General features: G+C 43.4%; 4 protein-coding genes across 10 annotated transcripts; 1 reads left to right on the top strand and 3 right to left on the bottom strand.

Annotated features, from left to right (window-relative positions):
- Window positions 1-35,979: 35,979 nt before the first annotated feature.
- Window positions 35,980-72,733, bottom strand: LOC110504028 (melanin-concentrating hormone receptor 2). Its single transcript, XM_021582823.2, has 5 exons — window positions 72,537-72,733; window positions 54,004-54,213; window positions 43,176-43,370; window positions 38,076-38,195; window positions 35,980-37,526 (listed from the first exon to the last, which is right to left on the bottom strand). Exons 1-5 carry the CDS (start codon window positions 72,731-72,733, stop codon window positions 37,202-37,204), a joined length of 1,047 nt encoding a protein of 348 aa, XP_021438498.2. The 3' UTR covers window positions 35,980-37,201.
- Window positions 72,734-85,223: 12,490 nt separating this feature from the next.
- On the bottom strand, window positions 85,224-205,405 carry me1 (malic enzyme 1, NADP(+)-dependent, cytosolic). Its single transcript, XM_036973913.1, has 14 exons — window positions 205,139-205,405; window positions 168,629-168,762; window positions 164,234-164,383; window positions 133,002-133,077; window positions 124,826-124,987; window positions 113,330-113,433; window positions 94,703-94,812; window positions 93,351-93,448; window positions 92,521-92,634; window positions 91,307-91,412; window positions 89,178-89,320; window positions 87,785-87,958; window positions 86,030-86,128; window positions 85,224-85,621 (listed from the first exon to the last, which is right to left on the bottom strand). Exons 1-14 carry the CDS (start codon window positions 205,400-205,402, stop codon window positions 85,454-85,456), a joined length of 1,902 nt encoding a protein of 633 aa, XP_036829808.1. The 5' UTR covers window positions 205,403-205,405; the 3' UTR covers window positions 85,224-85,453.
- Window positions 205,406-224,906: 19,501 nt separating this feature from the next.
- prss35 (serine protease 35) lies at window positions 224,907-230,696 on the top strand. Its single transcript, XM_021596338.2, has 2 exons — window positions 224,907-225,144; window positions 228,131-230,696. Exon 2 carries the CDS (start codon window positions 228,150-228,152, stop codon window positions 229,437-229,439), a length of 1,290 nt encoding a protein of 429 aa, XP_021452013.2. The 5' UTR covers window positions 224,907-225,144; window positions 228,131-228,149; the 3' UTR covers window positions 229,440-230,696.
- A 288-nt stretch (window positions 230,697-230,984) lies between these two features.
- Window positions 230,985-287,849, bottom strand: snap91a (synaptosome associated protein 91a). 7 transcript variants are annotated; one of them, XM_036973908.1, is made up of 30 exons: window positions 287,536-287,849; window positions 286,874-287,103; window positions 264,584-264,726; window positions 262,150-262,225; window positions 261,832-261,934; window positions 259,327-259,420; window positions 257,354-257,465; window positions 257,066-257,172; window positions 256,912-256,953; window positions 250,511-250,572; window positions 249,635-249,658; window positions 248,665-248,677; window positions 248,339-248,487; window positions 247,926-248,002; window positions 247,365-247,379; window positions 246,603-246,788; window positions 245,634-245,705; window positions 244,243-244,479; window positions 242,938-243,015; window positions 242,408-242,488; window positions 239,362-239,511; window positions 236,547-236,621; window positions 235,950-236,174; window positions 234,750-234,947; window positions 234,631-234,649; window positions 234,354-234,447; window positions 233,718-233,795; window positions 233,476-233,589; window positions 232,946-233,039; window positions 230,985-232,731 (listed from the first exon to the last, which is right to left on the bottom strand). In XM_036973908.1, exons 2-29 carry the CDS (start codon window positions 287,001-287,003, stop codon window positions 232,959-232,961), a joined length of 2,835 nt encoding a protein of 944 aa, XP_036829803.1. In that variant the 5' UTR covers window positions 287,004-287,103; window positions 287,536-287,849; the 3' UTR covers window positions 230,985-232,731; window positions 232,946-232,958. The 7 variants fall into 7 exon arrangements, with proteins under 7 accessions (XP_036829803.1, XP_036829802.1, XP_021451999.2 ...); XM_036973907.1 differs by having other exon boundaries at window positions 287,566-287,849; XM_021596324.2 differs by lacking the exons at window positions 286,874-287,103; window positions 287,536-287,849 and adding an exon at window positions 268,354-268,620.
- Window positions 287,850-288,358: the final 509 nt, after the last annotated feature.

Below are 288,358 nucleotides of genomic sequence, written 5' to 3'. Positions count from 1 at the left end.
CTATTGGCAGTAGCCTGACCAATTACGTGACTGAGATACTGATACAGAAATCATTTTTAACATTCAGCAGATATTTAAACTTACCGTAAGAGTCTGTCATCTCCAAAACAAGAATGTTGATCATCTTTCGTCTGGTGTTAGTTTTGGAGTTTTCCTTGATGACAACCTCTCCACCAGACTTTTTCTTCAGTTTGCTCTCTATTAGCTGTAAAAAGAAAACAACAGTGAAAAATCCATTTGATGGCAAGTGAATTGAAGAATGAATTACAAACGTACATTTTTTGCTTCGTCATCAGATCTTTGATGCTTTCGCGAGGGGCTTCCATCCTCGCTCAAAATTATTGTATCATCCGACTCATGGTCCGACACCCATCACAGAACTGGCAGAGGCATGACTCATCAGGGAAGATTCTTAAATACACGATGACAATACAATACATGTCAAATGCATGGTTATATTGAAATTGATGCCACAAGTAACCAATACTTGAAAACCAGCACATGCCTTTAGCATCATTGTTTAGTGTGAGATTGAAAACACCAAGATCTGGCCATTTCACCACCTCCTCAAACACATACCCATCATCTTCAGTTCCAGACCCATCATACAGCTTTGCCTCTGATAAACTAGTAAGTGGGGTCACAAATTTCAGGAAAGCTGTGACAAACATTAAAACAACAACCTACAATTACAATTGTAATCGCAATGGTAAGAGTAATCAGACTGACTTGTAAATCTATGAACACAATACATTTATTTCCAATCACAAACTTAAAGTTGACCTCAAATCAAAAGATTTTCAAGTGTCAGGTCAATGATCTTGACATATTTTTGTTCACCATTGAATTTTTATTTATTTATTTTTATTTATTTTACCTTTATTTAACCAGGTAGGCAAGTTGAGAACAAGTTCTCATTTACAATTGCGACCTGGCCAAGATAAAGCAAAGCAGTTCGACAGATACAACAACACAGAGTTACACATGGAGTAAAACAAACATACAGTCAATAATAAAGTATAAACAAGTCTATATACAATGTGAGCAAATGAGGTGAGAAGGGAGGTAAAGGCAAAAAAAGGCCTTGGTGGCAAGGTAAATACAATATAGCAAGTAAAACACTGGAATGGTAGTTTTGCAATGGAAGAATGTGCAAAGTAGAAATAAAAATAATGGGGTGCAAAGGAGCAAAATAAATAAATAAATTAAATACAGTTGGGAAAGAGGTAGTTGATAGGGCTAAATTATATGTGGGCTATGTACAGGTGCAGTAATCTGTGAGCTGCTCTGACAGTTGGTGCTTAAAGCTAGTGAGGGAGATAAGTGTTTCCAGTTTCAGAGATTTTTGTAGTTCGTTCCAGTCATTGGCAGCAGAGAACTGGAAAGAGAGGCGGCCAAAGAAAGAATTGGTTTTGGGGGTGACTAGAGAGATATACCTGCTGGAGCGTGTGCTACAGGTGGGAGATGCTATGGTGACCAGCGAGCTGAGATAAGGGGGGACTTTACCTAGCAGGGTCTTGTAGATGACATGGAGCCAGTGGGTTTGGCGACGAGTATGAAGCGAGGGCCAGCCAACGAGAGCGTACAGGTCGCAATGGTGGGTAGTGTATGGGGCTTTGGTGACAAAACGGATTGCACTGTGATAGACTGCATCCAGTTTGTTGAGTAGGGTATTGGAGGCTATTTTGTAAATTACATCGCCAAAGTCGAGGATTGGTAGGATGGTCAGTTTTACAAGGGTATGTTTGGCAGCATGAGTGAAGGATGCTTTGTTGCGAAATAGGAAGCCAATTCTAGATTTAACTTTGGATTGGAGATGTTTGATATGGGTCTGGAAGGAGAGTTTACAGTCTAACCAGACACCTAAGTATTTGTAGTTGTCCACGTATTCTAAGTCAGAGCCGTCCAGAGTAGTGATGTTGGACAGGTGGGTAGGTGCAGGTAGTGATCGGTTGAAGAGCATGCATTTAGTTTTACTTGTATTTAAGAGCAGTTGGAGGCCACGGAAGGAGAGTTGTATGGCATTGAAGCTTGCCTGGAGGGTTGTTAACACAGTGTCCAAAGAAGGGCCGGAAGTATACAGAATGGTGTCGTCTGCGTAGAGGTGGATCAGAGACTCACCAGCAGCAAGAGCGACCTCATTGATGTATACAGAGAAGAGAGTCGGTCCAAGAATTGAACCCTGTGGCACCCCCATAGAGACTGCCAGAGGTCCGGACAACAGACCCTCAGATTTGACACACTGAACTCTATCAGAGAAGTAGTTGGTGAACCAGGCGAGGCAATCATTTGAGAAACCAAGGCTGTTGAGTCTGCCGATGAGGATGTGGTGATTGACAGAGTCGAAAGCCTTGGCCAGATCAATGAATACGGCTGCACAGTAATGTTTCTTATCGATGGCGGTTAAGATATCGTTTAGGACCTTGAGCGTGGCTGAGGTGCACCCATGACCAGCTCTGAAACCAGATTGCATAGCAGAGAAGGTATGGTGAGATTCAAAATGGTCGGTAATCTGTTTGTTGACTTGGCTTTCGAAGACCTTAGAAAGGCATGGTAGGATAGATATAGGTCTGTAGCAGTTTGGGTCAAGAGTGTCCCCCCCTTTGAAGAGGGGGATGACCGCAGCTGCTTTCCAATCTTTGGGAATCTCAGACGACACGAAAGAGAGGTTTAACAGGCTAGTAATAGGGGTGGCAACAATTTCGGCAGATAATTTTAGAAAGAAAGGGTCCAGATTGTCTAGCCCGGCTGATTTGTAGGGGTCCAGATTTTGCAGCTCTTTCAGAACATCAGCTGAATGGATTTGGGAGAAGGAGAAATGGGGAAGGCTTGGGCGAGTTGCTGCTGGGGGTGCAGTGCTGTTGACAGGGGTAGGAGTAGCCAGGTGGAAAGCATGGCCAGCAGTAGAAAAATGCTTATTGAAATTTTCAATTATGGTGGATTTATCAGTGGTGACAGTGTTTCCTATCTTCAGTGCAGTGGGCAGCTGGGAGGAGGTGTTCTTATTCTCCATGGACTTTACAGTGTCCCAGAACTTTTTTGAGTTAGTGTTGCAAGAAGCAAATTTCTGCTTGAAAAAGCTAGCCTTGGCTTTTCTAACTGCCTGTGTATAATGGTTTCTAGCTTCCCTGAACAGCTGCATATCACGGGGGCTGTTCGATGCTAATTCAGAACGCCATAGGACGTTTTTGTGTTGATTAAGGGCAGTCAGGTCTGGGGAGAACCAAGGGCTATATCTGTTCCTGGTTCTAAATTTCTTGAATTTCACCCTGATCAGCTTGAAAACTAGGTCTGAAAGCAGTTAATGGTACGAGACAAGGCCAAAATGGATGAAAAGGCATTGTATTTGTATTTAAATCATGACACATTATATCAGGATGACTACAAACGTTTTCACCAATACTCCTTTACTTAGCAATGCTAATTTCAAAGTGTATTATGAAAATATTGGATCATGACCACAACTTGTCTGATATTACTTAAAGCAGGTCCAAAACTACAGCAAACAGACTACTCAACTCACATTCACTGTCCCGAAATATGGATGGCCTAATTAGTCCAGTAAAATGCACTCATAATTCCAGCTGGTCACTATATTATGTTGTCATGTCCTAGGAGCAGTCTTACAAGACGGCCAAAATGAACTGGTCATAAAGCAAGTGGGAAACGCAGTTAGTTAAGACTAGCTAGCTGTCGATGCAATGGTCACAATATTTATCTATAAGCATCACCCACAAGTCGAAAATGCAGTAACAATTTGGCTAAATAAACAACTCACCTTGAATCAGATTAGTCCTAAATATATAATAAGCAGCTAAAATAAAGAGAACAAACTAGCATGAGGCTAAAAAAGCTTGGTGCTGAAATGAGACACGCGCCCATGGAACCACCACGTGGAGCAGACTAACTGCACAGGACAGGGGCGAGCTAGTTAGCTAGCATGCTAGCTATCTAGCAAAGACGTGCAAAAAGTGAAACGCAAGTAACTCTAACATTAGCTGCACACACAATCAAAACTGTTACTTTTTATGTAACACTGCACTCTGACAACCAAGTATCAAGTATTTAAATTAAAATAGCTTAATAATATTAGTGAAATAATTGTTTAAAATTCACCTTTGCGTGGAACAAATTAGGATTTTGTTGATGCAACAATGGTGTCGAGAAAAGAGGAAATTTGAACGCAGAAACTGGGTGGGGTTATGATGATGTTTACACTTACTGAGTAAAAGTCTACACTAATAGAGTAAAATTGTATACCTTAGCAATTAACACCAGTTATCAGCATTGAAGCTAGGGGTCATTTGGCACTGCCAGTTGCTAAAACAACTCTATGGGAGTTGATCACTTTTGACACAGTGAATTTAACACAGGTGATTTACTGTGTAGTGTATGGCTACAATATGTGAAACAGCTATTAGTCCCAAAGCAGAGGATCAGGAAATACGGCAACAGATTTAGACAACATTCAAGACCTTAAATTATGATAAAAGAATATATAATCCTTACTTACATTCAAACCTCAATGTCTGTGCGGAGAACTCTGACGGCAGCCTCTTTGATGATCCACAAGAGTCTTTCTACAGCCATGAACCAGGAGTTTCACCTTGTAGCATTCGGGCGCAGCAGCTGGAGGTCCCAAGCATCTTCAAACGTTTCGGCTGCAAGTGTGGATCTTCCTCATTTGTTCCAAAGTGCTTGGCACTTGCCAAATGTTGAACGGGACACTTTTTTGTATGCTTTCAGGGCATCGACTGTAGATACTAAGTTGAGTAGGTGTCTAACACAACGCTGGTGCTTCGGGAGCTGGTACTTAAAACTATCATCTTCATTCAGGATCGTTGCCACATAAACCAACTCCACTTCTTCACTCTCCTCTTGTTCCTCCGCTTCATCATCTTCCTGTCCTGGCTGAGCTGCTTCACCACCACCACCCACTGCATCGACTGCCTCGTTATTTTCATCTTCTCCAAAAACTTGGAAAGCTTTCAAGAAGTTAAAGCCGTTGTCTGTTGTTCTCACAATCTTACCCCGGATTAATAAATGAGAATTTATGTAATTTATGGCGCCTGCCAACAAAGGTGTGCGGGCCTCTCAACCGTTTACAGGCCAGGGCTGCAGAGCATCTGTTGAGACTTTCAGGGTCTATCCAATGGGCTGTAACACCAATGCATTTCCGTCTTCTTGCAGATCAGCAGTCGGTGGTGGTGGCGATGTGATCAACTTGTCATGGCCTCAGTCACTTTATTTTCTTGGAGGTTTCATCAATACTGGAGCGCATTGGGTCTTGATAGGATCTTTGAGTTAGGCTGCAGATCCTGGACAAACTCTCTGAACGTTTCTTGTTCTACAACAGTGAATGTTTGGAGCCCTTGGACCACATATTTCACCACAGCTTCCCCACAATACTTAAGGTATAGGATCTGTTAAGGGTTGCGTCAATCAAATCTGGTATCAGGATAAATATGACATTGAGTCACCGATTGTATACTATGTACTTTTTATTAGCTAAGCAATAAGTGGTAAATGCAATATTCGTATATACGGGTCTGCTGTAACACCACGCAGGGTAGAACAGAGAACGGACTTGTTCCTGACAAAGTTATTATAATATACTCTGACAGAAGTAGTTCCTGCTTCCGAGCCGGCCTGTCAGAGTAGAGACTGGGCGTGGTTTAAACTCACTCAGCCTATCATTGATTGTTGGCGCAAGAGCTGGTCCCAGGCCCCTAGGTTCTTCAGCGGTCAGTCGTTGTAGTTGTGTAGAATATCTATGCGCTCATGCACTCAGTACAGTTATCACACACCTGGCTCCTGTTATCTAACAGAAGACCGTTTGTTCCCTACACTACGTTCTGTATGTGTCCGTTTTTATGTTATTCTGTATTTTTCCATCACGAGAAAGGCCCATGGCCCTGAAACTGTTAACAATGTCTCAAGTCAGCTATGTTGCATAACACATACACCCACACAAGCCAACAGCAGATAATATTCAATCACATATGATATGGTAACGGGCTATAGTGCATAACATAGAACCTCACAGATCCTAATTTTAAATGTATAAACAACATTAGTTAAGTGAGAGTTTGACCACCATTTAATTTGACAATGTTAATTGTAAACATGCAAAAATGTTAATTGATCTAGTTGGTAGGCTATGTCAATACCTTAAGTCTACATTAATTAGCTAGGTAAGAAGAACAAATTGATCAATTAACACAATTAATAAAATGTTAATGTTAGCTAGCTAGCTTGACCAGGGGTGTTTAGAGAAAAGGTATTTGGCTAGACTAACGTTAGCTGACTAAAATGTGCCCAGATACGGAAACTACTGCGCTGGCTAGTTAGCGAACATTAGTTTATTTAGATTGCATTAGCTAACAAAGCTTCCAAATCTGGGCACATTTTAGCCAGTTAAAGTAGGTAGCTACTAGCTAGTGAACTATTTAGGAATAGGATTAACTAGCATCAACTAACACTGCTTGTTGCATTAGTAAAAGTGGGCTAGCTAGCTAGGTTAGCTAATGTTAGCTAGCATGCTAACGTTATTCTAGCTAGCTGGCAAGCTAACAGTAGGCTTACCTCAATGTGTTTTTTTTAGATTCGATTTTAGATTCAACGGCGAGTTCTCGAACGCTAGTATTTCCTGGACTTTAAGTAAACATAACAGACATTTCATCCTGTAGAATGAATCCTTCATTCTGAGAAAATAAAACATTTATTTTAGATACGGCCAAGGGTGTTCGTCCTCATCAGGAGGTGGTGGTGGTAGAACATGTCAGACCTGCTTGTGCTATTTCGGACTTGCTTGGGCAAAGTACTGCTGAGTGGATGACTGTTTTGGAAGTGACAGGCTCCCCGGTGGGTGCATGTCGTCGAGTGCTGCCTTGAAAAACAAGTTCACCCATGGGTGCGCCATTGCTTGCTTCATTTTTTCAACATGATTCGTTTTTTTTTCTTCCAGCTTCAGATTGATTTGATTTTGAAGCGTGTCAGGGGAAATATATCGGAGTAAAATTATACTTAAAAAAAAAAAATACTTAAAAAAAAAAAATGTAGTTAAAAAAGTTGACAGAAATAGAAAATAGAAAAGTAAAGACACCCTAAAAAATGACTTAAGTACAGTAACAAAGTATTTCTATTTCCTTACTTTACACAACTGTGGGTATGTGATGTGTGTGTGTGTGTATGTGCTCTCATGCATGCATGCATTCATGCACATGCATGTATGTGTGTGTGTACATGCGTTGGAGTGTGCATACATGTGCATGCTTGCATGACTGTGTGTGTGTGTGTGTGTGTGTGTGTGCATGTGTATGTGTTTGGCCAGCCTGGCTCTATGTGCTATGGTCTACTGGCCCCGTGAGTAGACCTGTCTGGTCCAGATTCTTTCTGGCCATTTAGCTTGGCTAATGGCCACTCTGCCACGGCAAATGGCCCACCTCTCCGCTCCGCCAGCCAGCCGTCACCCTGATAGGCCCTAATGTAAATATTTGGACCAGTCCTACCTCCCCCCTAGGGGACAAAACAAGCTCTTTAATTGATATACTGTGCGTCCCCAACATCCTCCCTGTAACCCCCACAACACCCCCCCCTTTGAGTTTTGGGAAGGAACTGGTGTAAGAAATGGAACAAAAGAACTACAGCAGTGTAGGGGGGGATAATGGATTAGTCTTATTCTGTGAAGAAGATGGTGTCACGCTGAGTGTCCCTGGACCTTCAGATCTCAGCGGTGTGCATCTCTGGATCTGTCCTGACAAGAAGAGGAGTTTCGCTTGAGTTAATTCCTTTCAAGTCTTATCACAAGGGTCGGATGTACAGACGTGAAAAAAGTGAAGCATTACAAAAATTAACTTTAAACGAAAGATAAAATACACAGCACCTTCTAGGTCTACACAGTTGTTCCGTTTAGTTCAGACAAAGTTGCAGAACAAATCTGTTCATGTGGGGACTGAAAATGAAATCACCAGCAGTGAAATCATTTGCCGCCAATTCTGACAACGAATATCATGTGAATGATCAGCTTGTCTGTTGAGTATCTCACAGTGCTTATTACTCTGAGGAACTGAAGCATACAATATTCATTCATCTCTTCGATAACAAGCCGTTATGTCAGAAACAGAGCACGGCACTATGTGGCCACTATCCACTCTCTCTGCAGGTCTTTAATATCAAGTCCCTCTGAAAACTTCATTAGCTACATAGAGTAAAAAAAAAAACAGAACTTTCTCTTCAAACAAAAAAACAGGGAGCATTGCATAGCCCAAGGGGCATACGTACAAAATCACAGAGCCCCCTTGAAAGCTTAAGTAGGTCACAGTGTCAGGAGACTCATTTAGGACACGTGGCTTGGGCTGGGATCACTTCACACTTCCCCACGCGCTGGCTAATTGACCGTAATTGCCAAATTTACTGGTCAGTAATCTACTTTTAATTTGTTTTCTACTCCCCCTCCTCCTTCCCTCTCTTCAATCCAAAGAGTTGAGAAGAGGGCCAGCCCTGTCCCGAGTGTCATGTTCAATAACGCAGCTCAGGATGGGACCCAATTAGCATTGTGAGCTGAACCCTCAAAAAAGGCAACCTAACGGCGACATATCCTGGGGACATAATTGAACGCGACACCAGCTTTAATTTGAATCTATGCTGCCTACGGGCTGGGCTCTGAAATAAGTTTGTCTTAAAGGTCATGTAAACTATGGGAGCTCAGATTTCACTGTTTGTCCAATGAGAAGAAAGATTAATGAGAGTAATAATTATCATCTAATTACTTCGCTGTTGTTCCTGTAAAGAGGATTAACGATAAGGTTTATAAGCTTTTTTATGTGCTCGCCACAACATTCTGATGTTTTAAGTATGTCATCTATACACATTTTGCAATTGTATTCTATTGCATTTCTTCTGGTAAGAAAATCAATACAATGTCAGAATGTATATATAATGTAATGGTTTATTTAATTCTTACCATTGTGTGATTACAAATGTATGTGTTTTTTGTCTGATACATACTGTTCAAAAGTTTAGGGTCACTTAGAAATGTCCTTGTTTTTGAAAGAAAAGCACATTTTTTGTCCATTAAAATTACATCAAATTGATCAGAAATACAGTGTAGACATGGTTAATGTTGTAAATTACTATTGTAGCTGGAAACGGTTGATTTTTTATGGAATATCTGCGTATGGAATATATGCGTACAGAGGCCCATTATCAGGTGTTCCAATGTGTTCCAATGTGTGTTAGCTAATCCAAGTTTATCATTTTAAAAGGCTAATTGAGCATTAGAAAACCCTTTTGCATTTATGTTTGCCCAGCTGAAAACAGTTGTGCTGATTAAAGAAGCAATAAAACTGTCCTTCTTTAGACTAGTATCTGGAGTATCCCGGAGTCGCCTCTTCACTGTTGAAGTTGAGACAGGTAATATTTAATGAAGCTGTCAGTTGAGAACTTGTGAGGTGTCTTGTACTTGTCCTCTTGCTCAGTTGCACACGCCTCCCACTCCCACTCCCACTCCTCTTTCTATTCTGGTTAGAGCAGTTAAAAATTTTTTTTTACCTTTATTTAACCAGGAAAGTCAGTTAAGAACTAATTCTGATTTTCAATGACAGCCTAGGAACAGTGATGTCATCATCATCAGACTTTCCGGCCACTCAGGCCCTTTCTGGGTCTGCCTCCCTAACTGATGATGGTGACCCGGGGCGATGAGGCTGGCCAGTGATGTCACGGACACATGACATCTGCCTGTTCAGGGGCAGAACAAAAGATTTGTACCTTGCCAGCTCGGGGAATTGAACTTGCAATCTTCCGGTTACTAGTCCAACGCTCTAACCACTAGGCTACCCTGCCACCCTCCGTTTGTGCTGTTCTGTGAAGGGAGTAGTACACAGCATTGTACGAGATCTTCAGTTTCTTGGCAATTTCTTTTATGGAATAGCCTTAATTTCTCAGAACAAGAATAGACTGATGAGTTTCAGAAAAAAGGTCTTTGTTTCTGGCCATTTGAACGGTAGTGTATGTCTGTGGTACAGTTGTGTATCAGTCTTAGTCACAGATCAAAGTGAAATTGACATACGGGCAAAGAGAAGCCTTGCTTCTACAGCCATAGAGTGTCTAAAGAACGTCAAGGTTTATTCCATAAGTAATTCTCTCAGACAATGAGGGAAAACACTGCTTCTCAAAGACTGTAATTGAAAAATGTCAAACTTGTGGGCATCGAGATGTGACAAGAGGAACTGTATCACCCCATCTCTTCAAGTACACAGAGAGTATCACTGAGTGACAGGAGAGAATGAGGAGAGGCCTTGGCGGGTGGGTACTGTGGGGTGGGGAAGATAGACTCAAGTCAAGATCGAAGATCATGAAGTGATTCCAGAGATGAGATGAAGGATTGGTGTCAACTCTCGATTAGGTGGTTAGGGCCTGTGGTTAGCGTCTCTCATGACCTACCACACCAAAGACCTGTCACAGGACACGCCAATGACCTGTGCTGTATTCTCTCTTGGGAGATGCAGACTGAAGAGTGTCTACTCTTCGTGTATCTCTCTCTATTTCTCCCTCCGCCTCTTTGTACCCTCCTCTCTCTCTACTAATCGCCTCTTGTCTTTAATAGCATCTCTGGTGGTAGTGATAGCAAGACTCGGTACGGACCTTCAGATCACATTACCTCAGCCCAGTCCAGATTTGAGTGGCTGAACTTGTAACCTTATGATCCTCTAGCCCAAACTTAATGGGGCACCAGAGTCCCAACCCGCCTCAACCAGCCCATCGCATTAGTACCACTCAGGGCCCTCCAGACGGACTGGACGCAAATGTGAGGCGGCACCGCTGAGCCAGAGACCTGCCTGAGTTTACTATGGCCCCAGGTCATGTGTCCGTGACATCACTGGCCAGCCTCATCGCCCCGGGTCACCATCATCAGTTAGGGAGGCCGACCCAGAAAGGGCCTGAGTGGCCGGAAAGTCTGATGATGATGACATCATCACGCCCGATGGAGCTCGCCCATACAGAACAGCTGCCGGGCATCACCCTGGACAGAGAGGGGTGGACTCTCTGATAGTGGAGCTGCTCAGCTCAGCGGAGAGAGAGAGGCCACTATGAGAGAGATTTGCCGGTGTGAAAGCCATTTGTTTAGAAAATGCATGTTTGGGGCCCAACAAGCCAACCACCATATTCACTGCCAACTGATTCAACAAGCACTAGGGTCACTGGGAGGCACAGAGATAACAAGAAAACACTTGGTGAAAAACATGGGCCTTAACACAGAACCTACAAGGTTTAATAGACTTTCGCCACATGGACTGGATGATGGACACATCCGAAAGATCACTAAGTACAGTTGAAGTCGGAAGTTTACATACAGTTTGGCCAACTGAAAAGTATTGCAGGATCACAAAAGCTCCTGATGGAGGATCATACTGTCATGTATTGTCATGTTGTGTCTTTCTGTCCTTTCCTTTCACCCTGTCTCCCTCTGCTGGTCGTATTAGGTTACCTTTTCTCCCCCGCTTTCCCCCAGCTGTTCCTTGTCTCCTCTTGACTACCTCGTCACCCCTTCTCCCACCTGTTCCCCTTTTCCCTCTGATTAGTCCCCTATATCTCTCTCTGTTTTTGTTCCTGTCCTTGTCGGATTCTTGTTTGTTGTGTTTCATGCCTGAGCCAGACTATCGTCATGTTTGCTGTAACCTTGTCCTGTCCTGTCGGAATCTGCCGGTCTATCTGAGCCTACCTATGTTTGGTTATTAAAGAAGCTCTGTTTAAGTTAGTTCGCTTTTGGGTCCTCATTCACTCACCGTAACAGAAGAATCCGACCAAGAATGGACCCAGCGACTTCGGATCCTCTCCACTCAGCCGTCGAGATCCAGGGAGCGATGCTAGGCAGACACGAGCAGGAATTGTCTGCTGCTCGACATGCCGTTGAGACCCTGGCCACCCAAGTCTCCAACCTCACAGAACAGGTTCACCATCTCCGCCTCGATCCACCGGCCACTTCCAGGGCTTTCGAATCTCCGGAGCCCAGAATCAATAACCCGCCGTGTTACTCTGGGGAGCCCACTGAATGCCGCTCGTTCCTCACCCAGTGTGATATTGTGTTTTCTCTCCAGCCCAACACTTACTCCAGGAGCACTGCTCGTGTCACCTACGTCATATCTCTCCTTATTGGACGGGCTCGTGAGTGGGGCACGGCAATCTGGGAGGCAAGGGCTGAGTGTACTAACCAGTATCAGGACTTTAAGGAGGAGATGATACGGGTTTTTGATCGATCTGTTTTTGGGGAGGAGGCTTCCAGGGCCCTGTCTTCCCTATGTCAAGGTAATCGATCCATAACAGACTACTCTATTGAGTTTCGCACTCTTGCTGCCTCCAGTGGCTGGAACGAGCCGGCTTTGCTCGCTCGTTTTCTGGAGGGTCTCCGCGCAGAGGTAAAGGATGAGATTCTCTCCCGGGAGGTCCCTTCCAGCGTGGATTCCCTGATTGAACTCGCTATTCGCATTGAGCGACGGGTTGATCTTCGTCACCGAGCTCGTGGAAAGGAGCTCGCGTTCTCCGTTGCCCCCCTCTCCGCATCACTACCATCTTCCTCTGCCGGCTCGGGAGCTGAGCCTATGCAGCTGGGAGGTATCCGCATCTCGACTAAGGAGAGAGAACGGAGAATCACCAACCGCCTCTGTCTCTATTGCGGTTCTGCTGGTCATTTTGTCACTTCATGTCCAGTAAAAGCCAGAGCTCATCAGTAAGCGGAGGGCTACTGGTGAGCGCTACTACTCCTGTCTCTCCTTCAAGATCCTGCACTACCTTGTCGGTCCATCTACGCTGGACCGGTTCGTCAGCTTCCTGCAGTGCCTTAATAGACTCTGGGGCGGAGGGCTGTTTTATGGACGAGACCTGGGCTCGGGAACATGACATTCCTCTCAGACAGTTAAGGGAGTCCACGGCCTTGTTCGCCCTGGATGGTAGTCCTCTCCCCAGTATTCAGCGTGAGACGCTACCTTTAACCCTCACTGTTTCTGGTAATCATAGCGAAACCATTTCTTTTTTGATTTTTCGTTCACCTTTTACACCTGTTGTTTTGGGCCATCCCTGGCTAGTTTGTCATAATCCTTCCATTAATTGGTCTAGTAATTCTATCCTCTCCTGGAACGTCTCTTGTCATGTGAAATGTTTAATGTCTGCTATCCCTCCTGTTTCCTCTGTCTCTTCTTCACAGGAGGAGCCTGGTGATTTGACAGGGGTGCCGGAGGAATATCACGATCTGCGCACGGTGTTCAGTCGGTCCAGGGCCACCTCTCTTCCTCCACACCGGTCGTATGATTGTAGTATTGATCTCCTTGCGGGAACCACTCCCCCCCGGGGTAGACTATACTCTCTGTCGGCTCCCGAACGTAAGGCTCTCGAGGATTATTTGTCTGTAGCTCTTGACGCCGGTACCATAGTCCCCTCCTCCTCTCCCGCCGGAGCGGGGTTTTTTTTTGTCAAGAAGAAGGACGGGTCTCTGCGCCCCTGCATAGATTATCGAGGGCTGAATGACATAACAGTTAAGAATCGTTATCCGCTTCCTCTTATGTCTTCAGCCTTCGAGATCCTGCAGGGAGCCAGGTTTTTCACTAAGTTGGACCTTCGTAACGCTTACCATCTCGTGCGCATCAGGGAGGGGGACGAGTGGAAGACGGCGTTTAACACTCCGTTAGGGCACTTTGAATACCGGGTTCTTCCTTTCGGCCTCGCTAACGCTCCAGCTGTCTTTCAGGCATTAGTCAATGATGTCCTGAGAGACATGCTGAACATCTTTGTTTTCGTTTACCTTGACGATATCCTGATTTTTTTCACCGTCACTCCAGATTCATCTTCAGCACGTTCGACGTGTCCTCCAGCGCCTTTTAGAGAATTGTCTTTTTGTGAAGGCTGAGAAGTGCACTTTTCATGCCTCCTCCGTCACATTTCTCGGTTCTGTTATTTCCGCTGAAGGCATTAAGATGGATCCCGCTAAGGTCCAAGCTGTCATTGATTGGCCCGCCCCTAAGTCACGCGTCGAGCTGCAGCGCTTTCTCGGCTTCGCGAACTTCTATCGTCGTTTCATCTGTAATTTCGGTCAGGTGGCAGCTCCTCTCACAGCCCTTACTTCTGTCAAGACGTGCTTTAAGTGGTCCGTTTCCGCCCAGGGAGCTTTTGATCTCCTCAAGAATCGTTTTACATCCGCTCCTATCCTTGTTACACCTGACGTCTCTAGACAGTTCGTTGTCGAGGTTGACGCGTCAGAGGTGGGCTTGGGAGCCATTCTTTCTCAGCGCTCCCTCTCTGACGACAAGGTCCACCCATGCGCGTATTTTTCTCATCGCCTGTCGCCGTCGGAACGTAACTATGATGTGGGAAACCGCGAACTGCTCGCCATCCGGTTAGCCCTAGGCGAATGGCGACAGTGGTTGGAGGGGGCGACCGTTCCTTTTGTCGTTTGGACTGACCATAGGAACCTTGAGTACATCCGTTCTGCCAAACGACTTAATGCGCGTCAGGCGCGTTGGGCGCTGTTTTTCGCTCGTTTCGAGTTCGTGATTTCTTATCGTCCGGGCTCTAAGAACACCAAGCCTGATGCTTTATCTCGTCTCTTCAGTTCTTCAGTAGCCTCCACTGACCCCGAGGGGATTCTCCCTGAGGGGCGTGTTGTCGGGTTGACTGTCTGGGGAATTGAGAGGCAGGTAAAGCAAGCGCTCACTCACACTCCGTCGCCGCGCGCTTGTCCTAGGAACCTTCTTTTCGTTCCCGTTCCTACTCGTCTGGCCGTTCTTCAGTGGGCTCACTCTGCCAAGTTAGCCGGCCACCCTGGCGTTCGGGGTACGCTTGCTTCCATTTGCCAGCGTTTTTGGTGGCCCACCCGGGAGCATGACACGCGTCGTTTCGTGGCTGCTTGTTCGGTCTGCGCGCAGACTAAGTCCGGTAACTCCCCTCCTGCCGGCCGTCTCAGGCCGCTTCCCATTCCCTCTCGACCGTGGTCTCACATCGCCTTAGATTTTGTCACCGGACTGCCTTCGTCAGCGGGGAAGACTGTTATTCTTACGGTTGTCGATAGGTTCTCTAAGGCGGCTCATTTCATTCCCCTTGCTAAGCTTCCTTCTGCTAAAGAGACGGCACAAATCATCATCGAGAATGTTTTCAGAATTCATGGCCTTCCGTCAGACGTCGTTTCGGACAGAGGTCCGCAATTCACGTCTCAATTTTGGAGGGAGTTTTGCCGTTTGATTGGGGCTTCCGTCAGTCTCTCTTCTGGCTTTCACCCCCAGTCTAACGGTCAAGCAGAACGGGCCAATCAGACTATTGGTCGCATCTTACGCAGTCTTTCTTTTCGCAACCCTGCGTCTTGGTCAGAACAGCTCCCCTGGGCAGAATACGCCCACAACTCGCTTCCTTCGTCTGCGACCGGGCTATCTCCTTTTCAGAGTAGCCTCGGGTACCAGCCTCCGCTGTTCTCATCTCAGTTCGCCGAGTCCAGCGTCCCCTCCGCTCAGGCTTTTGTCCAACGTTGCGAGCGCACCTGGAAGAGGGTCAGGTCTGCACTTTGCCGTTATAGGACGCAGACTGTGAGGGCTGCTAATAAGTGTAGAACTAAGAGTCCTAGATATTGTCGCGGTCAGAGAGTTTGGCTCTCCACTCAGAACCTTCCCCTTAAGACGGCTTCTCGCAAGTTGACCCCGCGGTTCATTGGTCCGTTCCGTATTTCTCGGGTCATTAATCCTGTCGCAGTTCGACTTCTTCTTCCGCGATACCTTCGTCGCGTCCACCCGGTCTTCCATGTCTCCTGTATTAAGCCCGTTCTTCGCGCCCCCGCTCGTCTTCCCCCCCCCCCATCCTTGTCGAGGGCGCACCCATCTACAGGGTCCGCAGGATTTTGGACATGCGTCCTCGGGGCCGTGGTCACCAGTACCTCGTTGATTGGGAGGGGTACGGTCCTGAGGAGAGGAGTTGGGTTCCCTCTCGGGACGTGCTGGACCGTGCGCTGATCGAGGATTTCCTCCGTTGCCGCCAGGTTTCCTCCTCGAGTGCGCCAGGAGGCGCTCGGTGAGTGGGGGGGTACTGTCATGTATTGTCATGTTGTGTCTTTCTGTCCTTTCCTTTCACCCTGTCTCCCTCTGCTGGTCGTATTAGGTTACCTTTTCTCCCCCGCTTTCCCCCAGCTGTTCCTTGTCTCCTCTTGACTACCTCGTCACCCCTTCTCCCACCTGTTCCCCTTTTCCCTCTGATTAGTCCCCTATATCTCTCTCTGTTTTTGTTCCTGTCCTTGTCGGATTCTTGTTTGTTGTGTTTCATGCCTGAGCCAGACTATCGTCATGTTTGCTGTAACCTTGTCCTGTCCTGTCGGAATCTGCCGGTCTATCTGAGCCTACCTATGTTTGGTTATTAAAGAAGCTCTGTTTAAGTTAGTTCGCTTTTGGGTCCTCATTCACTCACCGTAACACATACACTCTCTCCCATCCCAAACAGAGAGCCGGGGCTTGTAGCCTGTGTCTTAATCCTCCGTGAGGGGAACCAGAGGTGTGTCTGTTAGCCTAATCGCTAAGCCCACTTATGGAACAGCAGTCAAGTGAATTAGGCACACAACATTACAGGTCAGTGTAATGGAAGCCAACAAGTTGACAGGATACTAGTGAATTTGTGGTGCACGCTTGCACGCTCAGCGGCTGAAAAATCTGGCTAAACTAGTATTTTATCTGATTAGATTACTGTTACTTAGACCATACACAGTCAAGCATTAATAACTCCAATCTCTCTCTCTCTCTCTCTCTCTCTCTCTCTCTCTCTCTCTCTCTCTCTCTCTCTCTCTCTCTCTCTCTCTCTCTCTCTCTCTCTCTCCCTCTCTCCCTCTCTCCCTCTCAGAGAGCTTGGTGGGTGGGAGAGGAGATTGTAGATTCACTGACCTAATTGGAGAACATATCCAAACTGATGTACAGTGTATCACAAAAGTGTAAATATTTGAGTATATATTTTCATGTGACAACACTGAAGAAATGACCCTTTGCTACAATGTAAAGTAGTGAGTGTACAGCTTGTATAACAGTGTAAATTTGCTGTCCCCTCAAAATAACTAAACACACAGCCATTACAGTTTTTCTCAATTGCTAAAACACAATTTCTGAAACCTTGCTCCATTTCCTGAAAACATTAAACACAAAACCTCATCTTCAAGCACTATTTACATAACCTCTGACTCCTCTTGCAAAATGAAACATTCGCCTCAAAACAGTTTTACCTGTGTTCAAAATCAAACACTGCTCTCAAATCATAAACAAAGTAATCAAAATGCTGTTTCTGCCTGGCCGGTTCCCCTCTTTCCACTGGGATTCTCTGCCTCTAACCCTATTACAGGGGCTGAGTCACTGGCTTTACTGGGGCTCTCTCATGCCGTCCCTGGAGGGGGTGCGTCACCTGAGTGGGTTGAGTCACTGATGTGGTCATCCTGTCTGGGTTGGCGCCCCCCCCCCCCCCCCCCCCTCCCCCCTCCCCCCCTTGGGTTGTGCCGTGGCGGAGGTCTTTGTGGGCTATACTCAGCCTTGTCTCAGGATGGTAAGTTGGTGGTTGAAGATATCCCTCTAGTGGTGTGGGGGCTGTGCTTTGGCAAAGTGGGTGGGGTTATATCCTTCCTGTTTGGCCCTGTCCGGGGGTGTCCTCGGAGTGGGCCACAGTGTCTCCTGACCCCTCCTGTCTCAGCCTCCAGTATTTATGCTGCAGTAGTTTATGTGTCGGGGGGCTGGGGTCAGTTTGCTATATCTGGAGTACTTCCAGGACTACCTGACATGATGACTCCTTGCTGTCCCCAGTCCACCTGACTGTGCTGCTGCTCCAGTTTCAACTATTCTGCCTTATTATTATTCGACCATGCTGGTCATTTATGAACATTTGAACATCTTGACCATGTTTTGTTATAATCTCCACCCGGCACAGCCAGAAGAGGACTGGCCACCCCACATAGCCTGGTTCCTCTCTAGGTTTCTTCCTAGGTTTTGGCCTTTCTAGGGAGTTTTTCCTAGCCACCGTGCTTCTTCACCTGCATTGCTTGCTGTTTGGGGTTTTAGGCTGGGTTTCTGTACAGCACTTTGAGATATCAGCTGATGTACGAAGGGCTATATAAATAAATAAATAAATTTGATATACACTCTCAAGCAGTCAGTAAACAATGCACACTGGAAAATAGAAAAGACATTGTTCAAAACATACAATCCTCAGGGAGAAGTACATTTTTAATCTAAAGAAATATTCATATTTTTCCGTCATTGTCTTTTGATGAACGAAAACATGCTCTATCATAGTAGCTCAAAATTGATTAGAAATTACTACTCTGCTTTGCTCTTTGCAATTTTGTTTTTTGTTCTTCCTCGTACCCCTATTTTTACAGTACTGTACCCTGCATCTCACAAACTTGTCCTTTGTCTCTGTGATACTGTAATTCTTGTTCTTTGTTGATATGAACCTGCAACCAGTCAAAATCTATTGAGCAGTCAGTACTGTTACAGTTTTTCTCAATTGCTAAAACACTAAAACCCATTGGCTGAACAAAGTTGTCAGTTGCCTGGACACATTTAGCTAATTATGCAGTCTGTTGTCAATACCTTAAACCATTTCACATGGTAAAACACAATTTGCAGATCTCACTTAGACATTTCAGCAAAACTCTAAACACATTCTCAAAACACATTCTGCACTCTAATGCACATGTCATCCATACTGGTAAACACAAGTGGCAACAATCAAATACAAATAGAGAACATATGTCATTGATTGAACACAACCACTCAAAATGTATTTAACCTGTTTCAAATGATGACACAACCAATATAAGCCAGTTCAGAGAGCAAACAGGTTGTTGAAGGTGGGAAGGAGAAAGTCTGAGAATGGATACTGTAGTACAGTGCATTGTAGGCAGTATACTGTACAATGGACAAATTGTATGGCCCTGAACATTGTGCTTTCCATTTATTAACAGTACTGACTGCTCAATAGATTTTGACTGGCTGCAGGTTCATATCAACAAAGAACAAGAATTACAGTATCACAGAGACAAAGGACAAGTTTGTGAGATGCAGGGTGCAGTACTGTACAAGGAGGAGGAAAAACAAAAAACAAAAAACTAAATTGCAAAGAGCAGAGTAGTAATTTCTGATCAATTTTGAGCTACTATGATAGAGCATGTTTTCGTTCATCAAAAAGACAATGATGGAAAAATATGTATATTTTTTTAGATTAAAAATTTAAAAAACATTTCCTGAAAACATTAAACACACACAAAACCTCATCTTCAAGCACTATCATAGTTGCAAAATGAAACATTCGCCTCAAAACAGTTTTGTGTTTTTTACCCCTTTTTCTCCCCAATTTCGTGGTAGTAGCTACTATCTTGTCTCATTGCTACAACTCCCGTACGGGCTCGGGAGAGACGCTGAATGTCATGCGTACTGCTTCTTAACACAGCACGCATCCAACCCGGAAGCCAATGTGTCGGAGGCTACACCGTGCAACCTTGGCTAGAGCGCACTGCGCCTGGCCCGCCACAGGAGTCGCTGGTGCACGATGAGACAAGGAGATCCCTACCGACCAATCTCTCCCTAACCCGGACGACGCTCCCGGTCACGGCCGGTTACGACAGAGCCTGGGCGCAAACCCAGGGACTCTGATGGCACAGCTGGCACCCTTAACCACTGCACCACCCGGGAGGCCAACAATGTGTTTTCTATGTGCATTGTTTACTGACTGCTTGAGAGTGTATATCATTTTGATCACTTTGTTTATGATGACTCGTTAGTGTTACAAGGTCTCAGGTGTGAATGGGTAGAATGTGTGTTAAATTTGGTGTCATCGCTGTCACACCCTCATACTGACTGGTCACTGGAAGTTCAACATGGCCCCTCATGGCAAAGAACTCTCTGAGGATCTGAAAAAAAGAATTGTTGCTCTACATAAAGATGGCCTGGGATTTAAGAAGATTGCCAAGACCCTGAAACTGAGCTGCAGCACGGTGGCCAAGACCATACAGCGGTAACTGGACAAGTTCCACTCAGAACAGGCCTCGCCATGGTCGACCAAAGAAGTTGAGAGCACGTGCTCATATCCAGAGGTTGTCTTTGGGAAATAGACGTATGAGTGCTGCCAGCATTGCTGCAGAGGTTGAAGGGGTGGGGGGTCAGCCTGTCAGTGCTCAGACCATACGCCGTACACTGCATCAAATTGGTCTGCATGGCTGTCGTCCCAGAAGGAAGCTTCTTCTAAAGATGATGCACAAGAAAGCCCGCAAACAGTTTGCTGAAGACGAGCAGACTAAGGACATGGATTACTGGAACCATGTCCTGTGGTCTGATGAGACCAAGATAAACTTATTTGGTTCAGATGGTGTCAAGCATGTGTGGCAGCAACCAGGTGAAGAGTACAAAGACAAGTGTGTCTTGACTACAGTCAAGCATGGTGGTGGGAGTGTCATGGTCTGGGGCTGCATGAGTGCTGCCGGCACTGGGAGCTACAGTTCATTGAGGGAACCATGAATGCCAACATGTACTGTGACATACTGAAGCAGAGCATGATCCCCTCCCTTCGGAGACTGGGCCGCAGGGCATTATTCCAACATGATAACGACCCCAAACACACCTCCAAGACAACCACTGCCTTGCTAAAGAAGCTGAGGGTAAAGGTGATGGATTGGCCATGCATGTCTCCAGACCTAAACCCTATTGAGCATCTGTGGGGCATCCTCAAATGGAAGGTGGAAGGAGTGCAAGGTCTCTAACATCCACCAGCTCCGTGAGGTCGTCATGGAGGAGTGGAAGAGGACTCCAGTGACAACCTGTGAAGCTCTGGTGAACTCCATGCCCAAGAGGGTTAAGGCAGTGCTGGAAAATGATGGTGGCCACACAAAATATTGACACTTTGGGCCCAATTTGGACATTTTCACCTAGGGGTGTACTCACTTTTGTTGCTAGCGGTTTAGACATTAATGGCTGTGTGTTGAGGTATTTTGAGGGGACAGCATATTTACACTGCTTTACATTGTAGCAAAGTGTCATTTCTTCAGTGTTGTCACATGAAAAGATATACTCAAATATTTACAAAAATGTGAGGGGTGTACTCACTTTTGTGACATACTGCATATGATAAACCTTCTATCTTAAATACTGTATATAGCACGTTTGTGAATGTAGAAGAATAAGCAACTTGTTTCTGTGCCTAAGAGTAGGCTTGGCTGAGACTGGAGCATCATGGACTGGATGATGGACACATCCAAAAGATCACTAAGTACAGTTGAAGTCGGAAGTTTACATTCACCTTAGCCAAATACATTTAAACTCAGTTTTTCACAATTCCTGACATTTAATCCTAGTAAGAATTCCCTGTTTTAGGCCAGTTAGGATCACCACTTTATTTTAAGAATGTGAAACGTCAGAATAATAGGAGAGAGAATGATTAATTTCAGCTTTTATTTCTTTCATCACATTCCCAGTGGGTCAGAAGTTTACATACACTCAATTAATATTTGGTAGCATTTCCTTTAAATTGTTTAACTCGTTCAAACGTTTCGGGTAGCCTTCCATAAGCTTCCCACAATAAGTTGGGTGAATTTTGGCCCATTCCTCCTGACATAGCTAGTGTAACTGAGTCAGGTTTGTAGGCCTCCTTGCTCGCACACACTTTTTCAGTTCTGTTCACACATTTTCTATGGGATTAAGGTCAGGGCTTTGTGATGGCCACTCCAATACCTTGACTTTGTTGTCCTTAAGAGATTTTGTCACAACTTTGGAAGTATGCTTGGGGTCATTGTCCATTTGGAAGACCCATTTGCAACCAAGCTTTAACTTCCTGACTGATGTCTTGAGATGTTGCTTCAATATATCCACTTAATTTTCCTCTCATGATGCCATCTATTTTGTGAAGTGCACCAGACCTTCTTGCAGCAAAGCACCCACAAAACATGATGCTGCCACCCCTGTGCTTCATGGTTGGGATGGTGTTCTTCGGCTTGCAAGCCTCCCCCTTTTTCCTCCAAACATAACAATGGTCATTTTTGTTTCATCAGACCAGAGGACATTTCTACAAAAAGTATGAACTTTGTCCCCATGTGCAGTTGCAAATTGTAGTCTGTTTTTCTATGCCGGTTTTGGAGCAGTGACTTCTTCCTTGCTGAGTGGCCTTTCAGGTTATGTCGATATAGGACTCGTTTTACTGTGGATATAGATACTTTTGTACCTGTTTCCTCCAGCATCTTCACAAGGTCCAATGCTGTTGTTCTGGGATTGATTTGCACTTTTCGCACCAAAGTACGTTCATCTCTAGGAGACAGAGCACGTCTCCTTCCTGAGCGGAATGACGGCTGCGTGGTCCCATGGTGTTTATACTTGAGTACTATTGTTTGTACAGATGAACGTGGTACCTTCAGGCGTTTGGAAATTGCTCTCAAGGATGAACCAGAATTGTGGCGGTCTATAATATTTTTGGCTGATTTTCTTTTGATTTTCTCATGATGTCAGGCAAAGAGGCACTGGGTTTGAAGGTAGGCCTTGAAATACATCCACAGGTACACCTCCAATTGTCTCAAGAGAATGTCAATTAGCCTATCAGAAGCTTTTAAAGACATGACATAATTTTCTGGAATTTTCCAAGCTGTTTAAAAGGCACAGTCATCTTAGTGTATGTATGTAAACTTCTGACCCACTGGAAGTGTGATACAGTGAATTATAAGTGAAATAATCTGTCTGTAAACAATTGTGGGAAAAAATTACTTGTGTCATGCACAAAGTAGATGTCCTAACCAACTTGCCAAAACTATAGTTTGTTAACAAGACATCTGTGGAGTGGTTGAAAGACGAGTGTTAACCTGTTACCTGTTAACCTGTGACTCCAACCTAAGTGCATGTAAACTTCCGACTTCGACTGTATATGTATACTACGCATTAAATAACTTGATTCTCATAAGCACAATACACCAGCAGCGCAAACCCATATCATTTGCCAAATGACCATTGGCGTTTTTGAGTGAAAATATATGGGTTGAACTTTCATTAATTAGTACTAATGTGGGGACATAGGTTGTCTTGCATTTGAGTTAATAAATGGTTTATTACCACAGAATAGAATCCACCTTGAATAGCAAACTTTATCACTAAAAGAAAACAACAACCTGCAAAATTCACCTGTTGAACAATACCCAGAAGAACCAACCCAGAAGACAGACAACACAGCTAACAAATGAATGGATAAGCATGCTTCAGTTCATGTCGAACTGAATGAGTGTGCTCGCATGATCCTTAAAAGATCTTCGTTTGAGAAACAAGAAAAAAGTGGCAATAGTACTGTTTGTCCATTTTGAGATGCCATAGCCAGTATACACTTCCTCAAAATATTCAGAATCAATCTAAGAACTCAATAAATCTGTCATTACTTTTGACGTTTTTGCCGAGAAGATCTTAGTTGCACAATTTAACATCTAACTAAGATTTTTTTGTATGAAATGTGAATGAAAACAAGTCGTCTCTCGTTGAATGACATCGAAGACTACTGAAGAATCCCAACTGTTTACCAATCACAGACGAAGGGGCGTAGACCTCGGCTCTGAACTTCGGCTTGCCTCCAGAAAAAATGTAGTGTGCCCGAACAGCCAAAGTCCAAAAGAACAAAAACGTTGTCATAATATATGCACAAACTCTACCAAACTGTTTCGGCTGGGAAGCATGCGGATAGACTACACTCCCCCCTTTCATAAAAAAAAAGATTTTCTTCAAAACCCATTTTCTTATTCATCCCTTTCATAATTGTGAAACAGCCCGGTGATCCTGCTCTGTTTTCAATTAGGTCGCTGGTTATTTACAAGTATTGTGCTGAGCCTGTTGGACCCATATAGGCTGCCCTTGAGGCCTTTGTGCCTGCCGACAATGGATAATGAGCTTTCTGCCCATGTGTGGCTTGCAGGGCAGAGCGGCAGACAGACAACGTGCCCGTTACCCCCCACCCAAACACACACACACGCACACACACACACACACACACACACACACACACACACGCACACGTAAAAACAGGACAGACAATATAAATACATTTATTTTATTTGTTTGTCCCAATAGGAGAAGCTTTTTGGTTCCAGGTAGAAACTTTTGGTGGTGAAAAAGGCTCTACTTAGAACCTTTAAGTGGTGAAAGGGTTCCACGTAGAACCTTGTATTATTGAAAGGGTTCCAATTGGAACCAAAAATAGTTATTTCAGAGGGTTCTACTGTGGGGACAATTGAAGAACTCTTTATGGTTCCAGGTAGCACCTTCTTTTCTAAGAGTGTACTGACCCCCGACTCATACTTACGTCTCAGATGCTTCTCAACCAACCAACTGTCCACTTTGATGTCTAACAAACAGCAACCTCTCTAATTTCCGCTATTTGAGATTCAGTTGGTCAGATATGGACATTGTTGCTGCCTGGACAATTAAATCTGAAGCACCAAAGAATAAATGTTCCCATGTTCAGACAGTGACTCAAAAACCCACAACCGTAGACGACAATCAGCTTTGGAGAACTTCTAAGTGGTCTGTTGGGTGGGCAAGTCTGTTGAGTCACTGTATTGTTCAGCAGTGGGGAGTGGGAAGTGGGGTGGGGGGGTGGGGTGGGGGGTCTACGATATCACGTAGACCCTTGAGCAGGTAAGGAGATAAAATGCCAGCCGGATTTACATGCCACAAGTGATGCAGAGAAAGAGACACCTCATCCATTGCAGCCACATCAAAGGAGACCAGGTTATTAACGGGGGATGGAGAGCACTGGAGGCTGTGTTACCATCACATGCTCTCCCAACGCTCATTTAGAATCAACAGCGCACGCGAACACATCCGCCATTACGCACAGCCACACAACCACATAAACACACACGAGTAAACATACCAACTATGTTCTATATCTTTCTGTATTATCGACATGATAACGAAACTACTCTATTGTCGGTGCCTCTCACAATTAGGCAACTTATTGAGCTCAAGATTCAATATGCATGTTAATTCTCGGGTTTGGGGGAAAATTTGAAATGCTTTGATGTTCACCAAACTTGGCAGTCAATCATCAGTGGCAAACAATTGCAGACTTAATGAAGACAGCAAAAACAATGGCTGGGGCTATTGTTTCAAATACATGCATGTTAATATGCCTCAAATACATGCATGTAAATGTGATTTGAATCAATACCTTTTAATTGGCCAGTGTCTGTATTCTTGTCCTTGATATATAGCACATATTTAATCCTCCTGAACGGAATAACCTTTATGATTTAATAGGTAATGAAATAAGAGCAGTTTTAAATCATGTTACCTTCATCAGCACCTCTCAGTTACAGGAACCAGACAGACTTGGATGGAATCCTGAACAAGTCTGCAAAGGACAGTGTCAGCAGTAAGATTTAAAACTCAAGAAATATCTCACTAATGGTTGACAGACTAGACTAGCGATGGGCAACTCGTAGGCCCGCAGATCAAAATATTATTATGATTTAAAAAAAATGTGGGATCTCAGTCCGGGTCTCAACTTACTGTTGCGATTTAGAATAGAAGACTAAACAAAGTGTAATTTAGAAATGTGGTTGTGCATCAGCAGTTTTTTTCTTGTTCTTATCTGTCACTGATTTTGATTGGTAAATTAGTCTAGCCAGCTCTCTAAACTTGCAGTAATCATGATTGAATTACTAACCGGGGGCCCCCATTGATTTTGTTAGTCCCTCTCACTCAGATATCACATTAAGAACTGCAAACATTTTCTCCACCTTATGGCAAAATGTGTAGAATTGCAGGAAATTGATGAGTTCAGATTTTTATATGGCCCCCAGCCCCATAAGAGTTTGCCATCCCTGGACTAGGCCTACTCACATGCCTCATTTTACACTGAACAAAAATATAAACGCAACATGTAAAGTGTTGGTCCATGTTTCACAAGCAGAAATAAAATAAAATCCCAGAAATTGTACATACGCACATACTCTTAAATTTTGTGCACACATTTGTTTACATCCCTGCTATTGGGCATTTCCCCTTTGCCAAGATAATCCATTCACCTGACAGGTGTGGCACTTCAAGAAGCTGATTAAACAGTATGATCATTACACAGGTGCACCTTGTGAAGGGGACAATAAAAGGCCACTCTAAAATGTGCAGTTTTGTTACAACACAATGCCACAGATATTTCAAATTTTGAGGGAGCATGAAATTGGCATGCTGACTGCAGGAATGTCCACCAGAGCTGTTAACAGAGAATTGAATGCTAATTTCTCTACCATAAGCCCCCTCCAATGTCATATGAGAGAATTTGGCAGAAAGTCCAACTGGCCTCACAACCGCAGACCATCTGCATGCTCGTCGTCCACACCAGGGTCTTGACGTGACTGCAGTTCGACATCGTAACTGACTTCAGTGGGCAAATTATCACCTTCGATGGCCACTGGCACACTGGAGAAGTTTGCTCTTCCCGGATTAATCCCAGTTTCAATTGTACTGGGCAGACGGCAGGGAGCGTGTATGGTGTTGTGTGGCGAGTGTTTTGCTGATGTCAACATTGCGAACAGAGTGCCCCATGGTGGCGGTCAGGTTATGGTATGAGCAGGCATAAGATACGGACAACGAACACAGATACAGTGCCTTGCGAAAGTATTCGGCCCCCTTGAACTTTGCGACCTTTTGCCACATTTCAGGCTTCAAACATAAAGATATAAAACTGTATTTTTTTGTGAAGAATCAACAACAAGTGGGACACAATCATTAAGTGGAACGACATTTATTGGATATTTCAAACTTTTTTAACAAATCAAAAACTTAAAAAATGGGCGTGCAAAATTATTCAGCCCCCTTAAGTTAATACTTTGTAGCGCCACCTTTTGCTGCGATTACAGCTGTAAGTCGCTTGGGGTATGTCTCTATCAGTTTTGCACATCGAGAGACTGACATTTTTTCCCATTCCTCCTTGCAAAACAGCTCGAGCTCAGTGAGGTTGGATGGAGAGCATTTGTGAACAGCAGTTTTCAGTTCTTTCCACAGATTCTCGATTGGATTCAGGTCTGGACTTTGACTTGGCCATTCTAACACCTGAATATGTTTATTTTTGAACCATTCCATTGTAGATTTTGCTTTCTGTTTTGGATCATTGTCTTGTTGGAAGACAAATCTCCGTCCCAGTCTCAGGTCTTTTGCAGACTCCATCAGGTTTTCTTCCAGAATGGTCCTGTATTTGGCTCCATCCATCTTCCCATCAATTTTAACCATCTTCCCTGTCCCTGCTGAAGAAAAGCAGGCCCAAACCATGATGCTGCCACCACCATGTTTGACATTTGGGGATGGTGTGTTCATGGTGATGAGCTGTGTTGCTTTTACGCCAAACATAACGTTTTGCATTGTTGCCAAAAAGTTCAATTTTGGTTTCATCTGACCAGAGCACCTTCTTCCACATGTTTGGTGTGTCTCCCAGGTGGCTTGTGGCAAACGTTAAACAACACTTTTTATGGATATCTTTAAGAAATGGCTTTCTTCTTGCCACTCTTCCATAAAGGCCAGATTTGTGCAATATATTGTTGTCCTATGGACAGTCTCCCACTTCAGCTGTAGATCTCTGCAGTTCATCCAGAGTGATCATGGGCCTCTTGGCTGCATCTCTGATCAGTCTTCTCCTTGTATGAGCTGAAAGTTTAGAGGGACCGCCAGGTCTTGGTAGATTTGCAGTGGTCTGATACTCCTTCCATTTCAATATTATCGCTTGCACAGTGCTCCTTGGGATGTTTAAGCTTGGGAAATCTTTTTGTATCCAAATCCGGCTTTAAACTTCTTCACAACAGTATCTCGGACCTGCCTGGTGTGTTCCTTGTTCTTCATGATGCTCTCTGCGCTTTTAACAGACCTCTGAGACTATCACAGTGCAGGTGCATTTATACGGAGACTTAATTACACACAGGTGGATTGTATTTATCATCATTAGTCATTTAGGTCAACATTGGATCATTCAGAGATCCTCACTGAACTTCTGGAGAGAGTTTGCTGCACTGAAAGTAAAGGGGCTGAATAATTTTGCACGCCCAATTTTTCAGTTTTTGAATTGTTAAAAAAGTTTGAAATATCCAATAAATGTCATTCCACTTCATGATTGTGTCCCACTCGTTGTTGATTCTTCACAAACAAATACAGTTTTATATCTTTATGTTTGAAGCCTGAAATGTGGCAAAAGGTCGCAAAGTTCAAGGGGGCCGAATACTTTCGCAAGGCACTGTACTAACTGGTTTTCTGATCCACACCCCAACAGATGCATATCTGTATTGCTTGTCATGTTAAATCTATATAGGGCCTAATGCATTTATTTCCATTGACTGATTTCCTTATATGAACTGAACTCAGTAAAATCTTTGAAATTGTTGAATTTTGTGTCTACATTTTTTTCCAGTATACTTGTCTAGCCCTGGATAGCTGAAGCACTTCATCTAGCTACTCTTTATTATTTAAAAATGAACAGAGTCAATGTAACACATTTGTCCTATATTAACATGTCGGCTCACATGAGGAAATGTCAGGTTGGCATAGCATTGTTGAAGGTAGGCCTATGCTTCTGTATGCTGTAGCAAAGAAGTTAATTCAAGGACCAAGGTTGCTAAATATGTCAAATTCCTTGTCTGTACAGTGGGGCAGAAGTGAAGGATTGAGGTCAAATGTAAATCTGTATCTTACATGTCATATTTCCAGCATGTGTTGGTCCATCTGGAACTGTAGCAAGAAGTGAATAATCAGCACAAGCCGTGAGAGCATGTTCCTAAATGGTAAGGGTGGGAAAAATAGCAAGCCTCACCATGCATTCATAGTTTACGGACACAAGATTATTCAAAATAGGCCATTTTTTCCTTAGTGTTCGTTGCCAGAAAAATTATTGAAATATTGGTATACAATAAACACTAATCGGCCAATGTCAAAAATTGAAGCTATTAGTCTATCATGTTAACATGGGCCTGGCCTAGGCTACTCAAGGGCTATCAGGCTTATCATAGGTTTCCCCTATAGTAGGGTGTCCAATCAAAAACACATATTTTGACCAATGGGTAAAATAATATGATTATTGGGTTTAACTTTTTGGTTGCATGGAGTTGCTGAGAACATTTTACTATGGTTCCCTGAACATTTTCCTTGGAGGTTTTATTAACATTCTGAGAACATATTTCAATAAGACTTTGAATAACTCTGCTAGCTTAGGTTAACTGTTTTGAACTGCAAGCACACATGGGAATTCATTTACTTAGGCATTAATCATGCAAACACATCTATATTTTATTATGGCACAGCATCAGTGAGATTTGAACCTATGATCTTCTGTTCTCTACCCATGGAATTAGTCCACTGCCTCACCAGGATGGAGCTAGCATGCTGTGTTTTTTTACTGATACAAAGCTGTTCATTTTAGTCTATTCATACAGACCCCATTTCCAAGGAAACAAGCAGTCATTAAGATCAGGTGTGGGGAATTAGTGGGCGCAGCCAACACACTTAACAAGGTAGAGGATAGAGAGAGTTTTGTTGAAGCTGAGAATGGAATGTATATGTGTTTCAATAACATTCTTATAACTTTTTCTTGTGGTTTTTATGTAAAGTTTTATTAATGTTTTGAGAACATGACTTCGGAACCCCGAAGAAAACATTATAGTAAACTCACGTAAACTCGTACATCGCCTTGGTCCGTACAATTGCCCTTATTTTAGCGCCCCAAAAACGTAATACTTCCAGATCAACTGTAATGTCAATGCCATTGTAAGGCACAATTTTCACCCTTTCCAACAAAATAAATGACATGACCTAAATGCTGCCCGTTTCTGCATAATTCAAGCAGTCAATAAGCCCCGTCGGGTGTTTTTAAAAATGGCGGGTGGGGAAGCGAAACTAATGCGTGATAGTGGGAAGGAGAGATGTCGTGTGGGAAAATTGCTTTTTTTCACTCGATCTGCCCAACTTATCACCTTATTCCGTCTAAAATGTAAATAAAACACTATAAAGAGTTTATATAATGTGTAATTTACATACCTATTTCAAGGTTTGTGTCGAATTTGAATCGGGTTTTTAGGGCGGTGTTAAAGTGATCTTAGAAGTAAACAGCGGCTTTGAGAATGATGATCGCATGCAATGATGACTCAAAAAATGACTAGGTATCCCCCCCTTACCCCCGTCACTGTCCATTTCTTGTTTTTAAATGATGAGTGAAGTGCTACACCTGATGGAGAGAGATTGTAAGACAGAAATAGTTGCTTTATGCATGCTGTACGTTACGACATGACACGCCTAGATGTAACGGAGGGTCCGTTTTTTCAACTTTTCTCCAATACTATAGAGCTATTACCATGTCAATCAACGCTTGAATAGAAACCTAGTTCACACCCCCGATTTTGACGTCAACACAGTCGCTACAGTCCCATTAGTTTTCTTTGTAGCCTCCTTTGAATGTTGCGGTTGCGCACATTTGTACGGAATGGGGCAGTTTACTTTATGCTGAAGTACTGAAATTCCCACAGAAGAACGTTGATTCTTAACGTTCTCTGATCAATTTTTTTTTTATTCACTAAATAGAACCACAAGGAAACCTGTAGGAAATGTTATGCTGAAGTACTGAAATTCCTATCAAAGAAACATATGGTTCTCAGAACGTTATGGCTAGCTGGGTATCCTGCACCATTCCCAGAACATTGTGGGAAGGTTGTATGCTAAATATCTATAGGACAACCAAGCTCTAAGAAACCAATGGTTCTCAAAACGTTAGCTGCTAGCTGGGAATCCTCTAAGAAAACCAATGGTCCAAACTTCATGTCTATCACAATCAGTTAAAGATGTATTGGACTTTTTACCCTTGTAGGATGGCCACAATTAGGGCGATTAAATCAATGGAGGCCAGATAAAAAAAAAATAAGGAAAATTGCACAGCATCGCCTCAGCTAGGCAGAATGCTGTAGGAGAATGAAGGATACCCGAGAGGTTCACTTTCCTGTTGAATTCGGCATCTATCTGCCGAGGATGCAGCGTTCAAAGAAGTCGTCTCAATTTTCATATATTGCTTATTTGTTCGTTTTTTTTGTTATGAAGGGCTTTGAGATTTTTATCATGAAAATTGTTATTCAAGTTTTACTTAGGCCTATTATTAATAAAACAATATAAGTAAGACATCTCGATTGAGACATGATATGTAGTATTTATCTTTTAGTAGCCTATATGCTTTTCAAATGAATGCGATATTCCTGTTATTTTTTTGAAAATTTCTCACAAAATCAAGTGAAATTAAATTTCAACGAAGCACTGAGCTTAACCAAGCGTCTTCTTTTAAAAGCCTTTTACATTTAATTCAGCTCCTGTCATGCTAATTTAGAGTTTTGAGACCCTCAGCAGGTCGGGTGGACACCCTACCAATAGTGTGATGTAGCAGGCTACATTTCTCTACAGTAGCCTAGGTCGAGTGCTTGCTGAGTTAAACAAAACAGGCTTGTCCTACCATGTCGGATAAGGTCAAAACCATCAACAACCATTTATTTTGGCCACAGAAAGGACTGAGAGGTTTTCAGTGGGGGATTCGGGTAAGACTGTCTCATCTAAATTGAAACAAATAATTAATTAAACGCGACTTTGGGTCGTGATCACACTTGTCATGTTCAATTCGGAGTTGAGTCACACCGCGGTGAGAAGTCTCGTCTAATTATGTAAAAGTCGTCCAGTCTTTCGGGTTTGCTTGCTATCTGAGCGCGGTACCCGTCCGAGAAACCAACAGGCTGTCGGAAACCTGTGCCCACCATTGCCTCACAGGCGGGAAGCACGAGCTGTCTGGAGAAACCGAGATGTCTTGATACATTATTCACAGAATCAGTCAAGTGAATTGTAAAACAGTCAGGGGTTTTATGCGTGCTATTTTCTCTCATAAGGACTTGTAGTTTTTCATGTTTGTGTCTGGGAAATGAGGTGGTCCACCAGTTAGCCTAATGTGATGAAAAATACAAGTCGACTGCGCTTCTCGATTTGGCCAAAGATGATCTGTTATATTGACAAGATAGCCTAGTTTACTGCTTTAGCAATGGAAATACATGTCTTCAGTGATTGTGGGCAGGCGAGATCAGGTGGGGCCATTCTAGCCAATGAGAGGGCAGATACATGTTTGAACAAAAGGAACAACTAAACAGTTTTTCTCAAAGATCAACCACTCATATGCCTATCAGTACACGTGTAACAGCTTAAACATTACGACACTTCTATTCGATTAAATAAACATCACGTAATTCGACACTCTCATAGATCTCCATACAAAAAAGGGTTTAGCTCACAGGACAGATTTTAGGGTGGAGTAAATTCTCTTTCTTCGCCTCTTCCTCTCTGATTTGGTTCATTACGAAATTATAATGGCCATGACTGAATACAAACCTGATGTGGTTTTATGTGTGTGTTTGCAGGTGGGAAGAGTTAGCCAATCTTTTAAAAAATTATTTTTAGCTTCAGCTAACCATGGAACCCATGTGACCATGTAAAAATTGGTTTAACTTTGGATAGCCTATCTCTGGGGATAGTTAGGGACCGTCAATAAATTACACAATGCTAATGACCCAATATTTTCATGTTGCACACATTTTTGTTGTCTCATTAAATGCGCTCAATATATGTATATGAATTTCTACAATGTATGGTTGCTTTGAGGTTTTTAAGGTCATTGAAATGTGGAGCTTTTGACCTTTTAAAATATTGTCCAGTGACCATTGTGTAAATTACTGATGGTCCCTAATTAGCCCCATAGTGATATCGAATGTCAAACCAAATTGACCATGGGCATTATAATTGATGTTGCAGCCAGCTGTGGGCATGTGGGCAGAATTAAAATGAACCCAACCCATAGAAAATTGTTATGGTACCCTTCATTCTGTGACACACAATATTTTCTAGCATCTCCAGATCTCAGTTTTGGATGAGATTGACTTTATGACCAAAAGTATCCTGTTTTTACACTTTGTAGTCAATAAATGTTTCTGACTAATAAATGTTACTTACTCATATTGATGCCATATATGCCATTTTCAAAACAAGAGGTTGATTTTTTAGGGGCAGACGCTCTTTAAAAATGATTTAAAGCTCATTTCCTGCAATTCTACACATTTTGCCATGACTTATGCCATGTTAATATGATGTCTGAGTGAGAATAACTAACACAACCAATGGGGGCCCCCTTGAGGTCAGGGCCCTGGGCAAGTGCCCTGCACGCTCGGTGAGTATTCGGCCATAATTACAACAAGTTTAGATAACTGGCTAAACTAACTACCAATCTAAAAATGCTTAGCTGACATGGCTAATTGAGTGACTGTCAGTGACTGACATAAGAAAAAAAACTGCCAAATGAAACATAAGCAAATATCAAAATTGTATCTAGTGTATTCTACTATTCTTACTCTCAATAGTAAGTTGAGACCCCAGCACTGAAGATCAGTGGTAAGGTCAGCAGGAGGTGGGTCAAATCAGCCCTGTAAAGCAAATGGTCTACTCTGGTGGCCATGACTTCACCTACATAATTGAATGGAACATGCATTATACTGTATCTCCATGGCTTCATCGGGAGCACTTTCAGATTACATTAGCAATGTAAGGCAACTGACACCACCGTGTTGTATCTATAATTCACTTCAACTCAATTTGCTCTATTTCATTTTGTCATTGTATCATTCTCATTTGACTGATTCAAGTCAGTGTCTTCATTTAATTGCATCACATCCGGCCGTGATTGGGATAGGGCGGCGCACAATTGGCCCAGCGTCGTCTGGGTTTGGTCTGGGTAGGCCGTCATTGTAAATAAGAATGTGTTCTTAACTGACTTGCCTAGCTAAATAAAGGTTACATAAATAGGCCTAATCCCGTTGTCTTTGTTTAAGATGTGTGGGGAATAATTAAATAAATAAAATAAAATTATGATTAAATGTATGGTTTACTGTACAAAAAATGTGCACAGAAAAAATCTGATGTAATTTACTGACATTTGGATGCCGTGTGAGGCAAGTAGACAGAACAAGTCAAACCAGTTGTGACGTCCCAACAGTTGGGAAACACTGCAGTTTTGAGGAACATTGGAAAAGGGTGCCCTCTGCTGGCTATAATAATGCTAAAATAAAATAGTTTTAATTGGGATTCTGCCTTTCTCTTTTTCTGTTTCTCTCTCACTAAAATACAAACATCAAGGTCACATGTTATTGAATAAGACAAAAAATAAGACAGCGTATTTTCTATTTACAAACTGTAATAACACTAACGCTCAAAAGCCTTACTAAGAAAACAACAATAACAACTTGAAACAATGGTGTCAGACTCCTACAACGTTATGGACTGTCTTGATTATTTTTTATTTGTACACATTCTGGACACATTTGACTATCTAGACAAATGCAACACAATTTTTTCCTAAACCGAGTGAAAGAGCTCCAACTCTATATTCAGTTGTGCTGCTCTGTGGCTGACCCTGTGCCTCTCAATGTGTGCTCTATTCTATAATTCATTACATGAATGCATGATTATCTGTTCCACCTTTTGGATGATGGGGGTAGACAGACACTAGACAGGGACTGGGTGAGCAGGGTGGGATGGGTTAGAGGAGAGGGTGTCTGGGTTCACTACGGCAGACGGTCTTGGGACAGACAGACGCTAGGCTGCGGGGCCTCAGGGGTGCCAGTGTTACTGACAAGGTCCTGGTGTGACATGATGCCAGGTAGGGGTAAACAAGGTCAAACAAAGTCAGGTTACAGGTGTCTGTCCGTCCGTCCGTCTGTCCATCCGCCTGTCTGTCTCCCCCAGACTGGCAGACTGACTGGAACCAGGAAGGTGACTTGTGTCATTTCCAAAAGAAAGTAGAAAATAAAATAAAACATACGAAGTACCTGAAATAATTATCCAGAGTACATCATCTCTTTTATATGCCGTCGTCCACTTTGTGGGCTAGCACCCTTTACAAACACAGAGACCCTCAATTTGACCCGCGAGGTACCTACGTGCAGTGGTGGAAAAAGTACCCAATTGTCATACTTGAGTAAAAGTAAAGATACCTTAATAGAAAATGACTCAAGTAAAAGTGAAAGTTACCCAGTGACTACTCTTACTTGAGTAAAAGTCTAAAAGTATTTGGTTTTAAATATAGTTAAGTATCAAAAGTAAGCATAATTGCTAAAATATACTTAAGATTCAAAAGTAAAAGTATAAATCCTTTCAAATTCCTTATATTAAGTAAATCTGACGGAACCGTTTGCTTGTTATTTTATTATAATTACGGATAGCCAGGGGAATGCTTAAACACTCAGACATAATTTACTAATGAAGCATGTGTTTAGTGAGTCTGCCAGATCAGAGGCAGTAGGGATGACCAGGGATATTCTCATGATAATTGTGTGAATCAGACCATTTTCCTGTCCTGCTAAGCACTCAAAAACTAACGAGTACTTTTGGGTGTCAGGGAAAATGTATGGAGTAAAAAGTACATAATTTTCTTTAGGAATGTAGTGAAGTAAAAGTAAAAGTTGTCAAAAATATAAAGTACAGATACCTGTGAGGACAGACGCTGGGAGACAAGAAGCAAGTACAGGAAGTGAACATTTAAAGAATAATGGACATGAACGAAACAAGGACAGCGCCTGGACAAGGGAAACATTACGACAATATGCTGACACAGGGAACAGAGTGAGGAGCAGACAGAGTGAGTCCAATATTGCACAGCTGCGCGTAATGATGGTGACAGGTGTGCGTAACGAAGGGCAGCCTGGCGCCCTCGAGCGCCAGAGAGGGGGATTGGGAGCAGGCGTGACAATACAAAAAAAAAACAACTTAAGTAGTACTTTCAAGTATTTTTACACCACTGCTTAAGTGCAGAGAGCAATGTGTATAGGGAGAGATGGAGAAAGGGGAAGAGGTAATGGGGTTGAGGCACAGAGGGGAAATAAGAGGATTTAGGTGTACAAAGAGATGGAAGATTTATACAGGCAGTAGTATGGGAAGGGAATATTTTGAAGTAACAGTTGAAGAGAGTATAGAGAGCGAGTAGGAAGCAAATCTAATTATATTACATTGGTATATTAGTCGATTTAATAATCTGATGTTATTGGAGGAGGTGTGAGCAGAGAGTTAACGTTAATAAATTAGGTACACTGGTACTGATAACATACAAATAAATCCATCGTCGACCAATAACACAATGGAATTTAGTATGTTGAGCACAACCAATCCAATAAGAGACTAATTGGAAATCCTGGAGACAGCAGGAGTGTGTTGACATTGAGACATATTGATCAATATGTCAAATTACTCTATGCCTGAGGCAATTTTAGAGTAAAAACAGAGTGGGATTACCATAGAGAGAGAACAATAGAGAAAGCGAGAGTGGGGAGGGGTTGCACTGTATTCTCCCCTTAGCCTTGCCGGGGGTGTGACGCTGCTCCTAACTGTCTGATCTGGTTTGCTATAGGCTTTTTATTGATCACAAGCTGGGTGAGGGTAAGGAGGAGTTGTTTGATTAGATGCCCCTGGTGGTGCGGTCTATCTGTGTGTCTGTGGCCCGTGTTCAGTCAGTCTGTTGACTAGTAATACCGTTACATCCTGGGGCCAGTTCCCAGTCCAGCCCAGTTAACACCAGACAGTACCAAATCACCCTGGACCGATCCCAGTGATTCCAGTCTAATGCTTAGCATTCAGACTAACGGTAAAAAAAAAAAGTATTCACTCAGCAGTCTCAGCACTGTTAGCCGTACATACAGTAGGACAGATGTTTCTGTGAGTTCAAAGTCCCACACAATCCAATCAATGCACCAATTGATGATATAGCAACACTAACTATAGGTTGAAAACAAATGCCAAACTATGTGTTAATGGCAAACACTTAGTATGTGTAATTTGTGTTTTAGCTATACAATAAAATACACAGTGAAAGTAATGTCAGCCGAATTCAGGGAAATCCAAAATGATAGTGGATCAATCCTTGCAATATCCCAATGCTATCGTACAGTCCGTTTGAAAACCATAATAGAAAATAAATAACAACACTCTGATCCTGTTGAGGTGTAAGTCAATCCACAATGTCAAATAAAGCAATCCTTGATCAAAAGGTAATGCTCCTGCCATAGGTAATGCCCCACGCAGTGTGTTGGGGACAGGCTGTAGTGGTGGTGGTGTGTGTGTGTGTGTTTGTGCCTGCTTTGAGGACAAGACTGTCAGAAGCTGGAGTGTGGTGTACGGACCTGGGGCCCGTTAGGCTCCCTCTCAACAACAGGCCTGCTGGGCGGCTTGCGGTAAGTGAGCCGGCGACGGAAGTGTCCGCTAAGCAGGATGTAGATGAAAGGGTTAATGCTGCTGGCGGCGTAACTGAGGCACACTGACAGGTAGTAGCAGGTGTAGTAGGCCAGCGTGGGCCTCCGCAGCGTTAAGTTGACCAGCTGGAGCATGTGGTAGGGCCCTACGCTCACCAGGAAAACCGCCACAAGGACCAGAACCATCTTGGTGAGGCGGATGGCTCGCTCCCGGGACTGGTTGTTAGCACTGAAGCTGAGGAGGGGAGAGGAACCAGGGCTTAGTGACAATAATGACCAGCATAGAAGCATACATCAAGAAGTCCTTCCTGCATCAGATAAGTCATCCCCATATTTGTTGTCTGTCATTTTGGTTTACTGAGTGGATAACCTTGTCCTCAGGCTCAATTTCTACCCACAGAGAGAGAGAGAGAGACGGCTAATGACTCGATTACTGAGTGGAGGTCATGGCACCGTTAGTTTTCTCCAGCATAGAACTGTTTTAATGTAATTTATTTTTAGAACACCCGCCAAAACCTGTAATTTCATACTTGTGGGCATCTCTATTTCTAGTGCCTCACATTTACTGTATCTAGTACCTCTGTGTGTCTCTGTGTCTTTATGTAACTATCAGCCTCTGCCATGGTTGATGACCACGACTACGTTTTTGCCACTAGAGATAATGGCCACGCTCTCTGCCACTAGAGATACCACAGGCTCTCGCCCTGCCCAGGGTATGACGTTATTCAGCCTTGCTCTATGCACGCCCACTGGGCAGCTGCCAGCGGGCATCACTCACCGCCGTTCCCTTTTGTTCTTCAGGTACATCCTCCAGGTATAGCACAGGATCAGCATGTAACAGGTGATGATAAGGGGCAGGGGCAGAAAGAAAGACGTGATGGTCTGATATAGGGTGTACCTAGGGAGGGAGGGAGGGAGGGAGGGAGAGAGAGAGAGAGAGAGAGAGAGAACATGTGTGTCAGCTTGCAGGAGCTAGTGCCTTCCCACTGGGAAAAAACTAGTTGAATCAATGTTGTTTGCATTCCATATCATTTCAACCCAATAATGTGATGAATGTTGAATCAACGGTGAAAACGAATTGTATTTTCACAAAGTAAGGGCATTTCATATTTTTTTCACACAATTTTTAAACAAAATGGTTACAGCTTTTGTTGAATTCACGTTAACCAAACAGCTCAACCAAATGTCAATCAAAACGAGACATAGAACTGATGTCTGTGCCCAGTGGGATGTCCCACTGCAATGAATACATTTGTTCATTAGATAGTAACTACATTCTATCTATGCCTAGTAACTTTAATAACTCTACCTACATGTACTGTTGAAGTCGGAAGTTTACATGCACTTAGGTTGGAGTCACTAAAACTCGTTTTTCAACCACTCCACAAATGTCTTGTTAACAAACTATAGTTTTGGCAAGTTGGTTAGGACATCTACGATGTGCATGACACAAGTAATTTGTCCAACAATTGTTTACAGACAGATTATTTCACTTACTGTATCACAATTCCAGTGGGTCAGAAGTTTACATACACTAAGTTGACTGTGCCTTTAAACGGCTTGGAAAATTCCAGAAAATTATGTCATGGCTTTAGAAGCTTCTGATAGGCTAATTGACATCATTTGAGTCATTTGGAGGTGTCCCTTGTGGATGTATTTCAAGGCCGACCATCAAACTCAATGCTTCTGTGCTTGACATCATGGGAAAATCAAAAGAAATCAGCCAAGACCTCAGAAAAATGTTTGTAGACCAAGTCAGGTTCATTCTTGGGAGCAATTTCCAAACGCCTGAAGGTACCACACTCATCTGTACAAACAATAGTACGCAAGTATAAACACCATGGGACCACGCAACCATCATACCGCTCAGGAAAGAGACACGTTCTGTCTCCTAGAGATGAACGTACTTTGGTGCGAAAAGTGCAAATCAATCCCAGAACAACAAGCAAAGGACCTTGTGAACATGCTGGAGGACTCCACTGTCTCCCTGTCATTGCTTTTGCGCCATCAGTACAGATACCAACACATCTTGACCACCAAAGTCCATCTGATGTCACAAAGCTGTCCAGTACTTTAAAAATATCCTCTCATGTTGTCCTTGTTACCAGTGGTTAGCAGAAGAGGATGCCTTCCTCAATTGACCCCCCATAAACGTAACCCACATGTACCAGGAGCTGTGCCAGGCCCATATAATTCACTGCCTTTTTTCGAAGCAGTAATTGGTACAAAAGGTACAAAAGTATCTATATCCACAGTAAAACGAGTCCTATATCGACATAACCTGAAAGGCCACTCAGCAAGGAAGAAGCCACTGCTCCAAAACTGCCATAAAAAAGCCAGACTACGGTTTGCAACTGCACATGGGGACAAAGATTGTACTTTTTGGAGAAACGTCCTCTGGTCTGATGAAACAAAAATATAACTGTTTGGCCATAATGACCATTGTTGTGTTTGGAGGAAAAGGGGGAAGCTTGCAAACTGAAGAACACCATCCCAACCGTGAAGCATGGGAGTGCAGCATCATGTTGTGGGGGTGCGTTGCTGCAGGAGGGACTGGTGCACTACACAAAATAGATGGCACCATGAGAATGAAAATTATGTGGATATATTGAAGCAACATCTCAAGACATCAGTCAGGAAGTTGAAGCTCGGTCGCAAATGGGTCTCCAAATGGCCAATGACCACAAGCATACTTCCAAAGTTGTGGCAAAATGGCTTCAGGACAACAAAGTCAAGGTATTGGAGTGGCCATCACAAAGCCCTGACCTCAATCCTATAGAAAATTTGTGGGCAGAACTGAAAAAGTCTGTGTGAGCAAGGAGGCCGACAAATCTGACTCAGTTACACCAGCTCTGTCAGGAGGAATGTGCCAAAATTCACCCAACTTATTGTGGGAAGGTTGTGGAAGACTACCTGAAACGTTTGACCCAAGTTATACAATTTAAAGGCAATGCTACCAAATACTAATTGGTGTATGTAAACCTCTGACCCACTGGGAATGTGATTAAATAAATAAAATATTAAATAAACCATTCTCTCTACTATTATTCTGACATTTCACATTCTTAAAATAAAGTGGTGATCCTAACTGACCTAAAACAGGGCATTCTTACTAGGATTAAATGTCAGGAATTGTGAAAAACTGAGTTGAAATGTATTTGGCTAAGGTGAATGTAAACTTCCGACTTCAACTGTACATATTACCTTGACATTGGCTCTGTACAGGTACCCCCTGTATATAGCCCCGCTATTGTTATTTACTCACACTCTTTAATTATTTGTTATTCTTATCTCTTACTTTTTTTGTTGGTATTTTCATTAAAACTGCATGGTTTTTAACTGCATTGTTGGCATTGTTGTATTCAGCGCATGTGACAAATAAAATCTGATTTGATACCAGTTAAATTGACATTTGAATTTCTATGAACAGTTTCTGCAGGAGTCAAATAAATTCCCCAGCCAATAACATGTGTATGGTTTGTCTTCTCATTAGTATGGAAAGTGTTGGACTTTATGGGCTACATCAGGTCATCCATTAGTCTGGGATTGCATTCCTATTTATGAAGCTATTTGGGGGGAGGGTGGGTTGAATAAGGCATTGGAGTAGAGCAGGTATTCCCAAACTTGGGTACGTGCAAAGCAGTCGGGGTACGGCCAAATAAAAATGTGATTCGCATTTAAAAAATAAAAAAAACAATTCTTCACATTTTTAAACAGTACATTTATATTTTTCAACGGGGCTGTACATTTGGGTGAGGTTTTTTTCTCTCCTGAGTAGCCTCGTTTCACTGCCAAAAATAAAAATGAAACCATCAGTGTTCAGCGAAATAACAACACAAAGTCAAATACAGGAAGCCTCGTCAAATAATTAACATCCAATCACATTAACCGTTACTCTCTCGCGGGAAACCTTGACTCTTACGCAGTCATTTAGAAATGAAATATGACAATTTGAAAAATAAGCCACGGGAGTTTTTGGAGCGAGAATAAAGATGACTTTAGAGTAGTAAGACAAGTATTAAAGCAACAGATGCTATTAATAAGAAGGGGCTAGAAGCATCTGATATGGTGAGCTACTGAGTGGCTAGGACAGGCAAGCCCCATACTATTGTGGAGGACTTAATTCTTCTTGCTGCCGTGGATATGGCTAGGACAATTCTGGGAGAAAAGGCCAAAAAACTATACAGACATTGCCTTCATCAAACAACACTATTTCACAACGCGTCAGTGACATGGCAGGAGATGTTTTGAAACAATTACTGCTTCGAAAAAAGGCAGTGAATTATATGGGCCTGGCACAGCTCCTGGTACATGTGGGTTACGTTTATGGGGGGTCAATTAAGGAAGGCATCCTCTTCTGCAAACCACTGGTAACAAGGACAACATCAGAGGATATTTTTAAAGTACTGGACAGCTTTGTGACATCAGATGGACTTTGGTGGTCAAGATGTGTTGGTATCTGTACTGATGGCGCAAAAGCATTGACAGGGAGACAGTGGAGTGGTAAGGCGTGTGCAAGCAGTTGCTCCCGACACCACTTGGGTACACTGCAGCATCCACCGAGAGACTCTTGATGCCAAGGATATGCCTGACAGCTTGAAAGACGTTTTGGACACTACGGTGGAAATGGTTAACTTTGTTAAAGCAAGGCCCCTGAACTCTCGTGTATTTTCTGCATTATGTAATGATATGCGCAGCGACCATGTAATGCTTTCACAACATACAGAAGTGCGCTGATTATGAAGGGGCAAAGTATTGACACATTGTTTTGTATTGCGAGACAAGCTTAAAGTTTTCTTTACTAACAATCATTTTCACTTGTCTGACCACTTGCATGGTGATGTTTTTTCTCGTCTGAATGATCTGAATCTAGGATTACAAGGACCCTCCGCAACTACTATATTCAATGTGAGGGACGAAATTGAGGCTATGATTAAGAAGTTGGAGCTCTTTTCTGTCTGCATTAACAAGGACAACACACAGGGTCTTTCCATCATTGTATGATTCTTTGTGTGCAAATGACCTCAAGCTTACGGAAAATGTCAAATGTGATTTAGCGAAGCAGCTGAGTGAGTTGGGTGCACAATTACACAGGTACTTTCCTGAAACGGACGACACAAAGAACTGGATTCGTGATCCCTTTCATGCCCTGCCTTCAGTCCACTTACCGATATCTGAACAAGAGAGCCTCATCAAAATTGCAACAAGCGGTTCTGTGAAAATTGAATTTTATGAGAAGCCACTGTCAGATTTCTGGACAGGGCTGCGCTCAGTTTCAAGCACACCCTTCTCAGTAACCTGTGGTGAGTTATTCACCATTTTTGATGGACAAATAAGGTTTTATATGTAAGATGGTTAAATAAAGAGCTAAATTATTGATTATTATTGTTATTTGTGCCCTGGTCCCATAAGAGCTCTTTGTCACTTCCCACGAGCCGGGTTGTGACAAAAATTCACACTCAGTCTTATGTTTAATAAATGTATCGTATAGTGTGTGTGTGGCAGGCTTACAAGGACGGCAAAAAACAACATTTGAGAGTGCGCTGACCCTGGTGCTAGAGGGGGTATACAGCTGGAGGTTGGATGTTTGAAGGGGTACGGGACTATAAAATGTTTGGGAACCACTAGAGTAGAGGATCATGATATAGAGACCAGCATGAGTCATCTGACCCCACCAGACAAATATACATTGGACACCAAGTTCTATAAACATCATATTTCGTATTTCTTTTAACATTAAACATTTATTTCAAGCGCAAACCAACAACATGATTTCATGGACTGGTTTACGCCATGTTGAAATCATGTTAGTCAACTCAATTAAATATCCACCCAAATTCAATGTTGATTTGATGATATGTCAGGGTTGTGACCTTACCAGAGCACCTCTTTGGGAGTGACCAGGTTCATGGAGCAGCTCTCCAGTCCGTCAGGGAAGCGAATCACCTTGGAGTGGACCCAGGCGGGAAGGACCATGACAAATGACACCACCCACACAAACAGGTTGATCCAGATTGTCTTAGAGCGGGTTCGGAGGGTCATCAGACGGAACGGGTGCACCACCGCCAGGTACCTATGAGACAGTTGATAGATCAATGTGAGGAACTGACCAATTAAACCGTTTTAAGGGGAAATCTGACAAAACTATGGTTGTCTGTTAATGTGAAACATAACAATGAAAACAAATTAAAAAGCTAAAACGCTAAGAGCACCAATAGGATGTGACATGGGTTGTTAGGGAAGTGACATGACAACAGGGATGTATTATCTGTGAGTGGGAGTAGATTATTATGTATTATACCACATTCTCCTGTTTCTTTTAAATATTATTCTCACTCACACACAGACAAATGGCTCTCTGTGTTAACCATATAATTAGAGATAATTAGGATACAGGATCGAATGACTGGACCCATGATTCAGACCTTCAAGGGTAACAGAATGGGATTTAATTGCCTGCAAGTTTAGTTTAAATTAGTCCTCATTCATTTACATGTATATTAAGTGAGTAACAATACAGTGAATTTAGATCTGGTCCCTTGATAAATCTGGATCAGTACTTGAAACCAGGAAAACCAGTAAGTTTAGCAATGCTCTTGTCAATCAAACCAACCTCCAACCTCCAAATCAATCTCTTAATTGCCTTAATAAGCAAGCTGTATTACACAATATTCAGATAACAAGAACAGCAGCAGTAGCAGTACAATACCATGGTCTTCATGTATGTCAGTGGTACATCACTCATAGAAACATGCTGATTTAATTATCTATAGGATGCAACAGCTGTCCTCTGAATGTATGATTTCCTCTTCCAATTGTGTAAGAGAGCGCAATAATAATAAGAGCGCAAAACTGACCCTAAATGCCACAAACATACATCCCCATTAAATAACCTAATTTCTATCCTTGCAGACATAGACTGACAACACAACAATCTATAGAAGGGTTGGTTGTTGAGCAACAAAACCGACGCGTGCACAACTGTGGGGCAAAACAGACAAGGTTGGCTTTAGAATTTTGACAACGTGTAAATTATATTTTGTCTCCATTGTTTATTGAAAACATAATACAGTTGCACAATGAGCACGTCTTGTCTCTCAAAGGCATTGTTAAAGTTGTTGGTTAGCTAGCTAGCGAACTTTAGCAATATTAGCATTGACATGAAATCAATCAAACACCTCAAAACAAGACGGTGTTAAGAACAAGATGAAACCACCGCAGCCGAAACGAGACACTTTTATGATTCCCCACATGGCAGTTTCTTGTCATTGTTGCTAGCCGTTTGGCCATCCAGAATCACAAAAATTTACGGACTTCTGCTCCGTTGAAGCGTGCACTTCGTTTTTGTGACGTCGTCAGCTAACCAATCTATACAAAGTCAGGTAGGGTCACTATGTTACTCTCTGTAATACAGTGCATTTGAGACTGTAGAGTGAGAGTGTGTAGAGATTGCGGGTGAGATGATTGAGTTTTCATCTTGTGCTGGCTTGGAACGAATGGAAAGGAAACTTTGATCATGAGCAGAACAGTTAGCTAGAAATTATTGTCAGTGGGTTCGGCCTCCAACTGGCATATCTTTAATACCCAGGCGACACTGACATCGAGGCCGCTACGCTATCAATTATACAACTGAAGCCGTTGTCCATCTGCATATCACTAGAAACAGGGCATTCAGGGTTAAAGAAAACCCATAAATGATTAAACTTCCACAAATCTGTTTGTTGTTCCTGATCTGAGCCAGATATCACTTTTAAGAAGTTGAGGGAAATGGATTTCCCCTCCAAGTTATGCTACTGTACCTCGTCTGGCATTTTGTATGCCATTTGTATAAGAATGAATTTAACATAACCAGAGTAAAACGTCTAGAAATGTCCCTGGATTGGATGGTAAATAAAGTTTAGAAAGTGTAACAGCAATTTTGAACACTAAAGGACATTATTGATTACGTACTTTAGGTTTCTATGGAAGTATAAATAGGAATGCAATCACAGACATCATGGAATGTAGTGTGTATGGTGAATGCACAATGTTAACCTGCACGACGTTCGTACCACAACCCCTGTGAAAGGAAATGTTAGGAACAATGCTGTACTTAATGCAATACAGTGGAGTGTTAGCCTGGCTAAAGGGTAAATCCATTTGAGTTCAAACACTTTTTGACAGCACCCCTTTTGATTTGAACGAAACCTCCATACATATTTTCCCATTGTTGAAGTGCTCAGAAAGTGACTTTTTGGACCTGAATGCAAAAACTTTCAAGAGATAAAGGTGTTCAAAGATACCCTGTTTTGCATACCCCACCACACCATGAGATATCCATGTCTTCATCTCTGGAAAAGATAAACGGTTGAGATTGATATCATTTAAAAGCTTAGAAATAGGGTTGTCAAACAATTTTCTAATTCATTTTTTAATCACTGGGGAAGCCAAGCCCCCCCCCCCCCCAAAAGCTATATTACATGTGTTGTGATAATTGTGTTGTTTTCACTATAACCTGTTAGTTCATATGCCTTTGCGACCGTGATATATAGGCCTAAGGCCGAGATAATAAGAAGATACATTGGCCTGTATGGAGAAATAAGTAAAACCACACCCAAATATCTATCTCCATCTATGGCTAATTTAGGAAAGGGCCAAGTTTAGCTGGCTAGCCACCAGAGGAAAACAACACAACGAGATGCACGTTTTTTCTGTCATTGACATTTTGCTCTCGATGTGATGTGATTGGTGTGAAGCCAAATCCAAACTGGCTTCCCTTGACATTTTTTTTGGTGCCCCAGGACCATTCACAGGTGAGCTCACTCAGTTTAGCTCAATGCTGATTGGTTATTATTTTATACTTTTTTTTATCAAGGGAGGCCAAATGCTCGCTGGCTTCCCTTGCATTCAATGCTACAGGGGGCAACAACGTCATACTCTTTTTAACCAGACAGCCTCAGATATATGGGAAACACATGCAGAGACAGAGGGGCGCTGCTTCGCTGGCTCGGATGCTTTCTCCGGTGAGATACAATCAGTCTCTTGTGAACTGAAGGAAAATTATGAAACACAGAGTGATTAAAGATAAATTATTTTATGTTTTTTTTTTCTTGGTCAATATTTTGGGCAACATGTTTTGGCTTCCCTTGACTCCATGAAATGTATACTTTCAAATGGTACCACAAAGATGGTGAAATTCCACTCAGAGAATGTTGACTTGAATGGGAATATCTCTTGTTTTAAATAATACTTTCAATCTTCCATAGGAAACCAACAGAAATATAGATAATTGAATAGACATGACAATTTTTTTTAAATGTATCACTTTTGTACTATGTTCACAAGTATGTGGTAAAATTTCACAATTCTTAATATAAAAATCTAAACAGATCATCAAAAGGTTGTTTTTTTACTTTAAAAACCTTTTCAAATGACTAAGTACAACACACAAAATCACACGGTAACTTTTTCACCAAACCTAATCAATGTTTAATCTAGAAATACCTTTCACAATGCCCTTTCATTTGATTCTCAAAAAGTAATACAACTGCATCAGAGAGCGTCCAGACCGGTTGCATCAACGCCTGGTATGGCAACTGCTCGGAATTAGAACGGAAGGCACTACAGAGGGTAATTGTCAAAGACTCCAGTCAACCAAGTCATAGACTGTTCTCTCTGCTACCACACGGCAAGCGGTACCGAAGCGCCAAGCCGAGGTCCAAAAGGCTCCTCAACAGCTTCTACCCCCAAGCCGTAAGACTGCTGAACAATTAATCAAATGGCCACACGGACTGTTTTTATTGACACCCTCCCCCTTAGATTTTACACTGCTGCTACTCGCTGTTTATTATCTATACATAGTCACTTTACCCCTACCTACACTACCGTTCAAAAGTTAGACATTTCTCAATGTCAACTGTGAAGAGGCGACTCCAGTTCCTCTATCCAGTGTCTGGGTTCTTTTGCACATCTTAATCGTTTATTTTTATTGGCCAGTCTGCAATATGGCTTTTTCTTTGCAATTCTGCCTAGAAGGCCAGCATCCCTGAGTCAGCTCTTCACTGTTGACTTGAGACTGGTGTTTTTTTGGGTAATATTTAATGAAGCTGCCAGGTGAAGACTTGTGAGGCGTCTGTTTCTCAAATTAGACACTCTAATGTACTTGTCCTCTTGCTCAGTTGTGCACTGGGGCCTCCCACTCCTCTTTCTATTCGGGTTAGAGCCAGTTTGCCCTGTTCTGTGAAGGGAGTAGTACACAGCATGGTACGAGATATTCAGTTTCTTGGCAATTTCTCGCATGGAATAGCCTTAATTTCTCAGAACAAGAATAGACCGATGAGTTTCAGAAGAAAGGTCTTTGTTTCTGGCCATTTTGAGCCTGTCATCAAACCCACAAATGCTGTTGCTCCAGATACTCAACTAGTCCAAAGAAGGCCAGTTTTATTGCTTCTTTAAATCAGCACAATAGTTTTCAGCTGTGCTAACATAATTGCAAAAGTGTTTTCTAATAAGTTTAAAATGCTAAACTTGGATTAGCTAACACAACGTGCCTTTGGAAGATGGGAGTGATGGTTGCTGATAATGGGCCTCTGTACGCCTATGTAGATATTCCATTTTTTTTTTAAATTGGCCGTTTAAAGCTACAATAGTTTAGATCCAGCAACCTTTCGGTTACTGGCCCAACGCTCTCACCTGCCACCCCAGATTATCATGGTGTTTGTTTAATCAGCTTCTCGATATGCCACACCTGTCAGGCGGATGGATTATCTTGGCAAAGGAGAAATGCTCACTAACGGGGATGTGAACAAATGTCTGCACAAAATTTTAGAGAAATGTTATTTTTGTGCGTATGAAAAATGACTGGGATTTTTTATTTCATCTCATGAAACATGGGACCAACACTCTACATGCTTTTATATTTTTGTGGCTTCAATCAATGTAATTGTCTGCATAATTTCCAATCCCCCATATGTATTTTTTATAGTTCTGAACCTATATACATTTTACAGGCACAGTATATTTTACATTAGTTATCTTGTTTTTATTTTTATTTGTAATCCCACACTTCAGCTCCCCTCAACCCCTCCCATTTATCTCTGAACACTATCCAGTTTTGATTTCTATTTGCCATATATGTTTTAACTGTGCTGTGATGTTCCACAAAAGTTTCTAACCTTTCTATTCTGTTTCTACAATGTACAGTTTGACTACCTACACGTTTCCCTTTTATTCGATTAACTTTAAATAGTGAATAGTTTCCTTCGGGAACTGAACATTCAAGCCTATTTTTGTGCCAGCGAGTCTTTTGCCCAGGCTTTTAAAGAGAGTCCTTACCATGGCAGAGGCTGCCAGATTAGTTCAACCCAATCTGAAAAGATAAATTCGATCATGAAAACATTTTGCCAAGAAAACCGGTAAATCTGCAAAATATGCACTATGCTTTACCATTACCTTTACAGTAAATGACATATTGTAATGCAAGTAAAAACACAAAACATGGTACAGATCTATTGACAGTATACTCTGTTCTTCCCCCAGAATTGACAGAAGGCCCCACGGTGATGGCCGTGGCCGTGTGCTCACCGACCAGCAGGAGTGGGCAGTGGTGGAAATGGGTAATGGGCCTCATTCACTGTAGGCTGAATGAATGTCTTAGGTCAGTTAGGATCACCACTTCATTTTAAGAATTTGAATTTGAAATAGTTGAGAGAATTATTTATTTCAGCTTTTATTTCTTTCATCACATTCCCAGTGGGTGAGAAGTTTACATACACTCAATTCATATTTGGTAGCATTGCCTTTAAATTGTTTAACTCGTTCAAACGTTTCGGGTAGCCTTCCATAAGCTTCCCACAATAAGTTGGGTGAATTTTGGCCCATTCCTCCTGACAGAGCTGGTGTAACTGAGTCAGGTTTGTAGGCCTCCTTGCTCACACACGCTTTTTCAGTTCTGCCCACACATTTTCTATAGGATTGAGGTCAGGGCTTTGTGATGGCCACTCCAATACCTTGACTTTGTTGTCCTTAAGCCATTTTGCCACAACTTTGAAGTATGCTTGGGGTCATTGTCCATTTGGAAGACCCATTTGCGACCAAGCTTTAACTTCCTGACTGATGTCTTGAGATGTTGCTTCAATATATCCACATAATTTTCCTCCTCATGATGCCATCTATTTTGTGAAGTGCACCAGTCCCTCCTTCAGCAAAGCAGGCATCTTTCTTGATGAGCGGCCTTTCAGGTTGATATGTCGATATAGGACTCATTTTACTGTGGATGTAGATACTTTTTTACCTGTTTCCTCCAGCATGATTTGATTTGCATTTTTTGCACCAAAGTACGTTCATCTCTAGGAGACAGAACGCGTCTCCTTCCTGAGCGGTATGACGGCTGCGTGGTCCCATGGTGTTTATACTTGCGTACTATTGTTTGTACAGATGAACGTGGTACCTTCAGGCGTTTGGAAATTGCTCCCAAGGATGAACCAGACTCATGGAGGTCTACAATTTTTTGGGGTTGTTTTCTTTTGATTTTCCTATGATGTCAAGCAAAGAGGGACTGGATTTTGAAGGTAGGTCTTGAAATACATCCACAGGTACACCTCCAATTGACTCAAATTATGTCAATTAGCCTATCAGAAGTTTCTAAAGCCATGACATAATTTTCTAGAATTTTCCAAGCTGTTTAAAGGCACAGTCAATTTAGTGTATGTAAACTTCTGACCCACTGGAATTGTGATAGATTATTGAACTTAAAATTCACTCTGTCTCTAAACAATTGTTGGAAAAATGTATTGTGTCACGCACAAAGTATATGTCCTAACCAACTTGCCAATACTAGTTTGTTGACAATAAATTTGTGGAGTGGTTGAAAAACAAGTTTTAGTGACTCCAACCTAAGTGCATGTAAACTTCCGACTTCAACCATATAGATATTATTTTTACAGGAAAATTGACTGAGAACACATTCTCATTTACGGCAACAACCTGGGGGAAACTTATAGGGGGGAGAGGGAATGAGCCAATTTGGAGTTGGAGATGATTAGGTGGCAATGATGGTATGAGGGTCAGATTGCAAATTTAGCCAGGGAATCGGGGTTAACACCTGTACTCTTCCGATAATGCAATGGGATCTTTGGTGACCACAAAGAGTGTCAGGACACAGAAAGACGGCACCCTTCATATCACCTCCACCTTACCCGACGCCTGAACCCACCACAATTTGCATAACGCCCAAACAGATTCACAAATGACGCGATCACCATTGCACTGCCCACTGCCCTATCCCACCTGGACAAGATGAATAAATCAAATCAAAGTTTTATTGTCACGTGCGCCGAATACAACAGGTGTAGTAGACCTTACAGTGAAATGCTTATCTATAGGCTATAACAGTGCAAAAAAAGGTATTAGGCAAACAATAGGAAAATAAAGAAATAAAATAAACTGTAATAAAAGAGTGAAAAATAACAGTAGCGAGGCTAAATACAGGCACTGGTTAGTCGGGCTGATTGAGGTAGTATGTACATGTAGATATGGTTCAAGTGACTATGCATATATGATAAACAGAGAGTAACAGTAGTGTAACAGAGGGTTGGGGGGGGGGAGATACCTATGGAAGAATGCTGTTCATTGACTAGAGCTCAGCCTTCAACACCATAGTGTCTTGCAAGATCATCACTAAGCACAGGACCCTGAGTCTGAACCCCTCCCTGTGCAACTGGGCCGTAAACTTCCTGACGGGCCGACCCCAGGAGGTGATGATTGAATTGGAGACACGCATAGCCACGCAGTCATGAGTCAACAGGGAGTACAGGAGGGGACTGAGCATGCACTCCTATGGGGCCCACGTGTTGAGGGTCAACAGCACCTCCACCACGCTGCCTGATTACCAACAACGAGACAGCCAAGCGGTAGGAGGTGAGAGCCCAGACAGTGTAGTGCCAGGAAAATAACCTCTCAATCAATGTCAACAAAGGAGCTGATCGTGGACTACAGGAGACAGCAGAGAACACGCGCCATCCACATTTGAAGTAGCTATCAACAAAGTCAGAGCTGGTAGGGTGTTAGTTTACAAAAGACCAGTGGTGGCAGAACGGAGTACTCGGGTTGGTGTGTAGGGTTTGAGCAGAGCCTGAAGGTAGGGAGGGGCAATTCCTCTTACTGCTCCGTAGGCAAGTACCATGGTCTTGTAGTGGATGTGAGCTTTGACTGGAAGCCAGTGGAGTGTGCGGAGGAGTGGGGTGACATGGGAGAACTTGGGAAGATTGAACACTAGACGTGCTGCGGCATTCTGGATAAGTTGCAGGGGTTTGATGGCACGAGTTCCTAGCCAACAGCGAAATGCAGTAGTCCAGATGGAAGATAAAAAAGTTCCTGTATTAGGACCTGCGCCACTTATCATGTGAGGAAGGATCGGATTCTACAGATATTGCAGAGCATGAACCTGAAGGAGTGAGTGACTGCTTTGATGTACGCAGTGGAGTCAACCATGATGGAGAGGTCTTGGAGTGAGCATGACCTCCCCGGGAGGAAGAGCACGTCAGTCTTGTCGAGGTTGAGGTGGTGGCCGACAACCTAGCTGCGATATCTGCCTGGCAAGCAGAGATGTGTGTCGCCACCTGAGTGTCATCCGCAGAGCAATGATAGGAGAGACCCTGTGAGGATTTTTATTTAACCGTTATTTAACTAGGCAAGCCAGAACAGAACAAATTCTTACTTACAATGACAGCCTATTAAAATGACAGAGGATATGACAGAGCCAAGTGACTTGGTGTATAGAGAGAAGAGGACAGGGCCTAGAACCATGCCCTGAAGGACCCCAGTAGTGAGAGTACGTGATGTAGGCACAGATCTTCTCCACGTCACCTGGTGGGAGCGGCCTGCCAGGATACAATCCAAGAATGTGCAGCGCCTGAGATGGTGGAGAAGAGGATAATGTTTATATTTTAATCATTAAGCAAACGCTCGAATCCAGAGCAACTTACAGTAGTGAGTGCATACATTTTCATTCGTACTGGTCCCCCGTGAGAATCAAACCCACAACCCTGGCGTTGCAAGTGCCATGCTCTAACAACTGAGCCACACGGGACCATGGTTCACGGTGTTGAAGGCAGCGGATAGATCTAGGAGGATGAGAACAGAGGAGAGAGAGTCAGGATTGGCAGTTTGGGTTCGATTGGCAGTCTCCGTGACACAGAAGAGCCGTCTCAGTTGAATGACCCGTCTTGAAGCCTGACTGGTTAGGGTAAAGAAGGTTGTTCTGAGAGAGACAGTGAGTGGGTTGGTCAGAGAAAACACGCTCAACTGTTTTGGGGAAAAAAAGAAGGGATACCAGCCTGTAATTTCTTCGTCAGAGGGCTCAAGTGTTTGTTTCTTGAGGAGGGGAGCGACTCTGGCTATTTTGGACCTCACGAGTCGCAAGATTTCATCTGGAGAGAGTAGAAAGACCCCAGACCATGACGGACCCTCCACCTCCAAATCGATCCCGCTCCAGAGTACAGGCCTCGGTGTAATGCTCATTCCTTCGACGATAAACCACGACTCTTCAGTGAAGAGCACTTTTTGCCAGTCCTGTTTGTGGTGGGTTTGTGCCCATAGGCAACGTTGTTGCCGGTAATGTCTAGGCTTACAACAGGCCTACAAGCCCTCAGTCCAGCCTCTCTCAGCCTATTGCGGACAGTCTGAGCACTGATGGAGGGATTGTGCCTTCCTGGTGTAACTTGGGCAGTTGTTGTTTCCATCCTGTACCTGTCCCGCAGGTGTGATGTTCGGATGTACCGATCCTGTGAAGGTGTTGTTACACGTGGTCTGCCGCTGCGAGGACGATTAGCTGTCCGTCCTGTCTCCCTGTAGCGCTGTCTTAGGTGTCTCACAGTACAGACATTGAAATGTATTGCCCTGGCCACATCTGCAGTCCTCATGCCTCCTTGCAGCATGCCTAAGGCACGTTCACGCAGATGAGCAGGGACCCGGGGCATCTTTTTTTTGGTGTTTTTCAGAGTCCGTAGAAAAGCTTCTTTAGTGTCCTAAGTTTTCATAACTGTGACCTTAATTGCCTACTGTCTGAAAGTTGTTAGTGTCTTAACGACCGTTCCACAGGTGCATGTTCATTATTGTTTATGGCTCATTGAACAAGCATGGGGAAACAGTGTTTAAACCCTTTACAATGAAGATCTGTGAAGTTATTTGGATTTTTAGAAATGATCTTTGAAAGACAGGGTCCTGAAAAAAAGGGACATTTCTTTTTTTGCTGAGTTTATTTATATTTCGGACTCTGACATTGCTCGTTCTGATTTCTTAATTTCTTTTTAGAATTTATTTTCTTTTTGAATATTTTATACTAGATATTACTGCACCGTCGAAACATAAGCATTTCACTGCACCTGCAATAACATCTGCAAATCTGTGTACGCAACCAATAAACTTTGATTTGAACTGACTATACACCTTTTTCCACTACTGAGACATTTAACCTTCAACAGCTTGGCAAAGTCAACTCCCCAATTATGATCAGAATCTAATGAAGTGTCGAATTACATACTCAGTGCATGGCATGCAAGGACATGTTCCAAATATGAAAATGTGAAGATCTGGACAGAAATGGATTACTTAATTGTAATTTTGGTGTTTTTATGTGCCGGTCTCCTAGCTGTGCTCTATTGCCAACTGGGTATTGCCAACCGGCAACAGAGCACAAGGCAAACTGACTCCCATATCATATTGCTCACCTGTCCAGGCTGACAGCGGTCATGACGGCTGCACAGGCCACCTGATTGCAGTTGTCCAGGGAGGTGATGATGGTGCAGAGGGTGCTGCCAAACACCCAGTGCCCCCCCCGGGCCCACTGGTGGATCAGGAAGGGCATGACCGTCACGTGGACCACATCAGCCACGGCCAGGTTACAGATGTATACGTCTGGAACGGTCTTCTTTGTGGTCCTGTAAAATAACACACATCTTAACACTGTCTGTACTCTGTGTTTAATACATTCAGAACGAACAATAGTGGACTGCATAACTACTGCACACTTATCACATCTAACAACAAAGCAACAATCTGTGCTTGTTCAATTTTGTTTTGAGGGCTGTTCTGCCTCAAGGGGCAGAAAGAATGGTAGATCGGTTGGTGGTGGTGCGTGTTGGTGGAGGATGTCATTAACATTCACATTTTCATACACAAGCATGCTTGTTCGCAACCCAACCCTTCACGACAGTACACTTAACCAATCAAATGTCTTATGTAATCATAGCCTAACCCAAACCTCAACCAATTGGAATTACTTGCCTAAACTCAACCAATCACATTTATTTCCTAAACATAGCTAATTGCATTAGTTTATGTTCTCAAGGCAGAGCTGCCCTTAAGAAGTTAAAGTAAGGAACTCCAATCTGCTTAATGCGTAAGGTCACATTGTAGGGCTGTGTTTTGAGATGATTCCTCCACAACCTTTATTTTATAGTTAACAAACCCCAGTGGAGCAAGATTTAAAATAAAGTTATCAAAAGAGTCATAATTGTGCCATCTGTCCTCTAGTGGCTCCTGACCATCACCTTTCAACTTATTTTATCATGTGGCCTGAGGTCCTCACTCTACCCTTTGGTTCCCCTCATGGGAACATCCCAAGATGCACTGCATAGGATTTTAATGACTGGTAAAATCAAAGGCCTTGCTTCAAAGACTCTCTGTATGGAAATGGAAAGGACATCTACAATCAGTGTACACACAGCCGGGTAATGGGATCTTTAGGATTGCTTTTCAAGTAAATTGTTCCACCTTAAGCAGTGTTTCCCAACTCTAGTCCTTGAGTACCCCAACAGCACACATTTTTGTTGTAAGACCTGGACAAACTCACCTGATTCAACTCATTGAAGGCTTGGTGATTAGTTGAATCAGGTGTGCTGGTCCGGGGCCACCACAGACAAGTGTACTGTGATGGGTACTCGAGGACTGAAGTTGGGAAACACTGACCTAAAGGACCTGCTGACACCAACTTTTATTTTATTTCATTTAACATTGAGCAAATACAGTGATAACACATCCAATTTGTGCTGCAGTGGTACACGTACAGTCCGGTGAAGTGAGATCCCCCGGAGAATGCCTTTAATGTTTGATTGCTCAATGTTATTACGGTCACTCTCCACTGAGTTCCATATCTCTGACTTTCTGTAGCTGTAAGCCGGGAAGTGCAAATCCTGATTGGTGACACACAATAATCAACTAATCATGGTCTTCAGTTTAGAATGCAGTTATACTGAACAAAACTACAAACACAACAGGTAAAGTGTTGGTACAATGCTTCATGAGCTTAAATAAAATATCCCAGAAATTTTCCATACACACAAAAAGCTTATTTCTCTCAAATTCCGGGCACAAATTTCTTTAATTTCCTTTTAGTGAGCGCTTCTCCTTTGCAAAGATAATCCATCCACCTGACAGGTGTGGCATATCAATAAGTGTGATCATTATACAGGTGAGGAAAATAAAAGGCCATTCCAAAATGTGCAGTTTTGTCAAACAACACAATGCCTGTCACGCCCTGACCGTAGATTGCTTTGTATGTTTCTATTTTTTTGTTTGGTCAGGGTGTGATGTGGGTGGGTATTCTATGTTGTATGTCTAGGTGTTGTGTTTCTATGTTTAGGCCTGGTATGGTTCCCAATCAGAGGCAGCTGTTTTCCCACTATGGGTGTGGGTAGTTATTTTCTGTTTAGTGTGTTTTGCACCTGACGGAGCTGTTTCGGTTGTTTCTTTTGTTCCTGGTTGTATTTAGTGTTCAGTTTATTAATATAATGATGAACACTTACCATGCTGCATCTTGGTCCTCACCTTCTCCTTCTAACAGTCGTTATAGAACTACCCACCAAAAAAGGACCAGCAGCGTGGTAACCAGAAGCAGCGTGGAATGGACTCATGGACGTGGAAGGACATTCTGGACGGGAAGTGTTTCTACACATGGGAGGAGATCCTGGCTGGAAGGGATCGCCTCCCATGGGAACAGGTGGAGGCAGCCAGGAGAGTGGAGGCAGCAGGTAAAGGGAGCCAGCACTTTGAGGGAACATGGCTGGCAAGGAAGCCCGAGAGGCAGCCCCAAAGATTTCTTGGGGGGGCCACACGGGGAGTGTGGCTAAGTCAGGTAGGAGACCTGAGCCAACGCCCTGTGCTTACCGTGGCGAGAGGTGGGCCGGGCAGGCACCGTGTTATGCCGTGAGGCGCACGGTGTCCATCGCAGCTCATCGTATCGGCCGGGCTAGAGTGGGCATCGAGCCAGGAGCAATGAAGCCGGCTCAGCGCATCTGGTCTCCAGTGCGTCTCCTCAGCCCGGGTTATATGGCACCAGCCCTACGCACGGTGTCCCCGGTTCGCCAGCACAGCCCAGTGCTGTCTGTTCCACCCCACCGCACTGGCCGGAGTATCCAGCCAGGACAGGTTGTGCAGGCTCGGTGCTCAAGATCTCCAGTGCGCCTCCACGGTCCGGTCCATCCGGTGCCTCCTCCATGCACCAGGCCTCCTGTGGCAGCCCCACGCACCAGGCTGTCTCTCCGTCTCCTCCCTCCAGGTACTCCCTCCTGTCCGCCGCTTCCAGAGTCTCCCTCCTGTCCGGCGCTTCCAGAGTCTCCCTCCTGTCCGGCGCTTCCAGAGTCTCCCTCCTGTCTGGCTGTCAGTGAGGAGCTGCCGGGGCCGCCCGTCAGTCAGGCGCTGCCGGGGCCGCCCTTCACTCCGGCGCTGCCGGAATCTCACGTTTATTCGGGGCCCGCTGCAGACACGCCCCTATGGGTTTAGGTTTTGCGGCCAGAGTCCGCACCTTTGGGGGGGGCGGGGGTGTACTGTCACACCCTGACCATAGATTGCTTTGTATGTTTCTATTTTTAGTTTGGTCAGGGTGTGATGTGGGTGGGTATTCTATGTTGTCTCGATGTTGTGTTTCTATGTTTAGGCCTGGTATGGTTCCCAATCAGGGGCAGCTGGTTATCGTTTTCTCTGATTGAGAACCATACTTAGGCAGCCTGTTTTCCCACTATGGGTTGTGGGTAGTTATTTTCTGTTTAGTGTGTTTTGCACCTGACGGAGCTGTTTCTTTTGTTCCTGTCATGTACTGTCATGTTGTGTCTTGTCTCTGTCCTTTCCCTTCACCCTGTCTCCCTCTGCTGGTCGTTGTTAGGTTACCTTTTCTCCCCCAATTTCCACCAGCTGTGCCTTGTCTCCTCCTAACCACCTCGTCACCCCGTTTCCCACCTGTTCCCTTTTTCCCTCTGATTAGGTCCCTATATCTCTCTCTGTTTTTGTTCCTGTCCTTGTCGGATTCTTGTTTGTTGTGTTTCATGCCTGAACCAGACTGTCGTCATGTTTGCTGTAACCTTGTCTTGTCCTGTCGGAATCTGCCGGTCCGTCTAAGCCTACCTATGTTTGGTAATTAAAGAAGCTCTGTTTAAGTTAATTCGCTTTTGGGTCCTCATTCACGCACCGTAACAGAAGAATCCGACCAAGAATGGACCCAGCGACTTCGGATCCTCTCCACTCAGCCGTCGGGATCCAGGGAGCGATGCTAGGCAGACACGAGCAGGAAGTGTCTGCTGCTCGACATGCCGTTGAGACCCTGGCCACCCAAGTCTCCAACCTCACAGAACAGGTTCACCATCTCCGCCTCGATCCACCGGCCACTTCCAGGGCTTTCGAATCTCCGGAGCCCAGAATCAATAACCCGCCGTGTTACTCTGGGGAGCCCACTGAATGCCGCTCGTTCCTCACCCAGTGTGATATTGTGTTTTCTCTCCAGCCCAACACTTACTCCAGGAGCACTGCTCGTGTCGCCTACGTCATATCTCTCCTTATTGGACGGGCTCGTGAGTGGGGCACGGCAATCTGGGAGGCAAGGGCTGAGTGTACTAACCAGTATCAGGACTTTAAGGAGGAGATGATACGGGTTTTTGATCGATCTGTTTTTGGGGAGGAGGCTTCCAGGGCCCTGTCTTCCCTATGTCAAGGCAATCGATCCATAACAGACTACTCTATTGAGTTTCGCACTCTTGCTGTCTCCAGTGGCTGGAACGAGCCGGCCTTGCTCGCTCGTCTTCTGGAGGGTCTCCGCGCAGAGGTAAAGGATGAGATTCTCTCCCGGGAGGTTCCTTCCAGCGTGGATTCCTTGATTGAACTCGCTATTCGCATTGAGCGACGGGTTGATCTTCGTCACCGAGCTCGTGGAAAGGAGCTCGCGCTCTCCGTCGCCCCCCTCTCCGCATCACTACCATCTTCCTCTGCCGGCTCGGGTGCTGAGCCCATGCAGCTGGGAGGTATCCGCATCTCGACTAAGGAGAGGGAACGGAGAATCACCAACCGCCTCTGTCTCTATTGCGGTTCCGCTGGTCATTTTGTCACTTCATGTCCAGTAAAAGGCCAGAGCTCGTCAGTAAGCGGAGGGCTACTGGTGAGCGCTACTACTCCTGTCTCTCCTTCAAGATCCTGCACTACCTTGTCGGTCCATCTACGCTGGACCGGTTCGTCAGCTTCCTGCAGTGCCTTAATAGACTCTGGGGCGGAGGGCTGTTTTATGGACGAGACCTGGGCTCGGGAACATGACATTCCTCTCAGACAGTTAAAGGAGCCCACGGCCTTGTTCGCCCTGGATGGTAGTCCTCTCCCCAGGATTCAGCGTGAGACGCTACCTTTAACCCTCACTGTTTCTGGTAATCATAGTGAAACCATTTCTTTTTTAATTTTTCGTTCACCTTTTACACCTGTTGTTTTGGGCCATCCCTGGCTAGTTTGTCATAATCCTTCCATTAATTGGTCTAGTAATTCTATCCTCTCCTGGAACGTCTCTTGTCATGTGAAATGTTTAATGTCTGCTATCCCTCCTGTTTCCTCTGTCTCTTCTTCACAGGAGGAGCCTGGTGATTTGACAGGGGTGCCGGAGGAATATCACGATCTGCGCACGGTGTTCAGTCGGTCCAGGGCCACCTCTCTTCCTCCACACCGGTCGTATGATTGTAGTATTGATCTCCTTCCGGGAACCACCCCCCCCCCCGGGGTAGACTATACTCTCTGTCGGCTCCCGAACGTAAGGCTCTCGAAGATTATTTGTCTGTAGCTCTTGACGCCGGTACCATAGTCCCCTCCTCCTCTCCCGCCGGAGCGGGGTTTTTTTTTGTCAAGAAGAAGGACGGGTCTCTGCGTCCCTGCATAGATTATCGAGGGCTGAATGACATAACAGTGAAGAATCGTTATCCGCTTCCTCTTATGTCTTCAGCCTTCGAGATCCTGCAGGGAGCCAGGTTTTTCACTAAGTTGGACCTTCGTAACGCTTACCATCTCGTGCGCATCAGGGAGGGGGACGAGTGGAAGACGGCGTTTAACACTCCGTTAGGGCACTTTGAATACCGGGTTCTTCCTTTCGGCCTCGCTAACGCTCCAGCTGTCTTTCAGGCATTAGTCAATGATGTCCTGAGAGACATGCTGAACATCTTTGTTTTCGTTTACCTTGACGATATCCTGATTTTTTCACCGTCACTCCAGATTCATGTTCAGCACGTTCGACGTGTCCTCCAGCACCTTTTAGAGAATTGTCTTTTTGTGAAGGCTGAGAAGTGCACTTTTCATGCCTCCTCCGTCACATTTCTCGGTTCTGTTATTTCCGCTGAAGGCATTAAGATGGATCCCGCTAAAGTCCAAGCTGTCATTGATTGGCCCGTCCCTAAGTCACGCGTCGAGCTGCAGCGCTTTCTCGGCTTCGCGAACTTCTATCGTCGTTTCATCCGTAATTTCGGTCAGGTGGCAGCTCCTCTCACAGCCCTTACTTCTGTCAAGACGTGCTTTGAGTGGTCCGTTTCCGCCCAGGGAGCTTTTGATCTCCTCAAGAATCGTTTTACATCCGCTCCTATCCTTGTTACACCTGACGTCTCTAGACAGTTCGTTGTCGAGGTTGACGCGTCAGAGGTGGGCGTGGGAGCCATTCTTTCTCAGCGCTCCCTCTCTGACGACAAGGTCCACCCATGCGCGTATTTTTCTCATCGCCTGTCGCCGTCGGAACGTAACTATGATGTGGGTAACCGCGAACTGCTCGCCATCCGGTTAGCCCTAGGCGAATGGCGACAGTGGTTGGAGGGGGCGACCGTTCCTTTTGTCGTTTGGACTGACCATAGGAACCTTGAGTACATCCGTTCTGCCAAACGACTTAATGCGCGTCAGGCGCGTTGGGCGCTGTTTTTCGCTCGTTTCGAGTTCGTGATTTCTTATCGTCCGGGCTCTAAGAACACCAAGCCTGATGCTTTGTCTCGTCTCTTCAGTTCTTCAGTAGCCTCCACTGACCCCGAGGGGATTCTCCCTGAGGGGCGTGTTGTCGGGTTGACTGTCTGGGGAATTGAGAGGCAGGTAAAACAAGCGCTCACTCACACTCCGTCGCCGCGCGCTTGTCCTAGGAACCTTCTTTTCGTTCCCGTTCCTACTCGTCTGGCCGTTCTTCAGTGGGCTCACTCTGCCAAGTTAGCCGGCCACCCTGGCGTTCGGGGTACGCTTGCTTCCATTCGCCAGCGTTTTTGGTGGCCCACCCGGGAGCATGACACGCGTCGTTTCGTGGCTGCTTGTTCGGTCTGCGCGCAGACTAAGTCCGGTAACTCTCCTCCTGCCGGCCGTCTCAGGCCGCTTCCTATTCCCTCTCGACCGTGGTCTCACATCGCCTTAGATTTTGTCCCCGGACTGCCTTCGTCAGCGGGGAAGACTGTTATTCTTACGGTTGTCGATAGGTTCTCTAAGGCGGCTCATTTCATTCCCCTTGCTAAGCTTCCTTCTGCTAAAGAGACGGCACAAATCATCATCGAGAATGTTTTCAGAATTCATGGCCTTCCGTCAGACGTCGTTTCGGACAGAGGTCCGCAATTCACGTCTCAATTTTGGAGGGAGTTTTGCCGTTTGATTGGGGCTTCCGTCAGTCTCTCTTCCGGCTTTCACCCCCAGTCTAACGGTCAAGCAGAACGGGCCAATCAGACTATTGGTCGCATCTTACGCAGTCTTTCTTTTCGCAACCCTGCGTCTTGGTCAGAACAGCTCCCCTGGGCAGAATACGCCCACAACTCGCTTCCTTCGTCTGCGACCGGGCTATCTCCTTTTCAGAGTAGCCTCGGGTACCAGCCTCCGCTGTTCTCATCTCAGTTCGCCGAGTCCAGCGTCCCCTCCGCTCAGGCTTTTGTCCAACGTTGCGAGCGCACCTGGAAGAGGGTCAGGTCTGCACTTTGCCGTTATAGGACGCAGACTGTGAGGGCTGCTAATAAGCGTAGAACTAAGAGTCCTAGATATTGTCGCGGTCAGAGAGTTTGGCTCTCCACTCAGAACCTTCCCCTTAAGACGGCTTCTCGCAAGTTGACCCCGCGGTTCATTGGTCCGTTCCGTATTTCTCGGGTCATTAATCCTGTCGCAGTTCGACTTCTTCTTCCGCGATACCTTCGTCGCGTCCACCCGGTCTTCCATGTCTCCTGCATCAAGCCCGTCCTTCGCGCCCCCGCTCGTCTTCCCCCCCCCCCCCCCATCCTTGTCGAGGGCGCACCCATCTACAGGGTCCGTAGAATTTTGGACATGCGTCCTCGGGGCCGTGGTCACCAGTACCTCGTGGATTGGGAGGGGTACGGTCCTGAGGAGAGGAGTTGGGTTCCCTCTCGGGACGTGCTGGACCGTGCGCTGATCGAGGATTTCCTCCGTTGCCGCCAGGTTTCCTCCTCGAGTGCGCCAGGAGGCGCTCGGTGAGTGGGGGGGTACTGTCATGTACTGTCATGTTGTGTCTTGTCTCTGTCCTTTCCCTTCACCCTGTCTCCCTCTGCTGGTCGTTGTTAGGTTACCTTTTCTCCCCCAATTTCCACCAGCTGTGCCTTGTCTCCTCCTAACCACCTCGTCACCCCGTTTCCCACCTGTTCCCTTTTTCCCTCTGATTAGGTCCCTATATCTCTCTCTGTTTTTGTTCCTGTCCTTGTCGGATTCTTGTTTGTTGTGTTTCATGCCTGAACCAGACTGTCGTCATGTTTGCTGTAACCTTGTCTTGTCCTGTCGGAATCTGCCGGTCCGTCTGAGCCTACCTATGTTTGGTAATTAAAGAAGCTCTGTTTAAGTTAATTCGCTTTTGGGTCCTCATTCACGCACCGTAACAGTTCCTGGTTGTATTTAGTGTTCAGTTTATTAATATAATGATGAACACTTACCACGCTGCATCTTGGTCCTCACCTTCTTCCACCAACGGTCGTTACAATGCCACAGATGTTTTGAGGGAGAGTGCAATTGGCATGCTGACTGCAGTCCACCAGAGCTGCTGCCAGAGAATTTAAAGTTAATTGCTCTACCATAATGGAACCTGGTCTCAGAGAATTTCATATTATTCTGTACGGATATCCGAGACACTCCATTTAGTTATGTTATGTTAGTTATGAATTACAATTTTGATTATGTTACGAATTTGCAAAATGTACAATATTTAAAGAATTTGCTAAATGTTTATATTACAAATTCTGGCTAGGTTGCTAATGTTAGCTAGATGGTTAATTTTAGCTAGGCTAGGGGTTACAGTTAAGTTTCGGAGTAAGGTTAAAGGGTTAAGGTTAGGTGCAGGGTTAACTAAAAGGGTTATGGTTAGGGGAAGGGTTAGCTAACATGCTAAGTATTTGCAAGGTAGCTAAACAGTAGTGAAAGGTTGCTAACATATTGAAGTTGCCCATATTGAGATTTAAACTCACAACCTTTGGGTTGCTAGACGTTCTTATGTAACCATACCAAATGTAACATATCATACTAATTTCAGTATCCTGGATTTAAATGTACCGAGACTTATGCCGAGTCTGAGACCAGGTTGCATTACCTCAATATAATTTTAGAGACTTTGGCAGTACATCCAAACGGCCTCACAACCGCAGACTGCATGTAACCACGCCAGCCCAGGACCTCCACATCTGGCTTTTTCACCTGTGGGATCGTCTGAAACCAGCCACCCAGACAGCTGATGAAACTGTGGGTTTGCTCAATTAAGAATTTCTGCACTGTCAGAAACCATCTTAGGGAAGCTAATCTGTGTGCTTGTTGTCCTCACTAGTCTTGACCTGATTGCAGTTCGGCATCGTAACAGACTTCATTGGACAATGCTCACCTTCGATGGCCAATGGCAGAAGTTTGCTCTTCACGGATGAATCCCGGTTTCAATTTTACCGGGCAGACGGCATGTATGGTGTCATGTGGGTGAGTGGTTCGCTGATGTCAAAGTTGTGACCAGAGGTGGCGTTGGGGTTACGGTAAGGGCAGGCATAAGCGACGGACAACGAACACAAATGCATTTTATCGACAGAGATGCCGTGACGAGATCCTGAGGCCTATTGTCGTTCATTCATCCGCAGCCATCACCTAATGTTTCAACATTATAGTGCATGGCCCAATGTTGCAAGGATCCGTACACAACTTCTTGAAGCTGAAAATTTCCCAGTTCTTCCATGGCCTGCACACTCACCAGACATGTCACCCATTGAGGTATCAGCTGACCTCAATCTCTTGTTTAGTAATTCTAGAAAGGACAGAAGAGAGCGGAATATTCAATCTCTCTAAAACTGACTAAATATTAGCACTACACTGATCTATTTACTTGTGGGTAATAACATTCAAGCTGGATAATAACCCCAAAAAACATAAGGCTAGAGAAATGTATTGATAAATATTACGAACGCAGTCAAGGCCAAAAGATGTCAGAGAGGATCCAGGGAAAAAAATTGAGAACCAAACATCAAGAGAAACTACGAGATTCCTCGACAGATGATTTATGATGTTCACTTGTAAGTAAAGGATATGAAGGCGAGGCTAGGAATGAGTGACAAAAAGCTCAAAAGGTACAGGCAATACTATTGAAACGGACGTTAAAGAACTTAGAAAGGAGAATATGTCTCTGAGAGAAGCCTTACTTGAAATAAAGACTAGATCCATGCAAGAAAAAAAATCCAGTACTTACTGGTATCATAGAAAACGAGGGTGAAGATCCTGAAAGTGAAATGAAAGAATTCCATCTTAAACCGCTGCAGAACCTAGGCGACACTGTCAACAAAATCAAACTCGAATGTGTACACAAGTTCAGATAGAGGACAGCGATACGAGTGCACAATCGTTGCCAAATAATGGTCAAAAGTTTTGCTGGCACAAAAATAGGTATGAATGAGAAATTATCATACCCTAGACATCTACCAGAGTGATATCTCATATGTATTCTATGGTTATCCCCAATCCATCAGTGGGACCAGACAATCCATTGAGGGGCTTGTCCGCTCCCCTCTGTTCTCGTGGCGACGTTTACAACTTGATTTGTTTCCTGATCGGGCGGCCTCGTACAGGGTTGCACCCCACCCACTGGCCCCAACAAGGCTCATCATGGGTCTGGGCTTGTATACCCCCCTTTGTGTCTTGGGACCCACCCACCAGCGGTTGGTGTCCGACAAGTTGTCAGCAGCAGCTTTGTTAGTAGATTGGCCATAACCTTTCAACCAAATCTCCTGGTGTTGGTGCTTCAAAAAGCCCAGTGGCTGTCTTGGCCTGCTATTCACTACAGCGTCTGTGTGGTAACCGTTCCAGTACCTGCAAACTGAGACAAGGATATATTTTGGTGACGTCGCACAGTGTTTCACCAGATGGAGTCACCGGCCCAGTGGCGGGACTGATACCATTAGTTTCATTGTACGTGGTTTCTGTCCCCCTCAAAGCAAAAAATGTGTCTTCGGAAGCCGTGTACACTCTGAACGTTGATGCTTTGTTTTGGCCGCGGTGCTCGCGGAAGTGTCTGAAGTTAAGTTAATCTTAGCTACAGTATTGCATGCCTCTGAGGAGGGAAGTTGCTCACTCAGAGTTCTGGCTCGAAATCATGAAAATAATATTCTCAGGTTTGTTGATTGAATGTGACGAGATATCGTAATATCGGAGTCAGATTCTGCACCAAGAGATGTCGCAACCTCTTTTTCCCAAGGGGTCCTTTTGACAGAAAATCCTTGGTGATGACTGTTGTAGCCAGCATTAAGAGAAGACAGCGTAGTCAGTAGAGATGGCACGGTTACTTGTGACCACCATATTTTTCCCCCCAATCCATCAGTGGGACCAAACGATCCATCAAGTCTGCTCCGAGTAGCAGGTGTTCAGTTTCGGGTCTGGTAACATACACAGGGTGAACAAGCTATATGTTTTGGAGGTGTAGTTTCAGCATGAGTCACATTGTGAGAGGCGAGGTAGTCCGAGTGAAACCTTGAAGTTTAGTTTAGCATCGTTCTGTTTTTGACCGACGGTTAGCTGGGTTCACAGTCCTTTTGAGATCATGTAACAACGATTGAGATATGAACGATATTGTCGAGACAGACATATTTAGCTTATGGGTTAAGCAGTCCTCCAGAACTGTTTCCAGGTAGCGATTTTCAAAGTGTAGTGTTTGTGCGACAACGTGATGTGTCATTTGTGTTCATGGTGAAAACGGATCGACTTATTGGCGTTTGAGTGGAATTGGCTATTGTGATGTGGTTTGCCTTGTGCATCGCAACATTTGCATCTGAGTCTATAGTCAAAGCCTGTGGGCTTGCTTCTTGATCGAGCGGGCTCTGGATAGGGTTGAGTGAGAGCAGGGTTAGATTACACCTCTAATTGCAACCCAAAAATGTTCAAGTAACAGACCCATCAAAACGTCAGCTGTTCAGAGGAGACTGCGTGAATCTGGCCTTCATGGTCGAATTGCTGCAAAGAAACCATACCAAAGGACACCAATAAGAAGAGACCTGCTTGGGCCAAGAAACACGAGCAATGGACATTTCTGGCGGAAATCTGTTTCCCAACCACTGTCTTTGTGCAATGCCGAATAGGTGAACTACTGATCTCCGCATTTGTGGTTCCCACCATAAAGCATGGAGGAGGTGGTGTGGGGGTGCTTGCTGGTGACAGTCTGATTTATTTAGAATTCAAGGCACACTTAACCAGCATGGATCCACAACAATCATGCGACCTCAACCCAATTGAGATGGTTTGGGATGTGTTGGACCGCAGAGTGAAGTAAAAGTGGTAAAATCATGGATATATTGGAACCTAGTGAGTGAGATATCCATGGCGGAGGCTCAATCAAGCAAGTCGTCTTGACTACTTTCTTATGTCATCTTCGCTGGCACCAAAAGTTTAAAGTACAACTGGAATTTATATTTAAATGTCTGTTATTTCAATTTTGGAGAATCTCTTAAACAATGGGTTAAAGTTATGTAAAGTAGCCCTAGGTGTAAAATAGTAAATAATGGCTACTTCTCAAATTATTAAACTGTTGAGTAAAACAAGGTTGTCCACTATCAGCAAACTATTTATTATGGCCATCGAAATGTTGGCTATTAAAATCAGATCCAACAATATCAAGGGGATAGAAAATAAATACAGTGGGGCAAAAAACTATTTAGTCAGCCACCAATTGTGCAAGTTCTCCCACTTAAAAAGATGAGAGAGGCCTGTAATTTTCATCATAGGTACACTTCAACTATGACAGACAAAATGAGGGAAAAAAATCCAGAAAATCACATTGTAGGATTTTTAATGAATTGATTTGCAAATTATGGTGGAAAATAAGTATTTGGTCACCTACAAACAAGCAAGATTTCTGGCTCTCACAGACCTGTAACTTCTTCTTTTAAGAGGCTCCTCTGTCCTCCACTCGTTACCTGTATTAATGGCACCTGTTTGAACTTGTTATCAGTATAAAAGACATCTGTCCACAACGGTCAACAGGCACACTCCAAACTCCACTATGGCCAAGACCAAAGAGCTGTCAAAGGACACCAGAAACAAAATTGTAGACCTGCACCAGGCTGGGAAGACTGAATCTGCAATAGGTAAGCAGCTTGGTTTGAAGAAATCAACTGTGGGAGCAAATATTAGGAAATGGAAAACATACAAGACCACTGATAATCTCCCTCGATCTGGGGCTCCACACAAGATCTCACCCCGTGGGGTCAAAATGATCACAAGAATGGTGAGCAAAAATCCCAGAACCACACAGGGGGTCCTAGTGAATGGCCTGCAGAGAGCTGGGACCAAAGTAACAAAGCCTACCATCAGTAACACACTACGCCGCCAGGGACTCAAATCCTGCAGTGCCAGACGTGTCCCCCTGCTTAAGCCAGTACATGTCCAGGCCCGTCTGAAGTTTGCTAGAGAGCATTTGGATGATCCAGAAGAAGATTGGGAGAATGTCATATGGTCAGATGAAACCAAAATAGAACTTTTTGGTAAAAACTCAACTCGTCGTGTTTGGAGGACAAAGAATGCTGAGTTGCATCCAAAGAACACCATACCTACTGTGAAGCATGGGGGTGGAAACATCATGCTTTGGGGCTGTTTTTCTGAAAAGGGACCAGAATGACTGATCCGTGTAAAGGAAAGGATGAATGGGGCCATGTATCGTGAGATTTTGAGTGAAAACCTCCTTCCATCAGCAAGAACATTGAAGATGAAACGTGGCTGGGTCTTTCAGCATGACAATGACCCAAAATACACCGCCCGGGCAACGAAGGAGTGGCTTCATAAGAAGCATTTCAAGGTCCTGGAGTGGCCTAGCCAGTCTCCAGATCTCAACCCCATAGAAAATCTTTGGAGGGAGTTGAAAGTCCTTGTTGCCCAGCAACAGCCCCAAAACATCACTGCTCTAGAGGAGATCTGCATGGAGGAATGGGCCAAAATACCAGCAACAGTGTGTGAAAACCTTGTGAAGACTTACAGAAAACGTTTGACCTCTGTCATTGCCACCAAAGGGTATATAACAAATTATTGAGATAAGCTTTTGTTATTGACCAAATACTTATTTTCCACCATAATTTGCAAATCAATTCATTAAAAATGCTACAATGTGATTTTCTGGATTTTTTTTCTCATTTTGTCTGTCATAGTTGATGTGTACCTATGATGAAAATTACAGGCCTCTCTCACCTTTTTAAGTGGGAGAACTTGCACTATTGGTGGCTGACTAAATACTTTTTTGCCCCACTGTATATATGGGGGATTGGAAGTGATTACAATCTATCTGCAATATTAAAGCTGATCTACCCCCTAAAATAAATAAAAAATACACACCAATGGACTTGGGAGAGGCGAAGGTCGAGTCATGCGTCCTCCGAAACATGACCCTCCAAAAAATCTGCAAAATAACGCTAATTTTAAAACAAGCCATAGAGAGTGGGTTACAATTTCAGTTTAATCCACCAGAACTCAAATATACTAATCAATCAAAAAAAACAAAACAAAATTGTTGAAAAAAAGTTAAAACGGTATAACCTTTTGTAAATGATATCATAAATAGGACTGGTGGTGTTATGTCACACATGCAGCTAACAAACGTATATGGAAATGTATGCTCTACTCAAAGTTAAACTAATTACCGCAAAAATGTATGGGGTATGGAAGGGAAAGTTAACTTGTCTGTTGGCCCTGCATCGAAGAACTGATAGGTTCATTTAAGGACCAAAGAATGGACAGCTGTGCCATATAGATAGGAAAATAGTTTAAGAGATTTCTATGGCACATGGTTTATTTACTGATATTCAAAATAGATTTTCAACAAAAATTAGATAGATAATGAATGGGTGACTCAACCATCCCAGCTCTGCAGATTTTGCTGCAAAGAGACAATCATTAGATAATGTTTCGTACTCTCCATATCTAGCTTATTTTTGGTCGCAGGTTCTGAAAATAGCACTGCTGGGTGATATAAAAAGTCATAGTCAATTGATCAATAACTCTAAGCAACAATGTGTCTTTAATTTACAATATGTACAAAGTATAAGAATAGAAAGGTTCAGAACTTTTGTAACCGCACAGTTGGAAAAATATATGGCAAATAGAAATAAAAGTTGGAGGGTCTTCAGAGGTGGATGGGAGGAGTTGAGAGTAGCTGAAGGACAGGACTAAAAACAAAGGAGAACTTGTAAAATACTGTGTCTGTAAAATGTATGTATCAACTGGAAGTAAAAGCCTAAGTCTTGTCCATTAGTTTGCTCCAATTAGGGGAGGGGTGGTAGGGTTAAGGGAAAATAATAAAGGCAAATATATATTTTATAGACTTAGGTTGGAGTCATTATAACTTGTTTTTCAACCACTCCACACATTTCTTGTTAACTATAGTTTTGGCAAGTCGGTTAGGACATCTACTTTGTGCATGACAAATCATTTTTCCAACAATTGTTTACAGACAGATTAATTAACTATCACAATTCCAGTGGGTCAGAAGTTTACATACACTAAGTTGACTGTGCCTCAAAACAGCTTGGAAAATTCCAGAAAATCATGTCATGGCTTTAGAAGCTTCTGATAGGCTAATTGACATCATTTAAGTCAATTGAAGGTGTGGCTGTATTTCAAGGCCTACCTTCAAACTCTTTACCTCTTTGCTTGACATCATGGGAAAATCAAATGAAATCAGCCAAGACTTCAGGATTTTTTTTTATAGCACTCCACACGTCTGGTTCATCCTTGGGAGCAATTTCCAAATGCCTGAAGGTACCACGTTCATCTGTACAAACAATAGTATGCAAATATAAACACCATGGGACCATGCAGCCGTCATACCGCTCAGGAAGGAGACGCGTTCTGTCTCCTAGAGATGAACGTACTTTGGTGCGAAAAGAGCAAATCAATCCTAGAACAACAACAAAGGACCTTGTGAAGATGCTGGAGGAAACAGGTACATAAGTATCTATATCCACAGTAAAACGAGTCCGATATCGACATAACCTGAAAGTCCGCTCAGCAAGGAAGAAGCCACTGCTCCAAAACCGCCTTAAAAAAAAAGCCAGACTACGGTTTGCAACTGCACATGGGGACAAAGATCATACTTTTTGGAGAAATGTGCTCTGGTCTGATGAAACAAAAATAGAACTGTTTGGCCATAATGACCATCATTATGTTTGGAGGAAAAAGGGGGAGGCTTGCAAGTTTGAAGAACACCATCCCAACCGTGAAGCACGAGGGTGGCAGTATCATGTTGTGGGGGAGCTTTGCTGCAGGACGGACTGGTGCACTTCACAAAATAGATGACATCATGAGGCAGGAAAATTATGTGGTTATACTGTAGCAACATCTCAAGACGTCAGTCCGGAAGTTAAAGCTTGGTCGCAAATGGGTCTTCCAAATGGACAATGACCCCAAGCACACTTCCAAAGTTGTGGCAAAAAAACGGCGAGCAAGGAGGCCTACAAACCTGACCCATTTACACCAGCTCTGTCAGGAGGAATCTGCCAAAAATCACCCAATTTATTGTGGGAAGCTTGTGGAATGCTACCCAAAATGTTTGCCCGAAGTTAAACAATTTAAAGGCAATGCTACCAAACAATCAATTAGTATATGTAAACTTCTGACCCACTGGGAATGTTATGGCTGAAATAAATCACTCTACTATTATTCTGACATTTCACATTCTTAAAATAAAGTGGTGATCCTAACTGACCAAAGAAAGGGAATTTTAACTATGATTAAATGTCAGAAATTGTGAAACTAAGTTTAAATGTATGTAAACTTCTGACTTCAACTGTACACGTTTACAAAAACAATATGGCGATTGGAAATGCAGAACATTACATTGCTGGACGCCACAATCCATCAGCTATATTAAAGCTGATCTACACCCTATAAAAATCTATTAAAATGAATCTGTGAAGGACATGTCACTCTGCATCAGGCAAATGGTGGTCCAACCAGATACTGACTGGTTTTCTGATCCACTTTTCTTTTTTTCCCTTCTGTATTCCCTCATGTGAAATTCATAGATAAGGGGCTAATGAACTGTAACCTTCGCAAAATTATTGATACTATTGCATGTTTTTTATATTTTTGTTTAGTTTATAGAGGTGTGTTAGCTTTAGGGCTGGGGGGAAAAGTTTGACACCAATCAGGCTCTCGAGGACTGGAGTTGCCCATCCCTGATCTATAGGGTGGTTGGCCACACGGTTGAGAAAATATGCCTTCACATAATCCGCACAGTCAATCCATATATTTCATCTACACACACTCATTAGATTGACTGACTGAATTAAATATTTACTTTCAAACAGACACTACACATTTTAATGTTTCTAGAAAGGAAATTCATTAGTCATCTAAACCATTTATAACATTTTGTAAATCCATCTGCTTAACTTTTGCAGAAAAAGTGTTAGCTTTGTTGTGATATCAATGTAGACGGTGTTGTCTGACCAGATCCCACTGGGCACACACTGGTTGAAATTAATGTAATTTGTTAACGTATTGTGACGTGGGATCAACGTGGAAAATACGTTGGATCCAACAATTCCTGCCTGAACAGTGACTCCTACTGTTATGAGGGGTAATGCAGTTCAGTGATAACGAGTCTATCATCCAGATGCTATATCCCGTGCTTAGCTGTGTTCGTTTCAGCTGAGCTATCATGTCAAAACAGTTTAGATATTGATGAGCTTCCATACTCATTTGCGTAGACCAGGTTTCCCCAAACTCAGTCCAGCCCTGCCAAATTCATTATATGAATAATCTACTTTTATCTTTGGATATTGTATTTTATATAAAGGATGGTCGGTTGATGTAAAACAAAACAAAAAATGTAGTCTACAAAATGATTAATATGACAGGTTCACGTCATCAAGCAAAGTTGAAGAATAGGGCTAAAGCAAACTATTTTAGGTGCATTTCAAGTATTATTTGTTTTAGTGTGTTTCTTTGATTTTGCTTGATGGTTCAGATGGAGATGTGAATCCATCATATCAATGATTCATTGTAGACCTATTGAACCGTGAACGCAACCAATTAACATTTAAGGGCGATGTTCTCACGGAGGTTTATTTCCCCTCATAACAGGAGCCACTGTTCAGGCAGGAATCGTTGGACTGGTTTCACATTTTATTTCAATAGGCCTCTTTATTCTAGGTTGACGTTATGTTAAAACAATTACATTGATTCAAACATACCATTTTTACTATCAACATTCAAAGGTCACATGTAATCAAGTATAAAATTCGACATCATTTTCAACCATTCAACCATAAGATGAAACCCGTGTCTATGGAATTTGATGCAATTTCAACATATACATGGTTCTGATGATCATCTTGAAATTAGATTGATGTATGAACCCGTTAGTCAGGCTGTCCATTTAAGTTGAAGTTTTAACTAGATGGTTAACCTTTTTTTTTTCAAATCCACTAACGCCGCGTCACAATGTGTTGACAAATTATGTTGAAACAACTTTGATTCAACTGTGTGCCCAGTGGAACGCGGTGATACATACCTTAGGATAGTCACCAAGACCAGAATGTTTCCTACAAGCCCCGTTGAACAGAGGATTCCAATGAGAGAAGGCAAAATAGTGGTCTCTGTTAGACGGACAAAATTATAATAAAAAAGATCATGGTCATTGCACTCATTGTCCCAAGATTCATTGAGAAGAATTTGAGAGGTCCGATTCCAGAATACACGTCCGTCCATGGTGGAAAAGCAAAAACGCGTTCAAGCGCTGGTGATGAGTTACTGAAACTGAACTAAATATACTGTTCCATGGTCAAGTGGCGGTGAAGAATTTCCAATCATCTCTGCTGAATGGTGGGAACTAACGTTCTCCTGAAGACTTGCAATGAAACTCCAAGAGCTCATTACGCACGCAGTTTGAACAGACGCGGTATACACGCTCATGGGCATTGGTCATGCTCGGTATGCTGTTTATCAAACGGAACACATTAACCAGATTGTATACGTTCCCAGAGCATAACAGGATGTTTTCTCTTGAGATAAGATTGAGATTATTTGTCCAAACATACTATTAAAACATTATTATTAGACATTTCTTGTTTTCTGTAAGGTTGTCAAAACAATACTGACTGTTCCTTTGTATTTTTCTTCACAGGGGGACTATGTATAACAACTATTTCCAAATGTAAGGTTACACGTTTAAGTGTTAATAAAAATGTATCTGGTGAAATGACTGTTTTTTTCCTCTTTACACATTGTGCAAATGCACAACAACATTCTGGCTGTCTAAAACGCTACCAAAGGTCAATACATTGTGTAGGCCTAGGTCTGATTTACTGTAGTGGATCTCCTCGAGTTCCCTAGTCGGAGTTGTACAGTGCCTTGAAGTATTCACTCCTAAACTTTTTCCACGTGTTACAAACTGAATTTGAAATGTATTACATTTAGATTATTTCTTTGGTCACTGGTCTACACACAATACCCCATAATTGTAAAGTGAATTGTTTTTAGACATTTTTACACACGAATGGAAAGCTGAAATGTCTTTAGTCAAGCATTCAAACCCTTTTTGTTATAGCAAGTCTAACTAGATTCAGGAGTTAACATTTGCTTAACAGGTCCCATCATAAGGTCATGTGCAATAAGTGTTTAACATGAATAAAACAACTACCTCATCTCTGTACCCCACATACAGATAATTGTACGGTCATTGTACGGTCCATCAGCCCAGCAGTGGATTTCAACCACAAAGACCAGGCAGGTTTTCCAATGCCTCGCAAAGAAGGGCACCTATTGGTAGATGTTTTTTATTTATTTTTAAAGCAGGCACTAAATATCCCTCAGAGCATGGTGTAGTTATTAATTACACTTTGGATCGTGTGAATACTAATGTCAATTAGATGTTTGTTTCATTTTCAATACATTAGCAAAAACATGTTTTCACATTGTCATTATGGGGTATTGTCTGTAGATGGGTGAGAAAATATTTTGAATTCAGGCTGTAACAATGTGGAATACGTCAAGGGGTATGAATACTTTCTGAAGGCACTGTATACCATAAATGTATTCACAAATGGACTAAAAGCTATGTCTGTGTACTGTCCTCTGGAAGATAACGTTCGGAAGACTGTTTATGTTAAACGCGTACTGTACACCAGCAACCCTTAGAAAACCACAGTGGCCATCTTTAATATTGACATCAATATCTGTAGTTCGGTGCCTGTACACGACGGAGCCATGTCATGGGATGGAAATAAAACCCGTGGTATGCTTACACAATACCACACAATAGTGTCATGTCCAATGTAACACCCACTATTAAGGGAGGAGGACGTTGCATGCAATTTTCTTATTGATATCTACAGCACACACACATACACGTTGCAACTCCGAAGAAAAGTCAACACGCACAGTTTTTTGTGCCAAAACATTGTAGTACAATTTAGTTAGAAAAGCAATGGTTGAATCAATCATCATTGGTTCCACATCATGGAGAAGAGAGTAGAACACAAGGGATTTACATAAACCTGTATGTTTAATTTGTCCCCTATGACTGAACTAAATGGAGCCTATTTCCCGAGTGGCGCACCGGTATAAGGCATTGCACCTCAGTGCAAGAGGCGTCACTACAGTCCCTGGTTCAAATCCAGGCTGTATCACATCCGGCTGTGATTGAAGGTCCCATAGGGCAGCCCAGCATCGTCCAGGTTTGGCCGGGGTAGGCCGTCATTGTAAATAAGAATTTGTTTTTAACTGACTTGCCCAGTTAAATAAAGGTAATAAAAATGACTTATAACTGAAGATGCAGCATAAGAGTAGAATCACAATGTCCAGGTGTTCTCATTTCTTTCAAATACCTGTTGATCCCTATTAACACTGCCTTGCGCAGTCACCAAGCACAACTTGGCTCCATTCCTGATTTCAGCAAAGTTGAGAAAAGTGGGAAAGCGATTAGACATCGGCAGAGATCTAACATGAAGAGAGCACATTATGACACTCCTCTTATCACCCCACTGAGCCCACATGTGTTTGGGGGAATCAGAGTCCAGGCAGGCAGAGATTCCTATCTTCACTCGAGGCAGCGGGCTGACTGCTGGAGCACTTTGCATAAAGATAAGGGGATGAAGAGGATAAATAATTGCTTTATCGTCTGAAAGATTGGAAAGAGAGCATCACTTATAACTGAGTGGTTAAAAGACGAAAAACAAAACAACAGTGGTATCATAAATGAACCAGACGTGTCAAAAGTCCCCACATAACAACATTGCATTGTCGTGATAGCTACAGTGTGGTCGGATGATCTCATTTCTTTTGCAAGCTTTTTTCATAAAGGAACCATATATTAAGCTCTCACGTCACATATTACAAGACGTGATAGAGCTATGTAGCTATGGTCGGCATTCTAAGGTCTGTTGCTGCCTAAAAACATGGCCCTGCCCAGCCCACCTGTTTGAGCAAGTGATCTGTATTATGGGGTTGACCACTTCTCATACCCAGACAGAAACTAAAGGTCACTGCTTAGCAGCATCAGTCCATGGGTAGCTCTCACTGTGGTGAAGTCAGTGTCAGTATTTTTATTTGCTTTTATTGGTTACTCTATCTTCAAAAGAGAACATTACAATCAACATTTTTTACTTTACTTCCTGAACTTCTCAAATAAATAACCAGACGGACAAATAATGTCTCAGTCAATTCTCTCAAGGTGGTTGTGAGTCATTAGGTGGAATACGATCAGTCTGGAAGACCTACTGTAGACTCAAAACAAACAATACAGTTCTTCTCGAGAGAGTGGATAGACTAAGAATTTTAAGAATCTATCAAACAATATGATGACAGACCAGAGTATGTGAGTGGGCGGCGCTGGAGTTGAGCGAGGAGCCTGCCCAATTTGACTGGAGAGTGGAGAGAGATTCCCAAAGGCTGGAGTGTCCAATTTCGCTCCAATAGCGCTTCAGTAGCACTCACTTCACAAACTCGGGGCATACCCAGCCCAGCATGCATTTGTAGTCTGCTTGTGGGCTGCTTTAGGCCCTTGCTTTAGCTAATGTCATGGAGTTCGCTGAATATTTTCATAAAGAAACTGAAAAAACAAGGTGACATACAAAGATGAGGACCAAGAGCAAGAAAGGGAGTGCGTGATGTAATGTCCACAAATAAAGAATCATTGTGGAATCTGAAAAGACAAATCCTGAAAGCATGATGGTGTACTTACTACGTGCACATGCTAAAAGAAAGGAATGAGGTGGTTAGCTAATTAAGTCATTGCAGCAAAGTATTTATAAACAAAACATCTGATCTCTTAAAAGTTTCCTTCATTTTTGTTCTATTGTCTATACAATAGGCCATAATTGATTTTGGCCCAATAGGCCTGATATATTTATTCTTTCAAGCAGCTTACCGTTTGGTTGAGTTATTTATTTTATTATAAAAAATATTTTACCCCTTTTTCATAGTATCCAATTGGTAGTTACAGTCTGCAACTCCCGTACAATTGGTAGTCCTATCTCTGCAACTCCCGTACAAACTCGGGAGAGGCGAAGGTCGAGAGCCGTGCGTCTTCCCGAAACACGATCCCGCCAAGCCGCATTGCTTCTTAGACACAATGCTCACTTAACCCAGAAGCCAGCCACATCAATGTGTCGGAGGAAACACCGTACACACCGGCAACCGAGTCAGCACGCATGCGCACAGCCCGCCACAGCAGTCGCTAGAGCACAATGGGACATTGACATCCCGGCCGGCCAAACCCTCTCCTAAACTGGACGACACTGGACCAAATGTGCGCAGTCTCATGGGTCTCCTGGTCGCGACGGCTACAACACAGCCTGGGACCGAACCAGGATCTGTAATGACACAGCATCGCAGTGCCTCAGACCGCTGCGCCACTTGGGAGGCCTGGTTGGGTTATTTTGCCTAAAAACCTTTAGGCCTACCTAAAATTAAAAAAAACTCTGCATCCCTGCCCAGCCTGGCAAGAGCGGCCAATAGGGTGTTCAACATCCCCAGTGGCTCTGCAAGCATGGAGAGGATATTCTCCGCTGCTGGCCTGCTCTCCAGGCACCATGACATGAGCCTGAAGCAACAGACTCTGGCCAAACGGGTGTTTCTAAAAATCTATTCCAAGGCAATGAGGCATTGTTCATTTAATTTGTATTTCATTCTAAGTAAGTCACAGCTATTATGCACAATTATACACTATAATGATTTAATACAACAAAATGTTGTGCAAATGCTGAGTGCTTAATATCTCTGACTCCCTACAAGTCTAGCGTGTCACATTCATTAATGGTTCACAATATATTTCTTTATAGGCTATAGCCTTGAAATAATTGAAATAATATAGCCTAAATAATTAACCATTCCTTTTTAGGCTCCCTTTCTGGCTCCTGACCTATTTAGAGTGTTTATATGCCGTTTAATATGACATGTAGCCTATTTGAAATGATGAGCGCTTCTTGCATTCACCTTTTCGTGTTTATTATAATACTTTTCATTCAAAACATATGGTTTGGTTTCAATACTTCAAAACCAAATAGTAGATCCAGGTAGTCACACAAATTGACGGGTGTTGGTTAAATTGTGATTTTAATGAATGCAGTGAATTTGGAGAGAGTTTTTTTTCCGTGAGCAAGGAGCAGATTTTAGCGGAGGTTGGAAAGGACATGGAGCACCTGAGCTTGAGCACCACTCCATGAGCAATAAGCGGGATTTCTGACCCCTCAACTCCACTCACATACTCTGACAGACACTAATACTGTGAGTATGGTCGGGACTCAATCCTTGTTGTTTGCACACCTTATATAGAATACCTAATGGCAAGCTGCTGAGCCTTTTATATACCAAGAGAGTTCTCAACCATAATTATCCCTCTGTCTACATCCATTCTGACATTCAACGAACTGTATGGGGACGTAAACCAACAAGAAACCGCTCCCCCAGAGGCAGTGTTTCTGGTGGGTGGAGACTAATGCGGAGAGGCATAAAACCGTCCTACCTCACTTTTACCAACACTAGGGGCATTAAAACTCTAGACCACTTTTATTCTACCCACTGAAACACATACAAGGCCCTCCCTCATCCTCCCTTTGGCAAATCTGACCATGACTCCAATCTCGTGCTTCCTGTTTACAAACAAAGGCTCAAACAGGAAGTACCAGTGATGCGCTCAATGCGGAAGTGGTCGGATGAAGCAGATGTGAGGCCACAAGACTGTTTCGCTATGTTCTGAGATACATCCGATACCATTGAGGAGTTTACCACGACAGTCACAGGCTTCATCAATAAGTGCATAGATGATTTTGTCCCCACAGTGACTATACGAACATATCCAAACCAAAAACCATAGATAACAGACAATATCCACCTAGACTAAAGGCTATAGATACCCCTTACATGGAACAGGACCCGGACATGGATGCTTCGACCACCAATGAGACATCAAACACGCAAAAGGACGATACACTCAGGAAAAAAAGGGTTCCAAAGGGGTTCTTTGCGGAGGGATAAGCTTCTACCAAGAACTGTTTTGATCAGAAGAACCCTTTTGGAAGACAAGGGTTCTTTGTAAGGGAAAGGGTTATATAACCTTTAACATCCTTAGAACCGTTTTTGGAAGAAAGGGATCTTTGATAATTCTTTGGAAGGCAAGAAGGATTCTTTGGAAGGCAAAACGGCTTCTACAAAGAATCATATCATATATTCCAGCGTGCTCTAGTGCAGGGATATTTTCAGAATTGTTTGTTTTACTGTTATATCAGTTGTTTTTGCATTGATTGGTTGATACATTTCATGCAACATGAAGATAAATAACATATCGATTTCTAAACTAATCAATCTTCACTTCCCTGGCAATCATTCTGAATGCAGGTTGCTGGTGATTAACAGTTCTTCTTGTTGGACACCCTAACTCTAGCTGGATTCCAATAGGAATTACACATCACTTTGCAAGCCAGCATATTGTGACTTGCAGGCCTGATGTGGCCTGTAAACCAGGAGATTCCTAACACCCCTGTGTTAGGATATAACTTGGCACTCAAAGAAAGGCCTTATATATGCAATGTATTGTCATAAATCATTCTATTTTAAAGGCTAATGGATCTGTTCATAGCAAGTTCTTGGAAGAGCACTCTATTTTACCTTTAGGCAAGTCAATTAAGAAGATATTCTTATTTTTGTCCCTGTTCTTAAGAGCTCCAAGGAAACCTGCCTAAATGACTATCGCCCTGTAGCACTCAAATCTGCAATTATGAAGTGCTTTGAAAGGCTGGTCATGACACACATTAACACCATCATCCCAGACACACTCCAATTCAAATACCGCCCCAACAGATCCACAGATGACGCAATCTCAATTGCATTTCACACTGCCCTCTCCCACCTGGAAAAGAGGGGAAATAACTATATGAGAATGCTGTTCATAGACTACAGCTCAGCGTTCAACGCCATAGTCCACTCCAAGCTCATCACCAAGTTAGAGAGCCTGAGATTGAACATCTCCCTCTGCAACTGGATCCTGGACTTCCTGATGGGTCGGCCCCAGGTGGTGAGGGTAGGCAACAACACCTCCGCCACGCTGACCCTTAACACGGGGGTCTGTCAGGGGTGTGCACTTAGTCCCCTCCTGTACTCGCTGTTCACCCACGACTGCCTGGCATCGCACGACTGCCTTACAACTCAACAGTGGTAGACCTGATCACCGACAGCATTGAGACAGCCTACAGGGTGGAAGTCAGAAGCTTAGCAGTGTGGTGCCAGGACAACAACCTCTCCCTCAACATCAGTAAAACTAAGGACCTGATCGTGGACTATAGGAGAAAGAGGGGAGAGAGAGACCCAATCCACAGGACTATAGTAAAGAGGGTCGAGAGCTAAAAGTTCCTTGGCATCCACATTACTAAGGACTTAACATGGTCCACACACACCTGCACTGTCGTGAAGAGGGCACGGCAACACCTCATCCCTCTCAGAAGGCAGAAAAGATTTGGCATGGGCCCTCGGATCCTCAAAATGTTGCATAGCTGCACCATTTGAAAGCATCTTGACTGACTGCATCACCTCTATACCAGGCGGTGTCAGAGAAAGGTCAGAGAAAGGTATTGTACACACCGTTTACATCAGCTCTCGTATCAACAGGCTCCGAGACAGCTTCTACCCCCAAGCAATAAGACTGCTAAATAGTCAATTAATGGTTGCTGGAACTATCTGCACTGACCCTGTGCACACTCACTAGACTATAAATATAGTACACACACTCCATTGACACCCCCACAACAAACACACTTTCACACATCATTTGCTGCTGAAACTGTTTTCTTGTATTTTTATTATTATATATTATGATGCCTAGTCACTTTACCCTGCCTTCATGTAAATGTTTTTGTATTTATTAAACTATTTTGTTCTATTTATTCAACTAGGCAAGTCAGTTAAGAACAAATTCTTATTTACAATGGCCTACCAGGGAACAGTGGGTTAACTGCCTTGTTCAAGGGCAGAACGACAGATTTTTACCTTATCAGTTCAGGGATTCGATCCAGTAACCTTTTGGTTACTGGCCCAACGCTCTGACCACTAGGCTATCTGCCTCCTATACATTACCAAAAGTACAGTGCCTTGCGAAAGTATTCGGCCCCCTTGAACTTTGCGACCTTTTGCCACATTTCAGGCTTCAAACATAAAGATATAAAACTGTATTTTTTTGGGAAGAATCAACAACAAGTGGGACACAATCATGAAGTGGAACGACATTTATTGGATATTTCAAACTTTTTTAACAAATCAAAAACTGAAAAATTGGGCGTGCAAAATTATTCAGCCCCTTTACTTTCAGTGCAGCAAACTCTCTCCAGAAGTTCAGTGAGGATCTCTGAATGATCCAATGTTGACCTAAATGACTGTGATAGTCTGTGACTGTGATAGACTGTGATAGTCTCAGAGGTCCGTTAAAAGCGCAGAGAGCATCATGAAGAACAAGGAACACACCAGGCAGGTCCGAGATACTGTTGTGAAGAAGTTTAAAGCCGGATTTGGATACAAAAAGATTTCCCAAGCTTTAAGAACCTGTTAAGGATATGGCAGACATACGCCCCCTTTGGAGAGATTGGGTACCCCTAGTAAACTGGAAAAAAAATCTGTCAAAAATTGCTAATATATGCAAATAATTATTATTGGATAGAAAACACTCTAAAGATTCTAAAACCGTTGGAATTATGTCTGTAAGTATAGCAGAACTCACAGGGCAGGCATTCTTCCAAACTAGTTTTTGTGGCCATGAAAGTTGGAGCAACTTTGACGTCATGGCCCCCACCCTTCCCAACGAGCTATGATTCTGGGGACACTTTCTTTCTCTTCCGCTAGATGTCCTCTTTCATTAGAGCTTCAAATCGTTCAAATCCCGCGAGAATTGACCCTATGGGAGTGAAATTAGTGCGTGCCACGAGAGAATAGGCTGTGCGTATGGGCGCGAATTGGTCCCAGCCATTCCTTTGTTTCCAGCACTCAAGAGAAGGGCAGACGATGGCCGATTGAATTGAAGTTTGTTTTGCACGTCTAAAACATCATAAAGCTTGCTTCTGCACTTAGTTTGACCTGTTTAGTCGACATATAATGTGTAATTTTGAAGTTTTGATGCGCAACTTATCCGGACCAGAGGACGTTTTGGGTGCATTTCAGCTGATGTTATTAGCAGTAGCTAATACAAAGACGCAAGACTTGAAACCAAACGATGTATTGGGTAAGTATGAAGCCTTCCAGAACATTCTGAACGAAGACCATCGAAGGTAAGGGAATATTTATGCTTAAATCTGTGTTTCTGTTGACTCCAACATTACGTGGAAATGTAGCTTGGAACTGAGCGCTGTCTCAGCATATGGAATAGTGTGCGATTTCTGTAACATTAAAAATAAATCTAACACAGCGGTTGCATAAAGAAGCAGTGTATCTTTCTAACTATATGTAGAACATGTATATTTAGTCAAAGTTTATGATGTCTATTTACGTTATCTTGCCGCGCTACATAGATTTCCTGCGGGCATTTTTGAGTAATTTCTGAAGGTGAACTCACTGTAAATGGACATTTATGGATATAAATGGCATATTATTGAAAAAAAAAAATGTACTGTGTAATATGTCATATTACTGTCATCTGATGAAGATTTTCAAAAGGTTAGTGAGCGATTTATTTTTTAATCCTGCGTTTGTTGATTGCATGTTTTGGCTATTGAAATGAGCTGTGTCTGGTGGTGGTTTTACATATATATGTGCTATGTTTTCGCCGTAAAACATTTTAGAAATCTGACTTGCTGGCTAGATGAACAAGGTGTTTATCTTTCATTTGAGCTATTGGACTTGTTAATGTGTGGAGGTTAAATATTTTTAAGAATATTTTTGCGTTCCATGCGCCACCGTTTCAGCTGAACGTGGGAGGGTTGATCCCCAATTGGGAACCAGTATCATAGACAGGTTAAACATCCCAAGGAGCACTGTGCAAGCGATAATATTGAAATGGAAGGAGTATCAGACCACTGCAAATCTACCAAGACCTGGCCGTCCCTCTAAACTTTCAGCTCATACAAGGAGAAGACTGATCAGAGATGCAGCCAAGAAGCCCATGATCACTCTGGATGAACTGCAGAGATCTACAGCTGAGGTGGGAGACTCTGTCCATAGGACAACAATCAGTCGTATATTGCACAAATCTGGCCTTTATGGAAGAGTGGCAAGAAGAAAGCCATTTCTTAAAGATATCCATAAAAAGTGTTGTTTAAAGTTTGCCACAAGCCACCTGGGAGACACACCAAACATGTGGAAGAAGGTGCTCTGGTCAGATGAAAACAAAATTTAACTTTTTGGCAACAATGCAAAACGTTATGTTTGGCGTAAAAGCAACACAACTGAACACACCATCCCCACTGTCAAACATGGTGGTGGCAGCATCATGGTTTGGGCCTGCTTTTCTTCAGCAGGGACAGGGAAGATGGTTAAAATTGATGGGAAGATGGATGGAGCCAAATACAGGACCATTCTGGAAGAATGGTGGAGTCTGCAAAAGACCTGAGACCGGGACGGAGATTTGTCTTCCAACAAGACAATGATCCAAAACATAAAGCAAAATCTACAATGGAATGGTTCAAAAATAAACATATCCAGGTGTTAGAATGTCCAGACCTGAATCCAATCGAGAATCTGTGGAAAGAACTGAAAAGTGCTGTTCACAAATGCTCTCCATCCAACCTCACTGAGCTCGAGCTGTTTTGCAAGGAGGAATGGGAAAAAATGTCAGTCTCTCGATGTGGAAAACTGATAGAGACATACCCCAAGCGACTTACAGCTGTAATCGCAGCAAAAGGTGGCGCTACAAAGTATTAACTTAAGGGGGCTGAATAATTTTGCACGCCCAATTTTTCAGTTTTTGATTTGTTAAAAAAGTTTGAAATATCCAATAAATGTCGTTCCACTTCATGATTGTGTCCCACTTGTTGTTGATTCTTCACAAAAAAATACAGTTTTATATCTTTATGTTTGAAGCCTGAAATGTGGCAAAAGGTCACAAAGTTCAAGGGGGCCGAATACTTTCGCAAGGCACTGTATGTGGACACCTGCTCTTTGAACATCTCATTCCAAAATGATGGGCATTAATATAGAGTTGGTCCTCCCTTTGCTGCTATAATAACTTCCACTCTTCTGGGAAAGATTTCAACTAGATGTTGGAACATTACTGCGGGGACTTTGGGCAATTAGGCTTGGTTACGCAGTCAGTGTTCCAATTTATCCCAAAGGTGTTCGATGGGGTTGAGGTCAAGGCCATGTGCAGCCCAGTCAAGTTCTTCCACACAGATCTCGACAAGCTATTTCTGTATGGACCTCGCTTTGTGCACATGGGCATTGTCATGTGAACAGGAAAGAGCCTTTCCCAAACTGTTACCACAAAGTTGGAAGCACAAAATCATCTATAATGTCATCGTATGCTGTAGAGTTAAGATTTCCCTTCACTGGAACAAAGGGGCCTAGCCCGAACCATGGAAAACAGCCCCAGACCATTATTACTCATCCACCAAACTTTACCGTTTGCCCTATACATTGGGGCAGGTAGCGTTCTCCGGGCATATGCCAAACCCAGATTCGTCCATCAGACTTCCAGATGGTGAAGAGTGATTCATCACTCCAGAGAATGCGTTTTCACTGCTCCAGAGTCCAATGGCGGTGAGCTTTACGCCACTCCAACCGACATTTGGCATTGCACATGGTGACCTTGTGTGGGGCTGCTCAGTCTTGGAAGCCCATTTCATGAAGCTCCCGACGAACAGTTCTTGTGCTGACATTGCTTCCAGAAGCAATTTGGAACTAGGTAGTGAGTGTTGCAACCAACAATTTTTATGCACTGAGCTTGTGTGGCCTACCACTTCGTGGCTGAGTCGTTGTAGCTCCTAGACGTTACTATTTCACAATAACAGCACATACAGTTGACCGGGGCAGCTCTAGCAGGGCAGACATTTGACTAACTGAAATGTTTGTCTATGGAGATTGCATGGCTGTGTGCTCAATTTTATACACCTGTCAGCAATAGGTGTGTATGAAATAGCTGAATCCATCAATTTTAAGGGGTGTTTATGTACACTACATATACAAAAGTATCTCCCTCAAATACCTCGTACCTCTGATCTGGTACTGCTACTCCCTGTACATAGCACCATTCTTGTGTATTTTATTTTATTCGTCGTGTTACTATTTTATTTTGTATTATTTTTAAACTCCGTATCATTGGGAAGGACATTTCACGGTTTTACTCTGCATTTCACGGTTTTACTCTAATTCACTCCTGAGCCAACATCTGCAGAGTCTACAGTGAATGTGGTGCCCACAAACCTTGTGAATATAGCCTTTAATAGGCAGGCACATTGTTGGCAGGGCAACACGCTTCTCTATAACCCCGGCCTTTGTGTATGGATGACCGACTCTTACCAGTATATCCATGGGGAAAGAGTTAGTCATGCTACTTTGGGACGGCTGAGTGGAGACATCGAACATGTGACATCAAAAACCCACTCTCCTCTCACCCTGTGCATCACTGCCAACAGTCTTTCTCCGAGTTATACGTTTTGTACACACATTTTCTGTTAGCTTTGACGATTGTATTTTCCCTCTTAGTATGACAGGGTCATGGGAGCAAACAATGGCGATGCCAAAAACCTCTCAAAGTACTGTACACCCACACAAACACAATGACAGCAGATATGAAGTAAACAATCTTATTGTTACAATTTTATTTGATCATCGTGTCTATTTTGGCTCGTAGCTATCACATTCATAAAGATATTTTCTCTTTTACATTATTAACCCACAATCGCCATTGTCTTGATGATATTGCACTTCTGTCGTCTCCTTCACTCCCTTCCTGGACCCTGGTCTCCTGTCACTTCTCCTTTGTGCCCCGCGTCCCTCGCCCTCAGTCTCTCCGCCACGTCACAGTTTGCATGACTGGATGGTCATGGCGTCCTTGGGCCAGCGGTAAGAGTCCACAGCAAACTCGTCATAGTCGGTGCTGTAGACGAGGGAGCGCACAAAAGCCTCCTTATCCTCAGGCTCCGGGTACAGCGTCGCCATCTTGTGCTCGTAGGCAAACTCCACGATCTGTAAGACACACAAACGCGATAGTTCATAGATGTACACGGTATAGACGGAGTAGTACACAACACGTTAAGAAAACCTGCTCTCTCCATGACATCGACTGGCCAGGTGAATCCAGGTGAAGGCTATGATCCCTTATTGACGTCACTTGTCAAATCCACTTCAATCAATCCGTGTAGATGAAGGGGATGAGACAGGTTAAAGAAGGATTTTTAAGACAATTGAGACATGGATTGTGTATGTGTGCCATTCAGATGGTGAATGGGCAAGACAACTCAATATTAGGAAGGTGTTCCTAATGTTTGGTCTACTCAGTGTAAGTGTGAAGACCTATTGAGGGTATGGAAGCATGAAGAACAAAGGACATGTTTGTGTGTGTGTGCAGATGTGTGTGTCTGAGTGTGCTCTCACTTTTACGGCCAGCTTGAGAGAGACATCTCTGATGGTGTTCAGGGGAGGGTACAGTCTTCCCTCCGACAGATCCTTCTCCGTCACCAGGTCGGCAATGGTCTGTCAGAGAGCAACCAAATGGATGAGTTATCCACACACAGTCAAACAGATATTCGGCATACCTCAACACATACACACATTTTACTGTAAAGAGTATTGAGACATTGAAATGCATTTTAAATAAAGTTACATTTGATTAGATGTTCTACATGATATACTGGCTAGGTGGGCAGGAGGGTATAACGGGTGGCAATCAGTGTAGATAATGTGGCTAAGACTTGACATTCATCCCACCCTCTCCCTCCTGCTGTTGCGCAACTGTCCTCCATCCTCAGTCTACCTCATTGGCAGGCTAAGTGTGGCTCTTATATGCCTGAGGCACACGATGACAGTATCAAATAAAATATGAAATTGTCATTCAGTACTGCACCACCACTTATGCGTCCCTGTGAAGTTTTAATCGTCTCCCATGTCTGCAGAGCCAGGCAGCAGAGAGCAAAGCGAGCTGATTGGCATTCGCACAAAGAACAGCCTATGAGAGGTTATCAGTTTGGCCATTTTTTCTGACGGTTTATTAACTGGGTTTACAGGGATATTATTATATTTTCCGTGACACTGAGTTGGGGACAGACATGAGGACGTGCTTAAGGGATTTCCTTAATGATCTGTAAGCACAGACTGGGTTTTACTGTAGTGTTTTTGCAGACTTTAGTGTAGTATTTTTGCAGACTAAAGTCTGCAAAAATACTACAGTGATTACTGTAGTATTTACAGTAGTATACTGTAGTATTTACAGTTAACTATAATAGAAATACTGTAGTAAAGTAACTATTATATACAACAGTAATTCATGTAGTGTTTTTGTGGACATTACTGTAGTATTTACTATAGTGTTTTAATTTTATTATCCTTGAAGTGGAGTCTTTCTCCTTCAGGAAGGACTGGGCAAGGAGGTAGGACTGGGCAAGGAGGTAGGACTGGGCAAGGAGGTAGGCCTGGGTAAGGGGTAGGACTGGGTAAGGGGGTAGGACTGGGTAAGGGGTAGGACTGGGTAAGGGGGTAGGACTGGGTAAGGAGGTAGGACTGGGTAGGACTGGGTAAGGGGATAGGACTGGGTAAGGGGGTAGGACTGGGTAAGGGGGTAGGACTGGGGTCTGAACAGATAGTTCTGAGATTCTGCTCTTTTCTATATAATTGAGGTATATACTGTACCTGCCATGTAGGTTTCTCACTCCTGGGTGGCACAACTTGCGATATGGGGGAGGGGAATGGGCAAGGTATATGCACATTCGATACTGTAGAATTAACTATAGTTAAGAAGTGTAGTGTTTACTCTGGTATTCTACAGTATACTACGGTTTACTATAGAATTCTAAAGTAAGTACTGTAGTATTCTATAGTAAACTGTAGTAGTTTTCATGTAGGGTCTCCAGAAAGGAGTGAAGATGAAGAGGGAAGAAGGAGGGTAGAGATATGGGGGAAGAATTATAGCGAGATTGAGTGTAAAAAAAATAGAGAAAGAGATAGAGGCAGAAAGAGAGAGATATTGAATTGGAGAAAAGACATGGAGAGAGAAGGAGAAGAAGAGAGATGCAAAAGGAGAGAGATAGAGAGGGAGTTGAATAGGAAGTGATAGAGAGAAAGGAAGAGAGTGTTGTAAAAGAGACACATGTATGTATGTATGTATGTATGTATGTATGTATGTATGTATGTTACCTCTGCGGTGATGAGGAAGATCTCATCGGTGACGTGTCGGATTGCACAGGCGGTGACGCCCAGGCCAACTCCAGGGAACACGTATGCATTGTTGCCCTGGCCAGGGAAGAACGTCCGCCCATCAGGGAGGGTCACGGGGTCAAATGGACTGCCACTGGCAAAGATGCCCCGCCCCTGGACCAAACACAAGTGTCAAGGGTGTCAACACGGGGGAAATATATTATACTGTGCATATACACTGTACACCTCACCTCTCTAAATGAACTTTCCCCCAGGGTCATTGTAGTAAGTTGTTAAGGGATTTTTTTTATCAATAATGACTAATTATGTATACATTTCAATCAGGACTGAATAATCAGAATACTATTATGTTACTGTATAGATGTATGAATTTTCTTTTAATCCTAGTACTGAATATAATGTGTGTAAATATAATCAAGAATTAAAACAATGACTGTCTGTTCCTTGGTAGAAATTAATGATCTTATCGTCAGACTGGCTAGAATGCTTATCTACACAGGGAGACCTTGGCTCGGTCATAAATTATCTAAATTAGTGAGAGACTATGTGGGAAGGCTTGAGAACTATACTGCCATTGTACTGAAGTGGAGAAGAGATTGGACAGTTTGAAAACTAATGACGTCATTTTCAGTTTATAACGTGTTTAATTGAATTGGTTAAATAAAACATAAAGGAATTTCATTCCTGTAACATAAGTACAATATGTGCTCTTTATCAATTTATGGAGTGGCTGCATGGCCGAATTCTCTGGACGCCTCTTCCCCGATCTCTAAACAGCTGAACCTTCTGTACCATCTGTGGGATTACAGGCTACTCTGGCGAAAACACAGGACGTCCGGCTGCCCAGAGGTTGAACACTGGCAAGTTTCAATCATGCTGTCAATCAAATTGCGTGGTGTTGATCAATGAAAAGCGAAATAACAGTTTTGGGGTTAAAATGCAGACTGTCTTAGACTGGTTCCTGCTTATGTTTATTCTACTGGAATATTGTAAGTTACAACAGACAGAGGGTTGTAGCCTACATCCTAAATGAACCTAGAAAATATCTATATTTTTTAACGTTTGTTTAAATCGCCGCTGGGTTTTTCATTTCAGCTGTTCAGATATATGAGGAAGTAAACCAAGTAACACTTGAGCAGAATGTGATTCCTTTGTTTATCTCTGGGGAGGAGGCGCCCAGGTGGGCGGGACAGGAACTCATTGGTTTGATTCGGTCACGCAGTCTCAGCCACCAAATTAACCAGTAAACACAATACATTCACTTATATGAACTTCTGTACACATACTGTTCAAGCACAGTGCTGTTTGAGTGTTGAAGTACACAGACATTTGAAGACATTTGCAACAGCACACTTCAGACCCCCTCCAGTACCTCTGTGATGGCGTAGCACTGCTCGGCAGTGCACTCTGCCTTGCTGGTGGGGTTGCTAAGGGCGAAGATGATTGGCCTCTCGTTAAACGAGGCCATGTCCCGAATGATTTCCTCCGTGAAAGCTCCAGAGATGGCCGCCACACCTAGAGAGCAGGATCGTATTCATTAGGCACCAAACGGAAGAAAACGGACTGAAACAGGGAGGGACTACCTGAACTTAAACCCAATATGAAATGCTCACTTTCATTTGCCGTTGCAAAATGTTTTGCTGTGGTGTATCCTAATGAACAAGACCCACGAGAGAACACATTAACCATGCAGACAACAAACTCTAACCCAGGAGTTGTAAACCAGCTCTATCCACCTGGAGAGATATTGGGTAATTGGAATTTCAATTCAATCTCAGTGATTTACTGGATTGTATGGAATTATAATCTACATAAATAAAGGTTACAGTGCCTTGCGAAAGTATTCGGCCCCCTTGAACTTTGCGACCTTTTGCCACATTTCAGGCTTCAAACATAAAGATATAAAACTGTATTTTTTTGTGAAGAATCAACAACAAGTGGGACACAATCATGAAGTGGAACGACATTAATTGGATATTTCAAACTTTTTTAACAAATCAAAAACTGAAAAATTAGGCGTGCAAAATTATTCAGCCCCCTTAAGTTAATACTTTGTAGCGCCACCTTTTGCTGCGATTACAGCTGTAAGTCGCTTGGGGTATGTCTCTATCAGTTTTGCACATCGAGAGACTGACATTTTTTCCCATTCCTCCTTGCAAAACAGCTCGAGCTCAGTGAGGTTGGATGGAGAGCATTTGTGAACAGCAGTTTTCAGTTCTTTCCACAGATTCTCGATTGGATTCAGGTCTGGACTTTGACTTGGCCATTCTAACACCTGGATATGTTTATTTTTGAACCATTCCATTGTAGATTTTGCTTTATGTTTTGGATCATTGTCTTGTTGGAAGACAAATCTCCGTCCCAGTCTCAGGTCTTTTGCAGACTCCATCAGGTTTTCTTCCAGAATGGTCCTGTATTTGGCTCCATCCATCTTCCCATCAATTTTAACCATCTTCCCTGTCCCTGCTGAAGAAAAGCAGGCCCTAACCATGATGCTGCCACCACCATGTTTGACAGTGGGGATGGTGTGTTCAGCTGTGTTGCTTTTACGCCAAACATAACGTTTTGCATTGTTGCCAAAAAGTTCAATTTTGGTTTCATCTGACCAGAGCACCTTCTTCCACATGTTGGGTGTGTCTCCCAGGTGGCTTGTGGCAAACTTTAAACGACACTTTTTATGGATATCTTTAAGAAATGGCTTTCTTCTTGCCACTCTTCCATAAATGCCAGATTTGTGCAATATACGACTGATTGTTGTCCTATGGACAGAGTCTCCCACCTCAGCTGTAGATCTCTGCAGTTCATCCAGAGTGATCATGGGCCTCTTGGCTGCATCTCTGATCAGTCTTCTCCTTGTATGAGCTGAAAGTTTAGAGGGACGGCCAGGTCTTGGTAGATTTGCAGTGGCCTGATACTCCTTCCATTTCAATATTATCGCTTGCACAGTGCTCCTTGGGATGTTTAAAGCTTGGGAAATCTTTTTGTATCCAAATCCGGCTTTAAACTTCTTCACAACAGTATCTCGGACCTGCCTGGTGTGTTCCTTGTTCTTCATGATGCTCTCTGGGCTTTTAACGGACCTCTGAGACTATCACAGTGCAGGTGCATTTATACGGAGACTTGATTACACACAGGTGGATTGTATTTATCATCATTGGTCATTTAAGTCAACATTGGATCATTCAGAGATCCTCACTGAACTTCTGGAGAGAGTTTGCTGCACTGAAAGTAAAGGGGCTGAATAATTTTGCACGCCCAATTTTTCAGTTTTTGATTTGTTAAAAAAGTTGTTAAAAATGTCGTTCCACTTCATGATTGTGTCCCACTTGTTGTTGATTGTTCACAAAAAAATTCAGTTTTATATCTTTATGTTTGAAGCCTGAAATGTGGCAAAAGGTCGCAAAGTTCAAGGGGGCCGAATACTTTCGCAAGGCACTGTATATGAAAATCCAATTGACCCCCCCCCCCCCCCCTCCCCCAGTGAGCTGATTGGTGTAGTACCTATGATGGCTGTGGGTTTGAGTTCATGCACCACATCTACCAGGTTCCTCATCTGCTCGTGCTCGTGGGCAAACCTCTCCTTCTCATGGGTCAGGTGGTCTCTGCCCTGAGAGTGGAAGAGAGATAGTTGGAAGACAGATTGTGATGAAGCTTGTTTCTACACATGCCAACTGGCAGCTGCCGTGCTCTCTTTGAGGATATCTGAAATTAATACATAGAGGCATTCAAACACAGGCACAAAAACACAAGAGCCAAAGATTCTGAACTGCTCAACCCTAACCCACTTAAGGGAAATAAGCTAGATGGGGTTTCAGTGGAGTCAAGTGCTATGTGTTCTGGTCACTAGAGGGCAGTGTTGACTCAATGCTGGTCTACAGAGTTGGTGACAAATGTACATCCAGCTTGCCAAAGACTCCATGGAGTTATATTCCGATAAAGTGAATATCAATAGGCATCATCACTCTGCCTGCATGTCTGTCTTTCTGCCTGCCTGAAAGCCTTATCATTTAGTTGATCAAATAAGGATTACTTCTATGAAACAATTCCCTCTGCATCTTTTGTTGCGTCACCCACTGTCCTGTAGAAAAGGTCATACAGTGACAGAAGCATGGACACAATACCAGCTTCTGGTGTAATCGATTGTGCACTGTGCAGAGTTATTCTTACCATTGATCTAACAGAATTGACTCCACAAACATGCCTCAGATGGCAATCTCTGGGTAGTTCTTCACTCCCCAACCACATGTGGATCATGACAGGGCTAAGACCGTGGCGGTTCTCGGTTGTAAGAAATGCAATACCGTTGCCTGTGTCAATACAACAACGGACTCAAAGGACTGGTAGACAACCCGGCTCAAACTCACCCACACCCTGGCAGCATCTGGTGAAACCCTAAATTAAATGCATAACACATCTACATCCCATGATAGACTACGCCTGTCTTGTTGAACTACGAGAGCAACTACTCTCATTCAGACTCATGTCTGTCTGTCAGTCCATGACAAATGATGTATAATAAAACAAGGCTTGGGATCAATTCCATTTAAATTCAGTCAATTTACGAAGTAAACTGAGATTCCGTCAGTCATCTCATACATCATGAATATATGCATGTCTATAGGTCCGGACAGTGGGGACTCCAGACAGAACTGTGTCTACTCTACAGGGGCTGAGTGACCCTGGCCGAGTGGCAAGAGCGGAGGTACTTGTATCACCTTGACGATGAGGCCCTTGGAGTCAACCATCCAGATCTTCCTCAGAGCCTCGTCTTTTGGGAGTCCCTCCTTCTCCATCGCCATCGTGATGAGGTCAGCTATCCCCATCGCGGCCTGGGGACAAGAGGAAGAGAGAAGGCAGATGTGATAGGAATGCCTCTGTGCCCCACCATTCACTTCCCTGATCAAACAAGGAATAAGTCCCTAGCTTTCACCCCTAAACCTGCAGACAATTTACCCAGTCATTATTCAGACTTAATATAATCTTGACTCTCGTTATATTAATGCACACCTTTTATTTTGGGATTTAATTCAATGCAGGTCAGCGAAACGCTTGAAATGCTCAACAAGTCATTTTCTTCTGTTCTCAGCACAATAACCCTTTACTGTAAATGCCCTCAATATTCTACACATTACCATCTACTTCCCTTTCAATACAAAGTGGTCATGCATCAACATGGAAAACACATGAAACTTGGCATTTTAAAGAAGATGGGGGTACTATAGTTCACAGTCAGGCCAAGAGCCCCAGAGACTAAAAGACATTCTAAATGTGTCTCCCCATTACAAATTATGTTGAGCTAATCAGAATTTTATGGCCATGTTCTCCTGTTTATTAGAGACAGGGTCTGTTGAGCCACAGCCTAGAGGTCTACTAGAGGTCTACCTAGAGGTCTCAATAAAAAGTTCAGTGATTGGGAATGGGAATTTGAAGCATTGGTTTGCGCTTATTTCTGATTCTGTCATTAGGGGGCAATCAGTCTGCCGTGTTTCTGAGCAGAAAAGAAACCAGGAGTGAATTTGCACATTGACAAGAGCTCTGCACCCACCTCCCCTGCACCCTGGAATACAATGGTATGGTCTGACATCTTGCTCTTGGTGACACGAAGGGCAGCGAGTAGGCCGGCCACCGCCACTGCAGCGGTACCTGGGGGGGGAGTGACATATATGATTTAGCCCTGCAAGTATGAGATTTCTTCAAGTGAGTTACTATCGCAGAGAGAGAGTGAGAGAGAGAGAGAGAGAGAGAGAAAGAGAGTATAAAAGACAGAAAACAGACAAAATAAAAGATGAGACATATTACAGAGCCACACCGTAACACAATCTCCTCAGTACATCATAGGGCTTGTACAGCAAAAGTGCATTTGCTCTTTACGTTGTCTGCAGTAATAGCAAGCAGATTTACCGAGACAGAGAATTAGAGAGAAAATATGGTTTAGATTAGCCTGCAGAAATCACAACGGCTACCAGGTCTAATTTCTGGGGAATGTAGTTTTATTTGACAGACAAACTAATGGCTCCTCAGACACGGTGTGACTGATACTGTGGTCTCATTAACAGAGCGGATGCAAAAAGTGGGTCCGTGTCCCAAATGTCACCCTATTCCCTGTATAGTGCGCACAGGGCCCATAACGCTCTGGTCAAAAGTAGTCCACTACAGAGGGAATAGCGGTGCCATTTGCGACACAGCCCGAGTCTGGAGTCTCTGGACTTACTGTTACATTACTGTTGTTTTCCACAGGACTCTATCAAGGGGTCAGAGAGAGAGAGAGCGATCAGAGAGAGGGATCAGAGAGAGCCGTCAGAGAGGGGTCAGAGAGAGAGAGAGCGATCAGAGAGAGAGCGATTAGAGAGAGAGCGATCAGAGGGGTGTCAGAGAGAGGGGTCAGAGAGAGAGCGATCAGAGAGAGAGTGATCAGAGAGAGAGGGGTCAGAGAGAGAGGGGTCAGAGAGAGGGGGGTCAGAGAGAGGGGGGTCAGAGAGAGGAAGGTCAGAGAGAGGGGGGTCAGAGAGAGGGGGGTCAGAGAGAGCCGTCAGAGAGAGCCGTCAGAGAGAGCCGTCAGAGATAGGGATCAGAGAGAGGGATCAGGGGCTCGGTGTGTTTGTTTGAGATTTGAATTAGTGCTCCATGAACAAGCTGATTTAAACTGATTGATTGGATGAATGGGCGGATGGATGTGCGTATGTGCGCTTGCGTGCGTTGGAGAAGAAAGGAAAAGGAATATAGGAAGGGAGGAAGAGAAAGTGGAAATAAAAAAAAAAGGAGGATGATTGATCGAGAGGGAGTTTGAGTGCATGTGTGTGTGTGTGTGTGCGTCGTGCGTGGGTGGGTTCTTGTGAGCACGTTATCGAGTCTCTGTGCAATTGACATCGGAATTTTGCAATTGAAGTATACATGTACCTTGGATGTCATCGTTGAACGTGCAGTACTGGTCGCGGTACTTGCTCAGCAGACGGAAGGCATTGGTATTGGCAAAGTCCTCAAACTGGATAAGACAATCCATTCCATACCTGTGGATAAGACAGCTAAGTCAGATAAGACCACATTCACATCCCTACCCCTTTTCTAGTCATTCACCACAGGGCCAAGAGAGTTCAAACAAAAGGAGAGAGCTGAAAATCAGATGAATCACTTCCAGGACTGTGATAATGCTGTGCATCTACAGTACAGAGGAATGTTGCACACACACACACACACACACACACACACACACACACACACACACACACACACACACACACCTCTGTGTAGCATGCTCTATATAGTGCATTGCCTATGCCTGTACCAAGTCTCTCTTCCACACCATAAGAATAAGGACCTTCAGAGTTGTGTCCTGGAGAGGGCACTCCTTCACTGTTGAGGAGTTACATTTGAAACGTGCGGAGTGGGATGCTGTATGAGCTTGGTGTGTTTATGCATACGACTAATTATGCATGTAAATACACATGTCTCAATGTGCAGGCTATAGCATCCAGCGATCCACCTTGTCAATGACTTAGGCCACAAGAATGCAGCAAGAAACCCGGTGTTCAGGACTGATTCCATGACAGGCTATTTGCCTCTGCTTAGTGACCGATCCTCAAACAGCTGTCCTTCAGGTGACTAGAAAGGTTAAATGTCTGTCAAGAAGGGAGATTGACTAGCTACAACAAAAGGAACGGAAACACTATAAAACCCTGAGTAATGGAAAGAATGGCAGGACCTCCTAGTAAATCATCACCAATCTACTTTACAAGCTAATCCACAGTCCACCTGACACCCTGTTCACCAACATATAGGCCTCTTCATCCACTAATACCAAAACCCGACAGACAACAAACACGATACACAGACAATAAGAAGTGCGTTATGAGTTGCTAAAATAGCCTTAGCAGAAAGTAACTCCCGGTTCCCATGCTCTCTTCAGCAGTGCTGTAAATCTGTGAAAACAGAGTAACATAAGCTCTATTAGCCAAGCCCAGTGTCACACAGATACAATAGGGGTGGAGGGAGGGAGAGGGTGGGACATGCGTTTCTAGTGAAACCTCCAGGGCTCGCATTTCGGCAGCATGGCGCGGGAGGAAATTGGGGACAGGTCAAGCAAACAGAGAGCGACGCCAGCCCCGAGTATGGACCCGTCAACCACGGGGGCAAGGAGAGGGAGAGGTGATGCGACTTTCACCCCATTGCTCTTCATGGATCTTTCTCGCTCCAATATGACGCGGTCGTCTCGAACCCTCTCCGTCTTTCTGTCCCTCTCCATTATTTCTCTCTCTACCTCTCTCGTTCGCTCCTTCTCTCCATCTTTCTGGTAAAGCCCCACCTCGTCGCACCCGGCACATGGAAAATATTCGCCCCGGCACTTCTGCAGCTTATTGTACTAGTCACTAAAGCGGTTTCCCAGTTGGCCTTCTGCTGCTGAAAAGCTTAGGCCTTCGGGGCAGGAGGAAAAATTGAGAGGGGGATGAGAATTGGAGAGGAAGGGTGAGAGGATGAGAGTTGGGCTTCAGCGATAATAAAACTTCAGCTCCAGATCAGAGAGGTGTGTTCCATCACTGCGTCGGTCTGTCTGACCCTGTATTCATCAGACTCAGCCATCTGTGATACAGCGCATTCTGTAAGTGACGATTGACGCAGGGAAGGACGGAACGAGTGCTCAAAACGAGCACAGCAGGACCGTGGAGAGAAAATGTGTTTTCTATCAGGCCGAGGGGAAAGCAAAGTGCTAAAGCAGTGAAGCTATGGCTACGTGGAGGACCATAAACTTTTCATTGTCTCAGGGCTGCGGGAGAGGCGAGGATGCTGTCGCAACTGCAGCACCACTACCGCCCCCTACCGTGCTTTAGTGTATTCGCTGCGAGGTCACCTCAGTTCATCCAGAAAAACAGGCGCCCTCGCACTTCTTCAAAGAGGTGGTTTTTTTGGAGGCAGAGGGCTGTGGCTCTGTAGCTCTGAGACAGATGACAGTCGAGCAGCTCTCGTGTTGTGTGTGACACAATCATATAGTAAGGAGTGGAGAGCTTCGAGTGGAAGCACAGACGGATTCTATCCTGCTGATAGACAGTACATGATCTACACAGATCTGTATAGGAGTTCTAATGAGGACTGAATGGCCACAATCAATCAAAAGCAAAATGAGAGTGTTTGTGATGGAGGGAGAGACTGAAAACAGTGACTGTGTGTGGATCAGTCTTGGCTAGGGTCAAGCCCCTGGTCCTCAGGCCATACCAATAGAGAGAGGGGGAGAGGGGGAGAAAAGGGAGAGGGAGTGACGGCTAGAGGGGAGTTAGGCGTGAGGGCTAGAGGGAGGTACCTCCGACCAGAACAAAACCCCCTGGTATGCATTAACGATTTCCATTCTTCCCAAAAGCCTGTTGTCTTTCTCTGATGAAAGAGAGAGAGAGAGAGAGAGATGAGAAGACCTGTTGAGAGGAGCTCCTCTGCCCAGTGCTAAATCAGCCCATAACTCAATGATAGCCATGAGATATTGGGGAAGATGGCTGTTATGGAAAAAAGGAACAATCCAAATCAAATCAAATTGTATTGGTCACATACACATGGTTAGCAGATGTTATTGTGAGTGTAGCGAATTGCTTGGGCTTCTAGTTCCGACAGTGCAGCAACGTCTAACATGTAATCTAACAATTCCACAACAACGGTCTAATACACACAAATCTAAGTAAAGGACTAAGAACATATACATATAAATATAAATATGTGGATGAGCAATGACAGAGCGGAATCGGCAAGATGCAATAGATGGTACAAAATAGAGTATCCATATCCATGTACTCGGACTGTGATTTGGCAGGGGGAATCAGTTCTCTCTACCGGTCCCTCCGGCTCCACTCCTCGGCTCCTCTGTCAACTAGACTGTCCAGTCAGACTCCTAGGAGACAGAGTGGCTGCAGAGACAACTGGGAAACATTCCATCTGTCACTGTAGATTAGAGGGACAATGTGGAAAAAGTCTTCCTCCTTGCACCTGCTTAGGGAAGTGTTCACAAGACAGTTCACCTAACCTGGTCCCAAATCTGTATGTGATGAATAGCCAACTCATGTGGTCGTACAACAACCATAAGAGATGGCTTCAAAAGCACAACCAGATCTTGGACCAGGCTAACCACATCTCCCTGGCACAACACACACCTGTGAGCTAAGGCTGTGTGTGTGTGTGTGTGTGTGTGTGTGTGTGTCCTGCTGAAGGGGCTCAGAATAGGTCTGGGTTGCTTACGCATTGGTTAAACTGTACCACATCAGGCCTTAACCAAAAAAAAAACGCAGTGTTCCGAGGAAAAGTTGAAGAAACACACCCAGTAACGTAATGCAGATAAACAAATACACGCACACACGCACAAAAAGCATTGCTGGTTGTGTGCTACTGTACAAGGGAGAGGACACCATTAGATCTCAACTCAACTAGGTTGGTCTAAGTCTAAAGGTAGGCCTAAACTTTACTACAAACTGCCAGTCTCTTGTACACTGCACACTACACAATGGGGGATAATATTTTAGGTGAGAGAACATTCAGGGAGACAGGCAGCCCTATGTTCCAAGAGGTAGCCTAGTTGGACAAAGAAAGTGCATTGGTAAGCAGCTTAGATAAGTATTTTGCCCACAAATGACAGAGAATACTAACATGTTTCTTAGCCAAATATTATATAAAATGTAGGCCTATATTTAAGTCCTTTTATATATATATATATATTTTTTTTTTATGCGAAAATGTTCTAATATAATTGATTCAAGCTTGCGTTGTGTAAATAACTCCAACGCATCTAGTGAACTGTCAAGCGTGATCAACTTTAGATGACATGTGTAAGATAAAGAGAACATTTGTTAAGTGGATGATCACAGATTGTTTAAATCGGATTTGCATCTGTAGCTAGAATGTGAGGCACAAAAATGCAAGGGTTGAATTTAAATATTGATCAAAGGGTACAGTGGTATTTCTGTAGATTGGCTATAATCAATTCAAGTGTACTATTGTGTATAACTTCCTTGACTTGGTGACATCATCAAGGGTTGGCATGGTTATTATTGCTAAGCGATGCGATAAGACAGTGTGGCGTTACTAGCAGAATACTGTGATATCACAACAGTGTCGACATGGACGTAACCAAATCATATGAGATTTCATTGATTACATTGAGAAGAGATCATGACAAGAATGTACCTAACCGAAGTACATATTGGCTGGACAGTGGGAGCAGGATAAAGTTACATGTGGAGAATGAAGGACAGACGTGTTGTTGCCACATTATCTGTGCTTGATACTGTATGTCTGACATTGTGTATCTCAATGGTGACGTGATAGTGACTAATGGATCTTTAGAGCTACAAAGCCCGACGTCATGGGAGGCGATCGCATACAGTTTATTTTTTTAATTTGCTTCGCTGCTGTTTTACCACAAGTTCGTGGTAACATTTCACAACTCTTAGTGCAAAACTCAAAAAGGTCAAAAACTTTAAGCACATTTTCAATTGACTAAGTACAACACACAAAATCACACAGTGACCTTTTCACCCAACCTGATCAGTGTTTCATCTAGAAATACCTTTCATGTAAAGTAATTGCTTTTCACAATGCAATCTCAAAATACTTTTCATATGATTTTCTTCTCATTTGTTTAAATACTTTTGTCCATCACTTAATCCAACTGTGCTTAATGGTTAATCACTTAACCATTTATTAAACTGGTTTGTCTATTATATATGGATTTTGATGGGGCCCATGCCCACCTATTTGAGGGGGCCCATGTCCACCTCTTTGATGGGAAATAAAGCAGGCCATTGAGGAGAACTGTTACACCTTTGCCAATGTGGCATCCATCAGCCTACCAACAATCGCCTGGCTTCTGAAGAGGCACCAGGTACAGTGCCTTGCGAAAGTATTTGGCCCCCTTGAACTTTGCGACCTTTTGCCACATTTCAGGCTTCAAACATAAAGATATAAAACTGTATTTTTTTGTGAAGAATCAACAACAAGTGGGACACAATCATGAAGTGGAACGACATTTATTGGATATTTCAAACTTTTTTAACAAATCAAAAACTGAAAAATCGGGCGTGCAAAATTATTCAGCCCCTTTACTTTCAGTGCAGCAAACTCTCTCCAGAAGTTCAGTGAGGATCTCTGAATGATCCAATGTTGACCTAAATGACTAATGATGATAAATACAATCCACCTGTGTGTAATCAAGTCTCCGTATAAATGCACCTGCATTGTGATAGTCTCAGAGGTCCGTTAAAAGCGCAGAGAGCATCATGAAGAACAAGGAACACACCAGGCAGGTCCGAGATACTGTTGTGAAGAAGTTTAAAGCCGGATTTGGATACAAAAAGATTTCCCAAGCTTTAAACATCCCAAGGAGCACTGTGCAAGCGATAATATTGAAATGGAAGGAGTATCAGACCACTGCAAATCTACCAAGACCTGGCCGTCCCTCTAAACTTTCAGCTCATACAAGGAGAAGACTGATCAGAGATGCAGCCAAGAGGCCCATGATCACTCTGGATGAACTGCAGAGATCTACAGCTGAGGTGGGAGACTCTGTCCATAGGACAACAATCAGTCGTATATTGCACAAATCTGGCCTTTATGGAAGAATGGCAAGAAGAAAGCCATTTCTTAAAGATATCCATAAAAAGTGTCGTTTAAAGTTTGCCAAAAGCCACCTGGGAGACACACCAAACATGTGGAAGAAGGTGCTCTGGTCAGATGAAACCAAAATTGAACCTTTTGGCAACAATGCAAAACGTTATGTTTGGCGTAAAAGCAACACAGCTCATCACCCTGAACACACCATACCCACTGTCAAACATGGTGGTGGCAGCATCATGGTTTGGGCCTGCTTTTCTTCAGCAAGGACAGGGAAGATGGTTAAAATTGATGGGAAGATGGATGGAGCCAAATACAGGACCATTCTGGAAGAAACCCTGATGGAGTCTGCAAAAGACCTGAGACTGGGACGGAGATTTATCTTCCAACAAGACAATGATCCAAAACATAAAGCAAAATCTACAATGGAATGGTTCAAAAATAAACATATCCAGGTGTTAGAATGGCCAAGTCAAAGTCCAGACCTGAATCCAATCGAGAATCTGTGGAAAGAACTGAAAACTGCTGTTCACAAATGCTCTCCATCCAACCTCACTGAGCTCGAGCTGTTTTGCAAGGAGGAATGGGAAAAAATGTCAGTCTCTCGATTTGCAAAACTGATAGAGACATACCCCAAGCGACTTACAGCTGTAATCGCAGCAAAAGGTGGCGCTACAAAGTATTAACTTAAGGGGGCTGAATCATTTTGCACGCCCAATTTTTCAGTTTTTGATTTGTTAAAAAAGTTTGAAATATCCAATAAATGTCGTTCCACTTCATGATTGTGTCCCACTTGTTGTTGATTCTTCACAAAAAAATACAGTTTTATATCTTTATGTTTGAAGCCTGAAATGTGGCAAAAGGTCGCAAAGTTCAAGGGGGCCGAATACTTTGGCAAGGCACTGTATCTATGGACCACATTTACCTGGAGTCTTTTGAGAGCAACAATGACCTGGAAACAACTGCAGGCCGAGTATTTTTTTAAACTTTTTATTTCATTTAACTAGGCAAGTCAGTTAAGAACACATTCTTATTTACAATGACGGCCTAGGAACTGCCTTGTTCAGAGGCAGAACGACAGATCTTTACCTTGTCAGCTCGGGGATTCGACCTAGCAACCTTTCGGTACTGGTGTGGATGAGAATTTATGGCCAAATTAATTAAATTAATTACATTTCTTACATTTGATTACAGATTGCAATTCTATCAGATTTTTTTGTTGTTGCATGAATGATTGTTGAGGATGTCTTCTATGTTCACACATTGGATAGATATTATGGAAATTATAGATTTTGGGTCAATTTTGTTGGGTAATGTAAATGTATTGCCTACTGTGAAAACGGTATAATCTACTGTGATTTACAGTACTGTAGTAAATTACTTTCAGCACTTCTAAGGGCGATTTAAACCTGCATTGTTTGCTATTGGATTAACTGGTAGTTAAAGCAACCAAACTGAAAAGATATCATAATGTTGTGTTTTGATGATTAAACCGATGTTCTCATTACATTTCACAATAAACGTATATTTTGAATCAATGGTTGTGTGGTGAGAGATGTTTACGATCCAAATCAATGCACGTGGCAGGTTTTGAATGAAAGACGGGCTGCATTACAAGTGTGACCAGTTTGGAGTTGTTACTAAGAGTTGTGAAAATGTACCACATACTTAAATAGTACCAAAGCGATTAAAAAAAACTGTAAAAGGTGACATTCTAGAAGTTTGAAGTTTGTTAAAGATGCACTATGCAGAAATCACTCCTCCATTTCCTAGTTGCTAAAATTCAAATAGTTTCAGTTTGTGACAAAACAAACAAGTTTCGTGTAGGGAATCATTGTACCATCTGTCAAATATATTTTCCATATCCCAAAATATTGTATTTTCAGGAAGCTTGGCCCCAGTGATGTACTGGCCCGTACGCACTACCCTCTATAGTGCCTTGCGGTCAAAGGCCAAGCAGTTGCAATACCAGGCAGTGATACAACCAGTAAGGATGCTCTCGATGGTGCAGCTGTAGAATCTTTTGAGGATCTGGGGGCCCATGCCAAATCTTTTCAGTCTCCTGAGGGAGAATAGGTTTTGTCGTGCCCTCATCACGACTGTCTTGGTGTGTTTGGACCATGAAAGTTTGTTGGTGATGTGGACACCAAGGAACTTGAAGCTCTCAACCTGTTCCATTACAGCCCCGTCGATGAGAATGGGGGCGTGCTCGGTCCTCCTTTTCGTTCCTGTAGTCCACAATCATCTCCTCCTCCCTCTACATTGAGGGAGATGTTGTTGTCCTGGCACCACACGACAAGGTCTCTGACCTCCTCCCTATAGGCTGTCTCATCGTTGTTGATGATCAGGCCTACCACTGTTGTGTCATCACCAAACTTAATGATGGTGTTGGAGTCATGCCTGGCCATGCAGTCATGAGTGAACAGGGAGTACAGGAGGGGAGTGAGCACGCACCCCTGAGTGGTCCCCGTGTTGAGGATCAGCGTGGCGGATGTGTTGTTCCCTACCCTTACCACCTGGGGGTGGCCCGTTAGGAAGTCCAGGATCCAGTTGCAGAGGGAAGTGTTTAGTCCCAGCGTACTTAGCTTAGTGATGAGCTTTGGGGGCACTATGGTGTTGAACGCTGAGTTGAAGTCAATGAATGGCATTCTCACATAGGTGTTCCCTTTGTCCAGGTGGGAAAGGGCAGTGTTGAGTGCAATAGAGATTGCATCATCTGTGGATCTGTTGGGGCGGTATGCAAATTGGAGTGGGTCTAGTGTTTCTGGGATAATGGTGTTGATGTGACCCATGACCAGCCTTTCAAAGCCCTTCATGGCTACAGATGTGAGTGCTACGGGTCAGTAGTCATTTAGGCAGGTTACCTTAGTGTTCTTGGGAACAGGGACTATGGTGGTCTGCTTGAAACATGTTGGTACTATAGACTCAATCAGGGATCGGTTGAAAATGTCATTGAAGACACTTGCCAGTTGGTCAGCGGATGCTCGGAGTACACGTCCTAGTAATCCGTCTGGTCCTGCGGCCTTGTGAATGTTTAAAGACCTGTTTAAAGGTCTTACTCACATCGGCTACGGAGAGTGTGATTACACAGTCGTCCAGAACCGCTGGTGCTCTCATGCATGTTTCAGTGTTCCTTGCCTCGAAGCGAGCATATAAGTAATTTAGCTTGTCTGGTATATTTGTGTCACTGGGCAGCTCATGGCTGTGCTTCCCTTTGTAGTCTGTAATAGTTTGCAAGCCTTGCCACATCCCACGAGTGTCAGAGCCAGTGTAGTACAATTCAATCTTAGTCCTGTATTGACGCTTTGCTTGATTGATGGTTCGTCAGAGTGCATAGTGGGATTTCTTATAGGCTTCAGGGTTCCTTGAAAGTGGCAGCTCTACCCTTTTGCCCAGTGCGGATGTTGCCTGTAATCCATGGCTTCTGGTTGAGGTATGTACGTACGGTCACTGTGGGGACAACGTCATCGATGCACTTATTGATGAAGCCAGTGACTGACGTGGTGTACTCCCGGAACATATTCCAGTCTGTGATAGCAAAACAGTCCTGTAGCTTAGCATCTGCTTCATCTGAACACTTTCTTATTGACCGAGTCACTGGTGCTTCCTGCTTTAGTTTTTGCTTGTAAGCAAGAATCAGGCGGATAGAATTATGGTCGGAGTTGTCAAATGGAGGGTGAGGGAGAGCTTTGTACGCTTCTCTGTGTGTGGAGTAAAGGCGGTCTAGAGTTTTTTCCCCCTCTGTTTGCACATTTAATATTCTGATAGAAATGAGGTAAAACTGATGAGTTTCCCTGCATAAAAGTCCCCGGCCACTAGGAGTGCCGCCTCTGGATGAGCGTATTCCTGTTTGCTTATGGCCGTATACAGCTCATCGAGTGTGTTCTTAGAGCCAGCATCGGTCTGTGGTGGTATATAGAGAGCTACGAAAAATATAGATGTAAACTCTCGTTAAATAACGTGGTCTACAGCTTATCATGAGATACTCTACCTCAGGTGAGCAAAACCTCAAGACTTTCTTTGATCTCCTGTGGTGGCTGTTGTTTACAAATATGCATAGGCCGCTGCCACTTATCTTACCAGAGGCCGCTGGTCTATCCTGCCGAAAAAGCTTAAAACCCGCCAGCTGTATGTTATTCATGTCGTCATTCAGCCACGACTGGGTGAAACATAAGATACTACAGTTTTTAATGTATTAAATGTAAAACAGCGGCCATCTCCTACGGCACCAAATTCACTGCTTGATGGTTGTACTACTGGGTTTACTACTGGCTTTGATCATTGAGATTTGCAGTACTTGCACTTTTTGTTTTTGTTTAGATATCTGCAATTAGATAATGCTAAGCTCTAAGTCTTAAGTAACAATTCTGAAAATTATGTCTCATCATTATCCTCTCAGATTTCTCCATCTTCTCTGTAGGGAAACACAGACCATGGTCAAGGCCTCTCCATCCCAGTAGGTCTATAGGACATCACACCACAAAAGGTAAGAACAAGACAAGGTAACACATGACTGGACACCTCTGCCACAGACCTACAGGTAACTGCAAAAATAAAGGACACACTTGCGTAAATGAGGGATACAAAGTATATTGAAGGCAGGTGCTTCCACCCAAGTGTGGCTCCGGAGTTAATTAAGCAATTAGCATACCATCATATTTAGGGTAATGTATCAAAATGCCCAGTTGCCCATTATTTTGGTTACCATGTCTGTCTAGGAGAAGAGATCTAATTGACTTTGAAAGAAGGGTCTCATAGGAGCATAGGGTTTTAAAGTGTCTGTCTGTCTGTCTGTCTGTCTGTCTGTCTGTCTGTCTGTCTGTCTGTCTGTCTGTCTGTCTGTCTGTCTGTCTGTCTGTCTGTCTGTCTGTCTGTCTGTCTGTCTGTCTGTCTGTCTGTCTGTCTGTCTGTCTGTCTGTCACCAAATCTCAACCCAATTGAACACTCATTGGAGATTCTGGAGAGGCACCTAAAACAGCGTTTTCACCACCATCAACAAAACACTAAATTAAGGAATTTCTCATGGAAGAATGGTGTCTCATCCAGGGCTCTAACTAAATAAATAAAAAAAATTGGTAGTACTAGTGCTCACAACTTTAAAAAGTTATGTGCACAACATAAAATCTAGGAGCACCAGAAAAAATTAAGCTTTGTAATAAAATTGATTGAGATATAGCCTCAACGAATTCTAGCTATTTCTGAAGCAGAGGTTGTGCCCTAGAAACTATACATACCAACTCAGAAAAATAAGAAACGTCCTCTCACTGTCAACTGTGTTTATTTTCAACAAACTTAACATGTGTAAATATTTGAATGAACATAACAAGATTCAACAACTGGGACATAAACTGAAAACGTTCCACAGACATGTGACTAACAGAAATTGAATAATGTGTCCCTGAACAAAGGGGGGGGGGGGGGGGGTCAAAATCAAAAGTAACAGTCAGTATCTGGTGTGGCCACATGCTGCATTAAGTACTGCAGTGCATTTCCTCCTCATGGACTGCACCAGATTTTCCAGTTCTTGTGGTGATATTTTACCCCACTCTTCCACCAAGGCACCTGCAAGTTCCCGGACATTTCTGGGGGGTATTGCCCAAGCCCTCACCCGCTGATCCAACAGGTCCCAGACGTGCTCATTGGGATTGAGATCCGGGATCTTTGCTGGCCATGGGAGAACAGTGACATTCCTGTCTTGCAGGAAATCATGCACAGAATGAGAAGTATGGCTGGTGGCATTGTCATGCTGCAGGGTCATGTCAGGATGAGCCTGCAGGAAGGGTACCACATGAGGGAGGAGGATGTCTTCCCTGTAACACACAACGTTGAGATTGCCTGAAATGACAACAAGCCCAGTCCGATGATGCTGTGACACAACGCGCCAGACCATGACGGACCCTCCACCTCCAAATCGATCCCGCTTCAGAGTACAGGCCTCTGTGTAACGTTCATTCCTTCGACAATAAACGCGAATCCGTCCATCCCCCTGGTGAGACAAAACCGCAACTCGTCAGTGAAGAGCACTTTTTGTCAGTCCTGTCTGGTCCAGCGACGGTGGGTTTGTGCCCATAGGCAACGTAGTTGCCGGTGATGTCTGGTGTGGACATGCCTTACAACAGGCCTACAAGCCCTCAGTCTAGCCTCTCTCAGCCTATTGCGGACAGGCTGAACACTGATGGAGGGATTGTGCGTTCCTGGTGTAACTCGGGCAGTTGTTGTTACCATCCTGTATCTGTCCCGCAGGTGTGATGTTCGGATGTACCGATCCTGTGAAGGTGTTGTTACAAGTGGTCTGCCACTGCGAGGACGATCAGCTGTCCATCCTGTCTCCCTGTAGCGCTGTCTTAGGCGTCTCACAGTACAGACATTGTAATTTATTGCCCTGGCCACATCTGCAGTCCTCATGCCTCCTTACAGCATGCCTAAGGCACGTTCACGCAGATGAGCAGGGACCCTGGGCATCTTTCTTTTGGTGTTTTTCAGAGTCAGTAGAAAGGCCTCTTCATAACTGTGACCTTAATTGCCTACTGACTGTAAGCGTCTTAACGACCATTCCACAGGTGCATGTTCATTAATTGTTTAAGGTTCATTGAACAAGCATGGGAATCGGTGTTTAAACCCTTTACAATGAAGATCTGTCTTTGAAAGACAGGGTCCTGAAAAAGGGATTTTTCCTTTTTTGCTGAGTTTACATGTTGAAACAAATACCGGTCATTCATTCATTGCTATGATCATCTCCTGAAGAAGCTATCCCCTTTCCTTTTTTTCCTGTGGCCCCAAATGTTTGGATATACTGGTAAAGTTACCCGGTTGTTAGCTTGCTAGCTAATGAGGTATCAAACATGACTGAACAAGGTTAGCGGCCTGTGAATAGTTTTACAATGGTCCGCGACATGGTGTCACGTTCTGACCTTAGTTCTGTTGTTTTGTCGTTGTTTTAGTATGGTCAGGGCGTGAGTTGGGTGGGTTGTCTATGTTCTTTTTTCTATGATTTGGGATTTCTGTGTTTGGCCTGGTACGGTTCTCAATCAGAGGCAGCTGTCAATCGTTGTCCCTGATTGAGAACCATACTTAGGTAGCCTGGTTTCACTTTTGAGTTGTGGGTGATTATTTTCCGTGTCAGTGTTTGTGCCACACGGGACTGTTTCATTTGTTTCACTTTGTTATTTTGTATTGTTCAGTTTGACATATTAAAATGGACACTTACCACGCTGCAAATTGGTCCGATATCTCTTATTCCTCGTCGGAAGAAGAGGACGAGCGTTACACATGGTTTATTCATTTAAACAAAACTATGAAATAACACACATGGAATCATGTAACTAAAAAAGTGTTAAACAAATCAGAACATATTTTAGATTATTCAAATTAGCCACCCTTTGCCTTGACATCTTTGCACACTCTTGGCATTCTCTCAACCAGCTTCATGAGGTAGTCACCTGGAATACATTTTAATTAACAGGTGTGCCTTGTTAAAAGTTAATTTCCTTCTTAATATGTTTGAGCTAATCAGTTCTGTTGTGACAAGGTCTTTGGTAAAAGACCAAGTACATATTAAGACAAACGCAGCTCAAATAGTCAAAGAGAAACGACAGTCCATCATTACTTTAAGACATGAAGGTCAGTCAATGCGGAAAATTTCAAGAACTTTGAAAGTTTCTTCAAGTGCAGTTGCCAAAACCATCAACCGCTGATGAAACTGGCTCTCATGAGGACCACCACAGGAAAGGAAGACCCAGAGTTACCTCTGCTGCAGAGAATACGTTGATTAGAATTACCAGCCTCAGAAATTGCAGCCCAAATAAATGCTTCAGAGTTCAAGTAAAATACACATCTCAACATCAACTGTTCAGAGGAGACTATGTGAATCAGGCCTTCATGGTCGAATTGCTGCAAAGAAACAACTACTAAAGTACACCAATAAGAAAAAGAGACTTGCTTTGGCCAAGAAACACATGCAAAGGACATTAGGCCAGTGTTCTTTGGTCTGATGAGTCCAAATTTGAGATTTTTGGTTCCAACCGCTGTGTCTTCGTGAGACGCACAGTAGGTGAACGGATGATCTCCACATGTGTGGCTCCCACCGTGAAGCATGGAGGAGGTGATGTGATTGTGTGGGGGTGCTTTGCTGGTGACACTGACTGATTTATTTTGAATTCTAGGCACACTTAACCTGCATGGCTATCACAGCATTCTACAGCAATACACCATCCCATCTGGTTTGCCCTTAGTGGGATAATAATTTGTTTTTCAACAGGACAATGACACAAAACAAACGTCCAGGCTGTGAAAGGGCTATTTGACCAAGAAGGAGAGTGATTGTAGTGCTGCATCAGATGACCTGGCCTCCTCAATCACCTGACCTCAACCAAATTGAGATGTTTGGGATGAGTTGGACCGCAGAGTGAAGGAAAAGCAGCCAACAAGTGCTCAGCATATGTGGGAACTCATTCAAGACTGTTGGAAAAGCATTCCAGGTGAAGCTGGTTGAGAGAATGCCAAGAGTGTGCAAAGCTGTCATCAAGGCAAAGGGTGTCTACTTTAAAGAATCTCAAATAAATTAATCTGAATATATTTTGTAAACACTTTTTTGGTTATTAAATGATTCCATATGTGTTATTTAATAGTTTTGATGTCTTCACTATTACAATGTAGATAATAGTAAAAAATAAAGACAAACCCTTGAATGAGTAGGTGTGTACAAACCTTTGACTGGTACTGTATATATTGTATATGTTTGTCTATGCAGAGGCCAATGGTGACAAGTGACCTCTACGATCATGTTCTTACATTTATGTTGTTTACTTTTTTTCTATACTTATTTCCTCATTCCTCTTATAAATCAAAATGCATTTCTTGTGTTTGTGGTCACGTGTTGTTTTGTGGGCCAGACCAAAACTAATGCTGCCTTGAGTCAAACGTAGATGGGTGTATGATGTGTGCTACAGGCAACTGTGTTGAATAATATATATTTTTTTGTAGACAGCAAGTGTTGCTTCGTGGGGTTTGTGTGTCTCACACACACACACACACACACACACACGCACTACTCATTGGCGGATGGACTCGGGGCGGGGCGCACAGATGAGGCCTCCATCAATATGATACTTTCCTCGCACTGCTAAAGCCATCTGAGGGACGTCACCAACACAACACAGACCTCTTTTGTTCTTGACACTTTCATTCTTCTGTGATTTACAGCTTGCGTGGATAGTACACATTCGTAACTGAAGGAAATAACTTGCCGACACGGGAAAACACTTACGGCTATCACCTTTTGATGGGGCGCTGAGGTTTCTCACTAACTGCCAAACTTCCCCGACAGTGAGTGTAAAGCCTTTTGACACACTAAAATGTTTGATACCGGCCTGAAGAAAAAAAAATCCAAGATGGCTATGAGAGATGACAGCAGTTTTCCCATGTGGAGGATCGCTCAGACGCGGCGGTGTTACGTCTGGATAAAGAGGACAAATTTAAGACCCTGGCTCCTTAAGGCAACTTAATCCCAGGCCCGATGAAACCTAAACTTGCACCTGGAATCTTTCCGGAAGTGTCCTCTATTTCCAGGTTTGGGGGGGTGACAGAAGGAGGCATGAAGTGGGTTTTGTTCCACTGTGTGCATACCAAGGAGCCGCTGGCCTCCATAAAGAATGTCATGGACAAGGGCACTCTGTCCAAACACAGCTGTCCAAGCAGTTTAACTCACACACACACTGTCCTAAACTTTACATACACCTGTACAGTACACACACACACACATGCCAGGGTCAAGCCCTGCTAGGTCAGTATTTGTTTCCATCTCCCTGTGTGTGCATCCACATTGGCTGCCTGTTCTTTAAGTGTCCCTGGGGGGCTGAGGGGCCTTGGGGGCTGAGAGGCCAGAGAGGCTGAGAACTAAGCCTTCTTAATAAAAGCCCCAGCGTCTCGCCTCCCTCTTTCCTTCTCTCCCCCAGAGAGCAAACATCTCTCAGCAACACGCATTATTTCCCAAAATCCCCTCTCCATCATTAAAGACGGAAACAGTCTGCATTCCTTCTCCCCCTCCATCCCCATCTACCAAAGAGGTTTAACCCAAAGCTGGCCCCGTAACCATGACGATGGACAAACAGAAAGACGGACGACAAAGTTGTTGGGCTCAAAAGAGGGAATCTTTGCTCATTAAATTATTTGACATGGGGACAAAAACGTGGGGGAAATGGTTGAGAGGCACAGAGAGGGGCAGAAGTAAAAAAAGATCCTCGACTTTTCAGGCATTGAAATGCCTTGAAATGCCCTGAGGAGGCCAACTCTCATAGAGCCAATTCAATTGCAAAGGAAATGTCTCCGGTTAAGCATTTGAAAATGGTCTTGCCAGAGGGCTCTTCACCCAAAAGATGAAAGACTTGAACAGTGTCTAGACTCTTGGTGGGCCTTGGTTCCTCTGGTTTAAAATATTGTGGGGGAGAGTGTTGACTGATTGGAGTGTTTCTTTCTGTATTCTTTCCCAATAGTCTGGCCAGCGACTAAAGAAGAGGGGACACATGTAGACTGTTCACAGGAGCCACCTTGGACAAGACCTTGGCCTGAAATCAAAGACAAATGCTTGCCGGCCTTTGATGAGCGAACATATAAAAATATACGAGGCAGCGCGAGTATAAAAAGCAGCTTCAGAATATGAAGTGGCTCCAAATGAGAGCTCTCTCGGTTTCTCTCAAAATGAAACAAGAATATTATTAAAAACTCCCAGGCTATAATCAGTCATTCATTCATTCATTCAATCTCCACCACATAATCATTTGTTTCCAGAGTCATGGCTTTCCCCTGCCAGTTGGAGAGGCCCCAGACCCTGGCCTCTGCTCTGCTCTAGCCTCTGTGGAGCTGAGTTGGTCTTACATTTAGCAAGCCCATATGTGACCGGGGGTGGTCAGGGACAGCTTTGTGTCACCGAAGCCAAAACATCAGTCACTACAGTGACAGGACTGGACACACTCCAAGCCCAAGGGGAAAGTATAGGCCTCGCCATATTCATCCCCTTATTTATACAGTCATTGATCCATCCCCACAAAGTGACAAAATATCCAATATGAATGTACAAACCTAATGTAGATATGGAATATGGAATACCAAACAGCACTATATCTAGTTATGCATCTAAGCCCAGCGAGCCCATCTCTAACCAATCCTATCCTGCCATGTCAAGCACAATACTGAAAGTTTTGGAGACTGGGGTTTGAAAGGGCTAGATTGGTTACATCACTAGGCTGCAGGATATGATGGGTCTGTTGGTGTGTGTGTGTGTGTGTGAAAGAGTGTTTAGAAACTTGGTGAATGGGGAACTCATAGTGTGGTCGGATATCTTTCTCAGTGTCTGACCACTTAAGTCAGCACTCAGAAACGGCCTCTACCCACAAACCAGAGGCACGTACCACCCTCACATTCCAACCAGTGTAAACTGAAGGCTCAGATATTATGTACAAGCTCAGTAGACCCACACCACCATGTAACAGCATCAGCATGAGGTTCGCTTGAGAACGAGTCTGTGCTCTTTTGTCCGATGTGTAATCTAAACTATAGTAAGACAACATATCGACACACAGGCTTGCAAGAGTATGGCGACTAAAGCTGGGCAATATGGACAAATATCCATATCGCGATAAATTGCCTGAATTGATGCAATAACAATAAATAGAAAGACATGTTTCTAACATTAATGTGCACCACAGTTTTTTATTTATTATCCTACTACTACTAGTTTGATGGTTGAAGCCATCAATTGTACCATTAACAAATCACCCATATTAGCAAACTTATTATATTTCAAACTTTACATTTCTGTCGTATAGGCTACTTATCGTAAACAATATCAGCAAAGTGCCTGCAATAAGTGCCCAATAGACAGTAAATAATGTACTGTGTAGTTTTGGAATCACTTTTATTGTAAATAAGAATATATTATGTCTCTAAACACTTCGACATTAATGTGGATGCTACCATGATTATGGATAATCATAAAGAATTGCGAATAAGGATGAGAGAGAAAGTTAGAGGCAGAAATATCACCCCCCCCAAAACAATTTTAACCTACGCTGTTATTGGTAATGGTAAGAGGTTAAAGAAATGATGTGATTGGTGTCTTTTGTCACTATCTAATCACGATTGATCATTGAAAGACATGTATTTGGTATAAACTCTTTCACTTGGTTTCCTTTTAGAGACAAATAATCATGTTTTAAAGCAACATGCTATACATCCGCCTTACTCTCAGATAAATAAGTAGTACTGCTAGGTTTTACATAGTCAAATATAACAAATAACTACATTCTTAATTAAGAACTGTACAAATAATACATTTGTGACATCAATATATATTTTTTTAACGTATAAAAATAATTCTGCACGCAAAACATTTATATTTGACATTTAAGTCATTTAGCGGATGCTCTTATCCAGAGTGATTTAGAGTAAGTGCATTCATCTTAAGATAGCTAGTGGAGACAACCACATATCACAGTCAAATATGTAGCACACGAACACTTCATTCCAGCTAAACAATGGATATACAGCGTTTTTCCCACACATGAAGGTACCCATAAGCAATCTTTTTTTTAAATGTTTTATGAAAACGCACAAATGTGAAAAATTGGTGGATACAGCGTTTTGGAAATAAACTCTTCAGATGCCGTTCCTAGGCTGATAAGGGCATTAGTGCATTAACCCTTTCAGAGTCACTGTCCTGAACTTTTAGATAAAACAGTGTAGAAGACGGAAATGTTGGTGTGATTCTTGGGCAGTAGTCATATACCTCATTTTCACTATGGTCAACCTTAACCATACTGTGCTGGCTCAGATACTTTTTATGGGCACGTGGTCCTTTCCAGCTTGGTTCCAGTAACTATGGTGGATGTGTAACCAGACTAACCCAGTACATCTCGGGCTTGGCTCAGTAGTGTGAAAATAGCTCTACTGTACCTGTCAGACACTGCCTTCATAAACTCCTCCAGCAGGTCATCATAGGCCTGGCCTCGAATCCTCTTGTGTCTTAGCCCGATGTACAATGGGTCCTTCAGCAGCTCCTAGAAAAAGTGTGTGTGTGGGGGAGGGAGGGGGGGGATTAGGGTCAGTTCATACAACTTTTTCCATCTGCAGCAGCTGGGTATGTCACACATACTGTAGGAACAGACATCACACTGTGAGGCATGAGAGAGAGAGAGGAGTTTGGTCTGATTGGGTTCCATTTACTCCTGCATTTTAGACCACTACTTATTTTTTTTAAAAAGACTGGGTTAGAGTTCACAAGGCCGCTATCCTTCAGACTCAGATACCACTGACCCTCACCAAATCAAAAGTGTTGGCCTTATCACCCTTGTTGGATTGAATTCCATTTCTGTCGTCACTTTTCACTCCTCCCAAGGGCTATTATGGGAGAAACAAAGTCAGACAAGCTGGTAACGCTTAGATCCCTAAATTACCTCATTGCTGTAGGTAAAAGCTCAAATTAAGCTTCTGGGCAAAAATATGTGGAAGTAATTTGCTGAAAGTCATTGGAAGAAGTAATCCACTCTCCCAAAACTCTTCGTTGAAAACTGTCCTTTGGTCAGAAAAGTGCATCGGTTTTCTTTTTTGTGTGCAATTACAACATGTTAAACTTTAAATCGGCCTATCATACCCCTTTTACTAGGGATTCAAATGCCACTGGTGTTGGTTGGATTTGTATCAGGCCTAATTTTGGGATTAAAAAACACCACACCGTTCACCAAAATATGGACCAATGGAGGAACCAATATGATGGGAAAGGTGAAATTAGGTTAGGTTACCATCACAAAGTCCAGTACCACATTCTGAGTAGTTAGTCCGTTTTATTGCGTTCCAAGCTGGCATGTTATGAATGTTGTTTCGAAGACGGCCAGATTGAGACAAAGAGAAAGACGGATTGACTAACTATGCTGGCACATCAGCCCTTTGACTAAGGCCTGAGTTCTGTTCGAGTGCGCGCGTGTGTGTGTGTGAGGAGAGCAATGGCATCTGGTATTACAGTTAATATTTAAAGGGTTAAAGGGCTTTGAGAGGACAAGAGGAGACATTCTCTTCAAACACAGACCAGGGTAGGATGCTGAGGAGCTTAATTTGCCAGCCTTAATATACATCTCTTCTGTAGCCCCTCACATCTCTTCAGGGAGTGGAAGAGATGAGACTCTCCTCTATTCATAATGTTAAGTGCTCCCTTTGCCCCATTGGATGGAGAGATAAAGGGAGGAGAAGGAGAAAGGCGTGGAGTTGGGATAAGGATCAGGAGCAGAGGTCACTGGGCATGTGTGTGTGTGTGTTTCTGTGTGTGTAGCTTGTCTGCATGTCTGTGGTGATCCTGATGGAGTCCTTGGTGAAGAGGGGCCTGGGTTTAGAGGGCCCCTGTATGTGATTTATCACACACACACACTTTGATGTGCACATAACACACACACACACACACACACACACACACACACACACACACACACACACACACACACACACTCTACAATGTGTCTCTTCTTTGATGTGGTCAGCTAGTGTTTTATTTTGTGTTTTTATACTGTACTTCTTCTATTTGTCTTATCTATCTCTGGCATGTCTGTAAAGAGAGCCACTTGGAGCCAGGTTCTAAATGCGGGATGTCCTCCCTAGGCTACCACTTGTCTTCTACCCCCATCCCCAATCCTGGCCCCCCTGTCTGCCTCACTGTTTGCTTCAGTGGAGGCTACTGAGAAGAGGAAGGGGAGGACCATCCTCCTCAGGGAATTTCATTTTTTGATAAAACTACACTAAATATATTCGTATTTCACCAAATAATTGATTAAAACACACTGTTTTGCAATGAAGGTCTACAGTAGTCTCAACAGCACTCTGTAGGGTAGCACTATGGTGTAGCTGGAGGACAGCTAGCTTCCGTCCTCCTCTGGTTACATTGACGAGGCTCATGGTTCTTACCCCCTTCCATAGACTTACACAGTAATTATGACATCTTCCATAGGACGTCCTCCAACCTATTAGAGCTCTTGTAGCATGAACTGGCATGTTGTCCAAACAATCAAAGGATTGGAGAATTAATCTAGTACTGAAAGCATAAGCTACAGCTAGCTAGCACTGCATAAAATGTTTTGAGTAGTTGACTCAGAGAGAAAGACAATAGTTAAACAGTTTTGAACAAATTGTGACAATGATCTAGGCTGTGTGTAGCGGTAATGGTACGGTTTGGCCTGGAAAGGTTTTTTCGCCTGGTCACATACAGCTGATGTGTTGTGAATTGAAGTCCACAAGCAAAGGGAAAAGGTGAGAAGCAGGAGAGTGCATAGATGTGAAAAGGAATACAACGTGGCTACTATGAAAGTGAACTCTGAATGGACACCCCACTTTGGGTCCAGGAGAGCCCACCCAACACATTGTGTGGGATGACATCACCGGGGTCTCATTTCAGTGTGTGTGTTGTGAGACAGAGGCTATACCAGGTAATTTCAGTGAAAGAGAAAGGGAGAGAAAGAGGGAGTGAGTGGGAGAGCGAAAGAGAGAGGGCCAACTTTCCCATAACACTCACTGTTTAGTTTATTTCCCAAAAGACACATTTAGATAAATGGCCATTTAGAGAAAAACAAATGTATGTGTTGTATACTCACTCTACAGATCTGTTTACTGGGAGGGAAAACAATGTGCAGACACAGAGACATGTCTTACTGATGAGTGTGAGTGTATACAGTTGAAGTCGGAAGTTTACATACACTTAGGTTGGAGTCATTAAAACTTGTTTTTCAACCACTACACAAATTTCTTAATGACAAACTAGTTTTAGAAGTTGGTTAGGACATCTACTTTGTGTATTACACAAGTAATTTTTCCAACAATTGTATACTGGCAGATTATTTCACTTATAATTCACTGTATCACAATTCCAGTGGGTCAGAAGTTTACACACTTGTTTAAACAGCTTGGAAAATTACAGAAAATTATGTAATGGCTTTAAAGCTTCTGATAGGCTAATTGACATCCTTTGAGTCAATTGGAGATGTACCTGTGGATCTATTTCAAGGCCTACCTTCAAACTCAGTGCCTCAGTGCTTCTTTGCTTGACATCATGGGAAAATCAAAAGAAATCAGCCAAGACCTCAGAAAAAAAATGGTAGACCTCCACAAGTCTGGTTCATCCTTGGGAGCAATTTCCAAATGCCTGAAGGTACCACGTTCATCTGTACAAACAATAATTTGCAAGAATAAACACCATGGGACCACGCAGCCGTCATACTGCTCAGGAAGGAGACGCGTTCTGTCTCCTAGAGATGAACGTCCTTTGTGCGAAAAGTGCAAATCAATTCCAGAACAACAGCAAAGGATCTTGTGAAGATGCTGGAGGAAACAGGTACATAAGTATCTATATCCACAGTAAAACGAGTCCTATATCGAAATAACCTGAAAGGCCGCTCAGCAAGGAAGAAGCCACTGCTCCAAAACCACCATAAAAAAGCCAGATTACGGTTTGCAACTGCACATGGGGACAAAGATCTCATTTGTTGGAGAAATGTCCTCTGGTCTGATTAAACAAAAATAGATATGTTTGGCCATAATGACCATCGTTATGTTTGGAGGAAAAAGGGGGAGGCTTGCAAGCCGAAGAACTCCATCCCAACCGGGAAGCACAGGGGTGGCAGCATCATGTTGTGGGGGTGCTTTGCTGCAGGACGGACTAGTGCACTTCACAAAATAGATGGCATCATGAGGAGGAAAATTATGTGGATATATTGAAGCAACATCTCAAGACATCAGTCAGGAAGTTAAAGCTAAGTCGCAAATGGGTCTTCCAAATGGACAATGACCCCAAGCATACTTCCAAAGTTGTGGCAAAATGTCTTAAAGACAAAGTCAAGGTATTGGAGTGGCCATCACAAAGCCCTGACCTCAATCCTATCGAAGATTTGTGGGCAGAACTGAAAAAACGTGTGTGAGCAAGGAGGCCTACAAATCTGACTCAGTTACACCAGCTCTGTCATGAGGGATGGGCCAAAATTCATCCAACTTATTGTGAGAAGCTTATGGAGGGCTACTCGAAACGTTTGACACAAGTTAAACAATTTAAAGGCAATGCTACCAAATACTAATTGAGTGTATGTAAACTTCTGGCCCACTTGGGAATGTGATGAAAGAAATAAAAACTGAAATAAATCATTGTCTCTAATGTTATTCTGACATTTCACATTCTTAAAATAAAGTGGTGATCTAACTGACCTAAGACAGGGAACGATTACTAGCATTAAATGTCAGGAAATGTGAAAAGTGGAGTTTAAATGTATTTGGCTAAGGTGTATGTAAACTTCCGACTTCAATTGTATGTCTGTGTGTGGAAAATAGACGAGAGAGAGAGCGAGATGTGCATCTGTGTATGTGCTTGTGTATGTGATGAGATGCAAGAGAGCTGAATGATGCGTCTTTAACAGAAACAGTGTGTGTCTGTGTATGCGTGTTTGTGTGTGCGTGAGAGGGAGATGTCCACAGGTAGCAGGAACCCCACAGCACAGCACATCCCATAAATCAGAAACATCCTATACAGGAGCTCTGCCATATCCCATCTGTTTACTGGACATGTTCCCAAAACATTACCCCTGGACATGTTCCCAAAACATTACCCCTGGACATGTTCCCAAAACATTACCCCTTGCTATATCATGTTCTGAGATTACACACTACCACAGGGAGAAGAACATGACTGGGGGAGATCCAAGCTGAGTCTCACATAGCACCCTACAGTACTTCCTCATTCCTATATACTTTTGACCAGGTCTCATAGGGAATAGGGTGCCATTTTGGACACAACCCAGTCTTTCCAGTCAAGGTCCAGACGTCGCAAGCCTGACCTCAGTCAAGGAGTCCTCATACCTACCCAAGGTCAGAAATAAGCCGATAACGACAGTCATGTTTTCAATTATTTACTGCCAACCTCCCGCCACCTCCTACCACTGTGTAACCCTCTGTCTGTAGGGGCTGGAGCATGGCATCAGACCAGTGTGTCTGAGATAATATATTATGACTCATGCCAAAGGAACTCCATATGGCTTAAGACACACAGGCACTCCATTTATCCTATTACAACTAATTTGGCCCGTCACCTCTTCAGAACACAATGGAAAACTAGAGACTAGAGTGCAAGGCCCTAGTTCACGTGAGGTTGTGGATCATATGCACGCGCACACACAGACACGTGTGCACACACACTTAAATCTGTGCGTGTGTCTAGGAATACATGGGTGCGCCCGTGCCTGAATGAGTGTTTGTGTGCGTGTAATCATCCTGATGGAGTGCTTGCTGGCACATGCTGCTGCCCGGGGCGGGCGAGTTGATTTTTAAGGTAAATGTGCGTGGCCTGTCGTAAACTCTGACAGATGCTGCTGTGTGATATTATTTTGCAGTGCTACATCTGCAAACACTTTACATTTCCGTTTGGAAAACAACAGGCAGAAACCTGTAAATCCTCTGAGTGTGAGGAAGAACACCTTTTCACACATGAAGGTTACGGCCCATTCTAGCACTGTGTGATTTGAAGAACTGCCCATTATTCTCAACAGTTGCAGTACAGTCCCTGCCACAGACACACATCATACAAAGGGAGAGTAGCATGAAATATGAGCACACACCGCTAAATGCACACATAAAAAAAAAAGATTCCTTACACACACATACATAAACTCAGCAAAAAAAGAAACGACCCTTTTTCGGGACCCTGTCTTTCAAAGATAATTAGTAAAAATCCAAATAACTTCACAGATCTTCATTGTAAAGGAGTTTAAACACTGTTTCCCATGCTTGTTCAATGAACCATAAACAATTAATGAACATGCACCTGTGGAACGGTCGTTAAGACACTAACAGCTTACAGACGGTAGGCAACTACGGTCACAGTTATGTGCCTATGGGCACAAACCCATCATCGCTGGAGCAGATAGGACTGGAAAAAAGTGCTCTTCACTGACGAGCCGCTGTTTTGTCTCACCAGGGGGATGGTTGGATTCGCGTTTATCGTCGAAGGAATGAGCGTTACACCGAGGCCTGTACTCTGGAGCGGGATCGATTTGGAGGTGGAGGGGCCGTCATGGTCTGGGGCGGTGTGTCACAGCATCATTGGACTGAGCTTGTTGTCATTTCAGGCAATCTCAACATTGTGCGTTACAGGGAAGACATCCTCCTCCCTCATGCGGTACCCTTCCTGCAGGCTTATCCTGAAATGACCCTCCAGCATGACAATTTCACCAGCTATACTGCTCGTTCTGTGCGTGAATTCCTGCAAGACAGGAATGTCAGTGTTCTGCCATGGCCAGCGAAGAGCCCGGATCTCCATCCCATTGACCACGTCTGGGACCTGTTGGATCGGAGGGTGAGGGCTAGGGCCATTCCCCCCAGAAATGTATGGGAATTTGCAGGTGCCTTGGTGGAAGAGTGGGGTAACATCTCACAGCAAAAACTGGCAAATCTGGTGCAGTCCATGAGGAGGACATGCACTGCAGTACTTAATGCAGCATGTGGCCACACCAGATACTGACTGTTACTTTTGATTTTGACTCCTGCTTTGTTCAGGGACACATATTAAATTTCTGTTAGTCACATGTCTGTGGAACGTGTTCAGTTTATGTCTCAGTTGTTGAATCTTATGTTCATACAAATATTTACACATGTTAATTAAGTTTGCTGAGAATAAACGCAGTTGACAGTGAGAGGACGTAACTTTTTTTGCTGAGTTTACGTACATGTATGTAGTCATTAAAACATACATGTATGGAGTCATTAAAACTCATTTCTCAACCACTACACAAATTTCTTGATAACAAACTATATAGTTTTGGCAAGTCAGTTAGGACATCTGCTTTGTGTATGACAAGTAATTTTTCCAATAATTGTAAACAGACAGATTATTTCACTTATAATTCACTGTATCATAATTCCAGTGGGTCAGAAGTTTACATACACTAAGTTGACTGTGCCTTCAAACAGCTTGGAAAATTCCAGAAAAGGATGTCATGGCGTTAGAAGCTTCTGATAGGCTAATTGACATCATTTGAGTCAATTGGAGGTGTACCTGTGGATGTATTTCAAGGCCTACCTTCAAACTCAGTGCCTCTTTGCTTGACATCATGGGAAATTCAAAAGAAATAAGCCAAAACCTCAGAATTCTTTTTTTGTGGACCTCCACAAGACTGGTTCATCCTTGGGAGCAATTTCCAAACGCCGGAAGGTACCACGTTCATCTGTACAAACAATAGTACGTAAGTATAAACACCATGGGACCACGCGGCCGTCAAACCGCTCAGGTCTCCTAGAGATGAACGTACTTCGGTGCAAAAGTGCAAATCAATTCCAGAACAACAGCAAAGGACCTTGTGAAGATGCTGAAGGAAAAAGGTCAAAAGTATCTACAGTGCCTTGCGAAAGTATTCGGCCCCCTTGAACTTTGCGACCTTTTGCCACAGTTCAGGCTTCAAACATAAAGATATAAAACTGTATTTTTTGTGAAGAATCAACAACAAGTGGGACACAATCATGAAGTGGAACGACATTTATTGGATATTTCAAACTTTTTTAACAAATCAAAAACTGAAAAATTGGGCGTGCAAAATTATTCAGCCCTTTTACTTTCAGTGCAGCAAACTCTCTCCAGAAGTTCAGTGAGGATCTCTGAATGATCCAATGTTGACCTAAATGACTAATGATGATAAATACAATCCACCTGTGTGTAATCAAGTCTCCGTATAAATGCACCTGCACTGTGATAGTCTCAGAGGTCCGTTAAAAGCGCAGAGAGCATCATGAAGAACAAGGAACACACCAGGAAGGTCCGATATACTGTTGTGAAGAAGTTTAAAGCCGGATTTGGATACAAAAACATTTCCCAAGCTTTAAACATCCCAAGGAGCACTGTGCAAGCGATAATATTGAAATGGAAGGAGTATCAGACCACTGCAAATCTACCAAGACCTGGCCGTCCATCTAAACTTTCAGCTCATACAAGGAGAAGACTGATCAGAGATGCAGCCAAGAGGCCCATGATCACTCTGGATGAACTGCAGAGATCTACAGCTGAGGTGGGAGACTCTGTCCATAGGACAACAATCAGTCGTATATTGCACAAATCTGGCCTTTATGGAAGAGTGGCAAGAAAGCCATTTCTTAAAGATATTCTTAAAGATATCCATAAAAAGTGTCGGTTAAAGTTTGCCACAAGCCACCTGGGAGACACACCAAACATGTGGAAGAAGGTGCTCTGGTCAGATGAAACCAAAATTGAACTTTTTGGCAACAATGCAAAACGTTATGTTTGGCATAAAAGCAACACAGCTGAACACACCATCCCCACTGTCAAACATGGTGGTGGCAGAATCATGGTTTGGGCCTGCTTTTCTTCAGCAGGGACAGGGAAGATGGTTAAAATTGATGGGAAGATGGATGGAGCCAAATACAGGACCATTCTGGAAGAAAACCTGATGGAGTCTGCAAAAGACCTGAGACTGGGACGGAGATTTGTCTTCCAACAAGACAATGATCCAAAACATAAAGCAAAATCTACAATGGAATGGTTCAAAAATAAACATATCCAGGTGTTAGAATGGCCAAGTCAAAGTCCAGACCTGAATCCAATCGAGAATCTGTGGAAAGAACTGAAAACTGCTGTTCACAAATGCTCTCCATCCAACCTCACTGAGCTCGAGCTGTTTTGCAAGGAGGAATGGGAAAAAAATTCAGTCTCTCGATGTGCAAAACTGATAGAGACATACCCCAAGCGACTTACAGCTGTAATCGCAGCAAAAGGTGGCACTACAAAGTATTAACTTAAGGGGGCTGAATAATTTTGCACGCCCAATTTTTCAGTTTTTGATTTGTTAAAAAAGTTTGAAATATCCAATAAATGTCGTTCCACTTCATGATTGTGTCCCACTTGTTGTTGATTCTTCACAAAAAAATACAGTTTTATATCTTTATGTTTGAAGCCTGAAATGTGGCAAAAGGTCGCAAAGTTCAAGGGGGCCGAATACTTTCGCAAGGAACTGTATATCCACAGTAAAATGAGTCCTACATTGACATAACCTGAAAGGCCGCTCAGCGTAAAAAAGCCAGGATTGCACGTCGAATGGCTTGCACGTCGAAGAATACCATCCCAACCGTGAAGCACGGGGGTGGCAGCATCATGTTGTGGGGGTACTTTGCTGCAGGAGGGACTGGTGCACTTCACAAAATAGATGGCATTACGAGGAGGAAAGTGATGTGGATATATTGAAGCAACATCTCAAGATGGCAAAATGGCTTAAGGACAACAAAGTCAAGGTAAAGGCAATGCTACCAAATACTAATTGAGTGTATGCAAACTTCTGACCCACTGGGAATGTGATGAAAGAAAGAAAAGCTGAAATAAATCATTCTTTCTACTATTAATCTGACATTTCACCTTCTTAAAATAAAGTGGTGATCCTAACTGACCTAAGGCAGGGAATTTTTACTAGGATTAAATGTCAGGAATTGTGTAAAACTGAGTGTAAACGTATTTGGCTAAGGTGTATGTAAACTTCCGACTTCAGCTGTACATACAGAAACGAATAGAGGAACATAGAAGGTAGACAGACCGAGACAAATCCAGACATAGCAGAGAAACACATCGCAAACATGCACGCACACAGACACTACTCTTAGAAAAAAGGAGAACAATTTTTGAACACCAAAAAGTACCGGGAACCAAAAAGGGTTCTTCAAAGATGTTCCCTATGGAGACAACCAAAAAACCCTTTTAGGTTGTAGATAGACCTTTTTTTCTAAGAGCGCAGACATACAGACACACAAATATATGGTAATAAACCCCCATTTGCTCTCATCCTTTGGGAGTAGCTACAGAGTGCATTGAGGACACAGACAAAGACTATGAGGCAGCTCATTAAAGTGGGTATTTTGATGTTGAGTTGAGCATCCCCCCAAGCATCCCTAAACTGGATCTGTGCACCATAGATGGCTTCTGGATAGTCTATGGTCTTTCAAAATCTTTCAATAGAACAATAGAGTTCATGCATAGAAATGTCTATGGAGACGCCACTAAAGAGATGGGGGGCCAAAGGCCATGGTATTTACCTCTGCTATGAGGCAGAACAGAGTGGGAGAAACTGGCAGAGAGAGAGAAAATATAATCCTGTTCACCAAGATCCAATGCCACCTACTGTATTCATGCTGCAGTGCAAGATCTTTTATAGGTTCTCTCATAAGCCTTTTATGTGTGTTTTATGAATACGGGGGATTTCTGCTGGGTCTCAGTGTAGTTTGATGAAGTGTGAATTGGCCAGCCGACATAAGAGAACATGGAGAGAGTTTGTGGACACCGTCCACACAGCGAATGCTACATCGGACATGGATAGGGCTAGTCCATCTGTTCAACTCTGCTTCCGGTCTCCTTCCCTTTCCCTCCCCCTTCCTTTGTTTATCCAACTTTTATACTGGTGTCCTCGTTTTGCTGCCCATGGAGTGTCTCTCATTATTTCTCTCCATCACCTTTGATTATTGCCAGTCGTTTACATCTTTGACCGGTCCTATACCCGGGTAACCCCAAATCCATCTCCCTCTTCTTTCCTCCCACCCTTTATCTATCTATCCTTCTTTCACAGTGATGTCTTCTTTTAGGTCTCCTTCTCAGCATCTTGATAACTGTCTAGATCATGTCTATCCTTGACCGGACCGACCCAACTAACCCCAAATCACCATTCATCCTCTCCCCAACTCTTATACTGAAACACAATCAGTGGCTAGGAGAGCTGGTCCAGGAAATCAGAGGATGGCTCAGAGTTGACTCAGCTGTGGCTTAAAAGACAGGCAGCAGGCATGTGGTGGCAGTGCCACACCCTTTGGCCCAGCTCTGGATGACATGGAGAAAATACACAGAGTTTAAATATAGCCGTGTACACAACACAGACTATTCTTGGTTTGCTCCCGTTTAACAGTGTAGCCACAGCACACGTGCCGCCCGGCCTAGTGAGGCTCCTCTTTCAGCTATAAAGAGGAGGGCCAGGCCATACATAGGACCAATGGGACCAGCAGGAAAAACCAAACCAGAGGGCCTCTTTGAATACTGTCGACTGGTGGTGCTGGCGGATTGAATAGGTGCTTTTCTAGCTGGCATGGGTGAACGGTGCTGCTTTCCTCAGTTGCGTTCCCTGGTTGTAAAGTGTTAGAGTTTCTCGTTTCTTGGCTGTTAGTGTTTGGAAATTGGAGTTTGGAGACTGAGGGGCTTACCTGATTATAACGTATTGACTTGAGGGTATTTTCTTAGCTGGCAAATTATGTCTAGCATATAATATGTTACAAAGTTGACCGTTTTTTGTTATGTAGTTGACAGGTGTCAAGTGTAGGATAAAGTGAAGTGAAGTGTATCATCTTGTTTGCATGTAGCTATGTATTCATTTGGTTGTTGGGTGTGTCTCTTCTTACCTCATTGTCTGTGCCCACATCCAGCATGACTGGCAGACACTGCTGGGGTGGCATGCCTCCACAGGCCGTGTAGAGTGCCAGTTTGCCCACAGGGATGCCCATGCCATAGCAGCCCAGGTCCCCCAGGCCCAGGATCCTCTCTCCGTCCGTCACACACACCGCCTGTCAATCACATCACATCTGTCAATCATACCTGTGATTCTATGTCAATCAAATACATTATCAGTCAGAGCAGACTGCCTATGGCTCTTGATAAGTAATTTCCTTTCAGATTCCTGTTTGAAATGAACCAAATAAGCTCTCAGAATAGCCAAAAATGTTATAATATCAGGCAGTGAAAATACAGTAATTAGCAAATAAAGCCAGCACATTCATTAGCCAATCAGTTACAGTAAGTGTACATGATCAAACAGGAAATAGTCACACAACGTCAACAGTGAAGTGGTGACTCCGGGATGCTGGGTTCCTCTGTCCAGTGTCTATTCTTTTGCCCATCTTAATCTTTCCTTCTAATTGGCCAGTCTGAGATATGGCTTTTTCTTTGCAACTCTGCCTAGAAGGCCAGCATTCCGGAGTCACCTCTTCACTGTTGACGATGAGAATGGCGTTTTGCGGGTACTATTTAATGAAGTTGCCAGTTGAGGACTTGTGAGGCGTCTGTTTCTAAAACAAGACTCTCCTAATGTACGTATCCTCTTGCTCAGTAGTGCACCGGGGCCTCCCACTCCTCTTTCTATTCTGGTTAGAGTCAGTTTGCGCTGTTCTGTGAAGGGAGTAGTACACAGCGTTGTACGAGACCTTCAGTTTCTCACATGGAGAATTTCTCAGAACAAGAATAGACTGACGAGTTTCAGAAGAAAGTTATTTGTTTCTGGCCATTTTGAGCCTGTAATTGAACCCACAAATGCTGTTGCTCCAGATACTCAACTAGTCTAAAGAAGGCCAGTTTTATTGCTTCTTTAAATCAGCACAACAGTTTTCAGCAGTGCTAACATAATTGCAAAAGGTTTTTCTAATGATCAATTAGCCTTTTAAAATTATAAACTTGGATTAGCTAACACAATGTGCCATTGGAACACAGGAGTGATGGTTGCTGATAATGGGCCTCTGTACACCTATGTAGATATTCCATAAAATAATTCAGCCGTTTCCAGCTACAATAGTCATCTAATACATTAACAATGTCTACACTGTATTTCTGATCAATTTGATGGACAAAAAAAGTGCTTTCTTTCAAAAACAAGGACATTTAAGTGACTCCAAACTTTTGAATGGCAGTGAATAAATATAGAATAAAGCACTACATAAAGGAGAGACCTAAGACAACAACATAGAAAAGCAGCAACACATGACAACACAGCATGGTAGCAACACAACATGGTAGCAGCACAAAACATGGTACAAACATTATTGGGCACAGACAACAACAGCACAAAGGGCAAGAAGGTAGAGACAACAATACATCACCCATAGCAGCCACAAATGTTAATAATAGTGTCCATGATTGAGTCTTTGAATGAAGAGATTGCGATAAAACTGTCCAGTTTGAGTGTTTGTTGCAGTGACCCAGGCATGTATGTGCTTTGGGGACCTTTAACAGAATGTGACTGGAAGAATGGGTGTTGTATGTGGAGGATGGGGGCTGCAGTAGTTATCTCAGATAGGTGGGAGTGAGGCCTAAGAGGGTTTAATAAAAAAGGCATCAACCAGTGGGTCTTGCGACGGGTATAGAGTTTTACAAGCACTGTAGATACAGTTGAAGTCGGAAGTTTATATACACCATAGCCAAATACATTTAAACTCACAATTCCTGACATTTAATCCTAGTAAAAATTCCCTGTTTTAGGTCAGTTAGGATCACCACTTTATTTTAAGAATGTGAAATGTCAGAATAGTAGAGAGAATTATTTATTTCAGCTTGTATTTCTTTCATCACATTCCCAGTGGGTCAGAAGTTTACATACACTCAAATAGTATTTGGTAGCATTGCCTTTAAATTGTTTAACTTGGGTCAAACGTTTTGGGTAGCCTTCCACAAGCTTCCCACAATAAGTTGGATGAATTTTGGCCCATTCCTCCTGACAGAGCTGGTGTAACTGAGTCAGGTTTGTAGGCCTACTTGCTCGCACGCGCTTTTTCAGTTCTGCCCACACATTTTCTATGGGATTGAGGTCAGGGCATTGTGATGGCCACTCCAATACCTTGACTTTGTTGTCCTTAAGCCATTTTTCCACAACTTTGGAAGTATGCTTACGGTCATTGTCCATTTGGAAGACCCCTTTGCGACCATGCATTAACTTCTCAAGACATCAGTCTTGAGATGTTGCTTCAATATACCCACATAATTTTCCTCCTCATGATGCCATCTACTTTGTGAAGTGCACTAGTCTGTCCTGCAGCAAAGCACAACATGATGCCACCCCCATGCTTCATGGTTGGGATGGAGTTCTTTGGCTTGCAGGCCTCCACCTTTTTCCTCCAAACATAACGATGGTCATTATGGCTGAACAGTTCTAATTTTGTTTCATCAGACCAGAGGACATTTCTCCAAAAAGTACGATATTTGTTTCCATGTGCAGTTGCAAACCATAGTCTGGCTTTTTTAATGGCGGATTTGGAGCAGTGACTTCTTCCTTGCTGAGTGGCCTTTCAGGTTATGTCAATATAGGACTCGTTTAACTATGGATATAGATACTTTTGTACCTGCTTCCTCCAGCATCTTCACAAGGTCCTTTGCTGTTGTTCTGGGATTGATTTGCACTTTTCGCACCAAAGAACGTTCATCTCTAGGAGACAGAACACATCTCCTTCCTGTGCAGTATGACGGCTGCGTGGTCCCGTGGTGTTTATACTTGCGTACTATTATTTGTACAGATGAACGTGGTACCTTCAGGCGTTTGGAAATACATCCACAGGTACACCTCCAATTGACTCAAATTATGTCAATTAGCCTATCAGAAGCTTCTAAAGCTATGACATAATTTTCTGGAATTTTCCATGCGGTTTAAAGGCACAGTCAACTTCGTGTATGTAAACTTCTGACCCACTGGAATTCTGATACAATGAATTATAAGTGAAATAATCTGTCTGTAAACAAAAAGTACTTGTGTCACGCACAAAGTAGATGTCCTAATCGGCTTGCAAAAACTATTTGTTAGCAAGAAATTTGTGGAGTGGTTGAAAAACGAGTTAATGACTCCAACCTAAGTGTACGTAAACTTTCGACTTCAACTGTAAGTAGGGCCTTGGATCGTGATAAATAGTTTTAAGAGGTCCTGTGAGCTCAGGCTGCAGAGGAAAATGCCATTGTGTTGACAGCTGTGAACAGGTGCACGAACGGCTAGCGGCTGCAGCAGGTTTATCTTTCCATGCCAGGAATACCTGGAAGATTCTTCCTACTGACTATATATGACAAGCTCATGACTTGATATGGATGCCCGATGAAGACCTACGGGTCGAAACGCTGTTGTAAATAATTATCACCTGTGAGCATGTGCAGTAGTGTGCTGCGTTGTCCTGTCTGTTTTCCACGAGTTTTGCCTACAACTCCAGCACCCGTGGAATGTACCTGGATGTGCGTATGTTCTTCAGCTTTGCACATAGCTGTACTGGCATATTAGAGCTCAGTTGGTTGTAATGGCCTCAAACAGGCCAGATCCTAACTGGTGATGTCTGTTGAACTTATTGACATCAATGCACGATTTATGAGAAAGTTGGAAAGTATTCAGACCCCTTGACTTTTTCCACATTTTGTTGTTTCGTTACAGCCTTAAACAGAGAATTAGTGAACATAAAAGTTCAATCCGGAGAAACGACAGGGATTATCCAGTCACAGTACATTTCAATGACCTGAAGCATTTCTACCTTTAGATTCTGTGGCATAGAGAAAGTTAAGATATCAGATAGGGGAGGAGATATTAATAATACTCTGAGTAAAAGAGAATGTTTTGGAGTTTTCACCCTCCAGACATTATTTCCTAACGGACTTAATCATGAAATGCCTATGTATGTTATGCTGTGAATTTGAATATCAATTATGTGCCTATTTAAGATTACTCTGATGTTTTTCGAACAATGTACCCAATGATTAATGAAAATTTGCTATGTCCTCATTGTGGCTTTACAGATGTGTTTAATACGTCTTATTTATACAGTTTTGTAATATTTATGAAATGCATGTTGTTATATTTGGTAGCACTTGTTTGTTTTTCCTTCACCTCCAACCCCTTTCCATGTGTGGAACGGATGTGGGTGGGGCCAGGTCTACATAAGGGTGCAAATAAAATAAAAATCACTAAAGCTTTGACGAAGGCCATGAGGCCGATACGTAAGCTTATTAAATGTTCTGTTATAATCTCCACCCGGCACAGCTAGAAGAGGACTGGCCACCCCACATATGCTCTCTCTAATTCTCTCTTTCTTTCTCTCTCTCGGAGGATCTGAGCCCTAGGACCATGCCCCAGGAATACCTGACATGATGACTCCTTGCTGTCCCCAGTCCACCTGACCGTGCTGCTGCTCCAGTTTCAACTGTTCTGCCTTATTATTATTCGACCATGCTGGTCATTTATGAACATTTGAACATCTTGGCCATGTTCTGTTATAATCTCCACCCGGCACAGCCAGAAGAGGACTGGCCACCCCACATAGCCTGGTTCCTCTCTAGGTTTCTTCCTAGGTTTTGGCCTTTCTAGGGAGTTTTTCCTAGCCACCGTGCTTCTACGCCTGCATTGCTTGCTGTTTGGGGTTTTAGGCTGGGTTTCTGTACAGCACTTTGAAATATCAGCTGATGTACGAAGGGCTATATAAATACATTTGATTTGATTTGATTAAATATCAGTGATACTACCAAGAGCAGTGTGCGGTTTCCTTTTTTCTTCATCTTGTCCAACTGTTGCCATGCACCTGCAAATAAGATTGCTCAGTGTGCAAATGTGCGAGTGCCTTTTGAATTTTGTGATACAGCCTCATTCTAAAATTGATTCAATTTTTGTTGTTTTTCCCCATCAATCTACACACAATACCCAACTATGACCAAGCAAAAACAGGTTTACAGAAATGTTTGCTAATTTATTAAAAATAAAATAATTGAAATTATTTATCATAAGTATTCAGACCCTTTATTCAGTACTTTGTTGAAGCTCCTTTGACAGCGATTACAGCATCAAGTCTTCTTGGGTATGACGCTACAGGCTTGGCACACCTGTATTTGGGGAGTTTCTCCCATTCTTCTCTGCAGAGTCTCTTGAGCTCTGTTGGATGGGGAGCGTTGCTGCACAGCTATTTTCAGGTCTCTCCAGAGATGTTTGATCTGGTTCAAGTCTGGGCTCTGGCTGAGCCACTAAAGGACATTCAGAGACTTGTCTTGGATGTGAGTTTAGGGTCATTGTCCTGTTGGAAGGTGAACCTCCGCCCCAGTCTGAGGTCCTGAGCACTCTGGAGCAGGTTTTCATCAAGGATCTCTCTGTACTTTGCTCAGTTCATCTTTGCCTCAATCCTGACTAGTGTCCCAGTCCCTGCCACTGAAAAACATCCACACAGCGTGATGCTGCCCCCACCATGCTTCACCATAGGGATTTCCTCAGAAGTGATGCTTGGCATTCAGGCCAAAGAATTGAATAGTTAGTTATTTTTATCAGACCAGAGAATATTGTTTCTCATGGTCTGAGAGTCCTTCAGGTGCCTTTTGGAAAACGCCAAGCGGGTTGTCATGTGCCTTTTACTAAGGAGTGGCTTCTGTCTGCCCACTCTACCATAAAGGCCTGTTTGGTGGAGTGCTGCAGAGATGCTTGTCATTCTGGAAGGTTCTCCCATCTCCACAGAGAAACTCTAGAGCTCTGTCAGAGTGATCATCAGGTTCTTGGTCACCTACCTGACCAAGGCCCTTCTCCCCTGATTGCTCAGTTTGGCCGGGTGGCCAACTCTAGGAAGAGTCTTGGTGGTTCCAAACATCTTCCATTTAAGAATGATGGAGGCCACTGTGTTCTTGGAGAAATTCAATGCTGTAGACATTGTTTGGTACCCTTCCCCAGATCTGTGCCTCGACACAATCCCGTCTCGTAGCTCTACGGAAATTTTCTTCAACCCCATGGCTTAGTTTATGCTCTGAAATGCACTGTCAACTGTGGGACCTTATATAGACAGGTGTGTAACTTTCCAAATCATGACCAATCAATAAAATTTTCCACAGGTGGACTCCAATCCAGTTGTAGAAACATCTAAAGGATGATCAATGGAAACAGGATGCACCTGATCTCATTTTTGAGTCTCATAGCAAAGGGGCTGAATACTTATGTAAAATAAGGTATTTTTATTTTCTTTTTTTTTAGGCAATTAAAAAAAAAAAACTTTTCGCGTGGTCATTATGGAGTATTGTGTGTAGATTGCTGAGGATTTTTTATTTATTTAATCAATTTTAGAATAAGGCTGTAGCGTAACAAAATGTGGAAAATGACATGGGGGGCTGTATACTTTCCTTAGGCACTGTATATACAGAAGTATGTAGACACCCCTTCAAATTTAAGGATTCGGCTATTTCAGCCACACCCGTTGCTGACCGGTGTGTAAAATCGATCACACTGCCATGCAATCTCCATAGACAAACATTGGCAGTAGAATGTCTTTCCAACAAGTCAGTTCGTCAAATTTCTGCCCTGCTAGAGCAAATTTAAGCGCTGTTATTGCGAAGTGGAAACGTCTAGGAGCAACAACGGCTCAGCCAAGAAGTGGTAGGCCACATAAGCTCACAGAATGGGACCGTTGGGTGCTGAAGCGCGTAGCACATAAAAATCATCTGTCCTTGGTTGCAACACTCACAACAGAGTCCCAAACTGACTCTGGAAGATAAGTCAGCACAATAACTGCTTGTCGGAAGATTCACAAAATGGGTTTTCATGGCCAAGCAGCTGCACACAAGCCTAAGATCACCATGCGCAATGCCAAGCGTTGGCTGGAGTGGTGTAAAGCTCGCTGCCATTGGACTCTGGAGCAGTGGAAACGCGTTCTCTGAAGTGATGAATCACATTTTACCATCTGGCAGTTCAGCGGACGAATCTGGGTTTGGCGGATACCAGGAAAACGCTACCTGCCCCAATGCATAGTGCCAACTGTAAAGTTAGGTGGAGGAGGAATACTGGTTTGGGGCTGTTTTTCATGGTTCGGGCCAGGCCCCTTAGTTCCAGTGAAGAGAAATCTTAAAGCTACAGCAGACGATGACATTCTACTATTCTATGCTTCCAACTTTGTGTCAATAGTTTGGGGAAGGGCCTTTTCTGAGCATGACAATGCCCCTATGCACAAAGCGAGGTCCATTCAGAAATGGTTTGTCGAGATCGGTGTGGAAGAACTTGACTGGCCTGCACACAGCCCTGATCTCAACCCCATTGAACACCTTTGGGATGAATTGGAAAGTCGACTGCCAAAGTCGTTGGCCTAATCGCCCAACATCAGTGCACAACCTCACTAATGCTCTTGTGGCTGAATGGAAGCAAGTCCCTGCAGCAATGTTCCAACATCTAGTGGAAAGCCTTTCCAGAAGAGCGGAGGCTGTTTTAGCAGCAAAGGGGGGACCAACTCCATATTAATGCCCATGATTTTGGAATGAGATGGCCGACGAGCAGGTGTCCACATACCTTTGGTCATGTAGTGTATGTGTGCCTTTCAGTAACGGCTGTTGGGAGGAGCTATAGGAGGATGGGCTCATTGTAATGGCTGGAACTGAATGAATGGAACGCTATCAAACATATGGAAACCATATGTCCTCTTATAGCTCCTCCCACCATCCTCCACTGGTGCCTATCCCCAGTTATCCCAGAATTACCAAAGATGCAAACCCCTGACTTCTAAGCCAGGGCTTCCCATCTTCCTCCTAGAGAGCCACTCTGTTGCAGAGCAGATTTTCACTCTAACCCTGATCTAACACACTTGATTCTACTATTTAGCAGTTCACCAGGATCTTGAGTTGCTGGATCAGGTGTGTAATATACAACAGGCCTGGAGCAAAACCCTGCATACCCAGTAGCAATACCTGCCTTAAGCCGTCAGACAGAACAACTAGGCCTAACAGTGTAAAGGGCATAGCACCCCCAATAGAGAGATAGGGTGCAATTTCAGACACAACGTATTTCCGCACTATATAGGGAAAAGGGTGCCATTTCAGGTTTGACTATAGACTTACACGTATGTCCTTCTCTGGCCAGCTCTGGAGCACGGTGGAGATGTGAGTGAGGTCATGGATGGTGATGAAAAGCCCCCTGGAACAGATCAGAGATCAGATGAGTTATAATGAGTGAGACTAGATAAACTGTTTACAGTGCCTTTTCCATCGCGCATTGATTACCAACATAAGGAAATACTATACTTTTGCTCAGTACGGAGAAAAAAAACATTGTCTTTTGCATTCAGTGTCAAATGGTTCCTTGATACCTGAGTGGAAGCTTGGAATTAACTTTAAGCACCATTTCGGTAGCTTTTAAAATCCAATTTTTCCCTCTACTTGTGCTGTAATGTCCCAGAGCAGATGTCACCTGGGAAATGGATCGCTGGGGCAGGGACCCCTCTAGTGCTACTCTGCTCCAGGAAAAGCTAGACAGATACGCTTAGTCTGTGTGCGTGTGTGTAGGCCCACGGAGTGGGAGGTCCAGCCCAGAAGGGTTTCAGATCGGTCCAACAAAGCCATCTGCCTACGATGTGGAGGCACCACCATCTCCATAAGTGCCAGCAACAATTAAAAAAAACATCTATATTGTCAAATCTGCCCAGAAACTAAAAACACAGATCAAATCTGGAAAGCGAGAAGGAAAATGTGAAGCACCAAACAGACCAAAACCCTATTAAAAAATAATCAGAACACAAAACGTTTTGGAAAGAAGAAGAGAGACATGAACGTGTCACATAAAAATGATAACTGTAAAGTTTCAGCTGAGCTTGACCCCAATGTCATGGCTGGGTATTAACTTACCTGCGAGACTTAGGTAACTAGAGACAATAACAGTACAGAGACAGTACAACAAGTCTAATAGTATTGACAAACCTGTCACACCCTGATCTGTTTTACCTGTCTTTGTGCTTGTCTCCACCCCCCTCCAAGTGCTGCCCATCTTCCCCTGTGTTCTCTGTCTGTTGCCAGTTCGTTTTGTTTCGTGAAATCTAACAGCGTTTGTTCCCCTGCTCCTGTCTGTTCTTGCTCCTGTTTACTAGTCCCTTCCTGGGTTTTGACCGTTCTGTCTGCCCTGACCCTGAGCCTGCCTGCTGTTCTATACCTTGCCCCACCTCACTGGATTATTCACCCCTGCCTGCCCTGACCCTGAGACTACCTGCTGTTCTGGACCCTTTGCACCCTCTCTGGATTACTGACCCCTGCCTGCCTTTGACCTGTCGTTTCCCTGCCCCTGTACTAGAAATAAATTGTTATTTCTTCAGCACTGTCTGCATCTGGGTCATACCTGAAACCTGATGACACAATTCTTGTATCAAGGCCCACTAGATTATAGCATTGGATTCTGTTGTGAGATTCGGTTAGCCATGAATAGTTTGCTAAAAATGAGGGGTCACATTTCATCCCCCTGAGAAACTGGAAACATGCAAACCTTTCTACTACATCATTTAATTTAGAAATGGAAACCTCTGGAGTTGAAACTTGGGTTTTGGGTTAGTTTCCGTGGTGTGTGTGTGTACGTGCATGTCTGTTTGCACGTGTGTGTCTGTGTGACTGTGCATGCATGTGCGTGTGTGAGCGCACGTATACATCTATATGCATGCGTGTATGTGTGTACGAGGCTGATAGAGGACCAGTCAGTATGGGGGCCACATTACTTCAGTTAAAAAGGTAGAGAGAGAGCCTCTCACACATGGTGACCCACGTCACTCACCCCGGGGCTCTACATATTTGGCCTCCATTGGTAAACACTGTGTCCTCCTGCCACATTTCTGATGAATCTGAATCGACATGTCCAAAATAAGAATAGAGAGAAAGAAACAGACAATGAGGAAATGAAGAGCAGGTAAGAGAAGGGATGGAAATGTGATTTTACAGCAAAATAAAAAGATTGAAAGGATGAGAGACATAAAAACAAAACATCCACGGTCAGTCACACTCTTTAAAATGTTTAAACTGGACCAGCAATGGCTGCCAGAGGTCACTCACGTAACGAGAACGCTAACGATCAGCAACAACGCTAACAATCAGCAACAACTCACAACTCATATGTGTTTGACCATCAGTGATCAAACACATGCACACAAACACACTCACGTCATTGTCACGGATCCCTCTGGAACTGTGTCATTACGCACACCTGGTCCCCATTTCCCTGATTGCAATTGTATAAATGTGCCCTCTGTTTTCCATTGGGCGGTCGATTATTGTTCCCATGTCCGTTGGTCGTGTGAGTACCTGTGCGTTGTCTCAGCCTGTGCTGCATGTTTTGTGCATTACTGATCTCGTCCGGTGTCATTCTACGAGGTTTACCCTCGCTCTTTTGTTTGGCTACACCCCAGTGTTTTGCATACGTGTTTGTTTTGGGTGTATTAAAAACCCAGATGTATTCCTGCGCCTGTCTCCAGCCTTTATACCCCTGCGACAGTCATGTTTGACACGCTTCATTGGTGGAACATTTGATCAGTCGGTCTCTGTGGCATTTAAACAGCTGTGAAGAGTTGGATTTGTTTGCTGTGTGTGTGTGTGAGCCTGTGAGCAGTGTGTCCGTGGAGTGTGTGAGGCCTGCTGTGTGTGTGAGCCTGTGAGCAGTGTATCCGTGGAGTGTATGAGGCCTGCTGTGTGTGTGAGCCTGTGAGCAGTGTGTCCGTGGAGTGTGTGAGGCCTGCTGGGTGTGTTTGCCTGCAGCGTCCGTGGGGCAGAGCTGATCTGCTGCCAATCCCACAGCTAAGAGATCCAGGCCAGGGAAAGGAGCATGTTGATGTTGGTAGGGGATGGTCCTTACTGGCTGGACTGACCCCATTCACTGGTGTTGGTGAAAATGACTTGTCTGATATGTGATAGACATGGACATGGCTCTTAACACATTATGACCATAGATGTTCCTTAATACAGCATTTTAGCTCTATTATTTGTTCAAATATCTCACATATTCTCCCAATCTGTCTCCGGTTTCTCCCATCATTCTTTCTCTCTCTCTCTCTTCCCCTCTCACTGTCTGTCAGTTTCCCAATCTGTAGTGGGAGACCCCATGTCCCTGAGATGAGGGAGGTGTCTCAGCGCCTCTGACGCATTTCCCCTGACCCCCTCTAAACATCTGTACAGGGCCTCCAGCACCTTCTCCATCCCTTAGGAACAGTACTGCTGTTATAATAGGACATTCTTCTGATAAGCTGCTAGAACAATCTTCAGCCACATCTCCTAGGCTGAAGGGAAAGGGATGAGATATTCCTGTGAGAAGGGGGTGAGAGTCAAGCTTTCTCACCAAGAGTCTAATGACCCCATACTCACAATCATAGTACTTCTCAGAATCACCTAATCTGGATCCAGGTGTAAAAATTAAAGGTCATCTTGAGAGGAAGGAGACACAATACTGTTTAACAATGTATATGAGAAATCAAATGTGTTTAAAGAATGCACACCTTGAGATGGATACAGAATGAGGTTGGTGAGGGGTGTTTGTGGAGTTTGTAACTGTCTGTAAGCACTTGAGCACTGATAGGTGGAATGTGTCATGACTGTCCTGTGAGGACCCAAATAGGTCAGACCAGCTTTGCAATAAATCACTTCAACCAGACCACCTCTCACCCACGAGGGGGGGGGGGGGGGGGGGGGAGAAGGGAACTGGTAGGGGTTGACAGCTCACACCCTGTTGTAAATCAAGGACCTATCTCTCCAAATTCACCCAGGGAATGAGCCTTTGTCTTAAGAAGATTTTTCCCTTTTTCCCAATGAAACAAACACATTCAAAAGCACCTATTGGAACAATATTTCTAACATAGAACGTGGTGAATGGGCAGAGGTGACCTAAAAGAACACTAATGTCATATTGTGTGTTTGTGTTGTTATTAAGTGTTATAAAGGAAATACTGTACCTTAAAGTATACCCACTATGTGTGCAGTGCCCATCCAATGCATTGTGCATGAAAAGTTAGAAAGTGTTTTAGTGAAGAGGGACAATTTTAGGAGCCATAAGAGACAATACTTTTATAAAACTTTGTACAAGTAACAAGTTACGCCCCTGAGTGAGGTCAGAGAGCATGCCAGCCTGACAGAACCGCCCCTTTTGAATAAACTGTATAAAATTATGGGTTAAGAATTAACATATCAGACCATAGAGACGTTGAGCTGCAGCTCAAGTTTAAAGTGGTTTGAACGCTGAATCTCAACACGAGGTAGAGATGATAAAGTCACCTCGCGGACAATCACTGGTACGGCTGATTAGCTGTCCTAAGTGAAGTATCTAGAAAAGCAAATTTAAGTGGGACTCTGATCAAATCATCGTATTATGCTACTCTCATCAGAATAAACTCTATAGTTCTGTTCAGGACTACACAACAAGTCACTGGACGACTGCAGAGGATAACGACAGAATACAGGTGGGGACCCCTTTTGGGAAATCAGAGCTTTACAAGCGTGCCCTCGAAAAGGCCCAACCAACCCTCTTTCCAAGAAGGTCCGGTTAGAAGAGATACATGGCAAACCAAGGCATTTCCACGTTAATACATGTGTGATTCTTACTCCAAGCGGGCAACGGTTCATGTGCAATGTGTGAGTAGTTTCTAAATGTACTAACATTGTCTCTGTCCCTCTTCTCTTTCACCCTCTACATGTCATTTTGCAACAAGTAGCCATATTGTTGTCAGTCCACTAAGGACCTGTTTCTAATGTTTTAAGTGTGTATGTTTATCCTGTGTTACCATTTAGTTAGCTAGTAACTAAATAACTATAACAATGTGTAGTCCTGAATCATAACTAAGGCTCAGGTTTTTGCAGATGCAAGGTTACGACTGTTCAGAATGATGACATGATACGAGGTTACGATTAATAAGTTGACTGTTTATAGATGTCATAGAGATTCATTTGGGAGATGTTAACTCTTTAAAGAACCACTCTCGTAGTGCCCCAAATCCTAATGAGTTAATTGTTACATGATTCATTTAGTCGGGTAACAATTAAACATTGTTAGTGGATCAGATTAATGACAGTAAAGTCACGACAATGGTATAGTCTTCGTTAACAGAAAGGTAATGTTTTGAGCCAGCCTATGTAGTTCCTCCTTAGAGACTGTGTAGAGAGAGAGAGAGAACAAGAGACCAGCGGATTGAAGGAAGAGCGAGAGAGAAGGAAAGAAAACAGCACCGGGCTGAATCAGCAATACCGCTGACCCCACAACCCAGCAGAAAACACAACCCAGGGAGTGTGTGCCGAGAGTGGGACCGCAGCAACAACCCAGCCCCAGCAGGAGCTGCTCTCTACACTTGACCCACAACATGGCCAGAGCCCCAGAGAGACACCAACTTCTGACAGACTACCGACCCGTGTCCTCAACAAACACAGGGAGCCAGCCACTCACCCAAAATATATCCGCCCCCTGCACGCCACCGCTCACCCCATTCAAGACTCTCTCTGCTGCTCGTTAGCCGTAACCTCTGAACGGCTAAACTGTCACTAAGCAGTGTGAGCTGTGTGTGTGTGAGCTGTGTGTGTGTGTGTGTGTGTGTGTGTGTGTGTGTGAGCACAGTGAGAATGCAATGGGAGGTGAAACAACCTGTGGCAGTTATGTGCTGGTCAATGCAAACTTTCTTTGTCAATGTTAATAGGATATTGAATGCATTCTAAAATGTCACTCAGAGAGACTTCTAAGTGCTTTTACCAGGCAAAAAGCCAAGGACCAAACAGTGGGTTACATAAAACATCTGGGACAGTTTCCATACCTACAATGCCATTGATACTAGCCTTCATTTAATGTGCATCTGTGATTGAAGTGGACAGATACAGGCATAGAGTGGACAGCTATGTACAGTACCGTTATACTGTGCAGTATCCACTTCTGGATCCTGTGACAGCAACACAGCATACATGTTATGGTAGCCAGGTACCTACGGTATTACTGTTAGAGTAATTAAAGTCTCATTAAGAATACGTGCTGGCATTGTTGAAATGCTGTAAGGCTTATGAGTGTGTGTGTGTAACCCTGTCAGTTACACACACACACACACAAAGGGCTATGACTGTAACCCTACACTGACAAGCTCTCACAGATGGTGAGACACAGATACCTCCCATAGTGATGTAATCCTATGGGTGTGTGTGTGTGGACCTGTTTAACTATTCTTGTGGGGACCGGAAGTCCCCACAAGAATAGTAAACAAACAAAAATTTGACTGGGGACATTTTGTTAGTCCCCACGAGGTCAAGTGTTATTTCTAGGGGGTCTAGGGTTAAGGTTAGAATAAGTGTAAGGGTTAGAATTACGTTAAGGGTAAGGGGCTAGGGTTAGTTTTAGGGTTAGGAGATAAGGTTAAGGTTAGGTTTTTGGGTTAAGGTTAGGGCTAGGGTATGGGTAAGAGTACGGGTTAGGGCTAGGGTATGGTAAGAGTACAGGTTAGAGTTAGGAAAAACAGGATTTTGAATGGAACTGAACTGTGTGTCCCCAAAAGGTTAGCTGTACAAGACTGAGGGTGTGCACGTGTGTGTTCCAGTGCATAGTTAAGGATGAAGCATTGCAGTCTGCTCTCAAAGATTTCCATAAGGACAAATGACATCAACAATAACATGTAATTTAACACATTCAAGACCTAGAATACAATGTGTTGCACCACACAGACCGATTTCCAATCTGCTGAGACTCCACACAAATGGAATATGAAAAACGTCTGTGGATCCCAGTGGAGATTATTTTCAAAGCAGCTTTAAAAAAACTGCTTATTCCAACTTTGTCCAGCTGCTGGGTAATGAAACTAGGATTCAGCTCTTTTCAAATGGCCTTCAGACTAACTGAAACACGAAGTCACAAATAACAAAAGATCAAAACTCTCAGATGGTCATTAGTAATGGTCTTATTTCACCACATCGCTGTAAGCCAATGGTCTAGAATAATAATGAGGACAATGCAGTGAAGGCAATAACTTTCCTCTGCAAAGAAATCATCTGTTTGGACTGGAGATATTTTTCATTTGGGAGAGAGAGGGGGGAGTTTGTGACATAGCAAATATCTCTGGTCTTCACTCTTTCCAAAACAGAGAACACTGTGGAATACCCTTGTGTCACAAGGGAAATCAACTACTTTGTCTCCTTCCAAAACATAACTTCTGTCAATAGACTGGAAAGATAGCAGTGTGCGGTTGAGCACATGCTGGCCATCCAGCTTCTCTGTCATCCCTCTTAAGAATAATATGAGAGAGAGAGAGAGAGAGAGAGAGAGAGAGAGAGAGAGAGAGAGAGAGAGAGAGAGAGAGAGAGAGAGAGAGAGAGAGAGAGAGAGAGAGAGAGAGAGAGAGAGAGAGAGAGAGAGAGAGAGAGAGAGAGAGAGAGAGAGAGAGAGAGAGAGATTGGACTGTAAGCTTAAGAAAAGGACTGACCGTACAATATTTGAGCCATGAGGTCGCTGGTTTCAGCTTTCATCTTCTTCCTTCTCCTAGCGGTATTTAAAGACATGCAACGGAACTTTTGCAACTAAGTATAATTTATACCTCTCTCTTTGGGCTGGATGTGTCAATTTGGAGTTCATACATGCATCATTTATGAGCAGAATTACTGTCTTACCTCAAATAGCCACGAAATCCCTAGTTTGAAAGTGACTGTTTTTCTGAAAGCTGTACAGCGCCATTTTCCCTACATATTCCCCCACCTGCCCCAGCCCCCTAGGAATTGGAGTTCAACCAATGAACTGCAGCCCCTCGACATTTGAGTGACAGATAGCAAAAGGCACATCACGCACACACAGCAGAGAGAGAGAGAGAGATACAAATGACACTAGATGGCTTAACGAACTGGAGATGGAGGCAAGGGTCAAACTGTACTCGCACACAGCAGCAGACGCAACAGACTCAATATCAATAAAAATGGCTATTTTCATTAATTGTGTTTGTTTATCTTGAAACTAAAAGTTAAAACTAACTCAAAGCAGGTTTCACATGACATGCAAAAGAATGACATTGCACTAAGGAAGCCGGGATAGGCTGTACGGACACGCCTGATGTCCAAATTGATGACTTATGTGACACAGCTGAGAGTCGAGTGGAGAAGAATGCAGCTAGCTAGTTTATGCTTGTGGCTAAAAACTTAAAATCGAGAATTTGAAGATTGTCTGCCGAAGTTGGGACTTGAGTGTTCAGAATCATTCAGTTTTGATCAGAGTAATTGTTATGTATATATATTTAAAAAATACCGCCATTAATTGCCGCATTTTAACCATCACCCTGGTCTGATACTGCATATTGGTAATGGCTACACTATCTAGCGACATCCCTCTCAATTACTGAGGTATGTCTGACAAAGATCAACTGTACTATTTGTTCCAGGCTTTGATCTTGTCCCATCTTGATAACTGTCCTGTAATATGGTCAGGTGCAGCAACGAAAGACATAGCAAATTTGCAGCCGTCTTAAAACAAAGCAGCACACCATTCCCCTTAACTGCACACACAGAACTAACATCAACAACAAGCCTGACTACTTATCTTCTAGTCTTTTTAAGAAACATTTGTGTGTTGAAAATGCCTAACCACTTGTATAGTCTATTTACATACCCCAGTAAACATGCCACTATAGGTTTCTTCACAGTACCCAAACCAAAAACCTATTTAACGCGTCGCTCAGTTAATGGTATGTATAGAATGTTGTCATCATGGAATACTCTGCCACCAGAGGTTACGCAGGCAAAAAGCAAGTTTAACTTACATTTTTAAAATCTTGTATCAGTGTATCAAGAATGTAACTGTACTGTATATAAGAATATGAATATTGTGTAAATAATATATTTTTGTCCCTTGGTGTCTTTACTATATAAAGTATAACTTATTTTATTTGGCATGTAATAATGTATTATGTTGTTCTCGTCTATGACTGATTCGTACTTTGTTATGTATTTGTACATTTTATGCGGGTCCCCAGGAAGAGTAGCTGCTGCATGTGCAGTAGCTAATGGGATCCTAATAAACTAAACAGCCGGACAGCCCCCCCCCCCCCCCCCCCCCCCCCCCCCAGCGAGAGCAAAAGCAAAGGACACTCTTCCCCTTGATGTTGTGTTGCCCTCTTGCAGCGCAAACTCTTCCCATTGAGCACATTAGACTATCACAGTGACATCCAGATGGCTACTACGAAGTATGCAATATTACAAATGATTTATTGTGTAGGCCGCTATCCTACTCAAAATAAAATCAAGTGGGACAAAACTAATTGGCCACGTTAACTACCACATGTGATACAGCTGCCTAGCCTGCCTGATAGGAACCAACTACATAGCACCTCGATACAACATCGTTGCAATGGGAATTTGCACCGGCTTGTCGGTACGTTAACTAATTGCATGTCACAGTGACATCCAGAAGGTGACCAATACTACAAGTTATTTCTGCCTTGCCCATCGAAATAAACATCACTTTCTTTTACAAGTTTTAAATAGTGTCATGCTGCTGTGGTTGCCAGCTAGACAGAATAAACTCGCTAGCTGGGAAGGGCTCATCCGGACCAATTACTGCTGCTACATTTGACCCCCACAGCGAGCTCAGTGCGTTGCACATATCAAGGACAGGGCCAGTTACAGTGGTTCTTCCTGTAAAAGTTGTGTCACGTTATTTACGAAACGGAAACGGTGCCGAAATAGATGACCACAGCGGGTATGCTATGCTGCAAATATTGCTTCTAACTTCAATATGCTTTTTAAATAAATAAGACCTACACCACTTTTAACAGCACATTACTCAACACTAGTGAGACTCATGTCGCCTATGACAGGCCTACAGTATATCTAAACGTATTTCTTTCAATGACGTGACTCTCTGCCAATAATTAGATTTAGAGGATTGGAGGATTCTAAATTAAGATCTAAGGGGCATTTTTTGTTAGGGCAAATCTGATCTGTGAGAATATCTAAGGGACTTTTAAATAATAAAAAATTAATTAATAATAATCACTTTGTTTAAAAAATAACTGTATTGGAGATTATTTCATTTTCAAATAACCTAAAGTGAGCGATTGAATTCCGAATAAAGGCCAAAGTAAAATTTGTAAAAGCCAAAATATTTATTTCTGTTTTTAGAGGGAGAGAAACCATGAGCCTATCGTGCCTATATTTTGGACAAGGACATCCCGGCCGGACAAACCCTCCCCTAAGCTGGGCTAATTGTGCGCCACCCTATGGGACTCCAAATTACAGCCGGATGTTATACAGCCAACCTAACTAAGAAATACATTTGACGATACAATTCTCCCCCTTACCTTCCTTCTTGGCAAGAGTCTATTGTCCTACTAATAGCTCATAATGGCGCTGAACAACATGACTGGTCGGGAGTAGACTACAGTAAGAGCAAAATAATCGTAACATTTCCACACCCTAATTGTAGTCTAACCAATATCCAAAATGGAGATTCAGTGAAAATAAAATCTTGTTGATTCATCAAGACCCGTCCCCATGCCTGTCTCAGAGCAGCGCTGTCTTGACCTCTGAATGCCGTCTCTTCCATTCATTTTGAAAGAGTATTTTCCAGTAAGCAGCAATTTGTTTACCTTTATTAGCCTACTTCATTCCAATATTTCTGTCATTCAGTGATATTTATTCCCATAATAATTTGTTCTGGATCCATAACGAAATAAACATCTGCATTTTGAAAGAGTATTTTTATAATTATTTTATTAACGAAAGCATATATATGCTGATGAAGAAACACAGTATTGTACAGTATATACTTACCCGACATTTTGCGGTTGCATGAGGTCGCCCACACGCACTTTAAACATTTGGATAAAGCATTTAAAGCATTTTGAAGATAAGAGCCGCCTGCATTTGTTCATTAGGCTACTGTACAGTCTGACATGTAAACATAGCCTACAGTACATACTGTAGTAAACATGGTAAAGTGCGTAATTCCTTACATATGGGAGAGCAGGCCATGTCCAGAATTTCTCAGTGACCTCAAGTACTCATTAACTCTGTCTTTAATGGTTTTTCGGGTTGCATCAGTCATGGACAGAAACTTAATACTGAGACACAGTATTAATGATGAACACCCGGAGGTTCACTGGTAAGCCACATTTGCCTCGGGATCCATCCCAGTTGGTATTCTGTGTCCACTCGTGGTACCTCTTCAGTTGCACATCCTTGGAATAGCAGAACAGCTTAACGGTCCGGATGGCCCTTGTTGTGCCTGGTGAGCAGTTGGTCAAGTTCTGTTGTCAGTAGAGGAATGTAAATGTCAGGGTGAACCGACGACCTGATGAACCCACCAGGTATGTTGACTCTGCCTGTTGGAGATGGAGTTCCAGAGCTCACAGGTGTGTCTGGCATGGATTGGGACTCCATCTCGTTCCTCGCCCTCGTCAATGCGTCATCCTCCGCCTAACTCTCCGCCAATGCCGCCTGACTCTCTGCCAATGATGAGTGACTCTCTGCCATTACCACCTGGCTCTGGACCTATGCATCAGCTGTTGCCCGTATCTCTGCCCTCAGATAATGTTTTTCTTTCTGATGGTCTGCTTCCAATGACTTGATCTCAGTCTTCAAAGTTTGATTCTGAACCATGTTCACCTTCATCAGATGAGCAGAATGGTACCGCCATGAGCCCCCATCGATTACAGTGGCCTATGATAAAAACGTTAGATCAATTAAGAATTAAAAGTGACTCTAACACACAAATGATGTGTACGCATTTTAAGAATCTAGCAAAACTAACCACTTTCTTGGCAACCATGCGTTTTTTCAGGTGGAGTTGGGGTGGGGTGAGGAGTATAGGCCATAAGCATACAGCAGATTGCCGATTGTCCTCACTTTCATTTTGCTGTAACAACATATTGTAGCACCATGACCAGGATCTCTTCATTTAAGTGAGCAGATTAGGGGTTTCAGGAGGAAACGGAAAATCTAATACAGCCAATTGTCATAGCGTTTGCTGTCCTTAAATGTGAAGACTGTAATATTATTAAATCGATTCTCTATGTGTAATTATTCCATAATTCAACGAATCACGAAATATTACTTAACTAGGAAGTTGGGGCACCACGGGAACATTTTGTTTATAGTTTCATTTCCCAAATATAACTCTTCAGATATTTTATTATCTTATCGATTACAGTCTTCTATTAATGTATTGTTACCTCATCAGTCTCATTTCTGAACATCGCAAACCCTAACATAAATCAGCGTTATAGAAATTGGCTTAATTATTTATTTTCTAACTAACCAATCGCAGAATTACATAAACACACACAATAGGTCATATATTGCTTACTAACATGACACAAATTTAAGTCCCTTGTGGACTAAAACGATATGACGACTTGGTAGACAAAGGAAAGGGGTGGGGACAGTTCAAGAGCGGAAAACTCAGAGTGGATTCACTGTAATACAGTTGATAACTACACTCATGAAATGCTAATACCTTTAACATGAACAGCCGCTCATTAGAAAATAAATAGCATTTTACATATTTATGAGTGTATGCCTTTGTTGGACCGGTAATCACAGAGAGGGACATCTGCTGGATAATAGTTCATCAGAGAGTCTCTGGTTGCGTTCCCAGAAGTCCCATGTTCTTTCGTGGTTGTAGCTTGTTATAATGGATACGTCAGAGTACCATTTGGAAATGTTCTTAGATCAGATGCATTCACCAGACTAAAGTATTTAAACACCTGCAGCCTGAATAATCTGGTCTTTAGTTTGTAGATGTCTTCACCATTTCAGCGTGGTGATGATCTCCACGTTCTCTGGTCTTGTTCTATTGTAGAGTTGAAGTTTAAACCACTTCACACACCAGCATCACCCGGCGAGTTTTGGTCTAGAGTAGTAGCCATTTCAACGTGGGGACCCCGTCCCAGGGTCATCTTGACTATATTTAAATCGCCAACCATTTCAACATGTAGCGACAGTCTGATGTACAATTTGTCGGGAGTCCTTTTAACTGACTAGTTAACTTTATATGAAAACCCATACTCTCAATTAGAAGGAAAACCTCACATTTAATCTTTTCAAAAGTATTCCTATACTCAATCATTTATTTTATACAACATTTAGATGCAAACCCCATAATTGAGAAGTGTATACAAACAAACAAAGTATTGTGCGTCTCCTGTCCTTCATGAGGTCAACAAATGAAACAAACTCGAAATGACTGTTCCTTAAGTATCCACAGACCACTCCAACTGCTTGGAATATAGAAATACTGTTCAATTACTCAACCTTTTGATGTTACCGTACTGCAAAGTCTTTCTCTGTGGTAACAAAGGGGTGTTGGCATGGGTATCGAACCAGCATCGGTAGCAACGCAGTTTGCACTGCGATGCAGTGTCTTAGACCACTGTGCCACTCAGGAGGCCCCACCCAAAGTTTTTAATGCTGATCATTTGCCTTCCACAACGTATCAAAATACAGAGAGGTGTTGGAAAGAGTCTATTGTCCTGCTAACAGCCCATAATGGTGTTCAGGTCAGGATAACCAAAACCTTTCTTTATTAAAGACTATCAGAAAGAATGTTGCTAGTTATTTATTTTGAACCAAAGCCGTGAATGTAGGTGCCAAGGCTATATGACTGTGCCATCAACTTAATTATTTAGCAGACATCACCTGCTTATTCAGTCAACACATATATCTTAAGAATATGATGGAATATAATTGAACATTTTAGTTTCTCTTAGAATAAAAGCCTTAGCGTAACAACAGTTTTAGTAAGTAATACTGATGAGTAGAAACCAAAAAATAAGTGTATTTTTCTGGGTGTGCACGTGCAGGACAAAGGAATAGCAATTCTTACACCATTGTTCTAAATTCAATCACCTTCATCCTCATAATTCAGTTCATTGAAATTACATTTTAAAGTCGTGCACAGTTTCTATTTGGTTTATGTCGCCCATTCATTGTCAGTTAGACACACATTAGCGCCTTGGGACCCAAAAGCATAATCAGTGCTCTAACTCCCCCTTGCGCTGGTCTGGCGCAATGAAGCAGTGACGCAAGGTACCGTACTAAAACCACAAATTACCTCTAAATCCCGCAGCATAATCTCAACACTTTTAGTTGAGAAACCAATGTTGTTATCAGAGTCAGTTATGGTAAAGGTCAAAGAAAAGAGAGGAGTCATGTGTAGAGTAGAGGTCAGGTCAGTCATTAACAGCGTTAGGTAGACAGGAAGTTTTAGATAAAAAGGGTTAAGGTAGAAATTCACCCTAAGATGTTTTGTGCAACTGTCTAAAAAGTTAAGGGACCTAAAGGGGAAAAGATAACAGGGAAAGTAATTGTTTTGTGCAACTGTTGGCTGTAGGGTTCTGGAATAATACACCCCTGTTTCAGTGAGTGAACCAGCGCCAACCAAAATCAATAGCAGCAGCATATGGGGGAGGAAAAAGAGCCAATAGTAGGCAGGCCGCTGGCACTGCCCATCAATAAACCGACCAATGCCAGTGCCTGTACTGACGGTCGTTCTGTTTGCCAGTTTTAAAATAACTAAATACAACAGAACGGAGAGGCATCAAATAAGCTAAATATGCAGCAGAGCTCTGGGAGATGGAAAATAGCTCAGTTAAAATTCGAGACGGCGGGGGGAATTTGGAACGGTGACGGAAGAATCCGGCATCAGCTGGACAAACAGGCGCTGTGCCTCCCTCCCCGATCTCCCCCTCTCCTGTACACAGAGACATGAGAAGCATTCCCGCTGCATGAACCGGCTGGCAGCCCCCCCCCATTCCATAAAACCTCCGGAGTGAGAACATTCCCAGTCCGCGACATCGGAAAAGTATAACCCATAACCCTTCCTCCATCCCTCCCTCCCCCTCCACCCCCTTCCTCCTGAGTCACGTTTCTTTCTACTGCAGCCCGTTGAATATAGGCAGAGCCTCCAACAGCCGGAGCATCTTCCCATATGGCGCCTTCCAGGTCTGCAGCCATTGACGCTGTGGTGGATGACATTGCCAATCACATTGCATGACAATAGCAAACAGGACACTCCACTGAGGAGAGTGTCAAGTTTCTCTCAGGCCTTACGTTACAACAGGAGGAAAAGTCTCTCTTCCCAAAGAAAGGACATCCTGCTAAAGGAATCAGAGCCACAGACCTGCAGAATCTGACAAGCTCTCCGATATCTTTCAGCCATATGCCTCTACACTTTCCATTAATTAGCCCCTTCTGCAGAGATCATTACTTTTCTGGTGCGCAAATGACAGTTCGTGTGGATTGAAATGTGCCTCCTTTTTGTGCTGAAATGTATCAGATTTGATATTTGACTCTGTGTGCAGTGATCAATTACAGTGTGTTTCTGCAAAATGCTATGTTGTGTTAGCAACAGAGGTCAAGATTGGATCAGACCGCATGAGAAAATTGCATTGGTCTTTCCACAAAGTTCAAATGGGATCTTGTTTTTTTCTGGGAAAATAACCTAAAAGTAGTATGGTGGAGATGGGAAACAGGTCAAAACGCATTGTATAGCATCATTAAATACTGTATGTGAGACTGATTTATGGAGCATTATATACCTTCTTACATTTACAGATAAATATGGATTGAATTTTAGTAGATGTGTGGGGGCAACACTGGGCAGGCTGCTACAACAATGACCACTGTGAAACAGCTGTAGAACCACTTGTAACGGTATCCCATTCTGATTCCTCATACATTACAGATGAGGAGATCATTTAGAACATTTATATGACACTATGACAGGCCTGGACTGGGACAAAGATTTTACGACAAATAACCAGACATTTCACGCACAATCCAGATTTGAGTATTATATTCAGATCCCCCATTTTCTTCCCCCTGAAGATGAACAATGCTGTACTGGGCCAAGACTTTGTCTGGCTCTTGGAGCTGACTGTTTGAATTCCGAGCCGACTAGGTGAAAAATATGTCGATGTTCCCTTTAGCAAGGCACTAATTGCTCCTGTAAGTCGCTCTGGACAAGAGTGTCTGCTAAATGCTTAAAATGTCCATGCAAAAGTTGGCTTTTCGTTCAAAAACACAATTAGTCAGCATAAGGCATGCACACCCTTATTGTTTTTTATAACAATATTTGTATTGGCATTTTCCATTTCAGCGTTGCTAGTTTTGACCTTTTAAATGATCTTTCATGTGTATCAATGGTGGGGGGGGGGGGGGGGGGGGGGGGGGGATAGGATGGCATGCCTTTGAACCTATCTTCAAGAGTTACTTTACTACAGTAGACCTACTGTATGAGGTGATGAATGTGTGTGATGGGTGAACCCAACCCCACTAACACATATGTTGGTCTTCTGTGGATTACATTGCAGGAGTATCTCCTAGGAGCTGAGATGCTGAGACCTAAATCAAAGGGATTGCTGAAAGACCAAGTCATGGGTCAGGTCAATCACAGTAGATCAAAGGAGTTTAGAAACTAAGATTGACCATGGTCAGTGTATGGTCAAAGTCAAGTTAACAAAGTGTGGCATCTGTTGACAAAAACACAGTCGTATCCAGTCGGCAACCATGGAGTTGTCGACGTGACGTCATGTGAATCTGCCATATTTTTCTCTTTATGCTGTTTCCAACATGACAACAACATATAAAAATACAGTCTGAAGGCAAAGCTCCCAGAAAATGTGAATTCGCTTAGTAATGAAATGACACACAGGTTTGGCTTAAACGACTGGTTTGAGAACCTGCCAACTGGTCATCTAATTTAAATTGCATTTATCATAATGATGTTGATTTAATCTGATTATAGGCAATTGTGCAGTATCACTAGCCCATAGTTAATTTAAGGACAGTTTATGAAGAATGGCCTGTCTCTAAACTGGTATGTTTATACATGTTTATTTTTTTTTTTTTAACCTTAATTTAACTAGGCAAGTCAGTCAAGAAAGAATTCTTATTTTCAATGACGGCCTAGAAAAGTGGGTTAACTGCCGGTTCAGGGGTTAGAACGACAGATTTGTACCTTGTCAGCTCGGGGATATGAACTTGCAACCTTTCGTTTACTAGTCCAACGCTCTAACCACTATGCTACCCTGCCGCCCCATACTTCAAGTGTCATGTAATGAAAAACATTGGTGTGTGTGTGTGTGTGTGTGTGTGTGTGTGTGTGTGCCTGTAATAGTATCCTTGTGGGTACTGGAAATCCCTAGGGGTTAGGTTCAGAGTTAGGGTTAGAGGTTAATGTTAGGGATTAAGTTTAGGGTTAGAGGTTATGAAAATAGGAATGGAAATAAATGTTAGGTCCCCACAAGGATAGTAAGTAAGATAAGAGTAAGAGAAGAAGAACAATAAATAAAAGTAAGATAAGAAAAACAAATAATTTAAGAGCAGTAGTAAATAACAATAGCAGGGCTATATACAGGGGGTCCTGGTACAGAGTCAATGTGAGGGGGCACCGGTACTGGAGATAATTACGTACATGCAGGTAGTGTTGTCAAACTGGCTATGCATAGATAATAACAGAGTAGCGGGGGAGGTGCAAACAGTCTGGCTAGCCATTTGATTGGCTGTCTTATGGCTTGGGAGTAGAAGCTTTTTAGAAGCCTCTTGGACCTAGACCTGGCGCTCCGGTACCGCTTGTTGTGCGGTAGCAGAGAGAACAGTCTTTGACTAGGGTGGCTGGAGTCTGACGATTTTCAGGGCCTTCCTCTGACACCGCCTGGTATAGAGGTCCTGGATGGCAGGAAGCTTGGCCCCAGTGATGTACTGAGCCGTTCGCACTACCCTCTGTGTAGTGCCTTGTGGTCGGAGGCCAAGCAGTTGCCATACCAGGCAGTGATGCAACCAGTCAGGATGCTCTCGATGGTGCAGCTGTGAAATCTTTTGAGGATCTGAGGACCCATACCAAATATTTTCAGTCACCTGAGGGGGAATAGGTTTTATCGTGCCTGCTTCACGACTGTCTTGGTGTGCTTGGACCATGTTAGTTTGTTGTTGATATGGACACCAAGGAACTTGAAGCTCTCAACCTGCTCCCAGTCGATGAGAATGGGGGCGTGTTCGGTCCTCTTTTTTCTGTAGTCCACAATCATCTCCTTTGTCTTGATCAGGTTGAGGGAGAGGTTGTTGTCCTTGCACCACATGGTCAGGTCTCTGACCTCCTCCCTATAGGCTGTCTCATCATTGTTGTGATCAGTGTTGTGTCATCAGAATACTTAATGATGGTGTTGGAGTTGCGCCTGGCCGTACAGTCATGAGTAAACAGGAAGTACAGGGGGGACTGAGCAAGCACCCCTGAGGGGGCCCCCGTGTTGCGGATCAGCAGTTGGGGATGTGTTGTTACCTACCCTGACATTCAAAGTTCCTATGGAGTAACTTTGAACATTAAAAGGGTAAAACACGATTTACCCTTTTGTAGTTAATAAATCCAATGTGAAATGTGATAACTAGACCTTAACATTGAAAAAGTGAATCCATTGTTTTCCAGCTAATTTAAAGTATCCCTATCCATCTTCTGAATCAAACGTGTAATGTCAGTACAGTAGCCTATGCTTCGGAGGGGGGTGAGGCAAGTAGCCTAAACACAGGCAGACACTGGAATACATTTCTGAGTAACAGAGAGGTCTTTGCATAGGCGCTTTGTTGCATTGTGTTGTGGGACTAGAAAAAAATGACTGGAACGTTAAACAATGTTATTAACCAGTTCCCATGATTTTAAAATAACAGAACAGTATGGATCACTTTCGCACCAGGTTCCATTTCTGTTCCTTGAAAAAGGAGAACACCATTTTGGGTTCTGTTCCCGTGAACCGGTTCTAACCCCCGCTATTGACCAATAAACATTCACATGGGCGTGGTCTGGCACATAAATGCATATAAAAATCATTCAAGGATATTCATATTGTAACAAAATTTGGTACACACGTTGCAAACACTCAAGACTTAACATACGCAAGAACATTCATATGCTAAATGACTGACTAAAATATTGACCACAGGATGGTTCTATAAAGGCCACATGTTTATATCTCTTTATCTGTTAGACTCAGAGTGATGATCTTTTACACATGCTCAGGGATGTGAGTCAAGTTAACCCACATGATATCTCAGACACCACCTGCTCGATTTTGACCAAACTTGGGTGAATGATGAGTCTTGCCATAGAGATCCATCATTTACACAGATTGGCCGAAGGGCGCTGCATCATTTGTGTGGGACGACATGTTTATTGTTGCCTTGTCTGACAATGGTTTAATCCGGGGGTGGGCAACTCCAGTCCTTGAGGGCCTGATTGGTGTCACAGTTTTGCCCCAGCCTCAGCCAACACACCCGACTCTAATAATCACATACTCATGATCTTCAGTTTAGAATGCAATTTGATTAAATCAGCTGTGTTTGCTAGGGATGGAGAAAAAAAGTGTGACACCAATCAGGCCCTCGAGGACAGGAGTTGCCCACCCCCTGGTTTAAATCCGTGACTTGGCTTAACCTTGAAACCATTAAACCCTTGGACATTGGCTGTACTAAACTCGACTTCTTTGTTTGGGGAAAAAGTGTGTATCGAGAGCTGAAGCCTGAAGTGCCAGAGCTGGAAAAACAGTGACTAAAGTTAACCACGTGGGTTGTAGGCTCGGTGGCCATAGACATCCATGGAGCATCAGGTTCAGTAGAGCACATGGCCCAAACAACCAATCCCTCAGCATGGATTTTATTAATCATCATGAAACGGATAGTTTGGGAAAGTAACTCAAAAACTATGTACTGTAGCTAGGGATATCCAACACTACAGTTGTATTGAGATTGAAAACGCATCGAGTCCTGCTACTGTAGCTTGAATCTGGCGTAACAGCTGTTTATATACAGTAAATTATGTTGCATATGAAATGTCATGCTCCTGATATATAGATTAATTCCTAAGATTGGCAACATGGGTTTTTAGCCCGGCTCGGAGAGAAAGGAGAAAGAGAGGCAGAGACTGCAGACGATGTTGTGCCAATAAGGTTGGGAGTTGGAATGCGAATGGGGCTTTTTTTTTTCTTCCATTCACCCCGGGGGAAACAAAGCTGGCTTCAACAAACCAGCAGCGAACCCTTTCCGTGAAAAAAAAAACTAATGCTTGGTGTTAAGATGTTTCCTGAATCGCGGGTCATACGTGGTGTCATGTGTTAAATCACACACACACACACACACACGCCTTTAAAAAGCCACAGAAGAACGGGGCCCGAGACAGGTCACCGGCTTAAAACATATCTACTGGGGTATAGCAGCACAACACTGGCTCCCCTCCTTTCTAAACACTCTGCCAACATCTGCTCTGGCATCACTGCAACACACACACGCAAACACACCCATACTCACGCACGCACACGAGAGATATAAACTCTATATTTTCTTTCATTCTCAGTCTTGCTCTAAATCGTATTCCCATGCCCTTCCACAGTCAAAATGATTCAGCCAAAAAAATAGCGTCATTAAAAATGCACACACAATAAAGTTGGTGGAAGTAGCCGACATGTGCCGCCAACACAGGGCATTTCATAAAGCACTGTATTTAACTCTGCAACTTCTCCCTACTTGATGCTTTATGGTCCCACTTCTTTCCTCGAGAAAGGAAGAGGAATTTCTTCATCTTTGCCAGCTCCAGTTAGTATTGTGGAGGGAGGAAGCTTTGTCTGGGGTGTTGTGAACTGATTGTGTTTAGGGAACTGAAGGGTTCTCTTGGACCTAAACACCACATTTTCCATATATTGTCTCGTGTTCCAACACACCTGCTACTAATGTGTACTTAACATAAAGAGGTAGAGTAAATCTGAATCCAATCAAATATAAAAATGACTATATTTAGAATTGATATATAGAATGATGACGCTGAACTAACCTGGGAGATAGTTTTCAGTAAATCAATGCATTGTTGAAGGTTTGCTAAGCATTGACATGTTTACGCCACATCGAGTGTGAAGTTAGTGTGATTAAATTCTATTTGATTATTGAATTGACTAAACAGTGATGCAGTCAAATCACTATATCACTTTAGTTCTCCCCTGAAGTCTGTGTGTGCAGCATTCCTGTGAGCCAAGTCTTTGTCACCCTCCCCCAGAGAGACAGAGAGAGAGAGAAAGAGTACAGTACAGGCTCAGTGAGCACAGCCTTGCCATTGAGAAGGATAGACACAGGAAAACCTGACTCCCTGTAGAGGAAAGGCTGTGCAACCACTGCAAAACAGCAGAATCTGAGAGCTGCATTTCCTGACAAAATGTCTAAAACATAAATCAATTAGAGAGTGTCATTTCCCCAAATGTGAAACCCTTATTCAAGGTTTCAAAGTCCTCTCTGATGAGGATAGGCTACCCTGTTTGGCGAGGACGCAGAGAGCTGTGGATTGGCAGCTCCACTACATTGCTGCCTGCCATAAGATGAGGGACAGTGTCTGACAGACCAACCAACCTGAACATGTCCTCTATGCTTATTGTTATTGGTGAATGTATGGTTATTTTGACCCTTGGTTATTGTTGTTACTGTTGTCCCGTTGACAATTTTGATTCTTATTATTTTAATATTGTACATATCCAAAGTAAGCTTTGGAAATTAGTACATTGTTACGTCATGCCAATAAAGCACATTGAATTGAGAGAGAGAAGGAGAAGTGTGAGCCAGAGCCTAACTTATCCTCCCCCAGAGTGAGAGAGAGAGAGAGAAAAATGGGGAGGAGGATGGATATGGCTGGATCGGAGCGGAGGAGGTGATTGTTCGGCATTGGGCTCCGTTCCAGGACTGCAAGCTAAAGCTTGGCCAGAGGAGGTGAGAGGGAGCTTCAGTCTGATGACCTGAGCACACTGACCCTAATATAATCCAGAACGCTGGACAGGAGAGCCCTGCTTATCCAAACATCTACAAGTTGTCTGCTATTAGGCCAAGTAGCATGGCTAAACCCACAAGGTCCTATAGTGACTAGGAGTTCTTACATACAGTACTGTAAGAGTTCATCCTCCCTTAGCACTTAATCCTGTCATAAGTGCTCCAATAAATATACAGCAATGAAAGAGGAAAGGATATTAAGCTAAGGACCCTGAGGCTAAACACCTCCCTCTGCAACTGGATCTGGACTTCCTGACGGTCCGCACCCCAGGTGGTAAGGGTAGGTAACAACACATCCGCCATGCTGATCCTCAACACAGGGGCCCCTCAGGGGTGCGTGCTCAGTTCCCACCTGTACTCCCTGTTCACTCACGACTGCACGGCCAGGCACGACTCCAACACCATCATTAAATTGGCCGATGACACAACAGTACCTGATCACTGACGACAACAACGAGACAGCGTATACGGAAGAGGTCAGAGAACTGTCCGTGTGGTGCAAGGACAACAACCTCTCTCTCAACGTGATCAAGACAAAGGAGATGATTGTGGACTACATGAAAAAGAGGACCGAGCACGCCTCCATTCTCATCGACAGTGCTGCAGTGGAGCAAGTTAAGAGCTTCAAGTTCCTTGGTGTCCACATCATCAACAAACTAACATGATCCAAGCACACCAAGACAGTTATGAAGCGTGTATGACAAAACCTATTCCCCCTTTGGAGACTGAAAAGATTTGGCATAGGTCCTCAGATTGTCAAAAGGTTCTACAGCTGCACCATCGACAGCTTCCTGACTGGTTGCATCACTGCCTGGTATGGCAACTGCTCGGCCTCCGACTGCAAGGCACTACACAGAGGGTAGTGAGAACGGGGCCAAGCTTCCTGCTATCCAGGACCTCTATACCAGGCGGTGTCAGAGGAAGATCCTAAAAATGGTTAAAGACTCCAGCCACCCTAGTCATAGACTGTTCTCTCTGCTACCGCACGGCAAGTGGTGCCGGAGCGCCAAGTCTAGGTCCAAGAGGCTTCTAAACAGCTTCTAACCCCAAGCCAAAAGACTCCTGAACATCTTGTCAAACGGCTACCCAGACTATTTGCATTGCCCCCCCCCCCCCCCCCCTTCCACACCACTGCTACTCTCTGTTGTCATCTACGCATAGTCACTTTAATTAACTCTACCCACATGTACATACTACCTCAACTAACCGGTGCCCCCGCACATTGACTCTGTACCGGCACCCCCCTGTATATAATGATATTTTTTCCTTCTGCTCTTTAATTACTTGTTACTTTTCTCTTATTCTTATCCGTATTTGTTTAAACTGCACAGTTGGTTAGGGTCTACACTTGCTGAATTCGGTGCATGTGACTAATAACATGTGATTTGATTTCCCAGTTGACTACAGTGCATGTCTCCTGAATAAACTGAGAGGGACTATGGTTTGAAGTCAGGTAATACCTGCAGCGGAAATTAATTTATTATCACAAAGGTTCGTGTAGAGAAAAAGGAGAGGTGAAATTCAAGGTTTTTTGCTTATCCTGTCTCAACTTTGTACCAAGCAGACCAAAAGACACATGCTCTAAATTGTTTTACTAGGTCCTCAGTCTGTGAGGTAATTAATCCCAAATGTTTTGCCACGTTCCTCATGAGGTCAGTGTAATTCAAAACCTTTCCTCTCTATTTTCTTCCTTCATGATGTGTGATAGCATGCATAACAAAAGGAGGAACAAAGTTATGAAGTGGTCATAAAATAGGTCACATGATTAACTCCTCAAACGTATGCATATAAAAAAAGGATTTGTGTAATATGACAGTCACTCATTCCGGCTCTCAAAGACTTGTCCCAGTCGAATGCTCTCGTGTCTCATGGATTAAACATCCAAGAGGGCAATTTTCTACTTAGCCACTTAACCTAAATGCTCATCGATCCAAAGGACACTCATCTTACATGCTTACAGCAGCAATGTGTGTGGGCCTGAATGCTTGGAACACAACACTTAAGCCTCTACCCGGGGGGCTGAGGCGCTTCATCAAGCACATGTTGCCCCTGCAGACTGAGGTAGCACAGTGGAAATTTCATCTCATGTTTATCATTAAAACAGCATAGCCATTTATACTGTATGTTAATAATGTTCTTTTATATCTCGCCTTTTGTTTTAAATCAGACTCCCCGACTTTGTAAGTCTAATTATGCTACAGTTTGTCCATTATTGGCATGATTGTAAAGCTCGCCACCATTGGACTCTGGAGCAGTGGAAACGCGTTCTCTGGAGTGACGAAACACGCTTCACCATCTGGTAGTCCGACAAACAAATCTGGGTTTGGCGGATGCTAGGACAACGCTACCTGCCTCAATGCGTAGTGCAAACTGTAATGTTTGGTGCAGGAGGAATAATGGTCTGGGGCTGTTTTTCATGGTTCAGGCTAGGCCCCTTAGTTCCAGTGAAGTGAAATCTTAAAGCTACAGCATTCAATGACATTCTAGACGATTCTGTGCAGTTTGGGGAAGGCCCTTTCCTGTTTCAGCATTACATGCCCCTGTGCACAAAGCGAGGTCCATACAGAAATGGTTTGTTGAGATCTGTGTGGAAGAACTTGACTGTCCTGCACAGAGACCTGACCCCATCGAACACCTTTAAGATGATTTAGAACGCCGACTGCCAACCAGGCCTAATAGCCCAACATCAGTGCCTGACCTCACTAATGGTCTTGTGGCTGAATGGAAGCAAGTCCTCGCAGCAACGTTCCAACATCTAGTAGAAAGCCTTCCCAGAAGAGTGGAGGCTGTTGTAGCAGCAAAGGGGGGACCAACTCCATATTATGGCCATGATTTTGGAATGACATGTTCCGACAAGCAGGTGTACACATACTTCTGGTCATGTAGTGTGTTTATCTTCAAGGCCTCTCATTTCCACCTCCAACAAAAAATATTGCAGTGGTCCAGAGTCATCGACACTTGACCTCTACCGCCGAATCCACTAAGGGGTTATAATCAATCTCTATTAATAAGATGGATTGGTTATCAGCGCTCACCTTAGAAGGTTCTTTGTTGGTGTTATTTAGTGTCTGTGAAATAAAATTTGTGGTGATAGTTGTAGCAATACTAGTGGCAGTTGTGCTAGCAAACAGCTCCTGCATTTAGTGAGTGACTTGCCACAAAGTCACTAGTTTAACTGAAATAGACTAAAAATGCCCTGTGTATCCTACACTTATGAGCTTATAGATCCCAAAATGTAATGGATCCAGTGACCTCTGTTGTGAATGTTTATCTTCTCTGCCTACGATTAGCCCACCCAGAGATCAGTGAATCAGCTCTGTTCTGACACTTCATGGGGCTTGACCTTTGCCCCCTACAGTGGAGCCTAGTATTGACGTGGTTAGTCAGCGTGAATCGGATTACAGACAGTAAGCCTGGGTAGGACCAACAGGGCGCCTCTCCCACAGAGTGCTCTTTATACCTGAGAGGGAGGCAGTGATTAGAGAGCTAATATCAGTCTATTCAGCCACTCTGATGGTCTAGACAAGCATACAGACACACACACACACATCCAGGCATAAGCACACATGCACACACGTAAGCATGCACGCAAACTCACATCAGGAATTCATTACTGTTATATCTAGATGGTGCTGCTTATGCGTATAAATCTGCTATAAGAGTTAGAGAGAGAATCACAGAGACGAGTTAGAGTTGAAGTCGGAAGTTTACATGCACCTTAGCCAAAAACATTTAAACTAAACTTTTCACAAGTCCTGACATTTAATCCTAGTAAAAATTCCCTGTCTTAGGTCAGTTAGGATCACCACTTTATTTTAAGAATGTGAAGTGTCAGAATAGGAGAGAGCGAATGATTTATTTTAGCTTTTATTTCTTTCATCACATTCTCAGTGGGTCAGACGTTTACATACACTCAATTAGTATTTGGTAGCATTGCCTTTAAATTGTTTAACTTTTGGGTAGCCTTCCACAAGCTTCCCACAATAAATTGGGTGAATTTTTGCCCATTCCTCCTGACAGAGCTGGTGTAACTGAGTCAGGTTTGTAGGCCTCCTTGCTCGCGCACGCATTTTCAGTTCTGCCCACAAATTTACTATGGGATTGAGGTCAGGGCTTTGGGATGGGCACTCCAATACCTTGACTTTGTCCTTTAGCCATTTTGCCACAACTTCGGAAGTATGCTTGGGGTCATTGTTCATTTGGAAGACCCATTTGCAACCAAGCTTTAACTTCCTGACTGATGTCGTGAGATGTTGCTTCAATATATCCACATCATTGTCCTCCTCATGATTCCATCTATTTTGTGAAGTGCACCAGTCCGTCCTGCAGCAAAGCACACCAACAACATGATGCTGCCACCCCCGTGCTTCACGGTTGGGATGATATTCTTCAGCTTGCAAGCCTCCCCTTTCTCCTCCAAACATAACAATGGTCATCATGGCCAAACAGTCTTGTTTCATCAGACCAGAGGACATTTCTCCAAAAAGAACGATCTTTGTCCCCATGTGCAGTTGCAAACTGTAGTCTGGCTTTTTATGCCAGTTTTGGAGCAGTGGCTTCTTCCTTGCTGAGCGGCCTTTTAAATTATTCCGATATAGGATTAATTTTACTGTGGATATAGATACTTTTGTACCTGTTTCCTCCAGCATCTTCACAAGGTCCTTTGTCCTTTGCTTGTTGTTCTGAGATTGATTTGCACTTTTCGCACCAAAGTACGTTCATCTCTAGGAGACAGAACACATCTCCTTCCTGAGCGGTACGACGGCTGCGTGGTCCCATGGTGTTTATACTTGCGTACTATTGTTTGTACAGATGAACGTGGTATCTTTAGGCGTTTGGAAATTTCTCCCAAGGATGAACCAGACTTGGAGGTCTACAAAAAATAATTCTGAGGTCTTGGCTGATTTCTTTTGATATTCCCATGATGTCAAGCAAAGGGGCACTGAGTTTGAAGGTAGGCCTTGAAATACATCCACAGGTACACCTCCAATTGACTCAAATGATGTCAATCAGAAGCTTCTAAAGCCATAACAAACTTAGTGTATGTAAACTGCTGACCCATTGGAATTGAGATACAGTGAATTATAAGTTAAATAATCTGTCTGTATACAAGTGTTGGCAAAATTATTTGTGTCACGCACAAAGTAGATGTCCTAACCGACTTACCAAAACTGTAGTTAGTTAACAAGAAATGTGTGGAGTGGTTGAAAAACGAGTTTTAATGACTCCAACCTAAGTGTATGTAAACTTCCGACTTCAACTGTATGTAGACAAAGATCGTGATAACAGAGATAGTTGTCCCTATAAGACCAGTTGACCATAGAAAAGGTGCTCTGAGAGGCTGTGAGATATCTATACAGTACATACATGCTCGAGTTCCCTGTGAATCTAGACAGAGTTTAACCTTGACTCAGGGGTAGACGTACCATAGTAAATGTCCGGGACACTACAATTCGTATGATTTGTTACGTTTCGTATGGTATGTACAGTCGTGGCCAAAAGTTTTGAGAATGACAAATATTAATTTTCACAAAGTTTTCTGCTTCAGTGTCTTTAGATATATTTGTCAGATGTAACTATGGAATACTGAAGTATAATTACAAGCATTTCATAAGTGTCAAAAAGGCTATTAATGACAATTACATTTGCCCATTCTTGCATAATCAATGCTTGGAGTTTTGTCAGAATTTGTGGGGTTTTGTTTGTCCACCCGCCTCTTGAGGATTGACCACAAGTTCTCAATGGGATTAAGTTCTGGGGAGTTTCCTTGGGTTTCCTTGGGCCATGGACCCAAAATATCAATGTATTGTTCCCCGAGCCACTTAGTTATGGCAAGGTGCTCCATCATGCTGGAAAAGGCATTGTTCGACACCAAACTGTTCCTGGATGGATGGAAGAAGTTGCTCTCGGAGGATGTGTTGGTACCATTCTTTATTCATGGCTGTGTTCTTAGACTAATTGTGAGTGAGCCCACTCCCTTGGCTGAGAAGCAACCCAACACATGAATGGTCTCAGGATGCTTTACTGTTGGCATGACACAGGACTGATGGTAGCGCTCACCTTGTCTTCTCTGGACAAGCTTTTTTCCGGATGCCCCAAACAATCGGAAAGGGGATTCATCAGAGAAAATCACTTTACCCTAGTCCTCAGCAGTCCAATCCCTGTACCTTTTGCAGAATATCAGTCTGTCCCTGATGTTTTTCCTGGAGAGAAGTGGCTTCTTTGCTGCCTTCTTGACACCAGGCCATCCTCCAAAAGTCTTCGCCTCACTGTGCATGCAGATGCACTCACACCTGCCTGCTGACATTCCTGAGCAAGCTCTGTGCTGGTGGTGCCCCGATCCCGCAGCTGAATCAACTTTAGGAGACAGTCCTGGCGCTTGCTGGACTTCCTTGGGCGCCCTGAAGCCTTCTTCACAACAATTGAACCGCTCTCCTTGAAGTTCTTGATGATCCGATAAATGGTTGATTTAGGTGCAATCTTACTGGCAGCAATATACTTGCCTGTAAAGACGTTTTCGTGCAAAGCAATGATGACGGCACGTGTTTCCTTGCAGGTGACCATGATTGACAGAGGAAGAACAATGATTCCAAGCACCACCCTCATTTTTAAGCTTCCAGTCTGTTATTCGAACTCAATCAGCATGACCGAGTGATCTCCAGCCTTGTCCTTGTCAACACTCACACCTGTGTTAACGAGAGAATCACTGACATGCAGTGGAAATTTTGGGGGGGGGGATTCAGTTCATTTGCATGGCAAATACGGACATTGCAATTAAGTATAAGCAAATTGCCATCATACCAACTGAGGCAGCAGACTGTGAAAATTCATATTTGTGTCATTCTCAAAACTTTTGGCCACGACTGCATGGTAGGTATCAATCATTTTGTATGATATGTTCAGATTTCCAATTCATATGATAGGTTACGATTTGCAATTTGTACAATATGTTACAAACAATTGTTGTGAAGAAGGCTTCAGGGCGCCCAAGGAAGTCCAGCAAGTATGATAAGTTACGAATTCCAATCTGTTGTGGCTAACGGTAGCTAGGTGGTTAATGTTAGCTAGACTAGGGGTTAGGGTTTAAGGTTAAAGGGTTAAGGTTAGGGTTGGGGGAAGGGTTAGCTAACATGCGAAGTAGTTGCAAAGTAGCTAAAAAGTAATAAGTACTTAACATTTGCTAATTAGCTAAAATGACCAACCACCCTACTTTTGTTAATGCCTTAAGTAACCTTCTGTCCTGTGTAACCATACCGGAAGTTGGGAATAGATTTTCAATCTACAGATTCTATGGCACATGGTTAATGAACTGATAAACAAAACGATGACGTATTCAAAACTTAGACGTTTTCAATTTGAATTATTATAAAGTATTCTTGCAACCAATAGAATGTTATATGTATGGAGGATGCAACCTTCCCAGCTCTGCAGATTTAGCTGTGAAGAGACAGAATCATTAGATCATTTGGTTTGGTACTGTCCATCTGTAGTTTGTTTTTCTTCGCAGATTCAGAAACTGCAGAATAGCTAAATTTACCTGGAGCTAACGCTGCAAATAGCACTGCTGGGTGATTTATGACTTGTTTCAGGAAACTAGGCCTATGTTGCGTGTCACTACTTCACAGGATTGAAGGATTCAAATTTGAATGGAAGCTTCTTTTTTTAATCAAAATGCTTTTTTTTTGTCAGAAATGCCTTCTCCACCCCCCTCCATGGGCTAGGTTTACATTTTTTTAGTTAACCAGGTAAGTTGACGGAGAACACATTCTCATTTACAGCAACGACCTCAGGAATAGTTACAGGGGAGAGGAGGGGGGATGAAATGAGCCAATTGTAAGCTGGGGATGATTAGGTGACCGTGATAGTACGAGGGCCAGGACACCAGGGTTAACACCCCTACTCTTACTCTTACACCCCTACTCTTACGATAAGTGTCATGGGATCTTTTGTGACCACAGAGAGTCAGAACACCCGTTTAACGTCCCATCCACAGGGCAATGTCAGCACCCTACACAGGGCAATGTCAGCACCCTACACCCTACACAGAGCAATGTCCCCAATCACTGCTCTGGGGTACACTTCCAGCAGCATCTGGTCTACTAGGACCAACCCTGCTTAGCTTCAGAAGCAAGCCAGCAGTGGGATTGAGGGGAGAGGCCTGGGTCTAGGACTGGCTGAGGACCAGGTTTGTCTGAGAGTCAGTGATAGTCCACTGGCCCTCTCCAGTGTGTCGAGTATACAGAGCCTGCTGCTAACTGACCCAATGTCACATGTCTACCAGTCCCAAGTTCCCCACCCCCGGGCTCTGGCAGCTCGCGTCTTGGCCCACTGCATTGTGGGTCTGCGGGGAGATATAAGATTACTCCTTCAGCCCAGTGTCAGAGGTAGGGGAGCTTGGAGCATAGAAGCATGCTAGACATATTTTCCACATACTTGCTAGTTCTGGGGAAATTGTGGAAAAGGGGGTTGTATAACTCCACGTGTGTGTGCTTAGGTTTCCGAACGCATTTTCAAATGTGCCCAAGGTAAGCATTTCAAATAAAACTGCTTTGGATTTAGCATTCGCTACTAATCAAAAGCATCCCTGGTTATGATCCGTTTATTTGGGGTTTTAGACTTGAGACCCACAAGGAAAAGTTCACTGAGGACGTGAGTGGGGTAGAGTGAGTGAGTGTGAGTCCATACAGTTTATATAGTCCATACAGGCCCTGGTTAAAAAATGTATTGTTATTTTAAAATAGTGCACTATATAGGGAATAGGGTTCCATTTGGAACGCACTGGGTGCGTCAGTGTGTGACTGACTGACGAGAGAGTGAGAGGAGAGTGAGAGGGTAAAGAGCGTTTCTAACTGAGCGGAACTAATCAAGCCAATAGAACGTCACCATCCTTCTTCCAACAGTGGTTGACTGCAGAACAATACTGGCAGTGGTCTTTCTTGGACCATGTTAGTTCTACTGTCTAAGACTCAAACCCAACACCTGACATCTTCACAACACAGCGCAGTGTAGATGTGTCGGAGCCAAACGTGATCAGCTCCTTGACGTTGTCTGAGCGCGTGCTATATTAGTTTGATCTCCAGTATGACTCTAACGAGGGAGTTCAGTGGTGACAGAGAGACGTGGACCTAATTGTTTGAGGAGAAACAGACACGGATAACTGAGCAGACCGAAGAGGCAAGTCCTGCTTTATGCAATGCCAAGTCCATTCAAGGTGAACTGTACACAGTAACTGCTTAAACTGGCCTGAGCTGCCCAAGGACTCGCAGAACCCAACTCGACACAGACCCGCCCCACCCTCTGATTTTGCTTGAGAGTTTGCTGCAATAGTCCAACATACACAGATGTTTGAAGATTCAAAAGGATTTATGTTTCATAAGAATGCATCTAAATTATTTGACAATTGATGGTCAAATCTTAAAACAATGTTTAGGCTGGCCACGAGCAGCAACTGTGTGTGTGTGTGTGTGACAGTATATTCAGGTCTATTCAGTGTGTGCATGCATGTGGTGTGTGTGTGTGTGTGTGTGTGTATCTCTCACCTGGGTCTCCTGAAGGCAAGGCCATACATCTGGCAGGCCAGGCCCACGGTGGGGGTGTAAACGATAGGCATGAACCTCTCTGTGTCGGACGTCAGCACACGGTAGAACAGCTTCTCATTCCTGTCCTGGAGCCCCATCAGAAACACATATCTGGGAATGGCAGAGGGGGAGGAGGGGGTGAGGAAAAAGGTGGCAATCTTTAACACTGATTCCTAAACTGTGCATGTAAAATGGGCTTCAGAGTGGCTTTATGAAATACAAAATCTCAGAGAGCGCGAAGGAGAGAGAGAAGAAGTGTGTGTGAAGAGGAGAGCGCGAGAGAGACGTCTGGGGTGACAAACAGATTGCACCGTGTGAGAGCAATACCTCACTCTGTCGGGCCCCACTTTCCCCTTTCCCTCTGGACTAAAAAGGCCCAATTGGAAAGAAATGGCCCATAGAAAGTGGGGGAGAGGGCAAGAGAGAGATAATGCCATGCTGACTCCCTCCTTGCCTTGATGAATACAAGCCCTGCTCACCATGCGATGATAGTGCCATGTAGTACAATAACTGCTGGATAAAGTTGCTGTTGCTTATGTTACAAACGCTTAGAAAAATACACAGCGCACAGAGACACCCATCAGATATCCTTCACAAGCTCCTTGTTAGGAGCAAACATCGACGGGGGGACTGAAGGTTTTACATATGACCCAAATTAACTGCTAGACCACGCCATGGGTTCTCCACTCATGATAAGAAAGCGTTCCACAAAAGCTGGAGTATAACGTCGCTCTTGTTGGGATGATAGGAAGTATGCATGGCCTTCTCCCACACGGTCATTGGATACAGGGTGTTAACAATCTCTTTTTAAAAAAGGTTGATGGTGTTCCAGCCGGGTAAAATCACTAGATTCAGACGCGGGATGAATTCCTATTGGGCGAATGGTCAGGGGGAACATAATTACTAATCATTTGTAGACTGCAAATTGACCGCAAGAAGCCCGAACAGATATAATGTTTGACTAAAACCGTAGTTTCTAACCTTGCTTAAATTTGCATACGATCACTTGCCTGCCTGTCTATTATACGTGGGAACACTGGGGAACAAAATTAAAATTCCTTGGAGCTGATTCCCTGGTGTTTTCACAGTATTTTATGTCCAACAAACAAACAAACAAATATATATATATATATATATATATATATTTATTTTTTTTGCTCAGCAAACTTGGGTGGCCAAATAAAACCACCCGCATGCCAAATTTGGGAATCCTGCCATACCAACACAATTCAGTCACAAACTAGGGACACAGAACGAGACCAACTTATTGGTGCCCAACGTTGTGTGATTGGTGATGTGACTTTGAGGCCACGTCAATGCACAGTGTCAAGCTAGGGTTGTACCACTCACATGACACTAGGAAACGGGGTGGCACAAAATGTATATTGTCAGTAAAATTGGGTATTTCAGTCTCGGTGGTCTAGACCCATACGATCATTTTGATTTCACTTATCTAGTTGTGGCAGGACAGCAGGTCTCAATAACCATGTTGAGTCTAGTTATCTTTTCCATGAGCGACTACAGCTTGAGCCTGTTGTGGCTCTCTCTCGGCCTGAAAGGATATCACAGTCACACACACACACACTTTTTTTTTTTCAGATAAAGTGTGTTAACAAGCGTGTGAAACTCTGCTTAAACTTGGCATGGGAAAATAAATTTTCCCTCTTCCAACCCCTTCTCTCTCCATCCAAATTCATGATTCTTTGCAGACACTCTTGCTGGATGGTTTTTATGATGTTCCTTTAAACTGCTAGATAGCGTATCACATGCATCATGTTAAAAATCACGCATTTTAAGAGTTGACCCCATATGACTTTTTAGTATTCGTGAGTCCTTCTCTTTATCTCTGCAACTGGGTCTTCGTGCAGAGAAGAGGATTTCTCCAATAAAGCCAGCCTGGGCCGCCATCTCTGTTGTTATAGACATGTTTGGGCTTCAAGCCAGTGATGTCCAGAGTCCAGCCTGCTTTATCAATGTCAGACACCAGAATGAAGCCCTGCTTTGGGGAGTAGTAAAAACAGTAAATAGCTTCTGCTTGGAATAGAATGGCATGTAATCGTTTAGTGAGAGTTTTGAGCAACGGTCATGCAAAAATACAAGTGACACGGTCGGGTCCAGCAAATACCACAGAAGGCTTGAGAAGAAAAGTAAGGCCCGGACTGCAATGGAAATACTATGGCCAGAGGCATGAGGACAGGCAGGGCGAATACCAGCTCTAATAAACTGGTCCGATGCCCTGAGTGGACTGGAAGGCAACGCCGGACTATGAGACAAATTGTTGATGACATTGAAAGGGCATGGGAAAAGGAATAAAAACACGGCTAATTGCTGTTTTGGAGGATTGGTGTGGTACAGTATAGCAACCGTGCCTCAGTCATCATACCACCACGCTGGAAAATCAAGTGGGCTAAAAGCTGTGGTGGAAAAAGTACCCAACTGTCATACTTGAGTAAAAGTGAAGATACCTTCATAGAACACGACTCAAGTGAAAGTGAATGTCACCCAGTAAAATACTACTTGAGTCTAAAAGTATTTGGTTTAAAATATACTTAAGTATCAAAAGTAAAATAATAGATTATTTCAAATTCCTTATATTAAGCAACCAGATGGCACCATTTTCTAGATTTTTTTAATTTATGGAAAGCCATGGGCATATACTCCAACATTCAGACATCATTTACAAACGAAGCATGTGTGTTTAGTGACTCTACCAGATCAGAGGCAGTAGGGATGACCAGGGATGTTCGGTTGATAAGTGCGGGAATTTGACTATTTTCCTGTCCTGCTAAGCATTCAAAATGTAATGAGTACTTTTGGGTGTCAAGGAAAATGCATGGAGTAAAAAGTGCAATATTTTCTTAAGGAACTTAGTAGTAGTAGTAGTAGTAGTAGTAGTAGTAGTATTTTAAAGTATTTAAAAATAACTACTATACACCGCTGGCTAAAAGGTCTTCCTGACCACAAATTGACCACAAATCCTGTCCCTCTCTGTCCCATTAACCAACCCAACCAGTCCTCACACTAACTACACATCCACAGGCCACAAATGAAGACTGCAGATACCATGGTTATTGAGACCTGCTGTCCTGCCACTATGGAAATGTATCCAACATTGGGATTACATTTACTTGAAGCCTTGTAGTGTCTGACAGAGAGATGTGCTGCTCGTCAGCAAACAAGTTTTCAAGATACACTACATGCTCAAAAGTATGTGGACACGCCTTCAAATTAGTGGACTAGGAGATTTCAGCCACCCCCGTTGCTGACAAGTGTATAAAATTGAACACACAACCATGCAATTGCCATAGACAAACATTGGCAGTAGAATGTCCCGTACTGAAGAGCTCAGTGACTTTCAACGTGGCACCATCATAGGATGCCACCTTTCCAACAAATCAGTTTGTCAAATTTCTGCCCTGCTAGAGCTGTCCCGGTCAACTGTAAGTGCTGTTATTGAAAAGTGGAAACGTCTAGCTTCACGCGTGAAGCGTCACGCTTCACCATCTGGCAGTCCGGCGGACGAATCTGCGTTTGGCGGATGCCAGGAGAACGCTACCTGCCTGAATACATAATGCCAATTGTAAAGTTTGGTAAAGGAGGAATAATGGTATGGGGATGTTTTTCATGGTTCGGCTAGGCCCCTTAGTACCAGTGAAGGGAAATCTTAACACTACAGCATTTAATGACAATTTAGATTATTCTGTGCTTCCAACTTTGTGGCAACAGTTTGATTTCTGTATTTTAAAAGTAACATATCTTGAAAACTTGATTGCTGACAAGTAAAACATTTTGGAACTATATCAACAATGGACTGATGTCCAAATACCAAAATATAGTTTTTTGGGTGAAATTTTCCTTTGAAACAGAGGGATCAACACAGAGAATATGGTACACCCGCCCCCATGATTTAAAACGTTAAATTCACTCTGCATGACTAACTTCAGGAATGTGGTATCTGTGACCGAACTGCCAATGATCAAAGAAATCAGCCTTGGACATAAGTAATGCAGCGTTACATAATACTAAACCTTTGTGACCCTAATCAGCTGCAGTAGGGACTGGAGATTAAATCTGCATTTATTTTATGTCTTAAAGAAGATTGTAAAATGCTGTGAAGAAGGAGAGGAGAACAAGGATGAATGAAGCCATAGAAATTGAGAAAAAAATGTAGAAAAAAGTAGTAGTGGTTTGTTCAGTAACCAGTAGGGTGCTAGGGTGGATTGAATAAAGAGCTCAGAGGACGTAATCCTTCCCTTAAATCTCAGTCTCTTTGAAGGCTTCCAGGTGTGTGATCTTTCTCTCTCGCTCTCTCTGCAGCTGGGCTCTCCCAGCACACACACAGGATCTCAGTCTCACCTGTCCAGGTCGTCCCTCTTCATCTCGTAGTTCTTGAGGACCCGGAGGAGCTGCACGTCCTGGCTGAGGAAGCAGGGAGGCAGCAGGCCGTGGATCCCCAGCTGGAGTCGTTCCTCCAGGGAGAAGGCCATGCCCTAAAACACACAGAACCATAGGAGGGACATCTGTTAGACCACCACCATAACACCAGAGCACAGTAGAGACATCTGTTAGACCATTAAACCACTAGAACACCACAGATCACTGTTTAAGGCCACCGTGGGCTAGCTTCCGTAGGACTACTGGATGAGAAAGACTGAGTCTGACCTTAATGTATACGATAAGCCCTCTGGTCCCAACTACTCAACATTATCGTGCGGCTGTATGTCTTGACTACAAACTGTGTACTTAAGTGTATGTACTTTGTCTTTGATTGTACTTTAATTGATAAACTTCACATTGCAAATTAACTTTGTGTAAAAAAGATAGTTATTCTAAGTGTTACAAGTCTGGGGTCTGTGGAATGATATGTACATAGGCCTACATTCTAAACAGTTCAAAGTCCAGTTCAAGTCCAAAGACAGCAGTAACTGGAGGACGAATGGTTTAAACCACAGATCAGATCTCATTACCTACTTAAAATGTCTCTTCTACAACCCTGCTATCCTCTTTCCATTCAACATGACTGGCTGAGACTGCCCGAGTAAAACTTCCTTTGTACTTTTAGCCAAAGTTTGTATAAGCAGGGACATTTCCATTCATCCCTCTACAGAATCCCTGGAGTGATGATACTCGGGCTACTGCATCATCGGCCCTATCCCAGTGTTTGCTCTTGATGGGGGGTGGGGGTGGGGGGGGGGGGGTGGGGGGGGTCCCCTCAAGTTTTACCCCTATTGGCTGATCTGATGTTCTGATGGGGCAACCGTCTGCTCACATTCTGCTGTGATGTCCGTCCCCGCGAAGATACACACTGCAGTCATGAGACCAGTCTCCGTCAGACAACCACAGCCTTTGACCTTTACCACAACCCTGACCTCCTGACGGGCATATCGATAAACACACACGTTTAGCTTCTGGGTCGTGACCTTGAACACTACTGGATCTGTGAATCGGCTGTTGCCACCGTTGCCCCTCCTCTCTCACGGAGTCTGGTGGAGGGAGAAATAAGAGGGTAAGCTCATTGTTATGACTGAAATAGAATAAATGGAAAAGGTATCAGATCAACAACGAGGTTTCCAATCAATTCCATTCCAGTCATTACAATGAGCCCAACCTCTGATTAAAGTGACACCAGTCTCCACTAGTCCATAGAGGTGCTGCCACCGCCCCATAGAGGGATCAGAGTGTGTGTAGCTGTGAGAGACAGTGTGTTGAAGACTCTCTGGCTGTATTTTTACATCTATGTCGCTGCTGGGATGGAATTGAAGTTGTGGTGCAACTTCTGTGTTTTGGAACGCACACCACGCGGGCTTGGCTGAAATGTACAGCTTTTTTAAGGAATTGGCACTTTTAAATCTGGTTGAGGGGTTTGATTACATGGACGCAGAGCAAGAGTGAAGTAGAAAAGCATACAGTGCAATAAAATGTAGTGTTCTTGACGTCGTACTAACCATCAGAACTGACCACAGGCACATTTTCAAACCTTGGCAGATTTTCTTTAAAAAGAATATATAACATTATTGGGTTCGGTCTCAACTGAACTTGGGACTAATGACTCTGGGACACACACACAGGTTACAGCGCATTCGTACGCAGTGCACAACATCAGACAGGAACACACACACCTCTTGGCAGAACACCTGAGGAACAGGCTAAGTATTTGCCTGATCACTTCACTTCGCATATTAGCAATGTTTTGTTTGTCAAATTCATATCGACGAGCCTTCACACAGATTCTATTATAAATACCGGGGGACGTTGGGGCTGAGAGGTTGACAGCTTGGATGTCATCTATTGTACCTGTGACTTTCAGTGGACCCATGGTCTGATGTCAATGTCAGTGCACTCCATTTCTGTCAGCAGGCCAACAGCGTGTCTATTCACAGCCCAAAGCCTACACTAGTCATGGACTTGTGGTTTTCGATACTGCCACATAACAGTACATTATAGTACATCAATCACTTCTGGTCAGACGTAACCAGTGTAGTCGTTCCTATACAGCAATGACACTCGTCCCTTGTTGTTAGAGCTAAAACACACCACCCTGAATGCGATTTCAATGATGATTAGGTGCAATTATCTTTTGTTCTGATGTTTAAGAACATTGTTTTTTATTTCAATAAAGTTCTGTTCCCTCTTTGTGCCTGTCCTTTCTCCAGGCTTGACTGAGTATGTACTTCGATGGCCTGAGGAGCAGACACTCAATACTGCCAGCTCGGGAATTGCTACCTTCCCCATAATCAAAAGATACATTCTATTTTGCGAAGAGCCAGTGGTTGACATCATAAAGGGTGTCTCAGAGGCTTTGGACTGTACTGGGCCATTATACAGCTCTGTTTAGCTGACTCATACAACTGACCATGAGACATATTGGAGACTAGAAGCTCTGGAAACGAAGCAAGGTTGTTTTTTTTTTTAAATACATGAATGGATCTACATATAATGTGGTGACATTATTATATGAGATCAAGCCTCAGATGTGCGAGTGCATACGCCACATGTGTCAAACCAGAGAGGGAGAGAGGCGAAGCGAGAGGGATAACTGGGCCCAAAATCTGTCTTCTCCAGCAGGTGGCATTTGTTTTGTATTTTTATATGGAGGTCAATGAGTGGAATTTGATTAACAAAAATGTAATGGCTTGTTTGCTACGTGTGGCTTATTCGATCAAATAGACGTTTCCTAATGCTTAGGTTGTTACGAGTGTAATGATATAAGTAGGACACGTTACCTCCCGGAAACTTTGAGGGAAAAATACACTTTATATCGGAGTTGGGCCTGTTGTTCACGCGCATATCTGCCCTCTCATTAGCTAGAATGCGCTCACCTGATCTTGCCTCCTCCCGACTGCACTTTCATTTTTGAAGACATTTCGTTTCATTGTTATATCACTAATTAGTAAAGAACTCCCCTCACCTGGTTGTCTAGGTCTGAATTGACAGGAAAAAACAAACACCAGCTGACACTAGGCCCTCCATGGCATTAGAACGCAAGCTCACGCAAACAGCCACACACGCCCAAACGCACAGACTTGTTCTCTGGAATAATTGTGTGAATTTGGACAAGCATTAAAACAAAACAGTGGCCCACACAGTAGAAGCTCTGACACAGTTAGGGGGCTTGTCTGTGTCAGAGCTAAATGTCAGGGCATGACTGAGAGAGTCAGATGACCCACGGACTCAGTCTCATTAAGAATAATTACTCGACACAGCTCTGTGGTTGCTCAAAGGTTCTCAGTGGCATACGTGAAATGGAGACCCTCCGTGGAACCTAGCCCAAATGAGCAATTCATGGATCAGGGAGCCTGGGCCGACAGGGCGAGCCACTGGGTATGGAACTATGGAACCACCATAGGGGACATGGATTGACATGGATTGGGGACATGGATGGCTGGGTTAGTGACGTGGGAGGGGGAGGAGAGAAGGAGCAGGAGGAGAGGGTAGGGATAAGATGCTGCTTTCCTGCTTTTCCACTGTATGCTTGGATGGCAAGAAATATTAGATCGACATGGTCTGCAGCTCCTGGCAGGTTCACTGTGGGAACCGGCAAGTGGATTTGGCGTGTGACTGACTAGCTATGTATCGGCCTGCGTCAACCGTGAACTTAGCCCGTAAATAGAACTGGCTATCCTCTCAATCAACCACCACAGACCCTCAGTCAGTCACTACAGCCTAGTGAGGCCCTCAGATAGCTACTGACGAAAGCCATTCTCCAAAATAAACCAGATAACAGCTGGAGAGTGATGAGATAAGATGGCGTGATGGGAAGAGGTGGTGAAGGAGGATTGTGTTCCTAATATGGGTGCCATATTTTAAACTGTTCAACTCACACAAACATTTCCACTTGTTGATGAGGAGGTGGAGCAGGTAATAGTTTGTTGAGAAACAATGGCACAATGTGTTGTCAAACACTTTTTGCTGTTTCAGTCAGTCAGCGACTGGGGTTGAGTTCTGGTAAGGCCAGGCTCCTGAAAGTTAAATATACAATTGGAACATTGTGAGAGAAAATAGAAAATGGATTAATAATAATAATAATAATAATAATAATAATAATAATGTTTTCACTTTCCATTAATCATCAATGGAATAGATTCCTCCGTTCATCGTTGTTGAATGTTTGCACTCACTCAAACACGAGCAAAGAAGCATTCTTGAACAAACAGACACACGTACACTACATGAAAGTATGTGGACACCTGCTCGTCGAACATCTCATTCCAAAATCATGGGAATTAATATGGAGTTGGTCCCCCTTTACTGCTATAACAGCCTCCACTCTTCTGGAAAGGCTTTCCACTAGATGTTGGAACATTGCTGCGAGGACTTGCTTCCATTCAGCCACAAGTGCATTAGTGAGGTCGGGCACTGTTGTTGGGCTACTAGGCCTGGTTCGCAGTAGGCGTTCCAATTCATCTCAAAGGTGTTCAAAGGGGTTGAGGTCAGTGCAGGCCAGTCAAGTTCTTCCACACCGATCTCAACAAACCATTTCTGTATGGACCTCGCTTTGTGCACGGGGGCATTGTCACTCTGAAACAGGAAAGGGCTTTCCCCAAACTGTTGCCACAAAGTTGGAAGCACAGAATTGTTTAGAATGTCATTGTCTGCTGTTGCTTTAAGATTTCCTTTCACTGGAACTAAGGGGCCTAGACCGAACCATGAAAAACAGCCCCAGACCATTGTTACTCATCCACCAAACTTTACAATGGGCACTATGCATTCGGGCAGGTAGAATTCTCCTGGCTTCCACAAAACCCAGATTCCTCTGTTGGACTGCCAGATGGTGAAGCGCGATTCCTCACTCCAGTCCAATGGTGGCGAGCTTTACACCACTCCAACCAACACTTGGCATTGCGCAAGGTGATCTTAGGTTTGTGTGCGGCTGCTCAGCCATTGAAACCCATTTCATGAAGCTCGTGACGAATAGTTATTGTACTGACGTTGCTTCCAGAGGCAGTTTGGAAGTCAGTGGTGAATGTTGCCACCCGAGGACAGACGATTTTTATGCGCTACGTTCTTCAGCACTCGGAGCTCAGGTTCTGTGGGCTTGTGTGGCCTAACACTTTGTGGCTGAGCCGTTTTTGCTCCTAGATGTTTCCACTTCACAATAACAAGCACTTACAGTTAACCGGGGTAGTACTAACAGGGCAGAAATTTGACAAACTGACTTGGAAAGGTGGCATCCTATGATGGTGCCACGTTGAAAGTCACTGAGCTCTTCAGTAAAGCCATTCTACTGCCAATGTTTGTCTATGGAGATTGCATGGCTGTGTGCTTGAATTTAAACACCAGTCAACAACGGGTGTGGCTGAAATAGCCAAATCCACTAATTTGAAGAAGGGTCCACATACTTTTGTATATATAGTTTACACACTCAAGTGGACACGCGTACACGCAGCTTTTGTCTTTTTGTTTGCTTGCCCTATAGTTTCAAAGTTTGATTGTTGCAAAGCTTTTCTCTTTCGCTTAGGGAGTCGAGGGCTGGGCAGGGTTGGGCTGGGTGGACTAGAACGCTTCCACATGTGCCGTACCACATCTAAAGTGCCCGCGCACTGTGCCAACACATGTCGCCAGCAGATCCATGTTCCAGGAGCTAGTGGTAACCAAGCAGACCTGTAATCTGCCCATGGGGCAACGCCACCCTCCAGCTCAGGCCACACTGCCACGGCAAAGCCTACCCCAAGAACACACAGTCCACAAGGAAACGGGTAATTAGTAGACCAGATGGTGAAAGCATGGAAGATAAAAGTATGTTCTTTTCAAACTGATAAAAATCCTTCCGTCTGTTCCAGAAAGTTCAAAGGCAGAGTTGTTTAGGATATTCATTCTGGAGGGAGCGTTTCAGAAGTTTGACTGGCCCTTCTCATGCTCCAACCATGTAATCTCACATCTCCCACAAACCCAAATACAGTGAGAGGTTCTGGGGCCTGCCTATTTAAACCTCAAATACACTAAACATTTAAAATGTTCAGCACTGCAGGAAATGTCTCCTTTAACAGGGTGATCAAATTAAGATCCTACATCTGTAACACTGCTCATAATTAGTATTTTCCACTCCTTTCTTTCTTTTCTTACAGTATTGCTGAAATAAGCTACAAAACTTAAAAAAGCACGAACTGAACCTGATGTACAATTTGCCCTCCCGCTGTTGACATTTCCTGAATTCCCCCCCCCCCCCCCCCCCCCCCCCCCTTTCCTGTGTGTCCCCTGAGCATTCTGTTTCGGTGGACGTGAAGCCCCCTCTTGGACGCAAAGACCCCCATTGAGCGAGTCCTGGGCCAGACACCCCACTCACCCCAGTCTGAGATTAGATACAGAAACAAAAGCCCTTCATGGAAGACAGATGGATAATGTTTGGCAGAAAATAGACTCACTGGCACAAACATGTGATCAGAGAGGTTTGGACTCTGCTGCTCCTCCTAGCGCTATGGAAGGGGGACTGGAGGGCTCTCTTTACATCCCAGAGAGACAGAGAGCGCTGAGCTGAGCTGACCCCCTGCACCTCCACTGATGCTTCTTCTGGGTCTGAAGTAGGCTAAGTCCCAGGGGGGTACTCACTCTAGAACCCTCCAGCTGACCAAACAGGGAACGAAAGCTATTACCGTAAACCCTGGCCAACCATCAGCTAAACCACACTGTTACTAGCACGTGTTCTTCGGACCACACTCAGAACCATGCAACACCTTAACCCAGATTATGTATGTCATTGGGGTCTTCATTGGTGGACAGTGAGAGAAGGGATGGGTTTGCTTTTCTACTGCAATGACAAGGCGTTTCATGTGTGGAAACCTGCCCATATGGACACCATTATACTGTACTAGAATAAATATGTTGAAGAAATGCAAAGTAAGATCGTTTGGAAGAGCGGAGACGATTCCATAAACGGCTGAAATTGTATAGTCAGCAAATTGTAAGTTAAAGCATGCTATCCGAGGAAGTATGAGTAGTTTGGTTGTCTGTGACCTGACTGGGTTTACCACAACCGAACAGCTTGGGGAGAGTCTGACTCACATGTTTAAATCACAATATGTTTAAAATGACCTGACACACAGACACAAACTCAGAGAAGAAATCAAGATTGTGCAACGCTACAGAAGCTGTGGCGAAGAAGTGCTGTTTAGCTCAGACTAAGAGAGGAGAAACACACTACATTACTTCCTTATTGTACAGCAGCGTACCACATCATCCTTTTGTTTGATCAATTGTGGCATGTGAGTCTAGACGCTGTGAAAACAGTGGGGCTGGAACAGGGCTGGGGGAGGGGTGTGTGTGTGTCCAACAGAAGGGGCTGGGCTCCCAGTTATCACTGGAAGGGGATTAGGAGACAGAGACAGAGTCCAGAGAACCCAAAGTCCAGAGAGAAGCTCTGTTATTCTGTGTCTCAAAGACAAACTGGCACCAGAAGCAACCAGGCAGGCCATTGCTGGCTGACTGCATGAGACAATACGAGCCAAGACTCAGGACTCAGGACCATTTATGGTCCACTCGCCTCCCCGGCTTGACCCGGCCTGACTAGCTCAGCCAGTTCGCCTGTTATATAAACCCTCACCACCTCCCTTTCTCACTGTCTCTCATGCTGCCACGTAGCCAAACAAGCAAGAGAAAAAGCGAGAGAGAGAAATAGAGGGAGCAAAGGAGAGAGGGAGGGGGAGAGAGAGAGATGGAGAGAAAGACTCCCTGGCACTTTGAGGCTTACTGGGTGATCTGAAAGGACTCAATGAGTCAGTAGCAGATCTACAATACAGGCCGCTCTCCCTCGTGAATATAACTTTCCCTCTCTCTTTCTCACACTCACATATGCATACGTTTGCATTCACACACACAGACACACATGCCACACTTGCACTCACATGTACAAACACGCATGCACACACCATCCGATCCAGCCCCAGTTCTTCTCTCAACACCTGCCTCTCCAATGGGGTGTTAATGAGTCTGACTTGTTAATTTAGTGTCAGAGTGTAATGATTCCATAACTACAGACGCTGGGAGACAGGAAGCAAGTACATTGTGAGGATTTAATAATAAATAGACATGCGCTTCTCGAGCCAGCTGAGGCATCTCCGGTTGCTTCGGCAGTGGCACCCGGCCCCGACGCCACCAACAAAAAACAAAAAAATTCCCTGTTGCTTCCAATTTTGATGTCTGCATTCTGTAATGTAATCTGGCTTTTTTTCCCCGGAAATGTTGGACCTTCTACTCAAAAAATGTCGAGACAACAAGGGCCGGGGGGGCCACAAAAGAGCAGGCCTCTACTGAAGCCTCGGGCTCACCTGACACAGACTCTGATCCCCCCGACCTAGCCGTGGTAATGGTGGCTATCATTAACTCTGAACAGACTGTGCTGGCTAAGGTGGACTCATTATCCACTGACTTATCCGCACAAATAGCTATTCTCGCCACCGAGGTCAACATAAAGATCGACTCCGTTAATGAACACTTAGCGAGACATGACACCCATCTGAATAGCCTGGAAAATGGCACAAATATTTACTCCGACAAAGTGGTGCAACTGGAAGAGCAAGTCACCCAGCTACCATCATGTCGTCAAACTCACTTCCAAGGTTGAGGACCTTGAACAGACAGCCCCCTATTTTCGGCGTGAGAGGGGGACTCGAGACAGTAGGCGGAATGTGGCCTACCCTGTCCATAGCTAAACTGCTAGGGGAAATTCTAGGCCTTCGATTATGCCCCCACACTTGAACGCACGCACAGAAGCATACAGTCTGCGCCAAAGAATGGGGAGCCGCCCAGACCCATAGTAGTTTAATTCCACTACCTTCAGGTGAAGGAGGATGTCTTCAGTAAGGCAGTGCGAGCGTCTCCCATCGCACACGATGTCCAGAATATTCGCATTTACACGGACTACACGGCGGCAGTCATGAAGAAGAGGTCAGCCTTCAATGAGGTGAGGGGGCTCCTACACCGCTGTCTGGACACCAAGTTCGGCATTCTTTACCCAGCTGTACTGAAGATCACTACTCTCTCCGGGCAAGCAGAAGACATTCTTAGACCCAACCAAGGCCAAAGAATATATTGTTGTGCACCTACATCCACAGGAGAACAAGCGACATAATACTAACTAGCCATTGTCGGCTCATAGTTTTTTTTTTTTTGCAACTCTGCCTAGAAGCCCAGGGGTCACCTCTTCACTGTTGACATTGAGACAGGTGTTTTACGAGTACTATTTAATGAAGCTGCTAGTTGAGGACTTGTGAGGTGTCTGTTTCTCAAACTAGACACCAATGTACTTGTCCTCTTGCTCAGTTGTGCACCGGGGCCTCCCACTCCTTTTTCTATTCTGGTTAGAGACAGTTTGCGCTGTTCTGTGATAGGAGTAGTACACAGCGTTGTTCGAGGTCTTCAGTTTCTTGTCAATTTCTCACATGGAATAGCCTTCATTTCTCAGAACAGGAATAGACTGACGAGTTTCAGAAGAAAGTCTTTGTTTCTGGCCATTTTGAGCCTGTAATCAAACCCACAAATGCTGATGCTCCAAATACTCAACTGGTCTAAAGAAGGACAGTTTTATTGCTTCTTTGATCAGCACAACAGTTTTGAGCTGTGCTAACATAACTGCAAAAGGGATTTCTATTGATCAATTAGCCTTTTAAAAGATAAAATTGGATTAGCTAACACAACGTGCCATTGGAACAGAGGAGTGATGGTTGCTGATAATGGACACATACCTCCTTTTTTTATATACTGTTTTACTATCCTTCAAATAGGCATATTGCATAAGATACCTTAAATAACTGAGGTGGTTCCCTCCAGAATCCCTTCCTTGGGTGTGAACTTGATTATGTTCGCCCTGGATAGATCTCTACAGAGGTTCAGTTTACATGGTAGCATTTTGCTCTAGTCTAGTAGACGTAGATGCAGCCTTCCAACAGGGGGAAGGCCAGCATAGGGGTCCAAGGTTTTCTCTTGGTATTTTGTTGTTTTTAGCTGTTTTTTCTTTTCTTTATATTTTATTAAACTCTCACCGTATTAACATTCATTTCTGAGTACTATGACTATGTCGAATTCACATCCTCTATGCTCCACATGCTTTATCAGCTGGGACGTGAAAGGAATTAACCAGGTGGTCAAGCGTAGCCGAGTGTACGCTCATCTTAAGTTCTTGACCTTTTTATATGTGAGTTCCAAATATCTTTAACGGTTGCCCCCAGCGTGAGTTGTTTTATGCACGTGATGTCAGAAGGCACTCACTGTTCCAAAATGTGATTATTACCCAACAGGACAGTTAACACGCGCTGCCTGCTAATTATCTATAGGCTATGTTTCAACTTGTCAATTTCAACTTATTTTCTAACAACAGTTTGAATTGAGGTGTGTTCCGCCTCCTCATTAATTCACAAAGAAGTAACCCATTTCAGCGTTGTGGACAATTTATGTTTGAGGCTTTACTGAGCCGTATAAACTCCGCTCTTTGAGGAAGGCCCACACACTTCACCAATGTTTGCGCAGATCAAGTACGCAGATATAGTCTTGCTTGAATTGGAACATTTTCTGGGTGGTGCTTGCATTGCCTTGTTTTTTTTCTTACAAATAATAACTTTGGACATACAGTATATGCATTCCTAGCAAAGTAAGTTCCTTATTTTCTGTATATCGTGTTATAATTTTTTACTGTAGGCGCGTACTTATTAGGTATGTACTTATTAATTTATTTAACTAGGCAAGTCAGTAGTTTATGTAGTTTACACAGTTGAAATTGGAAGTTTACAAACAATTAGGTTGGAGTCATTAAAACACAGTTTTTCAACCACTCCATAAATTTCTTGCTAACAGACTATAGTTTTGGCAAGTCGGCTAGGACGTCTACTTTGTGCATGACACAAGTCATTTTTCCAACAATTGTTTACAGATTATTTAACTTATAATTCACTGTAACACAATTCCAGTGGGTCAGAAGTTAACATACACTAAGTTGACTGTGTCTTTAAACATCTTGGAAAACTCCAGAAAATGATGTCATGGCTTTAGAAACATCTGATAGGCTAATTGACATAATTTGAGGTGTACCTGTGGATGTATTTCAAGGTCTACCTTCAAACTCAGTGCCTCTTTGCTTGACATCATGGGAAAGTCAAAAGAAATCAGCCAAGACGTCAGAAAAGAAATTGTAGACCTCCACAAATCTGGTTTATCCTTGGGAGCAATTTCAAAAACGCCTGAAGGTACCGTGTTCATCTGTACAAACAATAGTACGCAAGTATCCATGGGACCACGCAGCCTTCATACCGCTCAGGAAGGAACTGCATTCTGTCTCCTAGAGATGAACATACTTTGGTGCGAAAGGTGCAAATCAATCCCAGAACAACAGCAAACGACCTTGTGAAGATGGGAGGAAACAGGTACAAAAGTATCTACATCCACAGTAAAACAAGTCCTACATCGACATTACCTGAAAGGCCGCTCAGCAAGGAAGAAGCCACTGCTCCAATACCGCCATAAAAAAAGCCAGACTACGGTTTGCAACTGCACATGGGGACGAAGATCATACATTTTGGAGAAATATGATCTGGTCTGATGAAACAAAAATAGAACTGTTCAGCCATAATGACCATTGTTATGTTTGGAGGGAAAAGGGGGAGGCTTGCAAGCTGAAGAATACCATCCCAACCGTGAAGCACGGGGGTGGCAGCATCATGTTGTGGGGGTGCTTTGCTGCAGGAGGGACTGGTGCACTTCACAAAATAGATGGCATCATGAGGGGGAAAATTATCTGGATATATTGAAGCAACATCTCAAGACATCAGTCAGGAAGTTGAAGCTTGGTCGCAAACGAGTCTTCCAAATTGACAATGACCCCAAGCATACTTCCAAAGTTGTGGCAAAATGGCTTAAGGACAACAAAGTCAAGGTATTGGAGTGGCCAAAATTCACCCAACTTATTGTGGGAAGCTTATGGAAGGCTACTCAAAAAGTTTGACCCAAGTTAAACAATTTAAAGGCAATGCTACCAAATACTAATTGAGTGTATATAACTTCTGTCCCACTGGGAATGTGATGAAAGAAATAAAAGCTGAAATAAATCACTCTCTACTATTATTCTGACATTTCACATTCTTAAAATAAAGTGGTGATCCTAACAGATCTAAAACAGGGAATTTTTACTAGGATTAAATGTCAGGAATTGTGGAAAACTGAGTTTAAATATATTTGGCTAAGGTTTATGTAAACTTCCGACCTCAACTGTATGTATTATTATGGATTTATAATAAGCTATAATGGCGCTGCCATTTTGGACCGGGAACACAGAAATAAGTAAGATGAAACGAACACAACCGGAGGTTAAAAAAGACAAGGATCCCTTAGACTGTGGCTCATACCGCACTATATGCCTTTCGTGCTGTGATCATAAAATTCTCACGAAGGTCCTCTCGCGCCATTTAGAGACAGTGATGCCTAATATAATTAACTGACCAAACCAGATTTATCTCAGGTAGGCAATCTCTCTATGATATTTAATGTTCTGTAACCTGCCCGCTCAACTCTACAGCCAGAGATTGTCATCTCTCTTGATGCTGAAAAGGCTGAGTGGGGATATCTATTTATAGTACTAGAGAGATTTGGGTTTGGCCCGTCAATCCTTTCCTGGATTAAGATTTTGTACTCGTCCCCAGTGGCTCTGTTTGCACCAACAATGTTACCTCTCCACAGGGGGGCCGGGCTGGGTTGCTTTTTACCCCATTTCCTATTTGATATGGCTATCGAACCTGTTGCTATCGCCCTGCAGGTGGAGGAGAGGATCAAAGGAATATTAAGGGACAACATAACTCACAAGGTGTCCTGATATGCAGACAATCTTCTTTTATACATCTCTAACCCTGTATAGTCTATACCCTATCTCTTGGACATGCTACAAGGTGTTGGGACATTCTCTCAGTTAAACCTAACAAAAACAGTGCTCCTCCCCAATATTCAGTTAGCAGAAGGAATTGGGTATGCTAATTTCCCATTTAAGGTGGAACATCAGGTCTTTACTTACCTGGCGATAAAGGTCACACTCATTTAAGGCTCTGTTTAAACATAACTTCAAAACACTCCTTGAGCACACCAAGCAGGATTTCATAAGGTGGTCGTCTCTTCCCATTTCATTAACAGGTCGCATTCATTCGGTTAAGATGACTGTACTACCTAGGTTTTTGTGCTCATTCCAAATGATTCCCATTTTTCTGCAAAAGTTGATGTTCAAACAACTGGACAGCTACATTTCCAACTTCATTTGAAATAAGTCAAATCCATGAATGAGAAAGGTATATTTAGAGAAACCTAAGCCTTTTTACATTACTACTGGTCGGCAAATATATCTAAATCTTGTTTATTGGGTTTCTACATTTGAAAACAAGAATGGCCCAACTTGGGCCACCATGGAGTTACAATCAAGCCTTCCAACTTATCCTGTCTCGCTCCAGTGCTCCACAATGCCTATGAACCTTGGCACCCATGTTTTGAACCCCATTGTTAAGAACTCCCTTAAAATCTGTTCCCAATTTCAAAGTCACTTTAGCCTTAAACAAGCAAGCGGCATCTCTCCATTAACATCTAATCATCTCTTCCCAGCGTCATAGACTGACATGGCTTTCCAGTTCTGGCATAGAAACGGTCTGGGTGTTTTTTGTGTGATCTATTTGTTGATAACACATTATTAGTCTCATTCGATACTGAGGGTTGACCATAAAATTCCCAATACCCACTTTTGTAGATACCTGCAAATTTGCAGCTTTGCCAAAAAACATTTCCCTTAATTTCCACTCGAGCCTATTAAGTGCCTAGGCGAGAGGTGCTTAGATCTTAACAGACTCCAGACAATACGACATAATACAGAACAGTAATCCGCCCTCCTTTGCAAATACACAATCTGCATGGCAGCAAGACAGGTGGCGAGCTACCCAATGACATATGGCAACAAAGTAATGAACGTATCCACGCATAATTTTGCATAAGGCATGGGCTTATTCACTGCACCATCTCCTTTACTCAAATGACAGATTGGCAAAAATATACCCAAATGTTGACCCCGAGTGTTTGAGATGCCACCAGAGTCCACTAGACCAGAATGCTACCACGACAAGGTTGCTAGCGCACCGCCTTGTCCTCTTTCACTGGAAGCCTGCATAGCCGCCCTGCTTCATGCAGTGGGTTAAGGAGGTGATGTCATCTCTGCCTCTGGAGAAGGCTTGGTACACTGTGCTTGGGTCCCAACAAAAGTTAGACTAAACCTGGTCCTAATTAATACAATATGATGAGAGCCTGTCTTTTACTTAGTGGAACTTGCATAGTTTTGCAAGCAGTCATGTCTGTTCTAGTGCCCATTTGTGCTGATAAGAATTTTTATATAACTTTTTCCCCCATTGTTTTTGTTTCTATTACTGTTTGTTTCTTTCCTATTTAACTTACTTTTATAGATGCCTTGGTGGTTTGGAGGTGTTGGTGGGCGGGTGGGTGGGAAAATGAGGGGTTGGGGTTGTACGTTTTTGTTGTTATATCGAAAAATCTATGAATAAAGTTTTTTTTTAAACAAATACACTTGTTACGATGTCAATAGAACTCGGTGCTTATTATCGGATGTATTAGGTTACGAAATCCGACTTTTTGGCTATAATGTTAATATGTTTGAGAAAGACCCCACTGAACAATTCAGAACATGATTAATCATATTTATCTTGGTCAAATGTATTTCATAACATGAGGAAGTTCAATTTCATCACAAAATTGCAGAGAGGTGTGTGGTACCTAACTTTGGTTCCCGCTTCCTATAAATGGGGAGCTAGGTCAGGCAGTGTTTCACCAGTCACCTAACGACAGAAAGGATGACAGATTCATGAGAAACATTACAAAAAGGAAATTCCTCACAGGAGAGAGAGAGAGAGAAAGGGAGAGAAAGAGAGAGAGGAATGTGGAGAGAGAGGGGTACAGAGAGAGCAGGTGTGAAACCTAAGAGGTGTTGTGTTTAGTGGTTTCCGTTCCATAGCAGAGTTGGGATAACGAGCCGGTGAAGTGTGACGTGTCACAGCCATGTCCTGGAAAAACCCCAATCATATGGACCCCAGTGCCGATGGAAAAATTGATAGCAAAACACATTGGGTTGTCAACACCATTCTGTGTGTGTATGTACAGTATATATACACACACACCGTCTACAGTCGTCCCCAAAAGTTTTGAGAATGACACAAATATACATTTTCAAAGTTTGCTGCTTCAGTGTCTTTAGATATTTTTGTCAGATGTTACTATGGAATACTGAAGTATAATTACAAGCATTTCATAAGTGTAAAAGGCTATTAATGACAATTACATGAAGTTGATGCAAAGAGTCAATATTTGCAGTGTTGACCATTCTTTTTCAAGACCTCTGCAATCCGCCCTGGCATGCTGTCAATTAACTTCTGGGTCACATCCTGACTGATGGCAGCCCATTCTGCATAATCAATGCTTGGAGTTTTGTCAGAATTTGGGGGGGTTTGTTTGTCCACCCGCCTCTTGAGGATTGACCACAAGTTCTCAATGGGATTAAGGTCTGGGGAGTTTCCTGGCTATGGACCCAAAATATCGATGTTTCGTTCCCAGAGCCACTTAGTTATCACTTTTGCCTTATGGCAAGGTGCTCCATCATGCTGGAAAAGGCATTGTTCATCACCAAACTGTTCCTGGTCGGTTGGGAGAAGTTGCTCTCTCGGAGGATGTGTTGGTACCATTCTTTATTCATGGCTGTGTTCTTAGGCAAAATTGTGAGTGAGCCCACTCCCTTGGCTGAGAAGCAACCACACACATGAATGGTCTCAGGATCCTTTATTGTTGGCATGACACAGGACTGATGGTAGCGCTCACCTTGTCTTCTCGGGACAAGCTTTTTTCCAGATGCCCCGAACAATCGGAAAGGGGATTCATCAGAGAAAATGACTTTACCCCAGTCCTCAGCAGTCCAATCCCTGTACCTTTTGCAGAATATGTCCATGTCCCAGTCCCTGTCCCTGATGTTTTTCCTGGCTTCTTTGCTGCCCTTCTTGACACCAGGCCATCCTCCAAAAGTCTTCGCCTCACTGTGCGTGCAGATGCACTCACACCAGCCTGCTGTCATTCCTGAGCAAGCTCTGTGCTGGTGGTGCCCCGATCCTGCAGCTGAATCAACTTTAGGAGACAGTTCTGGCACTTGCTGGACTTTCTTGAGCGCCCTGAAGCCTTTTTCACATCAATTGAACTGCTCTCCTTGAAGTTATTGATGATCCGATAAATGGTTGATTTACTGCCAGCAATATCCTTGCCTGTGAAGCCCTTTTTGTGCAAAGCAATGATGACAGCACGTGTTTCCTTGCAGGTGACCATGATTGACAGAGGAAGAACAATGATTCCAAGGACCACCCTCCTTTTGAAGCTTCCAGTCTGTTATTCGAACTCAATCAGGCTAGAGTGATGGAGTGATCTCCAGCCTTGTCCTCGTCAACACTCACACCTGTGTTAACAAGAAAATCACTGACATGATATCAGCTGGTCCTTTTGTGGCAGGGCTGAAATGCAGTGGAATTTTGGGGGGGAGGATTCAATTAATTTGCATGACAAAGAGGGACTTTGCAATTAATTGCAATTCATCTGATCACTGCATAACATTCTGGAGTATATGCAAATTGCCATTATACAAACTGAGGCAGCAGACGTTGTGAAAATGTATATTTGTGTCATTCTCAACTTTTGGCCATGACTGTATATGTCTGTCTGTATGTGAGTGAGTGAGTGAGTGAGTGAGTGAGTGAGTGAGTGAGTGAGTGAGTGAGTGAGTGAGTGAGTGAGTGATCAGAAAGAATATGTGCCTGAGTGTTTGACCTCCGCTTTGCTGCTATGGATCATCCAGTAGGCTGAGATGGAATACCACTCACTCAGTGCAAAGACTTGGATCAATCAAATGACTGGTTAGATGTAGGAACAATGTACACATGAGAAATTAAAGCATCTGTCCTATGTTTAAAATAGCTAAATCAGGAGATTCCTTCTGAAAGCGAAGCCAGGAAACCACGTCTGATTACTAAGAGAGACTGCAGGCCGACAGACACTCGGCCAGCACATGTTCACAGTAAACAAACTATATCCGTCTGTGTCAGTCAGTCAGTCATTATGTTTCTATAAAAACAAATCCAAATGGTGCCAAATATTGTAAATTAGGCTACAATGACTACATAACATCAACAATGTTTTCAAAATATGCTCTCATAACCTAGGACTAGGCTATGATTAACGTTGATGACAGAATTATCACATTTGGTATGGAGAGGCACACCTCCACCCACAAAACAGGAGCCTGAACAGATTCTACCCCCAAGCCATGAGACTGCTGAATATTTAGTTAAATAGCTACCCGGACAATCTGCATTGGACGTTTTTGCGCTCACCTTTTTGACTCATCACATATGCTGCTGCTACTGTTTATTATCCATCTATCCTGCTGCCTAGTCACTTTATCCCTACCTATATGTACATACGGTTGAAGTCAGAAGTGTACATACACCTTCGCCAAATACATATAGTTTGTTAACAAGAAATTTGTGGAGTGGTTGAAAAACTAGTTTTAATGACTCCAGCCTAAGTGTATGTAAACTTCCTACTTCAACTGTATATACCTCAATTACTTTGTACCACTGCACATCGACTCTGTACTGGTATATAGCCAAATTATTATTATTTATTGTGTATATGATGTTACTTTTCTATTATTTCTCAGTTTTCTTTCTCTCTGCATTGTTGGGAAGGTCCCGTAAGTCAGCATTTCATTGTTAGTTTACACCTGTTAAGGAAGCATGTGACAAATAACATTTTATGTGAAAAAGGCTAGTAAACATTTACAAGGGCACACCACATTTTTACTGGGACCTAGGGCTAGGCTATAGTAAGATGCACAAACGTCAAGTGAAGTCCGCTTTCTCGATTATACAGGTTGTAATTATAACAGAGGACAACATTGACTGTGGTGCCACCTTCATCGTAAGTTGATCCTACATTTTCAAATGCAGGAAGAAAGGAGTAGGCCTAACACTCAGTAGTTTCTCTGAAAGATATACAGCCAAGGTACACAGACACCATTGATGGAAGCTCCTCCTCCACTCATAACTCTACACACCTTAAATAATCATGGCATTGGCCTCCGCCATCTGACACGCACACGCACACACACGCACACACACACGCGCACACACACACGCGCACACACATTAAATATTAGGTTGAATTTACAATGGTGTTTGTTCTTCACTGGTTGCCCTTTTCTTGTGGCAACAGGTCACAAATCTTGCTGCTGTGATGGCACACTGTGGTATTTCAACCAATAGATAGTTGTATTTATTAGGGATCCCAAATAGCTTCTGCTCCTGGGGGCCAAAAACACCAAAGCACCCACATTACATATAAAACACAAGATTAAACAGTGAACTATGTTTGTGCTGAATGACCTGAAGATAAAACAGTACATCATATAACATCCCTACACCACCACATGTCCACAACACAAAATGTTCAATAACACCATACAACAATATCACAATGTGTGCCTATGCATGTCTGCACCTTTGTGTGTGCCTCTTCACAGTACCGTTGTTCCATAAGGTGTATTTTACCTGCTTTTTTGTTTTTAAATCTGATTCTACTGCTTGCATCAGTTACCTGATGTGGAATAGAGTTCCATGTAGTCATGGCTCTATGTAGTACTGTGCGCCTCCCATAGTCTGTTCTGGACTTGGGGACTGTGAAGAGACCCCTGGTGGCATGTCTTGTGGGGTATGCATGGGTGTCCGAGCTGTGCGCTTGTATTTTAAAACAGACAACTCGGTACCTTCAGCTTGTCAACACCTCTTACAAAAACAACTAATTGGGAAGTCAATCTCTCTTCCACTTTGAGCCATGAGAGATTGACATGCATGTCGTTAATGTTAGCTCTCTGTGTACTTTTAAGGGCCAGCCGTGCTGCCGTGTTCTGAGCTAACTGCAATTTTCCCAAGTCCCTCTTTGTGACATCTGACCACACTACTCAACAGTAGTCTAGGTGCGACAAAACCAGGGCCTGTAGGACCTGCCTTGTTGATAGTGCTGTTAAGAAAGCAGAGCAGCGCTTTATTATGGACAGACTTCTCCCCTTCTTAGCGACTGTTGTATCAATATGTCTTGACCATGACAGTTTAAAATCCAGGGTTACATCAAGCCGTTTAGTCACCTCAACTTTCTCAATTTCCACATTATTCATTACGAGACGTAGCTGAGGTTTAGGGTTTAGTGAATTATTTGACTCAAATACAATGCTTTTGGTTTTGGAAATAGAACTAACTTATTCCTTGCTACTTATTCCGAAACTAACTGCAGCGCTTTGTTAAATGTTGCAGTCATTTAAGTCGCTGTAGTAGCTGACGTGTATAGTGTTGAGTCATCCGCATACATAGACACACTGGCCTTACTCAAAGCCAGTGGCATGTCGTTAGTAAAGATTGAAAACAGCAAGGGGCCTAAACAGCTACCCTGGGGAATTTCTGATTCTACCTGGATTATGTTTGAGAGGCTTCCATTAAAGAACACCCTCTGTGTTCTGTTAGACAAGTAACGATTTATCCACATTATAGCAGCGGGTGTAAGCCATAACACATACATTTTCCAGCAGCAGACTGATCGGTAACAGCCCCCGCAATAATTGTATCATCAATTTTGCTCAGCCAATCATTTGTGTAAGTGCTGTGCTTGTTGAGTGTCCTTCCCTATAACTGTGCTGAAAGTCTGTGGTCAATTAGTTAACTGTGAAATAGCATTGTATCTGGTCAAACACAATTTTTTTCCAGAAGTTTACTAAGGGTTGGTAACAGGCTGATTGGTCGCTTTGATTTGAGCCAGTAAAGGGGGCTTTACTATTGGGTAGTGGAATGACTTTAGCTTCCCTCCCACACACTTTCTACTAGACCTAAATTGAAGACGTGGCAAAAAGTAGTGTCATTATTGTCCGCTATTATCCTCAGTAATTTTGCATCCAGATTGTCAGACCCCAGTGGCTTGTCGATGTTGATTTGCAAAAAAACTTTTTTCACCACTTTCACACTGACTTTTCAGAATTCAGAGGTACAATTCTTGTCTTTCACAATTGGTCAGATATACTTGGATGTGTAATGTCAGCGTTTGTTGACATTAAAGTAGTTGGCAATATCAGTGGGTTTTGTGTTGAATGAGCCATCTGATTCAATGAATGATGGAGCTTAGTTGGCTTTTCCCAAAAAAATGTAATTTAAGCTTATTTATATATTTGTATTTAGTCACATGATTTCTTAATTTGCAGTATGTTTGCCAATCAGTTGGGCTGCCACACTTATTTGCCATACATTTTGCCTCATCCCTCTCAACCATACAATTTTTCAATTCCTCATCAATCCAAAGGGTTTTAACAGTTTTTACAGTCATTTTCTTAATGAGTGGGTGCATATTAGTATCTGGAATAAGCAATTTCATAAATGTGTCAAGTGCAGCGTCTGGTTGCTCCTCATTACACACCACAGACCAGCAAATATTTTTTACATCATCAACATATGAATCACTACAAAACTTATTGTATGACCACTTATACACTATATTAGAACTATTAGAACTTTGGTTTTCCTAGATATGGCTATTATATTGTGAGTGAACAGCTTGATGAGAGACAGTCAATATTAAATCACTCCAAAAATATACTTCTCTGTTGATATCACATACAGTTGAAGTTGGAAGTTTACATACACCTTAGCAAAATAGATTTAAACTCAGTTTTTCAAAACTCCTGACATTTAATCCTTGTAAAAATTCCCAGTCTTAGGTCAGTTAGGATCACCACTTTATTTAAAGAATGTGAAATGTCAGAATAATAGTAGATAATTATTTATTTCAGCTTTTATTTCTTTCATCACATTCCCAGTGGGTCAGAAGTTGATATACACTCAATTAGTATTTGGTAGCACTGACTTTAAATTGTTTAACTTGGGTCAAACATTTCAGGTAGCCTTCCACAAGCTTCCCACAATACATTGGATGAATGTTGGCCCATTCCTCCTGACAGAGCTGGTGTAACTGAGTCAGGTTTGTAGGCCTCCTTGCTCGCACACGCTTTTTCAGTTCTGCCCACAAAATTGTCTGTGGGATTGAGGTCAGGGCTTTGTGATGGCCACTCCAATACCTTGACTTTGTTGTCCTTAAGCCATTTTGCCACAACTTTGGAAGTATGCTTGGGGTCATTGTCCATTTGGAAGACCCATTTGCAACCAAGCTTTAACTTCCTGACTGATGTCTTGAGATGTTGCTTCAATATATCCACTTAATTTTCCTCTCATGATGCCATATATTTTGTGAAGTGCACCAGTCCCTCCTGCAGCAAAGCACCCTCACAACATGATGCTGCCACCCCCGTGCTTCCCGGTTGGGATGGTGTTTTTTGGCTTGCAAGACTCCCCTTTTTCATCAAAACAAAGGTCATTATGGCCAAACAGTTCTATTTTTGTTTCATCAGACCAGAGGACATTTCTCCATGTGCAGTTGCAAACTGTAGTCTGGCTTTTTTATGGCGGTTTTGGAGCAGTGGCTTCTTCCTTGCTGAGTGGCCTTTCAGGTAATGTCGATATAGGACTCGTTTTACTGTGGATATAGATACTTTTATACCTGTTTCCTCCAGCATCTTCAGGTCCTTTGCTGTTGTTCTGGGATTGATTTGCACTTTTCGCACCAAGTACGTTCATCTCTAGGAGACAGGACGCGTCTCCTTCCTGAGTGGTATGACGGCTGCGTGGTCCCATGGTGTTTATACTTGCGTACTATTGTTTGTACAGATGAACGTGGTACGTTTAGGCATTTGGAAATTGCTCCCAAGGATGAACCGGACTTGTGGATATCTACAGTGTTTTTTCTGAGGTCTTGGCTGATTTCTTTTGATTTTCCCATGATGTTCCTCAAAGAGGCACAGAGTTTGAAGGTAGGCCATCAAATAGATCCACAGGTACACCTCCAATTGACACAAATGATGTCAATTAGCCTTATCAGAAGCTTCTAAAGCCATGACATAATTTTCTGGAATTTTCCAAGCTGTTTAAAGGCACAGTTAACTTAGTGTACGTAAACTTCTGACCCACTGGAATTGTGATACAGTGAATTATAAGTGAAATAATCTGTCTGTAAACAATTGTTGGAAAAATTACTTATAGATGTCTTAACCGACTTGCCAAAACTATAGTTTGTTAACAAGAAATTTGTGGAGTGTTTGAAAAACTAGTTTTAATGACTCCAACCTAAGTGTATGTAAACATCCGACTTCAACTGTACATTATCAAGCATTTCACACATATTATCCAAATACTGACTGTTAGCACTTGGTGGTCTTATACAGCTTCCCACAAGAATGGGCTTTCGGTGAGGCCGATGAACCTGTAGATATATTACTTCAACAGTATTTAACATTAGATCGTCTCTAGAATTTAACAGCTCTTTTTCTGGATTTTGATTATTAGCGGGTATCGGCCTAATTCTGCTCTTCATGCATTATTTGGTGTTTTACGTTGTACACAGATTCTATTTTTGCATGCAGTCTCAATTTGGTGTTTGTCCCATTTTGTGAATTCTTGGTTGGTGAGCGGACCCCAGACCTCACAACCATAAAGGACAATGTGTTCTATAACTGATTCAAGGATTTTTAGCCAGATCCTAATTGGTCTGTCGAAAGTTATGTCCCTTTTGATGGCATAGAAGGCCCTTCTTGTCTCTCAGATTGTTCACAGCTTTGTGGAAGTTACAGGTGGCGCTGATGTTTATTCCAAGGTACAGTATGTATAATTTTTTTGTGTGCTCTAGGGCATTGGTGTCTAGATGGAATTTGTACTCGTGGTCATTGTAACTGGACCTTTTTCGGAACACCATTTTATTTAGTCTTACTGAGATTTACTGTCAGGGCCCAGGGCTGACAAACTGTGCGGAAGATTTAGGTACTGTTGTAGGCCCTCCTTGGTTGGAAACAGAAGCACCAGATCATCAGCAAACAGTAGTCATTTGACTTCAGATTCTAGTAAGGTGAGGCCGGGTGCTGCAGACTGTTGTAGTGTCCTCGCCAATTTGTTGAAATACATGTTGAAGAGGGTGGGGCTTAAGCTGCATCCCTGTCTCACCCCCCGGCTCTTTGGAAAGAAATGTGTGTGTTTTTTGTCAATTCTAACGGCACACTTGTTGTTTGTGTTAATGGATTTCATAATGTATGTTTTTCCCCCAATGCCACTTTCCATCAATTTGTATAGCAGACCCTCAAGCAAATTTGTCAATTAGGGTGTGTTGGGGTCTCTCTCTCTCCCTCTCCTCCACAGGACAAAGAGGGTCAGAGCACAGACCTAACGTACAGGCTAATATAGGGGAGACGTCATTCAGTGCAACACATGAAACTGTGGGTGAGTAGAGGGGAAAGGGACTTAGTTAGATAAATCAAGTAAGACAAAGCTTTTGTACAGTGATTTGTGTTTGGCTAAGAAGGCTCAATATCAATGTTGCTAAAGAAAATAAATACACAAGCGCGCACACACACACACTTACTGTATAGACCTAGCCCTCCTTAATAATTTCAGAACAACTACTTATTATTTGAACAGCAATAATATTTAACTCTCAAATCTTTTTTCATTAACTAAACAAAGCCTTTCAAAAGTGTGCACGTTCATTGTGTAAATTGTTTGCCATTTGATTCATAAATGTTTATCAATTTCCTACTATATATATATAACCGATGTGAAATGGCTAGCTAGTTAGCGGTGGTGAGCGCTAATAGCGTTTCAATCTGTGACATCACTCGCTCTGAGACCTGAAGTAGTTGTTCCCCTTGCCCTGCAAGTGCTGCGGCTTTTGTGGAGCGATGGGTAACGATGCTTCGAGGGTGGCTGTTGTCAATATGTGCAGAGGGTCCCTGGTTTGAGCCCAGGTAGGGGCAAGGAGAGGTACGGAAAAAAGTTTGGGGTCACTTAGAAATGTCCTTGTTTTTGAAAGAAAAACACATTTTTTGTCCATTAAAATAATAATAAAATAAAACTGACCTTCTTTAGGCTAATTGAGTATCTGGAACATCAGCATTTGTGGGTTCGATTACAGGCTCAAAATGGCCAGAAACGAAGAACTTTCTTCTGAAACTTGTCAGTCTATTCTTGTTCTGAGAAATGGAGGCTATTCCATGTGAGAAATTGCCAAGAAACTGAAGATCTCTTACAACGCTGTGTCCTACTCCCTTCACAGAACAGCGCAAACTAGCTCTAACCAGAATAGAAAGAGAAGTGGGAGGCCCCGGTGCACAACTGAGCAAGAGGACAAGTACATTAGAGTGTCTAGTTTGAGAAACAGACTTAATATTAGATTTTTATTGGATATGGCTTTTTCTTTGCAACTCTGCCTAGAAGACCAGCATCCCAGGGGTCGCAACTTGTGAGGCTTCTGTTTCTCAAACTAGACACTAATGATTCGGTTTCTCAAAGGGAGGCTGTGTAGTCTTGCCCACTACTTGTGTCTGTTCCGATAGGACAGGTTTAGCCTAATACAGAGGCTATTTCCTTAGGGCGGTTGCCCATGTATATTTTATAAATCTACTCGTTGTATACATGACGCCTTCACTGTTGGATCACCAAGACTTGTAAATAGATGTACACTTTGAGAACTTCAACTTCAACCTTCCTTCCACTGATTCCTGGCCTTACGGCTGCTACAACATTTGTAAACACTCGCTTACCAAGACAAATTGGGTCATTAGTTGGAATCACGGGCAGAAAACACATTAATATGCCAACTTTGTTTAGAGAGCGGTTGTCATCAGGACCTAAACATTTGCAGCTAGTAATAATAACTCAGCAGGAACAAGTAGGGTAAGTGGAGAGAGAACATGGAGGCATTCCTACTTTAACTGAGAAATGCGGAGGAAAAGTCGGTGGTGGTGTGAAACAGGATAGTAGTCTATGAGAGATGTGCTATTGGAAATAGAGAGACAAGGACACCATGGGGGGGGGGGGGGGGGGGGGGGGGGGGACATGTTCAGGGCCAGTAGATAGACTCACAAGGCCTTCTGGAAAGGCTATTTATGAAACTTTCCCAACATACGTCACAACTGACTTCTCTAAATTAAACAGGCAAATTTTGACTTAACACACAATTTTGCTCTCAGGAGTAAAGGCCAGCCTTAGTTTAGTTTCGATCATTAAGCTGTCAATCTTCAACAGCACCATGCTGAAGAGCTTCACATTATCCAGAACATCTGTTGACAGTCTGACAGGTACATTTCATTTCTAAATTGGCTTCTTTGTCAGTTGCTTACTGCCATTGTGTTTAAGCCTGCTTGGACGTGGCGTCACCTTGGATGACTGAGACGTTCTTGAGACCGGATGACAGCGTGACCGTGACCAGCAATCAGCCCCACACAGTGTCCCACAGGACACGAACAACATGCAGAGTATACAACCATCACAGACACGTCCATATGGCATACCACAGCCCAGCGCTGTTCCAAAACCACCATTAGTCAGCACAACATTAAAGCCTAGATTTAGATTATCTCCGCTTCCATTAAGTCATCCTCATCCTGAAAACTCCACCCATCTGGGCTCCCATTCTCTTTTGACTGAGAGGAGCTTCTCAAAGTCATCCTTTGGAGAAAATATGTGAGCCGCAGGGCTCTGAAAATCAGTGAGGTGTCAACTTGTGACTGGATGGACACTTGCTGGTTAAACAGCTTTGAAAACAGAGATGGTGTTGACTAAAGAGGGGACGGCCGGGGTGTGGGATGTAAGACTTTTCAAATGCAGCCTTCCGCCGCGGTCTTCTCTTGAGACTTTTCATGCTCTGTGTATGGGGGTCCTTCGGGGGATACAGTCTTGTCGGGCAAGAGTCCAAGTCTCTAATCAAATCGGCAACTCTGAAGCCTTGGGCTAAACATTCACATAGTTCAGGCCAGTACCTCTTTAGCACACATTAGTCTAGTTCCAAAAACAGTCTGGGTTGATATGACACGACTGATGGACAGCGCTAAGCACAAGTATTTATGCAAACAAGCAGAGCTGTCACAAGGCTTCTGTCACATTCAACATGGTGTTCCCTTGTGACAGCTGAACCGAGCCTACACCCAGAATGCAGCTAAATCCATATTAAAGAATCTGTGCAACATGAGGTCATGAGGTCATTTCTGAGCAATATGTCTGTCCATTTTAGTATACACCTTCTGGCTCAGGAGCTCCCCCAGATGTAACATTTCTGTATAGCCTTTAAGTATAAAGTAGGCTACAGAAATGTTTTAAGGTAGACTAGATATGAGGAAGAAACGTACCTGTCTAAGTCCGTTAGCTACTGAATTGCTCTTCACTCTAAATTCCCTGGAAAATCCCTAAACAATTTAGCTTCCGTTCTGTTCTCAGTAATAAGTAAATGTGGCTAAAGTAAATCCTTGTTGACCTGCTATCTCAAAATAACAACACAACACTGAATAAATCAGGTGATTTATTTATTTCCAGTTGTACAATCATCAGAATTGAAGTGCTTTGGCCACGTTTTAACGACAGCCATGCTGGTCTTGATAAATCAATTCTATTTTTATGTTCACTGAATCTCCATTTGGGTATTGGTTGGACTACAATTATACAATTAGGGTGTAGAAATGTTATGCTCTTAGTGTAACCTTTATTTAACTAGGTAAGTCAGTTAAGAACAAATTCTTATTTACAAGGACAGCCTACTCCTTCCTCCCCGTCGGGTAATTGAACCCCGGTCTCCTGCATGCCCGCACAACACAGGGATTCTTTACCTTAACAGCCCAGTACTGTAGCCTTCTCCCGTTGTACAGCGTCATATTTTCTGTTCCATCCTAACGAAAACCCAGAGGGTTTTTTGTTTTACTTGGAATAGAAACATCATAATATTAATAAAATTAATTAAGCAAAATTTCTTAAAATCATTCACATATGCTACGTTCTTACAAAAAAAAAGTAATAAAATCTCTAGTACAGCCACTATTGAAGGATATCAAATACTTCTCAAACATGTCCTCTGGTGGTCAAACTAGCACTAACTAGCATTAATGTTAATGTTCACAATGGCTGACACTTAAATAACGTGCCAAAGAATTCTGCAGCACCATGCAAGCTGTGCTGCAGTAAGTACGCTGCAACTTTTAAAGGACGATCCACTGTACATCTGTGCACTGAATGAATCTTCACAAAAAAAAACGCAAAGGAGAAAAAGAATGAAGCATTGAACTTGTTTCTAGCTATGCAAACACCTTCACCATTATAATGAGCAAAGGCTGTAACACTGCAACCCCATAACATAACTCCATTGCCAGTAGCTCATGGGGATAGAGCGTTGGTCTTCAACAATCACTTTCCCTGTGACAGCATTCCAGTTCCCAGTGATGTGCTTGGTGGCGAGCTTGTGCTGCTGCCTGTGCAGGCTGGACTGTGTTTCTCCACTGTATCCTAGAAAGTGAATATGGAGGCCCATTGACCAGGTTTGACTTTCAGTCATTGACGTTTGGGCATATTCAAAGTCCTTTGGGAGTTGTGCCAAAACCAGACCCCCAACCTGTTTATCAGACAATATCCTCATACAACATCCTTTATGATACAATAGGCAATCGGTCATTCCAAATTCCAAATCCACTGACTAGCCTCACTTGGATTGGCCTTTTGGTTAATCCCTTGGTTCTCCAGCTCTAGACCCATATTGATATCAGGACTTTCCAATATGTTCCCTTTCAAACAACAAACAAAAGCTGTATTGAGGAAACAAGAGCAACAGATGGGTGGGGATGGGAGGTCTGAGCCATGCTTTATAGTCAGGCGATAAGTCCATCACTGTCTCCCTCTATGTGTCTGGGACCAGTCTAATGGCTGGTCCATTGTCCAGACTTGGAAAGAAATGTCTTAGAGAAAACACATAGCCTCAACGAACCAGCAGGTTAGGGGATTTAGACGGGTCTGTCCCAGAGAAAAAAAAGCCAGAATGAACAGGCAGATGGAGATCTTGTGTGTGAGTGTGTATGTGTGTGTGTGTGAGACAGGGTAAAATGAGGCTGCTTGGCAGGTGCCACCAAGGTTGAGTTATTGGAGGGGAACAGGGTTGCACTTTCCCCGTCTGGCCGCTCCACTCCAGTCCATCAGTGGAATGTCTGGCGGCCGGCGATGCGTGCGGTCGCACCGCCACACCTGGAGGCACCTGGCCACACCTGAGATACCTGTGACATCACACACACAGTTCTGGGAGTTCTAGGGTCAGTTTAGAGAGGGAGATTGACAGGACCATCTGACCTGTGATAGAGCAAGAACAGAGCACTCTTTGTCCCATAGCCAATCATCAGTTTAACAGTGTCATGAAAGTGTATTGCCAGCTAACACCCGCCTGCATCTCACATTGGCTCTAAAAAAACATGTTTCTGTACTACTCATAATATAATGGCCTATGTCTTTAGAGGACAGTGTACACATTATACACATCAGCCACAAGGCCCCCACATAGAGTTGTGACCGTCGGTCAATAGTTTCCCAAACATTACAAAATACTTGGAGAGACACGCTCATTCTGTAGGTGAACAAGTCAGGGCTAGGCCCCATACTCCCACAAGCATCCAGTGGTGCCTTTTTCCAATTAGGACAGCATTATGTTATACCTTGGTCCAAGTATTACAGCCCAGCCAGACTGGAGCACATCCAATAGGGCGGCGCACAACTGGCCAATTGTCGTTAGGTTCAGGTTTTGGCCGGATTAGGCCGTCATTGTAAACAAGAATTTGTTCTTTAACTGACTTGCCTAGTTAAATAAAATACATTTAAAAAAAAATGTGGATTCACACAAAACCAGTCCCTCTCAATCACTGGCTGGTCTTCCAACCAGCAACCCCTAAAGAGTGTTCCAAAATCCAAAGTTACAGTTTTAGAAATGTTTCCATTACAGATTTGAAAGCTATTTGATGCCATCTGTATGTTTGTTTCTAAATGTATTTATTCTAAACTCGGTGAAAGGAAGATGCAAGGCTTGTGAAGAAGCTAACTATAGGGAGAGAAGGCCAATGGGAGTAGCAACCAAAGAACAGTTCGGTTCAGAATCATTCAGGCTAATAATGACTTCCATTTGTTAGAGACAGAGGGTTATGATAACCCAGCTCCATTGCCAGGGTCAGCCAGTTAGCATTCCAGCAAATCCTCGTCATCCAATCAGATACAGTGTTGTTCCACAGAGTTTTCACTAAGCCAAGAACACAGATTAATGGACGTCTGTTGTCTGAGGGGCCATCTGCGATGTCATGTGGAGCCTGTGGTTACAAATGGGGCATCCAATTTGTGGTCTGGATCTTCAACACAATTTGTATTTTGGGCTGAAATGTTACGTAACACCAGCTATTTTAAACCTCAATAAACTGCATATTACTTCTTAATTAAGGGATCTCCATTTTCTGGAGAGTTGAAAATTGATGCCAGACTGAACCATTCCACACAATTTTAGTGAAATTGAATACCAATCCATGATGAACAGCAGAACATCTTCTGTGCATGATAGGGGTCTTCTGAGGAGAGCCATATTCCTTAACATCCAGAGACGTCAGAGGACTGTCCCAGGTCAAGGTCTTCATTCACGCTAATGAATGCTAAGGGCCAAGTGTCCATCCATACCATGACCACACTCAGCACAGGGTTAGCTTAGTTAGCACACAAAGACCCACTGAATGGGCATCTGTTGGGTCAACTGTGCTCCACTACCTCGGTGTTTGAAGTAAAACACCATCCCTGATAGGATGCTCAGAGAGCGTATTTCACTTCTTCTTGTTTTTCATGCCAGCGTTTTGTGACATGCCGGCCTGCCCAGCAAGCGTCTGAGGGCTGCAGTGTGGCCTGGGGGCCTGAGATTCACACAGGCTGCTCATTAATACCTGATCAACCCAGAGAGACAGAGGACGTCTGTGGAGTCCGGCCAGCTCTCTCTTCCTCCCCACAGAGACCCCCTTTCTCTGCCTCGCTCCCCACTTTGTTTCTTTATTGCGTAGTGTGCACATAGAAAACACACCTATAATATCCTGTTCCACCTTTTCAGAGAGGTGGAGTGAGTGTGGTGCGAGAAAGGAGGGGTACGAGGTGAAGGGAGAGTGAGTGGAGGGGGATGAAAACGAAATTGACTCTTGCAAATGTGAGGACACGCCACTTTTAGCAACCTCTGTCCCTCAGCATTAATTAGTGTGTTGTCCCGCTCACTGGCTCCTGTCTGAGGCTGAAGTGGATCAGGTGAGGGAGGCAAACACATATCCCCAGGGTGTGCTGAACCCAGGAGAGGGCAACAATGTCCCACTGCTGGGCCCACAGAAGGCTGCCTGTTGTTGAGAAGCAGAACATAATTTAGCAGTCATTTCTTACCTTCTCCTCTAATTTCCTCCTGCTGGTTCATGGACAAGGTCGACAGTGAACGGTTCACTCCGCCGCATAAAAAGCCTTTTTCTCCTCAGAGGAGAAAAACGTTATTCTTACCTGTGCGCTTGTGTGTTTAAGTGTGTATGCCTACGTCTGTTTCGACCGGACTTATGAGGGTATCAGGTAGCTCACACCAAACCTAAGCTGGTGCATTCAAGAAAGCAATCTCAGTGTCTTTGCACTCAGTGCTTATGCTTCATTGCCTGCTGGCGGTCAAAAGTAATTGTGGTTTAGCCCTACTTATATAAAAAGAAACGTTCTTTACAGTTTTCCCCAATTGTTTACACACTAAAATTGGATCTTGAAACGCAAATCACCGAAACCTGAAAGTCATGGACCAAATCCCTACACCAAGTCTGCAAAATTGCAAGAACAATTCCTGCTTTACACTCGGTTTTCAATTCTATATCACTCTTTTTGCGAAACACAGTTCCCTACATTAGGCACAACATTCAAAATGAAAATCTCTTTAGTCCCATTGGAAAGCAACGCCAACCACAATGCCAAGCTCTAAACACCAATTGGCAACACCCACTCCTCACAGGTGTAAGCACTAGTTGCTGAATTGTTCACTTAGAAATCAGAGCTTTGAGCACTATAAAAGGCCACAGATGAGCTCTCCTGTTCTGGAGGGAAATGGAAGTCAACGGTGAAGCAAGAGCTGGACGTGAAGGAGTGAGAGGAAGAGGGGAAAGAGGAGGATGAGGAAGGACAGTTGTCTCAGATGAGATCAGGGCCACATTGGTTGACCATGTGCTCAACCATGGATTGAGTATGAGGGAGGCTGGGCAGAGAGTTCAGCTCAACCTGAGCCGCTACACGGTTGCATACATCATCCGTACATTCAGCAATGAGAACCGATAAGTTACCTACCATCTACACTATGCTCTTTGTGTATGTATACTATAGTATTCTGCAGTCTGACATATGAGTAGGCCTATGCTACTCAGTGATTGTTGGCCAATAGTTATAGTACTGTCATTTCATATTGAAAGAAAATTTATTATTTTAGCTTACTGTAACCAATCGTATCTTATTTGTGGATCTTCTACAGAACTGACATGGCCAGGCCATGGTGAAAGATACCGGCTGTTCACACCAGAACAGGAGACCGCTATTGTGAACATGGTGGTGGCAAACAATACCATTACACTACGAGAAATTCAGAACCACATAATTGCAGACAACACAATATTCAATAACATTCACCAGGTGGGCTTGTCTATATTGGACCGTGTATTACAGCGCAACCGAAGCCGGATGAAACAGGTCTACAGGGTGCCATTTGAGCAAGACTCAGAGTTAAAGAACAGCGTTATGAATATGTGCAAGTAAATACTAGACTGTGAATTTACTATCATATCAGCACTGTATAGACACATTACAGTACTGTAATCCAGTGTATTGTGCCTCACCATATTGACTGCTCTAGGTCAATGTGATCGCCAATGTCTATTTCAGAGAGTCTTGGAGCTGGATGCCGCTGCAATTCAGCACATTTATATTTACATTGATGAGGCTGGCTTCAACCTAGCCAAAAGAAGGTGACTGGGACGGAACGTTATTGGCCACTGTGCCATTGTGAATGTCCCTGGACAGCATGGAGGGAATATCACCATGTACACAGCCGTTAGCCAGCAAGGAGTCCTCCATCCCCATGTCAACCTTGGTCCCTACAACGCCGCCCTTCTCATCACATTCCTGGACACACTACATGGCATCCTTATTCCAGCCGAGCAGAGGGGTGGACCAGAGCAGCCCAGGTATGTTGTCATCTGGGACAGCGTGAGTTTCCACCGGGCTGCTCTGGTCCGCAACTGGTTCATTGACCACCCACAATGTATTGTTCTATACCTCCCACCATATTCCCCATTCCTAAACCCCAAGTTTAGGATTTTAGTTTTTTAGTTTCCCCTCGCACGCATGCCTCTTCTCCAGGCAATGGAGGATGCATGTGGTGAAGTTGATGTGGGGGCTTTCGGCGGCTGGATCCGTCACTCCAGAAGATTCTTTCCCCGCTGTTTAGCCAAGGAGAACATCACTTGTGATGTAGATGAGGTGCTGTGGTCAGACCAAAATAAGAGGCAGGATGCAGCCTGAAGTCTTTTTTCTTACATTTTGCATGTGTTTTCGTCTTTTTCTGTTTAGAGTTCTGAAAGAATGAGCCACTTAAAAAATAAAAAAAAAAAAAAAAAAAAAAAAAATTGTACAAAAAACCCTTTATCTTACTGTATGTTTGTCCTGGTTTTCTCCTGTTGTGTATGGAAAGTGTTCAAAAGTACTGCATTTTGTATTGCATTTGTGTGTGTTTATGTATATTTGTGTAGGTATACATTACTGTAACAATATTTTACAACTGGCTCCAGTGTAACAATGAAAAGCCATAAATCTACTGATGGGAAATTCATAGAAGTGTTTTGTGTTGAGCACATCAGTGTGTTGTTGGTTGGTAGACAGATCTATTCATATGACGTGTGGGTCATTTTGATGCAACAAAAAATATTTTGGAAAGAGAACAGTTTTGAATGCAGTGTTTGCTTTTGCTAGAGATATGTAGAGTTTTGTGTTTTTGTGTTTTGTGTTTAGAGTTTTGGGAAAATGGCTCAAAGATTCAGCAAATGTGAGTAAACAATTGTGGAAAACTGTAAAAGCAAGTAGCCTAAACCTATTCATATAGCCTCTCTTTTAAAATCTCGGTTATTATCAATTAACAAAGAGAGAAACCCATTGTAGCCTTCTTTGACCGATGCAAATAGACCTGCCAATTTTTTACTCACACTGACTTGTACTTTGCTGTACAAAGCCTGTACTTTGGTCTTGACAAGTCTTTTGGGGAATTAGGCTTAACTTAAAGTTTTCCAAACGAAGCACGTTTACTACAGAATAAATAAATAAATAAATAGGTTGCTGCACTCAGTCTCCAATGACTCCCAAATGAAAGCAGTTTGAAAGAAGTGTTTCTTAATTAATCTCATTAAACCTCCAGTCTTCTCCAAAACAAAGCAATAACACATGCTCTAGCTAGCTCATTACGATGGAAGACATGTAAGTAACATGAAAAGCCTCACCACAAAACATGAAGGACTGTGGGTCTCGTAACATTCACTCTTCATACTCTGACACAGAGAGATGAGCATAGAAATATAATGGGTAGACCAGCCAGGGTCTCAGATAGCTCATAGCCATGTGACCAAATCCAATATGACCATCCAAATAAAATATTGTTGTGCTGACAAGTGTCTCTGTGGTTTGCACCTAGTGAAGCATGCTTGAGAAGTTGTGCAACTCAAATAAAAATCTCAGCCATTCCTTCTGGAATTTCAACATTCAATGCCATTCCAGAATCAAATTCACTGTGTTTGTCTGACCAATCAACTTGTCAAATTCACTATCCAATTTCAAATTCAAGCTTGCATTGGAGGGCCAATTTTCTTACCAAAGAGGCCCAATCACAAATGAAAGACCATTTGGGGTACACTAAACACAAATCAGTAGACCAATCATGTTTCACCATATACTAACAGCATAGTTGTCCAGTCTGAGACCTCTACAGCTCTCTTGTACAGACGGTCCATTCACACCACTGAGGTGCAAACTGGGAAGTGCGGCAGGTAGCCTAGCTGGTAAGAGCATAACTGAAAGGTCGCTGGCTTGAATCCCTGAGCCGACTAGATCGATGTGTCGATGTGCCCTTGAGCAAGGCACTTAACTCTAGTTGCTCCTGTATGTCTCTCTGGATAAGAGCGTCTACTAAGTGGATTAAATGTTAATTTAAACAACCAGTTTACTAGATGTAAACAAACAATTTAGACAGGGTTCAGAGCTGACATGACCAACTTGAGTCAAAACAGCAGAAGCAAGAATCTGGCTAAAGCTTTTAGTCTTATCAATGACTGGGGATTAGAGGCAGATTCAGTGCTCCCAGTGACCAAAATGACATGGGTTTTGTCAAGGGCAGCCTACTTCTTATTGGATTAACAAACTGAGGTATGGAATTGTACAACACAAGGCAAAGCCTAACCATACTCCAACTGCAGCCAGCCACATTCACAGTGTAAAAAAAAGACATCACTCAAAACCATAATGTGTTAGGACACATGAATAGAAAAAATGTGACCTAATTTTCCATCATATTACACACACACATGCCCGCTCACAAACACCTGTGCATGCACTCCTTGTGTGAGAGCTGGTCTTAGAGGAGTGGACTCATTAACCTTCCTGACAAACTAGGCTCAGTGTAAGCAGTGGGGCCTTGGGCCCCCCTCCAGGAAACAGGATGTTTGAACTGCACTGACTGACTTATCAGCAGCTAGGTAGGGACAAGGACCCTGACAGCCATTTCAACAGTAGTAAATGCCACTCTTTATCAGATAAGGGAGAGCTTTCACCCAAAGACTTCCACTGCTGAATGGCGTCATGCCGTGCTTCAAGGCAATCAGAGAGGACATTCGAGACCAAGGGTGGGGTATATAGCGGGGTCATTCAATTTTCTCTTACCTAATTTCTAAAATGTAATCTATTGAAATTAAATAACACTCATATCTACATGTATTGTGTTAGCTTAAATACAAGATAAGTATCCTAATTAGCAGTTGAATGGCAAGTACTCAACTAAAGCTTACAAGTGACCTCCAAGTCCTTGTTCTTCTCTTTTACAGCGTCAAAGGAAACATACTGTATGACACCAGCCCAAATCAGCCTGGTCTCATAGACTAGAAGTAACATAGTAAATGTATATTAGGAACACTCAATTTAGTATGATACTGTATGTTATGTTTGGTATGGTTACATAAGACAGATGGTTAACTAAGGCAAAAACGAAAGTTGGGTGGTTGGTCTGCCCTGTAACGCCAACGTCTAGCAACCAAAAGGTTGCGAGTTCGAATTCCATCACGGCCAACCTTTAGCATTTTAGCTAATTAGCAACTGTTCAACGACTTACCACTTTTTAGCTACTTGGCAACTACTTAGCATGTTAGCTAGCCCTTCCCTTAACCTGAACCCTTTTACCTAACCCTTCCCCTTTAACCTAACTCCTAAACTTAACCCTAACCCCTAACCTAGCTAACATTAGCCAGCTAGCTAGAATTTGTAAACATATAGTAAGTTCTGCAAACGTGTAATATACTGTAAAATACGAATTGTAATCGTGATGACCTGATCAGGACCATGGACAGGGATAGTAGGCTGTCACTCTCCCCAGGTTGACCAACAACATGTAGCCTCACTAGCCTGTAACCGTAAATCTGTAAGGGAGGCAGGGCTCGTCCGACAAAAGAAAACGCTCGAAAGCTCCCTCCGTTACCAAACTCAGACTGACACAATGACTATGCTTTGTTGCCTAGCAAAGCTACCTCCTGACAGCTTTTAGCTAATTTCGTTCAACCGTTTTGCCGGCCTCTCTGTGCTATTTTCGAAAACACGTTCCTAAAGTGGCAGCCTGTGACAACAACAACAACAAAAAAACTGGAAGAGTTTTCGAAGTCTGACAAGCAAGTCGAGGGGGGACCCATGCTTCGTTCCACTCGTGCAATTGCGAAGGTTAGCAGGGGACCGAATTTTAGTTATTCCACTTACCAAATGAAAATAATATATTGTTCGCGCGTTAATGTTAAACGCACAAGTCTCAATCATCCACAGAAGGCTGACAGTGGGCCGTTATTTAATATCTGAAAAGCTGAATTTGTGTAATAGGTTTTACGCGGGGAGGATGGGCTTTCGCGTCATGTCTTGTAGCTAAGGGCTACTTGGGAAAAAACCCGCAAAGGCGAGAGTGGTACAACTTCATGTAACCCGCTCCGAGGGGCACTGGGCTCCTTTAAATCTAAATATAGCCTGCTCTGAAGCTGATACTCCTAACCATGTAGACTAAAGCTAACACTTCGTTTAGAAAAGAAACGTCAACACAAAAAGCACTTGTTTTGGTTACCTTGTTCAGATAGGGGTTACGTGTAACGTCATACCCCCTCTTCTTCGTGTAAACAAACATTTTACTTTGGTCTTCGGATTTATGCATCTCACTCTCGACCGATTCCCGTTTGACTAAACCGTGTGCCATGTTGCCTCCCTCTTTAAATAGCGTACAGTAACCCTGAACTCTGTTATGAACCCAAGTCAACAAGTGGATGCGCCGGTGAATGCTCTCTTGGGCACATTGACAGCTCTCCCAGTGACAACACAGAGCGATGAGCATGAGCGAAAGTCTACCTACAGTGAGGAATGAAGTTAGGCTACATGAATTAACAACACTACTATTTTTTGCTTGGATAAGATAATGCAACTATTTAATTGTATTTAATAAATGTCAAATGCATGTGGTAATATTTTTATGAAGAATAATTAATTTTATATTCCATACTGAAAAGAGCTAGGGGCTGTTATTAATCATTTAATTTGAGTGAATATTGGCTTTTATGCCTTACAGTAGGAGCACTTTTAAAAATGATGGGCCATGAAATCTTCAATAGCCATATAGGTTTATGGCCAACCTTGAGTACACACACACGTGTTTTTGATAAGGAGTGAAGGCAAGGCTGTGTCAAAGTAGCTACCCTTTGCCTTGGTGACAGCTTTGCACACTATTGGCATTCTCTCAACCAGCTTCATGAGGTAATCACCTGGAATGCATTTCAATTATCAAGTGTGCCTTTTTAAATGTTAATTTGTGGAATTTCTTTCCTTCTTAATGCGTTTGAGCCAATCAGTTGTTTTGTGACAAGATAGGGGTTGTATACAGAAGATAGCCCTATTTTGTAAAAGTCCACATTATGGCAAGAACAGTTCAAATAAGCAAAGAGAAACGAGAGTCCATCATCACTTTAAGACATGAAGGTCAGTCAGTGCGGAAAATGTAAATAACTTTGAATGTTTCATCAAGTGCAGTTGCAAAAACCATCAAGCCCTATGATGGAACTGGCTCTCGTGAGGACTGCCACAGGAAAGGATGACCCAGAGTTACCTCTGCTGCTGAGGATAAGTTCATTAGAGTTACCAGCCTCAGAAATCAGCAATTATCTGCACCTCACAGAGTTCAAGTAACAGACACATCTCAACATCAACTGTTCAGAGGAGACTGCGTGAATCTGGCCTTGATTGTAGAATTCCTGCAAAGAAACCACTACTAAAGGACAACAATAAGAAGAGACTTGCTTGGGCCATGAAACACGAGCAATAGACATTAGACCGGTGGAAATCTGTCCTTTGGTCTGATGTCCAAATTTGAGAATTTTGGTTCCAACCGCCGTGTCATTGTGAGATGCAGAGTAGGTGAACAGATGATCTCCGCTTGTGTGGTTCCCACCGTGAAGCATGGAGGTGGAGGTGTGATGGTGTGGGGGTGACACTGTCTGTGATTTATTTAAAATTCAAGGCACACTTCACCAGCATGGCTACCACAGCATTCGGCAGCAATACTGGTTTGCACTTAGTGGGATAATCATTTGTTTTTCAACAGGACAATGACCCAACACACCTCCAGGCTGTGTTAGGGCTATTTGACCAGGAAGGAGAGTGATGGAGTGCTGCATCAGATGATCTGGCCTCCAAAATCACCCAACCACAACCCAATTGAGATGGTTTGGGATGAGTTGGACTGCAGAGTGAAGGAAAAGCAGCCAACAAGTGCTCAGCGTATGTGGGAACTCCTTCGAAACTGTTGGAAAAGCATTCCAGGTGATGCTGGTTGAGAGAATGCCAAGAATGTGCAATGTAGAATATAGTATAAATAAGGAAAAACCCTTGAATGAGTATGTTTGTCCAAACTTTTGACCAGTACTATATATACTGGAATTTAAATGCAATTCATCCCGACCTTGTTTCTTAAAAAAATATTTATATATACATATATAAAAGAAACAGGGTTGGGATGAATTCCATTGAAATTCCAGTACTTCCTGAATTGACTGGAATTGTTACACCTGCTCCCGCTCTCCTGTCCGTTTTCCATTAAATGTTCACTGTTTCCGGTAAGAAATCAAGGTAAAAAAAACCTCAAAACTGCATTCACATTGTTACAGTGGGGAGAACAGAATCTAAAACAAAAATCCAGAAAATCACATTTTATGATTTTTAAGTAATTAATTAGCATTTTATTGCATGACATAAGTATTTGATCACCTACCAACCAGTAAGAATTCCGGCTCTCACAGATCTGTTTTTTCTGTTAGTTCTCCACTCATTACCTGTATTAACTGCACCTGTTTGAATTCGTTACCTGTATAAAAGACACCTGTCCACACACTCAATCAAACAGACTCCAACCTCTCCACAATGGCCAAGACCCGAGAGCTGTGTAAGGACATCAGGGATAAAATTGTAGACCTGCACAAGGCTGGGATGGGCTACAGGACAACAGGCAAGCAGCTTGGTGAGAACTGTTGGCGCAATTATTAGAAAATGGAAGAAGTTCAAGATGACGGTCAATCACCCTCGGTCTGGGGCTCCATGCAAGATCTCACCTCGTGGTGCATCAATGATCATGAGGAAGGTGAGGGATCAGCCCAGACCTACACGGCAGGACCTGGTCAATGACCTGAAGAGAGCTGGGACCACAGTCTCAAAGAAAACCATTAGTAACACACTACGCCGTCATGGATTAAAATCCTGCAGCACACGCAAGGTCCCCCTGCTCAAGCCAGCGCATGTCCAGGCCCGTCTGAAGTTTGCCAATGACCATCTGGATGATCCAGAGGAGGAATGGTAGAAGGTCATGTGGTCTGATGAGACAAAAATAGAGCTTTTTGGTCTAAACTCCACTCGCCGTGTTTGGAGGAAGAAGAAGGATGAGTACAACCCCAAGAACACCATCCCAACTGTGAAGCATGGAGGTGGAAACATCATTCTTTGGGGATGATTTTCTGCAAAGGGGACAGGACGACTGCACCGTATTGAGGGAAGGATGGATGGGGCCATGTATCGCGAGATCTTGGCCAACAACCTTCTTCCCTCAGTAAGAGCATTGAAGATGGGTCGTGGCTGGGTCTTCCAGTATGACAACGACCCAAAACACACAGCCAGGGCAACTAAGGAGTGGCTCCGCAAGAAGCATCTCAAGGTCCTGGAGTAGCCTAGCCAGTCTCCAGACCTGAACCCAATAGAAAATCTTTGGAGGGAGCTGAAAGTCCGTATTGCCCAGCCACAGCCTCGAAACCTGAAGGATCTGGGGAAGGTCTATATGGAGGAGTGGGCCAAAATCCCTGCTGCAGTGTGTGCAAGAACTACAGGAAATGTATGATCTCTGTAATTGCAAACAAAGGTTTCTGTACCAAATATTAAGTTCTGCTTTTCTGATGTATCAAATACTTATGTCATGCAATAAAATGCAAATGAATTACTTAAAAATCATACAATGTGATTTTCTGAATTTTTGTTTTTGATTCCGTCTCACACAGTTGAAGTGTACCTATGATAAAAAATTACAGACCTCTACATGCATTGTAAGTTGGAAAACCTGCAAAATCGGCAGTGTATCAAATACTTGTTCTCCCCACTGTATATAGGATTAGGGAGTATGGCACATAGGCTACATATGGTGTCAATGTCCATTACCTGTTAACTAACTGTGGTGTTGCAGTAGTCTCGGAAACCCACACCCTAAACCAGAATAATAGTTTGTTAGTAGGAGGAAACCCATCTGTCTACAGAGACTAGTGTTGCAGGATTAGGGAAGTGGTCACTTCCTCTTTTCACACTGACTCACTCACGCGCCATTTACATGTTCCTAAATAATTTCATAGCTTTATCATCTGATTTAATAGCATAGGCCTATCCCTTACTGTACATCTTTTATGTTTATAGTGCTTGCCTCTAGAGTAAGTCTTTAATGTTCCATATTTGTCCAATTAGTTTTACAATCACATTTAACAAGACATCAAGAGAGGTTTAAAATGTGCTTGAATATGAAACCAGATTCGGCCTTTGTGTGTCAGTCCTTCTGTTTCTACTTGCTTGTGCCTGTTCAACTGTAGCGTATTGCTGTCCCTCAAATTGAGATAAGGAAAGATTATATGAGTTGTGGATGTGCACGTGAAGCTGTTCTGTCTGGACCTTGATCCATGCTGGTGCATGTGTGTGCATGCTTGTGTGTATGAAGACATGGAGAGACACAGAGACATACCGACAGAGTGAGAGAGAAGAGAGAGAGAGAGCTCAGCTAGAGTAATTGAAGGCCAGCTGAACAACAGTGCGTCTGGCTGGCACTTAGCTTTGCGCTGACTCACAGATCAAACAGTCAGAGGCTGCTGCTGATTCACTGTGACTGACTGCACGCCTGGCTGGCACTTTGTCCTCCTTGGCCCTGAGTCAGCGCTACAGAGCTCTGCTGCCTGCCTACTGGAGAAGGAGGGCCGAACATGTCCCCATTCACATCGACAGGATTCCATGGTGTCCACGTCACCGACAAACTATCATGGTCCAAACACACCAAGAAAGTCGTGAAGAGGGCACCTGCCTTTTCCCCCTCAGGAGACTGAAAAGATTTGCCATGGGTCCCCATATCCTCAAAAGGTTCTACAGCTGCACCATCGAGAGCATCCTGACTGGTTGCATCACTGCCTGGTATGGCAATTGCTCGGCATCCGACCTTAAGGAGCTACAGATGGTAGTGCGTACAGCCCACTACATCACTGGGGCCAAGCTTCCTGCCATCCAGGACCTATATACTAGGCGGTGTCAGAGGAAGGCCCAAACATTTTTCAAGTCATAGACTGTTCTCGCTGCTACCGCACGGCAAACGGTACCTGAGCACCATGTCTAGGTCCAAAAGGCTCCTTAACAGCTTCTACCCCCAACCCATAAGACTGCTAAACAGTTAATCTACCTGGCTTACATCAGTGGATAAATTCTATTTACGCACGGTTATTTTATTAGAGAAACTGTCAAATATGAATGATTGTGGGTAGTTAATTGTTAAGATAGACCTCTTCTTATACCAATGGATGGTGACATACATGCCATTCAACAGGCCCCTTGCAAGGCAGATGACTTCCCGCCGTGTCAAAACACTCTGGATTGGAGCATATCATTGTTCATTGGGCTGGGTTGCTGTAAGATTTCTCATTTTTCCAAACTGAGTAGTTGGTTTACGGTGTCGAGTGAAATTTCAAGGTGTACAACTACAGGCTGGAAGAGCAAAAGGCCAAGAAGCGAAACCTGCACTACAAGAAGCGAAACCTGCACTACAATAACGAAACCTGCACTACAAGAAGCGAAACCTGCACTACTGAAGCCCAGGTTTAACCCTTCAGCCAAATCAGTTCTGCATGCCCAGTGAGTGTAGCCCATAGGCCAAATGGAAACCCATTACTCCCTTTTCCCCCTCAATAGAACGATAATGTATCAATCAGACTTTCCAGCTAAATCCCTCCCGAAATGTAGTAGTTTGATAATGGCTGAGCGTCCCGGCACTCCACACTGTCAGGAGATTTCCACCCAGAGGCTGAAGGATTTATCCAGATGACTAACAGCTGTCGTCTCCAATGGGACCGGGAGCCGGGAGTAACTGTGTTGCAGGTTGGGCAGCTAGCCAGCTGGCAGAGGGAGGAACAATTTGGCAACCACCTCCACCGACCAAATCAACATGTTGGTTAGAGAGGGGGGAATGAGCTGATCACGGTGCTGGATATGACCTACAGGAAGTTGTGCACTGGTGGCAAGGATCCCTTGTGTGCGGTTTGAAGAAAAAGAGATAGAGGGAGCTGAAAAATAGAGAGGAAGACTTGGAGTTTTGGAGGGGTGGTGCATGTACAGCAGCGTTCTTGGGGGCATGGGGCTGGACAGAGGCTGGGTTGGTGTGTACCGATATAAAAAATAATAATAATAATAAACAAACAAGCTAAGGCCAAAGGTCACCTTTTAAGCATCAATATGTCATCAGGCTCTCTAACCTTGTGATCTTCGGGTAAATGGATGTTCCTGGTTGAATAACACACTGTACATGACATGGTCACTCACTCTACATAACACTGCACAGGCCTCATACCTGAGTTAATACCTTTGTAAAAGCTGGTACATTCACCTATGGATAGCTTTCATTGTTTTTGCTCACTCATTCGTATTTTCTGGGATTGAGAGGTAAATAATGTGTGTCTGTCTCGAAATTGGTTCAAACTTTCCATTTAATTACGTGTGAATAATGCTTATGTAAATGCCACAATCCTGGTTTAAATTTATCCACGCCTGAAGCCTTTGTTGATAGATCATTCCCTGCAATAACAAAAAAGTAGTTTCAGCTTAAATTGACAGGTTTTTGATAACAGCCTGTTTGTCCCGTCATGGCTTTATAATGACAGACTCTGATGAATACATACACTTGCCATGCATAGCCTGAATTTGAGAGAAAAATATAAACTCCATTCGCATACAGCATGTACCTCAGTGTCTTCTGGGTGATGTGTTTAACCCTTTAGGGCATTGCTAACAGGAGAGGGAGGGGAAAGATGAACAGAGACAAGTGAAATTACAGAGGATCAGAATGTCTGCTCAAACAGGATTACCACACTTCCTTCGCACACTGTATCACAACAGCAACACCTGGTCACACTTCCGTAGCTGGGGCTGATGCTAAAGGATTTATTCACAGACATGCTTATTATATATGATTACAGCCCGACTGACAGGAATGAGGAAACCCAACAGGCCTGGATTTACACTTGCCAATACAAACTATGCATACAGTAAGAGTTCATAGCATGAAAAAAAGAACACTAGAAATGCATAGAATGGCTCCGTTTCAGTTCCCCTGGCGGAAATGACTTTGGTCAGTTTGAACAGGCTGACATCCACATTGTGAAGTTCGCTGGTGTGAGTGAGAAAGACTGTGGCGGGGTACAAAGAAGGAGAAATATGAAAACTGCTCCGGTGGTTTGGGGTGTAGGAAGAGGGCTGAGTGGGCTGTGGGTGTGTCTGGACCGGGAGTGACTGTTGGAGAGATTTGGATAGGGGAAATATGGCTGTTGGGGTACGATGTTGAATGTCAAAAGGACTTAAAAAGTTCCCGTGAAAATGTCCAAGGTCAAGGAGTAGGATTAGCAATAGCTAATAGACTAGACTAACTCTAGACTAGACTAACTCTCCCAAGTGTGGTAAGGTGTATAAGGTGTATAAGGTGTAGCACTCCTCCTCTCCTCTTCTCATTGACGACCACTGTGGGCCATATAGTAATGTGAGTTTCTTTGTGTGTATTCTGCCTCATATGCCTAGCTCCATGTACTAGACATGTTCAGTGTCCTGGAATGGGCCCACGGATACGCACATTCTATGTAACATAACTTCCTTCTCATAGTTAAAAAATACCTGATATCTATAAAGTACTTCCAGCAGTCTGAACTTTTACCCTAAAATTCTGATCGATGCCAGAATAAGAAACACAATTCTTCCCACTGGGTGGATGTATTAAAACCGAATTGTTGTTCGGTTCCAGACCAGAACACACACAACGGTACTTCTGGGTTTGGCAGGTTGAGAGCCTCCCTATGGCGGAAATGGGTGTCTGTTTTTGAGAGTGTCCTGTGGGATAGTGCCCTTCCAGGTCTGTAGCCATGCAGCTCTTACCACCAGCACTTTGGCTCTGGATAAGATATCATACAACTGGCCCTGTGTGGCATATGGGCCCACTTAACACCACCAGCCCCTTATTCAATGGGGCCTTTCACTGATCATGGGAATTAATGACCCAGTGTTTGAGCCCAGGGATATTTTAAGGATGTTGAAACTAAGAATAACAACTATAAGACATCTTGAAACTGCAGAGTTACTTTCTTGCTTTTATGCAGAGAGTTGCGTTGACATGTAGGCATAGAGCAAAGAGGAGTCTAATCATTTAAAGGCTAGTTTGATTTAAGGTCCGGTTCAACTTTTCCGCAGAAAAGCATTCCTGAGCCTATGATTTAATGACCTATTTGAACAGGTTAATCAACTGGTTTCATTCTTTTAGCTACCGGTTGTGTGTCTGTGTGTGCGCGCGTGTACGTGCGGGCTTATGTGTGTCTCTGTGTGTGCGTGCATGTGTCTGTGTGTGCATGCTTGTCTCTGTTAGTGTGTGTCGGTGTGTGCGTGTGTCTGCGCGCGTGTGTGTGCGCGTGTGTGTGCGCGCGCGTGTGTGTGTGCACATGATAGAGAGAGATTTATGGAGAACTCCACAAAGAGAGCTAGACCCGCTTGAGACCCAACAGTCTCAGCAAAGGGTGTACTGAAAGGGGTGTGACTGCACAAATAGTTGGTGGGTCAAGGTCCTATACTGAGATCCACAGGAGATTCGGAGTGATCTTTGATTTTATAGGCAGAGGATAGGCCTGATGAGTAAAAAAGCTTTTTTCTTGTCTCGTTCAGAGCCCGTGGTTGAGTGGTAACACTCTAAGCTGTTGGCACATATATGACCCAGTCTGAGACTGTGGTTCATTCCCCACACCCACCCTTCCCACTGTTTCTTCTACTTGTCTATTTTCCTCTCTAAATTCCTGTCTAAATAATGTGTCCAAATATGAAGAGGAGAGTGGAATTCCATTCTCCTTTATAAAATAAATGTGTCTCTCAAAGCAGCTAGCTGAACGTCATGGCTTGGGTAGGGCAGGAAACGTCATTGATTTTCTTCAACAAAACCACCTTTCTTCTACAGGGGCAGAAGACATTGATTTACATAGTGTGGTGGTGTTTGTATAACCTGTTTGACCTCAAGGAATATGTATGTTAATGTGTGTGTGTGCGTGCCTGTGTGTATTTTTGAGTGTTGAGTATGCGTGTGTGAGTGAGTGTGTACATGTACTGTTTGTGTGAGTGTGTGCGTGCATAAGTTGCTCTGGATAAGAGCGTCTGGTTAGTTTACTAAAATGTAACTATAAAATGTGTGTGACAGGCCTGCTTGCTATTGAGTTGGATACTCTCACTAAGCGTGTAAATCATGTCCGGGCTTCAGAGAGCAACTATGCACAACATCTGAACTCGTCATCCACCGACTCCTCTCTTCTCCCTTCAACTGTCCCGAGTGCTGGCTGGCGGCAGTACACACTCTCTAAAGAAAACACCTCCTCTGTCCAAGTCTTCGCTATAAACAAGAGGCCTGTCAGCCTGACTACATGTCCTACGTCAGCTTGTTTGTCTCAGCGTGTATAAATGTAGTCGTGGATTGTTGTTTGCACAGCCCTTGAGGATGTGTTAAGGCTTTAGTGTAGAATAACAGCATATGGCAGTTTACAGTATTTTAGTAAACCAGTGTGTGTGTGCATGTGTGTGTGTGTGCATGTGTGTGCGTGCGTGCATTTGTGTGTGCGTGTGTGTGTACCATATTGGATTGCCATGATAAGACATAAGGTTTTGTATATACTGCAAAAATGCTGCATTGGATCTGGGGGGGTGGGTTGTGTGTAGCACGCACTGGGATCACGTTGGGTTTGTGTTGCCTCTTTTCACGCATGAACCGTTTAGCTGCGCTGTGTATGTTGGCACTGGGACCAGAGATGATGGGGGAGGAGATGTCTTGACTGTACCGGGGCTGATTGCACCAGACCGCTTTGATGGCGAGAGCGATTTCAGTGCCTTGCCAAAGCATGTTCTGTATGCGGTATAATGAGGCTTCTGTGTGAGAAATCATTGAAACAACAAAGTCAGGGCCCTTAAATGCCTCAGCAGCTGAGGACCCAAGACATCCTATTTCTAGGCCGCACATTTCTATGGGCTGATACTCTTAGCTGCTTTTCCTGTGGCCTTTGAAACATCAGAAGTTATGATTACTGTGCCTGAACACAAATTACGATCTCATCAATCATAGAGGCTTTAAACTTTAGATGTTCTAAGTTAGAACAGTGTCTTACTCATGAGCAGGGACATTTGTTATCCTTACTCTTTCTGCCTACAGGTTTTACTCTCAATGGTGATATTCATTAGGATGACCTTGGTTGTAGCCAGGTTTCTTCAGGTGGAGATATGGGATGTGATGGTGATGTGGAATGTGCATGAGTGGTGTGTGAGAGATATGGGTGATCAATTTACAGTGAGCTCCAAAAGTATTGGGACAGGGACACATTTTTTGATTGTTTAGACTCTGTACTCCAGCACTTTGGATTTGGAAATGATACAATGGCTATGAGGTTAAAGTGCAGACGCACAAATATACATTTGTGCATCTAACTTTGTCACTCATCAGGATTATCCGTAATCATAGTAGCATCCACATTAATGTAGAAGTGTTTAGAAAACAGTCTATTATTATTTACAAAAAAACTGACTCCAAAATGACACAGTACATTATTTACCATTCGTTTCTATTGGGCACAAAACAATATGAAACACAACCAAAACCAACAGCAAATGCATCCAACAAATGTATAGATTCACAAGCTTGATGTAATCATTGCGTGCTATAAATATGGGACCAAATACTTAACTTTTTACTAGTGTATTTGTCCCAATATTTTTGGTCTCTTAAAATGGGGTGACTATATACAAAAAGTGCAATAATTACAAATTATTAACCCGATATGGATGAAAATACCCTCAAATTAAAGCTGACAGTCTTCACTTTCACCTCAGTCATTGTATCATTTAAAATCCAAAGTGCTGGAGTACCGAGCCAAAACAACAAACGCTTGTCCTCTTCTTCAAAATACAAAATAACAAAGTGAAACAAATGAAACAGTCCCGTGTGGCACAAACACTGACACGGAAAATAATCACCCACAACTCAAAAGTGAAACCAGGCTACCTAAGTATGGTTCTCAATCAGGGACAACGATTGACAGCTGCCTCTGATTGAGAACCATACCAGGCCAAACACAGAAATCCCAAATCATAGAAAAAGGAACATAGACAACGCACTCAACTCACACCCTGACCATACTAAACAAAGACATGACAAAAGAACTAAGGTCAGAACGTGACAATGTGTCGCTGTCCCAAGAATTTTGGAGCTCACTGTACATGTGCATGTGAAAGTAGTGTACAGTGTACATGTCGTCCCACCCCTCTTCAATGGCTATGCGAAGTTGCTGGATATTAGAGGGAACTGGAACACGCTGTCGTACACGTTGATCCAGAACATCCCATACATGCTCAATGGGTGACATGTCTGGTGAGTATGCAGGCCATGGAAGAACTGGGACATTTTCAGCTTCCAGGAATCGTGTACAGATCCTTGGGACACGGGCCATGCATTATCATGCTTAAATATGAGGTGATGCATTCAAATAGACATCGATAAAATGCTATTGTGTTCGTTGTCAGTGGTGTAAAGTACTTAAGTAAAAATAATTAAGTACTTTTTTTTTAACTTAAGTACTTTTTTGGGGTATCTGTACTTTAATTTACTATTTAAAATGTTGACTACTTTTACTTTTACTTTGCTACATTCCTAAAGTAACAAATGCACTTTTTACTCCATTCATTTTCCTTGACACCCAAAAGTACTCGTTACATTTTGAACAGCTAGCAGGACAGGAAACTGGTCCAATTCACACACTTATCAAAAAATAATTCCTGGTCATCCCTACTGCATCTGATCTGGCAGACTCACTAAACACAAATGCTTCACTTGTAAATTATGTCTGAGTGTTGGAGTGTGCCCCTGGCTATCTGTAAATAAAAAATAAAAAATGTTTCTGTCTGGTTTGCCTAATATAAGGAATTTGAAATACTGTAAACTTTTACTTTTGATACTTAAGAATATTTTACTGGGTGACTTTCACTACTTGAGACATTTTCTATTAACGTAACTTTACTTATACTCAAGTGTAAATGTTCGTTGTCCGTTGCTTATGCTTTCCCTTACCATAACCCCAACCACCACCATGGGGCACTCTGTTCAAAACGCTGCCTTCTGCCAGGTACAGTTGAAACCGGAATTAATCCTGTGAAGAGCACACTTCTCCAGCATGCTGGTGGCCATCGAAGGTGAACATTTGCCCACTGAGGTTGGTTACGACCTCAAACTGCAGTCAGGTCCAGACCCTAGTGAGGACGACAAGCACACAGATGATCTTCCCTGAGACGGTTTCTGACAGTTTGTGCAGAAATACTTTGGTTGTGCAAACCCACAGTTTCATCAGCTGTCCGTGTGGCTGGTCTCAGATGATCCCGCAGGTGAAGAAGCCGGATGTGGGGGTCCTGGGCTGGCGTGGTTACATGTGCTCTGTAGTTGTGAGGCCGGTTGTACACACTGCCAGAATCTCTAAAACGACATTGGAGGCGGCTTATGGTAGAGAAATAAACATTAAATTATCTGGCAACAGCTTTGGTGTACATTCCTGCAGTCAGCATGCCCATTGAACGCACCCTCAAAACTTGAGACATCTGTGGCAATGTGTTGTGTGACAAAACTGCACATTTTAGAGAGGACTTTTATTATCCCCAACAGAAGATATTATGTTGGCATAGGAGAAATGCTCACTAACAGAGATGTAAACTAATATGTGCACAAAGTGTTTGAGAAATATGCTTTTTGTGCGCATGGAACATTTCTGCAATCTTTTATTTCAGTTCATGAAACATGGGACCAACACTTTATATGTTCCGTTTATATTTTTGTTCAATGTACGTAATTGGTCACAAAAGACTATATCAGGGGATGACCTATGCTGTCCCAGTGGTCAACAGTTCCTCAAAAGGTCCATAGGTGTGGACGGTAGTTGAACAGGATCTAGTGTATTTAGCTCTCAGGTCTACAATGATAATGAACTATTATTGAATACTTTCCAGGGGTTGTGTTTTTTTGCATAATTTAAGATGTCTCATAGGGTGTTCGGTAGAGAGGTATCATTGAGTTCAAGGTCAGTCCTATGGTCCGTGCGTGCATAAGTTCATAAGCAGGTGTGAATCTGTGTTCTGTCAGCCTTCTATCAATATGGCTACAGTTTCTACTGTAAAACTTGGCATGCTAAACTTTTACTCAGGTATTTACAATTACAGTTTTTACTTGATTGCTAAGACACTTTTAATGAAACTGGGGTCCACTCCATCATAACCAAATGAGCACAACACTATTATTTTTTTTGCAAAACGTCATTTCTCATTGCTTTCACACACACAATGCAAATTCTAAGCACATGAAAGAGGTCATCTCTGAGCTACTGTTTGTAAGAATGGACCAAGTAAGAGGCCGAGGGCAAGGACAAAGGAGAGGCAGAGGTAGAGGCCGAGGCAGAGGCCGAGGGGAAGGACAAAGGAGAGGCAGAGGCAGAGGCCGAGGCAGAGGGGAAGGACAAAGGAGAGGCAGAGGCAGAGGCCGAGGCAGAGGGGAAGGACAAAGGAGAGGCAGAGGCAGAGGCCGAGGCAGAGGGGAAGGACAAAGGAGAGGCAGAGGCAGAGGGGAAGATAGTTCATCTTGTAAAAGGTCAAATAAAGCCTTTGTTTCTGGATTTTCATATTCAGTGACATTCTTTCTGCGTTGGTCATCTTTGGTAAAAATCATTTTGGGACTGAAGAAGACAGCCCATGCTGTGATAATATGTTTACTTGTCTTTAATGGTGCATACTGTAATTATAGTTTAAACAAATGGCACAGATACATAAAAGACGGTCAACCATGTTAGGGTTAGGGTCTTAATGCATTTTGCAAACCAAATGTGTCATTTTGGCCAACGTGTCTCAGTTTGGGGCTACGTGTTAATTATTTTTGAAAAAGTGAATTCTGTTTTGACAAATGTGCTCAAGCAATCGTAAAAAAAAAAACGGTTCCGAGATAGATCTAAGTGGGACCGTGTGTGTATGTGTGTGTGTGAGCGCGTGCGTGCGTGCGTGCGTTTGAATGTCTGTGAGCTCTCGTGACATTTGTTCATGTAAATGTACACAAGTAATCCAAAGGAGTGTAACCCTACTAAGCAGATCAGGTGGATGGAACTGACTTGCTTTTCAGGCTCTCAGGTTCACTGGTCAGTGCCATAGGTGCCCCTATAGGACTGAATGTGCAACAAGAAGTCAGAGAATTACCCCACCCATACGCTATAACAACCTATGACTGTTGCCATGGCAACCGCTTCAACGCGAGACAAAAGAAACACAGTAACTTTTCTGTTTGCAGTCCAAAGTCAAAGGTCGTGAATGTGGGGTGAGAGAGGCTCTAAATGGGAAAGCAGTGAGTGATGTTTCTGGTTATGTTTAGGGTCTGCGGAGTGCACAGACGGGCTTTTGTGCCTCGGAACACCCTTGCAGGAAGTCCTCCTTCTGCATTCAGAAGTTCAAGGGTGTTCTAGGGAGTTGAGGCAGCTCAACGTTTGGGTGATGTATGATGGTGTATGTTTTAGACGAAGGAGCCAGTGTCCAGTTTCAACCTAATAAATCACTATGAATCACTAAGACCTGAACATCCAGCTGTCCTCTTACTGTACAGGGGGTATAGAGATTAACTGCAGGGGACATGGAGACATATCTATTTGTTTTCAGTTTAGAGGTGAAGTACGGGGTACTGATTTACAACTTTGATTCAAACAATAACCTAACCGATTATGACTTTGGTCTATTATATGGGCAGACCACACCATTAAACCACCTCAGTAGGCAGTAATGACCCAGCCTTCGCTGCCACACGCTTTATTTGGCCATTTAGCCACTCTTCACAATTCTCACTGAACACAGACTGCCATTGATCAGCAGGGCCTCTAAAGTTTAAACCTCTCTCGCTATCGCGTTCTCCATATGACTCTCTCTTCCAGCCTCTCTCTCTCGCAACCTTACCTTTCTCTCGCTCTCTCTTTTGCACTCTCTCAATTTTGTTCCTTATCAACCTCTCTCTCTCTCTCTCTCTCTCTCTCTCTCTCTCTCTCTCGCATGCACGCACACACACGCACATGGAGGAGGGGCTGATGCGCTCTACAATGTTTGTGAGAGCATCAGTGAGTGTAAGCCTACTGTACATCAAGGTGAGTGACAATGTGACTACATGTGGATCAGTTTCCAAGTGACATCCTGTAATCCACCAAATATGCATCACTGTACCTCCCTTTTCTCTCCATTGAACACATTCTTTCCATCGCTCTTTTCTTGGCTCCTTGGGGCTTTGCCAATCGCCACTGCATTCCCATCTTCCAGAGTCCCTGCCTTTTCCACTGGCCCTGGCCTGAGCTCACAGGTCCATAGACAATGTGCTGACATGCTTAGCTTTTCCAACACTCAACTTTGAACACACACTCTCTCAATCAGGAATTAGTTGCTAGCTCATCATCACATTGTCCGAGTTCACTATGATACACACATTCTTAAGAAGCAAATACTGGACCTTTTATTTCCATCAACACATTTTCTTCCAAAGGCTATTGTTATCATACATGTCGATCCAGAACATCCCAAGCATGCTCAATGGGTGACATGTCTGGTGAGTATGCAGGCCATGGAGTAATTGCTACATTTTCAGCTTCCAGGAATTGTGTACAGATCCTTGCGACATGGGGCTGTGCATTATCATGCTGAAATGAGGTGAAGGCGGCAGATGAATGGCCCAACAATGGACATCGGGATCTCATCACAGTATCTCTGTGATTGCCATAGATAAAATGCAATTGTGTTTGTTGTATGTAGTTAAGCCTGTCCATACCAGAACCCTTTATCTCCTCCGATAATCCGTGCAGGAACATGTCGAACAGCGCTTCCGGGTTCCAGGTAGCCTCCTCTACTAGCGTGCTGAACTCCACCACATAGTCTACCACACTGAGGGAGTCCTGCCGAAGCTGGAGTAACTTCTGGGCAGCATCTCTCCCAGACACCAGAGCCTTAAACTTTTCTCACCTCTGCCAGGAATACCTCCAGACTGAGGCTGCTCCCACACCACCGTGGCCCAGACGAGTGCCCTACCGGACATCAGCGTAATAATGTATGCTATCTTCGAGCGGTCTGAGGGGAATGAAGAAGGCTGCAGCTTGAAAACGAAGGAGCACTGAGAGAGAAAGGCCCAGCATGTTTTGGAATCTCCATTGTAGCACTCCGGGGGAGGTAAGTGGGGTTCCCGGGAAACTGAGGTGACGGTGCTGCTACCGGCCGGGTTACTGAGGTGCTGGGAGGTTACTGTTGTGGTAGGCTGCCTGGTAAGCAAACCAAATAACTTCTACAGCAATGCGTCCAATGCTAGGTCGTGACGTTCAGCCACATCCTGGAACCCTTCCATCAAACCGCGAAGCAACTCCTTGTGTCTACTAAAAATGGCTCCTTGGGTGGACATGGATTTGAGTCAGTCATGACCAGTTCGTACTATCAGGTTTCAGGTAAGACCCAAGTGCAGACTCTGTAGAAGTAACAATGATTATTGCAAAAACAGGGGCAGGCAAATGACAGGTCAAGGCAGGCAGGGGTCAATAATCCAAAGTAATGGCAAAGGTACAGGATGGCAGGCAGGCTCAGGGGCAGGCAGAGTGGTCAGGCAGGCGGGCTGAGATTCAAGACAGGCAAGGGTCAAAACCAGGAGGATGAGAAAAAGAGCGACTGAGGAAAAACAGGAGCTGAGAAAACGCTGGTTTACTTGAACAAACAAGACGAACTAGCACAGACAGACAGAAAACACAGGTATAAATACCCAGGGGATAAGTGGGGAAGATGGGCGACACCTGGAGGGGGGTGGAGACAAGCACAAGGACAGGTGAAACAGATCAGGGCGTGACAGTTTTTTTTTCTTCCCAATGTACCTCTTCAGTGTTTTTTAAAATCTCTTGCTGCTGCTTGAACGGGCATCTTCTCTCATCTCACTTCCTTGGCTGCCCTCAAAGTGGGCTAGACCCCTGCTTGTTTTATGTTTGTGTACAAGGGGCATGATGATGCCAGCTCTGTAACAATAAGAATGCACTATCTTGAGTTCATATGCATGACACGTTGCATAAAACTGACCAAATGTAATCATGATTTGTATGGGGTATGGTGACCATTGGCTCAACTTACCCTAGGCCAAACATTCTGACTATATTAGCCTACAAGGATGCACTTTCATGCTAGGTGTAGGACCTCATAATGTAGCTTATCAAGACCCCAGTTGATGTACAGTGGGGCAAAAAAAGTATTTAGTCAGCCACCAATTGTGCAAGTTCTCCCACTTAAAAAGATGAGAGAGGCCTGTAATTTTCATCATAGGAACACTTCAACTATGACAGACAAAATGAGAAAAAAAATCCAGAAAATCACATTGTAGGATTTTTAATGAATTTATTTGCAAATTATGGTGGAAAATAAGTTATTGGTCACCTACAAACAAGCAAGATTTCTGGCTCTCACAGACCTGTAACTTCTTCTTTAAGAGGCTCCTAAGGCCTCCACTAGTTACCTGTATTAATGGCACCTGTTTGAACTTGTTATCAGTATAAAAGACATCTGTCCACAACGGTCAACAGGCACACTCCAAACTCCACTATGGCCAAGACCAAAGAGCTGTCAAAGGACACCAGAAACAAAATTGTAGACCTGCACCAGGCTGGGAAGACTGAATCTGCAATAGGTAAGCAGCTTGGTTTGAAGAAATCAACTGTGGGAGCAATTATTAGGAAATGGAAGACATACAAGACCACTGATAATCTCCCTCAATCTGGGGCTCCACGCAAGATCTCACCCCGTGGGGTCAAAATGATCACAAGAACAGTGAGCAAAAATCCCAGAACCACACGGGGGGACCTAGTGAATGACCTGCAGAGAGCTGGGACCAAAGTAACAAAGCCTACCATCAGTAACACCTATGCCACCAGGGACTCAAATCCTGCAGTACCAGACGTGTCCCCCTGCTTAAGCCAGTATATATCCAGGCTCGTCTGAAGTTTGCTAGAGAGCATTTGGATGATCCAGAAGAAGATTGGGAGAATGTCATATGGTCAGATGAAACCAAAATATAACTTTTTGGTAAAAACTCAACTCGTCGTGTTTGGAGGACAAAGAATGCTGAGTTGCATCCAGAGAACACCATACCTACTGTGAAGCATGGGGGTGGAAACATCATGCTTTGGGGCTGTTTTTCTGCAAAGGGACCAGGATGACTGATCCGTGTAAAGGAAAGAATGAATGGGGCCATGTATCGTGAGATTTTGAGTGAAAACCTCCTTCCATCAGCAAGGGAATTGAAGATGAAACGTGGCTGGGTCTTTCAGCATGATCCCTAACACAGCGCCCGGGCAACGAAGGAGTGGCTTCGTAAGAAGCATTTCAAGGTCCTGGAGTGGCCTAGCCAGTCTCCAGATCTCAACCCCATAGAAGATCTTTGGAGGGAGTTGAAAGTCTGTGTTGCCCAGCAACAGCCCCAAAACATCACTGCTCTAGAGGAGATCTGCATGGGGGAATGGGCCAAAATACCAGCAACAGTGTGTGAACACCTTGTGAAGACTTACAGAAAACATTTGACCTCTGTCATTGCCAACAAAGGGTATATAACAAAGTATTGAGATAACCTTTTGTTATTGACCAAATACTTATTTTCCACCATAATTTGCAAATAAATTCATTAAAAATCCTACAATGTGATTTTCTGGTTTTTTTTCTCCTTTTGTCTGTCATAGTTGAAGTATACCTATGATGAAAATTACAGGCCTCTCTCATCTTTTTAAGTGGGAGAACTTGCACAATTGGTGGCTGACTAAATACTTTTTTGCCCCACTGTATACAACAATCTTCAAGCAATCTACTTTGGTTAAGATACAAGCTCATAAAGCTCATAATTTGACTTTGTGAAAATCCATTTTTTTGGAGCTAACTTGCATGCCACTTATTCCATGTGGGTTCTTCCTTCACAGGCTCCTTCACAGACAGTATTGTTTCCTACAAACAAGGGGTGGCTGAACTAACACTTTGGCTCAGCTTACCCCACTCTCCCCTACAGTGTTCTCTTCCAAACATTAATTTGTAATTCTACTCAACACGTTTTTGTACATTCAGCTCGCTGTGAGCAAAGTTTGTTGAGTGAACAAATGTTCAATCCATTAGCTCAAATTCCTTGTCCTTCTGAAGTCCACCCAACTCACAAAAATAATGCTGATTCATTTGTTTTGTTTTTTACAGTACATGGATAGTCAAGTGTGGCAGAGGAGGCTGGTGGGAGGAGCTAGAGGAGGACAAGCTCGTTGCAATGACTGGAATAGAATTAATGGAATGGAATCAAACATGTGGATTCCATATGTTTGATGTGATAGACACCTTTCCATACATTCCATTTCAGTCTTTACAATGAGCCTATCGTCAAAATAGCTGCTCCAACCAGCCTCCTCTGATTAGTGTGGGTGGTTCCCTTTATCTTTACAGATGCAGATCCAAGTGAAGCACATCCTCCCTATAAAACGGAAATGAGCATCAATTCGGTTGCGCTATACCCCGTTGGACAGTTAGCTTCACTATTCTTGGCATGTTTTCGTGAATAGTGCTCTCTGTCGCGGCATGGGTGCATATGGCGCAAAGACCCCCTGCCATTGTGTTTACCACCTCATCGAGCACAGAGACAAGTGCAGCAGATGTGGGAGTTCAGACGGGCGACAATGAAAGCAGTCTGCGAGTGCCATTGTGGGCTCCCTGGAACTAATTCCAGTCGCCGGTCGAATGAAAGCTCGATTGAATAAAGCGCAGAAAATGACACTGAAATGTAATATTTATTTCATAGGGCGCAACAGCATCTCATGAACACAGTATCCCATTGACGGCCATATATAACTATTGGATTGCATAGACTGACAAACACTCACTTATTCATTCAATCAATCAATCCAGCATTTTTTTTAGCTGAACCGGCTGGTCACTCCCATGTACGCCTATGTAAACAGCTTTGTCGAAAGTGAAAAAATATTTTTCAGACTTGTCTTCCCTCCTCCCTCTCTCAGCATCAAGCGCAGCCCGCACGGAGGGCTCTGGCTGCTGCGACTTTCTCTCAGCCTCTTTGGTGCAAATGTGATGAGGAGAAGGGAACTTCGTCCACTGATAAGAAGACGTCTTAAATGCAATAGCAGTTTCTTTCTGGAAATAAGAAACTGATTTGAGGATTTGTCATATCGATCAATCGAATGCAAGCAGGTATGGAGCTGCAGAGGCTTTTGTTTATTATGAGTTCATTATTTTCATAATACGGTTTTTGGTTTATTTTCTTGATAATGGAGATATTGAAAATGTGCTAAATTATATATTGATGGGAATTTTCATTTTATTGTATTCATTACTTGGCTAATATTGTTTTGGATGATAATTTGTATTTGTTAAAGCATTTTTTTTTTTACTGTCTAAGTAGTCATTGAGACAATAACATGGAACAGGTGAGAGTTAGCTTTTTACATGCAAATGTGGTAGGTTAATTCATTAACTCATTTTATTTTATTCTTGTTTCGTTTTTAGGCTACAATCTTATGTATATATTTTCACATAGACTTCTTAAAAATCAAATATTTTAGATATAGTAGCATAAAACAATTATTTATAATTCACACAATTTATTTAACCATGAGATTAGAAACCTATTTTGCCAGGTTATTATGCATTTTTATATTAATAGCCAACTCATGGCTTTATTGATAACCAATAGTTGATCACATTTTCCATTTCCAAGATAGGTTGCGTGATAGTCTAGTTATTAGCAAAAACATATCTGCATCATAATTACTGAAGTTAGGACCAAGAGGACACTTTAGGACCAAGAGGACACCCTTGCTTGCAGTGATTTTTATTGTATCGACATTTTTCCACAATGATTTTAGAGGATATTTTCCCATAAAAATCCGAATTATGAACAAAGAAATTAAGGAACGCGCGAGAGAGATTGCAATCTAGCACCATCTTTTGGTGGCCTTGTGCGTCATTCTTTCGACCATGCGCTGGAGTGGAAAATGGTGTATGGTATGGCGTTTGAGAGATTATACTGTTATGGAAAATCTCTCAGTTAAATGCAGGCCTTCTTTAACATCAAATTATACCCGGCAACATATCAGTTTCTGCTCTTTCCTCAATAATTGCACTTTTTCTGTTGAATTTGTGCTATTTCTTGGTCTGGGAGATAGTGTCTTTTTGGCCAGAAACCTGGGTCAAATTCCTGACACCACATTTCAAATTCATTGAGTCATTCTTATGTCATTTTTTATATTCTACCTTGTTTTATTTAAGGGTAAGGTTGGTTTGAAGATGTATGGTGTTGTGTACATGGCTATCCCATCCACAGTTGAGCGATTTGATTTGTAGACACAAACCGAGGCCAATAAATCAGAATCTTCAGGTGTCAAGACCTACCATTGACAGAACTGCATTAAGATGCCATAAAATGGCATAATACATGCTATCCTGGGATAGGTCATGTGTGGCCTTTGCCCTGACAGTAGACATACCACTTGTCTGAAACGGACAGGGCATATGGTTTGCTACATGAGGTGGAAGAAGGAGAACTCCCCTGTGGGAGGTGTGGTTGGATAATGCCAAACTGACCTGGTCCCCTGTAGCCTATGGTTGGCGATGCAACAGTACACCCTTGGATGGGATTATTTCCTACCGTCCATCTCCTTCATCCGTCCACCGTGCAACGCCTGGCGGCTTTTCACTTTAACACTGCCTAGCATCTGATTGAATGGGAATGCAAGGAAGACACCTGACCACCGACGCTCGCCCCTCCCTCACAGGCTCGGCCTCCGTTTGGAAGGCCAGATGTTAGTCAGCATGCCAAAGGCTATTTAGGCTCTTCAAACAGGCTGGATGAATGTACTGTAATCACATCGGGTTGTTTTTCTCCTCATTTTACCTCTATCCCATCCCACCATTGTTCGAAATGGTTGTTGGATTTGCACGACAGCAGTACTGCTTAGGCCCCTTTATGAACTACACCGTAGCTCAAATGACTTCCCCCCGTTCTATTCTCTGTATAGAATTGTGGTTGAGCTACATCTACACAGCTGCTGACAAAGGGCTATTTCTCTGCTCGGTAGTGCAGTGATGGTCTGTTGAATGGATTTATATTTCCTCCACGGCTATCAGCCCCATTAGCACCCTCACACTTAGCGAGTTACTCCTCAGTTCGGCCACAGGCTAACTCTCTTCTTGTGTGATGTCATGTCGGCCTATGTCTTCAAACTGTGGGCGGAATGAAGCAGAGAGCAGCATAGAGTCCGAGAGAAACCAGATATGGTCATTACTGACAGCTAAAGGCTAACCATGTGGCTAAGCTCCAAGCCACCATCTCAGTACAGTCAGAGCCCCAGTGATGGTCCTCTCCTCCTCCTCTCTTCCCCACTGGCCACAGCCTCCACTCAGCCTCAGGCTCCATAAATCTCCTCTCAACCACACAGCTCCTATGTCAACTCAATGAAATGCTATGATTTCTTGAGACTGTCAGTTATATTTAAACGTTTCCATATGAAGATGCTGCTACACCTTCTTTTTGTTGATATGAGCATTTTGAAGATGGCTGTGTCCATGAAAACAACTGTGCTAGTAAACAAGGAGTGCTCTTGGGTCTTTTGTTAGCCACAGGCACAGCCCACTTTTTTTTGACAGCGTCGCTTCTTCTCAGTGCTCTGAATTTGGCAACTTGTGAGATGTTCATTTTCTGGATTACATTGCCCTCCTGTGGATGTGGCACGCTGGTGCTGGATGTATTTTGGGGAAGAGAGGATTTGACCTCATTTATCTTTGTCTGAGTATGTTTCTATTCGGAGTCAGACGTATAAAAAATACCCTCCAAATGAAATGCCATCCCATCCCAGCTGAAAAGTTTGACCATCAACAGATGGATGCCTCAAACTGTAAATTGGCAACCGTGGTTTCTGTGACAACCACATGAGAATGTGTTCCAGTAGAAAGTTTTTACTAACCCATCTCAGAGTTGGTTGGCTATACTGCTTGTGTGTATGTTGTGGAAGTAGAGCAGCATCACATCTAATCTTTCCGTCTATTCTGTTCAATAGACATATGAAGCCATTTAAAAAGAAAACACATGCATGTTGACAAAGCATTGACAGCACACTGTATTTGCACCTCAGCGTTCTCCACCATTCCTTATAGTGTCTTTCTCTCCTCTCCCCTCCAGAGCCAGGCCCATCTGCACAATGGGCCCCGTACCCCTGTGTCTCCTGCTCTCAGTGACGTCACTGGTCGTGGTGGTGGCTGTGGAAGCACAGGAGGCCACAGGAGGAGATGATGAGTATACCTGGCCACAGTGGAAGCTGCCGCTGGTGAGGAACAGGAGGACGATGGCCCTTAGCAGCCCCGGCTTCATGGCCAAACCTCAGGGTGAGCTGAACGGGACCTGTGGGATTGAGTGCCAGCGTCGCCTCCCCGACCCCTCCCTGGCTGACCTGGAGGAGTTCCTGTCCTATGAGACGGTGTACGAGAACGGAACGCGCACCCTGACCTCCGTGTCTGTGCAGGGCCTCAACGAGGTCAACGCTTGGCCTGCTGGGAACTCCTCCCCTTCCTCCAAGTCGCGCCGCAGACGGGAGGTCTACGGCACAGACACACGCTTCAGCATCGCTGACAAGCAATTCTCCACTAAGTACCCCTTCTCCACCTCCGTCAAGATCTCCACGGGCTGCTCTGGTGTCCTGTTATCCCCCAAACACGTCCTGACGGCCGCCCACTGCATCCACGACGGACAGGACTACGTGAGCGGAGCACAGAAGCTACGCGTGGGCGTCCTCAAGGAGAAATCCCGGCGTGGGAAAGGAGGGAAGGGGAAGAGAGGACGGGGGAAAGGCAAGAGGAGGAAAGGGGGAGAAGACAAGGAAGAAGAAGAGAAAGAAGAGAAAGATGGAGGGAAAGAGAGGAAAAGAGGGAAAGGGAAGGACAGAAAGAGCCGCAGTCGTCGCAGCGCAGAGGTAGAGAAGCCATCCTTCCGGTGGACCAGAGTGAAGCAGACCCAGGTCCCTAAAGGTTGGTTCAAAGGCGGGGCGTCGGACGGTGTGGCGGCTGACTATGACTATGCCGTGCTGGAGCTGAAGAAGGCCCAGAAGGTCAAGCACATGGACCTGGGCGTCATCCCCTCGGTCAAGAAGCTGCCCGCCGGCAGGATCCACTTCTCAGGCTTCGACGATGACCGGCCCGACAACTTGGTGTACCGCTTCTGCTCGGTGTCGGAGGAGTCCAAAGACCTGCTGTATCAGTATTGCGACGCCAAGCCCGGCTCAAGCGGCTCCGGGGTCTACATCCGCCTCAAAGAGCCCGGCAAGAAGAAATGGAAGAGGAAGATCATCGGGGTGTTCTCAGGCCACCAGTGGGTGGATGTCAACGGCAATGGGGCGCAGCAAGATTACAATGTGGCGGTGAGGATAACGCCCCTCAAGTATGCCCAGATCTGTTACTGGGTCCATGGGGATTCCAGCGAGTGCCGGGACGCCTGAGGGACACACAACATGTCACAACACCCCTCCACCCTCCTCCCTCCATCACGAACGAAACAGGGGCCCGCCTGCCCGACTGCCTTCCTCTGTCTTCTTCTCTATTACCTCCTGTGCTTCCCACAGGCAACTGGCACAGATTGCCTCATCACAGCATTCATCGCACACAAGCGGCCATACAGACTCCCTGTTGTTGATTACAGGAACTCGTCAACAGATCAAAGAGAACTATGGCTGTTCTGCCTTGTCTAATTTATTAAATTATTAAAAAGCAAACATTCTAGAAATGTATGAATATCATGATTTTATATTGCCAGGTCCTACTAGGTCTGTGTTTATGATAACGGGAATATTTTGACAGATTTTTAGGTTTGACCAATTTTGATAGAATGTTGTATATTCAGCTGTTTCTGGGGAGTGATGCTTGTTATTTCATATATTCCAGGCAGCCTTAATGAACGCAGAGATGTCAACATTTTCAAATGTGTTCCCTTTTCTAGCAAAAGGAACAAGAAAGTTTGCATTGGCTTTGGTGAACGACCCAGAAGAAAGCAACATTTATTTTCTGAGAAATTAACATTTGAGTATATTAAGAGGTTATAACTGACTTTTTTCTAAATATTTTCTAAATCAACGTGCTGGTGTTTAAAATAATGTATATCTAGATCTTTTGAGTTTCCTGTAAATGTCCCTTTTTGTAAAACTACCTTTTCTTATAAGATTATGTTTCCATGACTAATTAGTGAAAGGTTCCAAAGGGATCCTGGAAAAAATATGATTGTTTTCAGTCCTACCGTTTCGTTCTTTTTTTTTTTACCCTAGCAGTGCATTAAAATGTGGTTTCATTGCCATACACATAAAAATGATGGTGCTTATCAAGAGACTTGGTGCTAATTTCATAAATATAAAATTGTGCACTTTGGGGAGACCTATCGGAATATATGTTTGGTAGCCTAGTACTGTAACGATGTATTTAATATGAGGCTACACAGGGGATTTCATGTAACAGAGCTTTCAGATTAAAAACGTTATTTCGATATTCAGTTTTCCATTAGATTCATGTCATTTGAAGGCTAGTGGTGACAACAAATGCCATAATGGTATGTGATGATAACAATCATCATTCTAAAGTGTTCATGCTGATGCATCTTGTTTATTATGTACCACAATGTATACGAGTTTGCCATTGATGACCAAACACAATAAAATGAATAACATTTCACCATGATTGAAAAAACAACAATTAAACCAAGATTACAACTTGTATGTGTGTTTACCATGAGGAGAAGTGATGTACTGTATGTATCCATGACACATCTATGCCTGTAGCCAGGCTCATGATCATTAGGCACTTCTTGGACTTGTCCAATAGGAAACAGTCATTTACATTTTAAAATTGTTTTCAATTGTGCGCCCTAATGAACACAACCCAGGTTACGCCTATTGATGTCATTCCTATGTCATGACATTTAGTGCACCGGATTAAAAATGCAATGCATCCATGTTCTGATCTATCAATATAAGAAAAAGATGGGCGATCAGTAATGGTCCATTCTTTCCATCATTGAGTTTATTGCATCTAAAAGGGCTTACATGCACTGGGGAGGGGCATAGTAAATAATAATAATAAAATAATAATGTAACTCAATAATGAAAATGATGATGTTTTCCCATTTTTTGAAATCCATATTTTTTTCCCCCACAACAATTGTCGAAACAGTCTCGCAATGACACAACACAGTATTTGTTATATCTGGGGGTTATACAGCACAGGACTGGTTTCACTGGTTCTAAACAGCTGCCTAGATAGACATGGAATGCACACTGTTCAACAGTGTCCTCTTCTGACTGGGTATACACAGGCTCTCCGCTCCGCCCATGTTACCATGTACAATATTACTGATTCACTAACAAGGCGGGAGGAAACCGAACGGAAACATGTAACAACATCTGGGATGGGGGGGGGGGGGGGTTGGGGAACAGGGCGATAAGGATGTTTCTGTTCCTTCTCAAATACAAAAATAACACTACATATCCAGTACCAACCGTGGTCTAGTCATAGTAATAATGCTAATAATAAAGTACGAGCAATTCTGAAAATCAAACAGCAGACCACTGACGAGGAGGACAGTGATAGGTCCATAGGGAGAGTGCCGGTGATACCAGGAAGTAGACTTACTGTACACAACTTGTTTTAGTGGTTTAACTAAAGACTGTTCTCCTCTGCATTGAGATATGAGATACTGGCAATATTTGGCTCCTGGTATGCACTGTTTGACCTTCCTCTTGAATAGGAATAACTCAAATATAAACACATTTTCTCTGAAAATAGGCGGTAAGATATGATCTGTTGATAAAAATATCCGAAAACGTTTTACAGCAGATTCACAAACAATGTCAACAGAGAGAGGAAGTACAAATAAAGCTGGACATGACGCCCCAAATCTAAAAAATGAATAAATAGAAAAATAAACGCTGACAAAAAACGTATAAATATACTGAACATCATTAAAAAAAAATATTGGATGGTAATTTAGGATTCAGGAGCCCGTACATGTTGCTTATTTATATTAATCATATATTCATATCATATCAGTTTCTAAATACGTTCAAAAGATGAAAGGAAATAAGATAATGGTCACATGACTTCTTACAATTTGATATCAGATTCACATCAATATGCTCTTCCACAGACATACTGTACAGAGTAGAGACAAATCCTTAGAGATTTCCCAGTGTAATGTATATACACCACCGAAGAAGAACTTCTGTGAACGACACATTGCACATTTCATCCAAAATTGACGGGGCTGCTTTGCTTACCCCTCTTATCCAATCAGGGTGAGGCAGGGTGGAAGCCCCTCCCCCTCTAGAGTGATCAGAAGGCCAGTCAGTGCAGGGCCGAAGGTGGAGCTGAGGGCACCAAACAAACACGCATCCATCATTCAACTCAACACGCCAACACTACTGGAAAAAATTATCTAAATACATACAGCACATACGCGTTCAGCTTCTGCTCGGGTTTCTGGCTTGCTTTTATAGACATTTTTTTGTAGGTTTTGTGTGGTTTTGTTTAGACAAAGGGTTACATCTAGTTAAGCACACACTTGTTTTTTTCTCACTAAGGTTTCACTTTCACAGTTTGTGCTACAACATTACACAGGGGGCGGGGGTGGAGTGGAGGAAGGGGGTCTCCTATGGGTGAGTAGCCGAGGAGGGTCTCTGGTGTCCCGGGATGTGCAGAATGCCAAAATAAGACAGGCAGCCAGAGGGCCCAGCTCCAGAAAAACAAGAGCTGGAAGACAATAAGGAGAAAAACATACTCTAAGTTTGACCACTGACACAAGACTAGCATTAGCCTGGTCCCAGATCTCTTTGTGCTGTATAACCAACTCCTATAGTCATTGGCATGACAACGATCATAAGTTGTCAAAACCATAGAAACAGATCTGACACCAGGCAAGACTAGCATCACACCAGGATGAGAGTTTAATGTCCTGAACACACACCAGGGCTGGGGGGTTACATTAAGTCCTTGAGGTTGAGGTCTGCTAGTGGGTCCTTGGGCTTTTTGCTCTGGGTGGCAGCAGGTCCTGGAGACAGCTGGAAAACAGAAAGAACGAATCGAGAACCACTTCAAATACATTGCCTTTAAAATATCTTTATTTTGCACATACAAGACTTATTCCTTTCCAAATAGCAAGCCTGTGTTTACTTTGTAGAAAAGTCTTATTGTGATGTTTTGCACTTTGACTTTGGTGATCGGGAGACTAAAAGCAATATATCTTGAAAAAACATGAATGTTGACATGCATCATTTTATGAGAATGTATCAAAAGTGGACTAATGAAGAATATATGAGTATATTTCCCCTTTTAATACGTTTATAACTAAAGGAGTAACAGGTGATTCTGTATACTTATGTGCACATTCCTGTGTATGTGTTTGAGGGTTTGGATTTTTTAAAATCTGAGAATGAATGTGAGTGTGTATCTGTGTGTGTGTGCGTGTGCATGCATGTGTGTGTGTGTGTGTGTTACCGGTGCCCCTGGTGCTGCAGCTCCTGGCAGGGGTGGTCTCATGGGTTGACCCATCATTGGCTGGCCCATCATCATGGGAGGCATCATGGGAACTCCAGATCCAGCTGTTGAGGCCTGGAAAGAGATGGAAGGGGTTCATGGAATTGACCAATAACTACTTCCTGCCTCGAATAAGAGCACTGAGCTCATTTATAAGTATAGCTGTCCATGTTGGCTTCTGGGCATCCTGTCCAGTATCTCACCATGCCAAAGCCAGGCTGTGCTCCCATGGGCAGAGGCATGGCTCCAGGGGCACCTGGGGCTCCAGGGGCGGGACCACCCTAGAAACAGGAAGTCAAGACAAAAACGGTTCACAGCTCTACGTCATAGAACATAATTTCCATTCCTTAACAATCCTTTCCCATTCAAGTCCACAGCTTATTTCCAATATACATAAATTCTACTCTCTCCAGGCTCTACAGAGGGTGGTGAAGACTGCCCAGTCCATCACTGGGGACTGACTCTCTTCACAGCTGCACCCAAGAGACTTTCACTCATCCACCCTTACACACACACACATACCTCACCCCCCCCCCCCCCCCCCCCCCGCACACAAACATCTCACACGCACGCACGCGCACACACAAACCCGTGCACCATTGCTGTTACTATCCATCTAAGCTGCTCAACCATATCACTACTCACTCGAACACATTTCATTTTTTATTTTTTATAAATGTGTATTGTACTGTTGAGGGGAGCTTGCAAGTAAGCATTTCACTGTACTATTTACAACCTGTAACCTGTGCATATGACCAATCAACTTTGATTTGATTTCAATTTTAAATGTCCCAATAACGGTTCTTTGCTAATATTGGGAGGCTTGTGGAGGCTTTTACCATCATAGGCCCAGGAGCGCCCCAGCTGGGAGGAGCTACCTGGGGGGTCCAGTTAGATCCTCCTGTCAGCTTCTTGTCATTCCACTGATGGTCCCTATACGAGACACAGAGGACACCAAAGTTGTCATCAGCTAGCTGGAAGGTTTGGGAGTACACACTAGATGCCGCATGACTTTGATTGTTATTTAGGAAGCACACAAAAAAAAAGGAGAACACACACATGCACACACACACACACACACACACAAGCACGAACACAGAGAAATTCCGTCCGTACTTTTTCTGAATCCCCAGATCTGCAAGAGAGAAAAAAAGCAATTTCAGAAATCATTTTTAAACGGACAAAAAAACAGTAATCACAACCATGAAGGCTGTCCAGGTGTGATCAATACATGCCTCCAACCAGGTTTGCTAGTGAGGAGTCCAAGTCGCCCCCGATGGATGGCCGTTTAATAGCTGTGGCACCTGCCATGCCACCCCCGACCGCGGGGGCCACCTTGGTATTCCCCCCACCACTGCCTGTGCTGCCCACACTACCCCCAGTGGACTGGGGTGTTATGGCTGGCATCAGTAGGTCCCCTAATCCACCAAAAACTTTGAGGGAAAAGGTAGAAACAAGGGGAGTAAGATGTTGGAAACATACAGCATGGAATAAAATCTTTATTATCCCTAATCTTCACAAAGAGGGGGCAGATGTGAAATCATCACCATACAATTCCTCACCACAACAATAGCATTCAGTACAGTACTCTGGTGTGCAATGCATAAACCGAACAGGGCAGAAACAATATGCACCTAATCTCGGTTAACCCAGAATAAAAATCTTGCGTAATTTGGTACATTTTATGTTTATCTAGTCTGCCCACGAGAGATTAACATATAGCCACTGTAAGGCAATCACTACAACATTATCTGAACATTCAAGTCTATAACTGTGTTTAAATGTGCTTTTAGACTACCACAGTGCCAGCATCGCAGCTTCAAAGGGCACTATGTTGAAAATGAGGGTAGAATCTGGCAAACGTTACAAATGGGAGAAATACATACATTACATTGTCTCATACATGAGACAAACATATTGAAACATACAAAAATGGAATATATATATATATACAAAAAAAAGGGAACGTGACAAAACAGCTCATACTGCAAAGCACTATGGGGAGAAAGGCTTGTGAACTCACCAATTACGCAGTAGCAGCAAGCAATGACCCAGCAGTGACAGAGAGAGAGAGAGGGGATGGCAGGAAGAGACCAGGGCAGAGTGGACAAGGAAAGGATGTGAGGGGAGAAATGTGGAAAGGTAGTATGTGACAGAGGAGGGACGGAGGGAGAGGGAGAACAACGTATAGAGAAAGAAGGAGTTGAAATAGGATGGGGAGCACAGTAGTAAGTGTTCTGCATGTGCGCATGTGAGATGAGAGCGAGAGAGAAGCAGTGTTGAGGAGTTCAACCGTGAGCAGTGGTGACCGTTGATCCCTCAGCGTTACATAATAGGGACAGTGGCGGTGATTCTTGGCAGCGTCAGTCATGCATGCAGAACACACACACACACTTCCCTCAGGATACACACATGGAGCAGAAAGTGTCCCCTACCTGATGCATCAAAGCCACCAGAGGGTGCTGCTGCGGCCGGCACTGTATCTGCAGCTGCTGGGGTGGCGGGGATTAGTGGGGGCAGGGCGCCGAGGGTGTCGAAGCCACCCTCCAGCAAGTCATTCTGGGCTGAGACAGGAGCTAGGGTAGGGGCGAGGGCTGGAGCCAGAGTGGGGGCCAGAGAAGCAAGGGCCGCCGTGGGAGTCAGGCTAGGAGACATCAGTCCTGAAAGTGGGGAACCATTTGAATGTGGGTATTATATGCGATGATAATGATTTTAATTTCCATTGATTAGAATTTCATTGATTTAAGTTACCTTGTGTCACGGTACTCAATATTAACATACTATACGTGCAGTATGAATCACAAATGCAGATGGCTGTCTTAGAGCAGGGGCTCCCAACCCTTCTCCTGGAGAACTGCAGTCTGCATGCTTTTACTACAACTCTAATCCAGCTCACTTTATTCTACTAATTAGCTGCTCACCGAGACATTGATTATGGTGTTACAGCTGGGTTAAAGCTAAAACGTGTGTGTGTGTGCGTGTGTGTGTGTGTGTGTGTGTGTGTGTGTGTGTGTGTGTGTGTGTGTGCGTACCACCCAACAGATCCTCTTCTGGTCCCCCAGGGGCAGCGGGCGTAGCGTCCAACAGAGTAGGACTACTGAATGTGTCTGTAGAGCGACAGTAGGGAAGAGTTAGTTAGCCATGGGCCAGGAAGGGAGGGGGAGGGGAGGCAGACAGGCAGTGAGACAGGTCTCACTGTACAGTAAACCAGGTTTGGCTAGGTTACTTTCTAATTTTAATCCGTTACTGTTACTAGTTACCTATCCAAAATTGTAATCAGTAATGTAACTTTTGGATTACCCAAACTCAATCATGTAATCTGATTGCATTCCGTTACTTTTAGATTACTTTCCCCTTAAGAGGCATTAGAAGAAGACAAAAATGTATGTTACCAATTGAAAGACATTTATTGCAGAATAAATCAGTGTTAAAGTTTACATAGCTGGCCATATATGGATGTTACATTTTACTTTATGGGTTAGTTATGTAGGCTTCTTCTGACCCATCGCTTTCTACTACAGATAGCAACACAATTAAATTATATCTTCACATTAAAAATCAAAGTCTATCAGAATTCCAGTCATTCCAATAAATGTTATACCCCTTGATCTTCAAGAATAGGACCTGGAAATATGGAGTATAGATAAGTATAGATTAGCCAAATTGTTTTACCTGAGCATGACCCCAAAACTAAGGACGTTTTAGCCAGCTCTACTCTGGTTTTTTTATGTTGTTGTCATGGAGGACTGATTGGGCTTTCATCAAGGCAAAGAAAGGGTGGCTACTTTGAAGAATCTCAAATATAAAATACATTTATATTTGATAACACTTTTTTGGTTACTACATGATTCCATATGTGTTATTTCATAGTTTTTATGTCTTCACTATTATTCTACAATGTAGAAAATAGTAAAAAATAAAGAAAAACCCTTGAATGAGTAGGTGCGTCCAAACTTTGTAATAACCAAAAAAGTGTTAAACAAATCTAAATATATTTTATATTTGAGATTCTTCAAAGTAGCCACATTTTGCCTTGATGACAGCTTTGCACACTCTTGCACACAAAGCATGCCATTCCATTGCACAAGAGCGCATTTTTCACAGGCTGTCCACTGGTTTCAAAAACAATGATTGATAGGCAGCTTAAACTTCTTGAATTCAACCACTATTGGGTTCAAATACAGATTTAGATTTGTGAACAGCCATCCACAACAACCACAATCCGTAAGGCGCAAATAGCTAAATGAGAGAGCAGCAGTGTGATTCACATCTATGCGCCATGTAGATATCAATAATAAGTGATATCCGTAAAGCCGTAGACTACACCTCTACTGTCATCCTTACCTCCAAGCGTTTATTCAAGTTGGATCATCTTTGGATGCCGACAGCAGTCGCACCATTGGAAGACATAGCTTGGACTGTAGCCTACAAAAGACTATTCCTGCTCTTTTCTCGTGATCTATCAAACACATATGGTGTGTCATCAAAGTGGTCTCTGACTTGTGGTCAGACTCGCTCAGGTGGAACAAATTTAAACTTGAGCCTTTTTTCAATGCTGATTTGAATGCCATTAAGAAAACAGAGAAGTGTAAAATATTTTTTTCTGCAAACATCCTTTCTGAATTTAAAAGTAATCCTCGAAGTAATCATCTAGTTTTTTCAAAAGTATCGGTAATCTGATTACAATCATTTTTGCTGGTAACGTAATGGATTACAGTTACCGTTTTTTGTAATCCCTTACTCCCCAACCCTGCAGCAAAACACAAGCACGTGCACGCATGCACGCAAGCATACACACACACACCTCTAAGTACCATACAATTGCAAGAGGGTAGAATTTCCATCTCAACCTGTGTATGAACTCAAAACTCTCTGCACACCAAAACAACACAACTCAAGAAGCCTTAACCTGAAAATCCAAAGGTGTTTCTTGATGCGGGAGACAGTACTTTGAGGTTTCAGGGCGGGTGACGGTCACTGCTCAATGGCTGCTACTAAGACATACACAGCTAACTAGCAAGCAATGCTACATTGGCTACATAATCCAAAACCAGATGCAGAGGAAAACTTCTGGTATATACTGCTACACCAAACATATTACACTATCTCTCTCCTAGATCTAGACGTATCTAGGGTCTGTTATCCTGGCTACGAAGATACGTACACATGAACAGCTCCCCACTTACAAATTTCCTTCACACCTAACAGCTATATTTAACAACCAAAAAAAATATTTTTTTTATTTTACCAGGTAAGTTGACTGAGAAGACATTCTCATTTACAGCAACAACCTGGGGAATAGTTACAGGGGAGAAGAGGAATGAGCCAATTGTAAACTGGGGATGATTAGGCGACTGTGATGGTTTGAGGGCCAGATTGGGAATTTAGCCAGGACACCAGGGTTAACACACCTACTCTTACAATAAGTGCCATGGGATTTTTTTAATGACCTCAGAGAGTCAGGACACCCGTTTAACGTCCCATCTGAAAGACAGCACCCAACACAGTGAGATGTCCCCAATCACTGCCCTGGGGCATTAGGATATTTTTTAGACCAGAGGAAAGAGTGCCTCCTACCGGCCCTCCAACACAACTTCCAGCAGCATCTGGTCTCCCATCCAGGGACTGACCAGGACCAACCCTGCTTAGCTTCAGAAGCAAGCCAGCAGTGGTATGCAGGGTGGTATGCTGCTGGCTAATGGAGAAATGTCCATTTAAAAAATCACTGCAAACAAAGTACACAAGACGAAAAGATGTATGTATGGAAAAGGTCATATGTTACTCAGCATCAGCGTCAAATCCATGAAGGTGTAGAGGAAGTGGTGGATTTCGTGGTACAGTACGCACCTAGCAGGTCAATGACAGGTGCAGGTGCAGAGGGCTCAGGTTCGGGAGGAGAGACAGTTGCAGGGGCAGGAGCTGGAGCTGGAGCTGGATCCGGGGCTTGAGCTGGAGTTGGAGCCACTGCTGGTGCTGGAGCCATAGCAGAGAATGCATCTACAGAATGAGAGAGGAGAGCATTTTACCACACTTTGAAAAAAAACAGCGTTATATACAGTACCAGTCAAAGGTTTGGACACACCGACTCAGGGTTTTCTAGAATAATAGTGAAGACATCAAAACTACGAAATAACACATATGGAATCATGACGGACTGTCATTTCTCTTTGTTTATTTGAGCTGTTCTTGCCATAATATGGACTTGGTCTTTTGATTTGAGATTTTGTTGTCATGGAGAACTGGTTGGGCTCATTGATTCGAGTTGAAACATAAATGCTGCGCTCATGGAATGGCATGCTTTGCCAAGAGTGTGCAAAGCTATCATCAAGGAAAAGGGTGTACTTTTGAAGAATCTCAAATATAAAATATATTTAGATTTGTTTAACACTTTTTTGGTTACTTCATTATTCCATATGTGTTATTTCATAGTTCTGATGTCTTCACTATTATTCTACAATGTAGAAAATAGTAAAAAGAAAGAAAAAAAACTTGAATGAGTAGGTGTTTCCAAACTTTTGACTGGTACTATATATACACTACCTTTCAAAAGTTTGGGGTCACTTAGAAATGTCCTACTTATTGAAAGAAGAGCACATTTTTTGTCTATTAAAATAACATCAAATTCATCAGAAATAAACTGTATACATGGTTAACGTTGTAAATGACTATTGTAGCTGGAAACGGCTGATTTTTTATGGAATATCTACATAGGAGAACAGAGGCCCATTATCAGCAACCATCCCTCCTGTGTTCCAATTGCACGTTGTGATAGCTAATCCAAGTTTAGAATTTTAAAAGGCTAATTGATCATTAGAAAAACCTTTTGCAATTGTGTTACCACACCTGAAAACTGTTGTTCTGATTAAAGAAGCAATACAACTGGCCTTCTTTAGACTAGTTGAGTATCTGGAGCATCAGCATTTGTGGGTTTGATTACAGGCTCAAAATGGCCAGAAACAAATAACTTTCTTCTGAAACTCATCAGTCTATTCTTGTTCTGAAAAATGAAGGCTATTCCATGCGAGAAATTGCCAAGAAACTGAAGATCTCGTACAACGCTGTGTACTACTCCCTTCACAGAACATACAGGTTGCAGTGATTTTGTATACATCTGGCCCTTCTTTGGACACTGTGTTAACTACCCTCCAGACCTCCAGACGAGCTTCAACGCCATACAACTCTCCTTCCTTGGCCTCCAACTGCTCTTAAATGCAAGTAAAACTAAATGCATGCTCTTCAACCGATCGCTATCTACACTTGCCTGCCCATCCAGCATCACTACTCTGGACGGTTCTGACCTAGAATATGTGGACAACTACAAATAACTAGGTGTCTGGTTAGACTGTAAACTCTCCTTCCAGACTCACATGAAGCATCTCCAATCCAAAATTAAATCTAGAATCGGCTTCCTATTTCGCAAAACAAAGCATCCTTCACTCATGCTGCAAAACATACCCTCGTAAAACTGACTATCTTACCGATCCTTGACTTTGGCGATGTCATTTACAAAATAGCCTCCAACACTCTACTCAGCAAATTGGATGCGGTCTATCACAGTGCCATCTGTTTTGTCACCAAAGCCCCATATACTACCCACCACTGCGACCTGTAAGCTCTCGTTGGCTGGCCCTCGCTTCATACTCGTTGCCAAACCCACTGGCTCCAGGTCATCTATAAGTCTTTGCTAGGTAAAGCCCCGCCTTATCTCAGCTTACTGGTCACCATAGCAGCACCCACCCGTAGCACGCGCTCCAGAAGGTATATCTCACTGGTTACCCCCAAAGCCAATTCCTCCTTTGGCCGCCTTTCCTTACAGTTCTCTGCTGCCAATGACTGGAATGAACTACAAAAATCACTGAAGCTGGAGACTCATATCCCTTCACTAACTTTAAGCACCAGCTGTCAGAGCAGCTCACAAATCACTGCACCTGTACATAGCCCATCTGTAAATAGCCCATCCAACAACCTCATCCCCCATACTGTTATATATTTTATTTATTTTGCTCCTTTGCACCCCAATATCTCTACTTGCACACTCATCTTCTGCACATCTATCACTCCAGTGTTTAATTGCTATATTGTAATTATTTTGCCACTATGGCCTATTTATTGCCTTACCTCCCTTATCCTACCTCATTTGCACACACTGTATATAGACATTTCTATTGTATTATTGACTGCATTATTATTGCATTATGCTGTTTATTTATTCCATGCGTAACTCTGTTGTTGTTTTTGTCGCACTGCTTTGCTTTATCTTGGCCAGGACGCAGTTGTAAGTGAGAACTTGTTCTCAACTAGTTGGTTGACTGGTTAAATAAAGGTGAAATTATTATTTTTTTTTTTTAAACAGTGAAGAGGCGACTCCGGGACGCAGTTGCCTTCTAAGCAGAGTTGCAAAGAAAAAGCCATATCTCAGATTGGCCAATAAAAATAAAAGATTAAGATGGGCAGAAGAACACAGACACTGGCCAGGGGAACTAGAAGGCCAGCATCCCGGAGTCGCCTCTTCACTGTTGACGTTGAGAATGGTTTAGATATTCCATTAAAAGTCAGCCGTTAACAATGTCTACACATGTCTACTGTCTTTCTGATCAATTTGATGTTATTTTAATGGACAAAAAAAAAAGTTTATTTCAAAAACAAGGACATTTCTAAGTGACCCCAAACTTTTGAATCATTGAAAAATGATTATGTTTCTTCTGATCACAAAAAAACGTTCCGGTCACTTCCTGAAGAGATACATTGATTGACAGGCTGACAGGGAGGTGCACTACCAAGCTTGTAGTACTGCATGCTGTAGTCATGCAGGCAGAGTTGGAGATACAGGAAGTTTTCCCATAGGTGATCATGGAGTGAGGTCAGCTTAGAGTGGGCAGATAGTGTAACTCACCAGTCACACCAGACAAGAGGTCTTCATCAGCATTGGCCTCGGGAGGCAAAGGAGACGGCCCGCGAGAGATAGTAGGGAGATCTTCCAGGGAAACACCCGAGGAAGGAGGTCGAGGAAGTAGGAAGAGTGAAGTAGAAGAGCACAGAGGAGCATTAGCATAACAGAGAGAGTGAAAGCTGTGGTAGGAGTTACTGTTATTTAGCCAGTGGGTCCAGAGTTGGGATCAATTCGAAGTCAGCCAATACAGGAAGTAAAATGAAATTCCGAATGAATAATTTCAAATAAATTAAACTGAAAAGAAGAAGCAATTTGTTTCAAACAATTCCCTAATTTTGAATGTTCAATTCAAATCACTTCCTGAATTGACTGACTTCAATTCAAATTGGCCCAACCCTGGATTGGGTGCATGCACAAGTCGCATACCACTATGGGGACAAACCAAGACGTGTGGTGAAACAGATGTTTGAGGAGGAAGGACAGAAGAGATGAAGAAGAAGTTCCAAAAAAAGAAAGCAATCCACGTCCTGTACCTGCCCCAAATAGATCTACGCTAGGAGTAACAGCAGCATCAGCTTTTTCTGCGGTAGGGCTTTTCTCAAACATAGAATCTATAAACAAGGACACACAGTTACATTCAGTATACAATCTATACAGCATGAGTTCAGAGGGGAAACGGAGAAAAGCAACAACAAAAAAAGCACAAATCAAAAAAAACATTTTGTTTTAAAGGAACCAATGACTTTCATGAATAAGCATTGCGTTACTTTATAATTGCTTATTCTTGAAAGTTTGTTACAAAGTGTTACCGATTCATCTTTAAATTGCAAAGTGATTATTGAAAACGAAGGAAAAGATGAACTAAAATCAGGTGAAAGATAAAATGAAGATATGCTCAAATGAAGGGTGTTGACATCTACAACCTTGGTCAGAGGTTGGAGGTGAAGAAAGCAAAGGTTGTCATGCAGGCACACTGCAGCTAGAGTGACTATAACAACTAGGTCAAGTTCAAACACTTTTGCCACAGAAAATGAAAATGTGCGTTCTTATTGAACACGTTCAGGTAATAACTCAAATAAATGTCTCCCTACTAAACACAACTCTGCTCACTTCCCTCTAGCTTTGACTGACTATAAGGGTTCATGATTGAGATTGAAATCACAACACGTTGAGCCAACGCATTTAATCAATGCCTCTGAAAGTCAATACAAATAATAGCCTCACATAGATGTACTGACAACTGAAAAGGTTCATTTTGTAACAGCCTGCAGGTTTAATGCTTCAAAACCTGTTATAAGCACGTCTGAGGCTTTATAATGTCTAATAATAAGCCCTATAATATGTTTTGACTCATTCTGGCTGTTATTTAGTCGCGATCATTATAAAATGATTACAAGGCATGTATGCTCATGACATCTTACAATACACGATAACGGCATCATAATGCATTCTTTGCCGGTTTGAAGGGAAGTGTTACTGTTAGTTTCAATAGGTAGTATACCATTAGAAGGCATCCAGTTTTGAGATCTGTGTATTTACTCCTTGTCTACACAGGAAGGATGCAGAGAAGAATCCTAATTTGATAGATCCACATACTGTGCCCATCATCATACCCTTTTCATTTCTCATTTGCTGAGGCGGTCAAAATGTGTGATTCACTCAATGCCTGTGACTTAAATCAAACGAATAATAACAGAAGAAAACATCATTATAAAAACAAATCTAAAATGTAGGGAAGTTGCTGTATCATCGCCATTATCATCACCATCATCATCACCATCATCATCATTGACATAGCGCAGAGCAATGCAGTGTGCGAAGTAGAATGTGCACTTTACCACCAAAGAGGTCGAGAGTGGGGACGGCAGGGGCGGGGGCGGCTGCAGACTCAGTGGTGGTGGTAGTGGAGGGAACGGGAGTGGCAGCAGGGGGCTCGATGGGGGCGACGATGATAGGCACTGCACTGGAGGTGGGGCTGGCTGCTTCTGGGGCAGCCAGCGTGTTATCGAACTTCATAGCAAAGAGGTCCATCTCTGGAGCCATGTTCACACTCCCCTCCGATGGAGCGAAGGGGTCTTCAGGAGGAGGGAAGAAGGGGGGGGGGGGGGCGGAGGATGGGGGTTTGGGGGTTTAAGGGATATGACGAGAGAGGGGAGGAGGGGAAGAGAGTAGGGAGCGTTGAGAGTTTGTTAAAACAACAAACGCTGTAAAATACATATTATTGTATGTCTAGAGCAGCTTCCATAATGAGGTTTCGGGGGAAGTAAAGAAAAGAAACCATTAACCTTGTTCTACAGCCACAGGTTAGAATACTCACTGTCTCACACTCAGACTCAGGGAATGGGCTGCAGCTGGTTTCGTAAATACTGTAGTTACATAGACAGGCCACAGAGGGCGAAGTCCAATGGTTACATTAGAACTAACACACACACACACACACACACACACACACACACACACACACACACACACACACACACACACACACACACACACACACACACACACACACACACGGAAGCAGAATCATGCCAAAACAAATACAAATAATGACATTTTGGCATGAATCTGCTTCCACACTAATAAGCTCTGTCTACATAGAATCCAAATACATGATAAAGGCACTGTATATGCATAATTCAACGTAAAACTGTCCTACTATTCTAAGCCATAAGACCAAAGCCCTACACACACACAGTAATGGAGCCATGTGAATTACACACACTGTACTTTTGGGCTTCTACAGAAGTCGATTAGTACTTACACATTCAGGCCAAAGAGAGAAACAAAACAGGGTAAATAAAGCTGGTCAGTTAGTATGAAGTGATATCAACTACATGAAATATAAACAATTCTAGGATTTGGGCTGTGTTTTACTCAAGTATTCATCACCAGGTGAATATTACGAGGTGAGAGAAGAAGGGGGGCTGTTCTGAAAGCAGGGCTGAGTGGCGGAGGGAGGCCGAGGCTTGGGCCCCTGATAGTGGGGTTAGGGTCGGGACGGTAGGCCCCAATGCAATGTGTCAGATGATTTACTACTGTCCCATATGGTAGCAGAAGCAGCTTTGAGCTACCCAAGCTTCAGGATCTCACGCATACACTCTTGCACAGACAACACACACGTGTGTTGGAAGAGTGCACACGTGTGTACAAGCATATGCTCCCTTACACACATGCACGTGCGCACACACACACACGCACACACACACTGAGCAGTGTTATCACCCACCAGATCCGGCACATGCATCAGCAGCAGGCGCCCTGCTGGGCGGGGCGTCACCTGGGGAGGGTGCAAACGCATCTGGAGTACCGGACATGAGAGGAGGGGACCGTGGACACAAACCACAACGCAACACCCAGAAACAAGGGGGAGGCAGGAGAAAGAGAGATGAGGAGGTGAATAAAGAGCAGGAGAATAGAGAGAATGAGAGAAACAGAAAGATGAGAGATCAGCATTAGGAGAAAACAGAGAATACGAGATGTTGCTGAAATTGCTGATCTTATTGGTATCATATGGATGGGGCCTGTACTTTCCAGGCTGAATAAAGCTGCATTCAGTGTGCACAATGTTTGTACACGCTGGGAAAGTGAAGATAGCATTATGTTATCATAAGCTTGTACTGTGTGACAGGAAATGCCAAGCTCAGCGATGGGCAATGCAAACTCTCTCTTTGATCCATGGAAAAGAGGGCCACACTTTGCTATACAATTTTTATAGGGGATTTAATTCTGTATATCTACTATTAGAAATGAGAGTGAAAAGAGGAGATATGCCGAGTACGGACTACAGTTTCTACTGTTCTCCATACAGTACAGAGCAAAAACTTCCTCACCTGCTTGCTGTCTTGGATAAATAATTGACTGACTGATGTAGTGCCCAAATAATGATTAATCTGTCAAGCTAATCAATGTTTAGCGAGATGGAACATTTGGAAATGAGTGTCCTTACAAGATGTCAGTAGCTATTCCAATAACTATCCAAGTAGAATTTTGCACAAATACAGAATATCATGAACAGACCATTTTTTTGTTAAAGGTGTATGTAGAATGTATACTGAAACTCGTAAATGTGAGAGTGGGAGAACCAGGTGGTGTAACTACATGTGAGCAGGTCAGAGGTTGTAACGAACAAGCAGGCAGCTACTGTGTAGTCAAGTCCGCCATGATGATCCCTCCCATGAGGCTGACCCCCACTGACCTCCAAACAGATCCATGTCAGAGGCGGTGGTGGTGGGCACGGGCAGCACCACCACGGGGGCCACAGAGGGCACGGCGGGGCCATCCGTATGGGCCACTGTGGCCGTGGCAGCCGGAGCGGCCGCAGCATCGGCGGGAACAGCGGCTGGCTCAGAGGTGCTAGTTGGATCAGCGGGGGTATCTAAGCCTACAACCCACCCATCCATCCATCCATCCCCACCCAAGCCCATCCCCAATCACAACAGGATAGAGGAACAGTGGGGAACGTAACAGGGAGAGAGAAGTAAAGAGATTGGGTTGAGAAAAATAAGATACACGTAAGATATGTCAAAGAAAACAGTGGTAATAGAGAAGTGGAGAGGACTATGTTACACTTTGAGAGACATTGTTAGAGATCACAGAGCAAGACTAAGAAGAAGGCTGATCCTCTCAGATCCTAGGTCTACAGCTGGAGTCATGCACTGAAAGCCCAGTGAACCACAGGTACAATGGTTATGTTCCAGACAGACTACATTGCAGTACATCATTGCATCAACTTGACTGTGCAGTCGGTAGCAGATTGCTGTATCATATGATGTGGCTAGCTGATGATGTGGTTAGCTGATATGTTAAACCCCTATCCGGGTGTTTACTGCAGTCAGCCTGGAACGTGGCCTAAGCCTCCAGATAGGTGTTGATCATAACTTCAGATGTAAATCCTAGCAGTTGTCATGCTCTGCTGTGGATGGGAGCTGTAAAGAACAGAATGTTCCTCGGTACTCACCGCCACCAAGCAGGTCTGTACAAGACAATGAAAGAGAGAGAGAGAGCGAGACAGAGAGAGAGAGAAAGAGGAAGAGCGATAGAGAGAGAGAGAGAGAGAGAGAGAGAGAGAGAGAGAGAGAGAGAGCAAGAGAAGACGTGAGTGAGGGATTACATACAGAGAATATAAACATGGAAATGCCTATCAGGGTCAATAACTCACTACAATAGCACGTAACTACTGTACTTCTGATTTTCAAACTGCCATCTGAAAACAACAAAACACTCCAAGGAAAAATAGCGTTTTCTATGAGTAAGAGGCCCTTATGCAATTTCAATCTGCAGATGGGCCAGGTTTGAATATATGCCAATATCAGCCCTTCCCTTGAGTAAGGGTGGAGAGGAGGATGTAGGTAGAAAGCATGAAAGAGAGCAGGGTGGAATTCATTAGGCACCAAACGGAAGAAAACTAACTGAAACAGGGAGGGAAGTCCTCGACCTGCAATGAGAAACGCTCATGTAAAAAATCTATATATATATTGTTTGGCATAAAGAATTGCAACCCAGATATGAAATGTCTTACCTCCCCATGACGAGATAGAGGCTGCTGCTCCACCTGCTGATGGGGAGGCTGACAATGGGTCCAAGTCTAGCAGAGCACTGCAGATAGAGTGAGAGAAAGAGAGGGGGGAGGTAGAGAGAGTAACAGAGAGATAAAGAGAGAGAGAGAGAGAGAGAGAGAGAGAGAGAGAGAGAGAGAGAGAGAGAGAGAGAGAGAGAGACAAGAGACAAAATGAAGAAGGGGGAGAGGAGAAGGAGAGACAGGAATAGAGAACGACAAAAGGGTTAAATGAGATACATTGTTGATACGTTAAATGTTAATTTGAGATTGGAGACTGTAGATTGTACAACATAGCTAATGGTTAAAGCTAGTGTGGCCCCTGAAGTGGCACTTGAAGTGGCCAACCTAAGAGCCCATAGCAGATGGGCGCCTACTTGTTGGAGCTCTTGAAGGTGGGTGCCGCCGTGGGTCTGGCAGGTGGTCCAGGGCGGGCAGGAGCAACTGGAGCAGCAGCACCTGCAGGGGCCGCGGGAGCCTTTGTAGGCGTGGCGGCTGCGGCCGGGGAGCCATTTTCTTCACACACCTTTCAGACAGAGGGTTAGCCTCGTTAGCCAGTTGCAATGGCGACGCGCCACAGTTACAGAAGCAGACATGTTTTACTCATAAATGAATACACTCATAAACAAATAAATTATCCTCAAATTGTCGGCAGTTGTCAAAAAGTTTGGCTGAGGTGTAAAATAAGGGGTAGCCGACTCACCTTGGTCGGTGACCTGCAACAATGAAACAATAAGAACGAGTTAAAACCACCATAGCATCACCAGATGATATGCACGGTGAAGCACAATGGCTGTTACTGAGCTGTGTCAGATTGACAGCTAAAAGAAGCCCTGTTGTTTTGGTGGCAGAGAGCAGGCATTTCCAGGCAACTCCATTGTGAAAACATACACTCTTAGGAAAAAAAAGTGCTATTTAGAACCAATAAGGGTTATACGGCTGTCCCCATAGGAGAACCCTTTGAAGAACCGTTTTTGCTTCCAGGTAGAACCCTTTTGGGTTCCATGTAGAACCCTTATCACAGACGGTTCTATACGGAAGCCAAAAGAGTTCTACCTGGAAGCAAAAAAGGGTTCTCCTACGGGGACAGCCGAAAAACTCTTATGGAAGCCTTTTTTTCTAGGAGTGTACTGCATCCGTAGTTTAGATTTGCAATACCGAATAAAACAATATTAAACCACTTCCTTGAACAAAGCTTTTCATTCTTACTTTCCACACATAACAAAACCCATGTTTAGCAATGACATGCATCAAAAGCTTTGAGGAGGTGGGTTGATCCCAATAACATGACAATGAAGTTAACATGAACATTGAAGAGCTAGGCCACCAGATTCACGTCACATTATTAAAAAAACGACGCAAAGTGAGTCAGCTGTCAAAGTTCATATTAATATTGAGAGAGAGTCAAAACTCAGAAGAGACACCGAACAACCACAAATATGCCAAGTTCACATAAACTCTATAGAATCCCATTTGAACTTCACAACGCTGCAAGACATGACTTTAAACTGGAGGTTGAAATGTCAATTCCATAGAATCCGCATGTGAACGTGACGAAACAACTGGGGACTTTTTTTTTTACAGTTTCATTCATTTCAATACAAGACAACAGCAAGAAATGACCCGGCCCTCCCCGTCAAGTCATTCTGTAGTAGATCCAACACAATACTCACACATCGTCTCTGTGAACATCCTCTCTGTAACACACATTGACAATCACTGGTATTTGCTAAAAACTTAATCTGCTAAGTTTCTTTCCATACTTCTAGCAGCAAGGTCATCGTATGAAATTTCATCCGATCTGATGATGCCCCCCACAAATACTACCCTGGATCATTGCCCTACTAAGGTCCTGTCGAGAACACACGACTGACAGTCTGGTGATGACAGATTCAGTCCGAACACTGCCCCTAAAAATCACACAATCTAGAGGGCATACACTGGAAGTCTTCATGATGTTAATTGAGAGAGGCTGGGCCTAATTAAAGCCTATGGGACATCAGGGTCAAGCACAGGTCTAATTTAGGTTCACTGGATGGTCACATACTATTTTCTATTTTCACACCCTGATGGAGGCTTTTTAGCCAAAGTTTTGGTGAAATAAATCCACAGCAAAAAGAGTCAGAATGTTTCCATTTCAGTCATTTAACAGATGCACTCATCTAGAGCGACTTACAGGAGCAATTCTGGTTAAGTGCCTTGCTCAAGGGCACATTGACAGATTTCTCACCTAGTCGGCTCAGGGATTCGAACCAGAGACCTTTCGGTTACTGGCCCAATGCTCTTAACCGCTCTTAACAGTTAGACTACCTGCCACCCCCAGTACGACTTTCTGTTTCACCTTTAGGGTGTGTGTTCTTTATTTATTTACTCCACAGACTTTAAGGATGTGCATGCATGCATATGAACCATAGTGAGATTTCTGAATTCTCAAACATGAAGTAAATAGTAAGTAAAGTAGTCCCACTCCCAAGTAGCACCCTGGTTACAAAGACGCCCATGGGGTAAGGATTCAAGTGTGGTTGGTGGAGAGTGCGGTTGGTACTTACGGCTTCTTCCCCTCCAGAGTGTTCAGGTGAGTCTCCAGGGACTGCAGGAGACTCTCAGGGGCCTGGAGAACGAGAAGAGATGGGCAACATATTACTACAGGGGCCACAGGGCTATAGTATATCGTACAGTACATGGATCAGACACATAGGTTATGAGCAGGGGTCTCCAACTTTGAACCTAGAGAGCTACTGGCGGTGCAGGCTTTTATTCCAGCCCAGCAGGCTTAGATGGGAAAATACTATAATTAGTAGATTATTTGTACTATTAGTGTGATGGTACTGGGCTGGAACAAAAGCCTGCACACTCAGTAACTTTCCAGGACCCTGGGTTAGGGAAATGTTCAACGCTAAAACATGAAGACTCAAGGGAAAATTGATGTCAGGGAACACAGAGTAACAGGGGAGCTCTTGACAGGTGATTACACTTTATTTGATAAAGGGTCTGGAGGGAAGCACATAGAGAGATGAGAAGAAGAGACAGAGGAGGTCTGACACAAATAATGCTCACATTGGGGCTAACAGGGAATATAGAGAATGGTCACATTGGGTCTAATAGGGAATATAGAGAATGGTCACGTTGGGACTAACAGGGAACACAGAGAATGGTCACATTGGGGCTAACAGGGAATATAGAGAATGGTCACATTGGGGCTAACAGGGAATATAGAGAATGGTCACATTGGGTCTAATAGGGAATATAGAGAATGGGCACATTGGGGCTAATAGGGAACACAGAGAATGGGCACATTGGGGCTAACAGGGAACACAGAGAATGGGCACATTGGGTCTAATAGGGAACACAGAGAATGGGCACATTGGGGCTAACAGGGAACACAGAGAATGGGCACATTGGGTCTAATAGGGAACACAGAGAATGGGCACATTGGGGCTAACAGGGAACACAGAGAATGGGCACATTGGGGCTAACAGGGAATATAGAGAATGGGCACATTGGGGCTAATAGGGAACACAGAGAATGGGCACATTGGGGCTAACAGGGAACACAGAGAATGGGCACATTGGGGCTAACAGGGAACACAGAGAATAGGCACATTGGGGCTAACAGGGAACACAGAGAATGGGCACATCGGGGCTAACAGGGAACACAGAGAATGGGCACATCGGGGCTAACAGGAAACACACAAAGAACTGTGTGGAACTGTGGAAGACATACAAGACCACTGATAATCTCCCTCGATCTGGGGCTCCACGCAAGAGCTCACCCCGTGGGGTCAAAATGATCACAAGAACGGTGAGCAAAGATCCTGCAGTGCCAGACGTGTCCCCCTGCTTAAGCCAGTACATGTCCAGGCCCGTCTGAAGTTTGCTAGAGAGCATTTGGATGATCCAGAAGAAGATTGGGAGAATGTCATATGGTCAGATGAAACCAAAATATAACTTTTTGGTAAAAACTCAACTTGTCGTGTTTGGAGGACAAAGAATGCTGAGTTGCATCCAGAGAACACCATACCTACTGTGAAGCATGGGGGTGGAAACATCATGCTTTGGGGCTGTTTTTCTGCAAAGGGACCAGGACGACTGATCCGTGTAAAGGAAAGAATGAATGGGGCCATGTATCGTGAGATTTTGAGTGAAAACCTCCTTCCGTCAGCAAGGGCATTGAAGATGAAACGTGGCTGGGTCTTTCAGCATGACAATGATCCCAAACACACCGCCCGGGAAATGAAGGAGTGGCTTCGTAAGAAGCATTTCAAGGACCTGGAGTGGCCTAGCCAGTCTCCAGATCTCAACCCCATAGAAAATCTTTGGAGGGAGTTGAAAGTCCGTGTTGCCCAGCAACAGCCCCAAAACATCACTGCTCTAGAGGAGATCTGCATGGAGGAATGGGCCAAAATACCAGCAACAGTGTGTGAAAACCTTGTGAAGACTTACAGAAAACGTTTGACCTCTGTCATTGCCAACAAAGGGTATATAACAAGTATTGTATTGTATTGAGATAAACTTTTGTTATTGACCAAATACTTATTTTCCACCATAATTTGCAAATAAATTCATTAAAAGTCCTACAATGTGATTTTCTGGATTTTCTTTGCTCATTTTGTCTGTCATAGTTGAAGTGTACCTATGATGACAATTACAGGACTCTCTCATCTTTTTAAGTGGGAGAACTTGCACAATTGGTGGCTGACTAAATGACTGTATGTCATGAATGCATTATGAAGATGGCTGTAAAGCAAATCGTTACTCAGCATTTTGCCTCTGCCAAACGATACACTCCAAAGAGGGGTTAAGAGATCCGATAATTAGACGCTAATACGATCTATTTAGATGTCATTTAGATGCTATTACAGACAACACACAGCCTTAAACATAGGAGAGGGGTGCAAACATGTCATGCCCCTGCTTCGCGCCATTCCAATGCTTTTGTATTCCTTACAGCACTGTGGGATCACTGTGGGATCAGTCATAGACAAGAGGTAGCTGTTTCCTTACAACAGAGAATAATACAATACACATGCATACGGCTTTCAGGTAAATCCAGTAATAAGAGAAATATATAACATCCGGTGAGACGACATGATTTGTTTTCATTTCGCTTAACTGACTCTATGGCTTTCGTATTCGATTTCTAATAGCTACTGCTAAATCACCAGGTCGTTTAACTGCCCAAATGGTGACTCATGGGACGGAAAATTCAGTAGAATTTATTGTGGAGCGTCACTTGTCTCAATTGCTTACGCACTGGCACTTACTTGGAGTCTAATAACCTCTAGGCCAGGACAGCATCCCTAAAAGGATACTGCCAATGAAAGAGCCTTAACCAGTTGCATCTCTAGGGGCGCTATTTCATTTTTGGATAAAAAACGTTCCCGTTCTTGACAGTTTTGGAAAGAAAACACTCTGAAGTTTCAGAATCTGCAAAGATTTTGTCTGTAAGTGCCCCAGAACTCATTCTACAGGCGAAACCAAGATGATACGTCAAACAGGAAATGAGCAGAATTTCTGAAGCTCTGTTTTCTAATGTCTCCTTATATGGCTGTGAATGCGACAGGAATAAGCTTAGACCTTCTGCCGTTTCCCCAAGATGTCGGCAGCATTGTGACGTATTTGTAGGCATATCATTGGAAGATTGACCATAAGAGACTACATTTTCCAAGTGTCCGCCTGGTGTCCTGCGTCGAAACTGGTGCGCAAAGCCATGTGCAAGTATTTTTCCATTTGATTGAGAGGGGAAACCATGCTTCCACGAACGATATATCATCGAAGAGATATGTGAAAAACACCTTGAGGATTGATTCTAAACAACGTTTGCCATGTTTTCAGTCGATATTATGGAGTTCATTTGGAAAAAAGTTCGCCTTTTGAGGACTGAATTTTCGTTTTTTTTTGGTAGCCAAATGTGATGTACAAAACGGAGCTATTTCTAATACACAAAGAATCTTTTTGGAAAAACTGAGCATCTGCTATCTAACTGAGAGTCTCCTCATTGAAAACATCTGAAGTTCTTCAAAGGTAAATTATTTTATTTGAAGGCTTTTATGTTTTTGTTGAAATGTTGTGTGCTGGATGCTAACGCTAATGCTAACGCTAAATGCTACGCTAGCTAGCTACTTTTACACAAATGATTGTTTTCCTATGGTTGAGAAGCATATTTTGAAAATCTGAGATGACAGTGTTGTTTACAAAAGGCTAAGCTTGAGAGATGGCATATTTATTTCATTTCATTTGCGATTTTCATGAATAGTTAACGTTGTGTTATGCTAATGAGCTTGCTGATAGATTTACACAATCCTGGATACAGGGGTTTTTTCATAGCTAAACGTGACGCAGAAAACGGAGCGATTTGTTCTAAACAAATAATCTTTCAGGAAAAACTGAACATTTGCTATCTGAGAGTCTCCTCATTGAAAACATCTGAAGTTCTTCAAAGGTAAATGATTTTATTTGAATGCTTTTCTGTTTTTTTGTGTAAATGTTGCCAGCTGAATGCTAATGCTAAATGCTACGCTAAATGCTACGTTAGCCATCAATACTGTTACACAAATGCTTGTTTTGCAATGGTTGAGAAGCATATTTTGAAAATCTGAGATGACAGTGTTGTTAACAAAAGGCTAAGCTTGAGAGCTAGCATATTTATTTCATTTCATTTGCGATTTTCATGAATAGTTAATGTTGCGTTATGGTAATGAGCTTGAGTCTGTATTCACGATCCCGGATCCGGGATGGGGAGATCAGAAAGGTTAAAGTATACTGCCTAAGAAAGAGCCTTAAAGGATACTGCCTAAGAAAGAGCCTTAAAGGATACTGCCTAAGAAAGAGCCTTAAAGGATACTGCCTAAGAAAGAGCCTTAAAGGATACTGCCTAAGAACGAGCCAAGTCTAGACATAGTGTATGTAGGCTTTCTCTTTGCCTCTCCACCACATGCATACAAACATACAGTACATGAAGACACATAGATTGTTCTACGAGCCAGTCATTTCATTTGACAGTTTATAAACAACTAGTAATAGTAATAGTGCTAGTAATATGACAGGAATCTCTCTACACAATAAGGAACACCCAGAATGTCCAAACTGTGACATAATGTTAACCAGTCAATCTGCTAGTTAGCCAATGGACTCCATTAAAATCCAAACACACAGGGCTTTCAACCCTAATCCATGCTCCACAACTCCCCCAAACCCACAGTCATGAATCAACGTATCATTACCATGCTTTAACCAGCTGACATAACAGTAAGCCGTCAACCCCCCATTTCACATCTCACCACCCTCCCGGTTGGCGAGTAGTCCAAACAATCACGCATGTTAGTGTGGTCAAACCCCCTGCAGATCTGCATCGGCCCAAGGCTGTGATATTAAAGCAGCCCACACGGTCATCAGTGCATCATGCTCTCAGTGTAAAGTCATCCACACTGACAGCATTTGCAATGGAAATAACCCAGCCATGTCTATAGAGCCTTCATAACGTGAATGAGTGAGAGTGAGGCCCTTTGGCCTTGGACTAAACCATTTTGATGTTTGGAGATCGGAAGGGTCTCCAGTGCGTAGGAAAAGGTAAAAGCAGTGTCGGGGTTGAGCTTCAGATCTGCAAAAATTGAAGCTCTAACGGGCCAAAGGGAAGGCTTTAGGGAGTAGTTGGGACACACCGTCACGTGTGGTCCCTCTCCGGCCTCTAGGTCACCAGGCTGCTTGTTATGGCGCACACCTGTCACCATTGTTACGCGTGTCATCAGACTCACCTAGACTCCATCACTTCCCTGATTACCTTCCTTATATATGTCACTCCGTTGGGTTCGTTGTCGTTTCTGTTCCAGTGTCATGGCTGTGCGTTGTTTGTGTTTCTTGTTTTGTATTTAGTTGCGTTTATTTATTAAAACACTAACTCCCTGAACTTGCTTCCTGACTCTCAGCACACTCGTTACACACACAGTGAGCTACTACATACTTAATTGAGGGACGTATACTGCCCATGGGATTTCAAATACCATCTCAGGTGATTTTGACATTATGGAAACTTCATAGTAACATTCTAGCCCACTAAGATACAACTGTTGAGATAAAACCAATGTTAGCTCAGATCTTAGCTATCAGCGGAATAGCTCTGCAAGGACTGCGACTTCTCCAATCTGTTCCTTCAATCACATCAACCTGGACTCCAGGGAAGACGTAACACAGTAAAGGTAAATCCGGGACACTCACTTTAAGTATGATATGTCACGGTTTCATATGGTATGTATTAATTTGTGGATGTCCACCATCCATTTCGTATGATATGTTACGAATTACAATTTGTATGAAATGTTACAATTTTGCAAAACGAATATGTTACGAACTCCAATTCGTAACGCTAACTTTAGCTAGGTTACTAATGTTAGTTATGCTAGAGGTTAGGGGTTAAGAGTTATGTTAAAGGGAAGGGTTAGCTAACATGCTATGTAGTTGCAAAGTAGCTCAAACGTGGTAAGTAGTTGAAAAGTTGCTAATTAGCTAAAATTCGAAAGTTGTCCATGACGAGATTCCAATGTGCAATCTTTGGGTTGCTACACATTCACATTGTTCATTCACCCACCCGTCAATTTGACAAAGTCTGTACCTCTTCTAGCCATGACCCAAAGGCGAGCTGTATGTACTACACACGACTCACACTCTCAGCCTGGAAGATCAAGCAGCACCTCGCAAGTAAGAAGAGAGGGGGCAGAGTGGCTGTCAATCACAGGGGAAGCACAGCTCATTGGCTGCATGGATGACAGAATGGATCAATGGGATACGCCCCCACTCTATGAATAGCTCGTCATTGGTCAGGTAGACAATGACCTGTCAACTCTGTTCATGACTGTGATGCAATGCTGGTACAATGTAAATACAATGTGAATACAATGTTAGGAGGTTAGAAGAAAGTGTAGGAAATTAGGCTTAAAAGGTCCAACAGGACTTACCTGGGTGAGCTCGGGGATATCATTTTTGTCAATTCCGATGGTCTGTAAAAGAAGATGTTTACATTTCAGCTGAGCCTCCATTTACCATGTTTGTCATACAGGCTGTGGATTGAACTTTTCAACAGTAAAGTGTATTGTCAGGTTTGTCTTTTACCTCAGCGATTTTGAAGACCTCAGAGACTCTGGTCATCCGGGTCAAGAATCTCTTGTAGATCTCCAGCCCGTCTTTGCACTGTCCCCTCTTCATCTGGAAAAATTTCTCTGTGAGGAAAAAGGGGGAATGAACATGTTTATTGTTACATAGAGACGTTACTATTACATAAAATGAACAGGACCACATCTATTTCCATGTCTTGAATCCAATTAAGCCTGTAATATTTATTCAAATATAAAAAGACATGATTATTGTCCCAGGAAGTAGAAGAAAACGGCCAAGCCTTGCCTAATAGATTAATGATCCCGTCGTTGTAGCAGGCATATAACTTGATCAGGTCTTTGAACATCAGGAGGAAGCACGCGTTGATCACCCCATTGGTCAGTTCATTGGGATGGACCTATAGATTAAACAAGGTGAGATTAGATCACACTGAGGATGGGAGATTTGAGTTGAGAGGTAATATGTTTGTAGGTAAACTGCTTGGCAATGGTGGAAAAAGTACCCAATGGTCATACTTGAGTAAAAGTGAAGATACCTTAATAGAAAATGACTCAAGTAAAAGTGAAAGTCACCCAGTAAAAAATACTTGAGTAAAAGTGTCAAAGTATTTGGTTTTAAATATACTTAAGTATCAAAAGTAAATATAATTGCTAAAACATAAACTACCGTTCAAAAGTTTGGGGTCACTTAGAAATGTCCTTGTTTTTTAAAGAAAAGCACATTTTTTGTCCATTAAAATAACATCAAATTAATCCGAAATACAGTGTAGACATTGTTAATGTTGTAAATGACTATTGTAGATGGAAAGGGCAAATTTTTTATGGAATATCTACATAGGCGTACAGAGTCCCATTATCAGCAACCATCACTCCTGTGTTCCAATTGCACTTTGTGTTAGCTAATCCAGTTGATCATTTTAAAAGGGTAATTGATCATTAGAAAACCCTTTTGCAATTATGTTAACACAGCTGAAAACTGTTGTGCTAATGCAAGAAGCAATAAAACTGGCCATCTTTAGACTAGCTGAGTATCTGGAGAATCAGCATTTGTGGGTTCAATTACAGGCTCAAAATGGCCAGAAACAAAGATCTTTCATTTGAAACTCATCAGTCAATTCTTGTTCTGAGAAATTAAGACTTTTCCAATCGTGAAATTGCCAACAAACTGAAGATCTCGTACAACGCTGTGTTCTACTCCCTTCACAGAACAGAGCAAACTGTCTCTAACCAGAATAGAAAGAGGAGTGGGAGGCCCCAGTGCACAACTGAGCAAGAGGACAAGTACATTAGAGTGTCTAGTTTGAGAAACAGATGCCTCACAAGTCCTCAACTGTTTCTCAAACTAGACACTCTTCTGAGGCTGGTAACTCTACTGAACTTATCCTCTGCAGCAGAGGTAACTCTGGGCCATCCTTTCCTGTGGCGGTCCTCATTAGAGCCAGTTACATCATAGCGCTTGATGGTTTTTGCGACTGCACTTGAAGAAACTTTCAAAGTTCTTGTCATTTTCCAGATTGACTGACCTTCACGTCTTAAAGTAATGATGGACTGTTGTTTCTCTTTGCTTATTCGAGCTGTTCTTGCCATAACATGGACTTGATGTTTTACCAAATAGGGCGATCATCTGTATACCCCCCTACCTTGTCACAACACAACTGATTGGCTCAAACGCATTAAGAAGGAAAGAAATTGCACAAATGTACTTTTAACAAGGCACACCTGTTAATTGAAATGCATTCCAAGTGACTACCTCATGACTTGAGAGAATGCCAAGAGTGTGCAAAGCTGTCATCAAGGCAAAGGGTAGCTCCTTTGATGAATCTCAAATATAAAATATATTTTGAGTTGTTTAATACTTTTTTGGTTTCTACATGACTCCCTATGTGTTATTCCAGAGTTCTGATGCCTTCACTATTATTCTACAATGTAGAAAATAGTAAAAAAAATACAGAAAAACCCTTGAACGAGTCGGTGTGTCCAAACTTTTGACTGGTACTGTGGGTATACTGGCATGCTATATGGCATGCTATATGACAGAGAGAATTTCCTAAGGCAGTGTATTTTGTATCCTAGTCCTGGGGACCCAAAGAGGTGCACATGTTTGTTTTTGCCCTGCAGTAGCACTGCACAGCTGATTCAAATGATGAACTCATCACCAAGCTTTGATGAATTGTATCAGGTGTCTAGTGCTAAGGCCAAAACAAAAATGCACTTCCTAACGGATACAAATATCCTTCTCACCATCATCATAATACTCACATCAAACTCCAGCAGGGCATCGATTTGGCTCTGCAGAGTGGGCATTCCTTTCAACAGCTTCTCTACAGGCATCGTCCTCATCACCCCCTCAGCTCTGATACAGGCGGACAGGCGGACAGACAGACAGGCGGACAGAGGAGCAATTGGTACTTGTTTGTATGATCTGGCGTAGTCAAATTTCCCATTAGCGGATCAATACAAAAATCTTTCCTGATACAGGATGATGAGTTAAACCCTAATGAAGGTCTATTGACGAATACATGAGTTTACGATCCATTAAAAACATTGTGGCGCAAAACAATATTTATTTTTCCAGCGATATGAGATGAGAGGAAACAACTTAATACTCTCTACATTGGGATAAATCACATTTAGACCACTGGGACAGCGAATCTATAGGGAAGTACTGTAGAGAGGTGGGATCCTGTGGCGCTAGCGACACAAAGGGAGTGTGCTGTGGTCCTGTATGGCTCAGTTGGTAGAGCATGGTGTGTGTAACGCCGGGATTATGGGTTTGATTCCCAGGAACACCCATATGGACGCATGACAATCAGTTGCTTTGGATAAATGGCATGTAATATTCAATTCTTGCATGGATCACATGCACATACTAAAGACTTATTGTTAGTGGCATTGCATGAAGGCTTCTGCTAAGTGGCATTTACAATTATATTACTACTAGAGATCTGTCAAGGCCTTGCGATGCAACACTAATACAGCAACGGCTTTAGATGGTTCCAGCTTCCTAGCTACTTTAGAAAATGACACCTGATATGAGACACTTGGAGCTCTATCTGCACACCTGGCTGTTCTGTCTGTCTGCCGCATGGCTGGCACAGACTGTGCTGTGGGACCTTGTGTCTGCCAGCAAAACTCAACAGTCTGGACAGGAGTCTAAGTAATAGCTCACTGTCTGTATTCAGACTTTGTAGTCTATATTCATCTGTCTGTTTCTGTACAGGCACAAGCATGGACAGCCCACTCACTCTGCCCTCACCCACAGTGCAATCACAGAGTTTCTAAACCCAGAGGCACAACATTGCGATACTTCCTGGAAGGCTTGTGAAACAGACCAAACAGACCAGACTAATGTTTGGGGTTTGAGAAGTCAATGAGAAAAGTGAAAAGTTCTTCCTTAATTGAACATTTTCGGGAAAACTAAAGACATAACCTGGATTCGAGCCAACATGTTATTACTCCAACCTCGTGAAAGTGACAAACTGACACGTTTTCATTTTTTTTTAAAACAACAACTTTATACCAAAGGAATGCCTTTGATTTGACGGCCTGCACATGCGCAGTTCGTCACGAGATAACCGTTAGAGCATGCTAGCCAACGTTGCCATGATATCGCCTACAAATGTGATCAGTAATTTGTATTGGAGAAGCAGTTTTAGCCAATCTTCTTACTGTACTGTCTTTGATGCAACCCTGGCTTTAAGACGAATCACTCCCACCTACTGACCCCTGAGACTGACATACAGGTCAGGTGGCTGTGATTCTGCCAAGTGTTGTCTCTATGAGAGGTAGAATATAAATCTATTTCTCTGTTTTTATACTGAACGAAAATATAAACGCAACATGCAACAATTTTGATTTTACTGAGTTACAGTTCATATAAGGAAATCACTCAATTGAAATAAATTCATTAGGCCCTAATCTATGTAATTTCACATGACTGGGCAGGGGTGCAGCCATGGGTGGGCATGGGAGGGCACTTGGGAGCAAGGCCCACCCACTGGGGAGCCAGGCCCAGCCAATCAGAATGAGTTTTCCCCAACAAAAGGGCTTTATTACAGACATAACTACTCCTCAGTTTCATCAGCTGTCTGGGTGGCTGCTCTCAGATGATCCCACAGGTGAAGAAGCCGGATGTGGAGGTCCTTGGCTGGACTGGTTACACGTGGTCTGCGGTTGTGAGGCCGGTTGGACGTACTGCCAAATTCTATAAAACGACGTTGGAGGCAGCTTATGGTAGAGAAATTAACATTCAGCTCTGTTGGGCATTCCTGCAGTCAGCATGCCAATTGCACACTCCCTCAAAACTTGAGACATCTGTGGCATTGTGTTGTGTGACAAAACTGCACAATTCAGAGTGGCCTTTTAGTGTCCCCAGCACAAGGTGCACCTGTGTAAGGATCATCCTGTTTAATCTTGATATACCACACCTGGTATATCACCACAGGGATGTCAACAAATTTGTGAACAAAATTTGCGAGAAATAAGCTTCTTGTGTGTATGTAAAATGTCTGGGATATTTTATTTCACCTCATGAAACATGGGACCAACACTTTACATCTTGCATTTATATTTTTGTTCTGAGGGGGTGGGAGGGTGAGGGGTCAAAACACATCTTGTATATTGCAGCTAGACTGTGTGTTTTGCTCTGTTTAAAGCTTGATCCTGTTTTTTAAAAACCCATAAAGAGAAGAGGTTGAAATGAAATGCAAAAATGTAAGCAGCACTGATGGAGAGGATATACAGAGTTATTGAGAGACAACATACCCCTTCTTCACTCTGCCAAAGTCGAAGGACATCTGCCTGTAGGCGAACGCCTTCTCGTTGAGGTACCGGCTGTAGCGTCTAATAAACGTGGACATGTCGTAGCCTGGGGGAGGGACAACAGGCCAATGTCACCTCCACGTCTCCATAGCAACAACACCTCACAGAGGACCATTGCCATCACCAGAGAAACCAGTTTGCATGGCCATGGGAGCTCATATTCATCACCATGGACACCGTTTTCACAGTGATCACCCTGGGTGACAGCTGGACTGGTAAACGCAGGGAGGGGAGGAGCTGCCGGAGCAAGAGTTAACTCACCATGGGAGCCAGTTTTGTCCAGAAAGTTACTGAGGTTGAAGAGGGTGTTCCTGGAGGCAAGGAACTGGAGGAACCTCTGAGGAAGAGAGAGAGAGAGAGAGAGAGGGGGGGGAGGAAGAGAGAGAGAGCGAGAGAGAGAGAGAGAGAGAGGGAGAGGTAGAGAGAAAGAGAGAGGGAAAGGGAGAGAGAAAGAGAGAGAGAGAGGGAGAGGGAGAGAGAAAGAGAGAGAGAGAGGGAGGGAGAGAGAAAGAGAGAGAGAGAGGGAGAGGGAGAGAGAAAGAGAGAGGGAGAGAGAGAGGGAGAGAGAGAGAGAGAAAGAGAGAGAGAGAGAGAGAGAGGGAGAGGGAGAGGGAGAGAGAGAGATAATACACACCAGGCAGAGGAGGAGATAAGATCAATACACTAAAACAACAAACCAGCTCATCAAATCATTTTGTCTGTTATCCTAAAGAACCAGACATTTTGACGGGTATTAAAACACATACACATATCAAAAAACACACACACACACACTCACACACAAACACATAACAGCCTTTGAAAGATCATTAATCTTCAAAGGATCGAATGAGTCGCAAAAGGAAGTGGATTAGATGTGTTATTTCAGAGGAGCTGTTTCATATCATAAACACATAATTGTGTTGAGGGGGAACTGTAATTCATGTGAAAAGTGTGATATGATCATGCTGCAGCTTAATTGATTACAGAAAGCCAACATCAAAGAAAACAGTGCCTGAGTGGGAGGGTGAGAATGAGAATGCTTCTGTTCAAATACAGAACGTATCACCCACTAAACAATAATACAGAATGATAAATAGGCTTCTACGGAGGAATTGGGACACATGGCAAGAAAATCATACTCTGCACACACTCACACCTATACACATGATACGTGCACGCACACACACATACACACCTGGGTTTTCGTTTACACTGTTAATTCAAAAGTCAAAGCCCAGTTTATTGAGGTGAAATAAACGAGAGACCCTGTCTAGGGTGGCAGGTAGCCTAGTGGTTAGAGCATTTGATTAGCAGCCGAAAGGTTCCTATTTCAAATACCCAAGCTGACTATGTGAAAAATCTGTTGAGGTGCTGTTGATCAAGGCACTTAACCCTCATTTTCTCTGGGGGTGCTGTACTACTGTGTCAGCAGACCCTATAAAGCGACACATTTCACTGCACCTATCTGGTGTAAAACATATATTTTTGTGATACTGTAGTACACTCCTTCTCCTCCTCCCTATTTCAGACAGTGTACAGTCTCATGCCAACAGACATACTCCAGACGTCGAGCTAAACCCCACACATCTGTCTCTACACATAAGGCTCTGGGGAATTTTATGCCGAGGGGCTGCAATACACTGGCCAGTCAAATACAAACCCACACACACAAACATGCACAAACACAGATGCACGCACATACACTGTGATACACACTGTGATGAGATTAATAATGGTGGGGGGGCATATGATTGAAGAGACCTCTTCAAAAAGCCAGTTACACTGTGTCACCAATGGCAACATAAGTGCACATGTCCTCTTCCCCATTGATTTCTGATCTACTGACTCTCTCTCAGACAGAATGATGGAACTACTGAATATCTAGACGGCTGACTGAACACCTGCTCTTTCCAAGATTGACCAGGTGAATCCAGGTGAAAGCTATGATCCCTTATTGATGTCACCTGTTAAATCCACTTCAACTAGAGATGTTTGAGATCTCAAATAATTTTTTTCCTAGCAGGATAATGCCCAATGCCACGAGGCTAGGAGTGTCCAGGAATGGTTCCACGAACATGACAATGGATTCAGCTTACTGCATTGGCCTGCCCCGTCGCCAGATCTCATTCCAATTGAGCATCTGTGGGATGAGACGGAATGAGCTGTTCGGACTAGAGATCGACCACCAGCCAACTTGACATAACTGTGAAGAAGCAAGTCAACATGGGCCAGCATCCCTGTGGACTGCTTTAGAGACCTTGTAAAGTCTATGCCCCCCCCCCCCCCCCCCCCCAATGAATTGAGGCTGTTCTGAGGGCAAAAGGGGCTGCAACTCAATATTAGGAAGGTCTTCCTAATGTTTTGTGCACTCGGTGTATTCAGACAAACGGGCTTCTAACCTAACCTAACAAATCCTCCAGAGCAGAGGTAGCCAACCCCTTCCCCTGGAAAGCTACTGGGTACGCCTGATTCAGCTAATCAGGGTCCTGATGAGTAGCTGATTACTAGACTAAAGCAGGGAAAGAGCAAAAGCCTACATACCCAGTAGCTCTCCAGGAGGAGGGTTGGCCAACTAAAAACGAAGAACTAAAAACGAAAAACTCAGCATGTCCAATACAACCAAAGTATATAAACAAGAGCCAATCACATCCAAGCCCTTTTAACTACAGGCCCTCCCATAGGATCAGCAGTGGTGGTGCTGGCTTTCACTCACCTCATTGCCAGCGACCATCATGTGATGCGTAGTGATCAGGGCCTTGAACACCACCACCCAGCTGGCATTGGTGGCCCTCTCAAACAAAGTGTCCGCCATCTGTGGGATGTTCACATTGGTCTCCTTGGTGGCCTCAATCAGGTCTGAGGGAGAATAATGTGTGAAAATAGTGTGAAAAATGAAAAATAGTGTTCAATGAAATTTCCCCATACATGTAATGTACAATCCCATACATAATCAAGGCTTGGTCGATTCGTACCTCGATCAGGTCTGAGCGAACAGCGACAATGATCGGTTACACGCTTACAAACAGGTTACAAACTGTACAAATAGGTTACAACTCTCCAAGTACTTTACATTGTCAAAATGATAATACATTGTCCTTTTCACAGTGTATTTGCCACCGGCCCTATCGCTTTAATCCAGAGCTTCTGCTTCCTGGAAATAGTTACATTGGTCCTGAACTGACAGACAAACAGACAGAGCATCCTATTGGTCAATAGTGTCCTTTCATCACCCGGGTTACACTGATGCAGGTACAGAGTGAGGAGAAGAGAGACGAGAGTGGGATTTCCCTACAATTGTGAGAGAAAGGCATCCCTCAGGGCAAAGCTACAGACAGAGAGCCAGAAAGAGCGGTGGTGCCATCTGAGCAGACAGACAGGACGGGAAATTTCAAGCTGTTCTGCCTCCCCCTCACCAACACAAATCAGCCAACATGTGCTCAGAGAAAATCTATTTACGATGGTGGGATAGGATGGATTCCTGTCGTGCTTGGTAGTTTTCAGTCAAATTCCTCATATAAATGACACATATACATGCCTAATGCATGAGATATTGCAGATGAGTTTGGAGTCATAGAGAGAAGGAGGCAGGTAGTGATAGACGGGATGCTCTGAAGGTCAGAGTTCGGTCACCGACATGTTACAGTACGATGTCTCCTTCAACCTTTTAGCATCATGCTATCATCATTATGGGGTGGCAGGTAGCCTGGCGGTTACAGCGTTGGGCCAGTAAGCGAAAGGTTTGCTGGATCGAATCCCTGAGCTGACAAGGTACAAATCTGTCGTTCTGCCCCTAAACAAGGCACTGTTCCCTGGTAGGCCGTCAATGTAAATAAGAATTTGTTCTTAACGGACTTGCCTAGTTGAATAAAGGTCACACAAGGGCTGATTGGTGTGGATGTCCCCTCCAGTGAGGTTACGCATAATTACGCATAATGTCTGGGGCAATTTTGGGGGCTAACCAATGGCGACTTCAACTCAACTCCTCGCAGAGACCCAAGCCAGTGTGGCTGATTGTGGTTCAAAGCCGAGTCTCCCGGGTGCCTCAAATCTGTGTTACGCTGCTGAGCCTAGGCATTCACCAAACTAGCATAAATGAAGACCCACAACGTGCAGGTTGGATAGGATAAAGTTGAATGACAAACAGATAGGATCCCCCAGGCATCATTACACGGATAATAAATCCAGCACCGTTAATTACCTGACCTTTGTTCTAATCATTGCAGCTAATCTCCGTGCCTTGTTAGACCAATCCTGCTGCTTCCTCTGGATGATCTGGGCACAGGAAGTAACACGCGCTGTTCCCAGAGCGACATATCAGAGCACGACAAGTCCAGAGATAGACTATGTGGAAGTCTGTTTCTTCTCACATAGACATCCACTATGGTCAGAGGGATCCACATAACAGCCAGAGCAGTCACAATAATACATTCACAGAGATGCATCAACATGGGAGAGGGAGTGAGGGAAATAGAGAGGGAGTGAGGGAAATAGAGAGGGAGTGGGGGAAATAGAGAGGGAGTGAGGGAAATAGAGAGGGAGAGCGAGGAAGGTAGAAAGAGATCATTTAAATAACATTTAGAGAGAGAGAGAGTGAGAACGGGGGAGAGGAAGAAAAGAGAAAGAGCAGGGAGAGAGAGCATAGAGATAGAGAGTGAATGGAGATGGAGAGAGAGAGGAGGAAGAGAGCGTAGAGAGAGAGAAAGGGTGGATTAGAGGTGAGGAGAAACGTGACTCAGGGCTGAGCTATTCGGATTGGGATGCTGAGCTGCGGGAACCCCAGCACACTGTACCCCTCTCTCCATTATTCATACTGAGAGAGATGAGAGAGAGATATATTGTGTGTGTGTGTGTGTGTGTGTTTCACGAATAACCCCTGTTCACAAAGTCCCATGCATGAAGCTTAGACCCACAAGGGATGTACAGTAGCTACTCACACTATACAAATACCAACACATGAGTATGCACACAGAGTCATGCATGCACGTAGACAATGTTGTCATAGCAGCAGCACCGTTGGTAACGGCAGTAACACTGCCCGAGTTATTAGGGACTACTTGCATGTGGTGTACTTGCATGAGACAGACAGGGTGAATCACCACCCTGTGACACTACTGGAGCCAACACATGAAGGAGGAGGGATTCTAAAGATTCCTGTCGTGGATCAAGTATAATTGCCTAGTTGAAATAGCCTAGTCATATTGACATAAGGAGGAACAGACAAGGTGACAAGAGTGTTAGTGAAAATTTGCACAGAAAGACAGTGTTAGCCCACTGAGCTAAAACGTATGCGTGTTTTCAGGATTGATTTAAGGCAAGGTTATTCATCGCACAAGCATAGGGACATGTGTCTCCACCACTAAGCATACACAAACACAGTACACATACTACACACTGCTCTATTTATAAAGCCCCGCCACCTGAGGCGTCATCGTGCAGCAGAGCGAGCAGAAGAGGAACATCACGGGTCTGACATAATCTCATCCTCTTGTTGTACTGGAAACAAAGGCAGGAAGGGGGAGGAGTAGGCAGGGAAACCTGTCAGCGTCAAGGATACTACTACTCTACCTAAAATGCATCCATCGCTTACACCGGGGCTCAGTACGTCAGTCAATTAGCCACGACGTTGACGGGGACATTGCACACACACTCTGCTGTTATCATGCATGACAAGACAGAGAACGTCCAACCCCCACACAGTATCATCATCACACAGCCATACCGCTGCTCACGTTGTGCTTTCATCACTTATTCATCTCGGAAGCAGGTGTAGTGGTACAATGTGACTGGAACTTACGTTGAGGTTGCTTACTCTAAGCACGGGTTCAGACCAAGGCTAAACACAGACATGGCGCTTGCTACTGATCCAATGAGCTCTCATTGGCACAGCTTTTACTGCAGAGCCATGTGTGTGTGTGTGTGTGTGTGTGTGTGTGTGTGTGTGTGTGTGTGTGTGTGTGTGTGTGTGTGTGTGTGTGTGTGTGTGTGTGTGTGTGTGTGTGCGTGCGTGCGTGCGTGCGTGCGCGATCTATTGACCGATATCATGTCGTTGATATCATGTCAGTGAAAACCACACCACAACACCCTGCCATACGTCCAAACTGAATCGAACATGCCCATTTCATTCATCAATAGCTGAAAGTGATACTGGTGCCACAGGACACAAAAGGGACACACAAAGTCACACGGGCGCACACACACACACACACACACACACACATACATACATACATACATACATACTGTACATAGGCACACATGCATGTGCACACTCACTCACACAGTCTTTTTTTATAAACGGGTTTAGAGTACAAATGGGGATGAGCCAATACTGTTTCCTTGGCAACTAGAAATCTCTCATATTTTTGCCTGGCATCAAGGTTGCAGTAAAATACCTTTGCAGAACGTGTTACAGGTATATATTTTCACTGCAACAGTTGTAGACATAACATAGTAATGCCAGACTACACAGAAACACAAGTTTACCTGATTTTTCATGTCCCAATCTACCCCATTTCATATAACAGTGCATGACAAAGTGTATCACCAAAGGTATAAAATGCAATCCAATGGACAATACAAATGGATTCGAAAAAATAATGATTTCAATATATGCCATGCCCTCTCTTCAGTATGTCCATATTGATTGGAGTCAGATACACCGGAAAATCAAACCATTTAACCGAAGCATGTAAAAGGTCCTGTCTCCGGGAGTGGTCTAGTATCTGTTAGAGGCATGCACAGTAAGATCATGTTCCACTGCACATGAATGGACCATGAAAGGCCCATGTTATTTATAGACCTCTTCCCCGAGCAGAACAGGTCAAATTACCCAGAAACCCCCCCTGGCCAGCCGATTGCAAGCATATCAGCCAAGAGAGAACCAGCGTAATCCAGAGCAGACAACGAGAGGACAGGGACATTGGGGAAAGAGAGACACACATTTGAGGAATACATCTGTCACTGTCACTTCCAGAGCACTCTGATTTTAATCCCTTGTGTGTACCACTGTGAATCACGTACATTATCCCATTCTGTACATCCTACTATCCGACACCTACCCTACCACCCTCACTCCCTAAGCACCATAGTGACCATACATTCAGCCTACCACCTCTCCCTAAGCATCCGACACTCTGCCTACTCCCACTTCCTACATGTCCTACTATCCCTTCACTCCCGATGGGTCTAAATCCTCTCCTCCTCCCCCTTCACCATCCCCATGGGGCTGCCCTGCCCCGGGTTCCCTCCTCCTCCCCCTTCACCATCCCCATGGGGCTGCCCTGCCTGGGTTCCCTCCTCCTCCCCCTTCACCATCCCCATGGGGCTGCCCTGCCTGGGTTCCCTCCTCCTCCCCCTTCACCATCCCCATGGGGCTGCCCTGCCTGGGTTCCCTCCTCCTCCCCATTCACCATCCCCATGGGGCTGCCCTGCCTGGGTTCCCTCCTCCTCCCCATTCACCATCCCCATGGGGCTGCCCTGCCCTGGGTTCCCTCCCCTCCCCCTTCACCATCCCCATGGGGCTGCCCTGCCCCAGGTTCCCTCCCCCTCCCCCTTCACCATCCCCATGAGGCTGCCCTGCCCCGGGTTCCCTCCTCCTCCCCCTTCACCATCCCCATGGGGCTGCCCTGCCCCGGGTTCCCTCCTCCTCCCCCTTCACCATCCCCATGGGGCTGCCCTGCCTGGGTTCCGTCCTCCTCCCCCTTCACCATCCCCATGGGGCTGCCCTGCCTGGGTTCCCTCCTCCTCCCCCTTCACCATCCCCATGGGGCTGCCCTGCCTGGGTTCCCTCCTCCTCCCCATTCACCATCCCCATGGGGCTGCCCTGCCTGGGTTCCCTCCTCCTCCCCATTCACCATCCCCATGGGGCTGCCCTGCCCCGGGTTCCCTCCCCTCCCCCTTCACCATCCCCATGGGGCTGCCCTGCCCCAGGTTCCCTCCCCCTCCCCCTTCACCATCCCCATGAGGCTGCCCTGCCCCGGGTTCCCTCCTCCTCCCCCTTCACCATCCCCATGGGGCTGCCCTGCCCCGGGTTCCCTCCTCCTCCCCCTTCACCATCCCCATGGGGCTGCCCTGTCCCGGGTTCCCTCCTCCTCCCCCTTCACCATCTCCATGGGGCTGCCCTGCCCCGGTTTCCCTCCTCCTCCCCCTTCACCATCCCCATGGGGCTGCCCTGCCCCAGGTTCCCTCCCCCTCCCCCTTCACCATCCCCATGAGGCTGCCCTGCCCCGGGTTCCCTCCTCCTCCCCCTTCACCATCCCCATGGGGCTGCCCTGCCCCGGGTTCCCTCCTCCTCCCCCTTCACCATCCCCATGGGGCTGCCCTGTCCCGGGTTCCCTCCTCCTCCCCCTTCACCATCTCCATGGGGCTGCCCTGCCCCGGTTTCCCTCCTCCTCCCCCTTCACCATCCCCATGGGGCTGCCCTGCCCCGGGTTCCCTCCCGGGTGCTTGTAGCAGTGCCCCTGGGAGCAAAGCGGTGAGGCTCCAGGGTGAATAAACAGGAAACACAAGCGTCCCTAAATTATTGTAGCTCAGTGGGCTTGCACAGTGTTTAGCTCAGCAGACTAATAGTCTTTAGCTCAGCAGGCTAAAAGTCTTGTGGCCTGGGTTTGAGCGCTGGTCAGTCACAGAAGCAGCAAAACATCTATTCGTCATAGGCCTGCTGGTCGATATCTGTGCTAGAGCAGTAGGTCATGTTTCAATGGGATTTCAGAATGTCTGAGAATACGTATATGTGACCAGTCTAAGCCTAAACTAACCACAGAGCTCCTGGAGCATTGCTATGAGCTACACCCCAGACGTAACCGAAAGTTTGCTGGATCCAATCTCTGATCTGAGAAGGTCCAAATCTGTCCTTCCCACTGTTCCCCTGGCGCCGATGACGTGGATGTCAATTAAGGAAGTCACCCACACCTCTGATTCAGAGGGGTTGGGTTAAATGCAGAATACATATTTCAGTTGAATGCATTCAGTTGTACAACTGACTAGGTATCCCCTTTCCCTTCCATAACAGGACTTAATATCCATAAAACCAGGTCAATAGCACTACCAGTGTTAGTATTTTTTATTTTAACTAGGCAAGTTAGTTAAGATTTTTATTTTATTTACAATGATGGCCTACCCAAACAACGCTGGGCCAATTGTGCACCGCCCTATGGGACTCTCAATCACAGCCTGTTTTGATACAGCCTAGAATTGAACCAGGGTCTGTAGTGACACACCACCCATGGCGCAGCTGTAGATGCAGCACAATAGTTTGAATAAAGGGAGCATGTTATTTTACCACAGTATTAACGGTCTCAATTTTATATTCCTCTTTCTCTCTCTATCCTTCTTCTATCCCTCTTCTCACTGCAGCACACTACTAGCACTGCATAATCTCACTGTTCTCCACTGGGAGAAAATGAATAGGGGTGGGGTAAGGATGAGGGGAGAGAGAGCCTAACAAGCAGCAAGGAAAAGATGGAGAAAAATGGAAAGTGCACAAGGAAGTTGGGGGGGCGTAGCTGCACCACTTAGCACTACCTCTCCCTCTTATTTATTCTTACTATACTAACACTCCATACATCTCACAAAGTGAGCTTGCTCAATCTAGGGGAGCAACATAGTACATAAATACAGCTCCTTTACTCATACAGTGGCAAGAAAAATAATGTGAACCCTTTGGAACTACCTGGATTTCTGCATTAATTGGTCCTAAAATTTGATATGATCTTCATCTAAGTCACAACAACAGACAAGCACAGTGTGCTTAAACTAATAACACACAAAATATTGTATTTTTCTCATCTACATGGAATACATCATTTAAACATTTGTGTAGGTTGGAAAAAGTATGTGAACCCCTAGGCTAATGACTTCTCCAAAGCTAATTGGAGTCAGGAGTCAGCTAACCTGGAGTCCAATCAATGAGATGAGATTGGATATGTTGGTTAGAGTTGCCCTGCCCTGTAAAAAACATGGACACAATTTGAGTTTGTGATTTACAAGAGGCATTGCCTGATGTGAACCATGCCTTGAACAAAAGAGATCTCAGAAGACCTAAGATTAAGAATTGTTGACTTGCATAAAGCTGGAAAGGGTTACAAAAGCATCTCTAAAAGCCTTGATGTTCATCAGTCCATGGTAAGACAAATTGTCTATAAATGGAGAAAGTTTAGCACTGTTGCTACTCTCCCTAGGAGTGGCCGTCCTGCAAAGAAGACTGCAAGAGCACAGCGCAGAAGGCCCAATGAGGTTAAAAATAATCCTAGATTGTAAGCTAAAGACTTACATAAATCTATAGAACATAATACCATCTCTTTTGATGAGTCCACGATACATAAAACACTAAACAAGAATGGTGTTCATGGGAGGACACCACGGAAGAAGCCACTGCTGTCCAAAAAAAACATTGCTGCACGTCTGAAGTTCGCAAAAGAGCTCCTGGATGTTCCACAGTGCTACTGGCAAAATATTCTGTGGACAGATTAAACTAAAATTGAGTTGTTTGGAAGGAACACACAACACTAGGTGTGGGGAAAAAAAATGCACAGCACACCAACATCAAAACCTCATCCCAACTGTAAAGTATGGTGGAGGGAGCATCACGGTTTGGGCCTGCTTTGCTGCATGCTATCATCGACGTAAAAATGAATTCCCAAGCTCATCAAGACATTTTACAGGAGAATGTAAGGCTATCTGTCCGCCAATTGAAGCTCAACAGGAGTTGGGTGATGCAACAAGACAACGACCCAAAACACAGAAGTAAATCAACAACAATACACCTTCTGGAGTGGCCCAGTCAGAGTCCTGACCTCAACCCGATTGAGATGCTGTGTCATGACCTCAAGAGAGCGGTTCACACCAGACATCCCAAGAATATTGAAGAATAACTGAAACAGTTTTGTAAAGACGAATGGTCCAAAATGTATCCTGACCGTGCAGGTCTGATCCACAACTACGGTTGAGATTATTGCTGCCAAAGGAGCAGCTATTAAATCAGGGTTCACATACTTTTCCCACCCTGCACTGTGAATGTTTACACGGTGTGTTCAATAAAGACATGACAACATATAACTGTTTGTGTGTTATTAGTTTAAGCAGACTGCGTTTGTCTATTGTTGGAACTTAGATGATGATCAGATCAAATGTTACGACCAATTTATGCAGTAATCCAGGTAATTCCAAAGGGTTCACATATTTTTTTCTTGCCACTGTAACTACAGTCAGGGGAGTTTTTCCTGGTTGGTTCACATAGTCAGGAAAAACTCAGGGCCCTACACATGACCTAGATTGTACTGAATAAGGGACAGGGAGGACCTGATCCCCCCCCCCCCCGAACACACTGTTCATGGAGTATGTGACCTGTTTCAAGAAGATAGGTGTATGGCTGGGGTGGCAGGTAGCCTAGTGGTTAGAGTGTGGGGCCAATAACTGAAAGGTTGCTGGATCGAATCCCGAGATGACAAGGTAAAAATCTGTCATTCTGAACAGGGCAGTTAACCCACTGTTCACTGGTAGGCTGTCATTATAAATATGAATTTGTTGTTAACTGACTGACTTCCCTAGTTAAATAAAAATGTTTGCATGTCACTACTTCACAGGAGAGATACTTGGAAAACAATGTTTTATCAATATGGAATATTTGAACTTTCATGTGCCTTAATACCAAACTTGTATGCCATCTGTAAATATGAATAAAATTGTTAAATAACGATCCTAGTTAGTTTAGACATGGGAAAAATACAGGAACCTTCCCGCTAGCCATGATTGTCTGAGATAATGGATGGGCTGGAAATGCCGAGAGATGAGTTCGGATTGGTTTGCCATGTAGCATGCTTCTTTCTATAACATGAGCTGCTCAGTATGTGTAAATAACACTTTCTACTACGCCTTTATTTGAAAGACATCATGAAGAACTGCTAAAGTGTTGCTACTGCTCTCAACATAGCTGCCCTGAATTTAACAGGCGCTATCGACAAAGATCAGTGGGAAAAACGTTATGATGGACTACTTTCTGGAGGACGATCGTGCCATGCTGGCACTCTCTGACTCTGAAAATGAATCAGACGATGAGGAAATCCCTGATTTATGTAAAAACATTTTCATTGAACCAAACATTGTCGAGTCTTCTGATGACAGTGATGGGGAAGAAACGGTGATCACCGGTGTTGCTGTCACGGAAGACGTTGACCGTGTTTTGAAATCAGTGGAATGCCCGGTGGAAGCAGAAAGATAATTGAAAATGCAGAGTGAGTCGAACAGATAACACAGAAGGCTGTTGTATAAAACACGTCTCTGGATAACATATTCAAACTAAGGGCAACCATGGCAGAGAGGGGGAAGCACTCGTCCATGTATACGGACGGGTAAGAGCCTAGCTACATTTTCAGATATTATCGTTTTCATTGCAAGTTAAAGCGTACAGTTAGTTAGCTACGTTATGTGTATGATCTGTGTAGTAATATTAATCATCTCTCAGAAAGCCATTTGCATGGCTAGTTATGGCCTAATTGGTTAGGTAGTTGGTTAGCTTTAGCTACCTGCAGATTCATGCATGGTGCATGGGATTATGGTTCATTGTTTAGCTAGCTAGCTACATGTCTAAACAAAAGACTCCCCTATACAAGTAACCATTTCACTGTACCGTTTAGATCTTTTGCATCCTCTGCATGTGAAAATGAACTTGATTTTATTTGATCTAGTACATGTTAACCAGAGATGGTAATGTGAAGAACAACATGACCTGCACCAAAGTTAGATTAGGATATTGGCCAAGGACTAGATCAAGTGTATTTGTACTACTACTTTTTGCTACTACTTTTAGTCTTGAAATATTTGGTTGTTTACTACACTACCTTATTCACTCTGTTTAGCACATGGCCTCATATATGAATCCTTAAAGAGATGGGTGGGGCTAAGGTTTAAGATGGCGTGAACAATGCTGAATGGGTGTAGACAAAGAAGAGCTCTCCAGTAGGTGTACCAAAACATTTAAGGTCCATTTTCTCAATAGTGGCATTACAAGTTCATTCACTTTCAAAGCAGAATAACTTTTCCATTGTTCCTCAACTGCAGTGTATGATATACCATCTTCTATTTCTGACTCTCTAATTTTATTAAATGTAACAATGTACTACATAAAACCTGTTAATTGGAATGACTGTTGATTTAGATTTAGGCAGTGCAGGTGATAATTAACAGTGCTGGTGATAATTAACATCATACACACACACACACACAAACACACAGATTGGTATTCTGCTACAAATGACTGTCGGATGTCATGATAGAAGATATAATCATTAATATTGACTGCGTGTGTGTGTGTTGTTGACTGCGTGTGTGTGTTGTTGGTGTGTGTACGTGTGTGCGTGTGTGTCCATAACCCTGCTCTTGACTCATGTACACTCCTCAAACAGCTGTTGTAGCAGGGTGTCATGCCCTGGCCATAGAGAGGCTTTTTATTCTCTATTTTGGTTAGGCCAGGGTGTAACTAGGGTGGGCATTCTATGTCCTTTTTTCTATGTTTTGTATGTCTTGGCCTGGTATGGTTCTCAGTCAGGGACAGCTGACTATCGTTGTCTCTGATTGAGAACCATACTTAGGTACCCTTTTCCCCCACCTGTTTTGTGGGAAGTTAACTTTGTAGTTGTTCGGGGCACATAGCCCAAAGCTTCACGGTTTGTTTTTTTGTTCTTCGTTTTGTCAGCGTCATTTTTAAATAAAGTTCAAATGTACGCTTACCATGCTGCACCTTGGTCCAGTCCTTCAGCCAGCCGTGACACAGGGCAAGAGGATAGAAGCCATATTGTTAAAACTGCATTGCATAAAGATGGTGGTTCTTCTGAGCAGCAGGGTGGGAGGTCTCCTCCTTCTGAACCATCTAATTTGGCAGTAATCCAAATCCTGCCAGTGCACTACCTCCCTCTGGGCTCAGGCTAAGGCTGTCCTTCTCATCCTCTTACTAGAGCCGTAACCTTTGAAGTCAGCATGAAAACCATCCGTTTTTCTGACCATAGGGACCAAAAAACATGGTAGAAGCTAAAATTCCAACATGGCCGCAAATAAACAAGTTGATCTGAGAGTCACGAAGAGGTTCAAAGTTGCCCAAGACTTGTGCCCAGGCAACTGGGGGCCATTGTAACATCTGCTTCCAACTCACACTCTCAAACACGTAGATCCCCTGAACACATCTCACTCTCCAGCCCACTGTCCAGCTCACACTCTGAAACACGTAGATCCCCTGAACGCAGCTCACTCTCCAGCCCACTGTCCAGCTCACACTCTGAAACACGTAGATCCCTTGAACGCAGCTCACTCTCCAGCCCACTGTCCAGGTCACACTCTCAAACACGTAGATCCCCTGAACGCAGCTCACTCTCCAGATCCCAATCACTGGAATTCTGATCAGGTATGACATTATCCACACACTATTTATTTCAGTTCTTTGCACCCCATCGTTGTGAGGTATTGTTTGTTTTGTGACACACTTCTAGCCGGAGCTCTGTTTTTCCCGTGATTTAATCCTCTCATGTATGATAGTTTTTGCCTGCCACACTAACAACGCATTTTGCCTATTCCCTACCTGTACTGTTGCCTTTTTGGACCCCCTGTGTATGACCTTCTGCCTGCCCCTGGACCCAGCTACTTGCCTCCTCCTGTGGTCCTTTACCAAGAAACACCTGCTGCGCCCTGCGCTTGAAACCAGCTCTCTGTCTCCCAAAGTGTTCATTACAACCATGAGTGGCATAGAGACACACAGCTGGGCTTCTTAATCCATAGCGTCCCCATACAGTTGTGTTCTCTATCTCCTTCCACACAATGAGAACTTGGCAGGAGAACGTACTTGGCATTCATTCACACACAAGCAGTGCAACTGCTGTAAGATTGCTGGAGCCTGCACTGAAGACACAAGCAGGCCCTGTCGAGCCACCATCAAGAGTGTGGAAAGGTGCTAAGGCACCTCCTTGCTGTTCAGCTGTAATGATCACAGTTCTAAAATAAGTGACACATGGATCTTTCACACAGGTGTGTCTCCAATCCCCTGCTAAGATGATAGCTGACCTGACATCCCACTCTTTTCAAGGCGTTCAGCTGTGGTGTGAAGCTGGTTACAAGGGCGTCTACACCATCTTCTAGGTGTGAAGGTGGGCTCTGAGGAATCCTGACAGACGGACCATTACAGGTCTACTGTGTTGTCTGGCAGGAGGAGGACTCATTTCTGTTCAGAGTCACGTTCTCAAGAGAGAAAACGTTTTGAAATAGGGAGATTTTAAATGCAAAATGTTGCTTTCCATTAGAAAATGTTTTGCTACGGAGTACCCTACTGAACACGACCCAGGTGACCTAGTTCAGCTACTACACTGGTGTCCTATTACACTACTACTGTATTATGTGTAGTGAAAGCCCTTGTCCAGTGAGGGTTGGACACCTGAGAGGGGTTGGAGGCTCTCTCTCTCTCTCTCTCTCTCTCCTTACTGCAGCACACTACTAGCACTGCATCATTTCACTCTCTACTGGGAGAGAATGAATAGGGGCGGGGTAAGGAGGATGGGGAGAGAGAGCCTCTCTCCCTCTCTCTCTCTCTCTCTCTCTCGCTTATGGGTCAGCATGGAAAGCTCACAGGCCTGGTGCTTGACATATCACACTCACAAAATCACCATGGATGCACAGTCTTCAAATGAAAAAGACCTGCGAGACCTTTCAGATTTTTAGATGGCACCACTCTATATCCAGACAAGCTAGTCCTTCATCACAAGATAACACATAGGATTGGGAAAGGCCTTAACGTTAAGTGTGCTTTGGTGTACATCAATCAGGCAAGAACATATTCTGAATGAATATCAATTTCCAGTCCTCCTCTAGCCGATGGGGAAGCCTTGATGAACAAGACTTGGAAGGACGTCATCGCAACTAGTTAGAAATAAACAATAAAACAGTAGGATTCCCATTTTGCTCAAGAGTTGAAATGAAAGAGTTAAAAGAACATTCACCATTCATTTGAGACTAACTCATGTTGTTCTGTAAAAATCCTGCTTCTTGTCTACTTCCTTTTTCTTCTCTCAATTAATTGAGTTCTGAGTGGAAAATCTGCTGGATGCGAAAGTTATTAAATGCATAATGTTGTTAGATCTTGTGAGGGGTTCAGATCACAGACCTGCAATAATATATTTTTTTTAAGTACGTATATACAATTTTTTTTAAACAATTAAAAAATATATATATATTATTTGTCTTGTCTGTCCCATCTCCCCGCCCCTCCCCCTTTTAGTACGTGCCTCCCATTCCTATTCCCGACTCCCGACTCCCTCCCCCTACCCTCTCCCCCCATGAGCTCATGTTGGGGACATATCTATGCACAAAACAAAACATCATGGGTAACTCATCTTATGTTTCCAAAAGAATTGTGGGACCAAGGCACACATGAATAGAATCAGCCTGCATGCATCGATACTCTATACCGACATTCAAAATACAATTGATAAATTCAAACAATTCTACATTTTCGACTACTCTATTGAATGTATCTAATGTTGTTTCCTTGGCACTGTTCACACGAGCTATGGAGAGCTATAGGGAAAGAACGTCAAGGACGTTTTGTAGCCATTGCGTTATGTGGAGGCTTGCGTCTGGTCACTAACGTTCTTCTTGCCGCAGTCAGTCCAGACAAACATTCTCGTTTCCGGGGTACTGTGAAAGTCAATGAAGTGTCATCGTTCAACAATAAAATACTGGGGAGATGGGGAAGGATAGCACCAACTATGCTCGACACAGACCTGGCAACCTGTGACTATAAAGTCTTACACTGTGGCAATCCCACATCATGTGCATGTAGGTTCCAAAACTCAGTGAGTGGATGGAATGGTGTTCATAAGTGCGCATAGCGGTTCTTAACCGCAAATGTTTAAAAAAATGACACACCAAATTATACATATGTTTTTAGGTCATGAAAGGATAATAAACCTTCATCATTCCTTATGTCTGAAAATCTATGAATTGTTTGTTCAGACCATTGTTTAAAAATAATAGGTTTCCCTCCCAAAAGTAGGGAGTTATTTCTAAATAGTGGTGTTTGGGTACGCCATTGCACTTCCCAATTACTCATTTTTTCTATTTGTTGCCAGGTCTGTATTGTGTGGGAGATGATTGGTTCTAACTGAGTACAGCAAAACTTAGGAGATAAGGAAGAGAATAGTGTATCTCTCAATGTAAATGGCGACACTATATTTTCCTCAATTTCCAACCAAGGAAGACATTTATCTTGATCAAACCATTTCTTAAGTGGGCGGCGCACTAGAGACAAAGTATATTACTTGAAGTTGGGTAATCCTAGACCCCCAAATCGTTGGATTGCTGGAGTTCAGTCATTTTAATTCTGGGACATTTCCCTTTCCATATAAAATTCAAGACTGAACTTTTAATATTTTCCCAGTACCCTAATGGCGTGGGCAAAGGAAGATTGCCAACAAAGAAATTGAGTCGAGGCAAGACATTCATTTAAACTTTTGAAATTCGACCTGATAAAGTTCATCGTAGATTAAACCATCTGTTGAGATCGGCTGTAATTGCAGCTGGGACTTGTTTGTAGTTCTTCTAAACAATTTGATATAGAGAAGGAAAAATGTCAATGCCTAGGTATTTAAAATGGGTCACAATTGGTATCTTCAATTCTATATTGAGGTTGAACATTGCTTCGTTAAGTGGAAGCAGAGATGATTTAGTGAGGTTAATCTTACAACTTCATATACTGCTGAATTGTCTGAATATACTTAATACATTAGGGAGGGATTGTGATACATGGTCAGTTACAATAACACAGTGCATTTGGAAATATTCAGACACTTTCCCTTTTCCCACATTTTGTTAAATTACAGCCTTATTCTAGAATGGAGTTAATAAATAAAAATCTTCATCAATCTACACACAATACCCCATAATGACAAAGCAAAAACAAGTTGTTAGAATTTTTTTGCAAATGTATTAAATATAAAAACAGAAATACCTTATTTACATAAGTATTCAGACCCTTTGCTATGACACTCAAAATTGAGCTTAGGTGAATCCTGTTTCCATTGATCGTCCTTGAGATGTTTCTACATCTTTATTAGAGTCCACCTGTGGTAAATTCAATTGATTGGACATGATTTGGAAGGGCACACACCTGTCTATATAAGGTTCCACAGTTGACAGTGCATGTCAGAGCAAAAACCAAGCCATGAGGTCAAAGGAATTGTCCATAGAGCTCCGAGACAGGATTGTGTCGAGGCACAGATCTGGGGAAGGGTGAGAAAAATGTCTGCAGCATTTAAGGTCCCCAAGAACACAGTGGCCTCCATCATTCTTAAATGGAAGAAGCTTGGAACCGCCAAGACTCTTCCTAGAGGTGACCGTCCAGCCAAACTGAGAAATCGGGGGAGAAGGGCCTGGGTCAGGTAGGTGACCAAGAACCCGATGGTCACTCTGACACAGCTCCAGACTTCCTCTGTGGAGATGGGAGAACCTTCCAGAAAAACAACCATCTCTGCAGCACTCCACCAATCAGACATTTATGGTAGAGTGGCCAGACGGAAGCCACTCCTCAGTAAAAAGCACATGACTGTCCACTTGGAGATTGCCAAAAGGCACCTAAAGGACTCTCTCTCAGACCATGAGAAACAAGATTCTCTGGTCTGATGAAAGCAATTTTGAACTCTTTGGCCTGAATGCCAAGCATCACGTCTGGAGGAAACCTGGCACTATCCCTACGGTGAAGCATGGTGGTGGCAGCATCATGCTGTGAGGATGTTTTTCAGCGGCAGGAACTGGAAGACTAGTCAGGATTGAGGGAAAGATGAATAGTGCAAAGTACAGAGAGATCCTTGATGAACACCTGCTCCAGAGGGCTCAGGACTTCAGACTCAGGCGAAGGTTCACCTTCCAACGGGACAATGACCCTAAGCACACAGCCAAGACGTCGGGACAAGTCTCTGAACGTCCTTGAGTGGCCCAGCCTGAGCCCGGACTTGAACCCGATCTAACATCTCTGGAGAGATCTGAAAATAGCTGTGCAGCAACGCTCCCCATCCAACCTGACAGAGTTTGAGAGGATTTGCAGAGAAGAATGGGAGAAACTCCCCAAATACAGATGCGCCAAGCTTGTAGGGCCATACCCAAGAAGACTCAAGGCTGTAATCGCTGCCACCAAAGTACTGAGTAAAGGGTCTGAATACTTATGTAAATGTAATATTTATATAAAAAAATGTAAACCCTGTTTTTGCTTTGTCATTATGAGGTATTGTGTGTAGATTGATGAGGAAAAAATACAATTTATTCCATTTTAGGATAAGGCTGTAATGTAACAAAATGTCAAAAAAGTCAAGGGTTCTGAGTACTTTCCAAATGTATGTCATCTGCATATAATGAGATTTGGTGGTCCGTGTCCTCAACTGATATTTGCTCTATATCTTGGGATTGACATATCTTTTTAGCTAAAGGCTCCAGTAATAGGGCAAATAGGAGGCTGGACGCTGGACAGCGTTGACGAGTTTCCCATTTGATGGCGAACTGTGCGGAGCATTTATTGCTCATCAAGAACATCGCAAAGGGGTTACGATACATAGTCATAAATATTTAGCCAAATACCATTCTTTTCACAGACTACCAGAGACGGTCAAAGGCCTTCTCCGCATCAATTCGCATGACCGCACAGGGGGATGGTATATTAGGAGCCATGTGCATTATCCATAGGAGACGTCTCCGATCGTTTGACGCCAGTCTATGTTTGAAAAAACCTGTTCGATCAGGATTAACTAGGTTGGGAAAATGGTTTTAAGACGTTTGGCTAGAACCTTTGCGTACAATTTCATGTCACTGTTAATGGGGGAGAGAGGCCTATGACTTGGATAGAGAGTTGTATCTTTACCGTTTTTTTTTTATGTAACAGAGAGATAATTGCAGTATTAACATCACTAGTGAAAGGCCCAGTTGAATAGATGTTTGTACCATTTCTGATAATATCGAGCCAAGTTCAGACCAAAAGCTTAAATAGAATTCCGGTGGGATGCCATCCCATCCAGGGGATTTGCCTCAGTTCATGTCTTTCGATGCATCGTGCAGTTCATTGAGCATTACACTACTGTAGGTGCATTTAGAGTGTGTGCCATCGAAGGAGAGTTGCGGTAGATTCAAGCCCTCGAAAAAGGGTCTCTTGCTTCCTGCTGTATTTTGTACTTCAGAACTGTGTACTTTTTTCCTAACACATTTTTTTTCAATGTAAATTGATTGACGGTGAATCATGCAAGAGAACTTCTTTCAGTTGCGGATTATGCACATATTGTATATCTACTAGTGAAAAATCAGAAACTATATTTTGCTATGCTATTTTTGCTAAGTGGCTAGTGGTGCAGTACCAGATTTGTTAGATTTATCCATTGTCGGGTTTACGGTTGTATTCATGTCACCACCTAAGACCACATGGAAATCAGATATTCCAGCAACTATTATGTGTAGAGAAACAAAAAAATGAATAATCGTAAGTATTGGGGGCATATGCAGAAACAAAAATATACACAGTACCAGTCAAAAGTTTGGACACAACTACTCATTCAAGGGGTTTTCTTTATTTGACTATTTTCTACATTGAATAATAATAGTGAAGACATCAAAACTATGAAATAACACATGGAATCATGTAGTAACCAAAAAAAGTGTTAAACAATTCTAAATATATTTTAGATTTTAGATTCTTCAAAGTAGCCACCCTTTGCCTTGATGACAGCTTTGCATACTCTTGGCATTCTCTCAACCAGCTTCATGAGGAATGTTTTCCAAAAGTCTTGAAGGAGTTCCCACGTATGCTGAGCACTTGTTGGCTGATTTTCCTTCACTCTGCGGTCCAACTCATCCCAAACCATCTCAATTGGGTTGAGGTCGGGTCATTGTGGAGGCCAGGTCATCTGATGCAGCACTCCATCACTCTCCTTCTTGGTCAAATAAACCATGCACAGCCTGGAGATGTGTTGGGTTATTGTCCTATTGAAAAACAAATGATAACCAGATGTAATGGTGTATCGCTGTGGTAGCCATGCTGGTGAAGTGTGCCTTGAATGCTAAATAAATCACTGACAGTGTCACCAGAAAAGCACCCCCACAACATCACACCTCCTCCCCCATGCTTCATGGTGGGAACCATACATGTGGACATCATCCGTTCACCTACTCTGTGTCTCACAAAGACACAGCAGTTGGAACCATAAATCTCAAATTTGGACTCATCAGACCAAAGGACAGATTTCCACCTGTCAAATGTCAATTGCTCGTGTTTCTTGGCCCAAGCAAGTCACTTCTTCTTATTGGTGTCCTTTAGTAGTGCTTTCTTTGCAGAAATTCGACCATGAAGGCCTGATTCACAGTCTCCTCTGAACAGTTGATGTTGAAATATGTCTGTTACTTGAACTCTGTGAAGCATTTATTTGGGCTGCAATCTAAGGTACTGTTAACTCTAATGAACGTATCCTCTGCAGCGGTAGATAACTCTGGGTCTTCCTTTTCTTGTGGCGGTCCTCATGAGAGCCAGTTTCATCATACTGCTTGATGGTTTTTGGCGACTGGTTTTTGGCGACTGCATTTGAAGAAACATTAAAAGTTCTTGAAATCTTCCGGATTGACTGACCTTCATGTCTTAAAGTAATGATGGACTGTAATTTCCCTTAGCTTTTTTGAGCTGTCCTTGCCATAACATGGACTTGGTCTTTAATAACCAAATAGTGCTATCTTCTGTATACCCCCCTACCTTGTCACAACAAAACTGATTGGCTCAAACGCATTAAGAAGGAAAGAAATTCCACAAATTAACTTTTAACAAGGCACACCTATTAATTAAAATACATCCTAGGTGACTACATCATGAAGCTAGTTGAGCGAATGCCAAGAGTGTGCAAAGCTGTCATCAAGGCAATGCGTGGCTACTTTGAAGAATCTCAAATATAAAATAGATTTTGATTTGTTTAACACTTTTTTGGTTTCTACATGATTCCATATGTGTTATTTCATAGTTTTGATGTCTTCACTTATTATTCTACAATGTAGAAAATAGTCAAAATAGAGAAAACCCCTTGAATGAGTAGGTGTGTCCAAACTTTTGACTGGTACTGTACATTTGCCAGAAAACATTTCTTTCACATAGGCAATCCTCCCTTCTTGACCATTGAAACTTGAGATTACGGCCAAAAACAACCATTACCACTTTTGTTTTATTATTAACAGAAGAAAAGGCAGCCACCTTGAAGTTGTTGTTTTCTATTGTGCTTATATCATCCTTCCTTATATGAGTTTCCTGGAGCATGGCAATATCTACTCCTTTCCTATTCATAATATCAAAACAAATAGTACGCTTTGATTTCTCCTCTTATGCCCTGTAAATTACAAGAAAGCACAGTTAGCTTAACCATTAAACATCTGGAAAATACTTTGTTGCAAATGTAGTAATGAGTCCAATCCCATTTTAAAGTAAATAAAAAGTATAGAATACAGAATTGAATACAGTATGTAAAAAAAACAAAAAAAACTACATTTCCCAAGAGCCCTGCCAGATCGCAACTCATATAAACCACCCCCTTTCCCTCTCCTACCCTCCCACCAAAAAGTGAATATATGTGATTATATTGCATTTGTATTAGACTTATATGTACTATTTCGTGTGTGTGTGTGTGTGTGTGTGTGTGTGTGTGTGTGTGTGTGTGTGTGTGTGTGTGTGTGTGTGTGTGTGTGTGTGTGTGTGTGTGTGTGTGTGTGTGTGTGTGTGTGTGTGTGTGTGTGTGTGTGTGTGTGTGTGAACCTGTTGTGTATTCACTGGAGAACATTCAAAGCACTCAAAGCACTAAACGAGAGCGACTGGCTATGAAGAGCAGAGGACACTGAGTCAGCACTTTCCGAGATGTCAAAAGATTGCTGACACATCATTGGCCGGGGGTGGACTTTCCAATCGCCCAATCCCATGATTAAGTGGAGTACATAAATATGCTTTACTCCCAGACTCAAGGAGGATGGATTGGGTGGTTAGATTTTTCCTAGTGGGGTTTTGAGTTATGTATTGCCCAGGTCACTCTTGGTTTTCATATTGATGAGAAACTATAGCCTTAGGTTACCTAGCTGGCACAGTATTGGGCTACCATCCAGGCAAGCAGACTCTCTTGGCCTAATTGCCACAGACTGATCACGAATGGTTCTGTATGGAGAAAGCGTGGCAAACAAGCCATCTGCCATCATGGATAATGTCGGCCTGATGCAAATCAGAGGCCTTTGAATGAAATTGATCTGGTGCCTGGGAACCCCTGACAAAGATTATCTCAGGTACAGTAGGTGTGAATGATCTTTAAAATGCTTACACATATCACATACAGGGGTATACATTTAGTATACAAAGCATTAAGAATACCTGCTTGTTCCATGACATAGACTGGCCAGGTGAATCCAGGTGAAAGCTATATGATCCCTTATTGATGTCACTTGTTTAATCCAATTCAATCAGTGTAGATGAAGGGGAGGAGACCGGTTATAGAATGATTTTGAAGCCTTGCGACAATTGAGACATGGATCGTGTATGTGTGCCATTGAGAGGATGAATGGGCAAGACAAAAGATTTAAGTGCCTTTGAACAGGGCCTTTGAACAGGGCGCACCAGTGTGCTCACTGATGGATTTTTCACCTTCAACAGTTTCCTGTGTGTATCAAGAATGGTCCACCACCCAAAGGACATCCAGCCAACTTGACACAACTGTGGGAAGCATTGGAGTCAACATGGGCCAGGATCCCTGTGGAACGCTTTCAACACCATGTAGAGTCCACGCCCTGACAAATTGAAGCTGTTCTGAGGGCAAAAAGTTGGGGGTACAACAAGGTGTTCCTAATGTTTGGTATACTCAGTGTATATTGGGGATTTCAGACATGTGATAAAATACAACTCTGAAACTAAGAACTAAATTCAAGACATCAGGTTTCCTATGTTACTGTAAGGCAAAACCCGCAAAAAAAAACTCTTATTCTCCTCACCATGAAAAAAAGTGGGGCTTTGATACTAGACACAGCTTCTAACTCGGGGTTAAGGGCTGACAGACAGTGCCACTCCGCCTCCTGTACCTACTCAAACTGGCCTGGTCCCCAGATACAGGTCTGTGTTACTGGTAGTGACCACAGGACCTTTGACCTTTTGCAATATTCATTTAGCAGCACTGGAGCAGGAATCCATTATTCAGACTGAGATAGAGGCCATGATCCAATGCTTTAAAAACACAGCCTTCCTTCCTTCTTTCCTTCCTTCCATTCTTATTTGAGGTAATCCCTGATCTAACGAAAATTGCTAAGTGTAAGCCATGGTTCTATCCCATAGCTTCCACCATTCCAACCATATCAGATCACTTATTTCTCAGATGAGGGTGGAAGGAGGGATGTAGAGAGTAGCAGGGGTAGGAGGCTGGTGGCTCTGTTCTGTTCAATGTCCTGGCTCGGAGTTGACTACTTCTAGTCTAACTGCACAGCAGGTATCACTATTGATCGGTGATGCCTGGCAAGGGGCCTGGATAGTCTGGCTAAAGCAAAACTTGACTTGTTTTAGGTCTACATAATGAAGAAATGTGTTTCACACAAGCAAATAAAGATGGGGAACCATTATTATTGATGTAATAATATTATAATATGGGTATAGGTATCACAGGAGGTTGGTGGCACCTTAATTGAGGAGGACAGACTCATGGTAATGGCTGGAGCAAAATGAGTAGACTAGTATCAAATACATGAAACGCATAGTTTGATGCCATTCCATTTGCTCCATTATGAGCTGTCCTCCCCTTAGCAGCCTCCACTGATAGGTATAATACCATGGGAACTTCCACAGGAACACACACACACAAACACACACACAAACACACACACACACACACACACACACACACACACACACACACACACACACACACACACACACACACAGGCAGGGAACCAGTACTTGTAAGGTGTGTGTAGAGATGGGAGGGGAGGCCATGCTTACATTCCAGGTGTTTTTTCTTGGGTGCTGTCTGCTCATGAGTGGTGGCTTTGCAGACAGCTCTAGCAACCTCCGATCCCGTCAAGCTGTATTGCGCCGCGGCAATGCGGTCCGTCAGCGTCTGTCCCGACATCTTCTCTCCGTGGCGTCCAACCTCACGAATCAAACGTCAAAAATGGTCCCCCCCCAAAGCACAACCAGTCGTCGTATTCCAGGCTGCCCCTAAAAATCCACTGGGGAGGTGGATATTGGAAAAATACTCTCAGCCTAGATATGGGGAAATGCTGTGGGATATTAGGCCCCTATCTGAGATCGGAAATTAAACGACAAGTTGAAAAGGATGCTTGACATGGATAATGGCAAATACAGTTGCGTCGTGCTTTCCTATCGAGTCCAATTTACCGATAGCCTATACCTTACTTGGGCCTGGCCCATGCTATATGAACTCGATTTGATAAATAAGATTGGTCTATAGGTTATCAGAGGTGTAATTTATCCTGAATATGCAATACAACAAGGCAAAGGGAGAGATGAGATCGATTTATTTTTTATGATACCTTCTCGTTGTAATTGTCTATAAACGGGTATTTGTTTTTTGCTATGTTTGATTTGTATACTTCTACATTAGTAATACATGTTTTACAATGAAATATCCGTTCAATTACCTGTAGGCTATTATATTCTAAAGTCCTTACTGTAACGGTTTGGATGGTTGCCTCCTTATACAATGACGGTTCGCTGTGGATGATGCTCGACGGACAAGGCGTCCTTCTCTCTTCCTGCGAAGGACTATAATCCTCGCCAAGGACCCCCGTTATTCAGCCAACTCTTTTGCCTCTCAATTTATGGGCCATTAAATAACAGTGGCGTTCTTTCCCCCCAGTGATCCCACCGTGCACCGCCGACGATGCTTGAAACAGAGGAGGTGGATGGTGGCGTTTCGGTGGACTTGCCTTGTTTGTTTCTTTATTTATTATCTCACTCCTCCCCCTCGTCTGATTCAGATGACACGTCATTTAAGAACCCAGTAGGCTAGTGGCTGCATCCCTATAAGCAGCGGGCAGCGTCCCCATGGCGAGACTAGTTCTTAAAGGGTTAAAGGGGACCACAGAAGCCAACGATGCAACTGATAGGCAGATGCGCACGAGTAATCAAAAGCGGATCTGGCCAGTACATGAGAAGGATGTGGAAAGCTCCCTGACTCAACTGTATTGTGTTACGCTGCTTATTATGCTTTCATATGTAATCCCTGTTGGAAGTCTTCCTTTTCCTCTGGAGTCCCTGACAATAATTGTTTGTTCACAATTACATGTTTGCGCAACTATTGGTGATGATAGAGAAACCTTCAGTTATTTATATTAGAACCATTTCAGCACCATTGCGCTATCCACATGTGCTGCCGAGTCTATGGGTCTCGAACCATTTCAGCATCATGGCGCTGTCCTCAATTGGTTTCTACCAAAGATGAAGAGACGAAGAGAGAGGGTT

This window comes from Oncorhynchus mykiss, chromosome 3, assembly GCF_013265735.2.
Source record: "Oncorhynchus mykiss isolate Arlee chromosome 3, USDA_OmykA_1.1, whole genome shotgun sequence".
Taxonomy (NCBI): Eukaryota; Metazoa; Chordata; class Actinopteri; order Salmoniformes; family Salmonidae; genus Oncorhynchus; species Oncorhynchus mykiss.
The sequence above is the reverse complement of the archived record's forward strand: the minus strand, read 5'-3'. Positions and strand labels throughout refer to the sequence as shown.

Excerpts from the sequence above, each read along its gene's own strand:
- LOC110504028 (XM_021582823.2), bottom strand. The coding sequence starts at position 72,733 with ATGGACGGACGTGTATTCTGGAATCGGACCTCTCAAATTCTTCTCAAT. Across the intron at positions 54,214-72,536 it reads GTCTTGGTGACTATCCTAAG|GACCACAAAGAAGACCGTTC; the intron begins GTATGTATCACC and ends GTTATTTTACAG. Across the intron at positions 43,371-54,003 it reads ACCGCTGTCAGCCTGGACAG|GTACCTGGCGGTGGTGCACC; the intron begins GTGAGCAATATG and ends ACTGTCTCATAG.
- me1 (XM_036973913.1), bottom strand. The coding sequence starts at position 205,402 with ATGCTCATCGCTCTGTGTTGTCACTGGGAGAGCTGTCAATGTGCCCAA. Across the intron at positions 133,078-164,233 it reads CTTGCCTTCAGGAGACCCAG|GGGGCTTTTCATCACCATCC; the intron begins GTGAGAGATACA and ends GATCTGTTCCAG. Across the intron at positions 124,988-133,001 it reads GGCCAGAGAAGGACATACGT|GCGGTGTGTGTGACGGACGG; the intron begins GTAAGTCTATAG and ends TGTGATTGACAG.
- prss35 (XM_021596338.2), top strand. The coding sequence starts at position 228,150 with ATGGGCCCCGTACCCCTGTGTCTCCTGCTCTCAGTGACGTCACTGGTC.
- snap91a (XM_021596324.2), bottom strand. The coding sequence starts at position 268,486 with ATGGCATATATTGAAATCATTATTTTTTCGAATCCATTTGTATTGTCC. Across the intron at positions 250,573-256,911 it reads ATATCCCCGAGCTCACCCAG|GCCCCTGAGAGTCTCCTGCA; the intron begins GTAAGTCCTGTT and ends CTCGTTCTCCAG. Across the intron at positions 242,489-242,937 it reads CGTAGATCTATTTGGGGCAG|ATCTCCCTACTATCTCTCGC; the intron begins GTACAGGACGTG and ends TTTCCCTGGAAG.